Genomic DNA, 253,633 nt, shown 5'->3' with positions numbered 1-253,633 from the left:
CCATGCAAGAACACAGCCAATTTTCTCAGAGGGGTCCGATTCCCTGCCCCCCCCTTCCTGGAAATTTTGAAATTTAGCACTTCATTTTTTTGCATTCTGGGGCAGTTTTATGGACTAACCTGTTAAATTTGGGAAAAATGATAAAATCAAGCTTTCTTGAAGGTAAAATTCTAGTTTCTTTTAGATAAATAATATGAATTATGTCGGGTCGTATGTAGCAGCAGCCGCATATACTTTACATGCAGTCCTAATGTTGCCTTTTTCGAAAAACATTTTCTTTCCTTCTTGTCTTCTTTCCTTTTTTAAAGGTCCGGACCCCGGTCCCCCCCCCCCCCCTTCTGGATCCGCGCATGGTGACATATCAAGCTTTCTGTTTATGCAGGTAAACTTGTGTTTGGTTAAATTTCAACAGAGCACAATTGTCTGAACAGTGTACAAACTCATTACTGTTTTTTCAGGCAAGAGTGGAAAAAAAGTGGTAGAAAATGAAAGCAGTAACATTTTTATTAAAAGAAAATAAACAATGAGACAAACATTTCCAACATCTTTGGACGGTTCAAAAATCCCATGTTAAACATACGATAAAGCCCGAAACGCTTGAAAATGTTCCGAATGTAAATCGGGTGAAGTAAGCGCTCTATGTATGCGTCTAGATTGATTAAACTGGGCGAGTCTACTTACTTATTACTTGAGGATGAAAAAAAACGTGTTTTTTAAATGTTGCTCTTAAACAAGGGTGGCGGTTGAACTACTAAAAGTACAACAACAGTTAATTCACAACAAACCGTACGGTATGTTTTATAATCAGTAGAAGCTAGTTGTATTTACGCTTATGAGACCTGTTTCACCCAAAAGTAAAGAATTCACAGGTCCATCATGAAATATTTTCCCCAGCACGTATATACTTGTCCTATTCAAAATGATCGCGGCCTCATCGGCCGCGATCAACAATATCAGGGGGTGCAAAAGCACCCCACCTAATCTTCTGCAAAGTTTGCAAACTGTATTCCATTAACATACATTTAGGCCATTTCTTTGTGTTTTCTTAATTTATCATCAGCTCGCTGCACTCGCCAACTTGCATATATTTACTTTGTGAGTTGTCACATGTATGCTTCTTCTTCTTCTTCCGGATAATGTGCTGGACTCCTCTGGAGCATTGTCGCACAATTGTAAGTATGTACATGTGTGAAGGGAAAATCAGTGCATCTAAAAACAGGATAATAACATTCTGCTCCAGAGTTACATGTGTAGCCTATCCATCCTGGTCTTGAAGACATCTAGGGACGTGGCTGACAATACCTCTTCTGGTAGCCTGTTCCAAATTTGGATTCCGGAAGGAAAGAACGAGTACTTGAATGCGTTTACATGGATGAAAGGCTGTAGGAATCTGTTTGCATGGCCTCTGGTGTGTACGCCAGTTGGAACCAGTAAATGGGCTCGGATGTCCACCAAGTGATTGATGACCCGGTATATCATTACTGCCTTGGTTTGTTGACGACTGGATTCTAGTGTCTCCCAGTTCAACTCTTACATCATGGCGGTAACGCTGCTGGTATGTCTGTAGTCACCAGTATAGAATCGGGCTGCCCTCCTTTGGACTTTCTCGAGCTTGTTGATGTTGGATTGGATGTGGGGTCCCATACTGACGACGCACACTCGAGCTGAGGTCGGACCAATGATTTGTAGCAAGTTGCCTCAATGTCGCGTGAGCAATGTGACAGGTTCCTACGTAGGAAGGCAGTTGTTGTGTTGGCCTTCTTGGTTATGTTGTTTATGTGGTTGTTCCAGGATAGTGTATTGTCGAGTGCAACGCCCAAATACTTCGCCTTGTTTGTCTGTTTTAGTGTTTGGCTATGGGTGAAATATGAGCCATCTACGATGTTTCGCTTGTTAGTGATGCGAATCATCTCGCACTTGTCGGGTTTGAACGCAATCAACCATTCCCGTTCCCACTTCTGAAGTTGGTCAAGGTCCTCTTGAAATGCCCTGCTGTCTTTGATCGTTCTGTAGAGAAGACAGTCGTCGGCAAATAGGCGTGCTGTAGACCTGACCCGCCCTGGTAAGTCATTGATGTAGACCAAAAAGAGGAGAGGTCCTAGTACTGTCCCCTGTGGGACGCTTGATGGCACTGGTGCTGTTGATGATGTTTTCCCTTCAAGTACGACCTATTGTTGTCTGTCAGCGAGGAAGCTATTTATCCACCCCAGAGTCTTGCCCTTTATCCCATATTGGTGAAGTTTGGCCGACAGACGTCTATATGCAAAAACAAAGACCAGCGATATTTAAACTGTGGTGTAATTTTATAAATTGGATAGAATAATATAGTACAGAAGTAGGACCCAAATGGTAGCGGCAGTCTTCCCCTTCCCGTCCCCACCCTCCCGCAAACACACACACAAAAAAAAACAACACTCAACTCTTTGACCAGTTGAGGTATACCTGCCAAACATTTTCTCTAGAGACGCCGCCTCACTGAATCCCATTCTCGCATACCAGAAGTTTACCATGGTTCCCAGGTTGAATATATATAATATAATATTACCAATAAAATATCATATTTTCTTTGCATTACCAAAATTGTAGCATCATTGTAAGGTCCTGTAAATAGTTTTGATTTTGTCCTTTTTAGGGGATACCAAGTTGAAAATTGACAAAAATTAAAACAACTTCTTATCTTGAAGATGATTTTAATTTTTCTCCCACATAAGTCTATGTAAAATTTGGAACCCGCTGGATGGGGCCTCTTTTCAACTAAGGGGCATATTTTGAAGAATCTTGGTAGAGGACCACTAGGCAATGCAACATACCAAATATCAAAAGCCTAGGCCTTGCAGTTTTAGGCAAGTTTTGAAGTATATTTTTGAAGTTTTTTTCCTATATAAGTCTATGCAAAATTTGGGACCCCCTGGGTGGGACCTCTTTTCAACTCAGGGTCATATTTTAATAATCGTCGTAGAGGACCACTAGGCAATGCAACATACCAAATACCAAAAGCCTTGCAGTTTCTGACAAGAAGAGTTTACGATTTTTGTTCCTATATAAGAGTATGTAAAATTTGGGACCCACGGGACAGAGCCTCTTTTCACCCCAGGGTAATAATTTGAAGAATCTTGGTAGAAGACCACAAGGCAATGCTACATACCAAAATTCAAAGGTCTGGGTCTTGTATCTTCAGACAGGAAGATTTTCTAAAAACAAAAGAGGGTCATTAGATGATGTCACATGCCAAATATAAAGGCTCTACGCCTTGCGGATTTGGACAAGATTTTAAAAGTTTTTCCTTTCGGTTTCCATGGCAACCAAAGTTATTTGTGGAATTCAATTCTTTGAGCAATTTTGAAAGTGGGGGTGGGGGGGGGGGGGAGGTCAATCCTGTGAAGTGATGTGTAAATCTGCCCAGTGGTTTTCAAGAAGAACATTTTTAGATAAAATTTTGACGGACACACGACGGACGACGCCCCACGGACGACGGACATTGAGCGGTCATAAAAGCTCACCATGAGCCTTTGGCTCAAGTGAGTTAAAAAGGCACTTTATCTTACACTGAGTTATGTTTATAGCATATTCTTGTATTAAAACTATCTTTTTCACAGGATCCGCCCATGTATTAACGGGAGAAAAATCGTGTGCAAACAAGGCAATACGTGATATTTTATTTTTGAAATGCTTTGCCAGGGAAGTGTATGTATTTCTGCGCAGAATGGCATCTGGTATCTTGGTCTTGCCTCATCTATTATAACCTTTTCTTGTAGCATTCAATCCATACTATGTTTGCTGTATCAGTCACCAACCCAAATCTGATTAAAATCATCTGCTTTGGATCTGTGATAGACTCCTTCTGACGACCCTTCCGCTAGCCAATCAGAGCCTTGCTTTCAACATTTTGAAAGTGAACGTAGAAGTTTAAAAAATCTATATTTAGCCTGGGATTTTTCATGTTTATAATTCTTTTGATGACCACATCATGACTTCTTCCTCGTGTTTTGAGAAGTATCATGTTAATGAGTTTCTGTATCCAGTCACCGTTCAGTTCGCAGGCGCGGGGAGACTTTTCTAACGTTTTATCTACACTTCTGGTTAAAACCGTCATACATTAAAAACCCGGTGATAGGCAATAAGACCCGGTGACAGTAATAAGAACCCTGACGATAGGCATAAGATCCAAGAGGATTGATATTACAAACCCGCTGATAGGCATGGGAACCACGGTAATAGATGTCAGAACCCCTGTGACAGGCATTAAAACCCTGTTGATAGTAATAAAAAACCTGTGATAGGCATTAGAATCCCGGTCGGATGAAAGAAGTAATTAAGTACCCCTGTGACAGGCATTAGAACCCCGGTGATAGTAGTAGGAACCCCGGTGATAGTCATTAGAAACCCTTTAATAGTAGTAAGAACCCCGGTAATAAACATAGGAACCCCGTTGATAGTCTCTAGAACCTCGGCGGTAGTTAAAAAAAACTCTGGTAACAGCAGTAAGAACCCCGGTGATAGCAGTAAGAACCGCGGTGATACTGTAGTAAGAACCCCGGCGATAGCAGTAAGAACCCCGGTGATACTGCAGTAAAAACCGCGGTGATAGCAGTAAGAACCCCGGTGAAACCAGTAAGAACCGCAATGATACTGCAGTAAGAACCTCGGTGATAGCAGTAAGAACCCCGGTGATAGCAGTAAGAAAACCGGTGGTAGCAATAAGAACCGCGGTGATAGCAGTAAGAACCCCGGTGACAGCAGTAAGAACCTCGGTGATAGCAGTAAGAACCCCGGTGATAGCAGTAAGAACCTCGGTGATAGCAGTAAGAACCGCGGTGATACTGCAGTAAGAACCCCGGTGATAGCAATAAGAACCCCGGTGATAGCAGTAAGAACCCCGGTGATAGCAGTAAGAACCCCGGTGATAGCAATAAAAACCGCGGTGATAGCAGTAAGAACCGCGGTGATACTGCAGTAAGAACCCAGGTGATAGCAGTAAGAACCCCGGTGATAGCAATAAGAACCGCGTTGATACTGCAGTAAGAACACGGTGATTGCAGTAGAAACACAGGTGATTAGTAGACATAATAACCCCGGTAACAACCCTAGTGATCTTTCTGATGTCTATCGCCAGGGTTCCTACAGCTTTCGTTGGGGTTGTATTCTCCAGGGATTTTTACTACTATCACTAGGCCCAAATTTCATGAAAATACTTAAGTTTGTTAATTGACTTAAGTACGTTAATTTGCTTACGTTTTTATTTTTCTTAATACAATTAACGTGCTTAAGTCAATCGTGAAATCGGGGCCTGGGTCTAACATCTATCACCAATGTTGTTGTGCCTTTAATTGGGGTTGTAACGCATATCACTTCGATTCTTCTTGCTATCACCGTGGTTGTAATGCCTATCACCGGGTTTTATTATATCTATCACCGGGTTCTAATGTCTACCACCAATTCAAAAAAGTACAGGGAACTTACTGGGAATGAGATAAGTGTATACCTGGGAATAAGGTAAAGTCTGTACCTTTTGATTGGTCGGTCATGTAAACAAACCCAGGAAGTGATTATTTTTTCAAAATTGATATTTTTCCGCTGCATTTACAGTATTTTATTATACATTTTGACAAAATTTGCTAAATTTAATTTGTATTGAAAAAAGTTTTATCAAACGAATTTCTCCCACCATGTCAATGATGTAAACAGGGGGTCATCTCATTTACACGAAAATTACTTAAATAAAGTATCACTATTCATATGTTTTTCGTCCGATATTTTGGTAGAACTAAGATAGTTCTTGAAAAACTTGTAATTAGATATACATGTTTCGATGTATGGAAGGCCGTACACGCCATAATGTTACAATGTAAGTCTATGGGAGAACAACTGGTGGTCTCTAACCTAATGTCCCGGGCCATGGATCTAATGTCTATCACCAGGGTTGTAACGCATATCACCGGGGTCCTTTTTGGTGTCACTGGGGTTCCAATGCCTAATACCGTGGTTATTACTGCTATCATGAGCTGTTGCTTGTCACCGGGGTTGAAATACATGTATATATTATCGGGCTTCCTAAAAGTTCTTTCTACTATCACCACGGTTCGAATGTCTACAGGGGATTCTTTCCGCTATTACATGGGTTGTAATATCTATTACTGAGGGTCTAATGACTATCACCGGGTTTCTTATGCCTATCACCTGGGTTCATAAATAACTGCCATCACCGGAGTTCTAATGCCTATCACCTGGGTTCATAAATTACTGCCATCACCGGAGTTCTAATGCCTATCACTAGGGTTCTAATGTCTATATGGGTTCTTTCTGCTATTGCAGGGGTTGTAAAGTAATAGATACCGACCGAAGTGGAGGTATGCATCGCTATACTAACCTGAGCCCGTGCAATGCGAGGTATTTACGCTTTGCACGGGCTCAGGTTAGTATAGCGATGCATACCGACAATGAGGCTCGGTATCTGATTTACCGCATGGGCGCGCACACATTCATCAGTACATATATATACATCGCCATCACCATTGGGAGTGTACATGTAAAAAATGTAGAATGGACTCGGACAGCGAAGCAGACCATTTTTAAAGCTAATATCTTGATATCTACGAAGATTATGAGAGGGAGAGGGCTAACGACTCAATTTTCTTGTCGCAAAAAACGTTCGTGAACGTTCCTGATGAAGACAAGGGTTCCATTTTGGAGATTCTTACTGAAGCAATAGACGTGTCAGATATGTTGGAAACGGAGGGACCAACGGTGGTTGTGGCATATAGAGCTGAAAGAGGTTTGATTATAATTATTTAAATAGATAAATACGATGAATATACATGTTTCGTGAACCTATTTTATTTACTAAAATTCACCATTTCATGTTGTAGTTGGTAACTTTATCATGCTTTAGAAATAGACAGTATGTTAGTTTGGTGTAATGTCAATCACTTGCCACATTTATTAGCTTTTGGGACCGCTCGGTGTCCGTCGTCCGCCGTGCGTCTTCCGTCGTCCGTCGTGTCAACAATTTCTAAACAAATCTTCTTCTTCAAAACCGTCGGGCATATTTACACTAAACTTTACAGGAATGATCCTTGGGTGGCCCCCTTTCAAAATTGCCCAAAGAATTAAAATCCATGCAGAACTCTTGTTGCCATGGCAACCGAAAGGAAAGTTTTTAAAAATCTTCAGGTGCCAAACCACAGGTCCTAGGTACGTAGCATCACCTAGTGGTCCTCTACCAAGATTGTTCAAATTATTCCCCTAGGGTCAAATATGGCCCGCCCTCGGGGTCACATGTTTTACCTACTAGAGACTTTTATAAGGAAAACTTTGATGATATCTAGATGATATTCTTAATATGGATAATCCGTTTTTTGGTCAATTGGTGGGTACTATTTATCCTAGGGAGCTTCAGTTAATTAAAACTAACAATTCGGATACTGGTGCTTCATTTTTAGATTTACATCTCTCTATTTATGACAATTTTATACATACCAAAATTTATGACAAGAGGGATGATTTTAATTTTAGTATTGTAAATTTTCCCCATTTGGATGGGGATGTACCTCAGGCTACATCTTATGGGGTATATATTTCTCAATTAATTCGGTTTGCCAGAGCGTGTAGTCATGTATTACAAATTGCGTAAATATTTTGTTAAATTTTATTATCGTAATTCTGATTTAGTTTTAAAATTCAATAGTAATTTAAAGACACTTCTGCGAGAAGGTATTTCTAAACCCATTTTTTATGGGGATGTGGTTTACAAACTTCGTAAGATCTTGGGTCACGGTAATTTTCCAAATGTATTTGGAAAGATTATCAAACGTTTTATTAAAAGAGGTTACGACCCAACTGTTTTGAGACATACCGCATGTTTAGTGTTCAACCCGTTTACAGTTGGACACTACGCTTCCCTCTTTGATTGCGTCTGACGGAAGAGGGGGAGGACTCTATGATAAGCAGTTTTTAAATCCTACCAGGACTGAACTGTTTTGATATTTGTCTTCTGGCCTGTTTCGTCGGGCCCTTAAGGGTGTTTCTCTTGTTGCTCTGTCTTCTGAAAAGGCATTGAGTACATACGTTTTTGGTTCTTAAGGTTTGTTTTTTATATATTTATAAACGAGCATTTTTGTGTTTTACATGCCATGCCTTTTTGTTTCCATTACGTGTGTAAGAGATTCACCTGGAGGGGATTACTTTTATTTACACTGTCCCATGTCTTTGGAACATGGTGGGGGTAAGAGTGAGGTTAGGTGCACCATAAACCGGTTTAAGCTCCCCAGTGGTGTTTTTGCCACTGACCGTTCCAAGGCGGTGCCCCACTGTGTTCCTTTGTTTGTTCGTTTCGTCTTATGTGTTGGCTTTGTGTGCGTGTGTGTTGTTCGTTTTGTCCTTATGTGTTGGCTTTGTGTGTGTGTGTGTGTGTGTGTGTGTGTGTGTGTGTGTGGTGCACGCGTCTGCGTGCTGGGGGTTTCGTTTTGAGGAGGCTATGTTTTTGGTGCGTGGCATTCCCTGTTTGATATTTTTCTTTGTTTTTTTTTTGAAAATCTTCTTGTCCAAAACCACAGGGTCTAGGGCTTTGATATTTGGTATGGAGCATCACCTGGAGTTCCTCTAACAAGATTGTTCAAATTATCCCCCTAGGGTTAAATATTGCCCCATACTGGCAGTATCATGGTTTACATAGATTTATATAGGGAAAACTTTCAAAATCTAGGACCTAGGCTTTTGATATTTGGTATGTAGCATCATTTAGAGATCCTATACCATGATTGTTCAAATTATCCCCATAGGGTCAAATATGGCCCCGCCCTGGGGGTCACATGGTTTATATAGACTTACATAGGGAAAATCTTTGAAAATCTTCTTGTCTTAAACACAGGGTCTATGACTTTGAAATTGGGTATGTAGTATCATCTAGTGGTCCTCTACCAAGATTGTTCAAGTTATCCCCCTAGTGTTTGAATCATGTAGCTCATATAACCCAGGTGAGTGATCCAGGGTCATCATGACCCTCTTGTTTCATATGATATGGGGTATAGGCCTTTTATTCCAACCGAATTCCAGATACTGCTATGTACAGTTAACTTATGCTAAATTTTAAACCCACTTTATTGTGTTACCTTTATTGGTATTAATGTAAGTTAATTGTTATAATACTGCTTCTGTATAAGTTTTTAGTAAGAATAATTGTGCATTTGTTAAGAATCGGTGTATTTTGTGTATCGTGTTGTTACTATGTCGTTGTTTTATGTATTAAGTTTGCAACTCCTTAAAGGTACAAGGCTCTGTCATCTTAGCGCAGGCATGCCTTTGCCCAATCAACACCAAACTTATTACATAGTAAATACGTCTGGAACAAACGTCCATAAACGGTGTCTTATATTTTTAGGTTTATACTTTGATTATTTCTTTAAGTTTAAGTATTTATGTTTTTAATGTTTGATATGCACAATCATAGTCAAACTTTTTGCAAATGTCACTTAAAAATAACGCAAAAACTGGCCTTTGAAACAAGGTGACTTGCATTTTAAAGTATCCTTGCTCTATTATCTCAAAGTAGGTTTCTTAGCAATATTAGAACAATGGTCTTTCTTAAGAGGTGGCTGACTGCACAACATTGAATGTGTGTCTTTCCAAAATTCCAGTTGATCAGTATATATGACCGTATATAGTGGTAAAGGTGTTTATAGCAGTGAACTGTTTAGTCAATATTAATTGCTGCATATTCAGAAGCTGTTCTCCTAGGGAGAAGGTAAAGCAAACAACAACAACAACAATACCCTCTAAGTAAAAACACCAACGTAATCGTCAACATTTGAGCCGTGCCATGAGAAAACCAACATAGTGGCTTTGCGACCAGCATGGATCCAGACCAGCCTGCGCATCCGCGCAGTCTGGTCAGGATCCATGCTGTTCGCTAACTGTTTCTATAATTGCAATAGGCTTTGAAAGCGAACAGCATGGATCCTGACCAGACTGCGCGGATGCGCAGGCTGGTCTGGATCCATGCTGGTCGCAAACCCACTATGTTGGTTTTCCCATGGCACGGCTCATATAACACTTGGTTTATAATTTTTTTGTTCCTTTAAACTGAGTTCAAGCCCCTAGGCGGGATAAAATGATATTTGTTATGTTTCATTCATTGTACAGCTTAGTCCTTAAAACTGACAGAAAATGGGTCATAAGTAGCAAATACGACCTACGACCTTTATTATTGACAAAATGTCATTTTTAGATCAATGAACAGGATCACAAATAATGATTTTCTGTTCAGGTTGAAACCCTTTTCATGCAGTTTCCGAAAATATTTAGGTCATGTAAGGTCGTAAGCAACAGTTACGACCTTTTTTTTCTGGGACGTTCAATAAAGAGAGATAAAAAATCATAAAAACCTTTAGTACATGCTTTTGGTAGTGTTGCTGATTTCTTGGCCCTGGTTATGGATATTTAAACGTGCTTACCGCATCTATTGAAAAACATATAACGGTGTTTAAAATTTACCTTAGTGGTCAAGTCATCACATACGGAAATAAAACATTTAGTTGTCGTGTTTTTTTTTGGCAAGAATAGCGACAATACACGTTTGTTTAGTATTAACGTCTGCAGAAGACCTTTGGATGTGTTTGTGACCTCGACCTTCGGTTTCGGATGTTAATACACAAACAACGTGTTTTATCCCTGCAGTATAGTTAATTTAGGCGTTAGGGAAGTCGACCCAGAAGGACAATTAGGTTGATTTCCCCAGTGATTACGTATTCGTGCTGTGTTGACATTCTTCAGCCTTTCTGTCGCAACATGTATACGGAGCGAAACTTGCCCTTTATTGTGGGTCCACAATTTTGTACAAGTTAATTTCAAATGAAAATGTAAGAAAGATTCCGATTTCCATTCCGCTTTATTTTAAGGAATTGTGAATATCGTCAAACTTAGAGTGACTCCTATAGCAAGACACGATTTTTTTCTATTGCAACCATGGGAACATTTGTCCGCAACTGGTTATGTAGTAATGATACTATAGATGTTTCAGCCCGCCCGCTTAGCTCAAAAGGGAGAGCGCAGATCTACGGATCTCGGGGTCATGCGTTCGAGTCCTGGGTGAGGCGTATATTCTCCGTGACGATTTGATAAAAGACATTGGGTCTGAAATCATTCGTCCTCCGCCTCTGATTAATGTGGGGAAGTTGGCAGTTACTTGCAGAGAACAGGCTTGTACCTGTACAAAATCCAGGAACACTGGTTAGGTTAACTGCTCGTCGTTACATATATGAAATACTGTTGAAAAACGGCGTGAAACCCAAAACAAACAAACAAATTAAAGATGGTTCAGGCAGTCTTATGCACTGCAGGAAAAACTACATCACGTTTGAAACTAAGGTGAGATTGTAACTTGTTTACCATGCTGGACACGATTGATTCTGCCTTCGTGACCAGTGTAGACCAAGATCATCTTGCACATCAGTGCAGTGTGATCATGGTCTGCACTGTTCGCTATTCAGTCAGTAAATTTTCAGTAAACACCCCTTCAAATGATAAATGGTACTGCCCAAAATGGAAGATGGACCAGTCCATTATTGAAATTTAGCATGGAAAGGGTTAAACCTTACCCTGCTAAATTACTATATTGACCTTGTTCATTTTTCAATTGGACAGTACCATTTACTGTTAAAAGGAATGTTTACAGATGTGCAGGCTGATCATGATCTACTCTGGTCGCAAAGGCAGATTTATTCGTGTCCAGCATTACAAGGGTTAAATCAGAGACTAAAACAAATTTAGTGGACACACTGCTTTATTTGTACGTTTTCATCAATTATAAAACAATATGTATTCATAAACCATACGCTTGATAACTTACACAGACAAAGATATCACCATTAAAGAAAATACACACAGTTTTAAGACTAGGAGTAACACGAGATTCCAACATCCTTTCTATGGTTACAATTGTGTTCTCCAAGTTCATAGTATGAAGAAAAATAATAAGTCAAATATGTCGTTGTTGAGGTGGTATATTCACCAAAAGGCGTGAAAGTATACATAACATTAAAAGTCCAATACACATATCCACGGAAGCAGTCAATGAGGGAATTCACTGAATCGGTTCTGCAATAGACATTGTCCATCAAGATGGAGCCCCAGCCTTGCGTGAAAGAGGCTTCTTTGCCATCTCTGAAAAAAAAATGAAATCTACATATTTTTTAAAATTATACAATATACGTCTGTAAAGATCATACACATATTTAAACCGTTTGGTAAATAAACAATGCACTAGTTGAGAAATAAACATATTTTCTTTGCTTTGTTTGATACAAAATGATATCAATTAAATAATGCCATAGGCGTAGGAGCAGGGGGTGCCAGCGGGGGCCAGGCCACTAGCTAGGAGAGGTGGGGGGGGGGGGGGGCAAAGTATAGTTTGGCCCCCCGAATATTTTGAAAAAGAGATATAAATTGCAGTCTAATATAACATTTACTTAGCATCATATAATTCTTTTCAACCAGATTTCTGATTTGCATTTGGCCTTCCCTTGTATTCTGACTAAAAATATCTCTTTCCGTAGTGTGAGTACTGAAATCTGTACGCGCCACGCCAAGAATTGTTTACATTTTATAAAAATAATATATCATTGAGCGCAATCAACTACAGTTCCGGTTTGAGCGTCTGCAAAATCAATGTAGGCCTAACTATTAAGCCTGTTTACGCATGTAAACGTTATGTATTTTTTTTGTTTTTCATTGTCCATTCAAGGGAAATGACATTTCCAAAACTTTATACCACAATTAGACAAATGCAGTGCTAATTGATTGTATGTCCAGGGCTTCAACAGAAGAATGTAAAAAAATGGCACACTTAATTAGAACAATACATAATATGACTGATTAAGACCGTTCAGTGCCTAGTCGTATGTGTATCATCAGAATAACTCAATGATTGCTAAAACATAAAGGTTGGAGGGGTCTATGGCCCAATTAATCCCTGTACAAGGCTTTGAGTCTTTGTCACGAATAATGCACCGAGGATACCTTGCCGCTAACACCCCCCCCCCCCCTCCACAAACCGCCGGTCGAAAAGGTTTGCCCCACCCCCCAAAGTTAAACTCGCTCCTACGCCCATGAATGCGGATATGTAATTTTTACAAATGTTGCAATCAAATAAAAAATCAAACAAATCTTACTAAAAGACATGCTAAAAAATTTTAGAATTGCGAGAACGTATTCTTTTGTATACGGAAATTCACCACGGGAAAAGTCGCCATACGAAAACCGAGCGCTTACTTTTGGGATATTTGCAAACGATATCTGCACATTTATATGATGTACTGTGCTTAATGCGCTCATCAGATATGACTAATTTTCGAAAGTAAACCAGGTGTCATCTGTTATCATCAAGAATTTTTACGACAGTTAATTTATTTGAATATCTTTGAAATTATATAATGTAGTCACTTATTCATTATCGGTAAAGTGGCACAACTGATTGAGCGATCACGTTTTTGCACACGATATAATATACATAATTATAGGCGAAGGTTCAGATCATGGTTGTGATTTTTAGAATTTAAAATCAGATATTTTTAACAACCCTGTCAATGTTATCCTGAACAAGTTTTGCGTAAGGCCTAAAAATGATTGTTTGTTTCTGGTAAGATGCTCAAAAAAATTAGGGTAGGTAGGTCGGTATTTTTTTTTATTGATTTTTGTTTATTAAGTGAAATTTTCGGAAATTATTTTATGTCAAAAATGAATACAAACTAGAGATGCTTTTGAGAGAAGCGCATGTCTCCCACAACTGCCCCTATGAAAAATGACTAGTTTCTCTGGATGGTCTTGATGAATGGATTCAGTTAGATGGACCCCCTATGAAAAAATGACTAGTTTCTCTGGATGGTCTTGATGAATGGATTCAGTTAGACGGAGCCCCTATGAAAAATGACTAGTTTCTCTGGATGGTCTTGATGAATGGATGAGTGGATCCAATCAGTAATTCAAGGGCCATAATTCACAAGTGTCTGGGCCGATTTGGCTAGTTATCGAACTTGGCCGAGGTCTTATGGTCAAACACATTTTGTTCAAGTTTGGTGAAGATCTGATGAGAAATGTTCGACTTAAAGTGCGGACAAGCTTTGTGAGGGCATCAATAAGGCGCACACGCAGCGTGGTGGTAACTAGCTGAGTGTCTGTTATGTAATTTAACGTTCTGGATGTAGGTTCGAATCTGGCATTTTTCATTTCTCTTTTTATGTTGATATAAAACCTAAAAGCCAAAGAACACTTATGAGCAGCGATGTGCTACTATTGCTCTGGATGACATTGGCAAATAGCTAAAAACTGAGATTTTAAATTTAAAATTTTCCCGCCATCCAATTAGCAACCAGATACTAGTACAGTTATAGTTTAACTAGTTTAAACATTATATTAGCAGCCAGTTATTGTTACAGTTCAACTAGTTTAAACATTAAATTAGCAGCCAGATACAGTTATAGTTTAACTAGTTTAAACATCCCATTAGCAACCAGATACAGTTATAGTTTATCTAGTTTAAACAGTCAATTAGCAACCAGATATAGTTATAGTTTAACTAGTTTAAACATTCAATTAGCAACCAGATATTGTTATAGTTCAAATAGTTTAAACCAGATATAGTTTATCTACTTATGTTTATAGGCTTTATTTCACCTAAACGCACTGCAACAAGAAGAATCTTAAGTGAATTTATTTATTAGATCATTTAGTTGGAAAATACTTGTTGTTGCTTATAGTAATCTATTGTTTTACTTGTTTAACATTAAACAGGCTGTACATGTAGATCGATCATTTACTGAACTTCTTATCAATAATGTTATTGCTTTCCCTTTGTTGTGCTTTATTACTGCGAAACATAATTTCACCAGAATGTCAGTAAATCATCTATAACCTACACATACTATAGTACTAGGCGACACAATTAATATTAAATATAACATACAGTATTCATTTCTTTAAGAAAGTGTTTATGTAAACACTAAATGCTTAAATGATTTTGAAAGTCACGTACCATTCATAAAATGTACAAACATGAGTTATAATTTGAAAACTTTGCTGATATTGGAATCAATAGTAATTATAGAAGTGCACGAATTAATGAGCCTGTGTTGACAATGTCCGCATACCGTGACCTCAGGAAGGTTCTATCTTTAATTCTGAAAACAACAAAATTATGGAATATCAATTAACCTATATCCAAACATTCTACAAGTTACTTCAAAGTTGTAGTTTTCACGTTGCCAGTAGTCACTGCACACTGTTCCCCACTCGCCTTCAACGTAGACCTCTAAACGACCATTTGAACCAGAACCATCTCCGTCACAAAGTCGGTAACGGGTACCGTCCACGGTCACCTCATTTGGATTGTTGCAAACTAAAGAGTGAAGGAATATATATGTATGAGACAGATAAACAGACAGACAGACAGCCAGACAGACAGCCAGGCAGACAATGAGTACTAGTTCTACTGGTGATTACGCTTCCTTTTAAGATATGTATTTAACCAAAAATGTACTGCATGAACTCAAATAAGCTTCAACAATAAAATTCTGCATAGTAAGGATGACACAAAAACAAAACTATTGACTGCGAAATATGATTATTCCTTACCATACCTACATGCATTGATGAAATCTACTTATTCCTTACGGTACCAACATGTATTGACGAAATACACTTATTCCTTACGGTACCAACATGTATTCAGGAAATGCACTTACTCCTTACGATGCCAACATGTATTCAGGAAATACACTTATTCTTTACTGTACCAACATGTATTCAGGAAATACACTAATTCCTTACGGTACCAACATGTATTCAGGAAATACACTTATTCCTTACGATACCAACATGTATTGAGGAAATACACTAATTCCTTACGATACCAACATGTATTCAGGAAATACACTAATTCCTTACGGTACCAACATGCATTGAGGAAAGAGGCTTATTTCTTACGATACCAACATGTATTCAGGAAATACACTTATTCCTTACGATACCAACATGTATTCAGGAAATACACTAATTCTTTACGGTACCAACATGCATTGAGGAAAGAGGCTTATTTCTTACGATACCAACATGTATTCAGGAAATACACTTATTCCTTACGATACCAACATGTATTCAGGAAATACACTAATTCCTTATGGTACCAACATGTATTCAGGAAATACACTAATTCCTTACGATACCAACATGCATTAAGGAAATACACTAATTCCTTACGATACCAACATGTATTGAGGAAATACACTAATTCCTTACGGTACCAAAATGCATTGAGGAAAGAAGCTTATTTCTTACAGTGCCGACATGTATTTAGGAAATACACTAATTCCTTACTGTACCAACATGTATTCAGGAAATGCACTTACTCCTTACGATACCAACATGTATTCAGGAGTACACTTATTCCTTACTGTACCAACATGTATTCAGGAAATGCACTTACTCCTTACGATACCAACATGTATTCAGGAAATACACTTATTCGTTACAGTACCACCATGTATTCAGGAAATATACTTATTCCTTACGATACCAACAGGTATTCAGGAAATACACTTATTCCTTACTGTACCAACATGTATTCAGGAAATGCACTTACTCCTTACGATACCAACATGTATTCAGGAAATACACTTATTCTTTACTGTACCAACATGTATTCAGGAAATGCACTTACTCCTTACGATACCAACATGTATTAAGGAAATACACTAATTCCTTACTGTACCAACATGTATTAAGGAAATACACTAATTCCTTACGGTACCAACATGCATTAAGGAAATACACTAATTCCTTACGATACCAATATGTATTAAGGAAATACACTAATTCCTTACGGTACCAACATGTATTCAGGAAATACACTTATTCTTTACTGTACCAACATGTATTAAGTAAATACACTTATTCCTTACGATACCAACATGTATTAAGGAAATACACTAATTCCTTATGGTACCAACATATATTCAGGAAATGCACTTACTCCTTACGATACCAACATGTATTTAGGAAATACACTTATTCTTTACTGTACCAACATGTATTCAGGAAATACACTTATTCCTTACGATCCAAACATGTATTCAGGAAATACACTTATTCCTTACGATACCAACATGTATTAAGGAAATACACTAATTCCTTACGGTACCAACATGTTTTCAGGAAATACACTTATTCCTTACTGTACCAACATGTATTCAGGAAATACACTTATTCCTTACGATACCAACATGTATTCAGGAAATACACTTATTCCTTACGGTACCAACATGTATTAAGGAAATACACTAATTCCTTACGGTACCAACATGTTTTCAGGAAATACACTTATTCCTTACTGTACCAACATGTATTCAGGAAATACACTTATTCCTTACGATACCAACATGTATTCAGGAAATACACTTATTCCTTACGGTACCAACATGTATTAAGGAAATACACTAATTCCTAACGATACAACATGTATAGAGGAAATACACTTATTCCTTACAATACCAACATGTATTGTAAATATACATTTATTCCTTACGACATAACTTGGATAGAGGAAATATACTTATTCCTCACGGTACCAACATGCACTGAGGATATTCACTTATTCCTTATGATACCAAAATGTATTGTTTGGTTTAACGTCGCACCGACACAATTATAGGTCATATGGCGACTTTCCAGTTTTGGTGGTGGAGGAAGACCCAAGGTGCCCTTCCGTGCATAGTTTCATCACGAGCGGGCACCTGGGTAGAACCACCGACCTTCCGTAAGCCAGCTGGATGGCTTCCTCGCATGAAGAATTCAACGCCCCGAATGAGACTCGAACCCACATCGATGAGGGGCAGGTGATTTAAAGTCATCGACCTTAACCATTCTGCTTAACCACTCGGCCACGGAGGCCCCTTCCAAAATGTATTAAGGAAATACACTTATTCCTTAAAAACCATTTTTGCAACCATTTTATTATCGTGTTTTTCTTTTAAAGAAAAAAAATATTTGAAAGTAAAAATAGACGTTTATAAAGGCGTCGCTAATTACATATTCAAACTTACTGCGCGTTTCTTTATTAGGCTGGTGTGACGTCACTCTACTTGTTCATTCACTTTTCATTATGTATGGAAACGAATTTATTTTTAGATTGTGGGATAGTCTATTTTAAGCAGAGGTAGTGCGTTAAGTTCTTACACACACTAACGCACTTAAAAATTTGATAACAACTTTATATCTATTTATAAACCTTAACTATATTACATTTTTCATGGTGTTAGAAACATCGAAATAAAACTTGAAGATATATTAAAACTTTGACAGACATTAAAACGATGTCATTTTATGTCCCTAAATTATTATGGAATCCCGGTGCGACATGCTTTTTGCTATTTGCTATTAATTTGCGTTTTGCTATTTGCGTTTTGCTTTTTGCACCGGGATTCCATATTATGCAGTTATGTGCATGTTAGAAAATACTACACCCAAGAAGAGCTGTCCGTAAGACAGCGCGCTCGACTTTTCTCAGTGCTTGACTCTGAATAAAAGCTTTGCCAGTAAAAAAAGTCCAAGTTAAAAAGGGACATAACTCTGTCAAAATTCAAATCAGAGTTATGGGAATTGTGTCTCCTGGTGTAGACTTTGATAGTAAATAACTATTTTGAGTTTCGAGTCAAAAGCATTAATAGTAACAGAGATATTTGACTTTATCAAACATTTTAACATAAAAATCTAAGTTAAAAAGGGGCATAATTCTGTCAAAACCCAAATCAGAGTTATGGGGATTGTTTCTCCTAGTGTAGACTTTGATGGTAAATAAGTATTTTAAGTTTCAAATCAAAAGCTTTGATATTAACAAAGATATTTGACTTTATCAAAAACATTAACCAAAAATTCTAAGTTAGAAAGGAGCATAACTCTGTCAAAATTCAAACCAAAGTTATGGCAATTTTGTCTCCTGGTGTAGACTTTGATAGTAAATAACCATTTTGAGTTTCAAGTCAAAAGCTTTAATAGTAACAGAGATATTTGACTTTATCAAAAATTTTAACAAAAAATTCTAAGTTGAAAAGGGGCATAATTCTGTCAAAATTCAAAACAGAGTTACGGGGATTGGTTCTCCTGGTGTAGACTTTGATGGTAAAAAAGTATTTTAAGTTTCAAGTCAATAGCCTTGATAGTAACAGAGATAATTGACTTTATCAAAAACTTTAACCTAAATTCTATGTAAAAAAGGGGCATAATTCTGTCAAAATTCAATCAGAGTTATGGGGATTATTTCTCCTGGTGTAGACTTTGATAGTAAATAACTATTTTAAGTTTCAAGTCAATAGCTTTGATAGTAACACAAATATTTGACTTCATCAAATACATTAATCAACGGCGACGCCGACGCCGGGGCGAGTACAATAGCTCTACTTTTTCTTCGGAAAGTCGAACTAAAAACGCAAAAAGCAACACGCAAAAAACAAAAATCATGAAGCAAAACACAAAACACAAAGAGCAAAAAGCAAGAATCAAGACGCAAAAATACCAAAAAATCAAAACGCTAAAAGAATAAAACATACTGTATAGGGATTTCGTAAAATGCAGCCGATCTCACTGCTATAGAAATTCAAGATACTACCAATTATATATTTTTAAAGATGCTTTACGCTGATTTTTGTGTTGTTATACTTTCTCGTTTTGGGATCATGGAGTCCATTTAACATATGTGTAATAGAGTTCCGCTTAAGCCGGTGCTAGTGGGCGTGAGAGGTGTTGCATATTTCATTACATCTCATGAACAGACTCAATCAAACCGAGTCTGCTATTATTATTCTTGGTTGCATTCTTTCCTTCCAAAGGATCTTTTTACAGATTTTATTATTTATAGCTAAAGGCATATATTTTTAAAAAAGCAAACTAGCAAAAGACAATAGCAAAACACAAGAGGCAAAACATAAATGCAAAAAGCAAAACGCAGAAAGCAAATAGCAAATAGCAAACAGCAAAAAGCATGTCGCACCGGGATTCCATACTAAATTCAAGTAATGGAGTTTTCTCCAGGCATCTATTTTTAGATTTCCTTAGATTATTTAGGTTTTTTCTACGTTCTATTTTGGTTGTAACACACTAAATAGTTGTTGTTCTTTATTCTATATAAAACTGACCTAATTCCAATGACAGCAGCACACATCAGGACCCATTTTAAATTTCTGTAACCTACATTTTCTTGAAGAATGTCAGTACTAACTAAAAATCAAAAGAAAAGTGGGGGTCATGTTTGATGCAAGAAAAATAATTTCAGTCAAACACACAAACTGCAAAATCAGCTAAAAAATGAGACCTCAAGTTATACTGGTGGTGTATGATCTACGTTTCCATGAACAATTTTGTAATGTTGTTATTTCATTATGAAAATGCTACCTACATGTCAAGCATAGATCTGTCATGTGATTTTAGCAAAAAAAATTGCAAAGAAAATAAGGAAAATAGCTCTACAGAGCAAAAACACCGAGGAATATTTGTATCCGCCATTATGCGACTACCATTTTTTTTTTCCGCGCCATTTCTCTTTTTAGTGTCTGTATGCCTTTCAGGCCATTTGCGACTCATGATAAAAACCGTACCGCACGTACGTTTCTTCTATCTTACTGTGCTAAGTATATGTAATATTTATAAGAATTTTTTACTTTGGCATTCAGTTCACCATAATTTACTAAAACTTGATTACAAAATGCAAGTCTTTTCAACCTGATTAATGTTCATACATAATTTGGAGGTTTGCATATCGAAGATGTTGTATTTGTTACCTTTATATTTTATCTGATATTATGCCCCTCATTTTTTTTCAGAAAGTAAAATATCGTTATATTGTCGCTTCTTTATAAACCTAATGTTAAAGTTGACTGTCAAAATATGCAAACTCGTTATCAAAATTCAAGAGTAAAAACCGAGAGTTTATTCATAAAGAGTAGGGTATTTTTCACATTCTTTACTTCTTCTTTCTTTTAAGTTCCTCAGTTTCTTGTTACTTTTCATTATAATACCGCAATTTTGTTTGCAGTGTTCCTAACCAGTAGGAAGTCTTGTATTGCTCTGCAATATTTTCTATATTCTTTACAATAAGATTTTTCTCGAAAAGTACGATTAAAATTGAAAAAATAATACTTATTTCATTACACGTATTTTCAATTTGAAACACTATTTATTACTTACTTAGATCACATGTGACATGTGGTGTCCAAGAGCCTGATGATTCTTCGCAGGATATCGCTTCCGAGAATGTACTTGGACGATAACCGGCATCACACTTCACAGTTGCTGCTGTATTTGAATCACGTGTCACACCTCCGTTGCTTATTGTTGGAAGAGACGGCGCACAAAGGTCTGCTCAACAAAGAATGAATTTAAAATATATACTGATAACAAATCAGATTCAAATTACTATAAGTTTGACGTTGACGTTTGGAGGTAAGTATTTAACCTTTAGCCTGCTGGCGGCCAGTACTAGTGCAGTGGTTTTGCCTTTGCGACCAGTGCAGACCAAAATCTGCCTGTACATCTGTGCAGGCTTATCATGGTCTGCACTGTTCGCTGTTCAGTCAGTAAATTTTCAGTGAACACCCCTTTGAATAATAAATGGTACTTCCCAAATTGAATGATAGTCCAGTCCATTTTAAAAATTTAGCATGGTAAAGGGTAAGTATGTGACATGATAACAATAAAAGAGATATACTTATGACGAATACTAATTTAAAAGATATTTTACAGACATATTTTACACACGTTCGACGTCACTGTATAAAGAATAATCATTTTTAAACTACACCTGTTGGATGACTGAACTTGAGTAAAATGCCGGCAAAAAGATACAAAAGTCATGTAGTAGACGACCATGTAATAGAAAAAGTACATGTTGCTGCCGCTTAAAGGTTAATAGGCAAATGAACCAATTCACAGAATCTGATAGATATTGCCTTCTATGCTAATGTTTTTGCATATGGCCGCATGATAGTTATTCATCTCCATCTTTATTTCATACAAACAATTGCATCTTATTTCATAAAAACAATTGAATTTTGAGACCTCATTTTCAGTACTTCAGAAAATTTCAATAACATAAAAGCTATAAAAATATTGAGGTGTTTTATTAGATATGAGAAAAATAATCTGTTTTTTAAAAAGCAACACAACCATGAAAGCTGGTGTTGAATGATTACACATTACAGTATGTAGAAATTTTCGCAATGTATAAACCTAAAGTCTGGAAATTCATAACGGAATTGTTCTTAATATTGTACCGATACGTTAAGCAATAAAAATTGTGCCCGAAAAGTCACTATCACATTCTTACATGACTCATTTTTCCATACTTTTGGAACAAAAAAAAAACAAACTAAATTTTGAACCAATTCACATCATTTATTTGGAGAAAAAATGTCTAGAAGTAGTGGAAGGACCACAAGACATGCTGCTATTGTGAACATAATATTATTTCATACCTTGTTTCTCCTGCTTAAAGGTAAATGCCACAGTTTCCTATATGTATATAGGGGAAGAATTTTCCTACGGGCAGAATTTCTTTAAATTTCGTGTACTGACTGAGAAACAAGTTTAAAACGGAAATACGTAATAAAAATCAAAGGTACCCAAGCTTAATCTTGAATTATCTGCCCTTGAAAATCAGAAAATACAAAAAAAATCCAATATTCAAGGGCAGATGATTCAAAATCAAGGCAAGAGGACTGTGCATTTTAAGTTTCATTTCTGTTTCAGACTTCATTTGCAGTTAGTATACAAAGTTGAAAGAAATTCGGTCCATCGGAAAGACTAGGACTTGGCGGTATCATTTTGTTATGTTCATAGTTAAGGACATTTGCAACAGTCTCTATATTAACATGGGGCAAAATTTTTCTTACAGAAAGAATTTCTTCTTTGAAACCTTTTTACTGACAGAGAATCAAATCAAAAACAGAAAAAATGAAATAAAACAAACCATAGGAACCCAGCCTTGGTCAAGAATTATCTGCCCTTGAAAATCGGAAAATACTGAAAAATCTACATTTAATGGCAGGAAATTCAAGATCAAGCCTGGATACCTATGATTTTTGATACATATTGCCATTTTTAAACTTGATTCTCAGTCAGTACACAAACTTTAAAAAATTCTGACCGTAGGAAAATTTTTACCCTATATACATTTAGGCAACTGTGGCATTTACCCTTAAGCCTTTCATGATTTTGAATGGATATCGTTCAAATACATTTTCTTTGATTAAGACTTTATTCCAGAACGGCAAAAGAAAATCAAACTATTTTCGAACCTTTTAAACAGGTTGCTTTTTCCCATTCTCCGGATGCCTGGCATCTTATTCTTTCAGTACTGGGATTTATGAATCCATCATTACACGTTACAGTCGCTTCTGACTCGAAAGTAGTGGTTGTATAGTCAAACCTCACGGATCCGTCACCTTCTGGTGACCCACAGTCTGTAATTGTAAAACATAAACTTTGTACTAACTCTAAATCTACTTCTGCAATCTAAAATCAACTGCTACTACTGCTACTATATAATGAATGTGTTTCATTCTTGTTTGCTTTATTTATTTATAGTTCTACCGAAAGATTATCTGAATGTAGAAAACGAACATTATTTTAACCTTTTATTTTACATGTTGCTTCTTCCCATTTTCCGGATGCCTGACATGTAATTTTAGCAGGGATGGGATTTTCATATCCATCATTACACGATACAGTCGCTTCTGACTCGATTGTAGTGGCTGTATAGTCGAACCTCACGGATCCGTCACCTTTTGGCGACCCACAGTCTGTAATTGTAAAACATAAACTTTGTACTAACTCTAAATCTACTTCTGCAATCTAAAATCAACTGCTACTACTGCTACTATATAATGAATGTGTTTCGTTCTTGATTGCTTTATTATGTCTCCCCCCTCCCCCTCTGGGGGAGACATATTGTTTTTGCCCTGTCCGTCCGTCCGGCCGCCCGTCTGTCCGTACGTCACACTTCATTTCCGAGCAATAACTGGAGAACATTTGACCTAGAACCTTCAAACTAAATAGAGTTGTAGGGCTGCTGAAGTAGACGACCCCTATTGTTTTTGGGGTCACTCCGTAAAAGGTCAAGGTCACAGGGGCCTGAACATTGAAAACCATTTCCGATCAATAACTAGAGAACCACTTGACCCAGAATGTTGAAACTTCATAGGATGATTGGTCATGTAAAGTAGATGACCCCTATTGCTTTTGGGGTCACTCCGTTAAAGGTCAAGGTCACAGGGGCCTGAACATTGAAAACAATTTCCGGTCAGTAACTTGAGAACCACTCGACCCAGAATGTTGAAACTTCAAAAGATGATTGTTCATGCAGAGAAAATGACCCCTGTTGTTTTTGGGGTCACTCCGTTAAAGGTCAAGGTCACAGGGGCCTGAACATTGATAACAATTTCCGATTAATAACTTCAGAACCTCTTGATCCAGAATGTTGAAACTTCATAGGATGATTGAACATGCAGTGTAGATGGCCCCTGTTGATTTTGGGGTCAGTCTATTAAAGGTCAAGGTCACAGGGGCCTGGTAATGTAAAATCATTTCTGGAGAATAACTTGAGAACCACTTGACCTAGAATGTTGAAACTTAATAGATAATTGGACATGCAGAGAAGATGATCCCTATTTATTTTGAGGTCACTTGATCAAAGGTCAAGGTCACAGGAGCCTGAACATGGAAAACATTTTCCGATCAATAACTTGAGAACCACTTGACCCAGAATGTTGAAACTTCATAGGATGATTGAACATGCAGAGTAGATGATCCCTACTGATTTTGGGGTCAGTCTATTAAAGGTCAAGGTCATAGGGGCCTGGTCATGTAAAATCATTTCTGGAGAATAACCTGAGAACCACTTGACCTAGAATGTTAAAACTTAATAGGATGATTGGACATGCAGAGTAAATGACCCCTATTTATTTTGAGGTCACTTGATCAAAGGTCAAGGTCACAGGAGCCTGAACACGGAAAACAACTTCCGATCAATAACTTGAGAACCGCTTGACCCAGAATGTTGAAACTTCATAGGATGATTGAACATGCAGAGTAGATGATCCCTATTGATTTTGGGGTCAGTCTATTAAAGGTCAAGGTCACAGGGGCCTGGTTATGTAAAATCATTTCTGGAGAATAACTTGAGAACCACTTGACCTAGAATGTTGAAACTTAATAGGATGATTGGATATGCAGAGTAAATGATCCCTATTTATTTTGAGGTCACTTGATCAAAGGTCAAGGTCACAGGAGCCTGAACATGGAAAACAATTTCCGATCAATAAATTGAGAACCACTTGACCCAGAATGTTGAAACTTCATAGGATGATTGAACATGCAGAGTAGATGATCCCTATTGGTTTTGGGGTCAGTCTATTAAAGGTCAAGGTCACAGGGGCCTGGTCATGTAAAATCATTTCTGGAGAATAACTTGAGAACCACTTGACCTAGAATGTTGAAACTTAATAGGATGATTAGACATGCAGAGTAGATGACCCCTATTTGTTTTGAGGTCACTTGTTCAAAGGTCAAGGTCACAGGAGCTGGAACAAAAACTTGAGAACCACTAGGCCAATAGTGTTGAAATTTAGCGGGATGACTGGACATGCCAAGTAGATGATCCCTATTGCAGCCAACCATCAGTGTCTCTTTGACTTTCGCTCCTGACCCCTATTGACTTCTTGCCTATAGGTCTTTGCATTGGGGGAGACAAGTGCTTTTTTACAAAAGCAATTTCTAGTTTATTTATAGTTCTACCGAAAGATTATCAGAATATAGAAAACGAACATAATTTTTAACCTATTATTGTACAGGTTGCTTCTTCCCATTTTCCGGATGCCTGGCATGTAATTCTGGCAGGGATGGGATTTTCATATCCATCATTACACGATACAGTCGCTTCTGACTCGAAGATAGTGGCTGTATAGTCGAACCTCACGGATCCGTCACTTTTTGGCGACCCACAGTCTGTAATTGTAAAACATAAACTTTGTACTAACTCTAAATCTACTTCTGCAATCTAAAATCAACTGCTAATACTGCTACTATATAATGAATGTGTTTCGTTCTTGATTGCTTTATTATGTCTCCCCCCTCCCCCTCTGGGGGAGACATATTGTTTTTGCCCTGTCCGTCCGTCCGTCCTTCCGTCCGTCCGGCCGCCCGTCTGTCCGTACGTCACACTTCATTTCCGAGCAATAACTGGAGAACATTTGACCTAGAACCTTCAAACTAAACAGAGTTGTAGGGCTGCTGAAGTAGACGACCCCTATTGTTTTTGGGGTCACTCCGTAAAAGGTCAAGGTCACAGGGGCCTGAACATTGAAAACCATTTCCGATCAATAACTAAAGAACCACTTGACCCAGAATGTTGAAACTTCATAGGATGATTGGACATGTAAAGTAGATGACCCCTATTGCTTTTGGGGTCACTCCGTTAAAGGTCAAGGTCACAGGGGCCTGAACATTGAAAACAATTTCCGGTCAGTAACTTGAGAACCACTCGACCCAGAATGTTGAAACTTCAAAAGATGATTGTTCATGCAGAGAAAATAACCCCTGTTGTTTTTGGGGTCACTCCGTTAAAGGTCAAGGTCACAGGGGCCTGAACATTGATAACAATTTCCGATTAATAACTTCAGAACCTCTTGATCCAGAATGTTGAACCTTCATAGGATGATTGAACATGCAGTGTAGATGACCCCTGTTGATTTTGGGGTCAGTCTATTAAAGGTCAAGGTCACAGGGGCCTGGTAATGTAAAATCATTTCTGGAGAATAACTTGAGAACCACTTGACCTAGAATGTTGAAACTTAATAGATAATTGGACATGCAGAGAAGATGATCCCTATTTATTTTGAGGTCACTTGATCAAAGGTCAAGGTCACAGGAGCCTGAACATGGAAAACAATTTCTGATCAATAACTTGAGAACCACTTGACCCAGAATGTTGAAACTTCATAGGATGATTGAACATGCAGAGTAGATGATCCCTACTGATTTTGGGGTCAGTCTATTAAAGGTCAAGGTCATAGGGGCCTGGTCATGTAAAATCATTTCTGGAGAATAACCGGAGAACCACTTGACCTAGAATGTTGAAACTTAATAGGATGATTGGACATGCAGAGTAAATGACCCCTATTTATTTTGAGGTCACTTGATCAAAGGTCAAGGTCACAGGAGCCTGAACACGGAAAACAATTTCCGATCAATAACTTGACAACCGCTTGACCCAGAATGTTGAAACTTCATAGGATGATTGAACATGCAGAGTAGATGATCCCTATTGATTTTGGGGTCAGTCTATTAAAGGTCAAGGTCACAGGGGCCTGGTTATGTAAAATCATTTCTGGAGAATAACTTGAGAACCACTTGACCTAGAATGTTGAAACTTAATAGGATGATTGGATATGCAGAGTAAATGATTCCTATTTATTTTGAGGTCACTTGATCAAAGGTCAAGGTCACAGGAGCCTTAACATGGAAAACAATTTCCGATCAATAAATTGAGAACCACTTGCCCCAGAATGTTGAAACTTCATAGGATGATTGAACATGCAGAGTAGATGATCCCTATTGGTTTTGGGGTCAGTCTATTAAAGGTCAAGGTCACAGGGGCCTGGTCATGTAAAATCATTTCTGGAGAATAACTTGAGAACCTCTTGACCTAGAATGTTGAAACTTAATAGGATGATTAGACATGCAGAGTAGATGACCCCTATTTATTTTGAGGTCACTTGTTCAAAGGTCAAGGTCACAGGAGCTGGAACAAAAACTTGAGAACCACTAGGCCAATAGTGTTGAAATTTAGCGGGATGACTGGACATGCCAAGTAGATGATCCCTATTGCAGCCAACCATCAGTGTCTCTTTGACTTTCGCTCCTGACCCCTATTGACTTCTTGCCTATAGGTCTTTGCATTGGGGGAGACAAGTGCTTTTTTACAAAAGCAATTTCTAGTTTATTTATAGTTCTACCGAAAGATTATCAGAATATAGAAAACGAACATAATTTTTAACCTATTCTTGTACAGGTTGCTTCTTCCCATTTTCCGGATGCCTGGCATGTAATTCTGGCAGGGATGGGATTTTCATATCCATCATTACACGATACAGTCGCTTCTGACTCGAAGATAGTGGCTGTATAGTCGAACCTCACGGATCCGTCACTTTTTGGCGACCCACAGTCTGTAATTGTAAAACATAAACTTTGTACTAACTCTAAATCTACTTCTGCAATCTAAAATCAACTGCTACTACTGCTACCATATAATGAATGTGTTTCGTTCTTGATTGCTTTATTTATTTATAGTTCTACCGAAGGATTATCAGAATATAGAAAACGAACATAATTTTTAACCTATTATTGTACAGGTTGCTTCTTCCCATTTTCCGGATGCCTGACATGTAATTTTAGCAGGGATGGGATTTTCATATCCATCATTACACGATACAGTCGCTTCTGACTCGAACGTAGTGGTTGTATAGTCAAACCTCACGGATCCGTCACCTTCTGGTGACCCACAGTCTGTAATTGTAAAACATAAACTTTGTACTAACTCTAAATCTACTTCTGCAATCTAAAATCAACTGCTACTACTGCTACTATATAATGAATGTGTTTCATTCTTGTTTGCTTTATTTATTTATAGTTCTACCGAAAGATTATCTGAATGTAGAAAACGAACATTATTTTAACCTTTTATTTTACATGTTGCTTCTTCCCATTTTCCGGATGCCTGACATGTAATTTTAGCAGGGATGGGATTTTCATATCCATCATTACACGATACAGTCGCTTCTGACTCGAACGTAGTGGCTGTATAGTCGAACCTCACGGATCCGTCACCTTTTGGCGACCCACAGTCTGTAATTGTAAAACATAAACTTTGTACTAACTCTAAATCTACTTCTGCAATCTAAAATCAACTGCTACTACTGCTACTATATAATGAATGTGTTTCGTTCTTGATTGCTTTATTATGTCTCCCCCCTCCCCCTCTGGGGGAGACATATTTTTTTTGCCCTGTCCGTCCGTCCGTCCTTCCGTCCGTCCGGCCGCCCGTCTGTCCGTACGTCACACTTCATTTCCGAGCAATAACTGGAGAACATTTGACCTAGAACCTTCAAACTAAATAGAGTTGTAGGGCTGCTGAAGTAGACGACCCCTATTGTTTTTGGGGTCACTCCGTAAAAGGTCAAGGTCACAGGGGCCTGAACATTGAAAACCATTTCCGATCAATAACTAGAGAACCACTTGACCCAGAATGTTGAAACTTCATAGGATGATTGGTCATGTAAAGTAGATGACCCCTATTGCTTTTGGGGTCACTCCGTTAAAGGTCAAGGTCACAGGGGCCTGAACATTGAAAACAATTTCCGGTCAGTAACTTGAGAACCACTCGACCCAGAATGTTGAAACTTCAAAAGATGATTGTTCATGCAGAGTAAATGACCCCTGTTGTTTTTGGGGTCACTCCGTTAAAGGTCAAGGTCACAGGGGCCTGAACATTGATAACAATTTCCGATTAATAACTTCAGAACCTCTTGATCCAGAATGTTGAAACTTCATAGGATGATTGCACATGCAGTGTAGATGACCCTGTTGATTTTGGGGTCAGTCTATTAAAGGTCAAGGTCACAGGGGCCTGGTAATGTAAAATCATTTCTGGAGAATAACTTGAGAACCACTTGACCTAGAATGTTGAAACTTAATAGATAATTGGACATGCAGAGAAGATGATCCCTATTTATTTTGAGGTCACTTGATCAAAGGTCAAGGTCACAGGAGCCTGAACATGGAAAACAATTTCCGATCAATAACTTGAGAACCACTTGACCCAGAATGTTGAAACTTCATAGGATGATTGAACATGCAGAGTAGATGATCCCTACTGATTTTGGGGACAGTCTATTAAAGGTCAAGGTCACAGGGGCCTGGTCATGTAAAATCATTTCTGGAGAATAACCTGAGAACCACTTGACCTAGAATGTTAAAACTTAACAGGATGATTGGACATGCAGAGTAAATGACCCCTATTTATTTTGAGGTCACTTGATCAAAGGTCAAGGTCACAGGAGCCTGAACACGGAAAACAACTTCCGATCAATAACTTGAGAACCGCTTGACCCAGAATGTTGAAACTTCATAGGATGATTGAACATGCAGAGTAGATGATCCCTACTGATTTTGGGGTCAGTCTATTAAAGGTCAAGGTCATAGGGGCCTGGTCATGTAAAATCATTTCTGGAGAATAACCTGAGAACCACTTGACCTAGAATGTTAAAACTTAACAGGATGATTGGACATGCAGAGTAAATGATCCCTATTTATTTTGAGGTCACTTGATCAAAGGTCAAGGTCACAGGAGCCTGAACACGGAAAACAACTTCCGATCAATAACTTGAGAACCGCTTGACCCAGACTGTTGAAACTTCATAGGATGATTGAACATGCAGAGTAGATCATCCCTACTGATTTTGGGGTCAGTCTATTAAAGGTCAAGGTCACAGGGGCCTGGTTATGTAAAATCATTTCTGGAGAATAACTTGAGAACCACTTGACCTAGAATGTTGAAACTTAATAGGATGATTGGATATGCAGAGTAAATGATCCCTATTTATTTTGAGGTCACTTGATCAAAGGTCAAGGTCACAGGAGCCTGAACATGGAAAACAATTTCCGATCAATAAATTGAGAACCACTTGACCCAGAATGTTGAAACTTCATAGGATGATTGAACATGCAGAGTAGATGATCCCTATTGGTTTTGGGGTCAGTCTATTAAAGGTCAAGGTCACAGGGGCCTGGTCATGTAAAATCATTTCTGGAGAATAACTTGAGAACCACTTGACCTAGAATGTTGAAACTTAATAGGATGATTAGACATGCAGAGTAGAGTAGATGACCCCTATTTATTTTGAGGTCACTTGTTCAAAGGTCAAGGTCACAGGAGCTGGAACAAAAACTTGAGAACCACTAGGCCAATAGTGTTGAAATTTAGCGGGATGACTGGACATGCCAAGTAGATGATCCCTATTGCAGCCAACCATCAGTGTCTCTTTGACTTTCGCTCCTGACCCCTATTGACTTCTTGCCTATAGGACATTGCATTGGGGGAGACAAGTGCTTTTTTACAAAAGCAATTTCTAGTTTATTTATAGTTCTACCGAAAGATTATCAGAATATAGAAAACGAACATAATTTTTAACCTATTATTGTACAGGTTGCTTCTTCCCATTTTCCGGATGCCTGGCATGTAATTTTAGCAGGGATGGGATTTTCATATCCATCATTACACGTTACAGTCGCTTCTGACTCGAACGTAGTGGTTGTATAGTCGAACCTCACGGATCCGTCACCTTTTGGCGACCCACAGTCTGTAATTGTAAAACATAAACTTTCTGCTAACTCTAAATTTACTTCTGCAATCTAAAATCGACTGCTACTACTGCTACTACATAATGAATGTGTTTCGTTCTTGTTTGCTTTATTTATTTATAGTTTTACCGAAAGATTATCCGAATGTCGAAAACGAACATTATTTTAACCTTTTATTTTACAGATTGCTTCTTCCCATTTTCCGGATGCCTGGCATGTAATTTTAGCAGGGATGGGATTTTCATATCCATCATTACACGTTACAGTCGCTTCTGACTCGAACGTAGTGGCTGTATAGTCGAACCTCACGGATCCGTCACCTTTTGGCGACCCACAGTCTGTAATTGTAAAACATAAACTTTCTGCTAACTCTAAATTTACTTCTGCAATCTAAAATCAACTGCTACTACTGCTACTACATAATGAATGTGTTTCGTTCTTGTTTGCTTTATTTATTTATAGTTTTACCGAAAGATTATCCGAATGTCGAAAACGAACATTATTTTAACCTTTTATTTTACAGATTGCTTCTTCCCATTTTCCGGATGCCTGGCATGTAATTTTAGCAGGGATGGGATTTTCATATCCATCATTACACGATACAGACGCTTCTGACTCGAACGTAGTGGCTGTATAGTCGAACCTCACAGACCCGTCACCTTTTGGCGACCCACAGTCTGTAATTGTAAAACATAAACTTTGTACTAACTCTAAATCTACTTCTGCAATCTAAAGTCAACTGCTACTACTGCTACTATATAATGAATGTGTTTCGTTCTTGATTGCTTTATTATGTCTCAGCCCGCCCCCCCCCCCCCCCCCTGGGGGAGACATATTGTTTTTGTCCTGTCCGTCCGTCCGTACGTCACACTTAATTTCCGAGCAATAACTGGAGAACCATTTGACCTAGAACATTGAAACTTCATAGGGTTGTAGGGCTGCTGGAGTAGACGAACCCTATTGTTTTAAGAATCACTCCGTCTAAGGTCAAGGTCACAGGGGCCTGAACATTGAAAACCATTTCCGATCAATAACTAGAGAAGCACTTGATCCAGAATGTTGAAACTTCACAGGATGATTGATCGTGAAGAGTAGATGACCCCTATTGAATTTGGAGTCACTCCGTCAAAGGTCAAGGTCACAGGGGCCTGAATATTGAAAACAATTTCTGGTCAGTAACTAGAGAACCACTTGACCCAGAATGTTGAAACTTCAAAGGATGATTGGTCATGAAGAGTAGATGACCCCTATTGTTTTCGGGGTCACTCCGCCAAAGGTCAAGGTCACAGGGGCCTGAACATTGAAAACCATTTCCGATCAATAAGAACCACTTGACCCAGAATGTTGAAACTTCATAGGATGATTGGCCATGTAAGGTAGATAACCCCTGTTGTTTTTGGGGTCACTCCGTTAAAGGTCAAGGTCACAGGGGCCTGAAAATTGAAAACCATTTCCGGTTAGTAACTTGAGAACCACTCGACCCAGAATGTTGAAACTTCAATGGATGATTGATCATGCAGAGTAAATGACCCCTATTGTTTTTGGAGTCACTCATTTAAAGGTCAAGGTCACAGGGGCCTGAACATTGATAACAATTTCCGATCAATAACTTTAGAACCTCTTAATCCAGAATGTTGAAACTTCACAGGATGATTGATCATGCAGTCTAGATGACCCCTATCGATTTTGGGATCACTCTGTTAAAGATCAAGGTCACAGGGGCCTGGTAATGTAAAATCATTTCTGGAGAATAACTTGAGAACCTCTTGACCTAGAATGTTGAAACTTAATAGGATGATTGAACATGCAGAGTAGATGCTCCCTATTGATTTTGAGGTCACTTGATCAAAGGTCAAGGTCACAGGAGCCTGAACATGGAAAACAATTTCCGATCAATAACTTGAGAACCACTTGACCCAGAATGTTGAATCTTCATAGGATGATTGAACATGCAGAGTAGATGCTCCCTATTTATTTTGAGGTCACTTGATCAAAGGTCAAGGTCACAGGAGCCTGAACATGGAAAACAATTTCCGATCAATAACTTGAGAACCACTTGACCCAGAATGTTGAATCTTCATAGGATGATTGAACATGCAGAGTAGATGATCCCTATTGATTTTGGGGTCAGTCATTTAAAGGTCAAGGTCACAGGGGTCTGAACATTGATAACCATTTCCGATCTATAACTTCAGAACCTCTTTGCTCAGAATGTTGAAACTTAACAGGATGATTGAGCATGCAGTGTAGATGACCCCTGTTGATTTTGGGGTCACTCTGTTAAAGATCAGGGTCACAGGGGCCTGGTCATGTAAAATCATTTCTGGAGAATAACCTGAGAACCACTTGACCTAGAATGTTGAAACTTAATAGGATGATTGGACATGCAGAGTAAATGCTCCCTATTTATTTTGAGGTCACTTGACCAAAGGTCAAGGTCACAGGAGCCTGAATATGGAAAACAATTTCCGATTAATAACTTGAGAACCACTTGACCCAGAATGTTGAAACTTCATAAGATGATTGAACATGCAGAGTAGATGATCCCTATTGATCTTGGGGTCTGTCTATTAAAGGTCAAGGTCACAGGGGCCTGGTCATGTAAAATCATTTCTGGAGAATAACTTGAGAACCACTTGACCTAGAATGTTGAAACATGACAGGATGATTGGACATGCAGAGTAGATGACCCCTATTTATTTTGAGGTCACTTGATCAAAGGTCAAGATCACAGGAGCCTGAGCGGGATGACTGGACATGCCAAGTAGATGATCCCTATTGCAGCCAACCATCAGTGTCTCTTTGACTTTCGCTCCTGACCCCTATTGACTTCTTGCCTATAGGACATTGCATTGGGGGAGACATGTGCTTTTTTACAAAAGCAATTTCTAGTTTATTTATAGTTCTACCGATAGATTATTAGAATATAGAAAACGAACATAATTTTAACCTATTATTGTACAGGTTGCTTCTTCCCATTTTCCGGATGCCTGGCATGTAATTCTAGCAGGGATGGGATTTTTATATCCATCATTACACGTTACATTCGCTTCTGACTCGAACGTAGTGGTTGTATAGTCGAACCTCACGGATCCGTCACCTTCTGGTGACCCACAGTCTGTAATTGTAAAACATAAAGTTTGTACTACCTCTAAATCTACTTCTGCAATCTACAAGAAACTGCTGATCATAATGAATGTGTTTCGTTCTTGATTGCTTTATTTACCAATATTTGTAGTTCTACTGAAAGATTATCAAAATATAGAAAACAAACATTATTTTTACCTTTTATTGTACAGGTTGCTTCTTCCCATTTTCCGGATGCCTGGCATGTAACTCTAGCAGGGATTGGATTTTCATATCCATCATTACACGTTACATTCGCTTCTGACTCGAACGTAGTGGTTGTATAGTCGAACCTCACGAATCCGTTACCTTCTGGTGACCCACAGTCTGTAATTGTAAAACATAAACTTTGTGCTAACTCTAAATCTACTTCTGCAATCTAAAATCAACTGCTACTACTGCTACTTTATGATAAGTGTGTTTCGTTCTTCTTTGCTTTATTTATAGTTCTACCGAAATATTATCAGAATGTAGAAAACGAACATTATTTTTAACCTTTTATTGTACATTTTGCTTCTTCCCATTTTCCGGATGCCTGGCATGTAATTCTAGGAGGGGTGGGATTTTCATATCCATCATTACACGTTACAGTCGCTTCTGACTCGAACGTAGTGGTTGAAAAGTTAAACCTCACAGATCCGTCACCTTCTGGTGGCCCACAGTCTGTAATTGTAAACATAAATTTTGTACTAACTCTAAATCTACTTCTGCAGTCTAAATGGAACTGTTAAAATATAATGAATGTGTTTCGTTCTTAATTGCTTTATTTATTTTATAGTTCTACCGAAAGATTATCAGAATGTAGAAAACAAACATTATTTTAACCTTTTATTTTACAGGTTGCTTCTTCCCATTTTCCGGATGCCTGGCATGTAATTTTAGCCGGGATGGGATTTTCATACCCAGCTTTACACGATATAGAGGCTTCTGAATCGAACGTAGTGGTTGTATAGTCGAACCTCACGGATCCGTCACCTTCTGGTGGCCCACAGTCTGTAAGTTTAAAACATAAACTTTGTACTAACTCTAAATCTTCTTTTGCAATCTAAAATCAACTGCTACTACTGCTACTACATAATGAATGTGTTTCGTTCTTCTTTGCTTTATTTATTTAGAGTTCTACCGGAAGATTATCTGAATGTAGAAAACAAACATTATTTTAACCTTTTATTTTACAGGTTGCTTCTTCCCATTTTCCGGATGCCCGGCATGTAATTCTAGCAGGGATGGGATTTTTATATCCATCTTTACACGATACAGACGCTTCTGACTCGAACGTAGTGGTTGCATAGTCGAACCTCACGGATCCGTCACCTTTTGGTGACCCACAGTCTGTAATTGTAAAACATAAACTTTGTACTGACTCTAAATCTACTTCTGCAATCTAAAATGAACTGCTACTACTACTTCTATGTAATAAATGTATTATCTATTTAGAGTTCTACCGAAAGATTATCAGAATGTAGAAAACAAAGATAATTTTAACCTTTAATTTTACAGGTTGCTTCTTCCCATTTTCCGGATGCCTGGCATGTAATTTTAGCAGGGATTGGATTTTTATATCCAGCATTACACAATACAGTCGCTTCTGACTCGAACGTAGTGGCTGTATAGTCGAACCTCACGGATCCGTCACCTTTTGGTGACCCACAGTCTGTAATTGTAAAGCAAAAACTTTGTACTAACTCTAAATCTACTTCTGCAATCTAAAATGAACTGCTACTACTACTTCTATGTAATGAATGTATTATCTATTTAGAGTTCTACCGAAAGATTATCAGAATGTTGAAAACGAACATTATTTTAACCTTTTATTTTACAGGTTGCTTCTTCCCATTTTCCGGATGCCCGGCATGTAATTCTAGCAGGGATGGGATTTTCATATCCATCATTACACGATACAGTCGCTTCTGACTCGAACGTAGTTGTTGTATAGTCGAACCTCACGGATCCGTCAACTTCTGGTGACCCACAGTCTGTAATTGTAAAACATAAACTTTGTACTAACTCTAAATCTACTTCTGCAATCTACAAGAAACTGCTAATCATAATGAATGTGTTTCGTTCTTGATTGCTTTATTTACCAGTATTTGTAGTTCTACTGAAAGATTATCAAAATATAGAAAACAAACATTATTTTTACCTTTTATGGTACAGGTTGCTTCTTCCCATTTTCCGGATGCCTGGCATGTAACTCTAGCAGGGATTGGATTTTCATATCCATCATTACACGTTACATTCGCTTCTGACTCGAACGTAGTGGTTGTATAGTCGAACCTCACGAATCCGTTACCTTCTGGTGACCCACAGTCTGTAATTGTAAAACATAAACTTTGTGCTAACTCTAAATCTACTTCTGCAATCTAAAATCAACTGCTACTACTGCTACTATATGATAAGTGTGTTTCGTTCTTCTTTGCTTTATTTATAGTTCTACCGAAATATTATCAGAATGTAGAAAACGAACATTATTTTTAACCTTTTATTGTACATTTTGCTTCTTCCCATTTTCCGGATGCCTGGCATGTAATTCTAGTAGGGGTGGGATTTTCATATCCCACCTTACACGTTACAGTCGCTTCTGACTCGAACGTAGTGGTTGAAAAGTTAAACCTCACAGATCCGTCACCTTCTGGTGGCCCACAGTCTGTAATTGTAAACATAAATTTTGTACTAACTCTAAATCTACTTCTGCAGTCTAAATGGAACTGTTAAAATATAATGAATGTGTTTCGTTCTTAATTGCTTTATTTATTTTATAGTTCTACCGAAAGATTATCAGAATGTAGAAAACAAACATTATTTTAACCTTTTATTTTACAGGTTGCTTCTTCCCATTTTCCGGATGCCTGGCATGTAATTTTAGCCGGGATGGGATTTTCATAACCAGCTTTACACGATATAGAGGCTTCTGAATCGAACGTAGTGGTTGTATAGTCGAACCTCACGGATCCGTCACCTTCTGGTGGCCCACAGTCTGTAAGTTTAAAACATAAACTTTGTACTAACTCTAAATCTTCTTTTGTAATCTAAAATCAACTGCTACTACTGCTACTACATAATGAATGTGTTTCGTTCTTCTTTGCTTTATTTATTTAGAGTTCTACCGGAAGATTATCTGAATGTAGAAAACAAACATTATTTTAACCTTTTATTTTACAGGTTGCTTCTTCCCATTTTCCGGATGCCCGGCATGTAATTCTAGCAGGGATGGGATTTTTATATCCATCTTTACACGATACAGACGCTTCTGACTCGAACGTAGTGGTTGCATAGTCGAACCTCACGGATCCGTCACCTTTTGGTGACCCACAGTCTGTAATTGTAAAACATAAACTTTGTACTAACTCTAAATCTACTTCTGCAATCTAAAATGAACTGCTACTACTACTTCTATGTAATAAATGTATTATCTATTTAGAGTTCTACCGAAAGATTATCAGAATGTTGGAAACAAAGATAATTTTAACCTTTAATTTTACAGGTTGCTTCTTCCCATTTTCCGGATGCCTGGCATGTAATTTTAGCAGGGATTGGATTTTTATATCCAGCACTACACGATACAGTCGCTTCTGACTCGAACGTAGTGGCTGTATAGTCGAACCTCACGGATCCGTCACCTTTTGGTGACCCACAGTCTGTAATTGTAAAGCAAAAACTTTGTACTAACTCTAAATCTACTTCTGCAATCTAAAATGAACTGCTACTACTACTTCTATGTAATGAATGTATTATCTATTTAGAGTTCTACCGAAAGATTATCAGAATGTTGAAAACAAACATTATTTCAACCTTTTATTTTACAGTTTGCTTCTTCCCATTTTCCGGATGCCTGGCATGTAATTTTAGCAGGGATTGGATTTTTATATCCAGCATTACACGATACAGACGCTTCTGACTCGAACGTAGTGGCTGTATAGTCGAACCTCACGGATCCGTCACCTTTTGGTGACCCACAGTCTATAATTGTAAAACATAAACTTTGTACTAACTCTAAATCTACTTCTGCAATCTAAAATGAACTGCTATTACTGCTTCTATATAATGAATGTATTATCTATTTATAGTTCTACCGAAAGATTATCAGAATGTTGAAAACAAACATTATTTCAACCTTTTATTTTACAGTTTGCTTCTTCCCATTTTCCGGATGCCTGGCATGTAATTTTAGCAGGGATTGGATTTTTATATCCAGCATTACACGATACAGACGCTTCTGACTCGAACGTTGTGGCTGTATAGTCGAACCTCACGGATCCGTCACCTTTTGGTGACCCACAGTCTGTAATTGTAAAACATAAACTTTGTACTAACTCTAAATCTACTTCTGCAATCTAAAATGAACTGCTATTACTGCTTCTATATAATGAATGTATTATCTATTTACAGTTATACCGAAAGATTATCAGAATGTAGAGAACGAACATTATTTTAACCTTTTATTGTACATGTTGCTTCTTCCCATTTTCCGGATGCCTGGCATGTTATTCTAGCAGGGACTGGATTTTCATATCCATCATTACACGTTACAGTCGCTTCTGACTCGAACGTAGTAGTTGAATAGTCGAACCTCACGGATCTGTCACCTTCTGGTGACCCACAGTCTGTAATTGTAAAACATAAACTTTGTACTAACTCTTAATCTACTTCTGCAATCTAAAAGTAACTGCTAAAATATAATGAATGTGTTTCGTTCTTGATTGCTTTATTTATTTATAGTTTTACCGAAAGATTATCAGAATGTAGAAAACGAACATTATTTTTAACCTTTTATTTCACAGGTTGCTTCTTCCCATTTTCCGGATGCCTGGCATGTAATTCTGGCAGGGATGGGATTTTCATATCCATCATTACACGATACAGTCGCTTCTGACTCGAAGATAGTGGTTGAATAGTCAATACTTAAGGATTCGTCGCCTTTTGGATTCCCGCAGTCTGTAATTGTAAAACAAACTTTGTATTGACTCTAAATTAACCTCAGGAAGCTAAAAGAAACTGATAAAACAAATGAAAGTTCTTCGTTTTTGATGACCTTATTTATCTATAGTTCTACCGAGAGATCAACAGAATGTTGAAAACTAAAAAGTAGCCAGTATAAAACTATAGTAGATTAAAACTCTTTATTTGAATATTGACTTTTGTTAACGTAATGGAGTTCTCGAACTTGGCCGATGAAATACATATTTTTATAACGAATAATTTTTGTAATCATATATCACACACTTTGATAAGTTAATGCAACTTTTATAAAATGTATGTTACACCTTTTGGTTATCATTTATTTCCAATACATCAGGAAACAGCCTTTGGGTTCACATGGATCCATATGTCCACAAAACGTAAGTTTGTAAATGGGCCGTATGAGAGTTCAGTGTTTATATTAAAAAAAAAAAACAATTCGATGCTGTGACTCCATTTCATATTTGGTGTCAGAAGCCGGTTTCGTCTATATATTTTATTTCTATGCCATAAGCTGAAACTACATGACATCGGGCTATCAAATATATTATATAACCATCGTGATTTACAACGAATTGCATGATTTATGCTGAAACTACATGACATCGGACTATCAAATATATTATATAACCATCGTGGTTTACAACGAATTGCATGATTTATGCTGAAACTACATGACATCGGGCTATCAAATATATTATATAACCATCGTGGTTTGAAACGAATTGCATGATGTATGCTATGTAAAATGAAGATGAAATTTCTTTTTCTAAGGCGAGACTTCTCAACACGATTGAAGATATTGGAAAAACACAGGCGTTTTTATCATATGTTATCTTCAGAAACAAAAGAAATCGCCAGAGTCCAAGTTAATAAAGATATTCAAGATGTTCATACAAACAAAATGTGAACAAGCAGTTTAAGTATTTGGAAAAAAATTGGAACTGTTACGTTGTTAATCACGTCTTTTACAAAATTGGAAACTAACTAAACATATTGCTTGCCTAGTATACGTTTGTAGGATTTTTAAATCAAGAAAACCATTCATAACGATGTTTAGACGTAATTTAGAAATGAAGTCGCCGTTTCGATGATTATCATAGAACATAATGCCTGAACATACTTCAAATTAAATCTAAGTACATCTTCATATAATTGAATAATTTCATAGGTAAGAAAAATGTAAGGATGCGTAAGGTTAACTCGGGCATTCAATTTATTATCTTGTCAACAAATTGAATGTCCTTAGATCTACACAAAGTACAAAATGTGAACAATTGAACAATTGCTTCTTGTTTTGCACGAAAAAAGGCTTACAAAGTCAAAAACATCTACCGTTTACGACACACGTTGCTTCCTGCCAATTTCCGTTATTTTGACAAACTACAACAGGGTTGTCTGAGGTATGACCTTTATCACAGGTCACACTTGCCGTGGATCCAATTGACGATGAGAACGCATTATCAAGTTCTGAAAAACCTTTGACAATAGGTGGGAGTGGACCACATTCTACAAAGTGATAAAACGAATATTGTAGTAAAACGTATGTGCTACTAAATTGATAAGAGTCTCCGAAATTCAAAAATAAAATAAGAAGTAACAAAATACCTGTAGTAAGATTCTTTTATTGCTTTTTAAGACATTTTCGGAATTTCATCTGAGTACCAATCATTTTCTGTAACTCAAAGTGTCACTTACAATTGAAAACTATTTACCTTTTAACATTTTCTTTACCCACTGACGATGTGGAGCGACGCGTGTCGATTGCTTATAATTATCATCGCATACATCACCTTTTCTTGTTGAGAATCCAAATAAAACCCATTTATTTTTTACATTCCCAAAGATCGGATTTCCAGTTTTAATCTGAAAAATAATATGCGTTCTTAATTCTGCCTTTTATCTGCCTGGTATTTTGATATTTCTTTTAATTGTCCTTTACCTATGATTATTAGGTATTCAAGAGATATGAGTACACGAACGAGTAATGACTTGATAATCACTGATGGCACTTGAGATATACTGTTCAATTATCTGGTTTGAACCGTCATCAAAATAATGACAACACCTAGTAACCACAAACACAACAACCTTAAGTGTACCAAAAGTTTTCTTAAATAACGATCATAACTAATGCAGATTGATGCTACTTTGACAAGTGTTGTGATATCGAAGGGACTGTTATCTATATCGATGCAATTGATTGTTTTGATACTGGTACGGCAGTAGTCACACTTTTAAATACACTTTTCTGTACGTCTTTTGCAAAGGGTACAGTTTTTGTTAATCTTTTGTTAGGGGTACATTGTTCTTGTATGTCTTTTGTTAAGGGAACAGAATCCTTGTATGTCTTTTGTTAAAGGTAAATTATTCGTGTTCGTAAATTATCTTATTTTATTGTTTTAAACAGCATACTAACCAAACACTCAGTTGATGAAACTGGATTGGCAGTAAAACAATCATGCTTTTTCCGTCTGTATCGTCCAAAATCTTCTTGTTCTAAACATTTACTGTCAGGAACAATCGCAATACTGGTTGCCGCAAAGTTACCTGAAAATATAATGTACAATATACACAACGGCGGTCATGATGATTCTATATCACTTATTGCAGTTCTATTGTCCTTTGCGAAAAGGTCAAGGTCACAGGAATTCAGACTAAGTACACTGCTGTCAAATAGACAAATATGGAGTCACATACTAAAACTAAAATGCATTCCTGTTGTTACATACACATAGAGGAAAAGGACCACGTCTCTTGGTGGCCATAATATTATCTATATGCACATTAAAATGAAAATTTTGGTACAGAGTCACCCAAGACACTTTTGAGTGAAATGATTTCAAAAATAATTTCTTTGAACAAAAATATTTCTGAATAATATTATCTATATGCACATTAAAATGAAAATTTTGGTAGAGAGTCACCCAAGACACTTTTGAGTGAAATGATTTCAAAAATCATTTCTTTGAATAAAAATATTTCTGAAGCTTATACATATACAGACAAACGTGACGACGTCTCCTGCATAAACTAGAATCCGGCCAGCAGTCCCATAACAACGATACAACACTACATAAACAGAACTAGACTGGCATCAGTCGTTAGAGTCATTAAATGTAAAGCACTTGGTCATAAAATCCTCTCTGATACCACTTTCTGATAAAATTTACAATATCTCTAGCCTCTGTCTCTAACTGTTGTGATAAGCCACAGTAAAAGGGAGCCACAGAAAAGTTGATATATATTTTTTTTTAAATAAATAAAATGGGAAATGTTTTATCTCAACAGACTGTGTAAATCTAAAACGGAACTTGTTCTCCGTTTTATGGCCGACCTCAAGGAACTCCTGTAAAGACAGCTTTAAACAATCGGTTCAGAAGAAGATGTCGTTTGAAGAAAGATGCTGACAATAACACGCGACGACAACAGACAGAGGGCGGTATAAATACCCAAACTCTAATATTGGCATCTGACTAATTTTTCACAGACATGCGAAGGTCGGTATTTCATAAATGACTTCTTATATCGCAACTTAAAAAACGCCACTTTAGCACTCGGCCATAGATATAACATATTTGTATGACGTTACGGATAAGCGGATCTGGGTTCCAAGATCAGTCTCAGAAATAGAAAGTGACCCCTATAAATTTAGTTGGACCTAAATAAATCACTGTTTGCATCAACCAATCAATTTCAGCCTTTGATTTACTCACCTGATGCATCACGGCTATACATTTTAAGGTTATCTTCAAACTTTGTTTTAGGTACTGCCCTTGCTAATCCAGGATAGTCTTGCTCTACGTCATCCTTGATATTTATTTTGAGCAGAACAAGCATTTTTTCTACAGAGCTCTGAAACCATAAAATAATGATAAAATATACATTTCAATAATCAATTAATTGATTAAAACATATTGTTTAATTTCTTCAAAACGATCCTACAAAGCTTATGGAATCATAAACAAAACAGAATGGTTTTAATGAAGCATTTATCACAATGATAATTGGAAGAAATAAACTTACTCTCATTTCGTTTAGAACATCTCTTACTTCGCCATTGAACATAACAATTTTATATTTTTTCATTTTTCTGAAATAAAATGCTATGTAATATCAGCATAATGGACTTTCTTAAGAAAATCATGCATATACTAACAATACCTGTCATGACATGTTATAATATGATATCAAGCTAACTGAAACTTCGAGGGTTCAACGCAATAAGGGCGTATCTACATATAGTTATTATATGTAGATACGCCCTTATTGCGTTGAACCCTCGACTTCGTGTTTTACAATTTATTGTTCTTAAATATTTGAGGCTGAGCCCTCGGAACAACAACATTTTTGAATGTTGTACCGAACCAAAAGCAACAACATTTTGAATTTTTTATGTGAACTAAAACAGTCATCATTAACAATCTGGCATCGAAAAATATTTAGTAATATGCACATTTAATCATGATTATATATTTACTTTGGCTTTATACAGTCTCCAAGAGTAAGAATCCATTCTTTACTGACTTGCACACCTTCACAGACTTTTTTACTATTTCGTTCAATTGAAACTATCCATTTGACGGCAACATCCCTGCGTTTTTTATCTTGTACAGTGCGCGCAAATGATGCCTGTAGAAAACCTATATCGAAACAACAATATCATGGACTGTAGTACATGCAACGGTAATTGTCATGTAAAATGCATGTAGTAGTAAGCACACTGACTTAGTGTACACAACTTAAATCAACAGTAAAGAAAGCAACATGGAACACATGTGTCAAGCATAATATATGCACAGTAGGCACATAGTCGGAAAGGCATGTGCCAGCGATGGGTAGACATATAAACGGATATAATGTAGTTGTCTTTGTTATTCTTAAGTGTTATGTTCGGCACAAGCAAAGATTTTATTCTAAATTTATAAATAAATGAGCCGTGCCATGAGAAAACCAACATAGTGGGTTTGCGACCAGCATGGATCCAGACCAGCCTGCGCATCCGCGCAGTCTGGTCAGGATCCATGCTGTTCGCTTTTAAAGCCTACTGCAATTAGAGAAACCGTTAGCGAACAGCATGGATCCTGACCAGACTGCGCGGATGCGCAGGCTGGTCTGGATCCATGCTGGTCGCAAACCCACTATGTTGGTTTTCCCATGGCACGGCTCAAATAGGTTTAAGTCTCCTCGATCGGTGTAAAATAATAATTAAGTCATTTCATATTTGAAACATATCTAGTATAGAAAAAAAAACAACCTTTACATGCTTACTCAATGTCTTTGTCATTATCTAAATTGTTGGATTCCTACGACGGACTACTTACATCTTGCCCATGGAAAGCAAAAGAAATAGATCTGTCATGGGTATCCGACAACATAGCATAATGCTTCACTGTTCACCTTATTAAATGAATGTACGTTTGATATTTTTTCCAACGTTCAATGTAATGTATATGATATTTTTCTCCACATACAGTTTTGTATTTTTCTATTTTGACTGGGTAAAACTACTTCCTAATTTTCTTTATTTACTATATGTACAATGTTCAATTCAATTTGTAACAACTGGCACGATCATCTCGTGCAATCTCTGTAGTGTAATTGCTCTCTTATCTGCGCTTACAACGTAGGCTTTCGTTATTATTTAATTCTGATTTAATTTTGTTAAGTTCAAATAAGCTTTAAGCTATCATCGCTATCGACCTAAAGTAAATATGTACCAACTATAAGTAACTAAATTTAAAAATAAAATGTCTGATAATACCTAAATTCAGACTATGACAAATTTTTAAGAGTTTTAATTTTTAAACAAATAATAATATTATCGGTACTTACAGAGCCACCAGAGAACAGCTACAACACGTAGAAACGCCATGTTCCTGCACACCAGTTGATATGAAGTGGCAACCGTTTCTCTTGGCATTTTATACAGTTAAGCCTACGCAATTTGATATTTTGATTTGCCGGAAGCAAGTTCACGACTTCTGTCATTTCATTGTCAACATGATCACTTTTGTGAACTAACACTTTTGCGGCAATAGATTATAATAATATGTTTATAACTGAGCCGTGCCAAGAGAAAACCAACATAGTGGCTTTGCGACCAGCATGGAGCCAGACCAGCCTGCGCATCCGCGCAGTCTGGTCAGGATCCGTGCTGTTCGCTAACAGTTTCTCTGATTGCAATAGGCTTTGAAAGCGAACAGCATGGATCCTGACCAGACTGCGCGGATGCGGTCTGGATCCATGCTGGTCGCAAAGCCACTATGTTGGTTTTCACATGACACGGCTCATATAACCATGGTTAAAGGCAGACAAAGAAACAGGCAGAGTACGGCTAAATAAGTAGCAGTTTGAAATATCTTCAGATGGATACTCTGTAATATTATATTCCCATTCTATATTAGGCAACCAAAGATAAATATTGACTAAAATATCCAACGGTTAATGTGAAATGCCATGGTCTGTATAGCCTGTTTTTATAATCAAGGCCGATAATACCACTTTTTGGCTTTGGCCACAGGTATATTCATATTGCATTCAGAGTATAGTAATTTTCAGTAAAGTATTTCAGTCTGCAAGCTTATAGAAACGACTAAAATACAATCAAACCTGTACACAAGAACACTTACAAATATAGACCGCTACTTTAAAACATACGTACACTACAAAGGCCATTATTTCCTGTTCCCGTTTAACCATAAAACGTATAAATGTACCTATGTAGAGAGATAGTCTGTCAACAAGGACCATTGTCGATTTCTCAAGTGTGGTATTTACACACAGGTTTGACTGTATGTAGGGAATGGTTATCGTATGTTGTAATTTTTCACCAATCCTTTTTTAGGTTCACTCTGATAATTATCAATACCAATGCCTTAGGAAAATGATGCCACTGCGCAATTATAGATACACATGCGCGAACATGAGCATCACGTTTTGATCGTACGATGGTTTTATAAAGGTAAGTCACCGAATTTTGAAATCAAATAAAAAAAGGTTAAGTTAGGGATGGGAAAGATCGTATCTGTCGGTCGTGACTTGTAATCAACTGTGAATTACCTAGCAGGTAATTTTCCATCCATCCAGATATCAAAGGTTTCCACTATATGCCACTGAAGTTAATCATAAAGTTTTAATTGAAAGTATGGGTAAATAACTAATTTTAATAATATTTTATGGCCTATAGATAGTCAATTTTATGGTGAAAAATCGAAACATGTTTAAAACAGTCATCTCAACTAGGCTTTTAAAATAATTATTTTTGAGTAAAACATATATGTTAACAGTTATCAGATAATAACAAAGCTTTAGATATACATGTACTGTACTTAGGTAAATACAACTTAGTTTAAAGCAGTGTGCAGTTTGCACACTAAAATGTTCAAGTCATATCAACCAATAAGAGTATTCATTGCTTTAGCGTCATTGAATACGAAAGTTACAAATTTTGATATTATTACCAAATACTGTTAAATCCTTTTACAGGCATCTATTCATATTTTAATTGCCAGAATCGCTTGAATTTTCCAAAGAATAATACCCTGAATTATGGCGCCTTTTCCTTTCACGTAAACGTTTTACACCTGGACAGTCGAAGTTGACTGTTTCTTGTTTCAAATCTGAATGTTACAGTGGATTACAATGACCTTGCCTCGTGTTTCATCTGGAGATCAACTTCGTTTAGCCCAAAGGGCTCATTTCATGTTATACCAGAAGATACACATACGTGCTAGAAAAGTGCAGAAGTTTCAATGGATACCGTAATTTTATCCCTTCTTATTAGGCCAACCATACAGTATATATTGGACTAAAGTAATAACGGTACTGTGAATGGCATGGTCCTATGCCTGTTTTAACAAGGCGATAACTGGTATTTTGCCACAAGTATATATATTGTTCAATATAGAAATTTTCAAGAAAGAAATTTCAGTTGCAAGTCTATAGGAAGCTAAATAAATCAGTTACTTCTTACAAGACACTTCAAATAGACGCACGTAAACATCGACAGCTACAGAAGGCCATTATTTCGCTGACGACCATTTCATAAAACTCAAGTGCAGGAGCGAGTCGTTCCAGGACCATGGATTTTCAGTTGTTTTCAGACAGGTTCTTATGTAGGAATGGTTATGTTTTGTATTTTAATCCCGTTAGGCACTTATATTCATACCTCCTAGGAAAAGATGCATCAATTTGTCACTCGAAAGAACCGTTTTGATCTACGATGGTTTTTAAAGGTAGTACCTTTTGAATCAAAAAAAAGGAAGTTATTGGGAAGATGTACTGCGTGTGATTGTAAACTGTGAATCAGCGGGAATTTCCATCCTTCCAATATCAAAGTTCCCCTTAGCAGAATTAATCATAAAGTTTAATTAAGTAAATCTTTTATAATATTATGCCTATTTGTGCATTTTACGAAAATGTTAAACGCATCTCACAGGTTTTTATTATTTTTGGAAAACATTTTTACAGTATCAGATTACAACTTTGATTCATTACTGATTGGAATACAACTTGTTTAAGCGTGTGCATTTGCACACAAAAGTCATAACAATAAAAGTTCATCATAGCGTCATGAATAAAAGTTCAAATTTGATTAACCAAATACTGTTAAACCTTTTACAGCACTTTCATATTTTATTCAGAATGCTTAATTTTTCAAAATAATACCCTGAATTAGGGCTTTCCTTTACGTAATGTTTTATCTGGCAGTGAATTGACTGTTTCTTTTTCAAATTGAATTTATCTCTTACATGTACCTTACCCCGTGTTTCAAATCGCCCACGAATCGATTGAGCTTTTTTAACCCATAAGGTATGAAATTTATGTTGATACCAGGGGATAGTATTACCACATACATGAAAATTAAGGGTGGATGCCAAAGTCAGAAGTGGTTAATTTTTTTATAAAGCAATTTTTACTTTTAGTATGGCCAAAAATACGAGTATTATATGAGAAACTGAAACGGGTGAAACTGCTGGAAAAGCATCAGATAAGGGCATTTCTACTTTTCTGAGTGCTTTAAAAAGCTTCATAGATGCTGGTGATAATGACACAGATAAGTATATTGACTAGTAGTTAAATATGACGCTAATCAAGAACTGAAATTACGAGACATCAGTAGTGATATTCGCCGACATAAAAGTCGTTACTCTACATTCACAAGCAAACATCATATAGCAAGAGAACAAAGTCAGCAGCTGTTACATGAAGGATCATCAAGTTCTACAGGAGCAGGATCATCAAGTTCTGCAGGAGCAGGATCATCAAGTTCTGCAGGAGCAGGACCATCAAGTTCTGCAGGAGCAGGACCATCAAGTTCTGCAGGAGCAGGATCATCAAGTTTCAAATCCTAAGACGGCCATTTAACTGGAAAGAGTTTTAATCCTTTTGTGAACATTTGTGAACAGAAGTCGTAAAAGAAAGATGTAAAACTAATTAACGTATCTACATTTGAGTTCTGTACTTATATTGAAAAGGGAGCTAGTGAAAAAGGTGACATCAATTGTAAGGAATTACAACAAATTGATAGCAAATAAAGCAAAATATCATAAAGGGTGCTACTGTAAATACATTAAGCAAGATGTAAGAGAATTTGTTATGTTATGCCAAAGGGAGAAAACGCATACAATACCGCTTTTGCAAAACTTATCAATAAAATCCTGCCTCAAATAAAATGTGGACACACCTACTTAATGACAGACTTACTTCAGCAATACCAAGCAATACTCACAGAATCAATGACTGAGGACGAAGCAAAATCTTACACTTCTCAAAAGCTATAAAATAAAACTAAATACTCAATACACAGACAAATCCAACCGTGAAGGTAACCCTGACTTGTTGACCGGTAAATTACTGAAGCTGGAAGACGTAATAAATTAAGCAGCAAAATTTAAAGAAGCACTGAAGTCTGCAGAGACAGAGGCTGATTTAAGCGTTAATGAAGATACAGATCAGACAGTACTACTTAGAGTAAGTGTTATTTCACACAGCTCTTATACTCTGATACTTGAAAAGAGAATGCACCGAAATACTAATCCAGCCTAGAGATCCAATACATATTTGTAAAGGACAAGAAGAAAATATTGTCTCTAGTGAAATGTATTCCCTTGTGTCATAGGTAGCATCAGTTGAGCGTTCTTTATCACCTGATACAGTCGACAAGACTCAGATGAAAGAGAGAAACACACATTTGCATCAGAAAATACTATATATCTGTCAAGACATGATATATACATGCTCTACAGGCAAGTGCAGAACACTTATGCATGTAGGTTTAAGTCTAGCAATACACCAGCTGACACAGTCAAAAGATGCAGTCGTTTAATCAATAAAAATATACAAGGAATAAGTTGAATGAAGCGATAGAGCGTACTGACACAAGCTGTGCTAAATTTCAACAGAGTGAAGAAAAAACGACAGTACCTTGAAACATTAAAGCTGGATTTACTTTTCGGGCAGCAGGTGATAATCTTAACAGAGCTACAGAATCTCTTGATGGTAAACATCTAGATATTGCAAACATGCTGTCGTATCAGACTGATGGTAATAACAACAATATACAAATAAAATCTGAAAAGTAGATCCCTCGGAAGCACCGAGAACAAAGCAAATTGCTATATTTACTTTAGCTACTTCAAATAACATTAAAAAAAAAAACAATTATAAAAATATGCAGCCTAACTTTCCTGTGAAATATGACATAACTTTTTCAGTTTTAAAATATAGAAGAAGCAATTTCCGTAGTATCTCTTTGTGGATTTTGACACTTTACTAGAGCTATCACATATGTGATTCATGCCTTCACCTGGACTTCGTTGACATATAGAGCAAAACAACACAGGACCATAATCTAGGAAATTAAAGAGCATTTTAAAAATCCCTTATGCACAACTAAGTATCAATATTGATCATTGCTGAAAGTTTGAATAAATTATATGAAATAACGAATGAGGAATTCAGGTCCCAAACATTTCTCTATATATCATATACATTGCCAGCTATATTGCAAAAACGGCGTTCCATAAATCCGATAAGCCAATCACATATCGGTAAAAATCACGTTATCACCCATTCCTCATGTGCTACACTACTTGTTGCATTCCAATATACCTGCGGCTTCCAGGCCGCAGGTAATAAATTGAAATCAATGTTCCTCTGGGAATTATCAGGGGACTGAAATATTCGGCTGTCCAGAACTGTGAAACTATATTAGATTTATTGCTCCTAACCTATTTGCTACTACAGTATTCAGGAATGCTCTCATGAAAACACAATCGTGAAACATCGGGTATGTCCGTATTCTCCGTATAATACTCTGTTGTGTAGCATGAAAGCCGAGGTGATCAGATTGATGAAAACATTTACCAAAGGTTTAGCTTAGACCACAAAATTATCTGATCACTCGTTGGTAACTGGGAACCAGGCTACTGCAAAGCATCATAGCGGGAAAGACTTCAGCACTGACCATGCTCTTACATGTACCACCAAATTATCTTATCATGCCAAAAGTTGTTGTTTGCTGGTGAAAAAAAAGCAAAGCATCAGTTTTGCATCAATATATGACTGTGGTTAAAATCAGACAAGATAAGAATTCCTATTGTTTGGCATTTTTCAGTTTTACTATGATGTATATAAATATAATATATTGAATAGTGAGTATCCCTGTTAAAATAGACATGTGCCTGAATTTATTCTTCTTTGCGACATGTATATCTCTATATAAACGATAAATTTTTCACTGTTTAAAGGAGAAATAATCAATATACAGATCAATTTTTTTAGTTACATAAATAATGAAATTTTATTGCTCTCGGCGCAGACCTCACCTATACATATAGAATTAATATCCATGTGTACAATATTTATGAAGTTAAATGATAAACTCTTTCGAATACTTTGTCGGTTAATAATGATAGTCGAAATTGGTGCCCTAGGTCCGAAGGACACTAGAAATATGTTATATATTTTTTCTTCAATTTTTTTACTTCTACTAGGAACAGTTATTACTGAACTATAGTCCGGTAAATTGTACAAACTACGAACCAGTGATTTATATAAGGAGTCATATTATGATATGAGCCGCTCCATGAGAAAACCAACATAGTGCGTTTGCGACCAGCATGGATCCAGACCAGCCCGCGCATCCGCGCAGTCTGGTCAGGATCCACGCTGTTCGCTTTCGAAGCCTATTGCAATTAGAGAATCCGTTAGCGGACAGCATGGATCCTGACAGACCACGTGGATGCGCAGGCTGGTATGGATCCATGCTGGTCGCAAACGCACTATGTTGGTTTTCTCATGGCACGGCTCAATTATTAAATATCAAATACTTACTGTATTATTCACAACTTATAAAACATAATTTGATAAATTTAATATGGAATAGAAATGTAACAAAAAAAAAAAATGGCAATTTTGTCCTGAATATTTCAATCGACATGAACGGGTTGGGAACGGCTTCTTTTATTTTTCTGAATTTTAACTATTTTTTTTTTTTCATTTCTTCACCAAGGTGAGGGATATAGTCATTGCGTCCATCTTTCCAAGTGACATATATAAGACATTGTTTTGAGTATTTGAAAAAAAAAACATGGTAGAAATATACACTGCTACAGATAAACTTTGACTTATATTAAGCGGTTATTATATGGTGATTAGGTTAATATTAGAAAAATATCTCACTGATATTTTTCAGTATTTCACCAGTTAGCATAAAATAAAAAATATATATTAGTTATCGAAATCAAATAAAATTAGGATAAAAAGATCTTATCAGTCTATAAAGTTGAAACGCAGTTTAAAGAATTATATTAGTTAATGAAATCAAATAAAATTATGATAAAAAGAACTTATCAGTCATCAAAGTACACGTATTGATTTTACAGCTGCTAAAATATCCTATTCGTCCATATATCAATGTGTATCACTAAATACTAATTTCGTTGCTGACTTCACTTGTCCCTCACCGATATGGGTTCGAGTCTCACTCGTGGCGTTGAACTTATGCGAAGAAGCAACCCAGCTGGCTTACAGAAGGATAAGTCACAATTACGTACACAATGCACCAACTGTATTTTTAACCAAAGGTCATGCATGTATGTCACAGAAATGGCATTTTGAATTACGCTATAATCAGTATATTGTGTCAGTACATGTACCAAACTAAATCCAAAGACGTAATAATCAAATAATCAGTTTATTTATTACTCAATGTTAAGCAATTTTTATGAAAACCAGCAAATCAATTTTGGGCTTCAGAAAAAAAGGATGTCTGCGTGCTAGTATTTTTCTAGGGTTTAAGTTGATACAATTCAGACTATATTTCGAGTTTGAAGCAGTAATGTCAGGGCAGAGAATCATTAGGCACCTCCGATCATTATTTGTCGCATGAGTAGGTACCCGATTAGAACCACCGAATTTCAACAAGTCAGCTTTTACACTTCCTCACCTCACAAGTGGGATTTCGAACAAACTGCAGTGACGACTCGGAGGCTTTGCCCTTGATGTAACTGATGTAGAACTTTATTGCCGTTATCAATCAACTGCTACGGCTATTTATAGAAATGTTTATTTATTAATGCAGGTCACTAAGCCCACTCACACCGCATCCCACTCCGTCAAATGACGAACACGTCAAATGTACGTATATTTTTTGTAAAAAAAAAAATGAAATGTTAACATCCTAAAATTGTTTCCTAAAACAGTACATCTTTACAATTTTGCGAGAGAATACAGTAGTCGGAAAGGTTAACTGTTATCGAAAGAAAACGTTTAATAACGTTGCTTTCACGAGTTTCTGTATTGATCTCGATAATAATTTATTTTCGTTATAATATTCAGTTTGAAAAAGAAATGTTTATGACAAGTAATTTTAACAAGCCAAAATATCCTTGGGCCAAACTGCTCGGCCTATAGCAAAACTTTATACATACATAACGTTAATCAAAAAGTTCCTTAGAGCTAAGGGAACATACAATAACGTATGCTAAAAAGTTAACAACTTGCTTGTTAACAAATGTGAAAATGATATTTCAACCTACACACGTAAAACAATCCTAATATAAACTGTAATTATCTCAAATTTTAAAAATATACGTGAAACAGTCAATGATGGTCATATTTCGACATTCCGTAGCTTTCCGAAGTGCTCAGGATTCTAATGCCAGTAGTAGTGAGTGTTTAAGCAAAAAAAACAACAACAACAAAAAAAAAAACAACTGGCCTTTCACAACACAAACCTAAACACTTCTTAACTAGAACTGTCAAAGGAGTGACGAATAATACTCACACAATACGGCCATGTCACAGAAGTATGGCAAATTTTAAGTTGAAAAGGGGTCATAACTTCATCAAAAAATGAAGGTTTGTAGCCAAAGTCAATCTTGCCTTGTATTTTATGACAGTAATAGTGAGTGTTTAAGCAAAAAAAACTGCCCTATCACAACACAAACCTAAACACTTCTTAACTAGAACTGTCAAAGGAGTGACGAATAATACTCACACAATACGGCCATGTCACAGAAGTATTGCAAATTTTAAGTTGAAAAGGGGTCATAACTTCATCAAAAAATGAAGGTTTGTAGCCAAAGTCAATCTTGCCTTGTATTTTATGACAGTAATAGTGAGTGTTTAAGCAAAAAAAACTGCCCTATCACAACACAAACCTAAACACTTCTTAACTAGAACTGTCAAAGGAGTGACGAATAATACTCACACAATACGGCCATGTCACAGAAGTATGGCATTTTAAGTAGAAAAGGGGTCAATACTTCATCAAAAAATGAAGGTTTGTAGCCAAAGTCAAACTTGCCTTGTATTTTATGACATGTTACACATGTGTACCAAACATTATTTAAATATGTTAAGTTTTTCATGAGTTATAGTCCGGAAACCATGAGTTTGACAAGTTTTCAGCTGGAAAGGGACCATAACTACGTCAAAAAATGGAGGTTTGTAGCCAAAGTCGAACTTGCCTTGTATTTTATGACATGTTACACATGTGTACCAAAAATTAATTAAACCTGCCAAGCCTTTCATGAGTTATTGTCCGGAAACCATGAAAACCAACGGACGGACGGACCGACAAGTTCTCTCCAATATACACCCCCGAAAACATTCGTTTGTAGGGTTAAAATAAAATTATAGTTGTGCAACCAGAACTACCGACATTTATATAACATCAACCGAAAAGCTTCACAACATGGATTTGTGTGCAAGCAGAGTGACTGAGTTCTTTTCAAAATAGACCGTAAAACTTCATAACAGGGATTAATGGGACAAGTAAAACCGTTGATCTTTTCACAGGTAAAAAGTTACGGTAAAGGTAAATTTTATTTACCGTCGCTTTTAGAAACAATGAACATAAGCTCTGTAGAGCTTTTAAGCGACCCTGTTTAAGAACAGTTAAAACCAATTATACCTTACCCCCAGCAGTTTGCTGGTACCCATTAAAGCTGGGGCAACTGAGGCAATCGGGATAAAGTGCCTTGCCCAAGGACACACTACAATGGGAGTAGCCAGGAATCGAACCCGGGACCTTCACCTCCATAGGAAAGCGTCTTAGCCCTCTCGACTCGACCAATGCGTGCACCCACAAAATCAAGTGATAAGCTCCCCATCACGGGTTGACATGTCAGTAAGAACCTTTGGATTTTTTATAATACCAGCCAAAAACTCTTCACTATGGGTTCGTGTGTAAAGAGAACCAACACGGGCAAGGGTAAGTATTATTTACACTGTCCTGTCACTTTATATATTTATTATCGGCGGGTATACACCTTTAAAGGTGTTTTTCATAGTTCAGCGATTTTCTTTTTGATTGGTGTGTACTGTGTAAACAGTTTTGGCGGGTATTTTGCACGAAATTATGATTCGACAATCATTCGAGTGTCGCGCATTACAGCTGTCGAGTTGCTAAATTTCCGAAAATATTTTCGTTTTCCTAAACATCCGTAAATATTATTCCTTTTTATTTATATTGGTTTAAACGTGCTCATAGTTTCGAAGATTACATTTGATTCATGATTCAGTCACGTTCGTTACCATTTCATATTCTAGACATTATCCATTTTATGCATAAACGTCATGTACTTATGTATTATATTTTCAGAAAATTCCTTAGAAGAACCTACAAGCGAATTTCGGAATACTTATTATAAAATTACCAGGATTGTGAACTTTCTATATCGAAGGCATGCTGGATTAGTTATTCTTAATTTGTGCATTATTTTACAGATTATTTAATCTTATCGTTCTTTACATGCTAATTTTACAGTTTGCTTTCTAATTTTGAGAACGTACTGAACACTATTTTATAACTAAATTTGGATTCAAAATTAGGGAATCGTCGGACAGGCGCACTTACTTGCTGCAGTTCCAAAGCACGGGAGTAAGGAATCCTCTTAAAGGATATGGCATTTTTCTGATGTCGCACGCCCCCCTCCGAAGACGGAGTAGGGTTGCGTGCCCCGCTTTCTGCAGTCCGACTTTGGTTTCTAAAACATCTTTCGGTTCAGATAATAACGACAGTTTAAGGATGAAATCAAAAATTGATAAATAATTAAGATTCATTCAGAGTTTGGCTGCATTTAAGATTAAAAAGATTTGATTCAGGTGTTTTTTTTTGGTATATGAATATTCATATTAATGTAATGATATTATTGTATGTTCAGAATCTGAGATTGTTAGGGCTGTGTTAACAAATAAAGACGGCTCCCGGGCGACCTCAGGCCTAAATATATACAGTTGTTTATATATAAAAGGTGTATGCTTGGAGGTTATAAATAGTTTATGCTCGTTTGAGTGAAGCGAATTAGAGCATAAGTAACATAGTTAAGTATAGACAGACGTAAGGTGTGCGCCATAAACTGGTTTGAAAATCCAAAGGGTTGTTTTAGCAACTGACTGTTTCAAGGCGGTGCCCCACTGTGTTCCTTTATTTATCAGTATCGTCCTCGTTTGCTGCATGTTTTACTTTCTCTGTCTGCTGTTCATTTTCATCGTCTACACATCTTTATATACACTTCTATGGGATTGCAGTTTGAGGATTTTGTGTTCGTTGACCTGGCTTTTCAAGCTGAATATAAGCTATCAAATTTAATTTTTAAATCAGATTCACCTTTTACATTTCAATCGAAAGATTCCTAACATGTTGGAAGGCACAGTACTCAAAACAAATATGTTGTTGATCAATCAGTGTTGGTTTCATCAAAAAACATTATATTTTATTATGAATAGAAATCAACAACGGTTGAAAGTGATAGGATGTGTTTGTTTATATCAGATGGCTATAGCTGTTGCTATCTCGGTAAACTTAACAAATAATCAAGGGCTTCGAGTGGTTTATCGTCTGATTTACCACGGTTCAGTGTTCAGATGCGTAGTAACTGAACCACGAGGGCGTTAGCCCCGAGTGGTTAAATACTGAAGCATTTGAACGATGAACCGTGGTAAATTAGACGATAAATCACAAGAAGGCCTTGACTGTTTTCACTCTGACGTGCTCATTGATATATTTTAATAAATATTATGATGCACTTCATTTACGCGAGGAGTAATGTATCGGACGTAATGCGACAATTTGACGTCATAATGCTCTCTTACCGGTCTGCGCGTCAACCGTTGTTTATCGCAGAATATACAGAGCTTGATTTTCTTCTTTGTTTAACTGGAACTCAAACCGAGCCACGTTAGAATATAAAATATATACATGTAACGTCTATCATTAACATGGCCTGTGAAACTGTTCATGTGCATGAATTATTTCTGTGGACATATTTCATATTAGCGATACATATTTCACTGTTTCAGAAAGAAATACAAATACTGTTTATCAACGTGAACATCAAATTGTTTAGTTAAATCGATAATGAAATAATGGAAAATTCCTGTGCACAATTTATATGAAAAGTAAAAATATAATACTGAATATTTATGTATCGGTCTATGAATGAATGAATGAGTTGGGTTTTACGGCGAATCGACACAAAAAGGTCATATATCGCCGAATAAAAGTTAAATTGATACCATTAATTGTTAAAGCATATTTAAAACAAAGTTAAAACGTATATACATAGTGTTAAAAATACCAGTTGAAAACATTATAATATTGCAAAAGATGTGAGAAATTTTGTTAAATACGCCAGATATCTAATAAACAAGAGCTCGTCGAACACGAAATGCCCCCTTGATGCAGTAATTGCACAAGGAACAGAAATTATATGTTCACTGTAAACAAAAGTTCTACTATTCTGGTTTAATCTGACCTTGACCTTTAACCTATTAACCTAACAAGAGATTACAGAGTGATCTTGGTGCCATCCTCTGAGCCATTTTTGAATGTTCCAAATTTCAAGACTAGCTCAAGGTCCAGATCAAGGCCAAATTTCATTTCGGTACAAAACAATGTGTATGTGGTCCAAATTGTTGAAAGCTGTGGATTGAGAAATGTGAAAGTAGGTCACTAGATCAATTTCAAGGTCAAAGTTCATTTCGGTAGACACAACTATGCATGTGCTTCAAATTTGGTGGCTGTAGCTTGAGAAATGTGAAAGTAGGTAATAGGTAAAAATCAATGTCAAATTTCAATTCAGAAGACAAAAATAAATATGCATGCGGTCTAAATTTGAAGCCTGTAACTTCAGAAATGTGAAAGTAGGTCACTAGGTCAATCTCAAGATCAAAGTTCATTTCGGTAAACAAAACTATGCATGTTGTTCAAATTTGAAGGCTGTAGCTTGAGAAATGTGAAAGTAGGTCACTAGGTCAAAATCAAGGTCAGATTTTATTTCGGAACACAAAACTATGCATGTGGTCCAAATTTGAAGCCTGTACCTTCAAAAATGTGAAAGTAGGTCACTAGGTCAATAACAAGGTCAAAGTTTTTTTTCGGTACACAAACCTATGCATGTGGTCAAAATTTGAAGGCTGTAGCTTGAAAAATGTGAAAGTAGGTCACTAGGTCAAGATCAAGGTCAACTCATGTCAAGGTTCATCTTGTCACTCAAAACTATACGTGTGGTCCAAATTTGAATGATGTAAGTTCTGGACATGAAGATTCTAAATTTTTCCCTATATAAGTCTATATGAACCATGTGACCCCTGAGGCGGGGCCATATTTGACCCTAGAGGGATAATTTGAGCAAACTTGGTAGAGAACCACTAGATGACGCTACATTACAAAATATCAAAGCCATAGTCTTTGAGGTTTCGACAAGAAGATTTTCAAAGTTTTTCCCTATATAAGTCTATGTAATCCATGTGACTCCCCAGGGCAGAGCCATATTTGACCCTAGGGGAATAATTTGAACAATCTTAGTAGAGGACCACTAGATGATTTCATATACAAAATGTCAAAGCCCTAGGCCCTGTGGTTTTGGACAAGAGGTTTTTCAAAGTTTTTTCCTATATAAGTCTATATAAACCATGTGACCCCACGGTGTGGGGCCATATTTGACCCCAGGGAAATAATCTGAACAATCTTGGTAGAGGACCACTAGATTGTGCCACATACCAAATATCAAAGCCCTAGGCCCTATGGTTTTGGACAAGAAGATCAGAAACCGTTTAACTGTTCCTGGCCAATGTGACCTTGACCTTTGACCTAATGACCTCAAAACCAATAGGGGTCATCTGCTTGTCATGGCCAACCTAACTATCAATTTTCTTGACACTAAGGCCTAAGCGTTCTTGAGTTATTGCCGGAAACCATTTTACTGTTCCTGGTCACTGTGGCCTTGACCTTTGACATACTGACCTCAAAATCAATAGGGGTCATCTGCTGGTCATGACCAATCTCCCTATCAACTTTTGAGACCCTAGGCCTAAGCGTTATTGAGTTATCATCCGGAAACCGTTAAACTGTTCAGGGTCACTGTGACCTTGACCTTTAACATACTGACCTCAAAATCAATAGGGGTCATCTGCTGGTCATGACCAACCTCCCTATCAACTTTCATGATCCTAGGCCCAAGGGTTCTTGAGTTATCATCCGGAAACCGTTTTACTATTCAGGGTCACTGTGACCTTGACCTTTGACATACAGACCTCAAAATCAATAGGGGTCATCTGATGGTGATGACCAACCTCCCTATCAACTTTCATGATCCTAGGCCCAAGAGTTCTTGAGTTATCATCCGGAAACGGATTGGTCTACATTCATTCCGACCGACCGACCGACCGACATCTGCAAAACAATATACCCCTCCTTCTTTGAAGGGGGGCATGAAAATGTGTTAAAATTCAGGATCTGCTGTTAACAAGACAATCTCCTCGTGTTATTATATTCTGAAAAGATTTTGATTCAGTAGCTTTAATAAAACGTGTTTTTGCGATTGTATTAAATAGTCTGGCCAGATATGCAATATCTTAAAGGGACATCATCAAGGCCTTTTTAACGCCCTTTTTTGATATAAATTCCGATCGGGATGCTACAAGCTTAAGTCATGTGGTAAACAACAACATGCACCCATGTCTGCGATGTTTTTATAACCCATGAAAATATCAGTATTGAGTCAGATGTCTAGTTAAAGCAACATGCCATACGACTATTATGAACTCACTTTAAGGGGACAGAAGTGTTGCAAGTTTTAAAGCAATAGCTTTGATAGTTTAGGAGAAAAGCTGACCTAAACATAAAACTTAACCAAGAAATCTGATATTTTCTAAATCCAAAAGGGCCATAATTCTTGCAAAAAGCAAGATGGAGTTATGTTTCTTGCTGTATAGTCAGCTATTAATGGTGAACAAGTGTTGCAAGTTTTAAAGCAATAACTTTGATAGTTAAGGAGAAAAGCTGACCTAAAGGCTAATCACAAAACTTAACCAAGAAATCTGATTTTCTAAGTCCAAAAGGGGCCATAATTCTTGCAAAAAGCAATGAAGAGTTACAGTACATGCTGTGCAGAGTCAGCTTTTAATGGCAAATAACTGCTCCAAACTTTAAAGCAAAAGCTTCGACTGTTGAGAAACTTTGACCTATATGCAAAACAAAGTTGCTCTTCTGTGAATGTGTTTATAGGTGTCAATATTGACGTTTTAAGTATGTTCAAAGAAAATACGCAACCTTGTTTTAAATTAAGTCTGAATATAAATACAAAAGCCCCGTTAATACCTAAAGGGAAATAAATCTACAAGAAAATTAATGCTGCTCTGAACTCTACTGTATGACAAAGTTATGCTTCTTAAATATTTTACAACTTTTTTCACACAGTTTCTGTCGTGTCTGTATTCCTTAATTTTGCTTGAAAAACAAGGAGCTGCGTTCAATAAACGCTCGATGCCCCGGGTGGCATCCTTGTCGATACAAAGCAACCAAAGTCCAAAACGAAGTCAAGTTCAAGGTTAAGGTCAAACTGAGGTCAGGTGATGTCTGAAGATGAGAAATGGTCACAGCTAGGTTACATCTGCATTAGTATCAAGTCATTCTAGTTAGGGGTATTGATGCTAGACGAAACAGTCTCATTTGGTTAACCTCGTACGGATGGACGGACAGGACAGAAATCACTATATGCCAGACTCCAGGTCAGATTTAAAATATTTCCATTACTCTTGAAAGCCATATTTTGTATTAAATATCTTGTAAGTGCATAGTAAGGTAACTATATATAGATATCATAACACTTTTCTTTTCTTCATTGAGGGAGAGCACCATTTCCATAAACATCTGATGCTTAGCCTGCTGGCGGCAATTAAGTGATTCTGCCTTTGCGGCCAGTGCAGACCAAGATCAACCTAAACATCCATGCAGTCTGATCATGGTCTGCACTGTTCGCCATTCAGTCAGTAACTTTATGGTAAGCACCCCTTTTAACAATTAATGGTACTGTCCAAAACCACTTGGCCATGGTGGCCCCCATTTTAAGATATTGTAGATTTCTCATAAAGGTGTATAGATACATGTATAGTTTCAGTTACTGCAGATTTTGTATATTTCCTTGGTTTGCTAGTTTTAAAGATGCATGAACTTCTCTCATCTAACATTACCAAAGATTATTATTTAATTCATTTAACAGAGACACATTGTATATTATTGTTTTGGCGAAAAAAGGTGCTTTTTTTATATTTCCAATTACAATGAAGATGGTAAAGAAACAAAAAAGTTGGACTTGAATTTCATTTTTATTTTTTTAATATGTATACAGTACCATTTATATATAACACATAACGAAGACAAGTGTTTTTTTTATAAATATCACATTTAAACACATTATGTCAAAAAAAATAAATACTGTATAAAGTACATATAGGTACGTGTATATCAAAATCTACTTTAAATGGAAACTGGAAATAACCTAAAAAAAAACAAAAACAAAAAAAGTGTCAAAAACATCTGAATTACTTTAGCGTTTAGTGGCAAACTATCACATTCAAGTGAAATCATTCCTTAAAGTAGTGGGCAAAAAATTTCAATCCACAATTTCCAATCATCCTAACCCTATACATATAAATGACTCACAATGACTTTAAAAAATGTCAAAATTGAAAAAAAAACCCCCAATACTTAGATTTTCACTCATAAAGGTGTTTTTTTTCTAACACATTAAATAAATATGCTGTATTTTTTCTCTTTCATGAAAATCCTACAAAAATAATGTTATAACAAAGGTGTACATAAATCTTAGACTTCATGAATATTCAAACAATCCATGTGACACTGATTTGTTTTAGACTTCATGAATATTCACACAATCCATGTGACACTGATTTGTTTTAGACTTCATGAATATTCAAACAATCCATGTGACACTGATTTGTTTTAGACTTCATGAATATTCAAACAATCCATGTGACACTGATTTGTTTTATATGCAGTCATAGCAGTTATAAAACATCAAAAAATAATCTAAAATCATTTAACATTAAAATATCACAGTCAGACTTTGTTCATAAATAAAGCATGATACCACAGATAGGAGTTTCTGTATAGAGGGAAAACACTGTATAGTCTGTTTCAAAATTATGAAAAAAAGGACACAACTGCTGCTTACATTGATTAAAGGGACATAATGCTGTACAGTCTGTTTTGAAATTAACCCAAAAAGGGACACAACTGTTTCTTACATTAATCAAAGGAACATTATAATGCTATACAGTCTGTTTCAAAATTACCCCAAGAAGGGACATAGCTGTTTCTTACAATAAGCAGTTGCTTCACAAACAATGTAAAATGCAGAAATAATGATCACAGTAAAGAGAATTCTACAAACATTTTGAAGAAGACTGTGCATTCTTCTAAAATAAAGGTTTCTTAAGTATACTAGAATAAGAAATATAGATAGCAGTAAAACAGGACATATGTACTAAAAAACTGACACAATCCTATGGTCTCACATAAATTGAGTATACGCAGTGAATCAGATCTATCAAATGCTGGGAAAAATACATGCAATTTATATAAGCATCTCACATATACACAAATTGCTTACACTGAACGAAAAGTTAACCCTATTATCATGCTAAACACCATTGGTTTTGCCTTTGAGACCAGTGTAGATCATGATCAGCCAGCAAATCCATGCAGTCTGATCATGATCTGCACTGTTCACCATTAAGTCAGTAACTTTTTGGTATGCACCCCGTGTAACAGTTAATGGAACTGTCAAATTTGAAGGATGGGCAAGTTCATTATAGAAATTTAGCAGAGTAAGGGTTAACTGAAAATCAAAATACTGTATTTCCTCTACAGTGTCTTTGTTATATTTTCTAGATAAACTGTTTTCCTATCCATCAAAAAGCTAAAATACACAACCATAAAGTGCTACCTACATTTTCTATGTAGACTTATGTACTTTTCAATAGAACAATAACTTAATAACCAATCCATAGCCTACTCTTTAGTAGCATTTTCATGGTATGGTCTATTTAAATAAAACAGCAATACACAAGTTAAAGACAGTCATATTTAAGAAATACAGTTGTCGCAGACAAACATGAAACTTGGCACTTTGAATGCTTGAAAATGGACGGATGGTTGTCACAGCACTGGGGAAAACTTTCATCAAACTGTCAGAACTGAAATACATGATGAATTTAATGTATTAAAGGTTTACAGTCAAAACCTAACAACGTGATATCTTCATCTACAGGTAATATTAGGATTATAGTCAAACCTGTGCTAATAAGTACCTGAAAACAGGGACATAGAGATCATTAATTTCATTTCTGATTTCATCATCTGCAGTGTATTTTAATATGTGAATAAAGATAGATAACTTAGTTTTTTTTCTGATTTTATCATCTGCAGTGCCAGGGGCATAGGGACGATTTGAGCATTGGGGCAGCGAAGGGGGTGGGTTTGGGAGGGGGTGTCCCCCTGTTATGAACGGGGTACGGGGTGGCCCCGTGAAAATTTTGCATATAGCTAGAGTAAATGGTGCAATCTGGCGACTTCTTGGACTACTCAGTATCTGTTGAACATTCTCGGTTTTTTTTCGAGTTTTCACCCCTATTTACAGTTTACTATGTTTAAACACTGTAATGGCGGTACGATGTTAGATACGGACAATGTCTTGCCAGGGTAAAACCAGTAATGTCTAAGTAGGGGATCAAGCACAAGACCCTGACTTAAAGGGGTAATCTAATCCTTATAGCATTTTAGTCATTAAATGGCATTATAAAGGTAAAACGCAATTCACTGTTTTCTTTGAACCATTGAGGGTTGAATGAACGGAGTTCAGGGTTCTTTTTACCAAATGATCGGTTTGGAAATGCAAAATTGCGAGGCTGATTGGCCTTTTATATTTTGATTGGTGCCTTTGATTTTCAAACAGTATGTTTAAGTGTCAAAAATATTAAAGATCTAAAGATCCCGATTTGCTTTAGTGTTTTACTCAAGATACTTTCCTTTGTCGGCAGAATTTGAGACACAACATTAATTGCAAGTTTGGCAGTAAGCAATTAAATGCGATTAACTTTCATTAATTAATGTATTGCCTATTATCTGAGTCTGTGGGGCTTGAAAACACAGCGACCTTGGTCGTTGCGGATTAACGCTTTTGCACAATACCCTGTCACCAAGGTGATCTAGCAAGGTGTCAGCGTTATGACAAGATTCTGTACATATCAGTCGCCGATGCACTTCATGATAAACGGAAGACCGCTGTCTTTATTTTCAATTATATTATCTAGCCTTTTCAAAAATTTACGAGTTCAGCATTTCGCCGCTCCTCGAAATATTGGGGTGGCAGGCACCGCCCCTGCCACCCCAGCTCCTATGCCCTCGAGCGTATCGAATGTGTGAATAAAGAGAGATAACTTAGTTTCATTTCCGATTTCATCACCTGCAGTGCATTTTAATTTCTGAATAGAGAGAGAGAGAGCAGTAGTTACATTTCTGATTATCTGTAGTTTTAATCTTTGAATAAAGACTCAGTACACATGTAACCAAACACAATTTCAAGACTACTTGTAATAAACCATTTGCATCAATGTTATACTTACTATCTCTTTCTGGATAAATGCTTCTAGTAATTCTGTCAGCAGATCGTGACCTTGACCTTGGTCTCTGAGCGAGGTAACCATGACGATGATAACCTGGACTAGGTGACCTCTGTCTATCCTGCTCACAGAAATAAAAAAAAACAATATAGATCTGAAAGAAGTGGTTAACTTTTTCTGCATAACCTTAAAAATAAGCTAGGTTATTTATTAAACTTTTCCAAAAGTTCTATCTACAGCTGAACCATGTAAATAAAGCAGCCATTTTCCTTAAGCAGCCTATTAAGTTAAACGAACTTCCAAAATTGAGCTTTTGTTTGTTTCAACTTGTCATAAGCAGCTTTACCCTGCTAAATTTCTAAAATGGATCTGTCCATCTTCCAATTTGTACAGTACCATTTACTGATAAAAAGGATGCTATCCAAAAAGGCACTGACTGAATGGCAACCAGTGCAGATCATGATCAGACTGCACAGATGTGCAGGCTGATCATGATCTACACTGGTCCCAAAACGCAGAACCAATCCTGTCCAGCATGATAAGTTAAGCAGCCAGACTGTGTCTCTCTGTTGGCTATCTGCTTAACTTTTAATCTGCTGAATTTCTAAAATGAACTGGTCCATCATTCAGTCCAAGCAATACCATTTATGACTTGGTGGGTGTTCACTGAAAATTTACGGACTGAATAACCAACAGTGCAGACCATGTTCTATGCAGACTGATCTAGGTCTGCACTGATCACAAAAGCAGAATCACTTGCTGCTAGCAGGCTAAAGGTTTTTACATTCGACTGTATTTTTCACTTCTTTGTTATTCCTATCTAAGTAGGTATATATATATAGAGTATGTAAAGTCAGTAATGTAAAGGATGTTCTGTGTTTGTAGATGCACAAAGGATCTTTCAGCAGTATTTACTGTTATGTCTTAGTATTTAGGTGAACTGACAGGTACAAAATCTGTACAGAGTCAAACATTTAATTTCAAAAACAACAAGAGCTGTCACTAATGGTGACAAATGCCCCTGCAGCACCTTGACCTTTGACCTGGTGACCCCAAAGTCAATAGGGGTCCTGTACTCAATAAGTACTATCTGCACGCGAAGTCTGAAGGTCCTGGGTGCAGTGGTTCACCAGTAAAGTGCCTTCTTGCAAAACGTTAATGTTGTGTCCCTTCAAATATGATAGAAATTATTTAGGTAAATTGTTCATACCAAACTGGCATAACTTACTTATAGTCAAACAATGGAGTGATACATATATTCAAAATCCAGTGCTTTCCATAGCAAGGATAGCATTGTTATATATCTAGTTAACCCTAAAGCATTGTTATATATCAAGTTATAACCCTAAAGCATTGTTTTGTATCAAGTTATAACCCTAAAAAACATTTTTGTTCACTACTCGTAACACCTTCACCCTAATTTAAATTGAGTATTTTACAGTTAAATATTGTTTGTACTGCTAAACAATGCTTTACAACTTACAGGAGATGGCAGTAGTCCAGCGGACCGAGATCTAGCCCTGCGTAACGTGGGACTGGTGATATCTGATGTTGTTACTAATACCTGAAACACAATTAAAAATCTGTAACAAAAACACCCGAACAGTTTCAGGTCAGAGGAAGTAGTAAACACAGCTGCAGCTAATAAACATGGCAGCAATTATCAAGGAGAATATTGCTAATAGATCATCAGATTTTTCCCTTCAAACTTGCTACATAACCAAGAATTGACTTACATCTTGTAATGTGTTCAGTTTTTTCCTCAGATTTTCTATGGTACCCTCAGACTGTAACCTTGCTTGTTCCATTGCATCAGCATGTCTCTGCATCTGTTGCTGCAGTTGTAGCTGAAAGACGGTAAGAAAAAACCTGTTATACATGTGATATGTTTTTTGAGTGCAACAATTTTTTCCACACTTTTATGTGTTGTGTCATAGCGGTAAGTTTACTTAACCAGGGTAGCAGTACTGACCGTTCCTTCACAGTTGAATAACAGTTTCCACAGAAGAATAAGAGACGGAAATTAGTACCAGTTCTGAACTATTCTTCACTAGTAAATATGATAGTATCTACAAATGAATTGGAGCTAGAAATTGGAGCTGGTACCATACTGACTTATTCTTCACAAATAATTGGCAGTATTCATACACGAGTCAGATGTGGAAATACGTACCAGTACTGAGCAATTCTTCACATGTTAATAACAGTTTCTACACATGAAAACAGAGCTAGTATCAATCAATTCTTCACAAATTAATTACAGTTTCCACAAATGATATACAGATGGAAAATGGTACATGTGCTGAACTTTTGTTTTAAGTAACACTTTCACAAATAAAATAGAGACGGAAAATTGTATCAGTACTTACTGGGGAGATCCTGATACACAGTCACATTCTATTGACTGTGCTCACTCACGAGAATATTTCATCTTTAACCCTTACCCTGCTAAATTTATATAATGAACTTGTCCATCTTTCAATCTGGACAGTACCATTAACTGTTAAAGGCAGTGCACACCAAAAAAGATATTCATGGATGTGAAGGCTGATTTTGGCCTGCACTGATCAAAGCCAGAATCACTTGTCAACAGCAGGCTAAGCGTTAAATACAGAAGTTATTAAAGAGTGTGTTTTTAGTTATGGAGTTTCTGTCCGAGGAATGCTTGCAGTTCTAAGGCAAGCTTTTTTCACACAGAGAAAGAACAGAACAGTATACAGCCTTACCCTTAGCAACTCTTGTTCCTTTGATAATTTTTCTCTGAGAATCTCTGACTTTCTCTGTTCCTCCACACTCTCTATTCTAATGTTCTCTTTGTCCTCAGATAATCTGTCTGTTGTCTGTAAAGAAAAAAGATGGTATAACTATTAAATTTTCACACAATTTAAATTTAAAGAAAGACGATTAAATTTCATAACTGCACAGTATTTATATTTTGGCAAATATTCTCTTTTTAATTCACTGAATCAGTATTGTCTTTAAAGATAGGTTTGAAGTCTACAAAAAGATGAAGAAAATGTCTTCTTGAGGTAAACAATTTCAGAAGTACGAAATTTCTAATTTCTAATTAATTGTTTTTGTTTTCATTCAGATTATAGATGTCTTAAGAAAACATAATTATGGACTTCCTTGTAAGAAATAATTTTCCTACTACTGTACCTATAAATGAGCCACGCCATGAGAAAACCAACATAGTGTGTTTGCGACTGGCCAGCATGGATCCAGACCAGCCTGCGCATCCGTGCAGTCTGGTCAGGATCAACGCTGTTCGCTTTCAAACCCTATTGCAATCAGAGAAACCATTATTGAACAGCACGGATCCTGACCAGACTGCACAGATACATATATACTAAGGCTGGTCTGGATCCATGCTTGATGCAAATGCACTATGTTGGTTTTCTCATGGCATGGCTCAAATCTGTTTTTCTTTAAAAGTATCATTGTAACATCCTCTGGGATGAGTTGAATGTAGTTCAAAATTAATTATAAAATTACAGGTATATTAACAGCTGAAGCCAGTGTTTAATGTTCATTGCAAACAGCTTTGTTTCTAACCAACAAGAAAAGAAAGGCACTTCAAAATTTGGCTCTCTGATTGGTCAAAAAGAATTTCTGATTACAAATTTCAAATTGATGTTGTTTTTTTCCAAACCTCTGATTAATTAGATGAATGGAATTATTTGCTGAGCAGCAAAATTACTGACAAGAAATTAAGACAAAGAGAACTTCTAAAAACACATGCTGTAAGCATTACATGAAAATATCAACATAATTATGATATGATGATTAAACAAAGATTGCTTCACAGCAAGTATTATACATGTACCACCACCCAAATTTTGTTAACTGTTAAAAAAGATACAAATAAGATAAACGAAAGCTTTTGTCAAAGTCCACTTTGAAAAAAACAATTAATATATGTTTATGACACATTAAACCCTGAGGCAATCTTTGTTCTTCAAAATGAAGGTGAAAGTTCAAGGTCATTTAAAATTAAAACAGAAGTTTATTTAAACAATCAGCTAATTTCTTCAATACTGGCTATTGCTAAAATGTCTCATGCCTTCATACAAAGTACAAGAATAAAAGAATAAAAGAATAATAGATTTGGTAAAAGAATAATAGATTTGGTAAAAAAAAAAAAAAAAATACAATGACCTTGACCCTTCACCTTTAAAAATGAGCCATCACCACAACAAATTAAAGAGTTCACTCACTCTTCCTGTACTCAATTGATCAGCTACACTAGAGTTACTATCTATTGTCAGTATGTCTAGAAAACCAAGGTCAAATGAAAATCGTTGTCTGTCTGTGTCCCCACTGTCTCGAGCGCTACTCAAGGCAGCTTGGTCAGTGAGGGTGGTTACTGTTGTAAGTGATGATCCAGAATCTCTTACAGGTGGAGACAATCCTAGGGCAGGTATCCCAGGGACAGATTCTATGGCCACAGATTCTTTTTGGTCCCTTTGTGTGGTAGGGGGAGTAGTCAATGTAGAGGTTAGAGTTGAAGAAGAATCTGTTACCATGGAAACAGAGGCAGCTGTTGTGGATATGGCAGTGGTATGGGTAGCAGGAACAAGAGTGGCAGTTGGAAAGAATGAATCTTTATCAATGGTAGCTGACCTGTCTGGCAACTCTGGCAGTGAAAAGGAGTCAAAATCCTTATTCGGTGAGGGAAGGAGCCTTTTGTCTCTAAATCTTGAAGGACTGGGAGTTCTATCCCTAACACCAGGTGGACTCCAACTCCTGTCCCTTTGTCTGCTATACGAAGACCTGAAGTGGGTTTCTCTAGGTAGTGTAGAGCTATGGTTCTCCTGTCTGAAACTTGCACTCAAGGGTCGTAAAGGCCTTGCCCTTGAAGAACTGGGGCTTTTGCTGGGATCCTTAATTCTTGCCCCAGAATCTCTCCTAACTGGGGATACAGATAGTCTAATACTGCCTGGGCTCCCACTAGGCCAGCTTATGTCTAAATCTTGTTCAGTGAAAGACTGGTCAGTGGTTTTGTATTTGTCATGAGCTGTGAAGTTAGAATGATCTCTTCCTTGGGGCAAGTCAACGTAGTGTCTGAAGGAAGATTTTGAATTTTCAGGGACAATTGTGATTGGATACTGTCCTTTGTCATGTGGCCTAGTCACCTGACTGTCATGTGTTACAGTCTGCTGAAAATGGAGGTAAGACAGAAATAAATAGAAAAAAACGAGAACTACATTTATGGCAACTAACTGTCTTGCCTTTTCTTCCTGAAAGTTCCTTAAAATGTGACTTAAACTATTTTCTGAAAACATGATGGAAAAAGTAATTCTTTGAATGCTTGCTTAAGACATTCACTCAACTAAAGATAGCTGAATTATATGAGCCATGCCATGAGAAAACCAACATAGTGGGTGTGCGACCAGCATGGATCCAGACCAGCCTGCGCATCCGCGCAGTCTGGTCAGGCTCCATGCTGTTCGCTTTTAAAGCCTATTGGAATTGGAGAAACTGTTAGCGAACAGCATGGATCCTGACCAGACTGCGCGGATGCGCAGGCTGGTCTGGATCCATGCTGGTCGCAAAGCCACTATGTTGGTTTTCTCATGGCACGGCTCATATGCATTCATATGGTATGTAGAAAAGACAAGAGATAGACTAGTGCACTATGTTTTTTTTTCACATAATCAGGTTAATCTGTATCAACATTGTTCAAGGTTATAAAGCTGAGTTAGCTAAACATACCAGCAGCTGACTGATTAATTTTTAGTTTAATCTGGTTGATTTTGAACTCAATCTGGGCGATTTAAAACTCAATATAGAAAATCTCAATCTTATAATCTGGTTGAGTTTGATCTTAATCTGGTTGATTTTGAGCTCAATCTGTTTGATTTTGGACTCAGTATGGATGATTATGAACTCAATATAGAAAATCTCGAGCCTAATCTGGTTGAAATTGAGCTTAACCTGGTTGATTTTGAGCTCAATCTGTTTGATTTTGGGTTCAATATGGATAATTTTGAACTCAATATAGAAACTTCTGAGCTTAATTAGGCTGACTTTGAGCTTATTCTGGCTGACATCTTAGCTCAATCTGTTTGATTTTGAGCTCAATCTGGATGAAACAGAAAATTCTGAGCTTAATCTGGTTGGTTTTGAGCCTACTATTGAGACTGACCTATTGCAACCATGAATGGACTTGAAACTCAGTTTTATAATCTTGGTTCCAGGTGAAATATTAACTATCTACAAACTAAATGAAGGAAGCTATATCAGTGTCAAGGTAATACAGAAGTACACTGCCAAAAAAACCCAGCTGAAAATATCTTTTAAGTAGAAAATGCACATTACATTAATTATCAACATAGGTTGAGATAGAACATGGTATCTAATACAGACTCTGATTTTGTTGCTTGTTTGGTTGACCACGTTTTTCAACATATTCAGTCAGTAACGGCGGCAGTTAACAATCATGTCCTGATTCTGTACCAGTACAACCTGTTCTCCGCAAGACTGCCAACTTCCCACATGAATTATCAGAGTGAGGACTAATGATTCAGACTAGGTCGTACAAAAGTCACGAACATACGCTGCGAGATCGACTCCACCGCATCCGTAGCAACGCTCTTATCTATGATAGCTATACGGGCGGCTTTACAGAATTCTGAATTCAGTTACTAAAAGTCCATACAGAAAGAGCTATAAATGGATGCTGGATCACTAAAATGAGGTTAGATTCAAACACAGCTCTATTCAAAAGCCAATAAGTAGGCTATCTTATGTTTTAATTTCATAATATATCTTCTATAGTGGTTGAAATGATTTGTTAGAATATTAATATTTTAATGAAAAAATGGAATTTCATATTGATTTTTTATGGCAGTGTACAATAACATATAAAATTCAAAATCTAACTATCAAAATTAATATACTGTAAAAAACTTAGTATTCACAAATATTCATAAATTCTATTTTTTCCCAATATTTGACCATGGATCAAGAAATATGTGCTGCATTAAGTACCAGTTTTGTAGGATTATTGTATCAAAGGAAACTACATTTTATAAAATTATTGTTGTTGTTGTTGTTGTTGGGTTTACTATCACACTGATAAAATTTAGGTCATATCTCGTCTTTTAAGCTTCTTATAGCCAAAAAAGACCCTCTGTACCCCTCTAGATGTTATTTCATCACTGGCTGACATCATCGGTAGAACCACCATGCTTCCCTTAAAGCCAGTTGACAAATGCTATCCCTTTATGATATCCAAATAAAGGTGGACTTTTCAAGCATCATGAAACATTTCAAAATAAATAGAAATAAAGAAATTCCAAATAATGATTGTGCAATTATAAGGTGTTAAGTATATAACTAATGCTAACTAAATGACGAACAAATACAGAATTCTGAAAAATCATGCTTAATAAATACAAACTAAACTAGGTAAAACATTCTTAAGCGTAAAAAAATGTTGTTCCGTATCCACTACCCTAAATTTCGCCACCCTAAAGTTTGCCTGGAAATTTTCAACTTTAACAAAGATCAAAACCACTTATGCTTAAAATGCAGTAATGTTGAAATCAACTTACTGATGCCTAAGCATACCCCTTTTGTAAATAATTTTTGCAAAAAAATAATTTCCGAAAAGTTCCTAATAAAAAAATCCAAAAAAATTTCGACTAACCTACCTATTTTGAGCATTACGAACAAAGAATTTTTTTTTTAAGGCTAAGGAAAAGGAGGTCAACTTCTGGTATACTAAAATCATTCATCAGATTTTCCAGACTTAGCTAACTTGTACAAGCTACCATATATCAAATGCACCCTTCATAATGGCTCAAAATGCCTTTGTATAAAATGTAGCTGCCACATTTTTGTTATGAATATATAATTATTTTTTTTTTATCAAATCCTTTTTTTCCTACAATTATATCTGCACAAAGTATGAATATTGCTTAACACAGAATAACATTTCATTGAATCTTTGGTTTCTAATTACCTTCCTTTACAACTGTAGCTGGTAAACTTCAAATGGTGTTAGAAATAGTGTTATACTAACCATGTAATTACCAATACCATCTACTTGGACAGATGTTTCATCTGTCTCTTTGTTTTTTTTTGTTGTTGTTGTTTTGTTTTTTAATAAGAATTTAACCATTACTTTTCTAAATTTCCGTAGTGAACTTGTTCATCTTGCAATTTGGCCAGTACCATTTAGTGTTTTAGGGTTTCCTTTATAGAATGGCGAACAGTGCAGATCTTGATCAGACTACACTGGTCGGTCGCAAAAGCAGAATAATTCCTTTCCAGCATGGTAAGGCTTTAAATTATCTCCCTTTTGTACATCTGGTTTTTGCAACAAAGATGTAGTGACTTTGAACCAACATTTGTCTGAGCAACGTGTGCTGGGGCAATAATTTGTGTCCAGCATGGTAAGTATTAACGCCTTATGGAACTGTAAAGTGACCACATGGAAAGACTAAAATATACTTGTTGTTCTGGAGAAGTTTACGAAGAATCTTATCTAAGTGAAAATAAAATATCTGCTTTTGTTGAGAGTTAACAGAACGTGTATTGTGTTGTGCATGTTTTTTTTTTTCTTTTTTCAAGGCAAAAATAACGATTTGTAAATTAAGATGAGGTAAAATATGAAAATAAATCTGATGAAATGATATTCTAAGACAGTAAAATATCTATTTCTACAAAATATATGACAGATGAGCACCTCAGCTGGTGTACTATCATCATGGCTATTATTTCCTGCATTCTGATTGGTTACATCAGACAAGGTGGCTTGTGATTGGTCAGTTTCCTGGAAAAACGTTCTCATTTCAAGTTTACACTTTCTACATAACTGTATGTGTCCTTTACAAATACCCATATTAATGATGTAATGTTTGGTATTAATACCCCAATTATAAAACCTGTATGGTTTGTGAAATGTGGGGTTTCTCAGCTAACTCTATTGGTTTTCGAGATAATTCTATTAATGAACGTCAGCATTTTATTTATAGAGATAACCTAAACCTTCAATCCCCTTCTCTCTGAAAGTGTTAGGTATTTCAAGTCAAAATATAACAGTCTACTGTCATTCCCCTCTCCCCCAAAACACATCCTCCTGTCACACCTACTTGATCAACCCACCTAGGTGAGGGTAACATATTTATATTACACAATGATAATATGAGCCATGCCATGGGAAAACCAACATAGTGGCTTTGCGACCAGCATGGATCCAGACCAGCGGGCGCATCCGCGCAGTCTGGTCAGGATCCATGCTGTTCGCTATTAAAACCTACTACAATCAGAGAAACCGTTAGCGAACAGCATGGATACTGACCAGACTGCGCGGATGCGCAGGCTGGTCTGGATCCATGCTGGTTGCTCACCCACTATGTTGATTTTCTCATGGCACGGCTCATATGTATCAATTTTGCAGAATTATAAATCTATATACCAGTCTATAACATTATACTGCCAAGCTTAAATTATACACATGTATATGTAGCTACAACATGATATTTATTTGTAATCAATTATTTCAACTACAAATTTAGGAATGGTTGTAACAATAAGCATTTCTACCAGTAAAAAACTGTACTAGTGCAAAAGTTTTATACCAGGAAGGAACTTTATGACCATTATTACTGCTGGATGAAAAATACTACAACAGAATGTTAAAGTTACATAGACTGGGTGTCTACCAGTTTCTTATCTATCAGTGAATTTCAAACAAACTTTTTTTTTGTAAATGCGATCTTTAAACTGGTTTAAAGAATCATCAAGTTCCTTTTTCTGGCTTTCAGCTTGATTAACAAAAGCAAAAAAAATGTCTGATACCTTCTTAGCTCTCAGTTTTGTAAGTTCATCTGAGAGTTTATTGGCCCGATTAAATTGTTCCTCGGCCAGGGCCTGGAGTTCCGTAATCTGAGAACTAGATCGTTTCTGCATCTGCTGAATCTCCTGAAACAAAAAAATAAAATTTACCTTGTAACTTCATCAAGCTGAATGCTGTCAGAATATACACCCGTCTAAATATTCAGTTACATATCATAAAGGTAATAATGTTGATGTTGTATGCCTTGAGTAAGAAGGAATCAAGGTAATTGTGTGGTTCCATGTGGGATGAAATTGACAATCAGACCAAAAAACTGTTTGAATGGACAAGGCTAATTTCACAGGTTTCGAGTAATTCAAGGGCCATCTGTTGCCTATTGAGGTGTGTGGTGTGGGGTTGGGGTTTCAGGGGTGTGGTGTGTGAGTGAGAAACAGGGATTACTGCCAGATACTTTCTGAAAAGAAGTAAGCTCTGGTATGGCATCCTGGAATGTTTAACCACTTTTGCAAACATTTTATGAGACAGTAAACTATGATGACATGTTCTCACTGGTATATAGGAAACAGTTATTTTAATTTCATCCTTAAGCCTGCTGGTGGCAAGTATTTATGCCTTTGGGACCTGTGCAGACAAAGATCAGCCTGAGCATCCATGCTGGCTGTTCATGGTCTACACTCATCGCTATTCAGACACAAAAATCTTAGTGAACACACCTTACAGTGATAAACAGTATATTTTAGAAATTTAGGTTAATATCACATTAGAAACTGTTACAGTGATTACCTTTTTAGCATGTTCTAGTTGTTCTTGCATATCCCTGAGTGTGTTTTCTAATTGCATTCTCTCTATGGTCAACCTCTCTTGCTCCTGTACATAACACATCAAAATATCTTCATTAAACACCACAAAATCTTATCATCTATTGTTTAACCCACCTTTTCTGTAACAATGTTCTTCCTTGATTTCAATTTGAATACAAGACAATACCATTGTATTTATACAGGATTCCAAAGAACTCCGATAGTGGATAGTACAGAACTTTTGTTTCAAAATAATTAATTTTGATTAGTTGTGAATTTATCATCAAAAACAATTTTAGTGGAGTATTTTCCTTTGTAAATTTCAGCTGTTTTTGATACAATCTTTTTGAAAAGAAATTAAATATTGACTATATTTGTGAATGGATTGTTATAAAATTTTCAGGATAGCTTAGTTTAATAGCATAACAGCATCTTTTTTACATGAATATTTTGCAAAATTAAATTTTTTTCCCCAAGGTACTGACTTTGCCCGTACATTACAATTGGAAAAATACATTTTTGATATAAAACTGACATTACTGAGGACATTTCAAAAAAATTGAACTGGAAATAATTGCTTTTGTAAAAAAGCGCATGTCTCCCCCAATGCAAAGTCCTATAGGCAAAAAGTCAATAGGGGTCAGGAGAGAAAGTCGAAGAGACACTGATGGTTGGCTGCAACAGGGATCATCTACTTGGCATGTCCAGTCATCCCGCTAAGTTTCAACATTCTTGGCCTAGTGGTTCTAAAGTCACTGTACAGGCTCCTGTGACCTTGACCTTTGATCAAGTGACCCCAAAATAAATAGGGGTCATCTTCTCTGCATGTCCAATCATCCTATTAAGTTTCAACATTCTAGGTCAAGTGGTTCTCAAGTTATTTTCCGGAAATGATTTTACATGACTAGGTCCCTGTGACCTCGACCTTTAATAGACTGACCCAAAAATCAATAGGGGTCATCTACTCTGCATGTTCAATCATCCTATGAAGTTTCAACATTCTGGGTCAAGTGGTTCTCAAGTTATTGATCGGAAATTGTTATCCATGTTCAGGCCCCTATGACCTTGACCTTTAACAGAGTGACCCCAAAAACAATAGGGGTCATCTACTTTGCATGTACAATCATCCTATGAAGTTTCAACATTCTGGGTCAAGTGGTTCTCAAGTTACTGACCAGAAATGGTTTTCAATGTTCAGGCCCCTGTGACCTTGACTTTTGACAGAGTGACCTCAAAATCAAATAATAGTCGAGGATTTTCACTAACCTGTGCTGATTCTGTACGTAACTTTTGCAATTCTTCATATGACCTAGTTAATGCCTTAGCTAGTTCATTCTTCTCTTCATTTCGGTCCTGAACTTCTTGTTCTGAAAATATACAATAATATATCATTTAAAACCTTTGTTCAAACTAATCTATTCCAGTCTGAGTTATACCTATATACTAATCAGTAAAATCTTTGCTAATAACACCTCTAACCTGCAGATACTCCCTACAAAGGCAGAATTTTCAACTTAATCCATTTTATTATTAATCAGAGCTACTCAGTCATTTACTCAAAATATGTTCTCCCATGATTAAGTTGAAAAAAGTCCCAATTAAACAGATGCTAAATGCAGAATGGGTGCTTTAAAAACACTTTTTTTAAAATGTGTTTTGTAGACAATAACATGATTTTCATGTTTATGTTAAAAAGACAGCAAGCTGTTTTAAAATCAAGGTAGGGATTTATTGTGTGGACAAAAGCCAACAGATATCTATATTTTGATTGCAGACCACCGCTGACCCGTGTTTCACTAAGAGCTACTATCATTATGTTTTTAATATTATCTTTTGATAAATCTTTCAAGAATAAAAGATGTAAGAAAAAAAAACATATTGTCTAAAGTTAAGTAAATAAGCTCTGGAACAGTCACTCTATATGAAATAAAAAATAACTTTTTTAGTGTCTTTAAACCTTTCCAGATAAATGTCCTCTGTATTATTACAGATTTCCATCTATCCAGTAATGTGTTGCTCTAACTACTTTATACCGTGACTGTTTCATAGGACATAATCAACTAATTGTGTTTGCCAGCAAGATGAAATGACAATTTTCAACTTATTTTATGCAAATGTTAATGTAAGGGAGATCAGCGTTCAATGTCACACTGACACAATTACAGGTCATAAGATTGACAGCGGAGGAAGACCCTAGGTGTAGAGACCGTACCATAGCTCTTCGCATACTCTGATTTTTCAAACTAAAGTGATTTTTTCAAGTGCACCAGTTACGATAAAAATGTAAACAACGGACTCTGTCTATGAAACTTTGAAATGAATGAATGACAGTCGATCTTAGTCATAATACTGACTGACAGTGAATGCTAATGACTCCATGTGTTGCAGAAAGGTATTCAGTTTGTAACTGTAATTTCCCATCAATTGAAATCCTCTCAAAACTGGTAAAATAATTACTTATATTTGGACAAAACTCACCGTCTTTGCCGTTCGACAGCTGCAAAAAGGGCAAATATAAAAGATTCAGTGTAAGTAATATTTCACTGGTACTACCAGTTAGTAAGTTCATACTCTGAACAACACGTCAGAGAAATTTGGACAGATTTGACCGATTATGACGTATGCAGCATTAGATTATATTTTTTCTTTACACAAAAATTGCCGTTAGGTAACAAAGCGAATACGCCGATAATCCGGAGTTCACCGATTATTGTTCCAGTTCACGCAATGTAATGCAGCAATTAAACTGCCTAGCTATAGCTACTGCTGTTATAGGGAAGTGGTAGAGTGTCTGCCTTAGGTGTGAGAGATCCTGGGTTCGAGTCCCAGTTAGAGCTTAACTATTTAGATTCTGCTAAAGTATAGTTTTGCTGTTAATAGACTGCTCCAGATGTTCTAAATTTTTAGTACACAGTATCATGGATCATTATTTAGCAATCCAAATCAAAGTTGAATGTTAAATCAAATGCACCCAATTAGAAAATATTGACTATATTATGTCCCTTTGATGTTTATGCTCTCCATGTTCAAGAAGAGTTACATTTCCTTGATCACAAAATTTTCATTAACATGAAAATATTAAATGCTCATAACTCCACACTTCTGGTTAAAATATTGTCTATATTTCTGTTTTTGAGAAATATATGGACTTTTGTATTCATTTCAAAGCTTTTAACTTCAAACCTATGATTTGAAAAACTTAGGTACTATCTCTACTAGGTGCCTCTCTATACTTTATTTCATCATGAGTGAGTTGGTTTTTACAGCGAATCGACACAAAATGGTCATATATCGCTGATATTTCATCATGGGTGGGTACATGAACCATCAACCTTCTGTAAGCCAGCTGGATGGCTCCCTCAAATGAAGAATTCAATGCTCTGAGTAAGGCTTGAACCAGCATTGGTCAGACCAAGTGATTTGTAGTCAGCCACTTAAGCCGGGAAGCTCTTGAAGTCCCTAAACATAAGGGAGAGCTTCTAAATGAATTAAACAAAAACTTACTGAGTTCTCTGATCTGTTTTTCACATTCAGACAATTTCTGCTCATCTAATTCCATTTTCTCTGCCTCTTTCTATAAAACAAAATAATGTAAATAAAAACAATGTTTTCACAGTAGCTCTAATAGATCAAAGGTCAATCATGTTAGCCCCAGGCTGTATAAATTGATTCAAATTTAATATTGTCATAAAACAAATCTCAGTTGTCTGTGAAAAAAGTTATACTAAGTGTTTGAATTATGTCTGATGTGAGTTGTGGCACCATAGAAATTACAAACTGTGACAAATTTAAATACTATTTATAGTACTGGGCAATATGAGCAAAATTAGGGAGATTTTCATGTCTGCTTGTATAATATGCATGCTGGTATAATGATGCATGGACTGGAATAACAGTGTCTAAGTATTGTAATCATAAAGACTGGGTCAAAAATGTGGTCTCTAGAGTGTTCACAACTTTTCCTTTGATCTGACCTACTGACCTAGTTTTTGACCCCACATGACCCAGTTTCAAACATGAACTAGAAATTATCAAGACAAACATTCTGACCAATTTTTATAAAGATTAAATCAAAAATGTGGTCTCTAGAGTGTTCACAAGCTTTTCCTTTGATCTGACCTACTGACCTAGTTTTTGAACCCACATGACCCAGATTCAAACTTGACCTAGAGATCATCAAGACTAACATTCTGACCAAGTTTCATAAAGATTGGGTCAAAAATGTGGCCTCTAGAGTGTTCACAAGCTTTTCCTTTGATCTGACCTACTGACCTAGTTTTTGACCCCACATGATCCAGTTTCAAACTTGATCTAGAGATCATCAAGACAAACATTCTGACCAATTTTTATAAAGATTAAGTCAAAAATGTGGGCTCTAGAGTGTTCACAAGCTTTCCCTTTGATCTGACCTACTGACCTAGTTTTTGACCCCACATGACCCAGTTTCGAACTTGACCTAGAGATCATTAAGACTAACATTCTGACCAAGTTTCATAAAGATTAGGTCAAAAATGTGGTCTCTAGAGTGTTGACAAGCTTTTCCTTTGATCTGATCTACTGAACTAGTTTTTGACCCCACATGACCTAATTTCGAACCTGACCTAGAGATCATCAAGACAAACATTCTGAATAAGTTTCATAAAGATTGGGTCAAAAATGTGGTCTCTGGAGTGTTCACAAGGCAAATGTTGACGGACACCGGACGCCGCACACCGGTCACAATAGCTCACCTAGAGCACTTTGTGCTCTGGTGAGCTAAAAAGCCAGTCCTTGGGACTACAATTATAAATTTGAGTTTTGAAACCCTATTTCTATTTTCAGAATGATGCCTTGCTACTGTTTAATTTTAAAATTGTGCTCAGAATCAACCAATCAGAAACTGGAGTTTTAAGACCAAAACTCATGCAGTAATAAATCCACACAACCTAACAAGTAATGAATATAAAGGTAGTAAGCAGAAAAAGTTCTCTTGAAATTATACCTAAGGCCTATTTTTCTACAGTACTGAAAATAAAAACTTCTAAAAACTACCATAGGTAAAAAGTTCACTCCATAAAATATAAACAACAACCACTATGTAAACGACAAAATATAATGGAAAAAGTACAGTAAACCCCCTCCAAACTGGAACCCCTGAATACCAGATACCTCTCCAAACTGGAACCCCTGAATACCAGATACCTCTCAAAACTGAACAAATTTCAACCTTCTTATTTCGTGGTCCTGAAAGGCCTTCAGAATTCATTTGTAAAAAAAACAACAAAAAAACTTAAAAACTGGAACCCCTCTTTTCTTAAACCAAACAATTTTTCAAGGCCAAAAGCGCCACTTATCAACACAAAATTACCCTTGAAAACTGACCGATCTGAAGAAAGGTTATTGGAATTTTGTGACCAGCCTTTTATCAAGGTTACTACAATTTATACTATCCAGTAGCACAAGTCCATAAAACAAGAGCTGTCAGTGGACAGCGCGCTCGACTATTCTCAGTGCTTGATAGTATAATATAAGCAATGAGTAAAACTTTTAACATTACAATAAGCATATTCTAAGTCGAAAAGGGGCCATAATTAAGTCAAAATGCTTGATAGAGTTGCCTCCTCCTTTTTACAGACTGGGGTCATGATGGTAAACAAGTATGCAAAATATGAAAGCAATATCTCAACGGACTTTGAAAAGGTTTGGGGTGGTACGCAAACTTTAACATTTATTCTATGTCGAAAAGGGGCCTTAATTCAGTCAAAATGCTGGATAGAGTTGCCTGCTCCTTTTTACAGACTGGGGTCATGATGGTAAACAAGTATGCAAAATATGAAAGCAATATCTCAATGGGCTTTGAAAATATTTGGGGTGGTATGCAAACTTTAACATTTGTGTGACGCTCACGCTAATGCTCACACTTACGCTCACGCCGACGCCGGGGCGAGTAGGATAGCTCCCCTATTCCTTGAATAGTCGAGCTAAAAACTTTAATAAAGTTGTTTCATACAGTAACTAAACATGATTAAAATTAACCTTTAGCCTGTGGGCGGCAATTGATTTAGCCACTGCAGACCAAAATCAGCCTGCATAGATCATGGTCTGCACTGTTCACTATTCAGTCTGTAAATTTTTAGTAAACACCCCTTTGAATAATAAGTAGTACTGCCCAAATTGAATGACGGACCAGTTCATTTTAGAATTTAGCAGGGTAAAGGTTAATGAATCAGGTTGCCATTTAATTTTTTCACTTTTTATGTAATGTAGCATACATTCTACTGAAAAACCCCTTCTAAACAGAAGACCCTTAAAAACTGAACTTTAACTCTGGTCTGGAGGCTGTTTATTCAAGAAGGGTTCCACTGTACCATCTAACCTTATAATTAAATTCATTCATTGTTATTCCTTTGTAAACAGTAAGTCTGAAAACTTTTTTACTTTCAAATCACTATTGATCACATAAAAAACTTTTAAACCTTGCACAGTATAAAACAGAATGAAACATAGATGAGTGAAAATGAAATGCTGAGTAAATGTAGAAAGCTTACGAACTTACAGACAGCATGTATACACTTTAATCAAACTAACTGTGAACATATTTAAAGCAGTTGTGCATTTATACAAAGCAATAAAGTGAAAGTGTTAAAAGATTGTGTTATTTATTCATATTCCCATTAAATGTTAATTATATATCATCTAATCATAGTTAATTAATAAATAACTGAGGTGAAGACAGTGAGTGTAAAAGAACTGAGGACCCGTAACCATGGTTACCTTAATACCTTCACCATAATTATAAGCCACTGCCATATTCACTCATATATCTCAATACCACTTAAAAACCTTTTTCTATTGATATACTGCTAGGACACGCACTTAAAAACAGGGTTTGTACATAAGTCAATGGTAAAAAGGATTTCCATTTCTTTTGTCATGATTAGCTTCCTTGACAAAAAAAAGACAGCCATTTTTTGTACCTGATACAAACTTGGATGATTTCGTTTCTTAATTTAAATTTGTTCTGAATTTCCAGAAGTCTGTTGTAAATTTTGTGTCAGTGGTGGAAAAATTCTATAACAGTTCTAGTCTGGTTCCTAGACTTCACAAAAAAAGTCCATAGCAAAGCAAGGTACAGCATCATGTGATGTCATGATATTTTTCTCTGAGTCACAGTTTATTTTACACCACTGGTTTACCTTTTAAAAGACTTTTTTTATTTGACAAGTCCATGAACTTAGAAAAATTCTAACAACTAAGTACATATTTGGCTACACCTTTGAAGACAAACAATTGAAAATGTCTGATTTTCTCCCCTAAATTCTGTTGAATCATTAATATTCATTGTGAAATCATTAATATTCATGAGGGTCCTACTGTCATGAATATCATGGCTGGATCAAGCCAGGAAATTTTATCCCAATAAACACAGAAATGTTCCATACATTTTTAACTTTACAATCTGAAAACCACAAGTTCTTGCCCCATGAAGTCTTTCCGGAATAAACCATAAATTTCACATCCACGAAATTAAATGATTTTACAGTACAAAAAATACATTTAATATATTCTGAATTTTGCACAAACCCTGTTTACAGTTTGATTAAATAATGCACACGATGTTACCTTTAGGTTCATGATATCGGCAGTAGCTACTGTTAGCTCGCTCTGTTTGGTATTGAGGTCAGTACGAATATTATCTAGCTGGTAATTGGCGGTGGAGACAAGCTGAAAAATTGTTGGCGCAAATAACCAAAAAATACCATCACCAAACTGGTCAGGATATACATACAGCAAAACACATTTGTAGCATTACAGACAATAAGAAATTCTTAAGAAAAACAGATTTATGAACAGCCAAGGAAATCTTTTTGCAAATCCAAAATCTGGCAAACTTCCGTTTTTTTCCCCCCTTTGAAGCAAAAAGTTTTATACACCAATAATTATTCTGATATCCACTCAATAATTCACATCACTACTGTAACAAAGATAAAAATTAATAGACTTATTGCCAAATCTAACACAGAAGTTTATAAATTACCACTCTGAATTGAAAATGTATGTGAAAACAGGTTGTGAAAATTGACCTTTTAAAATCAAAGGCAATTTTTCCTTACAGAAATACCAAACTTGATCAAACTCCTATTTTTTTCTTGAATAAATGTCTTTTGCTGCATAAATGTTAAAAAAGGAAATTAAAAATTCCGAAAATGAAATATTAATAACAATTTTTAAAGGATGAAAATATGCTAAAGCTTTAGCACTAATAACTTGACATTTTAATGGCTGTTTCCAATTAAGGAATGCAATTAAGATAACAGAGAAGCAAATTTTAGAGGAACTGAAACTCTTTGTTATTAAGATAGCCATGCCAAGCAAGGCGCATGAAGATGAATAATGAGTAATGAAAACAGGTATGTATTTGTATGAGGTGAATTTTGTTGATTGCAGTTACTTCTGTACAACCTCCCGCAAGTTTACAAATGGAGCCCACATTCTATTTATAAACTTTTTTCTGAGTTACAAAAGTATCAGTAGCCTTTCAAAATTGAAATATTTAGAAAAATTTTCAGCAGAGTTAAGGTAAAATATAGCTTTCCAATGACATAATACACCCTTCAATTTATGTGTGAAGCAGACTTATGAGTGAAACTGACATGAGTGAAGTCAACTTGTGACTGAAACTACCTTAAGACTTAAGTCAACTTGTGACTGAAACTGACCTATTAGTGAAGTCAGCTTTTGAATGAAACTGACTTAATACTGAGGTCGGCCTATGACTGAAACTGACTTATGAGTTAAGTCCTGACTGAAACTGACTTAAGATTAAGTTGACTTATGACTAAACTGCCTTAGAAAGATGTCGACTTGAGTGAAACTGCCCTATGAGTTAAGTTGACTTATGAGTGAAGTTGACTTATGACTGAAACTGAGTTAAGACTGAAAATGACTTCTGACTGAAACTGACTTATAAACTGAAATGTCAACTGATTAGACTGAAAATCTACTACATGAGTGAAGATGACTTATGAACTGGTAAACTGAATGAACCTGACTTAAGATTGAGTTAAGACTGAAATGACTTCTGACTGAAACTGACTTATAATCAACTTTGACTGTAAATAACTCATGAAGAGTCGACTTGATGGAAATTTACCTGATACAGCATTGAAGTTGACTATACGAACTCTGACTGAATTATTATTGAAGTTCATTAGTGCAACTATCTTCAGTGACTGATCAACTCTAATATGTTCATATCAATATCTGTCTATTCTACTCTTTTTCCTTTAACTAAAGATTTTCCTCTTTTTCTGGGTTTAAGACTGAAAGAAAGACGAAGATGACAGAAAGAAGAATGAAAAAACAAAATTTACCTTTTGAAGTTTGCTCTCTTCTTTTTCTACTTCTTTTCTCACTTTGTTTAAAGACTGAAAAGAAAATCAGAAATACAAATTAAAACAATTTCACCTGGTAGAAGTTTTTACTGATGCTTTATACTACAGAAGTTACAGAAGTTAAAGGTGAAGGGGAGGCCCAGTTGTTAAGGTGCCTGCCACTCAACCCAGAGATTGTAGGTTCTAAGCCCTATTGTGACCTCAGCCTCATCTCCTATAACACCAATACTGGTTTGTCTTCAGCTGACTTCAGACTTTTTGAGACTTTAGTTTTTTTTGTTTAAGTTGGGTTTAAAATCTATCAAGAACATTTTTTGTCATATCTTCATTGTTTGTACAGAACAAACTCAACTACTCGGATGTAAAACCAAACAATTGACTTCTTAATATACTGCAACAAATTGGTGTTCTTAAGACTTAAAGTGGACCACGCCCATAAAACTGAGCAAAAAAAAGCCATTTTTTTTTTATAGGTTGTATGTAAAGACAATAAACATTCCCTAAATGTTGTATTTATGTCTTAACCTTATCTAGGAACAAGATCCAATAAAAAGATTACAGGTTGTGTTTCAGTGAACGGTATAGTCTTTCTTTAATGTCTGTTACATCTTGGTAAAATAATACTGTAATATTTACAGCTGTTTTTTAACTGGAGAAACTTTCTTTACAATAATGCAGTTTTTGGCTGTATCATACCTATGCCATACCTATGTCTGATGAAATAATTTATTAACAATTAACATATCATCTGCCTTTTTTAACTGTACCTTTCTAGTTTCCTGATATTCAATCTCTCGTTCATCCATCGTTCGTATCAAGTCCTGTAATTCTTCTTCCCGTTGACGTTGCTGTCGGATACAGTCGTCATGAGTGATCCTCGATTGACGTATTCCTTCATTCAAACGTTCCATTTCCAACTTAGCTTCATCTCGTTGTAGACTTGTATCTCTGAGTTGCTGAAAAAATAATAAAATTATGTTATCAAACCATCACCGAATAAAATAAAATCTAAGGTAAATGACTACATATACAGTTAATTCAGTGTTTCCAAAATGTTCAGTACATGTACTTAATCTAACAAATTAATCAACTGAAATGAAGGCCTAAAGCTAAACAAATCACTCTTTAGCCTGGTTCAAAGATAAATTATTAAATGGGTAAGTTTTGACCAAAACCAGGTTCTTATTAAAAACTTCCAGGTTCAGAATCAATAACATCAATGCTAAACCTAGCAGTCTCTGTAAGCAGTCAAATCTGTATGACCACTGCTTTGTTGCATTCTCAATACAGTAACAAGACAGTACCTGTTCCAGGTGGGTGATACTTTTCTCAGCATCTTTTATCTGTTCTTTGTACATTTTCAACTCATTCTTCCCATCTGTAATACAATAAAAATATGGCATATCATTTAAAATTTGTTTGGTTTTGAGTTATGTTGACATAGTTTAAGACATCAGCCAAGTTTTTAAGCTTCAAACTGTGGAGGAATACTGTTGGTTTAACAAACGGTTCCATTCCAGACATTATTTCAGTTTCACTGGACAACTGACCTCCTGCAAGCTGGCTTCTGCACATGGAGACTTTTGTACCTTGCACATGATTTCAAACACAACGGGCAAAGGTGTAACATCACAGCTAGCTCATTTAGATCCTTCTTATCTGTTTTGTTATAAAATATCATGCAGTTTATATTTTTAAACCTTTTCACACACAGAACCCAATGCACATGTACATCTGAAAGGCCTAATAACCTGGAAAGTAGACTTACTTTATAATGTTACACAATTTGTTCACATATCCATGTACTTTGTTTATGCACACATGTATGTTGTTCATGTAAGCACACAAAAATATGACACTTTTTAACAGGCAAAAAGACCCTTAAAACCACACTTCGAAAGTATTATCTGTAGGAAGCAAAATGTTCATGTTTTTTTTTCTTTGTTTTGTTTTGTTGGGTTTAATGTCATACAGATACACTATATGGTGACTTTCCATCTTTTCATGGTGAAGGAAGACCCCAGGTATCTCTCAGTGTATCACTTCATCATGGACGGGCACCTGGGTAGAACTGCCGACCTTCCAGGAGCCAGCTTGATGACTTCCTCACAAGAAGAAGTGTATGCCCAAAGTGAAGCTCAAACCCACATCGGTATGGGGCTAATAATCTGAAGTCAGCGACCTTAACCACTCAGCCACTGAGGCTGTGTTCCTTTAAGTACTTGTACATACTGAAATAAGATGACGAGATGTTTTACCTTTAAGGCTGTTTTTCAGATTATTCATGTCTTTCTGCATGTGAGCCTTCTCTCTGTTCATGTCATCCATCTCCCTCTCTCGTCGCTGTAACTCACCCTCTAACGTCTCCAGTCTACGAGATGTACTGTCAATCTTCTCCTCCATCGTATTCTGACTCCTTGAAAAATATTGATTGAAATATTTTGCATTAAAGTACCTTAAATCTTCTGTAAAGAAAATTTGGATAATAGATAGGCATAGTACTGTAAAAGCAGAAATTTTCACGAGGGTTTAATTTTTGCTACATTCGCAAGGCCCTACATCACACGAAAAATTAATCCTCTCGTAAATATTTACATTGTGTATAATTCAAAGTAGAGTAGGATACCATTTTAACAATTTTGCAAATATTAAACCTCGCAAACATATTCAAAATTTCAAATTGGCGAAATTTTGACCCAGTGAAAATTTTTTACAGTATTAAAAACGCGTTTTCCTCTGTCAGTTTTGTTTGATTGATTGTTTTTTGGTTCAGTGCCGTTTTAACAGTATTTCAGTTATGACAGGCAGTAAACCCAACAAGTGTTTCTGGATTCTGTACCAGTATTAACCTGTTCTCCTCAAGTAACTGCCAACTTCCCAACATGAATAAGAGGTAGATGACTAATGATTTCAGACACAATCTCTTTTATCAACTGTCACAGACAACATACACCGTGCCCAGAGACCAGACTTTCAACCTCACAATCTGTAGCTCTGCAGTCTCTCTTTTGACCTAAATGGCAGGACAGTAAAGTTTTGTCCTAACATTGCAAAATTATCATTATTTGTGAGGGACAAACTTTCATGTATTTAATAGTCGCATAATTAGACACAAAAAAAATAAAATTTTCAAGTGTTTCACACAAAGGGGTTATCAATTTGAAGATAAATAATCATATAGTATATAATAATCTCTAACCTTCTCATGTGTGCAACTTTGGTATCGAGAGTTTTGAAAGTTTCATCCAACATTTCTTTCTCTCGAGTCATGGTGGAAATCCTATCCTCGTACGACTGTTTCTCCATAGCGAGTCGTTCAACTTCCTCCCTATCACGTTCAATAATGCCCCTAAAACGTTCAAGCTCAGCCGACTTCTTGTTCACATCTGAGTTGTAGGATTCTAATGCATTCTTTTCCTGAATATATTTTAAACAATTATTCATATATGGCTTGTTAACACATTCTTCAAGTCTTGTGCTACATAAATTGAGTAAATCGTGCTGGCTTATTCTTTCAGGATTTAAGTACCATGCATATTTCATTTTATGCTAACTAATGAACTACTGCATTCATTCAATCAGTGAAATAAATTCCATATCAGTCACTTGTTATAGTCACTGGTTATCACTCACAGTACCATTTTTGCCACCAATAAAGCATAAAATAACTGAATACGTATAAAATAAAAAGATTTTTTTTTGTTTTGAATGGGGACGGTATATATCTCATCAAGCAGTGATAAAATTAGGACATTTTCACGAGCGAGAAATCCTCTGTGTATTCTTATATAAATAACAACAAGAGGACCATGATGGTCCTGAATCGCTCACCTGTTCCCACATGACCCAGTTTTGAGTATGACGTCGTTTTTTCTATTATTTGACATAGTGACCTAGTTTTTGAGCTAATGTGACCCAGTTTTGAATTTGATCTAGATATCATCAAGATAAAAATTCTGACCAATTTTCATGAAGATCCGTTGAAAAATATGGCCTCTAGAGAGGTCACAAGGTTTTTCTATTTTTATACCTACTGGTCTAGTTTCTGACTGCATGTGACCCAGTTTCGAAACTGACCTAGATACCATCAAGGTGAACATTCAGACCAATTTTCATGAAGATCTATTGAAAAATATGACCTCTAGAGAGGTCAAAAGATTTTTCTAATTTTAGACCTATTGACCTAGTTTTTGACCGCAGTTGACCCAGTTTCAAACTTGACTAGATATCATCAAGATGAACATTCAGACCAACTTTCATACAGATCCCATGAAAAGTATGGCCTCTAGAGAGGTCACAAGGTTTTTTTATTATTTGACCTACTGACCTAGTTTTTGACGGCACGTGACCCAGTTTCGAACTTGACCTAGATATCATTAAAGTGAACATTCTGACCAATTTTCATGAAGATCCATTGAAAAGTATGGCCTCTAGAGAGGTCACAAGGTTTTTCTATTTTAAGACCTACTGACCTAGTTTTTGATCTCAGCTGACCCAGTTTCAAACTTGACCTATATATCATCAAGATAAATAGTCAGACCAACTTTCATACACATCCCATGAAAAATATGGCCTCTAGAGAGGTTACAAGGTTTTTTCATTATTTGACCTACTGACCTACTTTTTGAAGGCACGTGACCCAGTTTCGAACTTGACCTAGATATCACCATGATGAACATTCTGACCAACTTTTATGAAGATCCATTCACAAGTATGGCCTCTAAAGAGGTCACAAGGTTTTTCTATTTTTAGACCTACTGACCTAGTTTTTGACCACACGTGACCCAGTTTCGAACTTGACCTAGATATCATCAAGATGAACATTCAGACCAACTTTCATACAGATCCCATGAAAAATATGGCCTTTAGAGAGGTCACAAGGTTTTTCTATTATTTGACCTACTGACCAAGTTTTTGAAGGCACGTGACCCAGTTTCGAACCTGACCTAGATATCATCAAGATGAACATTCTGACAAATTTTCATGAAGATCTTTTGAAATATATGGCCTCTAGAGAGGTCACAAGGTTTTTCTATTTTTAGACCTACTGACCTAGTTTTTGACCGCACGTGACCCAGTTTCGAACTTGACCTAGATATCATCAAGGTGAACATTCTGACAAATTTTCATAAAGACCCCATGAAAAATATGACCTCTAGAGTGGTCACAAGATTTTTCTATTATTTGACCTACTGACCTAGTTTTTGATGGCACGTAACCCAGTTTCGAACTTGACCTAGATATCATCAAGATAAATGTTCTGACCAATTTTCATGAAGATCTTTTGAAATATATGGCCTCTAGAGAGGTCACAAGGTTTTTCTATTTTTAGACCTACTGACCTAGTTTTTGACCGCACGTGACCCAGTTTCGAACCTGACCTAGATATCATCAAGGTGAACATTCAGACCAATTTTCATAAAGACCCCATGAAAAATGTGACCTCTAGAGTGGTCACAAGGTTTTTCTATTATTTGACCTACTGACCTAGTTTTTGAAGGTACGTAACCCAGTTTCGAACTTGACCTAGATATCATCAAGATGAACATTCTGACCAATTTTCATGAAGATCTTTTGAAATATATGGCCTCTAGAGAGGTCACAAGGTTTTTCTATTTTTAGACCTACTGACCTAGTTTTTGACCGTACGTGACCCAGTTTCGAACCTGACCTAGATATCATCAAGGTGAACATTCTGACCAATTTTCATAAAGACCCCATGAAAAATGTGACCTCTAGAGTGGTCACAAGGTTTTTCTATTATTTGACCTACTGACCTAGTTTTTGAAGGTACGTAACCCAGTTTCGAACTTGACCTAGATATCATCAAGATGAACATTCTGACCAATTTTCATGAAGATCTTGTGTAATATATGGCCTCTAGAGAGGTCACAAGGTTTTTCTATTTTTAGACCTACTGACCTAGTTTTTGACCGCACGTGACCCAGTTTCGAACTTGACTTAGATATCATCAAGGTGAACATTCTGACCAATTTTCATAAAGACCCCATGAAAAATGTGACCTCTAGAGTGGTCACAAGCAAAAGTTTACGCACGGACGCACGCACGGACTGACGGACGGACGACGGACGCCGGGCGATCACAAAAGCTCACCTTGTCACTTTGTGACAGGTGAGCTAAAAACAATAAAATGAGAAGTTAAACCACATCAAATAGTCTCCCCTGCTTATTTTTTATACATTTTCTTTAGTGCAGAGTTCATTCCCTTGTTACAATTGAAGCAAGGTGAAGCAAGTTGACAGTTAAAGCAAGTCTTAAATATGATGTCCTGAAGGTTTTAAAAAGAATTTCTAACACAGAAATCTTGTCTATACTTTCAGATTCTCTATTTATTTACATGAAAACTTTTATCCCATGAATCCATTTTCTCACTGAAATATGTGACACTCAAAATTCTGTTTTTATTGTATGCTAACAAACCCACTTACATCAAGTAATTCTCTCTGTGTTTTCTCCAGTTCGGAAAGCTTCTGGGCATGTTGAGATTTTAAGTTGTCCAGTTCCGTCTGCTCCAATCTCTGCATCTCAAATGTATGTTTCAAGTCTGACTTGTGTTTGTTCACAGTGTTCACAAGTTTCTGAAAATAATATAAAAGAAAATGGTCAATTACACTCTCTGTTTTTGTATAATTTTAAACTTTAGTCTGCTGGTGGCAAATGATTCTGTCTTTGTGACCAGTGCAGACCAACATTAGCCTGCACATCCTTGATACTTGATTCTAATTATTGTTTTTGAGTATATTTCAAGGATTTATGGCTTATGTTTGTAATAAAAAGAAAAATTAAAAGTTGAAAAAAAAAAAAAAGATCTTTTTTTTTCAATGTTTAAGTGATTTTCATGGTCACATATTTGTAACAGCAGAAAGTAATGAACGTAACACAAGGGGAGGTAATTACTGCTGGGAGTTTGACTCAGATGAAGACATCATTGGAACAAACAAACACTCACATAATTTAATTCGAGAAAAATTACCTGCAAAATTTCATCATCTGTATCAATCTCATCTTTGATTTTCTGCAGTTCCGTTCTTTTTGACTTGATCTGTGAACTTAGGTCTGACTTCTGTACCTCCAGATTTCTTATCAGATCTCTTTGTTCCTATAACAGAAACATTTTAATGTTATAATTCAAATGTTTCAAATCTGAACGTAAAATTTTGCAGCCCACTTAACCACTTTCAAGTCTGTGACCTGAAAAAATACCAATTTTTCAAGGAGTTATTATAATAAAATCTGTTAAAAGTTCCAGTGGAAGTATAGAACAAAACTAAGCAACATAACAGCACTCTTGGTTTGACCAAGTCTGTTCATGAGAGGTAATGAAATGTGCAACACTCCTCAGGCCCACTAGTACAGGCTTAACCCTTGTCATGCTCGACACAACTGATTCTGTCTTTGAGACCAATGCAGAGCATGATCAGCCTGCACATCCTTGCAGTCTGATCAAGATCTGCACTGTTCGCCATTCCATCAGTATCTTTTTGGTAAGCACCCCTTTAAACAGTTAATGGTACTGTCCAAATTGAAAGATGGATAAGTTCATTATAGAAGATTTAGCAAGAATTCTATTATAGTAAAAACAAATGTACTCCATGATCTCCAAAGACCAGAAAATATAACATAACAACACTGATTCCAAGTACAGAGAGACTTTTTACCACGGCCACACAGTACTTAAAGACTGGGTCACTGCTGTTACGAGAGTAAAATTTGAGACAGATAACCAATCTCAAAATTCCAGCATCTGATTGGTTGATACAGAGCACCAATAATTATTTGAAATTGGCCAATGGCAAGGCAGCATTCTGAAACTGGTCTTCAAACCCTACCTACACTGTGATAAAGGGAGATGTCGAATGAGGGATGTGGTCTATCACCTTTCTTCAATATTTTTCTTTTTTGAGTTAGGCACCATAACATTTTGCTAATTATCCATTAATTTAAGAAAAGACAACTAATCCAAATGAAGGAGATTGGAAAAGCAAACATTTTATACAGCTAGACAGTTTCTGCATTTTAAGGTCTTTTTTTAGAGAAGACGTCGTCTAGCGGAACCATCTATCAAGCTGAAGGTTGTGTGTTTGATAATGACTCAATCAAGTTTATAGTGTTCATCACAGTCAAGCTGATATAAATAAGTATAAGATTAATATAAGGTGAGGACGTTCACAAAGAGCACAAAAATGCTGAACAACAATCGTTCGAAGTCTGCTGACTCTAGGTCAAACACTTTTTGAGATATGCATAGGTTAAATTCAGATAGACAGACTGACAGACGGACAAGGGCAACTGTAAGTTCCCTCCCATTCCCCCACATTTTTGGGGGAACAACAATAGAGAATAAGGTCACACCTGGCAGTAAAAACATACCTTAAGTTCTCGTTTATTACTTGAGAGTTCGGACTCAGTGTCCCGTATCAGCTGATTAATCTCTGCTTGTTTACGTTCTAAACTGTCAGTCAGGAACTGTAACTCTGTCCGCTTTTTGCCCATCATGTGATCAACCTTCTCAAGCTCATGTTTCTGTTGATCTATCTGTAAACACAGAAATCAAACACTTGAACACCATGAAATTTAAGACAAAATTTGCCGTAAATTATAAATTTTCATCACAAATATTGATTTTTTTCCAGTTCATTTTTGGTCTCTTACAATGTGCATGACTGTATGAATTTGTATGTATGTAATGACCTGGACCATTTAAGTTCAAAACAGACAATAACAATTTCTGTTCTGTTTTGTTCTAAGTTTTAAATGAAGATATTCAAAATTTCTACAATGTCACTGAACAAGCTCTGAAGTGATTCTGGGAACAATGACACACAGGGCTTGAACCCTGTTTAACTTATGTATGCCATACCACATATTTTTTTCTGATCACAGAGTATTTTGTGTTTCATCAAAGTAACCTTGGAAACTTCAAAATATATACACAGGATCTGCTCTTTAATCTTGGAAAAATCTTCTTCCTTGATGAAAATAATTGCTTTAATAAAAATGATAATAGGATATGCTGCTAGGTTGAAAAGCTCTGGTAAAAATAAAACAGGAGATCACAGAGTGATCTTGGCGCCCACCAATGTGCCATTTTTGTGTGTTCCAAATTTCAAGACTTATTGACTAGCTCAAGGTCAAATTTCATTTCCGTACACAACACTGTGCATGTGGTCTAAATTTGAAAGCTGTAGCTTGAGAAATGTGAAAGCAGGTCACTAGATCAATTTCAAGGACAAAGTTCTTTGTACACAAAACTATGCATGTGCATCAAGTTTGAAGACTGTAGTTTGAGAAATTTGAAAGTAGGTCACTAGGTCAATCTTAAGGTCAAAGTTTATTTCGGTACACAAAACTATGCAAGTGGTCCAAATTTTAAGGCTGTAGCTTGAGAAATGTGAAAGTAGGTCACTAGGTCAAAATCAAGGTCAAATTTCACTTCAGAACACAAATCTATGCATGTGGTCCAAATTTGAAGCCTGTACCTTCAAAAATGTGAAAGTAGGTCACTAGGTCAATGTCAAGGTCAAAGTTTTGTTTCGTACACAATCCTATTCATGTGGTCTAAATTTGAAGCCTGTAGCTACAGATATGTGAAAGTAGGTCACTAGGTCAATCTTAAGGTCAAAGTTCATTTCGGTACACAAAACTATGCAAGTGGTCCAAATTTGAAGGCTATAGCTTGAGAAATGTGAAAGTAGGTCACTAGGTCAAAATCAAGGTCAAATTTTATTTGGAATACAAAGCTATGCATGGGGTCCAAATTTGAAGCCTGTACCTTCAACAATGTGAAAGTAGGTCACTAGGTCAATGTCAAGGTCAAAGTTTATTTCAGTGCACAAAACTATGCATGTGGTCCAAATTTGAAGGTTGTAGCTACAGAAATGTGAAAGTAGGTCACTAGGTCAAAATCAAGGTCAACTCATGTCAAGGTTCATCTTGCCACTCAAAACCATATAATTATGTGGTCCAAATCTGAATGTTGTAGGTTATTGACAAAGGATTTTAAAACCTTTTCCCTATATAAGTCTATATGAACCATGTGACCCCCAGGGCGGGGCCATATTTGACCCTAGCGGGATGACTTTAACAAACTTGGTAGAGAACCACTAGACGATGCTACATTACAAATATCAAAGCCCTAGGCTTTGTGGTTTGGACAAGAAGATTTTCAAAGTTTTTCCCTATATAAGTCTATGTAAACCATGTGACCCCCGGGACGGGGCCATATTTGACCCTAGGGAGATAATTTGAACAATCTTAGTAGAAGACCACTAGATGATGTCACATACAAAATATCAAAGCCCTAGGCCCTGTGGTTTTGGACAAGAGGTTTTTCAAAGTTTTTCCCTATGTAAGTCTATATAAACCATGTGACCCCCGGGGCGGGGCCATATTAGACCCCAGGGAAATAATTTGAATCACCTTGGTAGAGTACCACTAGATGATGCTTCATACCAAATATCAAAGCTTTAGGCTCTGTGGTTTTGGGCAAGAAGATTTTCAAAGTTTTTCCCTATATAAATCTATGTAAATTATAGAAATAAACAAAGGGCCATAACTTACTAAAAAATTGTTGAACCAGTCTGATTTTCAGGGGGACACAACTAGGGTACCAATACATCATTCTGACAAAGTTTGGTCAAAATCCCCCTGGTAGTTTCTGGGGAGATGCGATTACGAGAAATTGTTAACGGAAGGACGGACGGACGGAATGACGGACGGACGGTCGACGGACCACGGACGCAGAGTGATTTGAATAGCCCACCATCTGATGATGGTGGGCTAACAACAGAAGATACAAGTATGCTACAAAAAATAATTTTTTTTGCAAACATTGGCCAACTAATAATATAATTATATTTTGCCAATTTAAACTTCTTAAAAGCGTTAGTTGCATAACTATCGGGGTATGTGTGCATATTTTGTCACTACACTCATTTTGTGTTGTATGCCTGCATCAAAAACACACACAGTTTGCTGGCAGCTGTTTTAGATTGTGTTAAAGCACAGTTTAGCAGCAAAACTTTTTAGTAATGTTTTTGTAATATATGTGTATTTTTTTTTCATTATAACAGTGAAATATCAAATCAAACCAATGAATAGGTAGGCCATCCATATTTCCTCCCATTAAATTTAATGCAAAGCAAAATTCTCTATTCAAGAAATACACTGGTGGAACAGTGGACAAATAAAACCCTTTTATATATTATTATATATAACATTTCTCATTATTTTATAAGAAAGATTTTCTTACTTTCACACTGGTAATATTCCAGGTTAGGATAACACCTAAAAATTGCTATAAAATATTGTGATCCACTTCTCATTTAAAGAAGGCTCAGAATGCTATCTGTTTATAATGTGGCAGCCACAAACTTTGTTATGGACATAAAATATGCCTATTTCTTATTTTCAATAACTGTTTACTCATATATGTGTCCAATATTTGAATATTAATCAGCTATGCAGACAACACTATTGGATACATTGCTTATGATTACCTCCCTTTATGGCTCTTATTTTACATGTTCATTGTGTTATATTGAAAACAGTGATTTTCTAACCAAAGAATTATGCATTGCATTTATTTGAATACCTGCTTTATCTGTTTTTAAGATAAATCTTAAAGTCTTCAGGAACTTTAATGTTGAAATACATGTATCTGTACTACACTACAGGCATGGTAAGATGGTCAAAATCTGGACTGGACAACATGTCACATAATTTCAAAACTTCAGAATGTTATTTTGTCATATTGCACCCATTACAGAAAAAAACTGATTTATTTTGGTAAAGGTCAACCTCATTCTGTTCATTTTAATTGTGAAAGTAGAATGAAATAAAAAAATCACAGACCTATTTCTTGAAAAATTATCTGGGTACCTCGGTATCCATTGGCTAGCAAAATTTTAAGGCAATTAATGCAAGTAACAATATAATACTTTTAGAATTTTTAGAACACATGGACACATATTAAATCAGCCTACCAAAATAAATAGGCCATCCATAAAACCAAATTCTCTATTAAAAGCCAATTAATAATAAATCAATTAGTAGTCTTAGGAAAATCACTCGAGTTTCACAAAAAAACAACACAATTACCTTTTCCACATACTACCAATATTTTAAAAACAAAATTGAAAAAATAAATGAGCCACGCCATGAGAAAACCATAGTGGCTTTGCGACCAGCATGGATCCAGACCAGCCTGCGCATCCGCGCAGTCTGGTCAGGATCCATGCTGTTCGCTTTCAAAGCCTATTGTAATTAGAGAAACCGTTAGCGAACAGCATGGATCCTGACCAGACTGCGCGGATGCGCAGGCTGGTCTGGATCCATGCTGGTCGCAAAGCCACTATGTTGGTTTTCTCATGGCGCGGCTCAAATCTAAATTATTTATCTACATTAAACATGCACATAAACCATGTCTTAACATCAGAAGGATGAACATTTCTTTTGTACTGCCATGATAGTGTAATCAATTTAATATTTAAATTTTTGGTTTGACAGTCATTGTTTTGTTGAGATTAAGGTCATTCTGATGCAATTATAGGTCATATGGCGGCTTTCAGCTCTTTGTGTTGGTGTAAGACCCCAGATGCCTGCTCTAGGCATTATTTTAAGCACAACACTGAACCACTGGCTTCACATAAGCCAGCTGTATAGATTCCTCACATGGAGAAGTCTACACCTGTAGCAAGGTTTCAGATCAACGATAGCGAGAAGCAAGATTTGACAGTCAAATAGAAAAACAAATGTCTTAATATGGTGACGTTCTATGCTTCAATGCTAGGGGAAGATGCCCTATCTGGTAGTTTTTAGGAACTCAGGCAGCCAGACCTGCATAGCAAGTACAACTGACTACATGCCAGTCGGAATGTTTTTCCATATAAAGGAATTCTGACCTCAGCACGTTTTTAACTGACACGGAGCTAAATCTATAATTTATTGCAATGGCCTGAACCACCTTGTCAAATAAGTTCTACCTGATTCTGCTTATCCTGCTCTGTAAGGTAACCATTCTTAACATAATTTACCAAACTGACAAGTACCTTACAGTAAGCCAGTTGTCAGTCAACTCAACAATAATCCAGTAAGATAACAGCCTTGCATCTATTTACAAAGCTGATCATCATAAATGCATATTTGGGGCAGAGGTGATATCATATAAGAAGTAATCTATAAGAAAATTTAATGTTCTAGTTTTGGTTTAAATGTCAGTATAAAAGAAATGCAATGGTTTTAGATGAAAATAAAATCAAATATATGTATACATATATAACACAGTTTAAAGCTTTCACATCTATTACCATGTTCAGAAAAACTGGAAATTTTCAGAATAGGTACTGCAGAAATATAAAATATGTTGAAAAAAGTTGTATCATGGCTCCAAGCCATAATGGATGCTAATCAAACTTAAATTGTTCATACCTTTTTGATGAAAGATATAAATACATTGTCAAATGATACCTTCTTGATGCTGATGTAAAAGCTTTAAAACACACACAAAAAATAAACATCTAGATTTTTGATTCATGTAATATTCAATTTCAATTAACCTTTACCCTGCTAATGTCTAAAATCTATTATTATTCGAAGGGGAGCTCACTGAAAATTTATTGACTGAATAAACAGTGCAGACAATGATCAGCCTGTAGGGATCAGTGCAGGCTGATCTTGGTCTGCACTGGTCGCAAAGGCAAAATCACTTGCCGCCAACAGGCTAAAAGGTTTAAGAGATTAAAACAAATTTAGTTTTCCTTGAAATTTTGCGGGCTGATGCAACCACAAGATCCACCAAACACTAAATCCACCAAAAAAAAAAGTCCCGAAAATATAACATTAAATTTACTCCATAGAAACAGTCTAGATGTTTATTTCCATTGGTCAAACAATACACAGGTTTTGGGTAAATTTATACATTTCTTGGCTGATATGATATGAGAATGATCTTACCTTTTTCTTATACTATAATATGAGGGAAGAATGACATATGTATGAAATATGGCATATGAATGAAATAAAATGAGCATATAAAACCCAAACATTCCAGTCTAACTGTAGCTAACTAGCAAATCATCAAGCATCAATGCAACTAATGGTCTTTAAAAATATTTAAAAATTTGAATGAACTGTTTATCTGACTGCAACATAAGTCGAATTGACAGAATCTAAATTTAAAACTGTTAAGCTCACTGTTCTGCAAAAAGTCATATTGACAGAATCTTCATTTAAAACTGTTAATCTCACTGTGCAATAAAAAGTCAAAATTGACAAAATGTAAATTTACACACATTTTTAGATAGGAAACAAAAATTAATTATCTAATAAGTTTTGAAAGAAATTGATTTGCCAATAATTCACATATTACATTAAAAACAAGAGGGCCAAGATGGCCCTAGGTCGATCACCTGAGAAACACACCATAACAGTGTAAACATGTTTGACCTAGTGATTTCATGGAAACATATATTCTGGCAAATTTTCATTGGACCAAAAATGTGGTATCTTGAGTTTAAACAAGTATTCATGAAGATCACTTGAAAAATACAACCTCTATTGCATACACAAGTTTTTTCTTTGATTTGACCTAGTGACCTAGATTTTGACCCTAGATGATCCATATTCGAACTTGATCTAGATTTTATCAAGGCAATCATTCTGACCAAATTTCATGAAGAACTATTGAAAAATACAGCCTCTATGGCACACACAAGCTAAATGTTGACAGATGACAGACAGACGACAGACATCCAGTGACCACAATAACTCACCTGAGCATTGCTCAGGTGAGCTAAAAACACCAAGGGGTTTTCTTATCTCAAAACTCACAGCAAAGGTGCATAACTATCATTTATATGTAGGAAAACCATTTTCCACCCAAAGCCATTACACACTTCATGATACAGAATTAAAATGTGCACAGAATGTCTACATATGTGTGTTGTACACTCCCTCACTTAAATAAATGGAATTTGCTCTCTATAACCCAACCATTACAAGATGTGCAAATTGTGGTGCATATGTTTACCTTTTCTACATTTTGACACCATTCTGGTTAAGGAAATATTGTTTCTGCTGCTGTGTATAGTTGTGTTAGTGGGGTAAATTAATGGGTACCATTTCATTCTACAGATAATGTCTCACAATATAATATTTGTTATATAAGTATTACACTGAGGCGACAAATTGGCAAAGATGGAGGAAAATATAACATTGCTTGCCAACATTGGTTTTGCATGTAGCAAAACACATTTAGTATGAAGTGAACAAAAGTTCTATGCCTCTGCAGTAGATCAAAACATAAAACCATTTAAAGTTGTTATATATTTATCTAGGGCAGAAATTCAAAAGAGATTAAATAACTTCCAGATGTCCGTAATAACATAAAATTTTAAAAACTTTCTTAATTTCAAGAATTAGGTCATTCTTCTGGAGACTTTCACCATTAACGTGGATCTATGTCACTTTTACAAAAATATATCATGTGAGAAATGGTACCCATCTACAGACGAAAAACTGGTTACTTGGGGATAAAAGCAAGAATTTTTCTTAATTAATGAAACAAGCAAAACAGAATCATAATACAGCATGCTTATAAAACTTTATTAAAATTTTATACCCTTTAAAAAATATCACAGCTCAAAATCAGCACAAAAAAAGTTATGCATTTTACTCAACAGCCGTGCAAAAGTTACACACAGTTTAAATGCTGTATCAAAAAATTAATACTCTTTTAATAAACAATAAATAGCTGCTTAAAGTCTGGCAGTAAAAAGGACAACTATAACATAAAATTTGCCAAATTTATACTTAAATATCCTTTTTTTTTTTTCAAGATTTTATTTAAGAATAAAATTTTTCCAAGAAAGCTTATTGTTCATTTCACTCTTTATCTGTATTCCACAGGTACTTTTTAAGTCTTTCCACTTCTCCCTAAGTTAGGATGAAGGAGAAGTGACTTCTCCCAAGAAATTAGACCTAGTTTGAGCCCTGAATGAAGCCTGAAGTCAATCCCTTTTTTTCCCTGTTATCCAGGAAAAATATGATTTGCCCTCATTTTTCTAAGAACTAGGTGTCAGCTAAAATTCCTATCCTAAGCCAAGTAGAAATGCAGGATTTTGGGATGGTAGAAACAATCAAACACTATTAGATATTACTCCATCACTCAAAAATACAAACACACCATCTTCATTTAATGATCAAATGTCATCAGCATGGGTTGTTTTCCTTGAAATTTATGTATTAATGTAAAATAGTAAAGAATAATTATACACTCCAAACAGAAACATGCAATTAATAAATTTGAAAAAAAAACAACAACAACAACAACCGAATAATAAAAATATGACTTAGAAAATAAATCCTAAATCAAACCGAAAGTTTTCCTCATTTTGAAAGTTTGTATCTTTGTATTTTACACGGAAATACATTTCCAGGTTAAACTGCTGAAGCTAATGTCAACCCAGTTGTCACTTTTCACACAAATAATTTCCTAATTTTCACACTGGAAGTCACTGTATTTTACACTGATCCTTTTTTATTAATAAATTAGTTGTTTTTTTTTTTTCTCACAATCATGTACTTTAAACATTTTGCTAAGTTCAGGATGAATTTGCACACTGATACACTCTTTTCATCTTATTACCGGTAGTCCTTTTTTCTGTTTACATTTTACTCATGCCATAAATTAATAGACTAATATACTCTTCCGATTTTCCACTTTTTTCACTTTTAGATATTTCAAAACTTGCATGGTGACTTCATAAAGCACTTCACAGCCTTTACAGTCATTCAAATCAACCGATAATCAAAACCAGTTTTTTCGATAACTGATTCGAATATTACGATAAACCAAAATTCTCATAAACTGAAATTTGATTATTAAATCAAGATGGTTTTATCTCTGTCCTATATGTATAAATACGAGCGTCGACTTTTCCGTCTAGGACCAGTAGGGGCAGTAACTCTCTCGAGCTGGAAACAAAATACCCACAATCCTCAGTACAACAACATGCATGTATTTTTGTTATCCGTACAAAACAGAAAGTCTAGAAATCTATATCAGTTAAAATAAGCCTAAACATTTCTCAAATTGTCAACCACATTTTTCCAAAAAAAAATACAAAGAAATAGCACAACTGAGATCTCGAAATGTGCCTGAACTTGATATGTCTTGTAGAAATTTAAATGATCTGGTAAAGAAACGGAAATTTTAAAACAGAAAGGGAATATTTAAAGGTTTGGCAAATGCCGACTCTCTTTGATGTACTCTGGCATTAACTGACAAATCTTTTGTAATTGTCTAGCATGTCAAGTGAAATTCACAGTTTGTGCTGATTTTCGTCTACCTTTTTTTCTCTCCTCGGAAACCACCAAATTTTAAGCATATGTAATTTAAAATATACCACAACAAGAGCTGTCACTAATGGTGACAAATGCCCCCCGCAGCACCTGGTGACCCCAAAGTCAATAAAGGTTGTGTACTCAATAAGTACTATCAGCATGTGAAGTTTGAAGGTCCTGGGTGCAGTTACAGGTTCGCGAGTAAAGTGCCTTCATGCAAAAAGTTAACATTGTGACGAACGAACGAACGGACAGTTGAAAACTAATATGCCTCCCTTTGGGGGCATAAAAAAAGGGAGATCATCATAAAAAAAATGAAATGGGTTGACAACTAAAAGTTAAACTACTGTCTACATATTATTCTACTTTATTTTTCTAGGAAAAAAAAAAACATGATTAATTTAAGTCTGTAGATCATTTTCTTCAATGCACACCAGAAAACAGTGCAAAGTCTTTATTATATATGATTTTCAGTAAAATTTCAGTCATTTACATAAATTTATTTCTTAAGCCATTCTTTACCTAGGGTGAAAATGAAAACCAAAATAGTGAATTTCTAAAACTGTCCTCTGCAGTTTTTTTTATCTATAAAGCAACAGTAAAAAATGATCTACAGTTTGAACAAAATTCTAATTTTCAACCTTACCACCCCTTATAAAAAATTTAGTATGTTCTATATGACAGAGAAACCCATTATAGATATATAGGGGTGGCAGGGTTTAAAGGTCTGATAATTAACCATATACACAGCAGCAGAATGTCTATACAAGAAATAAAGTTTACATCATGTTTTATTCATTGACAAGCCAAAACACTTTCTTTATACACTGTACATATACAGATCTACTGGCAGTGATGTATTCCTATGAGAGTATTTTGTATGACTAGGACATGCATTTAATATGAAATGTGGCATCTAAATATGTCAAAACTAATGGGGCACACAAAAATTAATTTAGTTTTTCTTAGTTGAATATAACATACAGAGAGAGGCACCATAACATTTCAATCATAAATAGAATGGCATTGAATAATAACCACAAAGATTAGGAATCATGCTGGCATCCCCATATTGCACAGCCATGGCGGTAAATTTCAAAAGCTTATTATGCTAAATTTTGGTGTTGAAAGTTATGAAAATTAAACTTACTGAATCCCCTCATTGCAGAGGCATAACACTAAGTACATCACAATACATTTTGTTTTCTGAAATATCAGAGAGGGAAAAGAATTACATTTAGACTCTTACCTGATCTCTCATTCTTGCAATCTCATTGCGTCTTTTAGCGAGGATATCTTCAGAATCTCGTAATGCTTGAACAGTTTCTCTTTCCTTTTGAGTGGCTGCATTTAATTCACTTTGTAATTTACTTAAACTGAAATTTTCAAATAGTCATTATATTAATCTATGTAATTTATACTCTTTACCATGTCCCCTCTAGTTTCTCATTTTTCTAAAGCAAAGGGAAAAAAAAGTTCACAACAGTTTCAACTTTTACAAAACTGAAAACTCACAAAGTCTCAAATTAATCTACTAATAATTACAGTCTTGACAAATTCTTGACAGATAATGAATCACTCAGAGTGATCTTTAAAAGCAGATTGTTTAAAGAATACATAACCTTAACCTCTCAGTTTATGAATACTTTGATTCCTTTGCTGTAAAAAGCTGCCAATTTAGACATAATATCCGGAAAAAAAGTCTGACTTCAGGTAAAAATTATTCTTGAGGAATCACCCACATGTAGATAACTTTAGTAACTGACACAGAATATATATGAATTCTGACAAGAGAACAAGTTGTAGAGTAAAATTAACTTACTTCTGTTGAGTCATTCTTGACCTAGAATCTAAGTCTTTAAAGTCTGCATCTCTTTTTGTGATTAACTGCAATTAAAAAAGTATCAAATAAAAGTTATTACGCTCTAAAAAGACATAAATACATATATATATAATTAAGGTATTAGGATACCAATGGACACTCTTCAGTGACTTTGAAACTCTGACATAAATTCAAATTTTTAAGAAGTCTTTTCTTTCATATTTATTTCATGCAGATAATTTACTTTACAGCAAACAAAACTTCTACAATATTACAAGTAAGAAATTTTTAAACATAACACATTTACCCATACCTAAAATGTGCAAATAAATAATTTTTGTCCTTATGCCCCTACCTGAGTAACATCTTTCAGCAGTCTTTCTTGTTTTGATCGTCGAGATTCACTGTCTTTAATCTCTCGCCGGATAGCACTTAGTTTCTCTGAAGCTTTGATCAGTTCTACACCAGCAACATTTGCACGTTTCTCAAGTTCCGATGTTTCTTTCACCGTACTTTCAAGTCCTAGTGAAGCTTTATCATACTCTCTAACAGTCTCCCTAGCCTATAAAAGTATCAACAAATTATAGACCATTAATATATATGTACAATGAAAATATTTGTTTAGTGGATAAATTACAATAGCTGTAAATACATTACAAGAAATATTATTTGAAATATTTTTTCAGCATTATGATTTATCTATAAGATTTATCTACATTGTACTAAAAACTGAGTTATGTGCAAGAAAAAAATTATTTGATGATAAACACAATTTGATTTATGTTACCTACATGTAGCTCACTTACTTAGGTAATGTCAAATGATGATCAATCTTACTTGAATTCTACTGAACCCTCCCACTGCGCAAATGCAAATCTAAACTTTATCAATATGGCTTCCAAGTTGGTATCAAGATACTATTTGGCAGAAGAGGTCATTTATTTGTGTTTCTGTATGTTGCTAATAATATGTTTTGGAAAATAAATTCTTTACTAGTAGAGGTCAAATGTTGGACCAAACCTATAAATGTGTAAGTCTCTGAAGTAATTCATACAGAAAAAAAATTGTATTACATTTATGTACTCCTGTATCAAGATAATCCATATTGACACCCACAAAACTCACAAAAATTGCAGACTTGAAAAAACATACAACACAGTGTTCTTTGGTGACAATTTTTTTTTTATAATTTCAGCCATAAATCAATTTATTAATCACCTCTTCCCTAGCACACTTCAAGTCTGTATTACACTCTTTAAGTAACCTATCTGCCTCACGGAGCTGTGCTTTCCGCTTGGCAAGAGTTTGTTCTAAGCACCGAATTTCGTCTTTTATCATCTTTTTACGAGAGTTTTCCATTCTCTCATCAAAGCTGTCTTCATCGTCAGGATATACACGCACTTTTCTGAAACAAAGATTTAATAAGTAATTATTATGAAATGTATTTTATAACATACTCAGTATCACTCTCTGTTGACCTTAAGCCTGCTAGCGGCAGGCAATTTTGCATTTGCAAAGTTCCAGTTTTCAGCCTGCACGTCCAGTCTACACTGTTCGCTATTTAGTCAGTAAATTTTCAGTGAACAATCCTTCAAACAATAAATAGTACTGCCCACATTGAATGATGGACCAGTCTCATTTAGAAATTTAGATTAAGTTACAATGGAGCCCGAAACATGAACTATTTTTTCCATACTGCATGTCATATCAGGTGTGTGACACCATTGTTGACGAGATTTTTATTGGGTGCTGTTGTGTTATGAAGTTCATCAACAGCAATATTTTCCATCCTACTGGGGCTAAAGAACAACAATCATTTATATAATATTACAAATATTACAAAGAGTAGTTGTGTTTGTACAAAAACAAAATTTATATGTCTTTTCATAAACATATTTGCACTGTTTATTTTGTGGAATAAGTTGAGCACCAACACTGCTGCAGAACCAATGCATATTTCTCAATACATTTAGCAAAATATTTTCTCATTTGCAGTGTCATGTATACAGATCAACTTCAAATAAAGACTAGTTTTTGACAAAATATGGTCTTCATTTACAGGTTTGTTTGTGCACTAAGCCACTTATTTTAACATACAGACAAATGCTTTTAAACTGGAAACACACATCACCAGGTAATTAGGTCAACTTGGCGTGACCTTTCAGTTGCCATGGCACACCTGAAAGGTCATTATACCCTTACATGACATTTTAAAAACATACCTTTTTCTTTTAGCATTCTGATCTCTCATAAATTCTAGTTCTTCTTTTGCAGACTGTCTCTCAAAATGCAGCTGTTTTTCCTCTGCTTTCAGATTCTTCAAGTTCTTCTGTTGCCTCTCAATGGCCAGATCTAACCCTTCCAGTTCATCTCGTCTCTCCTACATTTGAAAAACAAGGTTTGATCGGCATCTTTCAATATTCAGGTTTTTACCGTTTATAATTATATTTCTGTCAGTAGGCAAAGTGTGCAGTGTCTTATATAAATGGTGGAACAGGCTTCACACAAAATCTTTTTCATTAAAATCTATGGTGAATGTCTGCTTTGACTGGAAATTGAGCTTAGCACATTTTGGTCTGGCAACTTGATGGTTTTCCACTCAAACTACTTCCAGACGGGTAAGAAATCAGAAGCTAAATTATAGAAAATAAAATCTTTAAAACCGTTACAGCAAAATACTCAGAACTCGGTGTATTCCTTTAGACAACTGAAACTTTGCTACCTCGATCATCAATATGGCTCCAGCACCAAACCATACTTAACCTTTAGCCTGCTGGCAGGAAGTGATTCTGCCTTTGCAACCAGTGTAGACCAATCAGCCTTCACAAATGGTCTGCACTGTTCGCTATTCAGTCAGTAAATTTTCTGTGAACCCCCTTGGAATAATAAATGGTACTGACCAAATTGAATGAAAGATGGACCAGTCCATTTTAGAAATTGAGCTGGGTAAAGGTTAAGCAACTGATATTGTATGTGGCCAATATCCTTACACATCTGGATCGGCTCAAAACCATGGATAACTCAAGAATTGTGCTAATCCCCTTGTAATTCTAATGATCTGTGTTTTACTGTACAAGTAACTGAATGGATACAATTGAAACTTTACAAATTAATGCAACACTTTTTACATTAGTTATGCAACTCCTCCTGTGACTTACAGCTGAAATAAGACTTATGAGTGAGTACGGTTGTGATTTATTACTTTGCAGGACTTATGAATGAGTACGGTTGTGATTTATTACTTTGCAGGACTTATGAGTGAGTACGGTTGTGATTTATTACTTTGCAGGACTTATGAGTGAGTACGGTTGTGATTTATTACTTTGCAGGACTTATGAATGAGTACGGTTGTGATTTATTACTTCGCAGGACTTATGAGTGAATGAATAAATTAATACTGACCAGTAATTCTCCTCTCAGACGTCTAATAAGGTTATAATCATTCTCATCTTGTACTGCAGCTTGTAGCTCCTAAAACCAAGAGAGAACAAAAATCATTTCAAGCAAACTACTGTACCTCAACTGCACTTAAGACATATATGAGCCGTGCCATGAGAAAACCAACATAGTGGGTTTGCGACCAGCATGGATCCAGACCAGCCTGCGCATCCACGCAGTCTGGTCAGGATCCATGCTGTTCGCTTTTAAAGCTTATTGGAATTGGACAGACTGTTAGCGAACAGCATGGATCCTGACCAGACTGCGCGTATGCGCAGGCTGCTCTGGATCCATGCTGCTCACAAACCCATTATGTTGGTTTTCCCCATGGCGTGGCTCAATTGTGCTACTGATAAGGTTTGAGCTCTTGCTTGTGGCCTTGACCTTGGAGATATAGACCTAACACTAACAGTCTGGCATAGGTAACATTTACCATTTGTGTGAAGTTTCCAACAGTCAAGCAAACTGATAGACACTGTCATTTGACTGCCTGCATTTCTGTCAGGCCATACAAATAAGATGTAAAAGCACATGAGAGCATCAAATTAGTTCCCTTCCTTTCATCTAGTTGACACTGCTGGCTGAAACATCAATTTGGTTTGGCTTGACTTTGTGCAACAATTTATATTTAATACTAACTCCCAATACTACAGTTGGATCAGTGTTCTGGAACAATGGGGTGAACATCAGATAGACATTTATATAGGGACCCAGACATTGTAATCCCTTCCATAACCAACCCCAGCATCAAGCAAAAACATTCAACATTTAGCTAATAATGCAAGAGTAGCAACTTACTTTAAATACTTTATAAATGATAGCAAAGAGATTGTAACAAATTACCTTTTCATTGGCAATTCTGGCTTTAAGTTTCTTCAACTTCTCTTGCAGTTCAGCAATGTAGTCCTCCTGAAAACAGCAATATACAGGCAATTACATTAATATCAAGGACTATAAAACCATTAAGTTTCATAGGCATGAAATTTTGTGGTTTGGTCTAAAGGGCAATTTTGTGGGGATACGAGTTCATGGATATCAAGTTTTGAACATAAAATAAATGGGAATTTTACTGGTTAAATCAACCAGGAAATGCAGGAAAATTAGTCCCCCACGAATATTAATGATTTCACAACAGTATACTAATCAATAGAACACTGCTGATTTTATAATCTTCATTTTTTTCTCTTTTTTTTCTTTTTTTTGATGATCTGTAAATACAATACTTTTTGTGATAAATGCTGAGTTTAAGATAAATGCTGAGCTTTTTCAGTTTTTTTCTAATGTTGGAGATAGACCCAAGTTGGTCCTCTTGTCACTATTTCTTGCATTAACTGGAACATAGGCAGAATTGCTAACCTTTCCCAAGCCAGCCAGATTGAGAAGGGTGTCTCACATGAGAGGATTCTAGCTCCCAAGCAGGATTTGAAACCCAGAGCATTTAGAAACTGAAGATCTGAAGTCAGCAAACGCAACCATAATGTCATGGAGGTTAACACCATAAACATAAAACTTTTTTTTTGTTTTTTTTTTGTTTTTGTTTTAGATTTGCCATACTTTGGTTTTTTTTACTGTGTTAATATTACACTGGCACAATTATAGGTCATAAATGAGCCGCGCAATGTGAAAACCAACATAGTGGGTTTGCGACCAGCATGGCTGGTCTGGATCCATGCCACGGCTCATGTCTATTCCCAGCTTCTGACAGTGGTGGAAAACACAAGGTGCCTCTTCCGGCACTATTTCATCCGAGACAGGCACCTAAGGTAGAACCAATGGCATATACCTATAATCTGTAAGACAGCTGAATTGCCGACTTCTAAACTGAATTCCTTTAAATTTTACTTTAGAAAGTAGAGAAAGAATTCTAAACCTCAAAAGTGAGCTTTTGAACTAATAGCAGTGAGGGGCAAGTGATTAAATGAGCCATGCCATGAGAAAACCAACATAGTGGGTTTGCGACCAGCATGGATCCAGACCAGCCTACTGCAATTAGAGAAACCGTTAGCGAACAGCATGGATCCTGACCAGACTGCGCGGATGCGCAGGCTGGTCTGGATCCATGCTGGTCGCAAAGCCACTATGTTGGTTTTCCCATGGCACGGCTCAAATGTTGATGACCTTAACCACTCAGCTTTTCCTTTACATTCATTGTGTATATTTACCATTAGAATAAAAAGCTAAGCAAAATACATATCTTCAGAAATTATTATAAGCACGTATTAGGTATCTGGTATCTCTGATAGTTTTCAGGACATAATATCAAAATCAGTTAAATCAATACCGACAAAAAAATTTTGGTACCATGATAGATGGTGTGAAAACACATACAATACACCTAATATAATCAGACTTTACCTCTATTCATACTAAACTATACAAATTCAGTAGCTTTTATCTATATTCAAACATGTCAGCAAGATTTGTACTTGGGTTTTGAGGAATCATATTACCGAGCCAAACAATTACCAAATATCAAGAGTAATTATCTGCCTGTGTATAGACAAAAAGACCAGAAATATATACACCTTTTCATAGATTTATGACATCTTTGAATCCAATCTTAATGCCTTACAAAATGACTGAATAAGACACTGCATCCATCAGCAACAAGATATTATTATTATCACTATTATTATAAATTAATAATATAACTGTAAAGAAAACATTTTCATATTTTTTTTTAACCTTTAGCCTGCTTCCAGCAAGTGATTTTGCCTTTGCGACCAGTGAAGATCAAGATCAGCCTGCACGGATATCAGCCTGCACATCCGTGCAGGTCGATCATGGTCTGCACTGTTCGCTGTTTAGTCTGTACTGTTCACAACTGTCATTAAATATTCAGTGAACACTTGTTTCAATAAGTGGTATTGTCCAAATTGATGAAAGGACCTGTCCATTCTCGATTTTTAGCAACCCACTGTGGTCCCCAATAGCCATTTTCTTATGCTTCGGATTGCTCAAAGCCCTTGATAACCCCAGGCTTTCAAGCACTATTTGACCAAAAAATTAGGGCTAAAATAAGGGCTATTTTGGCCAAAAATAAAGGCTAAATTAGGGCTAGATGCCCACGGGCAACATGTCAAGCCTGCCTTTTGACCATATATATTATATTGTTGCTTTTATAATATCAGCAGGCCCGGATCCAGAAATATTTTCATGTGGAGGAGCACCAGTTTAGAAATAAGGGCTTTTCTAGGAATTTGGCCCTTTCTGAGTGTTTTCTTGGGAATTTTAGAGAGAATTAGGTATTTTTAGGAATTTTAGGGCCACTTGAAAGCCTGTAACCTCATCAATCTATTCATCCAGTTGTAACTTCAAGCAACATGTGTTTGACTATATTTTAACTATTTTTTTCAGAAAGGTTTTTGTTTCTTATCTAACTCTGCCTGCCTTGAGAAATGAGATACAAGTACATAGAGAACTTGCTTTTTTTAAATCATTCTGAATATATGAAGTTAGAAGATGTCAAAATTCCCAAGTAAAATACCAGACAAAACTTGCATTGATATATGAATTAAATTAGTTTTCGAGGATAAACTGCAGAAGTTTTTATTTATATTTGTAACTGAAATATTCAACAAACCTTTCATTTCAAGAGCTTAAGTAAACAGTTTAAAGCAATTTTATCTAGAAAACCTGATCAGATAGCTTATTTTAGCGCTATAACCACAGCCTAGGTGCCTCTTAAATTATCTAATAGTTAAAAGATAAATGAAATTAAACACATAATTCATTTTCCATCAAGCACAGGACTGCACTGTCACTATTTCAACAAAGTTTACAAATCAAACATTTATTTATTACTAATCATTCTGATGAAATTCTTAAAGCGCCTATTATTTAACACTGCATTATCAACAAAATAAACAATCTGAAATGTGCATTACCCTAAATTCCTGTAATTTCAATATTTTGGGTATGGGCTTGAATTCTGTTTGGCACTTATATATAATTATGCAGTCTTATTACTTCCTCATAGATGCAAGTGTTCTTTTGAACTAGATGATGTACAAGAGCGGAGTTCTAATAAAACATTTAATCAAATCTGTCAGCAGTTTTTCAGTAAAAACAACTAGTAATGTTCTTAGATTCTGGAAAGGTACTATAAATGACACTCTCAAGTAACTGAAAACTCCTCCACATGAATCCGAGGATGTATATTTCTTTAGGAAAATTGTCACAGAAAACATTTAAATTGCCGCGGGATGGAAAATCATAATGCTTACCACGCTGGCTTTTAGTAGATATTTCAAAACAAATACTTACAAGATCATGGTGTTCGGGGACGTTACAGAAGAGGTATGTATCATCATTAGCACCTGCTGTCTGCGCCATTCTTCTTGGGGACTGATCCCTTAGTACTGGTCCTGAAATTATATCGTTCAAATTATATTTATCTATTAAACCACATTATCTCGCTTAAAGGGTAAAAATGTGGCCGCAATATTTTTTGGTTTGAACATAGAATATATTGGTTTCTTATAAAATCCTATTTTTTGATTTTGATAAGTGTTTTCTCACATATTTGTCACAGGTTTTAATATTTAATGAACATATTAGAAAGTAGTAAATTATTAAATTCCTTGTCCTGATTACCTCCCTTTATGGATCTGACTGTTAAAGTTCATGGGTAATATTAAAGGTAGTGTTTTTCTAACTATTTATCTATGCATATTCTTTATTTGGACAGCCCTTTTTCTGTTTTTAGCATAAAATTAAAAGCCACATGGACCTTTAAGGTGTTGCCTTGTCTAATATGTGGATCAACGTCATTGACCTTAAGTATTAATACAAGACTCTATGAAATACTGCTGAGTTTGAACTATTACAGGAACCTGTCTCACAGAAGGATCATATTATGTAATAAATTCTGGTAAATACAGCAGTTTGATTGTGGTTAAAGCTTTAAACTTTCTTAAAGCATGCTCGAGTCTGCTTCATGGAATACTAGTATTGGTGAAATAACATTGTCACACAAGTATGTGCCATTCTGACCAAAGCTGAGCTCTTACTCATGACCTTCAGACTGAGTGACCTGCACTCAAACAACCATACTGCTCGCATTTCATTCTGCATTTTTTATTCACATATCACAATACAATTTTATACATGAACAAATTTCCAAATATAGAAATAATTATATGCCAGACTGTTAGCACAAATATTATCCTTGAAAGGAAAGCAAGTTCAATAATCATTAAACCAGTCCACAATTCAAGTAATGGCTGTCAACTCAACTTACCTTAATGCATTAGAAGTCACTCTTAATATTCTTTCACACAAATTTTCCTTCTCAAAATAATATATCCAAAACTGGTTAATCCAATTTTTTTGTTTATCACTCCATCAATTTATCACAAATACAAACTCAGTTTTACCAGCTTATCAATATTTCATTAACTTATTCATTCATGTGAAAAATTACCTCATTATTTTAACTACATTGAATAATAAATTTCCTTTTATTTGCACACTGAATGAGAAACAGTATATTTTCCAAATTCACTACATATTCATAATTGAATTTCCATCCTTTTTTTTACAATTTGAAAAATTTATCAATTCTAACCCCTAAACAAATCTTATATAATGTTATCAACTCTGTATACAGTATTACAATATTTCAAAATTCTGTAAATTCCTGTCTGAATTAATACTCTCAATGCCTGGCAAAGAAAATCAGTCAAAATCAGCACTTATTCAAACATAATAGATTAATCCATTTATCAGCCAGTACACACATATCTTTCACAATTTTTCATTCTGCCGCCTTGCCAAATTTTGAACTCTGATAGTAAAATGTATAGTAAACTCTATATAAAGTATGAAGTACGTAGAGATAACCTTTCACGTCACGCATTTATGGCAATTCAAACATTTTTATAAACATCAAATCTATTAACTCAGGTACCCGTATAAAGATCAATTCATTGATGTTTAATGTTATGGGATAATAATTCAATAGTTAAACCAATAACTAAAGACCTGCCGTAAAGTGGTCATATGACAGAAATCATGATCGGGCACGTTTTAGCAGGTTTTACAGGCATGTTAATTAGAGTAAAATTTTGACAGTATTTAAGTCTGGCCATATGTTTAACCCAGATGATCCAGATTATTTTTAACACCTTTAAGGCCCTACTAAATAAATGATTGAATTCAATGCCACTTAAGTACAACAAAAGCTTTTAATGTTCCCTAAGTAGCCATGTGTCTACCTTTCAAATACAGTCCCATGTGAAGTAATTAGCAGATTGTCTCTTCTTTTGAAAGTTAATGTGCAATAAAACTGATTTAAAAGCTGTTTTATTGATATAAATAAGTGATTGAATAAGTAAGTAAATAAGTAAATAATTTAAGTGACATGTGTTATACAGTATAGTAAATTTAGATCATAATATAATATAACACCTAGCCCACTGGGCCTATAAGTCACCTAGAGTGTACAATAAACTTCATACACTTCCAAAGGAGTTACTGGTTTTACACTAAACAAATCATGCCAAGAAAAGCACCAGTTTGTTTGTCTTTACATCCTATTCAGGATTAACTTTGTGAATTATCAACAAATGATTTTTAAGAAAAGAATTATATAAAACAAGCAAACACCTTTCTCCAAATTAGTATTTACATCCAAACAACAAAAGCAAATGAAAAACAAAACATTGCAGCTAGTTTTCTTCCTATCCTGTATTATCCAAAATTTCTTCTTGGTCGAAGAGTTTGCAAAGTCTCAGTATTAAATACAGTCATGATATTTGAGCCATACCATGAGAAAACCAACATAGTGCATTTGCGACCAGCATGGATCCAGACCAGCCTGCGCATCTGCGCAGTCTGGTCAGGATCCATGCTGTTCACTAACAGTTTCTCTAATTGCAATAGGCTTTGAAAGCGAACAGCATGGATCCTGACAGATGCACAGGCTGGTCTGGATCCATGCTGGTTGCAAATGCACTATGTTGGTTTTCTCATGATGTGGCTCATTTAAAGTTCATGGAATCATAACATCACCTAGATGCCCATTTTCCTTATCAGCTGTTTATGTATGAATTTATGTTGATAACAAAATGAAAGAAACAAAGACAGGAAAAATTATATCCCTTACTGATATTTCTGTCTTTATGGTAAAGAAAGAAAAATATATGTATGTATGACATAATAATGCTTGAATCCTCTGTAGAAAAGAAAACATTCCTATTTCAAAATTTAATCTGTTCATAAACATGTTGTAGGTAAATTAGAAATATTCATAACAATCATATCTGAAATTATATCTAACAAGAGCTGTCACTATTGGTGACAAATGCCTCAGAAGTACGCCCAAGAATGCCACAGTTGTATGCGCAAAAAAATCACATATCATTTTGTGACCTTGACCTTGACCTAAGAGGCCTGGGTCATAAGCATGGCACACCTTCTCAATATGGTTAACATTTGTGTCAAATTATTTTCAAATCCCTTGATAAATGTACCAGACAAGAAACACCTTTGACTTCTGTGACCTTGACCTTGGAGCTAGGGGTCTGGGTCTTGCGCATGACACCTTATCTCATTATAGGGAACATTTATGCCAAGTAATTTCAAAATCCTTTCATGGATGGCAAAGTTATGGACCTGACACGAAACAGATGAAGAGTTACAGCCTGGACAAGAATTTACTGGATGCACGCACAGATGGAGGGACAGTGCAAATTTAATATGCCCACCATAAGGGGCATAAAAAGTCAATTAGTTTAAACATATTTTATTGCTTATATATACATGTATATATACAGAGACAAGACATTTACGATATATTGAAAAGCAAAAGGGTTGGGCCCAAGTTCTTACAACATTAGCGATCGGCCCTTCCCTAAAAAGTCAATTGAATGTATCAATAATTTATCAAAATAGTGTTTCTACTGACAAATGTGCTGCAAAATACTATGTATATATGGTTAGTTTCAGACACTGAAAGACCAAATGTTAACTTACGTATGGGACTTGGCATGTTAACACCAGCTCCCCCAGTGCGAGGCATACTGTGGCCAGCTATAGGTGTACCCTGTGCAAGTGGCTCCATGGGGAGGAACCGAACATTTTGATCTGGCGACCTATCCCTGCTGTACCCTGTGCCCTGCGGTGGGAGAGGTGGACCGCCACCTCCTCCCCCTCCACCACCACCACCTCTGTTGTAATAGACTCTTCCAGCCGGTCGACTTGGAGATGTAGGGTAGGCAGGTAAGAACACTCTATCAGAGTTATAAGCAAGTGTTTGTGCTGGTGCAGTAAAAGCTGAACCCCCAACCTGTACCCCTGGAGTCTGACCTAGTGCCACTGCAGGTCCATGAGGGTGTGTTGGTAAAGGTGCAAATGCAGTCTGATTACCAGCATGACCTGGAGTTTGAGTGGAACCGACGCTTTGTGTTTGTGAAGCACCATAGGCTGGTGCCTGGCTCCCTGAATATCTTGGTGCAGCAGCAGGTACGCTTGCACCACTGCCTTGGTATTGACCTGGAGGTGGTGGTATTGTGTACCCTGGTGGAATCATGTACCCCTGTGGAGCCGTGCCAGCGGGACCGCTCCCAGGCTGAATCCCTGGATGTTTCAGAATGCTTGGCTGTGGTCCAGCAGGCTGTGGCATTCCTGACTGAGCCAATGGCTGGCCAAGCAGCTGACCTCTTGTTGGTGAAAGGTTTGAAGACTGGTAAGCAGAAGGTGCAATACCGGATGGAGCACCAAACGGCACTTGTGAATGCCCCATACTGGCAGGTCCAATAACTCCAGGTCCTGTCATCTGGCCTGCTGGGTAGCCATCCATTTGTGCAGAGGCTGGTACCATGCCTCCTGGCTGAATAGCACCCTCTGGTGTTGAGAAAGTGTTGACAGGTCCACTGGACATCTGGGGATGGTAGGGTTGCGGTCTGTGTACAGGTTCGAACCCAATCTTCCTCTCGGTCTCTCTCGACCTGTCCCTGCCCATCTCCCTATCCCTGCTACCATCTCTTTCATGACCCCTATTACTGCCCCTTTCTCTATCCCTGCCCCTCTCTTTTCGGCGACTACGGCTGCTGCGTCCACTCCGACTCCTCTCAGAGTGACCGTCCCCTTCTGCATCAGCACCTAAAAGTGTTGCAAAAAACAAACAAAACAAAGTGTTACCATCAAAACACACAAAACAAATCAATCACCTTGTGCATGCAATGCAATATCACAAGAATTGCTAAAGATCAACCAGCCTAGCCAACAAAATACAGAATTTACTCTGGCAAAGAATTCAAAATTTGACCCATTCAAGGTAAAGGAACTATTTTCTGTCTTATTAGGCCAAAATCAGCATGATATGGTTCCCATATACATAAAAAAACTTGCTTTAGAAGGGAGATAAAAAGTTACACATAATGCTATAGTTAAAATGAGTTCTTTCCCCTTTTACATTTAACACTGCTTGACAGCTATCCCTAAAAGTTATTGTCACTTCTAAAAGTTATTGTCACTTCTGTGTGAAAACATGTGAGAACCAAAATTACTTTATTATCATTTCCATACAGAACATGTCATTTTCAACATTCGCTGCAGCCTTTGAAAAAACAAATAGTGCAAACTTCAGCAAAAATCAAATAATTTTTGTGACTGTGTAAATCACCCCTGCCTGTTGCATTTTCATGTAAGAAAAATACTTGTAGAAACAAACAATTTGATGATCATGGACTCAGAAACATGCCATTATAGATACTCAGACTTTGAAAGAAAAAACCACAGTGCAATCCTCAACAAAAATCTCAAACTGTTTAGACACGCTTGGTACTTACCTCTGTCGGCATGTCGCTTCAGTGTTGACTGACTGGGTCGTGACCTCCCTGCTGGTCTTCCTCCTGGTGGAGTGCGAGCCTCTCTCTGGTCTGTACCACCTGGTGAAGTACCTTGTACTGGAGATCCAGCACCTTGTGGACTTCCTCCACTACCCACACCAACACCAACTCCGACACCCATGCTTCTCCCGAAACCAGGTGGGGCATAATTTGTACCCTAGAATTAGAAATGGTATAAAAACTGAGTTAGTAACAATTTGTTCAAGTAGATGGCAAAATATTCAAATTTACAATATATATTACCAAGACATATTTTAAACTCTAGAATTTGTGAGAACTAGAAACGTGTCCATGGGACACAGATGCCCCTACTACATGACATTAGTCAGGGGCCAGAACTCCTACAATACTGAATGAATCTGGATGCGAAACCCCAGGTGCACAACTACACATGCTGACCAACATTCCTGTAAACTTTGGTGATTCTAGGTCAAATACTTTTGGGGCTATGCGCGACACAACATTAAAATGACCAATTTTTTACTAAGTCAGGGGCCATAACTCCTACATGACTGGATGAATCCGGACGCGAAACCCCAGGTGCACAACTACACATGCTGACCAACATGCCTGTAAAGTTTTGTGACTCTAGGTCATATACTTTTGGAGCTAGGCACGACACAACATTAACATGACCAATTTTTACAAAGTCAGGGGCCATAACTTCTACATGACTGCATGAATCTGGACGTGAAACCCCAGGTGCACAACTACACATGCTGACCAACATTCCTGTAAACTTTGGTGATTCTAGGTCAAATACTTTTGGAGCTATGCGCGACACAACATTAAAATGACCAATTTTTTACTAAGTCAGGGGCCATAACTCCTACATGTCTGAATAAATCCGGACGCGAAACCCCAGGTGCACAACTACACATGCTGACCAACATGCCTGTAAAGTTTTGTGACTCTAGGTCATATACTTTTGGAGCTAGGCACGACACAACATTAAAATGACCAATTTTTACAAAGTCAGGGGCCATAACTTCTACATGACTGAATGAATCCGAACGCGAAACCCCAGGTGCACAACTACACATGCTGACCAACATTCCTGTAAAGTTTTGTGACTCTACGTCAAATACTTTCAGAGCTACGCGCGACACAACATTTTCGGAAGGACGGACGGACGGACGGACAAGAGCAAATCTATATGCCCCCCCCCCCAAAGTGGGGGCATAAAAATCTATGCTGTGTAATTTTCAATCAATTCCAGAATAATAAATAAGCAAATAAACTTGAATGAATGTAAAGCAAACTCCTAATTTCATTTTTGAAAATTGGATTATAAGACTGGTCTGAGGAATCTTTTCACAAACATCATGATCTTACAAAACTCAGCAACAATTATATTATTACTGTTATAACTGAATTTTTCAATGTGAACTTGAGCCTGTCCCAACACCAACTACCCACTTGCAATTATCCAATGATGTATGGGTCAGTAGTTCTAAATATTCTATAGTTATGAACCCGAAACAACAATAAAATTCACAAGGGGACCTTCACCTCTACTTCTGACCTCCTGAATAATAAGCTTCAAGCAAAATTAATAACCTATTAATTTCTATCACAATTATTAACAGAAAACCATTGAACTGGAGGATGGGGAGATAGGGAGTAAGGTACACATACCATACTGGTCATGCCAGGTACTGGCGGAACCATGGAAAGTGGTTGTTCTCTGTACTGTGACAACAACGGTCTGTAGGTGGGGCCGGCTGCCTGACCATGGTCCTGAAAATGAAGAGAAACAATATCATTATAATGCTATATAGTAATAGTTAAAATTGCACGATCATACCCTGACAATACAGAACAAATAATGCTTTATCACTTTTGGGCTTTGGCAGCGTCTATTTAATCTTTAGCCTGCTGGCAGCAATAGATTCTGCTTTTGGGATCTGTGCAGACCAAGATCAGCCTGCATATCTGTGCAGGCTGATCATGGTCTGCACTGTTCGCTATTCAGTCAGTAAATTTTCAATGAACACCCCTTCGAAAAATAAATGGTAATGCCCAAATTGAATGATAAACCAGTCCATTTTAGAAATTTTGGCAGGCTAAAGGTTATGTAAAGAAAATTCACATTTTGTTCTATTCCTTGATCTATAATATGTGCTGTTGCAGTAATACTACTTCCTGTCAGCGTGGATGCTCATATTATTGCAATATTCTGATTCAACAATATAAATTTTATTATAAACATTATGCGGCAATCATTCTTCAGATTTTGAATCAACACACCAATTATTCCTCAGATAATGAGTCAATGCACCAATTATTCCTCAGATAATGAGTCACTGCACCAATTATTCCTCAGATAATGAGTCAAGGCGGCAATTATTCCTCAGATAATGAGTCAAGGCCGCAATTATTCCTCAGATTTTGCGTCAATGCACCAATTTTTCCAAAGATAATGAGTCAATGTGGCAATTATTCCTCAGTATGAGTCAATGGACCAATTTTTCCTAAGATAATGAGTCAATGTGGCAATTATTCCTCAGATAATGAGTCAATGCGGCAATTTTTCCTCAGATAATGAGTCAATGTGGCAATTATTCCTCAGATAATGAGTCAAGGCGGCAATTATTCCTCAGATAATGAGTCAATGCAGCAATTATTCCTCTGATAATGAGTCAAGGCGGCAATTATTCCTCAGATAATGAGTCAATGCACCAGTTTTTCCTAAGATAATGAGTCAATGTGGCAATTATTCCTCAGATAATGAGTCAATGTGGCAATTATTCCTCAGATAATGAGTCAATGCACCAATTATTCCTCTGATAATGAGTCAAGGCAGCAATTATTCCTCAGATAATGAGTCAATGCACCAATTTTTCGTAAGATAATGAGTCAATGTGGCAATTATTCCTCAGATAATGAGTCAATGCGGCAATTATTCCTCAGATAATGAGTCAATGCACCAATTTTTCCTCAGATAATGAGTCAATGCACCAATTATTCCTAAGATAATGAGTCAATGCGGCAATTATTCCTCAGATAATGAGTCAATGCGGCAATTATTCCTCAGATAATGAGTCAATGTGGCAATTATTCCTCAGATAATGAGTCAATGCACCAATTATTCCTAAGATAATGAGTCAATGCACAATGATAAAGTATTATTATCAAACTCAGCTCAGAGACTGAAAATGTTTTGTGGACTCTGTTTCAGCCAGGAGAAATACGGAAGTTTGTGCTCTTCAACAAGAATATAGTTTATGTTGCTGCTATTAACCTGCTGTATGGTTTTAAAGACTATGAATAATTTGCCTATGAATAGATTAATATTTTGTGTTGTTTTAACATTAAACTGGAGAAATTAAGATGCAGAATGTAATAATGTTTTGTTTTGGGCTTTATAAGGTTCTCCTATTTGCAATGATCTATTTTATAAAGGAGATAATCATGCATTTGGCAAGTACAAGTTCTTCAGTCATTCTTGAACAGATCATTTTCCAATTGTATGGCGTTTTACAATTTTGTAATATATTAGAAATGTAATGTGTTTGTTCATTTTATAAGCTTCTAAAACACTTTCATCAATCATAAATATATGATATTTAAAAAACAATTAGTCTACTGTTTTATATTTATACCCTATTTAGTGCAGTAACACCCATTTATTAAATTCAGTTCACTACCAGTATTTCAAGGCATTTTCTCTTAATAACTGATTAATAGGAGAGATCACCATGACATCACGCATTAACATCTGTTTATCTGATGGTGGGCAAAACAAATGTTTAAATATATCGTTTTTGTATGGGATCAGAATTTTTATTTCTTAATTACTTTGTCTCTCATTTATCAATTTTCAAAATTCAAAAGCTTTTTAAATACTTACAATTTTCATATTTTTAATTTGTAATTAAATATCTTTTTTAAACGAAAAACCTTTTTAATGACATATAATTTTAATAGCGGCGTAGTGATGTTTAAAACCTTTAGAAAAACATTGTAAGTTAAGTGTTCAAAATTAATCCATTTTGCTAGTAAATAACAATGTTACAATGTTACAAGTTTATTGGCAAAATTCAGCAATATAAAATTGCCTTTGGCCATTTACAAAACATAATACATTATGGCAAAGACAGGTACAAATACAAAAACATTTCATTTGCAATATATACATGTAATAATCACAGAAACAGTTCATTGTTCAAGGGTATTAATACGTATATTCATAGCTTCTTTTATATATTTGGCTATGTTAACTAGTTTAGTTTTATTATTAGTTGACATCAAAGAATAGTATTTCTGTCTACTAGGCCATGATACATTACCTAGATATTTCTTTCTAATATCATGATATTTTGTACAACATAACATAAAGTGGTATTCAGATTCAATCATATTCTTATTACACAAAGCACATATTCTATTTTCCCTTGGTATGTTGTTATATCTACCAGTTTCTATGGCTAAGTTGTGTGAGCTAAGTCTTATACGAGTAAACCATTTTCTAAGTTCATCATTTGATAATTTAACAATATAACTTTCAAAACAAAAAGTAGTTTTAAAGTTACAATAAGTATCTAGCTTAGCACTTTCATTTACGGATGCATTCCAATCTTGCATGTATTGATCGAATAATCGTGTCTTAAACATATCAAATTTATGTATATCGACATTAAAATTAACACGTACATTATGATATCCTAAGTGGTCAATTATAGAGTGTATTCGCGATGTCCAACAATTTGAATTAACGTTATTACACAAGTCAATATAAACTGTATGGATAGGTGAGTTTACATTTTTCATGATTTTAAACCAGAATTTCAGTGCTCTGGACTTACATATTATTGACAAAGGAAACCTTCCAAGTTCCCCATATACAGCACTATTTGGGGTTTGTTTCTTAACACCCAATATATATTTACAAAAGCGCACGTGGAGTTTATCAACATCCTTCAAATTATACACACCCCAAACCTGGGATCCATATGTCAATATTGGAACTACCATAGTGTCGAATAATTGAAGTTTGGTCTTAACATCTAAATTCACTTTATCAAACAATGACAGTAAATTACTATAGGCTCTTAAAGCTTGATCATAACAATTGAAAGTAATTAATAAATTGCTTTCCATTAATCAAAACAATATTAATATAATTTGTGTTTTAAGAAAGTTTAGACCATTAGAAAAACACCCAATCACTGTATTATTTTAAGTTTTAACAAGAGGGCCCTGAAAGCCCTGCATCACTCACCTGAAGAAAGTAGGTCTGTATGTCACATTCATGGTCATTGAAGTCAGTTTTAAGGTCAATGTGCAAAACTGTAAATGTCATCCAAATTTCAAAGCTTTATCTTAAACAAGAGGGCCATGATGGCCCTATACATCGCTCACCAGAGTTGATCTGGCCTAATGACCTAGTTTTTGACCCCGCATGACCAAGAGCTGAACTTGACCTAAAGATCATCAAGACAAACATTCTGACTAAATTTTGTAAAGATTTGGTTACAACTCTGGCCTCTAGAGTGTTCACAAACTTTTCCTTTGATTTGACCGGTGACCTAGTTTTTGACCCCATATGACCCAGATTCGAACTTGACCTATAGATTATCAAAACAAACATTCTGACTAATTCCCATGAGTTTCAAACTTAAATTGTGGTCTCTAGAGTGTTGAAAAGAATTTCCTTTGATTTGGCCTAGTGACTTAGTTTTTGACCCCACATGCCCCAGATTCATACTTGATCTAGAAATGATGAAGACAAACATTCACACCCAGTTTCATAAAGACTTAGTCACAAATGTGGCCTCTAAAGTGTTCACAAGCTTTTCCTATGATTTGACCAGGTGACCTAGTTTTTGACCCCACATGACCCAGTTTCGAACGTGACCTAGAGATCACCAAGACAAACATTCTGACAAAGTTTCATAAAGATTGGGTCAAAAATGTGGTCTCTAGAGTGTTCACAAGCTTTTCCATTGATCTGACCTACTGACCTAGTTTTTGACCCCACATGATCCAGTTTCGAACTTGACCTAGAGATCATCAAGACAAACACTCTGACCAAGTTTCATAAAGATTAGGTCAAAAATGTGGTCTCTGGAGTGTTCACAAGCTTTTCCATTGATCTGACCTACTGACCTAATTTTTGACCCCACATGACCCAGTTTCAAACTTGACCTAGAGATCATCAAGACAAACATTCTGACCAAGCTTCATAAAGATTAGGTCAAAAATGTGGTCTCTGGAGTGTTCACAAGCTTTTCCATTGATCTGACCTACTGACCTAGTTTTTGACCCCACATGACCCAGTTTCAAACTTGACCTAGAGATCATTAAGACAAACATTCTGACCAAGTTTCATAAAGATTGGGTTAAAAATGTGGTCTCTAGAGTGTTCACAAGCTTTTCCTTTGATCTGACCTAGTGACCTAGTTTATGACTCCACATGACCCAGTTTCAAACTTGACCTAGAGATTATCAAGACAAACATTCTGACCAAGTTTCATAAAGATTGGGTCAGAAATGTGGTCTCTAGAGTGTTCACAAGCTTTTCCTATGATTTGACCTACTGACCTAGTTTTTGACCCCACATGACCCAGTTTCGAATTTGACCTAGAGATCATCAAGACAAACATTCTGACCATGTTTCATTAAGATTGGGTCACAAATGTGGTCTCTAGAGTGTTCACAAGGCAAATGTTGACAGACGCACGACGCCGGACAATGACAGGTCACAATAGCTCACCTTGAGCACTTTGTGCTCTGGTGAGCTAAAAACAAAACAGTAGGCCAGTAGGTTACATTCCACATGACCCAGATTCAAACTGACCTAAAGATCATCAAGATTAACATTCTGACCAAGTTTCATGAAGATACAGTCATAAATATGGCATCATGAGTGTTAACAAGTTTTTTCTTTGACTTGACTTGGTGACCTAGCATCTGACCCCAGATTACCCAATACCAAACTCGCCCAAGATTTTATTGAGAGTAACATTCTGACCAAGTTTCATTAAGATTAGGCCAAAATTGTAACCTCTAGAGTGTTAACAGTCAAATTGTTGATGAGGGATGACTGACGATGACTGACGATGGATGACGACGGACACAGGGCAATCACAAAGGTTCACCTTTGAGCACTTTGTGCTCGGGTGAGCTAAAAATAGAAAAGACAAGGAATTTGTAAGCAAACACGATCTCTCCTATAGAGGTAGCTTTAAACACTTCTAGTTAATTCTTCTACATACAGGTTTTTGATTCAATTGTATGTATTGATATTCATATTCAATTTGTATTTTATAACTCTGCTTATAGTGGCAATGTACTTATATAGATATGATGTTTTATTTGAAATATATGATGTTTTAATTTTTATATATGTATGTAGATGAATAAACAATATAAACATAAACAATATAAACTAAAAACTACTTGCAAAGGCTAACAAAAACATCTTTTAATTTAGCATTGTGGTACTTACTAAGTTTTGGGGCAATTACAAAACAGGAAGTGCTAAAGTTAAAGTAGGTATTTCCAATGGAATATTTACTTGACCTACATTTTGTGCTGCATTAGCATATATTACTGTAGCAGTATGTAATCTCAAAGTCGGCCAAGGGCACAACTCGGATCTGGTAGCTTTTTTTTTATTCAGCCATGTTTTTTTTTAATTTTCAGATGGAATGCATTTATAATTGACAAATCCACGGATATGGTAAAAAAAAAATAGTTTTGAAGATCAAGAATAACCCTGTTTTTGGTATTTTTAGCAAATTTTTGCTACAATGGCATTCAAAAGTCATTTTTGCTTAAAAACAGCACCATGACTTAGCATTTCTTTTAAACATTTTAAAATTATAATGTTCTGTTTAAACAAATTTCTTATTTTGAATAAAGTTTTCCTACATCTCTATATATATATAGATCTATATATATTTTTTTTTTTTTTTTTTTTTTGGATTTTTATAAGGCCTAAAAAATTCTTTGTTTCCAGTAACATGCTAAAAAAAATTAGGGTAAGTAGGTTAGAATTTTTTTTGGGGGGGATTTTTTTTTTTTTATTTTATTAAGGGAGACTTTTCGCAAATTATGTTTTTGTCAAAAAATGAATGCAAATAAGGGGCTAATGACTTTGGAGCATCAGTAAGTTGATTTCACTGTTTAAAGCATAAAAAGTGCAGTTTTGCAACTTTTTGTTAAAAAGTTGAAAAAAATATTGTCCAAGGCCATAAAAACATTTAGGGTCGTGCCAAAATTTAGGGTAGGACGGGATACCGGAAACAAACCTTTTTTTTACACCTAATAAATTATGTAAAATTGGGCATGTTTCATTAAAAAATAGAATTCAATCATTTTGTTTTTTGACAGATTTTTGTATGAGGCCTAAAAATATTCTTTGTGTTTTTGTATACCATAAAGTTAATGCACCCTTTTAAACAATTAATGGATCCAAATTAAAGATGGATAAGTTCATTACTGGTTGGGAACCAGTTTCCGGACACATGTAATATCCTCTTTATTTCGTTGTTATTCATGCAATTGTTTCGACTAGATAATTATTAAGATGTTTGTTCTTCATGTCTACAACAAACCACTATTTTACAAGGCTGTATAAAGTAAGGTGTTATGATGATAACTCATCTGTGTTTACAAAACAACTTTCTGTCTTAACAGGGCATGAAGATAGCATCGCACATGGCAGTAGTTCTCACTTGCCAAGGTATCAAGTGGGGAAGAAATAATTAAACTACATAATGATTGTCTGCTGATAACATGCTACTTTTAGTTTCAAGGTAGATCTAATAGTTACATAAAATGCAGGGCTGTCAATTTTTGCACAGATTTAATTCTATATCTATTAGAATTATCAGGAATTTGTGTTAGTCAACCTCGGTTTGCTTTCATAGCTGCTACTGAACATCGGGTTATGTTTCATGTACATTTTTGAAGAGATGAATGATAAAGAAATGTATAAAAATAGTTTAATTACTTATTTTGATATCAAATTAAAAGCAAAACACCATCAAAATATTAGTCCGGCTACTGGTTTACCTCACGGGGAAAATAACTTCTTTTAGTGATCCCATTTAAGGCCCCATGGAACCCATATTTTACATCACAACGTGATGCTGATTACAACAGCAGCTGTGGAAGGATCTGAAGTTTGTGCAGTGTGTTTTTCATTTATGTCAAATATTTTTTTTAGGGAATAATGGAGCCGAAATATGAAAATGTGTCCGGAAAATGTTTCCCAACCATTATAGAAATTCAGCAGAGTAAGAGTTAGGTAATGTTTGCATAACTTATGAACTGTTTATCATTTTTAAGACTTCTTAGTACTGCAGGCTTTTTTTTTACCATGCTGGCTGACTGTGGTACAAACTACAACATGTATCATAATATATAGCTCTATATCAGCATTACTTCACATATGATCTTAAGTGTGTGACAAAGGTACTATATAAGTATTTCCAAACATGTCTGGTGCCAGTGGGTGGAATGATTGAATTAACAATGAGTTAGTCCTATTAGACCTGATATAACATTTTTTTTTTTAACATTTTGACCTCTATTATAGTTATGTCAGGTCATTACAATGCAAATAAAATCTGAAACAAGAGCTGCCGGAGGATAGCTCAACAGCCTTGTCAGTTGAATGAAAATAAAAGTTGAAAAATGGGAATCATTTCGTAAAATTGCAAAAGAGGGTTATGGAACCTGTAAAATGCATATTAGTTCATGACAATGGACAATTGTGTGAAGTTTCAATCCATTCCATTAGTGGGTACTGAGATACCAGCTTACATACAAATACTTAACCAAAAACTGCTAAATCAAACAAGAGGCCCTATGTCGCTCATCTGAGTAACAAGCAATAACAGTGTAAACATGTTTTACCTAGTGATTTCATGGAGACAAATATTCTGACCAGGTTTTATTAAGATTGGACCAAAAAGTGTGGCCTCTTGAGTGTTAACAAGCTTATTCTTTGATTTGACCTGGTGACCTAGTTTTTGACCCTATATGACACAGATAAAAATTCTTTTGGTATTTTATGCACACAAACATTCTGACCAAATTTCATCCACATCAAATGAACAAAAGTGTTAACAAGCTTTTCCTTTGATTTGACCGGATGACCTATTTTTTGACCCCATATGACCCAGTTTTGAACTTACGAATCATCAAGATAAACATTTTGACCAAGTTTCATGAAGACAGGGTCAAAAATGTGGCCTCTAGGTTATTAACAAGCTTTTCCTTTGATTTGACCTGATGACCAAGTTTTTGACCGGAAATGACCCAGTTTTGATCCAGGCCTAGAAATCATCATGTTAATCATTCTGTGCAAGTTTGTATCAAATCAAAGCATAAATGACCCCTCTATATGGCTGAAAGGGCCAAACTAGAAAATTTTACCAATCTGGCCTTTTTTCGAAAGGAACCAAGATATAATGCCAATACAAGTTGTGTGCAAGTTTGATTAAAGTTGATTGCAAACTGTGGTCTCTATTGTGTTCACAAGCCAAAAATAGCAAATTTTGGCCCTTTCAGGGGTCATAACTCTGAAACCCATAATGGGATCTGGCCAGTTTTCGAAAGAAACCGAGATATTATGCCAATACAAGTTTTGTGCAACACTGATTAAAGTTGACTGCAAAATGTGGTCTCTATCGTGTTAACAAGAAATTGTGAACGGACGGACGACTGACAAAATGCGATCAAAAAAGCTCACCCTGTCACTATGAGCTAAAAACGGACATGATTTTGTAACAGTGCAAAGAAGAGTTATGTAACCTGTGCAATGCATGTGAGATCATGACAGTGAACAAGTGTGTGATGCTTCCAATTCATTCCCGTTAGTGGGTACTGAGATACCAGCTTAAACATAAAACCTTAACCAAAAGTCAAACAAGGGGCATAATTTTGTATATATAAAAACTTAACCAAAAACTGTAAGTCAAAACAGGAGCATAATTATGTAAAACTGCAAAATAGAGTTATAAAACCTGTGCAATGCATGTCAGATTATGACAGTGAACAAGTGTGTGATGCTTCCAATTCATTCCCGTTAGTGGGTACTGAGATACCAGCTTAAACATAAAACCTTAACCAAACAAGGGACATAATTTTGTAAAAAACAAAATAGAGTTATGGAACCTGTGCAATGTAACTCAGTTTATGACAGTGAAGAAGTGTGTGAAGTTTCATTCCATTCCCATGAGTGGTTACTGAGAGAGCAGCTAACATACAAAAACTTAACCAACTTGGGATGCCAACGCAGAGGCAGATGCTGACGCATGAGTGAGTCAATTAGCTATACCTATTCTTTGAATAGTCCAGCTAATAATGAATGTTGTAGGTAAAATGAGCATGTACATGTCAACTATTATGGACTTACATTGAGTTAACTTGACTGAAAGGGTAAATTGTGTGGACTTATTTAATCTTCCTCAGTATCACAAATTAATGATATAAAATTTTGTAGTGACAGTGATTTATGTTCCACTAGAGGAGATAATCATTGCATGAAAAGAACTAGGGGAGGTAATCACCATACATGTGATCTCCCGCGCGGGAGGGTCAAATTCCCGATTTTTTCACATTGCCTCCCGTCTCCCGACCAAAACCATATTTCTCCCGCTTTTCAAAAAAAAAAAAAAAAAAAAAAAAAATCAGTATTATGACTGGGTTGATAATTACCGAGGAGTGCCAAACATGTTTACACAGTAAATCAAAGTGTCACCGACTGTTGTGTATTATACATGTTTGACACACATGTAAAGAGTTGTTTTTCACAGGTGAATTATTGTTTGTTTTGATAAGGGATTAGACAAGCAGGGCCTTTTCCACCTGTCTCACGGGGCCGAATATCTGCCCATTCTCAATGCCAATTAAGCTCCATTTTTTACCAATTTGAAGCGAAAAACTCCCAGTCATAAGAAATAATTCCCAACTGATTCAAAAAAAATTTTGCTCGGTAATAAAATCACATAAATGATTATTGGAAAAACCAACCCATTACTATTTTTAGAACATGAGTGTTATTTCCCCTTATGGAGTTACGCCATTTTCTTCCAATGTTTACCAAATTAATTTGCTACTAAATCGGACATATTTCATTGAAAATTGGATGAAAACACACACTCATTTATTTGATAACATCAATCTACATTATTTTGGTAAGGGTTGATACATGTTGATGCATTTCTGTTTTCTATTTTTCATGTCAAAATCATCAGTATTTTAATACGAAAGTGGGTGGGGTAAGGAATTTACATAATAATTATTTATGAGTTGTGTTCAGACCAGTTTAGAGCCTCGTTTGTTTTTTAGTCCTCGAGTAGAATAATGTAAATGCATGTTTACCTTCATTTCAGACCTAAATTGAGACTTTGTTTCTACAAATCTGTTAAGAAAATTTAAAGTTAGAACAAGAGGGAGCTTCTGTAAGATAGCATCAGTGACTGACTCTGAATTAAAGCTTTGCCAGTAAAAGGGGCATAATAGTCAATAGCTTTGAATTTAACAGAGATATTAGACATTATATAATATAAAACTTTAACAAAAAAATGAAGTTAAAAAGTGGCATAACTCTGTCAAAATTCAAATCAAGAGTTATGAGGATTGTTTCTTCTGGTGTAGACTTATATACATTATTGTGTGGCCAAAAATGTTGAATTTTGCCTCTAATTTATGTGTCCGCGCGCTTAATTTATGTCGATAAAAAACCTCCAGTTTTGAGACCCCAACTCCAGCTGAAAAATGGCAAACCTCCAGTTTTGGGATTCTGAACTTATCACATGTATGGTAATCACTGCAAACAGTTTCTGCAGAAAACATAGCCTCGGCAAAGTTTATTAGCTCTCACAATCACTATACTTACATAACCCTGAAAGATTTTCATTTAAATTTCAGTGCTAATCATCAGGAAGCAAGACGGGTGATGCATGACAACAAGATGGGTAATGCATGATGAAAAGTTGGGTAAAACATCTACAGGACTTGAGACAATGGTTCAGTTCCTCAGTTTATGATGGCAAGGGCCTTTTGGCAAAATCTTGACACAGAAAAGCACAATGACCAGAGAACAGATAATCTAGAATTATATTTACATGATGTATATGAAAAGGAATGTGTTCTCAAAGCAACGCAAAACAAAATTGAGTTTATTCAGAAAGGTATAGAAACTCTTGTTAAGAAGATAGTTCATCTAGTACTAGAAAATTATTCTTTAGAATGTGAACGAAGGTTTCCAAACGGGTGCTGCAAGAAAATTGAACAGATTCAGAGATCTTCGTGTGAAGTTTATTTCAGGACTCGGATAGAATATAAACCAAAGGACTATGTAAACATAAAATCTACGAGAAGTCCCATCATTAAAGTGGGAAGCTTTTATGAAGGAACAAAGAACAATTTTCCAGATGAGTTTGATTTTTATCTTTCTTCTTTTTTGTTCAAGACAGAGACAATTATTCACTCTTGAAGAAGCTGCTCATACCACTATCGGACTGTTATATCTCGTAACAAAGAGTCCTTAAAATATGTGTCTCAATTTAGAACAAGTAAATCTAGAGGGAGAGAAATTTATCTGGACGAGTATGTACGAAAACATGGTCCAGCATCTAAATTACAGTTCATTTACAACAATGGTTCAGGAGAAGATATATATATTTATGTTGATCTTGTTCCTGCCTTCCAAATACAAGTAGATGAAAATGATCAAGCTGGCTATGCTGAGTATGTAAGAAAATGTGTCAAGCCAAAAACATTCTGTAACAAGGTCTTGAGAGCTGAAAACTATTTAACAGTCGATGGCAATACATCATTTACTGAGACTGAGGTAAACTTTATCAGGAATGTTTTGTCAAAGAAACATGTGAAAGTGTACAGGATCTTAAAGTTTCTTATAAACGGACATGGTGATGGAGAACTGTTGGGTGAGTACTTATTCAAAAGGCATAGTGAAAAGGCATATACATCTTACCAGATAAAAACCATGATGATTTATCATCATGACAAATGCAAAAACCCAGACACAACAGATGCAGGACCTTGTATATTACAAGTACTGGAGCAAATGAATGAAGCTGAAAATGAATTTCCCACATTTTCTGACAGACCTTTGTATAAGAAGTTTTTCTTGCTACCTCATCTCAAATCTCTAGCACAGACGTTAAAATTGATGCAAACTTTGGAAGGCAGTTATAATTATGAAAGTGTAAGAATGAATTCTTTATCAGAACAACATCTACCTGAAGATGCAATAGACTTGTTATTTAACACATAAACCCATATTCATCAATGGTTTAAGTCTGTAGAAAGTCCAATTACCATTATGTATTTATGTTGAATATTACTAGACATTTTCTAGTTACAGGAACACTGAACTCATTATATTTGAAAAAAATCAAAAAGAAATAAAAAGTCAAAGTTTAAATTTCTGAGTTAAACTGTTGGTGAAATATTGTGCCTTGGATACTTAGGTTGAAACAGTTCCAAGTCAAAACTGGACTGAATAATATAGCTGCTGAAAGGGTTAAAAATCTAGATACTGAAAGGGAAGAGTGCATGAGAGAAAAGAACCTCAGGAATGAGAAGAGAGGCTCAGATAAAACATGCTGGTGATAAAAATGCCATTAAGTCCCTGACCTGGTCAGGAACACTTGATTTGTAACAAGTAAAATTAACCTTTAGCCTGCTGGCGGCAAGTGCTTCTGCCTTTGCGACCAGTGCAGACCAAGTGCAGGCTGATCATGGTCTGCACTGTTCGCTATTCAGTCAGTAAATTTTCAGTAAACACCTCTTTGAATAATAAGTGGTACTGCCCAAATTGAATGATGGACCAGTCCATTTTAGAAATTTAGCAGGCTAAGGGTTAAGTGCTTTGCTATTTAAGTACCAGTTGTCTGTTGTTAACATTAATTAGTAATTACAGAGCATACAGGTGAAATTCATGACTGTTTTTTTTTGTTTTGTTTTTCTGAGGGGGGTGTGTGTGGGGGGGGGGGGGGTTGAAGGTCATGCCTGCACAATCACAGGCAGATGAAGATCCCACAGGGTTTGTTTTAATCTTTTCCATGAGGCTGAATATGGGCCTGTTCAAATGTGTAAATAAGGCTCCATTTTCCCAGTTTCAAGCAAAACATTCCCAATCCAAAGAAAACATCCAAACAGAACAAATTTTCAAAAACAACAAAAACAATAACCCATTACTAATTGACTGCTGCTAGGCATAGATGAAATATATGATTTGGCAGGTGCAAAATGTATAGATATATATTTTTTTTCTTTTGAAAGAACTAATCTTTCTTACTTCAGATATCATTAATATCAAAATAATGTCTCCTGCTTTTGTGACAAAACTTTTTTTCTCCACTTTTTACACAGTTCAGTTATAGTTGTGGAGTAAAAAAAAACCTGAACAAACTTATACAAATTTGTAAACAAAAGTGTAAACTTGACCATTGTGAAGAGTTTAACTACTTATGCAATGTCTGTAATACACTCTAACCTGTCTTAAGCAGCCAGCCAGGGGATACAGGCAACTTGGTGTCTTAAGCCAGGTGTCCACTGATCAGAGGGGCAGCCAGTGTGTATATATATTTCAGACTTCTGACCAGTGGTCAATCATGACTTAAGCCTTTAGGCCCATTTCTTTTTCGTTATATTCTTTATTATTTTACTAGGATATACACTAAAGTGCATTTACCTTTGCAATACTAGTAAGTCTTGTAGCAATCAACAACTCCGGCGTGTTTCAGTGGGTCAGGGGGCCCCCTACAAATTTTTGAAAATACAGACCTGTATGAAATGGTGGCCTCTGGTGCTTTTTTATATCTTCTAAGATTTGAGGTATGGGAGGGGGTGCCAAGGCTATCAATATGACTGCTAGGATTTCTGCCTCACCTTGCCTCAATGATGTCATGAGGCAAATGATATTCTGACATATTCATATGTACTGGTGAAATACCTAAATAAGGACAGTGCCTAACAATTCGCTCATCATTGAAAAGCGCTTATAATGATCATGATTTTTTACAAGAATGATAAGGATCAAGTCAAACGAATGCCTAGGTGGCCAGAACAGTGTATAAATGTAAGTATTTCCAGAGAAAATTACCTTCAAATATCCAGACTGCTGAAAGTAAACATTGTGTGTCGCTGGAGATGACGTCATCCAGCACTGGCCAGTTACTTTAGGTGCTGATTTTAATAAGAAATATATTCTGCCTATTACAGATGACTTTTTTCTAAGTTGATAAAAATGGGAGTAAACTAGAAATGTGTCCATGGGACACAGATGCCCCCACTACATGACATTAGTCAGGGGCCAGAACTCCTACAATACTGAATGAATCCGGATGCGAAACCCCAGGTGCACAACTACACATGCTGAACAACATTCCTGTAAACTTTGGTGATTCTAGGTCAAATACTTTTGGGGCTATGCACGACACAACATTAAAATGACCAATTTTTTACGAAGTCAGGGGCCATAACTCCTACATGACTGGATGAATCCGGACGCGAAACCCCAGGTGCACAACTACACATGCTGACCAACATGCCTGTAAAGTTTTGTGACTCTAGGTCATATACTTTTGGAGCTAGGCACGACACAACATTAAAATGACCAATTTTTACAAAGTCAGGGGCCATAACTTCTACATGACTGAATGAATCCGGACGCAAAACCCCAGGTGCACAACTACACATGCTGACCAACATTCCTGTAAACTTTGGTGATTCTAGGTCAAATACTTTTGGAGCTATGCCTGACACAACATTAAAATGACCAATTTTTTACTAAGTCAGGGGCCATAACTCCTATATGTCTGGATGAATCCAGACGCGAAACCCCAGGTGCACAACTGCACATGCTGACCAACATGCCTGTAAAGTTTTGTGACTCTAGGTCATATACTTTTGGAGCTAGGCACGACACAACATTAAAATGACCAATTTTTACAAAGTCAGGGGCCATAACTTCTACATGACTGAATGGATCCGGACGCGAAACCCCAGGTGCACAACTACACATGCTGACCAACATTCTTGTAAAGTTTTGTGACTCTACGTCAAATACTTTCAGAGCTACGCGCGACACAACATTTTCGGAAGGACGGACGGACGGACAGACGGACGGAAGGATGGACAGACAAGAGCAAATCTATATGCCCCCCCACAAAGTGGGGGCATAAAAACATGTTTTAGAATTCTGTCCTACCAGCGGTATTTATTTAAGATTGATTTCTGTTCTATATCGAGTAAATTTTGCAGACAAGGGAAGTATCTCATTTGATAAAATTGGCCCATTTTTCTTCTAGTTGTTTCCCTTTTGATCCCAGAATCTAATTAGGTAAGGGTAGCTGAAAACATTTATTTTCGCTTAGATAGATTTTATTGCGTATTATATCATTGTTATATTTGGCAGTTATATATTAAATTAGAAACTAGTCCACATGATCACAAGATTAACAAGTAAGAAAACTTAAATCAAATGGAGATAGATGTTTGTATTGAGTTACAGGACTGAATTTGACTGTTTTGCATCACACAAAGTGGTAGTATCTAATTGTTATTTTTGGGCACAATGACTCTTTACATTTCATAACAAATAGTGTCACTCTAAAGGTCAATTTTGATAGCTTTTACTGGCTCACTTCTGAAGTTTTTTTATACCATGAAATCAGCAATATGCAGTTTGTTGTTTTGCATAAATATTTATAAAAGAACCTATAAAAAAAAATATACATTCAAAATTTTATGAATGTGTGGTTTCAGAAACAAAGTTATCCTCAAAAATCCATCAAAAGTCTCAAGGTTTTGGCACTAAGCCCAGTATTGACTCATTTGGCTCTCATTGATTTTGGCGAAAACCTACTCCAGCTAAACAAAACACTGCAGATCAATGTATTGTTACATAAGCCCTTTCATCTACGATTTTTATGTGTATTATGTCACAAATAAAAGCTGAATTTAACATACTTTTTTTATATACTTCTATAAATACAGGAACAGTGGTAACCTAATTGTAACTGATACTGAACTGTATATATAGTTTTATTATCTCTTATAAGCATTCTGGTACATATTTCCGATTGGGGTAATTAATGAAACAGGAAATGCTAAATGTGAAAACTGATCTATTATTTCAATGAGTTGTACATGGCATATGGGGTTGTTTTAAAAGTGATCTTTGCAAGAGTGAAAAAAATTGGACAAGGTGACCCAAGAGAAGCACCATACAAATGGCCAGGATTTAATACTAAATGAAAACATCAATTGAATATTGATTAACTGCCTTGAAACAGGTGGAGTCTTTTCAGTTTCACCAGGAGGATATTCTGATTTAGGCAGTGGTAATTTATTCTATTTTATAACATAAATATCCCAGTTATGTAAATAAACAGCTTAATGTGCTGGAATTTTCATTTGTGCAAAGAGAATTTTTTTTGTACTTCAGTGGCATTAAAAAGGATATTTAAACATAAATGTGTCAATCATCATACAGAAACGATGTTATACAAGGAAAAAAGTTTAGCTGTTGTATTTAACTTTTGCGTCATTTACTGAACAGCCCCCAGTTTTCTGCAAGTTTTCAAGTTATTGTACAATTTGTCTGATTGATGTGGAGGCCAAATTTGATAAATAATGATTTCATATACAATATGTACATGTCTTAACAGACTGTCATAATTTTACAAAGGGTGAATAATTATGGTATACCGCATCACAATACGCAGGTTATTTCTGCAGTCAAAAACTTCTGCCTTTTGATCCAAGAAATTGTGTAATAAATTTCTGTGTGTTTTATTCCTGCGTTTTTACATGAAAGAAATAGAGATTTCTGTGTTTTCAATGCAAATGAGCAGGTAATGCCTTACAAGTATAATGCCTCGCTGTGAGAATTACAGGTTTGTAAAAAAAACTAAGAGACTAAATTACTGGTAACAGTCGTAAAGAAACTCTGCTTTGAAGAAGATATAATTACATGTGAATTGAAAATTTTTTTGTTAGCAAACTGCTATAACATGAAAAATAATTCTGTGGGATTAAAAGTTAGGACTTTGTTTGACCATCTTACTCAGTTATACCATTATCGGTAATTGATGGATGACGGCAGTAATGTCCAATAATTAGATCTCATTGTGAACTTTGGTTTACCTCGTGTGAAACAAGTTGGTGAAAAAATGCAGATTTTTTGCATTTTAAATTTTTCCTTGGTAAACATTCTGCTGGAAATATTGTTGCGATAATACCGAGAGACCGCAGAAACGCAGAATTATCCCACCGGTAGAAATAACCAGCTATTATGGTTCTCTGGATTTTTTAAGGAAATAGTTAAGAAGATTGGTGCCTTAAAATGACAAAATTACAGCTATGTTCAATTTAATAGTATAATCGATGATTTTGATTTATTTAAAAAAATCTTTCATTCCAGATTAAAAATAGTCTTGAGAAATGTCCAACAATGAGATAGAGGATAAAACCAAGAAAAAGACAAACTAGAATGGGGTTATATACTGTTCATAAAATTCATACCAAGAGATTAAGATTGGAAAAAGTATGTTGTAAAAGAGAGATAACTGTCTTTAAAAGACAAAGCATAGAATTACAGTTTGACGGAATAATAAATAGATCTGGAGCAAATTTAACTGATGTGCAATGGCTGAAAGGCAGAAAGCTGATATTGAAATAAATAAACTAAAGTTATCTGCTAGAAAAAGGAAGGCAGTGGAAACAACAAACAATGCTGAATTATCTCTTGCTAAAAGTCCAAAAGAAAACAAAATAAATAATCTTGAAATATACCTGGACGATGTATATAGAAAGGAATGTGTGTTCAATGGAGAAAAAGAGGAAGTTGAGTTTATAAAGACAGGAATAGAAACACTTGTACAGAAGATAGTTAATCTGGTACTACAAAATTTCTCTATAACTGAATCTGGAGAAGAATACCTCAAGAGACTGAAAGAAAATTTAATAGAAGTTTATTTCCCCCTAAAGAATAAACAAGTAAAAGCTGCAGAAAGTAGCATTATCAAGGTGGGAAGCTTCTATGAAGAAACAAAAAACAATTTTCCAGATGAATTTGATTTCATTTTTCTTCTTTTATGTGTAAAAAATTGGTATTTTCAGTTTCCACTTACAGGTGATGCACTATTCACTGTACCTGAACGTATAAATACTGTAACAACAGATCATAAAGAGTCCTTAAAGTATGTTCGTTCTAATGGAATACTGAATGTAACAAGATCAATTCACTTCGATAAGTATGTGCGGAAACATGGTCCAGCATCTATGTTACGATTTATTTACAAGAATAGATCAGGTGAAGAAAAATATATTCATGTTGATCTTTCTCCTGGACAGAAAGTTTTTAAAGGTGCTCAAAGAGGTTGGCTTTTATGGTATTCCGGTGAGGATTTCAACCCAAAGTTCAAGTCACTCTGTACAGAGGTTGTGTCATCTAAGAACATTTTACTTGTAGATACCATACCTTCAGTTACTGAGATTGAGGTACATTTTATGAGAAACATTTTATCTAAGAAACATGTGAAAGTATACAGAATACTGAAGTTTCTCATACATGGACATGGTGATGGTGAGATATTGGAGCTGTACTTTCAGACAGAAGGACATTCATATAAGAAAGGTTACTCATCATACCTGATAACAAGAGCTGTCGGAGGACAGCAACGCTCGATTATTCAACAGCCTTGTCAATTGAATGAATACAAAAGTTGAAAAAGGGGCATAATTTTGTAAAATGCAAAGTAGAGGTATTGAACCTCTGTACTGCATGTCATATCATGACAGTGAACAAGTGTGTGAAGTTTCAATCCTTTCCAATTTGTGGATACTGAGATACCAGCTTACATACAAAAACTGCTAAGTCAAAGGGGCATAATTTTGTAAAAATGCCAAGTAGAGTTATGGGACCTTCACAGTGCATGTTAGATCATGACAGTGAACAAGTGTGTGAAGTTTCAATCCATTCTAATTAGTGGATACTGAGATATCAGATTACATACAAAAATTTAACCAAAAACTGCTAAGTCGAAAAAGGGACATAATTTTGAAAAAAAAGAGAGCAGAGTTATGGGACTTGCTTAGTGCATGTCAGATCATGATAGTGAACAAGTATGTGAAGTTTCAATCCATTCCCATTAGTAAGTACTGAGATACCAGCTTACATACAAAACCTTAACCAAAAATTTCTAAGTCGAAAAAGGGGCATAATTTTGTAAAAAAGCAAAATAGAGTTATTGAACCTGTGCAATGTAGATCAGTTCATCACAGTGAATAAGTGTGTGAAGTTTCAATCCATTCCCACAAGTGGTTACTGAGATACTAGCTTACATACAAAACCTTAACCAAAAATTTCTTAGTCGAAAAAGGGGCATAATTTTGTAAAAAAGCAAAATAGAGTTATGGAACCTGTGCCATGTAAGTCAGTTTGTCACAGTGAATAAGTGTGTGAAGTTTCAATCCATTCCCACAAGTGGTTACTGAGATACCAGCTTACATACAAAACCTTAACCAAAATCGGGACGCGGACGCGGACGCAGACGCCGACGCCGACGCATGGGCGAGTGCAATAGCTCACTATTCTATGAATAGTCGAGCTAAAAACCATGATGTTCCATCATCATGATGAATGTAGAAACCCTCATGAAGAAACAATAGGAGATTGTGTCATACAGATACTAGAGGAAATGTGTAAATACAGTAATACTTCTGAATTTCCTAGATTTATTTCAATATTTATACTGTTATCAACTAATCCATTTGCATTATTACAAAATACCAAATACCTTTTAGAAAGACTTAAATCCATCCAGACTTCAGAAGACAGTTATGATTACAAGAGGATCAAAATGAAGTCTGTATCGAAACATTATCTAGATGCTTTAGAAAAAGATGATCCAAGTAATGTGGAGTGGTTCAGATATCTCAACACTTTAAGTGGAGCTGATCCAAGTTATGAAAGTTTCTTTAGGAAAAGACAATGAGAAATATGACTCCATCTTGTTTTCTATCAAGTATATATTTACATCATAACCTAATCTCAAATGCCTTTTAGAAAGACTTAAATCCATCCAGACTTCAGAAAAAAGTTAATTGAGCCGTGCCATGAGAAAACCAACATAGTGGGTTTGCGACCAGCATGGATCCAGACCAGCCTGTGCATCCGCGCAGTCTGGTCAGGATCCATGCTGTTCGCTTTTAAAGCCTACTGGAATTGGAGAAACTGTTAGCGAACAGCATGGATCCTGACCAGACTGCACGGATGCGCAGGCTGGTCTGGATCCATGCTGGTCGCAAACCCACTATGTTGGTTTTCTCATGGCACGGCTCTTATGATTATAAGAGGATCAGAAAGAAGTCTACATATCAAAACATTATCTAGATGCTTTAGAAAAAAAAATATCAAAGAAATGTTCAGATATCTTGATACTTCAGGTGAAGCTGATCAAAGTTACGACAGCTTAATGAAATTATTTTTGATGATTCAGATCATAGTGTCAGATAAGAGACAGGCTGATGCTCCAGGTCTTGAAAGTATGAAATATTCAGACTGTGGTTTTAGATTGAGAAGACCCAGACTTTTCATCTGACTGGTCAGTTGTTTTATTTGATATACCAGGCATCAAAGGCTAATTTTAAATGATTTTTTTTTGGTTAAATAGGAATGCAAAAGACTTGATCACTTACAACAATTATTTAAGTAAACCACAGGAGTCTGAAATTCTATCAATAAGACCCCAAAATTCTATATTTAAACAAGAGCTGTCAGAATACAGCTATGCTCGACTATTCATCAGCCTTGCAGGGGTGTAAAATTGCACTCGCCCGCTCACATTGGCGAGTTAAAGTCTGGATAGGACGAGTGGACCTCGATGTATACTCGACCGATCAGGCGAGTGGTTCTTACGTTGTAGCTTTATTGAAATTCAGAAATTACATCTTGAGCATGAAGCTGCATTCAATAAACACTTGATGCCCCTGGTGGCATCCTTGTTGATACAAAGCAACCCAAGTCCAAAACGAGGTCAAGTTCAGGGTCAAACTGAGGTAAGGTGATGTCTGAAGATGAGGAATGGTCAGAGGTTACATCTGCATTAGTATCAAGTCATTCTAGTTAGGGGTATTGATGCTAGACGAAGAAAACGGTCCTTTGATTTGACCCAGTGACCAAGTTTTTGACCCCACATGACCCATATTCGAATATAAGCTAAAGATCATCAAGATTAACATTCTGAATAAGTTTTATGAAAATACAGTCATAAATGTGGCCTCTAGAGTTTTAACAAACTTTTCCTTTGATTTGACCTGGTGACCTAGTTTTTGATCCCACCTGACCCAGATAAGTACAAACATTCTGACCAAGTTTCATTAAGATATGGTCATAAATGTGGCCTCTACAGTGGTAACTAGCTTTTCCTTTGATCTGACCTGGTGACTTAGTTTTTTATCCTACCTGACCCAGACCCTTGAGACCATTAGGAATAACATTCTGACCAAGTTTCATTAAAATTAGGTCAAAATTGTGACATCTAGAGTGTTAACAAGCTTTTCCTTTGATTTGACCTGCTGACCTAGTTTTTGACCCCGGTTGACCCAATATCGAACTTGTTCAAGATTTTATTAAGCGTAACCTTCTGACCAAGTTTCATTAAAGTTGGGCCCAAATTGTGACCTCTAGAATGTTAACAAGCTCTTCCTTTGATTTGACCTGGTGATCTAGTTTTTAAACCCAGATGACCCAATATCGAACTCGTCCAAGGTTTCTATTGAGGGTAACATTCTGACCAAGTTTCATTAAGATTGGGCCAAAATTGTGACCTCTAGTGTCAACAAGCTTTTCCTTTGATATGACCTGGTGACCTAGTTTTTGACCCCAGATGACCCAATATCGTACTCGTCCAAGATTTTATTGAGGGTAACATCCTGACCAATTTTCATTAAGTTTGAGCCAAAATTGTGACCTCTAGAGTGTTAACAGTCAAATTGTTGATGACTGACGATGGACGACTGACGATGGACACAGGGCGATCACAAAAGCTCACCTTTGAGCACTTCGTGCTCAGGTGAGCTAAAAATGCAAAACAGGGTTATGTAAACTGTAAAAAGCATATCAATTCATGACAATGGACAACTGTGAGAAGTTTCAATCCATTCCCATTAGTAGGTACTAAGATACCAGCTTACACACAGAAACTTAACCAAAAACTGCTAAGTCAAAAAAGGGGCAAAATTTTGTAAAAATGCAAAGTAGGGTTATGTTACTTGTGCACTGCACGTCAGATCATGACAGTGAACAAGTGTGTGATGTTTCAATCCATTCCCATTGGTGGGTACTGAGATACCAGCTTACATACAAAAACTTAACAAACAAGAGGGCCAAGATGGCCCTAGGTCGCTCACCTGAGAAACACACCATAATACACCATAACAGTGAAAACATGTTTGACCTAGTGATTTCATGGAAAAAAATGTTCTGACTAATTATCATTAAAATTGGAGCAAAAACCTTGAGTATAAACAAGTATTTTCTTTGATTTGACCTAGTGACCTAGTTTTTGACCATAGATGACCCATATTCAAACTTGACCTAGATTTCTTTAAGGCTATCATTCTGACCAAATTTCATGAAGATCAATTGAAAAATACAGCCTCTATCGCATACACTAGGTCTTCTTTGATTTGACCTAGTGACCTAGTTTTTGAACCCAGATGACCCATATTCGAACTTGACCTAGATTTTATCAAGGCTATCATTCTGACAAAATTTCATGAAGATCAGTTGAAAAATACAGCCTCTATCGCATACACAAGGTTTTTCTTTAATTTAAGCTATTGACCTACCTTTTGACTACAGGTAACCCATATTCAAATTGTATCTAGATTTCATCAAGGCAATCATTCTGACTTATTTTCAGGAAGATCAATTGAAAAAAAACCTATCGCATACACAAGGTTTTCCTTTGATTTGACCTAATGACCTACTTTTTGACCCAAGATGAACAACAACCAAACTCAACCTAGATTTTATCAAGGCAATCATTCTGACCAAATTTCATGAAGATCAATTGAAAAATACAGCCTCTATCGCATACATAAGGTTTCTCTTTGATTTGACCTAGTGACCTACTTTTTAACCCAAGATGACCAAAAATCAAACTCAACCTAGATTTTATCAAGGCAATATGAAGATATTTTGCAGTTTGTGTCAAATCAAACTGTAAACGATCTCTATATGGCTGCAAATGCCAAAATAGCAAATTTTGGACCTTTAAAGAGCCATAACTCTGCAACCCATGATAGGATATAGCCAGTTTTCGGAAGGAACAAAGATATAATGCCAATACAAGTTGTGTGCAAGTTTGATTAAAGTTGATTTCAAAATGTAGTCTCTATTAGGGCTGGGACGATTACTCAATTAATCGGATCCAATTCAATTACTAGGTGAAACCGATTTCAATTTTGCAAAACCGCTAATCGCTCACGAACATTAAACATCCTACTATCCCAATAAAATTTATATTAATGCATGTATACAATTCTTTGATCAGCATGCAGACTCGCAGTATATTTCTGCTAAAAAAATATCAACATCATCAATAGTCTCTGATTTGCCTGTCGTGATAATATTATTATTTTATATAAAATACATCAACTTATTAATCAACACATTGCATGCAAATGTTAAAGTTCCTAAGTTCCTGATGAAGTACCTTGATACTGTCTTCAGGAAAGAAAACAGCATTTTCAATATGGTGGCCAATTAACCAGTTCGATTCGATTTCATACAAATGATTAACCGGTTTCATAATTTTGAAATCGTCCCATCCCTAGTCTCTATCCTGTCCATTATGCCAATATAAGTTGTGTGCAAGAATAATCAGACATTTTCTGAGGTTTTCAGAGATTTTCATCTGCCGCCAAAGCCATTTGCTGACGACTTCTCCTGGGTGAGAAAATTCCAGAGGTTTGGACTTCTATGGAAAACCACAGAAATTCCATGGAAGTCCGGACTCTGGAGTATTGACAAACTTTCCAGAGCTGGATATGGAATACTGCGAAAACTGCAGAAAAATATCCAGGTATTTCCAGAGTACTTTCCATGGACAATTTTCTGGTATTTCCAGTCTGATGCTAACTGTTTTCTGATGTGTTTAAAATCTCTTAGAAAACGACAAAGTTATTTTCCAGAGTTAAATGGCCAGAATTTTTTCTTCTGGAATGTCCGTGAACATTCCATGAACATTTTCAAAGATGTCCAGAGTAATTTCCAGAGATGTCCATGGAAAATATTTGCAATCACTCCAGACATGTTATATAACAGGTGACTTTTCCATACAATTCCATGGAAAGTACGTACTTGCATTTGTCCGCAGTTTTTCCACAGTCACTCTGGAATATGTCAGCCAGGATTAGTCATCACAACAGTAACAACAATTACAGCTTCCTTGTCACTGTCTTACCTTCAAATTACAGACGTTACTTCATTGTTCTACTTATCTCAAAAGTCATGGGAAAAAAAGTATTTAATTTAAATTTTACTTTTAAAATTTAGATTTTCTGCTGTATCAAAAAATTGATTCTCCCAAGAGTAATGTCCCCTTACAGGTTTTCCCAGTCAAATTTTGTCAATCATTTTTTAATTGCAAAAGGAATATAGCTAGTGGATATTATTGACTGATATAAACAGATAAATATTCTAACACTAATGTACTCCATGTACAAATTTTGAAGAGATTTTATATTTTTTACTACACTGTAATTGTTGTTATTGTTGTGACATCAGTGAATGGCTTCAGCGGCAGATGAAAACACTGAAAACCTCAGAAAATGTCTGATTATTCTCGTAATGTGTATCAGAGTTTAAGACTGCCAAGTATGGTAAGTTTTTGATGTTTCATTCCTGGTGTTTATTTTATATATGGGGGCCTCCGTGGCTGAGTGGTTAAGGTCGCTGACTTCAAATCACTTGCCCCTCATCGATGTGGGTTTGAGCCTCACTCGAGGCGTTGAATTCTTCATGTGAGGAAGCCATCCAGCTGGCTTACGGAAGGTCGGTGGTTCTACCCAGGTGCCCGCTTGTGATGAAATAATGCACGGAGGGGCACTTGGGGTCTTCCTCCACCATTAAAGCTGGAAAGTCGCCATATGACCTATCATGTGTCGGTGCGACGTTAAATCCAACAAAATAAATTAAATAAATAAAATTTTATATATGTATATATAGGGGGTATTTTTTTTTTTTAAAGATAGACTTTTGGGGTTGTATTAATAGAATTTCAGACTACTGTGAGTAAACAATGACTCTGTTGTTAGAAAGTGATTTTTTTTTCCGTTTGGACTTTTGTCACTGTTTCTTTATTTACTTAAAATATATATTTTTCTCTATAACCCTTTCATGACTCATAGATGAAAGTCTCTTCATTTATTATCAGTAAATTGTCAAGTTTTTAAATTAATGTAATATTTTGTAATATTTGTTCCCAACAATTCAGCATAAAATAAAGGCTATTAATTCACCTTGATACTATTAAATACTGCTTGATACCACTTTGGTAAACAAAAAGTGAACAAGAGGGCCAAGATGGCCCTTCGTCGCTTACCTGTGTAACACACCATAACAGTGTAGAAAAACATGTTTTACCTAGTGATTTCATGGAGACAAATAATCTGACCAATTTTCATTAAGATTGGACCAAAAAACATGGCATCCTGAGTGTAAAGGTTATATTGCAGTAATTTGGTCAAAAATGTGCTTCCGTGGTGTAGTCGAAAGAAGTCTCTAATAAATAGATCCTAATTTTTAAGTATTAGCAAAAGTATTTGTGTTAATTATTATTCTTAGATCAGTTTAAATTTAGTTATTTTAAAAACTTTAAAGTATCTCTGACCTGAGTCTCGAACTGGAAGTGAAATTTTCAGCCCTTTGGACATGTAGTTGTCTGAGTCAAATGTTTCATAATATGGAAATAAAGCATGTTCTGGTTTATTCATGAGGAAGATTTTTGATTTTTTACGCAGGTAAGAGTTTATTTGGTTTTTTTTGTTTCCTTTTACAAGAATATCAGAAAGTCAAAAACATTGTCAGAGTTGAATTCAATATGGCTGCCGTATTGTTTTGTTCAGATGTTTCTGGGGAGGATGAATTTTCAAAATCGTAAAATATAAATTAAATTTTTTGCTTCACTAAGTTCAGAAGAAATTTTTTTACGAAATAAGAGATGAAGGCGTATACTTTTCTAGGCAGTTTGTATGAGTTTCATGATAAATAGAATAACAGGCTACTGTCTTTTGATTACAATGTTATCAGGTCTTGGCTGATATGGGCGGAAGGGTTTCGGTTCCCTCACCCCTTCCATATCAGCCTCGACCTGATAACATTGATATCAAAAGATAGTAGCCTGTTATTCTTTATATAGCCCTAAGCTTTTAGAACATAATGAAAGGTTTTAATGTATAGATATTTACTGTATGCCAATAGTCAAATTCTCTTACTGTACTCAAAATACCCTCAAGTAATTTCATTGTTTACATTTTAGCATGTGTGCATCACAACACCAGAAAAAGAAGTAATTTTAATATTACTGCATTATGTTTTCGTTTTTTTCCCCATGTTTTACAAGCAAAATATATAATATTTAATTACTAAGATAAAAACTTTGTACAACAAAATTCAAATAATGAAAAAAAATAACTCTACTGAAATTCAGTCCAATTATATGGGGTGGTAATGTATACTGTATGGATAAGGGGAAGTAACACCGTGTTGGAGTTTCAGCTGTAAATAAATGAACTTGTCTATAAGACAAGGGAAGTACCACAGTCTATTAGTATTTGTAGACCATGTATTATTTATAAAATAAAAGAAACTATTTAACATGTTTAATACAGTTTTATATTTTCTACCCAATGCAATAACAACCTTCACAATTTACTGATTATAGATCATTATATATTTACATGGTAGAACAGGTAGGGTAAAATTATACCCTATATGTACACATATATCCACATTAACCAGATGTGTGTCCATAGGGCACAGGTACCCCCACTCCTGCCACTGTAACATGGTTTTATGACTCAGGTTAAATAATTTTTAAGATGTTTGCAACACGAACTTTTAAGAACCTTATGTTTATTTTTCACTTAGTTAGCCATAACTCTGACCTAGCTGAGTAAAATCCTAAAGAGAACACTTCACAGGTCTAATTTTTTATGATTCTATGTCAAGTACATTTTAACATACATGTTTCACAAACTTTTTTTTTAGCTCACCTGAGCCAAAGGCTCATGGTGAGCTGTTGTGACTGCTCAGTGTCCGTCATCTGTCGTCAGTCCGTCAGCATTTTCTAAAAAAATCTTCTTCTTGAAAACCACTGGGAAGAATTACACCAAACTTCACAGGAATGATACTTGGGTAGCCCCCTTTCAAAATTGTTCAAAGAATTGAATTCCTTGCAGAACTCTGGTTGCCAGGGCAACCAAAAGGAAAAACTTTAAAAATCTTCTTGTCCTTGATCACAAAAGCTCACCTTGTCACTATGTGACAGGTGAGCTAAAAACAAAATATGTCAGGGGCAATAACTCCTACATAACTGAATGAATCAAGATACAAAACCCCAGGTGCACAACTGCACATGCTGACCAACTTTGTTGACTCTAGGTCAAATACTTTTGAAGCTAGGCGCGACACAACATTAAAATGACCAATTTTTCAATAAGTCAGGGGCCACAACTCCTACACAACTGAATGAATCTGGACGTGAAACCCCAGGTGCACAACTACACATGCTGACCAACATTCCTGTAAAGTTTTGTGACTCTATGTAAAATGCTTTTGGAGCTAGGCACAACACAACACTAAAATGACCAGTTTTTTAGTAAGTCAGGGGTCATAACTCCTGTCATAACATGCTGACCAACATTCCTGTAAAGTTTTGTGACTACGTCAAATACTTTTGGAGCTAGTTGCAACACAACATTCTAATGGACGCATGGACAGGACAATCGCTTAATGCCTCCAGCATCAATAGATGCTGGGGGCATAAAAATAAATCTTGCTAGTTCATATGTTTTCATGTTAAGGGATGCCTTAAGTATTCATCAAGAGCAATACTTTTTAACTAACCTAAGGAAGACTACTGACAACTTAATTGATGATAGTGAAATGTTTTATCTATTAATTCTTACTCTTACTCTGCTAAATTTCCATCATGAACTTGTCCATCTTTCAATTTGGACAATACCATTACTTGTTAAAAAGGTAGCTTACCAAAATGATACTGACTGAATGGTGAACAGTGCAGATCTTGATCAGACTGCACTAATGTGTGGGCTGATCATGATCTACAATAGTTGTAAAGGTAGAATTAATCATGTCTCGCATGATAAGGGTTAAGATGCAGTGAAATTCCAAAATTTTGATTTCTGACAATTAGCAACCTCAGAATATGAGCAAATTAGGGCCTGACATCAAAGGAACAAGACCTTGCCATTGGTCAATTCTCAAGCCATACCAATGAGATTATGAGGTTTTGGACTGGTCTCAAGATGAATGTCAGCTACTCAGCCAGTATCTTTTTGATAAACACACGTTTTAACAGTTTATGGTATTGTCCAAATTGGAAGATGGACAAGTTCATTACAGAAATTTAGCATGGTATGGGTTAAGAGTTGCAGATCAATAATGACAATCAGTAAATTCTGTATTTTTCAGCTTTCTTCCATTTTTATAAAAAAAATATGACATTGTGTGCTTTGGGCTACATTTATGACTGAAAAATTTGAACATGGAGACATAATAACATGGAAATCGCAGAGTAAAATTACAGATCCACAACCTTAATGTCTTTAGACCTTGATCTTCTTTAACTATTGTACTTACTGTGAGGTAATACTGTGTCCCAGTTCCAGTGCTGGCCTGAACCCCAGCTGACGTTTGTGGTGGAGGCATGGTCTGTACGTATGCTGACTGCATCGCTAAAGTTTCCTTCAAGTTGTTAACTTCCTGTCTCAAACGCCAAAGCTCCTCATCCGCCCCAGAAGTTCCTAGTAATACAAAGAGGACAAAATTGAAAATAATAATGCAAAACTGAGGTTCTAATTTTACAAGAGCTTGTAGAATATGAAATGCCCCCTTTGATGCATTCAGTAACTGCATAGGAAAAAAAGAAATTATTTGGTCAATGTGCACCGGAAGTTTGACGAACTGACCTCAAATCAATAATTATGGGTTATTTACCAGTCATAAGTGACCTCCGTATCAAATGTGATCTTAGACCAAAGCATTCTCTAGTTATCTGGCAAAAGAAGTTTTACTGTTCTGGGTCAATGTGACCTTGACCTTTGGCCTACTGACCTCAAAAATCATTAAGGGTCATCTGCTAGCCATGATCAACTTCCCTATTTAGTTTCGTGATCCCAGGCACAAGTGTTCTCAAGTTTTTCTCTGGAAACGGTTTACCTGTTAAGGGTCACTGTGGCCTTGTTCTTTGACCTGCTGATCTCAAATTGATAGGGGTCATCTGCTGGCCATGATTAACTTCCCTATAAAGTTTTGTGATCCTATCCCTAAGCCTTCTCAAGTAATCATCCAGAAATAGTTCAAATGTTCCGAGTTATTGCGACCTTGACCTTTGACCTACTGACCTCAAAATCAATATGGGTCATCTGCTGGCCATGATCAACTTCCCTACTAAATTTTGTGATACCAGGCCCAAGTGTTCTATTTTATCCTTCGGGAACAGTTTAACTAATCAATCAAAATCAACAGGAGTTATCTTATGGTCATGATCAACCTCCCTATTAAGTTTCATTATCCTAGGCCCAAGTGTTCAAATTATCTTCCAGAAACTTTTTAACTCTTTCAAGTCACTGTTACCTTGATCTTTGAACTTGATCAATAGGGATCACATGCTGGTCCCTCAGCATTTCTTACATAACCTATGCATTAGGAATTTGGAACAATTCACTTAATTTTTGTGTAAGTTTGCACAAGATTAATATGACCATCCAGACATTATTTCACTTTAAGAAAACATCCACATTCTATAAGATAGCCCTTTGGCTTCCTATCAAGAAAGAACCAAGTCCCTGGGTTTTAAATTTTAACTTAAAATGCCAACTGTTTCATTTCCTCACTTTTTTAAATATTTGCATTGATTGCAACAAAACTTGGGATGTATGTGAAATTGGTAACTACAAATATCTCAGCAAATTTTAATCAGTATAAGTGCTCTAAGAGCACAATTATGTCAAATCAAATATCTAATGTTCTTAAGCCTTTGTCTAAGTTTCAAACTTTAACCATTAATGAATATGGACCATGGTGATGCTGGAGCCAAGAGGCTTTGAGACAAGTGGTTCAAAACCACCAACCTTATCACTTACCTAAAGATCCACCCTGTCCAGAAATAGTATCAAGCATACCATTCAATCTATCTACCTCCTGTCTTTGCGCTTCAAGTATATCATACAATTTAGCTAACTCATCTTCTTGGGTGGCTAAAATGAAGAATTTTCAAATGAAAAAAAAAATTTCCGTTGTTTTTTTCTAAACATACATTCTTTTATTTTTAAATATGTGTTGCTTTTTCTTTCCTCACAAAATCCATTTTCTGAAAAATATGCAACAATTTTTGCCTGATCAGTTTCTTTATTGCCAAAGTTTGTTTGTTGGATTTTAAACTCCACCAACACAATTTAGGTCAAATGGCAATTTCCAGCTGTACTGGTGGAGGAAGACTCAAAGTGCCCTTTTGAACATCGTTTCAGGCAGCCACCAGGGTAGAAACCTCTGACCTTTCACAAACATCTAGAGTGGTGGAACCCATGTTCGCGGTATTCCTATGCCCGCGGTATCTTGATAAATATGCTCTCTGCAGAAGCACAGATTAAAATTTCTTATCATGCTATGTTTATCACCGACCAGTGATGATATGCCTTTACAACAAATGTATTGATAGCCGCGCGTGCGGCTTACATGACGTATACCGCAGCCGATACATTTTACGCAATCTGTTTTCGTCGTACAAATCTCAGACAAATACGTCAAAATCACCCAGTCAAAGTTAGTATATTAGAAATCATGCATTACATACAGATATAAAATATATTTAAGAGAAACTTTGATAAAAAAAAAAAATAAATGTGTAAAATCCAAGGTTTTAATGAATTTTCCCCCAACTGTCAAATTTGACACAGCGCAAAATGGTGGTATTTTACAAACACTTTGAAAGGAACTTTCTAATTTTGAATTAGTTTGATAAAAACAGAATTAATATTCTTTAAAATGAAGTTTAAAGAGTAATATAAAACAAACAAGCAAATTCGATGAATTGGAATCCCCCGCCGAAAGGGTCAGAGTTGAGGAACGGCAAAAAAATATATCCAGCAAAAAGTTAAGAATGTTACCAAGAAGCAAATAATTTCATTAGTCAAAATCAAATTAAAAGAAAATGAATGGTTTGTTTGGGTGGGGCTGAGGGGGGGGGGGGTGAGGACACAACAGTTTACATGTTGATTATAAATATTGATAGAAAATGAAAATGAAAAAAAAAAAAAAAAAAAAAAAAAAAAAAAAAAAAAAAAAAAAAAATGGTGGGTGGGGGGGGGGGGGGACCAAGGTAAGGTGGTGACCAGGTGTAGGTACACAACATCACATGTTTATAATAAATGTTCATGGAAAAGAATGAAAGAAGTTTAATGAAATTCTTCCAATTGGTTGGTTTGTTATGTACAGATCTGTGGATTTTTAAACAATTAAAGGGCAATAACTATATGGAAAATTGACCAATCGAAAAAAACCTTGAAGGGCATCATCGCAGTATCTTGGTTCATGTCTGTTTCAAGTTTGATGAAATTCTACCTGCTAGTTACTGAGAAATGGCTGCAGACGGACATTTTTCATTAAATCAAGGGCAATAACTCTGACGGAAACTGACCTATCAAAAAAAAAACTTGACGGGCATCAGCACAGTATCTTGGTTCATGTCTACTTCAAATTTGATGAAATTCTACCTGTTAGTTACTGAGAAATAGCTGCAGACGGACATTTTTTCTTAAATCAAGGGCAATAACTCTGAGGGAAATTGACCAATCAAAAAAAAAACTTGACGGGCATCATCGCAGTATGTTGGTTCATGTTTATTTCAAGTTTCATGAAATTCTACCAAGTAGTTACTGAGAAATGGCTGCGGACGGACGGACGGACGGACTGACGGACTGACGGACGGACGGACGGACAACGCCATTTCAATACCCCCCTCCCGATTTCATCGGCGGGGGATAAAAAGTATTACTGCCGAAAGAATATTTACGTACGATGCAAATATTTACGTTTTTTAATCTTTGTTCTTAGGGATTCCATTTCTGTAAGAGAAATATACACATAGAGGCACATACTATTGAAATTTCATGCTCATGTCTTTTGTTTTTTGCATAACAAATGTGTAATGTTCTAAATATTATACTCGCTTGTTTGTTCATTTTTAGCCTTTTGAATTGTTTTCTCGGCTTTAGTTTAATAAATATAACATACCGCCAGCATAGGTTCCCTTCAGGGTGAAATTTCACCTTTTCACGTATGTCGTGTCGATAGCTCACAAGACGACTAAGTCACGTGATGACGCACATCAACAACATGTTTCGATAAAAGAAGGATAACTTTATGTTTTTGCATAGGCAAATCGAAATGGTAAGTTTTTCTTGCTTCTTAAATAGATTATATATGTACAAAATACTGCAAGCATAGGTTCCACCACTCTAGATATTTTCCTCACAAGACAATGTGACAATTACTAAATTTTGAGAAGAATTAAATTTTACAAAATAAGAGAGAAAAAAATGAATGTCTTCCTGCTTTAATATCCTTTGGACTTACTTATCATTTGGTTATTCATGTCAGACTGCTGAACTTCACCGTGAAGTTGGGCCTCGCGTTCGTCCAGTGTTCTTTGCAAGAAGTCTGCCACTTGTGTTGCCTGATCCAAATCAGCCGCAATCACTTGTACCCTTGCCTCTTGTCTTTCCTAGAAAACAAAGTCCACTTCTATATATATGTAAGCTGTCATACTTAAAGTCTGTATCAGAATATAGCAGAAAAACATTGAATGATATATTAAACATAAACCCAAATGTTCCTCCATCTGTTCTTGGGGTTTGTGTAGTTCTTTATACCAACAGCCAAATGAAATTTAAATTTGTAAAATGCTTATTTGCCATTGGTGTCCCCTTCAATAAATGGAGCAATAACAAAAATCAATTGCAGCCAGAACTATGGCTTTTGATTTTACAGTAGGTACAAACCCTCTGCATTTCCATGTGTTCTCGCAGCCTCTCTATCTCATTCTGGTAGCTTTCCTCCTTGTCCTGTAAATTCTGCTCCAACATGGCCGCCTCGGCTTCTGCATCCAACAACTGAAAAATTAAAAACACAAATGTCTCTTTAAAAGATACTCTAGCCTTTAAAGTAGTATATCCACAATAACAATCTCAAATGCTACTTTTGCATCCTTTTGCCATAACAAAAAATTGTTCTTCCATAACAACCAGAGAATTCCAAAATTGCACATGGAATAATATGGAAAATGATGACATTTTATGATGGGTACACAAACTTTAAGCAGGATTTAAACTTATATTAAAACAAGAACATCCAGTTGTAGATGTATATAATACATTTAATCAGTGGATCACAGTAATACCCCCTTCACATCTACGATTTTTCTTACGATTTGTGACGGATTGCACAAAATCGTAAAAGTTCACCGATTCCTCACATTTACGAGCTAATTAAGAGCTGTATACGATCAAATTGCGATTTATTCCGAGTTATTACGATGCATTTACGACTAAAATTACCGATTTGTTCCAAGTAATTACAGATCAATACGATCGTTTTACAAGCTATTTACGAGTTATTTACGAGCTGTTCCGAGTGAATTACGGAATATCACGATTCACCAAAGGCTTTACGAATACATTACGATTTGTTTAAGAGTTGTTACGAGTAGTTGCGTGTTAGATACGAGCATTTACGAATATCAAGTTTTTGCAATTTAAATTTGCACGAAGGCGAGCGTGCTCTCCTCTTCTTGTTGACTACCTTCTTTTTAGGTGGCATTGTTGCAGATATGACTGAGGTCTCACTGGACCTTTGACGTATTGACAGCAACTGAAAGGAACTGTTCGATTTGGCAGCTTTTATACCTCTCACAAATTGTAAAGCATACGTACGTACTCGTAAAGTGTCCGTAACAAATCGTAAACCCCTCGTACCGCATCGTGAAAGGAATCGTAAGAACTCGTAAACACATTGTATTTAATCGTAAAACAAAGTATTTACGACACATTTACGAGCGCTTACGAGTGGTTTACGATACTTACGACTTGTTACGAGCTCTTTACGAGCTATTCACAGATGATTCAAATCGCGGACGATCGTAAGAAATTTTTGCCATGTCAAAAATATTACCTCAACGTTCACGATTGCTTGCGATCGTCTGCGAGTAGTGCTGAGCTATTTACGACTACCGATGAGCTATTTATGATTGCATGCCACTGCCTACGAGTTGGCAAATCGTAAGGAATCGTAAGAAAAATCGTAGATGTGAAGGGGGTATTATGTTATTTTAACCCAACCAATCTATTTCAAACCCAACTTATTGCTGTACCTTAGTTTTATATGATACAAATGATGATGCAGAACAATTATTTCAAGCTTTCAGTAAATCCACAGATTAAGTTTAAAGATAGACTGAAGAATTTTTAAGTGCATCACAACTTTGACTAAATAGTTTGGACATCAACACAAACCTCTACTTGTCACCAATGTAAGTAACTTGTAACATACATTACAGCTGTTTGTTTTGATTCATTTAGTTTCAAGTCAAATTCAGAGCTGATGTTATAACATTCAGATCTAGCAGTATTTCCAGCAATAGTGGTGGTTGGGTACAAACTGTCAATTTCATAATCTGTCTCACATAGAACAGTCTTTAAAATTTCAGTTTAGGGACCAGTCTCACAGCTGTACCTTGTCATTGATCAATTTCAAAACAGAGCTCAGAATCAACCAATCAGATGCAAGAGTCTTGAGGCTGGTTTCCAAACTCATCTTAATAGTCTCTAAACCTGGACCCAATAAGACACAAATTTTGTAGAGATGTGCAAATTATTATAAGTTAGCTATCTTTACTCTTTGACAAAAAGACTCTCTGTCTGTTGCACAGCAACAAATTAAAAGGTGCAAAAAAATGGCAAACTTTTGTCAATGTTAATTTTTACCATAATATTTTGTAGAAAAGTGAAAAAATCATACAAAGACAATGTGCATTTAAAAATCAACATTTAATTGATTAGAATCTTGTGTTTCAAGTGAACTTTGTTATATTCTAACAATAAATTTTTAGTAGTAAATGCTTGCTTCATTGTTTTTTTGAGTTTAATACAGTTTTTCAATGGTTTTTCAGCAGTAGTACAATAGTATAATTTCACTTATACACAGGCACTTAAGCAAGCCAGTGCTCCTTTATTAACCTGTTTTCTTTAAGTAACTGACAACTTCCCTACATGAATCAGAGGTGGAGGATGACTCGCTTTAAATATACTGTCTTAACCCTTATCATGCTGGACACGATTGATTCCGCATTTGTGACCAGTGTAGATCATGTTCAGCCTGCACATCCATGCAGTCTGATCAAGATCTGCACTGTTCGCTATTCAGTCAGTACCTTTTTGGTAAACACCCCTTAAATTTTAACAGTGAAAGGTACTGTCCAGATTGAAAGATGGACAAGTTCAATTTAGAAATTTAGCATGGTAAGGGTTATTTAGTTATGTACTGTAGAATACACTTCTTGCCAAAAATCTGAATGTCAGACTTCATGGCAGTAAGTGAAGAATTCAACTTACTGAGCAAATGATGGTCAGGCTAAAAAACGACAATAAATTAGAGATGTTTGTCTCATGTGTACATCCTTGGAACTAAAACAAATTCTTAATCCTTAAAAGTTAAACTGGAAAAGTAAAATAACAGCTGCTGTGGACAGCAATGCTTGTTCAAAACCATGCAAAAATATTAATTTGATAATGAAGCATAACTTCATAAAAATGCAAGACAGAGTTTTGGATCCTTAGCAGTGTATGTCAGTTGATAATACTAAACAAGTGTGTGAAGTTTCAATCCATTGCCGATAGTGTATAATGAGATACCAGCTCACACAAAACTTTAACAAAAACTGCTAAGTCGAAAAAAGGTGCATAATTTTGTAAAAATGCAAAATAGTGTTATAAAGATTGTGCATTACATGACAGATCATCGCAATGAATGAAGTCTGTGAAGTTTCTCTCCATTCCATTTAGAGGATACTGAGATACCAGATTACCTAAACAACTGAAAATTGCCAAGTAAAATAAAAGGGCATAACTTCGGTAAAAATGCAAATTAGGTTATGGAACCTGTGAACTGCATGTAAGACCCTCATTGTGAACAAGTATGTGAAGTTTCCATTAAGAGAATACAAGACACTAGCTTACATACAAAACTTAACCAAGTCTGAACGTGGACACATGAGAGCAATAGCTCATATAGTCAAGCTAATAATTCGTTGTATTAAATGTGCTCAATACTAGTGTGAAATATACAAATATCATTAACCACTAAAACACATAATTAAGCCACACCATGAGAAAACCAACATAGTGCACTTGCGACCAGCATGGATCCAGACCAGCCTGTGCATCCGCGCAGTCTGGTCAGGATCCATGCTGTGCGCTTTCAAACCCTATTGCAATTAGAGAAACCGTTAGCGAACAGTATGGATCCTGACCAGACTGCATAGATGTGCAGGCTGGTCTGAATCCATTTTGGCCGCAAATGCACTATGTTGGATTTCTCATGGTGTGGCTCAATTATCAAAAACACAGATCAAACTGAAAATTTCTTTATACCCAAGGTTCAACCTATGAAATGCAAAAGTAAGATTTGTCATAAGCTCCCATTTCAGTTTGTTTAAATTGTGCCCTGAAAAAAACACCGAAAGCCTGCAACCAATCTTTGTGTCTCATTAACTTACCCCTATTTTTCTCAAATCTCGAATCTAAGAAATTATACAGTAAAACCTCACAAAATTTCTAAAGCAGCAGTCTCCTTGTGATAACTTTTTGCAAAGTTTTGCGACCTTCATGTCTTTTTTCAATAATTATTCAATTACAGTCGAACTTACTCCGGAGACCACTTGCATTAAGAGACCACTTTTTCAGTTCCGCTTTGTGTTGTTTAAAAGCAAATTATGTTGTATTTAAGAGACCATTAAAATTTTGTGTTACGAGACCACTTTTTGCTCTTCCCTTAGTGGTCTCTTAATACAATATCTGTATATACTAAGACTAAGACAGTTAATTGATTGTGTATTTTATACATGTTTTCAGCAAAATATCCTGCAACTTCTCAACGTGAACCAGAAGCATAAAAGAAATGGTCAAGTAACACAGAAATATTTTAGTCATACTGCCACTGTGTACGGTATTTCTGGCTGTCAGAAGTAAAATACTAGGCAATTAATTCAATTTGAAATCTGATTTATAATCACTTAAAAATTTTCTGACATTTTCTCATTAAATAACAAGAGTGCCAGACTGTCACAAAATACACCTGTCAGATGAACAAGGCTAAATTCGCATTTTTTCGAGTAATTCAATGGCCATAATCCAAGAGTGCTTTTTTTCAATGGCCATAATCCAAGAGTGCCTGGGGCGATTTGGATGGATATCCAACTTGGCTGACATATTACGCCAACAAACATTGTCAGCAAATTTGGTGAAGATCGGATGAAAACTGTTCAACATAAGAGAGCGGACAAGGCTAAATTTGCAGTTTTCGAGTAATTCAAGGGCCATAATCCAAGAGTACCTAAGGCGATTTGGATGGTTATCGATCTTGGCAGAGATATTATGCCCACAAACATTTTCAGCAAGTTTGGTGAAGATAGGATGAAAACTATTTGACTTAGAGAGCGGACATGCTTTGGACGCGGCCCGCCCGCCCGCCACATGTGTTCACATATAATGCCCCGCTCTTTCAGAGACGGGCGTATAAAAAGAAAACTAGTTTGCCTACCAATTTATACTTTATTTTGTTCAAGTAACCCTAAATACAGGTATAATACTTTCTGCTCATGATGTGCCAAAAAATATTGTACACAGATTGTAATGTTTTTTTTTTACAATTTAGGCACTAAGTAAATCTATTTCATTGTATACCTATTATAGACATTTAATTCTATTGTGTCATACCTATTTTACAGACATTCAACTTACTTTTTTGTTGGCATCATCTTCTTTACTCCTCATGATTCTCTTGAGGGACATCAATTCATTCTGTAACTCATCAAACAGATGTTTCTCTTCAGAGTTCAATGAACTGCGACGGCTAAATACTGAATCTGTTTCCTGGTCATGCACTATCTTTGTTGAACCTTTACCCTGTTAGGCATTAATAAAATCTTGTATATATAGGTAAAACTTTTATTCTTTTTCTTTCAACTAAATCCATTTAAAGAGAGAATATGGTATACACTTACTTAATGGCACATCAGTTGACAGTCAAAACCTATTGCACAAGGTCCATAGGACTAAGGGCAATTTATTGGTTGACATCATAAATACGTTTTCACAGATTTCAATGTTTCAAGTGTTGGCTATCTTATATAATCAATACACCATAGTTTGTGCTACATGATCAATCTAATAGTATATTCAACATCTTTACAGGGCTAATACCTAAACAAATTAAAAATGAAAAAATGAAAATTAATTTCTGATGTCATGTTATAAAACTCTAGGACCTCAGGCAATAGATTTGACTACTGACCAGCAAACCATTCAATATATAATATCGGGGCTTAAATTTTGCACTCGCTAAATGCGAGTACAGTAGATAAAAACGTCACACATATTTATTTGCCAGTACAAATTATAGTCAATATTGCCGTGGTTTTTGTTAATGTTTAAAGACTTCGTTTCAGTTTTGTTTGAGGACAAGGTTCCTCGTGTGCAGAAGACAAAAAACACGTAATCTTTTGTTGGTGAGCCATTTTTGTTGTAGTTAAGTTGCGCCATCAATGACGCGTTCAGAATTATTTTGAGGGTCATCTTGAAAACCAGAGTGCTAAAACGCACAAAATTGTGCGTCAAGGAAAACCCTGCAAACAATACTAATGTTCTAACACAATTTTTAAGGATATTGTAACATTTTTAATTGAAAGTCTAAATTTGCAAGTAGGTTTTCAGATTTAGCAAGTAAGAAAAACTAGAGCTATCACTAAAGGTGATGAATGTACCCCCCGCATGCACTGACACAGTACATTGCAATTTGATGCACACAAGATTGCATAATTATGTGGACTGTATGTATACAATATAGTAACAAAAAACAAAGTCCCATAACTATGCAGAATATTTATCTAAAAGAACGTAACATGCACCATGCACAACTAGGGTTGGTACTGATCACTTGTGTAAAGTTTCATTAAATTGTGTGCAAGGGTTAGGAAGATTAGGCGCGCAAAAGATTGCATATGCAGACTGTATGTACATAGTATGTTAACAAGAAACAAAGTCCCATAACTCTGCAATTTTTGTTGTTGAAAGAACCTAACATGCCCCATGCACAACTACTGTTGTTACTGATCACTTGTGTGAAGTTTCATTAAATTGTGTCAAGGGGATGAGGAGAGATGGTGCACACAAGATTGTGTCTATGTATAGAGTATAGTAACAAAAGACAAAGTTCCGTAACTCTGCAAAATAAATTTCTGAAAGAACCTAACATGCCCCATGCACAACTTCTGTTGTTACTAATTACTTGTGTGAAGTTTCATTAAATTGTGTCAAGGGGATGAGGAGAGATGGTGTGCACAAGATTGTGTTATGTATATAGTATAGCAACAAAAAACAAAGTCCCATAACTCTGCAAATTTTTTTTCTGAAAGAACCTAACATGTCCCATGCACAACTACTGTTGTTACTAAACACTTGTGTGAAGTTTCATTAAATTGTGTTAAGGGGATGAGGAGAGATGGTGCGAACAAGATTGTGTCTATGTATATAGTATAGTAACAAAAAACAAAGTCCCGTGACTCTGCAATTTTTTTTTCTGAAAGAACCTAACATGTCCCATTCACAACTACTGTTGTTAGTGATCACTTGTGTGAAGTTTCATTAAACTGTGTCAAGGGGATGAGGAGAGATGGTGCGCACAAGATTGTGTCTATGTATATAGTATAATAACAAAAAACAAAGTCCTGTAACTCTGCAATTTTTTTTCTGAAAGAACCTAACATGCCCCATGCACAACTTTTGTTGTTAGTAATCACTTGTGTGAAGTTTCATTAAATTGTGTCAAGGGGATGAGGAGAGATGGTGTGCACAAGATTGTGTCTACGGACGGACAGACAGACAGACAGACAAACGGACAACCTGAAAGCAGTATACCCCCCCTTACAACTTTGTTGGGGGGGGTGGGGGTACAAAAAGCTACATGCTAAAATTTGCAAGTGGTCAAAAAGTTAAATTTGAGTCCTGAATTTGTCTGAATTTCTATTCAACCACACAATCCTTTTATGTTAGAATTAAGAGTCATTGAATGTCAAATTAAAACGCATAGGTAGGTACTAAAACCATCACACCAAGAATAATTTAAGTGCCATTAAATTTCATAACTTGTACGTTATATTATTACCTGTTTAGAGCGATTTTTCGCCTCTTTGAGTGCATTTCTAAGTCTGTTGTTTTCATCATTCAATCTCTTAATCTCCTCAGCATCAGCTTTCTTCTCTTCTTTAGACTAAAATATGAGAGAAAATATTTAAAATATATCTTTTTTTTGTGCTGTAAGGGTAAGTTTTTTCAATATTTCTATATTTTATACTGTATATTCATATAGGTTTATTTTCTAAAATATATATGGCATCCAACTTTTTATTGTTTTGTTATACAGTTATATTCCCTTCATTTTAGCATTCAAAACCAATATATTCTGTGTATCTGGGCTTTAATAATTTTGTTATATACAGTGTAATCATTTTATTTCATGAACATGAAATTTCATGGTTTTTACCACATTTGCAATTCAGTGGAGATATGAATTCATGCATTTCAAGTTTAAAAGATATTAAAATGAATAAACATTTGAATGTGTTTGTTAGGACTTAATTTCATGGATTGAAATAACCATGGCATTTGGTCCCTGGGAATACTGGTGATTTTACAGTACTCTGTATTTCATTCAAAATACCTTATTCTTTTCATTTTTAACTTTTTCATCACGTTTATTTAGTTTATCCTGGAGTCGTTTCATCTGTTCTCGGAGTGACTGGTTCTCATGGTCTGATTTATCAAGTCTTACTCTAGTTGTGTCTAGATCCTGTGTGCTCTTGTTCATACGATCCTGGACAAAGCCCTGCAGGTCCTTGAAAGTTTTACCGACAAAATCTCGGTCTCCTTCTGGTTCAATGGATACCTGGAGATAGAACATTGTTTCTTTGCAATGTTTATTTCTGTTTCTCTTTTGTTTTTCCCCCCAAAACAACATTTATAAATAATTGTTACATTTTCATCTTTGTTACATATAAATGTTGAAACATCAGTATTTCTGTCTGCATCAAATAATTGCATATCTATTGAGTAAGCATTTTATGTTTATTGCTACAAAAGAACTATTTTTTTACGTTGTCGCCTGCTACATTTCTAATGGAAGCCAATCATGGACTATTTTTTTGCCTAAGGTAGTGGACCTGTAGTGACAATTTGCAAATTCCATTCGACTACGTGTCCTTAGTATGCAATGTCGACGATCCCAGTTGCAAGGAAAACAAACTAAGTGTATGAACTACAGTAACAGATGAATCATGTTGAAATCACATACTGTAAAAGTACATATTTTCGCTAGGTCAAATTTTCACAAATTTAGAATTTTGAGTATGTTCGCTAGGTTTAATATCCGCGAAACTGTAAAAATGGTATCCTACTTGAATTTGAATTATACTAATAGTGAATACTTACGCGAGGATTAATTTTCGCGAGATGTAGGGCCTTGCGAATATAGCGAATATTAAACCCTCGCGAAAATTTGTGCTTTTACAATAACAGGAAAAACGTAATTGCACAGAAACTGTCAATTGTCACAACAGCTCTGCTACCTTAACTGTAACAGTTTATTACTGGGTTTTCACATATTTTTTGCAGCTGTATTTGTTAAAGAAGACTGCAAATATCCAGCGCGCCATTATCTGAAGCATATGGTACAGTGAAAACCCTCTAAACCAAAAAACCCTCCAGACTGAGCAAATTTTGTAGTTGTAAAATCTGGCCTTCTTAGTTCATTAGAAAAACACTCCTTAAAGCCAGAAATCCTCTATTCCCGAAACCAAACATTTTTTCAAGACAAAACCTCTATTTGATCCCCAGAAAACTCAACAGTTCTAAACCATAAATCCCTTCAAAATGAACATTTACACCGGCCCAGAGGCCCTTTGGTTTAGACAGGTTCCACTGTCTCAAGTTAAAACCACCAGCTGTCTGAGCCAGCTAAATGGCTTCCTCACATGAAAGATTTTGGGTTGAACCAGGCAGCCAATGAAGCTCTGTATCATTGTAATAAACAATGTATGAGATACTCCTACCCTATTCTGTTTTAAGCTTTGTGACAGATCTTTCAGCCTTCGTTTTAAGTCAGCATTTGACGTGCTCTCCTGAACTCTAGCCTGCAGTGTCTGTGTGTCCTGTTCTACCCTGTCCCTTAATGCAACATTCTGAGCCTGGCATATAACAAAAAGAAATACTCAGCATATTTTAAATGCATATACACTTCAAACTGTGTTTACATTAAGCACATGTCAACAATGGCTATGCCAGAATTTAGAAAGGAAAATGCTAAATTCATGAGATTATAATTATAATCATTGGCAATATTTGATCCCTGCAGTCTGTATTGTTTGTCTTTGACAATCCTAAAATCTAAAGCACTTTTCATTCCAAAGCTTGGTCCTTTTAACTGTTCTTTCACACAGTATGCTGTGAAATATTCCATTTCATTGCCAATATATTTCGTGGTTTGAGCCAAATAGCTATTTCATGGGGTCATGAATGTGAAACTATTATTTCATTTTTGAAATTTGAAACAAATTGCTAATTCACAGGTGCAACAGGATTCAAACTTGCACACTGAAGCAACAAAACAGTTTCCAAAAGCTAAAGTATCACACAAATATAAATGATTTTACAGTACTTTAGTATTACAGCCCCTTAAAGCCGTTTCTAGCTTAAGCATACAACTTTGTTGCTCTTTCTGGGCAAAATCATAAACAAAATATTCTCCACCAATTTATATTACCTTAGCTGTTTCTAATTGTGACATAAGTTTCCTGACTTCATCGTCTTTTCTCTGTGCCTCCTTGGACTTTCGTTCACCTTCTATTGCTTTAGCTTTCTCTGTCTGTAACTGTTTCTCTAATGTCTGTTTCTCTTGCTGAAAATACCATCAACATCATTCTGTCTGTTAAAATGAAGACTTATACACTCTTTAGTTCTATATCCATTTATTTATTAAAGGCACAAGAAGAGTTTACATAACATGTGCTGCACAAAATGAAATAAGCAAATAAGGCTATTCATCAAGCTGTAGCAAGATCATTTGTTCTAAAATTTGCTTTAAACATTTACTGCATCTTAAACCACAGAAGAGAGTTTTAATGAATCAACTTTTTCTGATTACCTCCCTTTATAATGTTTCTGATGACATATCTATTATAAGATAAATCAATTCAAACTGTGTAAAACTCCTTTAAAGTCTCCTTAAGTTTGCTAACCATTTCATTACAATATTTATTTAGAAATTAAGCCTGCAGATTATACAGTCGTAGTTAATCTTATATTTCTGATTCTCCCTTTAATAATCCGCTTTTCATTAAACTACAAATGCTTTCTGTCAACTGTAATTCTTGATTATAAACAAGCTTACCCTTGTTCAAGAAACAAAATAACCCTTTGGGCTTTAATATGATCAGATTTAATACACCTTTTGTCATTATATATTCGTTTCTGGTTAGTTTATATGTATTATGGTTCATACTCACAGTAAAACATGAAACTGTTGACTTTAACTCTTGAATACTTGTTCACCATCATAAGCTGACCCTGTACATCAAGAAACATAACTCCATCTTGCTTTTGCAGATTTATTGCCCCTTTTGGACTTAGAAAATCAGTTTTCTTGGTTAAGTTTTATGTTTAGGTCAGCTTTAATCATAAACTATCAAAGCTATTGCTTTAAAACTTGCAACACTTGTTCACCATCATAAGTTGACCCGTACAGCAAGAAACATAACTCCGTCTGCTTTTTGCAAGATTTATGGCCCCTTTTGGACTTAGAAAATATCAGATTTCTTGGTTAAGTTTATGTTTAGGTCAACTTTTTCTCTTAAACTATCAAAGCTATTGCTTTGAAACTTGCAACACTTGTTCCCCATCATAAGCTGACCCTGTTCAGCAAGCAACATAACTCCATCCTGCTTTTTGCAATAATTATTGCCCCTTTTGGACTTAGAAAATCATTTTCTTGGTTGAGTATTATGTTTAAGTCAACTTTTCTCATAAACTATCAAAGCTATTGCTTTAAAACTTGCAACAGTTTTTCACCATCATAAGTGGACACTGTACATCAAGAAACATAACTCTATCCTGCTTTTTGCAAGAATGATGGCCCTTTTTAGACTTAGAAAATCATGGGTAGGACAATATTTCTATTACACTAAAAAAAATCAGATGAGCGTCAGCACCCGCAAGGCGGTGCTCTTGTTTATATTTATTATGGATTCTGATACATACACAAGTGAGAAACGATGAAAAACTGTTACCTTTTACTCCTGAAATAAAACATGTTATCTTTCTTATATAATTATACAGATCAAATTTTACTTCTAAACATGGCTAATCATCATGTCAATTCAGTTCTCTAAACTGCTTCAAATTTATATCTAAAGGGTCAAGCTGCAATGTATATTTCATGGCAGTACATTTTTTGAAGTGTAGCAACATAACCCATAAAAAACTGCAACAGCAATACAAACAATTGCTTTCATCTTTTTTATAAGTTTGGATTTAAAGTACATTTGCCTTTGTGAAAATCCTTCACAATATTTAGCAACGTGATAGACAGAAACACAGACAGACAGACAGAGACATATATACAAACAGCAGTAAAAGAACCAAGTTACCCTAGAATATCTTTTAACTATAGATTTCTTAGCACATCTAAGAAACAGCATGGCTTGTCACAGAATAGAAAGAAATGTTAAACAATTATGTTCTACAAAAATTTATGCATGTTAATATACCACAAGGTATGATACAAGATCATATGTGGTTTTATACACAATATGCATAACTATGCTATGTTAAACAGCTTCTTCATGTATGTTATTTAGTTACATTCTATGTAACATAAACTAAGAGCATATATGTATATAACTTACTAATTGATTGCCCAAGACAAAAAGTGTTGGATTAAACAGAATTTCCCTTTGTTTTTTAGTCCGAGGCTGTTATTTGTAAGCTTATAACGATTAAGAGCAGAGCTTTTGTTAAACAGCTAAAAGTACTAGTATAGACAGGGCCTCCCCCAACATTTTTGTGTGAGTTTTTTTTTCAGCCCTGATCCAACCTGTTCTCTACCAATGTCTTATAGTTTAATACTTCAATGGTAACATATATATATCCATTTGTCTGAATGCAATTAAATAAAATTTCAATAGCAGAACTTCAGCAGAACAGAATAGCAGGGGCACACCTAGATTTCAACTGCAGATATCAATAGCACACCTGGATTGAACAGATATTCAGCAGTGCACCCAGATTAAAACAAAATTTCAGGGCACACCTGGATTTAAACAGAAATTTAGTTGCATATCTAGATTTTAACAGAATTTAAGCTGAATTTATTTTGGCTAAAGGAATACCATTTGTGTGAAGTCACAGACAACATTGATACAAACATCACTTCAGCTAACACTCTGATGTAACTTTTAAGCTTTTGGAGGGTGGGGAGGGTTCCCTGTGTATACATTTTAACCCGAAAGTCTGGACTTGTATGATCTCCTTCATGTTTAATGTAATGTATTTATTGATAATTTTCTTTTCTACATAAATCATCAAATTCAAAACCAAAAATGTCTTAAACGCAACTATAACTGGAATATATTTAGAAGAAAACAGAACAACAGCAGTTACAGATCTACTGCGAGCTTCCAGACTTTCGGAGAGAGCTATTCATAGAACATATACCTCAAGCCTTTTCCGCATTGCTTCCTCATTTTTTAATTGCGGGAACATTTCCGCCACTTTGTCGTGAGGAATTATTCCGGGAATTGTCTCAGAAATGCTAGTTGTCTTCTTCTGTATGAAATCTCCATTCGGGGAAGTTACGGGAGTCGAATGGAGATTATGTGAAATATTCTTCGCTACAAATTCTCCTTCCTTGAAAATTTCGTAGAATTTTTTCTTTCATTTGTTAAAGATTTAAAAGTTTTGAAGACACAATAAAAAGAAAATGTCAAAAAAATGATCCTGAAAATGAACTGAAAATCTTCTGTCATCTGTATTTCTTCTTAAAACATACTGAGGATTATTGTGCATGTATTTCGTAATTTGACAGCCAATATTCAGAATTTGCCATGAATAATCCTAATATTATTACAAAATTGTTACTACACAAGTTTTCAAAAATGTAAAATCTATTCCAAATGCAACAAAAAAAATTCTGTAAATTCTAATAACTTCTTGTTTTGTTTTTTTTTCATTTAATTTCATTTTTCATCATTCTACTATAAAACTTCTGTATCTTTCGTTTTCAGAGGGTGTTTTTAAAAGGAAAGTAAACATGAGTTAACAGGGAGATTCTAACACTCACCCTCTGTTAAATCACCTTTATACATAAACACCTTCTGTGATAGCGTAATAATATCATGACGCCATCACAAATAATTCAAAAGAAAATGTCATTATTATGATAAAGTAACGTTGGCATTCCTGAATATTTCATGGACATTCGATGATGCTGATGGACAATTTATTCATGTCTTAGATTTTTTTCCAGGTTTCTTACTAGAATAGCTTTAGCACATATTCACTTCATATTATAACAAAATCCCTAAGATATTAATCAATGAATCCATCAGGATTCTGAAGACATTATGATATGAAAAAAACTTGCCTTATCCCTACATTAAGATGTTTAGGTGATTACAACTAATGTCTTTAAAAAATGTTAAAAACATACTTTAATAGTAATTTTGTCATGGAAATAAAATTATATTGTGTATTAATGCAGCGTGTTTATGTACATCTTGAAGCATATTTTTGGCTATATGTTAAATACCTTGGACAGCGTGAAAACATTTGAAGGATCGGAGCTCTGACTTGAGCTATGGCTCCAATGTTTTTGTATGAAATCTGGATCCTACATACAGACATACACATAAACATACAACATAGACAAACATTTACATAACACATTTATAACACATGTAGAAAAATGAAAAATAACACACTGCAATGTTTACAAAAGCAAAACTAAAAATTTTTCAGCTGTCAAAATTTTCCAAATAAACAAATTTGTTTTTTCATTTTTTTACCTTTATATATCAAAATGGCAATGACCTGTTTTCCTATAGGTAACAGGTTACCAATTTGTTTGTCAAAAAAGTGCACATTTCTGATTCATTTTCACTGATTTAGCAAATTTAAGGTAGAAGTTCAGTTAAGACAAATTAAAAAATTATTTTTTTTTAAATAAAGTTTTAATAATCTACAGTCCCTAAAATGAAGTGAAATTAAACACAAAACGAAACAAAACATATCTAATGCACATCAGAATCACTGCAAACCAAACTCTACAAAACTTTAAAAAACTCATTACTTTCCGAAAAAAAAAAATGGAATTACCTTAGCTTTTTGTTCGAGATCTTTAAGCGCCTTTTTCAGAGATGCATTCTCCAGTTCACGATTTTCCAGCTTGTCCTGGGTGTTCAGGTCTTGCCTCTGACTCCGGTGAATCTGTTCCTCCATTTCTCGGTTCCGGTCTTCCTGTTGTCGGAAAGACTGTTCCATCTCCATATATCTCTGAAAGAGAAAATGTGATATATCATGAAAATAATTATTTATACCTGTAAACTAGTCACATCAACTTATCGATCAAAAATATTTAAAATACTATTTTCGAATTATTTTTGACATCATAAATATTTTTAGTGTATTAATGCCTGTGTATTTTGTGATTGATTCAATCCGAAAATCCCAACAAACAAATTTCTATTCCTTTTACCTTCAAAAACTGAAAAATCCACTTTCATTTTCCCTGAGAAATAGCCATTATGGTTTAAACCCTGAAATTCTGTGCCACAGAAATTAAATAATTACACAGTATTTAGAGGTTCTGGTTATGAATAAAACAGCATTTGTCCTCACTAAGTCCCTCAAACTACTCTGAGCTACCAAGTCTTCAATTTCTAAATGGCCAAAAACAGGGCTCCGGAAACTTTGAGAACTCAATTGGACTGAAACGAAAATCACAACATCGGCGCTACCCCACCCACCGTATTACCAGATATACCATATTTGTAAAACGTGACAGAGTAAAAAAATATGTACATGTCATGCATTAAAAATGATTTACCGGTCACCGCGAGTTATCATACAATGAAAACAGTTATTCAGTGTTATATGTGATCGTTACATTGTTTAAATTTCGATGTTTTCTCTGAGAAAATACTTGCAAGGATAAACTTGCTGAGGCATTGTTTTCTTGACACCATGTACCTAACTAGTCTAAAAGCCAACGCACGTGACTTTGGTACCATATACACGGCAGATACTTTGTGATGTTTCCTCATTATTTGACGGAATTTTATAAAATACAATGCGTCGAAGTGATTTACTCGACACATAGTCTCTGCCAAACATCCTCAGTATTTTTAGAATACTCTGCCGCGTTCCGAATGTGTTCGTTATGTGAACGCTGAGGTCGAATTTCCCGTGTGTATAGTATCAAAAGGTCACGTGGGTTAGCCACAGATATTTCATTTCACTGGCGTTGTACTTCAATAAGCAACTACATTTTATAAAGTTTATATGTTCTCTTCTGATGTACACAAAATTTCATGTTGAAACGTTTTTTTTTTTAAAGACCGATTTGATAAAAAGCGCCATTCCGGTTTTTTTTATCATTCGGGTTTGCCAGTCCATTTTTTGTTGTTGTACAGTCGGGTTGCAAAGACGATTTTCTGTACTTGTTTCAACTGGAGTCCCAAATGAATCATGTAAATTTTACAAATCAAGTAGATCTAATTATAAACATTATTTATATCGGTTTTCCGTGTGATGTCTCATTAAATGCAATGACCATTTGTTTCTTTTACCCGTCTTCATACAGCCTCTTGAAATAAAACAATCCGTCGGATTCTAAATAAAAGAAGTGGGTCCCCGTCAAAAGCATTTGGATCCAGTCAGAAGCATTTGGAAACCAGTCAAAATGTTTAATACATTGCAGTCGGCTGCCTGCAAACAATAAAGGATGTGCCGCGCGAGCACTGTTGTGTCACGTGCTAATTACGGACCGATTACCAAGGTGACAATCAGACCGTTTGACACGTTTATTAATTATCTGAGGGTGCGACCAACAATTTCCTGCTTGGCAGGTGATCGTGTATTGAGATTTCAGACCGAAATTTATACTTTTCTCCATTTTTACGGGACAGATATTTTTTGTTTTTTTCACTTCACGAATCGGTCTGAAAAGTCAAAAATCGGTCCAAAACCGACAAACCGGCAAATTTCCGGAGCCCTGGCAAAAAACTACATTATCTCTCCATTCCTATCCTGTTAAATTTCTTCTTTAAACAATCAGAACTCACCCTTTCCAGGTCTCTTAAGCTATTCGCCTCTTGATCGACCACACTAAGTTCATTCTCCAACTTTCGGCATCTGTCAGATATCGCTTCGTTTTCTTTTAAAAGTTGATCAAATTCTTTCTCCTTCTTTGCAGCCTTTGTTTGTACCTGAGCCAGGTATGTCTGTAGACCTCCAACAATCTCATCAAGTTCTTCTCGCAGAGATTCATTTGTTTCTAAAGTATCTGCAGACAAAATAGAATTTTTTTTGTTGAATTCAGTACATGATTACAAAATTTCCTGTTGTACATTAATTTAGTAAATTAGCATGTTCACTCTCTAGGGCAAAATTGGCTTTTCTATACTGACCATCACCTATATGGTATTTTAATTCTCTTAAGGTACTATAAAATATTAACAGGAATACCAACGATGGGTAAATATTGTTTTTTAAATGTATACTTCTCCATTTTTATGAGTATGCTGAACTGGTATAGCTATAAACATGCTTGTTACTTTTTTATTTGCAAGGTTACTAAGACCAATTGGTACACTAGTGTGTAGAATAAGCATATTTTATTTTCCCTCACAGGGCCCTATCTTTTTATTTAAGTTAAATAGTTCAGTATGTAAAACTGATCATCTCTAACCTTCATTAAGTTGCTGTTCTAGTTTTTTGATGTCATTTGTTTCCTTGGCAACGGTATCCAACATCAGTTCAAGCTGTTCTTGTAACTGTCCGTACATTTGGTTACTCTCATTGATCTGTTGTTCTTTGTCAACCATATCTGCATACACCCGTCTCTGTAACAGATACATATAACAGTGGGTGTGTAATACACATGAATGAATGAAAAAATCATTAATCAAAGATTTTTCAGTCATTTTACCTAAGTTCACTGAAATTTGACAAAGATTTCTCTACAGTATACTTAAACCCTTAAAGACAGCAGTAGTGGATAAAGTGTCAACCTTACATTCAAGAAATTCAACCCTCCCTCCCCAACCCCACTGCATGCTGAACAATGTCCCACATACCATTAAGCACTAATCTTGTGTTTTCTTGGAAGCAAATATTTGACAGTTCCAATAAAATTTACTACTAGACCAAATTCTAAGATAATTCCCCTTTGTATGGCAACATCATCCGCATTAAACATATTTCATTCTTCCACATCTAAATGCACAATAGTGGTTACAATCTCTTTATAGTGGTTTCAATCTCTTTATAGTGGTTACAATCTCTTTATAGTGGTTACAATCTCTCTATATAGTGGTTACAATCTCTTTAAAGCGGTTACAATCTTTTTATAGTGGTTACAATCTCTTTATAGTGGTTGTTATCTCTCTATACAGGTTGCTACCTTTCTATAATGCTCACTATCTATCTATAGGATTTTCTTCAAGTCGAAGGTGTTGCAAAGTAGAGAGGGCACGGTGGGGAAACCAAGAATGCAACGTCATCAAAAAGCAGCTCAAATGAGCTGGCCACACACAAATTTACGTCGATTCAGGTAAGAAAAGTCTTGTAACTTTTTTATTACTGCAGCTTTCGACTCGAGATAAAGAGCACCGTACCCGGCCTGGAGTATATTATTCTGCGGTAGTGTTCCATGTTGTACGTATAGCTTGGTTTTTGCTCGAAAACGCGAACAGTTGGCAAAGAGGGTATGAGCTGTACCACACTTTTGTTTAAGAAAGTGAGTTTTGATCGTATTTTCGTGAAATGAGGACAGATTTGACGCTCATTTAATATCAGTGATGAGCATAATAGTCAACCACTGTTTTATTTTGCTATTTACAAGGATATCTGACGATATTTTATTCAAAACAAACAACATTATTAAAATGAGAACATCCACACTGACGACTTTGTTGGAGAACATTCACACTCTTAATTACCATTATTGCAGTTATGCTTCCTAAAAGCTATGTCTTAGGCAGTCAAGCTATGTTGTTCAACAACCAGTGTCGTCTATACATACAATCAGCAGTTCTAACCATTTACCTCGAGTCTAGACCAGTTAAAATAGATCTGCCTAATCATATGGCAATGGCTGAGCACATGTTAGGCTAACATTAATCTCTGTGTATAGTGTGGCATAAGGACACGGTGTTCAGATTGGTTGCATCTTAGGAAAAAAAAATATTTTAAGATAACAAGACAAATTTGCATAAAAGTCCTGTAAACAAAGTTTCAAAGCAAATTGTATTGTTATTTTGTTTATAACTATATCCACCCCAAAGTGCATAAAACACGGATAGTTAGTACTTTTACTAAATATTATAACTAAGATATTTTAAATCTTATTTCAGCAAATGGAAGTCTCTTTCAAATATCAAATACAATCCAACCTTATACATAAAAGGGCATTATCACTTAAGGTGATTATGCACATTCGATAAACCAGCAGAAAGGCATACAATGTATTATCACTGCGTAGACTAAAGCCTGGGTTCTGCATACGGAACCGAAATTCATTTATTGAATGGCAATCCCATGACAACAATATTATATTTCTAAAGATAAAACGTGATATTAAAATTGTTCGAACATTAAATAGTTCTAAATAGTGTCTTTAAATCAGCATGAAATACGCTGATCTCTTAAAATAAAGGCAACGTCTATAGCCTAGTGGTAGAGCGTCCGCTTCGAGCGCGCGAGGTTGTGGGTTCGATCCCCGGCCGCGTCATACCAAAGACGTGAAAAATGGTATCAGTAGCTTCCTTACTTGGCGCTCAGCATTAAAAGGGAAACTGACCTCTTCTCTCATACCCTCCTGGAGATTGATCCTATCAGGAATGAGGGATCGAGAGTGAATAATATAAGTTGTAGAACTTCCTTCACAATCGACCTAAACTGAATTCAGTATAAACTAAAATAAAGGCACACGTAAGACCGTAGCTTATATTTTCGACTGAGAAGATTCATTAAAAGCTTCATTGGGGACAATTTACTTTTGAAAAGATGATTTCCTATAGGCACATATTACAAAAAGTTACTTAAGGTAAAAACATTTTGTTAAGCAGAAAAAATCACATGACACTATCAATTTCCATTTGCCAAAAGTTGCAAGTTTATTCTATAATTTGGAAAAAATCGGAGTTTAATCGAATTTTAAATCAGTGAAGAAAAACAAATGGATCAGAACTTGTAGAGCTACCTTAGGCAACATACGGGAAAGATTTTCATGTGACGCGTTCAACTTTCGTCAGTATTTATACACCTTTCCACACTCCTCACATCCTTGGTTTTCTCTCTCCGCTGTGACTGTCTTAAGTGATCCCGCAGAGCAGGTTTTCTGGCTGAAGCTTAGCCCCTAATATCGCACTTCAATCAAATGCTGATTTATTAAAATAAATTTCCCATAATTTGAAATGTACTGCAATGCTATTGGACAAAAAATAATTTCAAACATTAAATATTGTTACAACTGTATTAATAAATTTACGAGTTGCGGACACCTTTTTATAGTAGCAGATCTTAATAATTTCAAACTATTTTATCGAGCTTGAGCCATATTGTTCATTAATAGTAGTTCAGCCAGGAAAATAGTAAGGGTGTTTTTAAAAGTATAGGTTTGTGGTTTGGCAAAAGAAATTTACATATACTTTGTTATCTCGCATATGTAATTGGTGCCAAAATTATTTAAATGAAATGAGAAGATTTATTTTTCTAATTATTGGCTACCTGTTTAGTATTTACAATCATTTTGTGAACAAATTTAAGCTCCGCATACAGTATGTGACTTACCGGGTTAATAAACGACTGGAAGTAAATGTTGATTTACCAAAATTAATTTCCCAACGACATTTGTTGTTGAACAACGTAGCTTGACTGCCTAAGACATAGCTTTTAGGAAGCACAACTGCAATAATTGTAATCAAGAGTGTGGATGTTCTCCAACAAAGTCGTCAGTGTGGATGTTCTCATTTTAATAATGTCGTTTGTTTTGAATAAAATATCGTCAGATTTCCTTGAAAATAGCAGAATAAAACAATGATTGACTATTATGCTCGTCACTGACATTAAATGAGCGTCAAATCTGTCCTCAATTTACGAAAATACGATCAAAACTCACTTTTTTAGACAAAAGTGTGGTACAGCTCATACCCTCTTTGCCAACTGTTCGCGTTTTCGAGCAATAACCAAGCTAAACGCACAACATGGAACACTACCGCAGAATAGTATACTCCAGGCCGGGTACGGTGCTCTTTATCTCGAGTCGAAAACTGCGGTAATAAAAAAGTTACAAGACTTTTCTGACCTGAATCGACGTAAATTTGTGTGTGGTCAGCTCATTTGCGCTGGGTTTTGATGACGTTGCATTCTTGGTTTCCCCACCGTGGAGGGGTCATGAGGGTCCTCTAAAATAGAACTTAATTTGCTTCCTACAGGAAGAAAAATTGTAGTTTTTGACCACTATACCTGGGGGAAATCCCAATCTCCTGGCCCTTAATGAAACCCCTGTGTATCTAAAGAGATACTATCTCTCTATAGTGACTGCTTTCTCTCTATGGAGGTTACAATCTCACTATAGAGTTTATACTATCACTTTTTAGTGGTTGCTATCTCTATATTGGTTGCTACCTCTGGTAGCAATTTCTATATAGAGGTAGGTATCTTTCTAAAGTGGTTGGCATCTCTCTACAGTGGTTGCTAACTCTCTCTATATAGAGGTTTCTAACTCTTTACTGGTTGCTATCTCTCTCTATAGTAGTTTTTATTTTGTGGCTGATATCTCTCCACATCTCTTAACACTATAGAGATAGAGATTGATACCTCTCTATAGTGGTTGTTACTGCTCTCTCTAGTGGTTGCTTTCTATACTTTCTATACAAATTCTACGTTGGCAAATGACATCAAGATTCTACACTTACGTAATTAGGATCTGTGTTGTCCATCCGGCTAATCTGATCTTTCATTCTAGCAAGGTCCATCTTGTGTTTATGCATGGACGTTTTCGTCTTTTCTAATTCCTCTTCGATCTGTGTGGCACTGTCCTTCATTTCATTCACCTTTATAAACAAACATACAATGCACAATAATAAAACAATGGGTCTGTAATCAGTACAACATATAATGTTGTCTACTTTCTTAACATTGCACGAGCAAAATAAAAATATCTGAGAACTGCAAAGCTACACTCAATGCAGGAAAAGTAAAAAATGTTTTGAACAAATTTGTTTTCCATAAGAGAGCTTTTATGGGAGAACGTCTAAACTTATCTTATCAAATCTGAATTTTACATACATGTCTCATTTTCCTCGTCATTTTTTGACGAATATTTTGTTTCTGTTCTTCCTTCTCGGTGAGCGCCGAGTCACCGATGTTCTTCAAGTCTTTTGTCGCATTCTTGAGTTTGTTTTCAGTCACTGCCAAATCGTTTGTCAGTCTTTTCAATCTGTCCTCAGCTGAAAAATGTATCCAAAATAATTTAAAATGGATTCTTCTAAATCTACTCAACATCAACTGCCTTCAATAATTTTTAACACTACTATGAAATCATCTTATTTTGGCAGCATAAAATTTCATGCTTTTGACCCCTACGGCTACTCCATCTGAACATTAATTCATGAACTTCAAATCTGAGCAATATGATATCATCGGCCTCAGTCGAAAAGGACATAACTGCATTTTCGCCAAAAAATGTTTAAGTCATTTTCGAAAAGGTAACGTGTTCCCGCATCTTTTGCGAAGATATCGGATACACTAGCCAATTGCAAAGGTCAAAAATTGTCATGTGAGGAAAGGATGTAAAATAAATTTCATCGACGGGCGAAAAAGACGTATTTGCAATGAATCGCCATTTTGCACAAAAGTTACATAGTTGGTTTAAAATACTTTATTTATGTACATTTTGTATAATAAGTTACATACATAAATTTTGGATTGGACTGGAAGCCAGTAGGCTTATTGAAGTCCTCTCTATTACATAGTACATAGTTGAGTGTTTGTTAAAATAAAATGCAATAAATGAAGCTATTTGGAATTCTTTTATATCATATTTATGCAGCTGAATGGTGTGGTTTTAAGATAGTTTTTGCAAATATTTCTTTTTGACACTGCTTTTTTTCAAACTGTGTCTTTTTTTTTTTTTGTATTTTGCAGGTACGTCCTTTCTGACTGAGGCCAACGATATATAGGGCATTTTATCTGTTAAAATACATAAAGTGATTTCCGCCTAGAAAAGTCTAGTTGTATCTGTATCTTTTCTGTAACAATTATGTGCATGAAATTTTGCACATCTGGAGCTTTATTTCGTAGATCTGCTTAACCTTAAAATCCATGTAAAATAGTCCTTATGAATAATAATGAGTAAAAAGTATTGATACATTCTTAAATAGAACATATTTTTCAAAATAACAGTAAAATACAACATTGCTTTCAATACTGGCAGTCATACTAAAATTACTTTAAACCAGTTAATTAATTTTGTTTAGAATTTTTTGACTTTCAAAGGTAATTTTACAGAACAAAATAAGAAAAAATATATCTAACATACCCTGATGCTGTCTAATGCTATGTGACTTCACTAATATTAGCAACATTCAATTTAAACCTGAGGCATTAGACCACTAAATGTTATGACTAACCCTATATCTATATTTCTAAAACTTTCCTTTAATGTTTTTCAAAACTTACAAGAGCTATTATAATTACATTTCACAAAATAACCATTGAAGGAAACGAAGAGAAGAAAATCTGTACTAGTTTAAGACTTGAAGAAAGTGAAAATTATGTTAATAGTAGAAAAGTTTTCTTTGAACATAAACAGGAAGTTTAGGAAGAAATGTAGAGCACTGGAGAAATAAATTAAAACTTGTTGGTTTGTTATGGGTTTCCATTAAATATCTTACTAAATGTAATAATAACTTTGCACTGAATTTAAATATATATATATATGAGCAGCATGAGGCTAATATCAGAGGTCATGTGACCTGGTATGCCAAATATTGATATTTCACACACTTCCTGCTATATATTTGGTACAATTCTGGGTGCACAAAACATCAAAACAGTTTCATTCCAGTAACATGATGACAAGTATCTAGAAACAAATATATATTTTACAGAACAAAACCTGATACACAAACATAATTTCACCAGGCTTTGCATGATTAAATAAGGCAGATTTTCAAAATTATTATGCACAAAGCTTTTAAATGAACTGAAAAAAAGTAAAACTAAAACAACATTATCTAAGATAAAATGTAGCAAATCAATGAAATTATGTCCCTGCCACTTTGCAATCATTATCTCAATGTCTAAGAATAGAAGAAGGCTTCTCTATAATTTTTCTCTGATTTTACAGTTACAGTTCAAGATAATAATTTGACTCAGACATCGAAAAATCTTGAATTGCTAATACTTCTGTTTCCTGTGACAAAACACAACCAGTGTTGCTGTCTGATGCCTATGTGTGGTCACGATTGAAGACAGGCAGAACCCCCCCCCCCCCCAAACACCAAAACCGTCAACCAACTTCTCCCATCGTTTGTTTGAGATAGTGTAACTATTAAAATGACAGGAACATTTAATGAAATAGAGCAAATTTCATTTCATAATTTGAGCCACGCCATGAGAAAACCAATATAGTGCATTTGCGACCAGCATGGATCGAGACCAGCTTGCGCATCCGCGCAGTCTGGTCAAGATCCATGCTGTTCGCTTTCAAAGCCTATTGCAATTAGAGAAACTGTTAGCTAACAGCATGGATCCTGACCAGACTGCGCGGATGCGCAGGCTGGTCTGGATCCATTGCTGGTTGCAAATGCACTATGTTGGTTTTCTCATGGCGCGGCTCATTTATATTCAACACCATCACCTTAAACCTATAGAACTGTCTAATTTCAACAGCTGAAACAAATATTAAGTTAGCAGATGACAAAAACAAGTTAATGAACTAGAACAAATTTGGCTTCATGCAAAACTAGGACAAGAAACACTTTGCCTGGTTTCCAGGTTTTCTAGTAGTACCAATATTATTATAGCATTTTAAGGTGCAGGTAGTCCAGACTAAAAGTTCCTGTCCCAACCCAAACAGATTAGACCCTACCCTTGTAATCATACTTAAGTGAATTGCCCACAATGTCCTACTGCTAAATTTCTTCATCTTCATCTTTTTGTTACAATCCTGATCTCTACCCACCCAGTCCCTCCAGGCAGAAACTGTATCTACCGATAAACTCTCCACCCTTTGGTATTCTAAACAAAATCCCTTTCTCATCCCTGTCACCCTAATTAACAGCCCAACTGATGATGACAGACTGCATAAAGAAAACTGTAAACCCTCTTTTCTTATAAGCATAATTAAATCAAATTTCATTATTTTGCATGAAACCAAATTGGTGACAAATCCTATTAGCCTTCTTTCAGAATAACAAGTTTATATTAACAAGCTTATCAACTTTTTTGTTTTGCAAATATAAAATGTGTGCATATCATTCAATTGCAAATTAATACCAACTTGATTTTAGCAAGGAAATAAGAGTGATGTGACCCTTTTTTTTTGCGACAAAAAGCAAGCCCATGCCTGCTGTGTGCTTTGTTCATGTAAAAAACTGGGTTTAAACTCATGACCTCATCAACTTCATGACAATGTATATTTCTACTTTTAGTGTGACTTCACAGGAGAATAATTTTAACTTTACAGTTTAGAAGTAGGATTATTTTCTGATGAAAGTAGTTCCGGTTTAGACATTAGTGAAAAGTAACAATCAGGGGAGATAAGGAGTATAAATGTCTCTCTCAGTAAACTATACATGTGACTGAATATCTATAATTATGTCTATCTAACATATTAAGCTTTGGTGAAAGAAAGCACTGAATCTGTCAGTTAAAACAAGAAATAGCAACACAACAACAAAAACAACAACAACAACAGCAATAACATTATGCAACCAGTTAAATATCATAATATTTATTTTTGAAAAATATCCCATTTTTCATTCCCACAGGAATTCTGTTAACTCTATCTGCAGAATGTTAAATTTCCGAGGTTCAATGGTTGTAAAACTAGGTTTAGAGGTGTCTTACCCTTTAGCCTGCTGGCCGCAAGTAATTCCGCCTTTGCGACCAGTGCAGACCAAGATCTGCCTGCATATCCATGCATGCTGATCTTGGTCTGCACTGTTCACTATTCAGTTAGTAAATTTTCAGTGAACACCCCTTTGAATAATAAATGGTATTACCCATATCGAATGATGGAACAGTCCATTTTAGAAATTTAGCAGGCTAAAGATCAAATCTTTATTGCCATTGGTCAATTTAAATTCCATGATCAGAATTAACCAACCAGATGCTGGAGATTTTTGACTAGTTTCTAACCTTAGTTTTATAAACTCACACCATGATAGGGAGTTGTCAATAAGACTTAGATACTCAATGCTTTTTTACATTTGAAGATCAGTTTACTGATAGGAAAAACCATTATAAATAAAATTAGAAAAAAATCTGTAAAATACTTTAAAATGTTAAAGTGATCATTCTGTGGGTAAAATGAAAACATGCAGTATTACTTCCCTTTGATAGCTCTTCAATGATGAAGGTAAGGAAAGCATAATACTAAAAGTATATTTGACTGGTTGCATGAAACAATTGTATTCTACTGATTTGTTAGCCTGGTGAACCATTACCTTCCTTAACCCCTGAATTTGCTGAAATAGTTATTGTCATTTTATCATCTGTTTCCATGGCAACACAAAAGTTAACTTGCATTCAGAATAAAATTTAATTTGGCACATATACTTTCTATAATCTTCTGTCTAAAATTAGCATCATCATGGTAACTTAACAGCCAGTGGCCATTTCAAGATACTCAAATTCAGCTAACATTGTATGCAATGGCAAGGAAACCAAACCAATGTCCTTAAATCATTCCTGGATTCTATATGAGTACCACAGTATTCCATATGAGTACAACCAAATTCCAGTACAACCAGAATCAAAACCAACTGGATTCCATATCAATGCAACCAGATTCCACAATAGTACAACCAGATATTTATCTAAGCTAGTAACAGAATAATTCCTGTATGAATCACAGAGTGGGGACACGGACATCACACATCAGTAAATCATTTCTGTGACCAGTTATTAGTCATATGCTTTCCCTTGAGCGACTATACTGCACACAGTGACAAGACCTGCTGTGTCAAAGGCAAGGTCACCGTAACAATTAAGGATAAATTCAGTCAGATCTGGAGCCACAGATTACTGCTTATTTACATATATCAAAGTGAGTACACAATATTTCCTATATTTTTCTTCATTTTTCTTATATTATATACATGTATACCAACCTTGTGAATTATAATTACAATAATTAGATATGAATTTATGTGATGACACAAAATTACAAACATACAAATAAAAGTCTACGAATCTGAAGGATTACAATAATTAGGAAGTCAAGCAGACACAATTTAAGACAATTTAATGTATCAGAACAGTACCAATTCCACAAAATTATTTGCAAACCGTTTCACAATGTTATTACATAAAATAACCCTTTAATATGTTAATCAACCATTGTGCAGTAAATGTGCAGCAGACACAACTTAGTTACCTCCAATACTGAAGAGTTACCTCCAATATTGAAGAGTTGCCTCCAATATTGAAGAGTTAGGCTCCAATACTGAGGAGTTACCAACCTTTGCTCACTTTATCCTGTTTTACGGCAATCTCATGGTCAAGTTTATTATTCAGCTCCATTTTTACGTCTGCTCGCACTGGACCAGGGACAGAGTGGATCTGAACCCTATTTGGCGAAGCACCTGGAATCTCGGTCTCTCCTGCGAGTCTGTTTGCTTTGTACCTGGCTTTTCCAATATATGGACTTTCCCCTAATAAACCACTGTCATCACCAGTCTGTAAAAAAAATTTGAAAGTACATGTGTCTTCTAATTTTACAAATATAAAAGAACATATATGGCTCCAAGATTTACTTCTCCAACAGTTTTAAAGTTTATGTTTTTCCTTTTTTTAAATTCTACATTACATGCTCCTTTCCTCCTAGTAATTTTCTCAATTTCATAAATTCCCTTTTTTTCTCAAGTAATAAACTGCTGAGTCATGCAGTCTTCTTTGGATTCACTGTTAGCAAGTATATTGCTTAGATCTTGCTTGAATTTTCAATTGGGCAGGCCAAATACAGAACACTGATTGGCTGAAACCACTCCCAGTAGTAATTACAAGTGCACATGCTAACCAAACAAAAGAAAGAAAGAAATCACAGGTTCATCTTGGGATTCTGACAAACATCTGATGGATGAGAATGGCTCAAGAGAAGATGCACTGATTCTATAAAAAGAACTTACATCATCATATGACTGTTCTGGTCCTCTGCCTAGACTGTCAAACTTGCTGTCTATCTTATGGAAGGCAAGATCTTGCTCCAATTGATAATGTTTCTCACATGCTTTGTTTAATTCAGAGGTCTTCTTTTTCAACTGAAAGGAAAAATTGTGTTTAGGTTCCACTGTTCAGGAGAGAGTAATGCCTACCAGTAGAACACAGATGAGAATAATGACAGAAGGCACTATAACCTTAGGACGGCCAGCACATATTTATGCAATCTCGCCAGGCATACATATGTTTTAGACAACACAGAAAATGACTTCACTGGACCTTCAGCTATTTCCGGAAGTAAATAAAATGAAAGTAGAAATGCTAAACTTGAAAACCAAAGCCGCATTTTGATTCGTAGATAGTCAGGGGTCACGCGCAGGGGTCACCCCGTCTAAATGTATGCGGTATGCGCGTGGACTTCTTTTTTTTTTTTTTTTTTTTTTTTTTTGCTATTGGGGAGCCAATTTCCAGCACTTTATTACGAATTGAAATTACCTGGGCTTTAGTACAGCATGTCAGCTTTTAATCTATGAAAAAATATATGAGCTCTGGATAAACAGAAATCCCAAAGGGGTCCGTAACGGACCAAGGGTACATTGATAATTTTGGAACTTCATCAAATCGCTCAAAATGTCATTTTTGATGTTGTCTGAGAGTGTCAGTATATGCCTCAGATGTAAGATATAACCGTATTTGAGAGCTGCAGACCTAGACATTTCAGAAATATTTTCAAAATAAGTTTCTTGTCATAAATGTTGTTTCTACGGAAGCGTGAAAGGGCCATCAGACGCTAATACGTTTTAGTACGTTAAGGCTGCGGAAAGGATATACAGATTTCCTAAAATGCATTTTAGTTTAGCCATTTTTGTCTCAAACGTCGGTTTTCGTACAGACGTGTTAAAAAATGTCGAAAAAGCACTGATTTTTAGATAAAAAATGATTTCTCTAATAACCTTAGGACGGCCAGCACATATCTATGCAATCTCGGCAGGCATACGTATGTTTTTGACAACACAGAAAATGACTTCACTCGACCTTCAGCTATTTCCGGAAGTAAATAAAATGAAAGTAGAAATGCTAAACTTGAAAACGAAAGCCGCATTTTGATTCGTAGATAGTCAGGGGTCATGCGCAGGGGTCACCCCATCTAAATGTATGCGCGTGGACTTTTTTTTTTTTTTTTTGCTATTGGGAAGCCAATTTCCAGCACTTTATTACGAATTGAAATTACCTGGGCTTTAGAACAGCATGTCAGCTTTTAACCTATGAAAAAATATATGAGCTCTGGATAAAACAGAAATCCCACAGGGGTCCGTAAAGGACCAAGGGTACATTGATAATTTTGGAACTTCATCAAATCGCTCAAAATGTCATTTTTGATGTTGTCTGAGAGTGTCAGTATATGCCTCAGATGTAAGATATAACCGCATTTGAGAGCTGCAGACCTAGACATTTCAGAAATATTTTCAAAATAAGTTTTGTGTCATAAATGTTGTTTCTACGGAAGCGTGAAAGGGCCATCAGACGCTAATACGTTTTAGTACGTTAAGGCTGCGGAAAGAATATAAGCAACTGTACAAGCCTTTATTTTGGTTACTTGCAGTACAAGCCTTTATCTTGGTCACATTTTCTGCCATTATCTGCAGCAGTTGGAACTGCATGAATAATGATTTTTATTAAACCTGCATAAATCATGTTTATTACTGAAACTGCAAGCATAATGCTTATTATTAGAACTGCTTATTTCAACAAATGCATGAATAATGCTTAACACCAGAACAGTGCAAGAATAATGAATATTACTGAAACTGCAAGCATAATGCTTATTATTAAAACTGCTAATATTTCAACAACTGTAAATAACAATGCTTAATACTAGAACTGCATGAATAATGTTTCTTACTGAAACTGCAAGCATAATGCTTATTATTAAAACTGAATGCATATTGCTTATTTCAACAACTGCATTAACAATGATTATTACTAGAAGAGCATGAATAATGCAAATTATCAAAAAACATTTAACTTACTGATTCGCATAAAAATGTAGTTTCAATAATTCATTCTGCTTCATATGAAATTATTTAACTTAACGGAAAAAGTTATTTTCTGGGAACTTTTATTTGTTTAATTGCGATTTAACTTTGCTGATTGCTTCAATGAAAACATCCACAAAAATAATTCCCGCATGAATTATAAGAATTATTTAACAGTTTTTTGTTAACATACAATTTCCATAGGTCGGATGAACCAAGAATTTATCACAAAATAATATCTTGCTCACACTAGCATATTTTCACTTCCTCAGCATTTCTACGTGACTGTATTAGAAAAACATAAATCCAAAGTTACCACAAATATTTTTGATTTACTTCATTTGTAAGCACTAAAACTTTGTGTGCCACTGACTAAACACTGTCACTAATTACCTTAGATTAAAAGCCATTCAAACAAATTGTTAATCAGTCAAATCCAACTGATAAAATTCTTCAGTACCTTATTCGAAACAAATCCATACAAGTCGCAAGTTTTAGTAACTTCTAATGTTGCGGTAATGAAAAATCAGTTTTTCAAAGAAATTACTCTGTCAGTCGCAAATGATTTAGTCCTCAAATAAACTATTAATGATCCAATATTATATCATTAAAAGCTTAAAGGGGCAGAATTTATACAGTTTTAAAGTGTTTGTTTTCCAAAACTATCATAAATTCGAAAGTCAAGTGATTTGCAGAGACTATTTTACAAATCGAGATAAAAGTTTACATGGATTAGGTAAACACTGACTTCTGTGTGCTATCAATATACGTTTCAAAAACCTATTATGTACGAAAACTGAGCAGATAAAAGGGCTATTTTAAGGGTTAGAGTTTATCTATAAAATGGTAAGGAAATTAAGAAATACCCCCAATAAAGATTTTAAGCCTTCAACTCTTTTTATTTCAGAAAGAAAAAGTATAAATAGCTAAGATAAATATGCTGAAGGATTTTGCTAATTAAGTTTTATGTAATTCATTCCACCATAATACTGTTTAAAAAAACAGGTTAGAATTACATTAAACATTCTGTTATTTATGTTAAATATGTGTTTATTTTATTGAAAATTACAATAAGAAATAAGAAATTTAATTCACATTTAAGAAATTAAATTCAATAAAAAGTTAAATACGCCATTTCTTTCCAACAGATAAAATTTTCTTTTATTTATCATTCGTCTGTATGTATGGAGTCCACTCACTACTTTAATTAATGAGCAAAACATTAAACAGAAGTCAAAACTGTTAAACTGAGCAGATATGACAACTGAAAAAGTTTAGAATCCATTAAGAAAATGATACATATATAACAATTAATTTTGCATGTTTATATCATTATAAGTTGTTGCTGGTGATCGTGGTTTGATCTGTGAATCATCAGCTCGGACTCGTGGATCGGATTGGATCGCCACTTATACGATGATCCACAGCCCTAATAAACTGGTAAGAAAGCAAAGACCCACCTTTAGCAATTTAAAAATTAAAAAAATATTCACAACAAAAATACAAATCATATTTCCTTGGGGCAAGATTTCTTTGGAATACAGGGCTATTTTTCATTTACCTGTGCTACATCTCTTTAATCAGTAATGAACAACAGAATTTTTATTAAGCAGTAATAATATAAAGAATGAACAAAAAGTGGCCTTTCAAGCCAGGTAACTGCTCATTTCAGGCCTTTGTTGATTAGTAAGCATGGCTGCTTAAAACACAATTCTGTTATTAAATAGAAAGAACAGCTAAGACAGGTTCAGTTATATACATACCAGATCATTTTTTGTCTCCAGCTCTCGCTCCAACTCTTCAATCCGAGCATTGTAATTTTTCTCCCTTTTCCGCAGATCATCTTCAGTAGCACTCATATGACTTCTTTCCTGTTTAGATCGGTTGTGGTCCTCCTCAAGACGGCGATACTTCGCTTCCTCCCCTTCCAACTGCTTCTCGAGTCTTTCCAGCTCATCTATAAAACAAGAGCACCGCCTTGCAGATGCTGAAGCTCATCTGATTTTTTTGTATTATAGAAATATTGTCCTATCCATGATTTTCTAAGTCCAAAAAGGGCCATCATTCTTGCAAAAACCAGGACAGAGTTATGTGTCTTGATGAAAAGAGCCAGCTTATGATGGTGAACAAGTGTTGCAAGTTTCAAAGCAATAGCTTTGATAGTTTAGCTAAACATAAAACTTAACCAAAAAATATAATATTTTCTAAGTCCAAAAGGGGCCATAATTCGTGCAAAAAGCATGATGGAGTTATGTTTCTTGCTGTACAGGGTCAGCTTATGATGGTGAACAAGTGTTGCAAGTTTTAAAGCAATACCTTTGATAGTTTAGGAGAAAAGCTGACCAAAACATAAAACTTAACCAAGAAATCTAAGTTTCTTAATCCAAAAGCGGCAATAATTCTTGCAAAAATCAGGATGGAGTTTATGTTTCTTGATGACTGGGTCAGCTTATGATGGTGAACAACTGTTGCAAGTTTCAAAGCAATAGCTTTGATAGTTTAAGAGAAAAGTTTACCTAAACATAAAACTTAACCAAGAAATCTGATATTTTCTAAGTCCAAAAGGGGCCATAATTCTTGCAAAAAGCAGGACAGAGTCATGTTTCTTGCTGTACAGAGTCAGCTTATGATGGTGAACAAGTGTTGCAAGTTTCAAAGCAATATCTTTGATAGTTAAGGAGAAAAACTGACCTAAACATAAAACTTAACCAGGCAACACCGACAATGACGCCGATCAAGTGATGACAATAACTCATCATTTTTAAAAAAAAAATCAGATAAGCTAAAAATTAAATTCAATTTTCCCTAGTGTATATAAATGCAATTATATACTGTAACAATACTTTCTACATGTAAATGTAACTACATACTGAGTATATTGAATTTCTAATATTTCTTTCTCCAGTTTCCAAGATATTTCATGTACTTGATAGTTATCGATACCAGATTTCATCTGACAGTCTCAATTTAAGTGCATTACCGACAGTCTCAATTTTAAAAGTTCTAATGCTCTAATAGCATAAATGATTTTGGGTTTACTTTACAAAAATATAGTTGAGATGCATTTCAAGAAAGTCTAACGCTTTTTTTTTAAAATTCAATAAAAAGTTCTCTTCCTTGTAAAACTTATTTCTGTTGAGACAGTGACATAAAAGGGTGCAGTAATGACCCAACCTTTACTTCATGTCTAAGCTGCTTACATCCTTTCAGCAACATTACAACACTTCCTACTTAAGTAGTTTATAACTAGAAAACTAAAGCAAAATCTCTTCACACAATGAATCTTTTCCTTCACTTAATCATCATCGCCTACCTTGTTCGAATCTATCTTTAGCTGCACTTCTTTCCCTATCAGTTACCGCTTGACCATCAATTACCTCCAAGGTTCGTAAATGGAACACTAAATATGGTCGACAATGATTGAACTCGGCAAGCGGGTTTTCTGCCACTGTTAGCTGTGTTAGATCTGGTAGTGGTTTCAGTTTAGCTAACTCACTCAGCTACAATACACAAGTTATACTGCATTATCTCCCTTTAAATATGAAATTCTTAATTCAAGTACTAAATTGGCAAAAAAAGTTGGTAAACAAGCATTCCTTAGAGGAGAGAATATTGCAGTAGAAAACCTACTGCATATTACACACATATTGAATGGCGTGCCAGTCAATAGTAAAAATATTTTCCAAATCTAAAGTTTGGGTAAACCTGACTTGCCATTTTCTTTTTCATTTCCACAAAGTTGGTTTAAAAATGGCTTTAACTTTTTACATAGGCTAAAATACAGACTTCAGTGGTATTATTGCTTTGGCTGTTTCAAAAACAAGTATAAGTGCATATTGTTTATATTTCAGTCAAATTATGGTATATCAACAATATCTCTGTGTAAAAGTACAGCAAAATATACATCTTGATGCATATTAAAGGACTGTAGTATTCTCATAGCGTTCATTACTTAGTTAAATTTAGAAATTTTAACAGTTGTATCGGCTTTAATAATCACCTGTATTAAACAGCCACCTGCCTTAAAACAGCCAGTCATATAAATTCACATTTTGTTCAAATATCAACTCGTCTTACGCAGCCACCTACCTTAACCTTTAGCCTGCTGGCAGCAAGTGATTTTGTCTTTGCAACCAGTGCAGACCAAGATCAGCCTGCAGAGCCTGCACATCCATGAGGGCTGATCATTGTCTGTACTATTCGCTATTTAGTCAGCAAAATTTTCAGTGAACACCCCTTTGAATTATAATGGTACTGCCCAAATTGAATGCTGGACCAGTCCATTTTAGAAATATATCAGGGTAAAGGTTAAACAGCTAACTGTGTTGTTACCCTGACTGGCTTTTTAATACAGGTTCCACTGTACATCGTAACATACTGTCAAGAAGCTTATTATCATAATTGTAAAGTCTACAAGAAAAGAGTCAGTCTTACCGATTCTAGTCTATTTCTTCCAACATGAAATGCCCGTAATGATTTCAGCCTCTTTCCCATCCATATTGGTATATGTTCAATCAAATTTCCTGACAGGTTCAATATTTGCAGATTAGTAAGGTTTTCCAGACCCTCAATTTTCACTATACAGTTACTGGAGAGGTCAAGCTCTTTTAGTTTCAGAAGTTTATCAAGTTTTTCAATTCTTTCTATAATGTTGTTACTCAATATAAGAACTTGCAGTCTTTTCAGGCGATCCAGGTTCTCTATGTACTGAAATATAAAAGGGAAACATAACATATAAGATTTTACAGGTAATTCAATACCATGGCATTAAACAACAATGTCTATTTCGCTTTATAATTAACATTATATTTTAACAGTATTTCATTCACTCTGAAATTTCGTGGATTTCGTGGTTGAGTTAATCCACAATTGTTTTTAATCCCAACGAACAAGTTAAATGCCCATTCATTTTATGTTCAAAAGTTAAAATCCACAAATTTATATCCCCACAGAGATTTGACCAAAACCAAGAAATTTCATACCCACGAAATTAAACAATTTTACAGTACATAACATGGGCACTTAACCAGTGTTACTGGATTCTGTAACAGTACTAAACTTCTCAATATGAATTTGAAGTGGAAGATGAATCAACTTCAGTGCAATGTCATTAATTAAACTGTCACAGAGATTATGCACCTTATTTCAGGATCTAATTCCAAACTCTGTGATCTGTAGCTAAGCGGGCTGGCTACAACAGTGTCTGAGCATGTGAAACAGATCCAACATAGGAAAGAAAGGTGATAAAATGCAAAACAGAACCACAAGAGTTAAACTTTATTATAAAATAGCATAAAGATCCACTGTACAGGCAGGAAAGGTAAACCAACAACAATACATATGGGACAAGATGCTAATACCTAGTTTTACAACCCTGAAGACACATGTAAGTTTCAATTCAATATCTGCATTAGTTTTTGAGATAGTAATTTGCATGCAAAACTTTAGCCAGGACTTTTTAAGTCCAAAAGGGGGCATAATTTGGCCAAAATACAGGTCAGAGTCATGGGACTTGACCTGGTGAGGTTGGTACATAACCTAGAAAAATAAATTTCAAAGCTAAAACCTTTAAATGATACCTAGATGTACTTGCATGAAAAACTTTAACCAAGGTGTGACACCAACAACGACATCAGGGTGACTTGAATGAATAACTCAGACTATTCTTCAAATAGTTGAGCTAAAAACATTTTCCCAAAGAAAAAGTCAGTCTGCCCTTTTTCCTTGCTCACATTTCAAACGAAAAACCTCATTTCAATGTATATTTTATTATGTTTAATATAAAGTTCTTATCTATGACCAAATAACAAGTGTCAAGTAGAAATTCAACAACATGCATTATTCATACAAGTTTTATTTTCTTTACAACTTTACACTTCTGAAAGCCCAATCTAAAACACTATTTATGAGCTATACATAAATATAATGCTTTGCGCGACCACTTGTTTACTTGGTCTTATTCACCTCAACAAATCAATTAAGTAAATTTAATATCTTAACCGACAAAATATTATCACTTACATTTATTTCACATTTCTATACCAATGCTATATATTTCAATTCCTCTATTTATTAAATAGTATTGCTTCTGATTTGTATGGCCAATAGGGCTTTTTTCCCCCTTTTATCTACCTACGGTGTAAGGAGGCACTCCAAAAGCAAAACAAAAAGTATTTTCCCCCTCAATTCTGAAAACAATTGTTCATTTTAAGGGTTTTCACTGTTTTCCAATAGTTTTGATACTTCATTCAAATTGTGATAACATTACAGCATTTAATCTTAAATTTCGATTTTTTTCCAAATTAAGACAATTTCAGTGTGCATTTTCCCAATTAGTCAATTTCCATTTGCATTTTCCCAATTTCACCAGTCAGGTGTGCAGCTGGTACATGTATTTCAAAAATGATGGAAAAAGTCCTGAACAATATTAGTTTCTTTTCAATTTCTTTATACTTTTTGTACATTCTTGTGTTAGACAGAATGGGTATATTAAAGCAATTATTTCCAGCAACATTTGAGCCGTACCATGAGAAAACCAACATAACGTGTTTGCAACCAGCATGGATCCAGACCAGCCCGTACATCTGCACAGTCTGGTCAGGATCCATGCAATTAGAGATTTTCCGTTAGCGAACAGCATGGATCCGTGCAGTCTAGACTGCACGGATTAGCAGGCTGGTCTGGATCCAGGCTGGTCGCAAAAGAACTATGTTGATTTTCTCATCGCATGTCTCATTTTTCAGTTGTATAAGTCTTAGAGCAGGCAGTAAATCTACTGACTTGTTCTCCAGAAGTTAGTGAAAACTTCTTCTCTAGCATGACGGAAGAATACCTTAAGACAATCTATCTTTCAAATCATAACAGAGAACATCCATTCCTCTCATAGATGGAGATTGTGACCTCTCGATTCACTGTCTTGTGCTTTACATACTTAGCTTTAAACCAAACGGCAATTTTGTGCTTTTTGGTACATTACTAAAAGTATATTCAAAACATATATAAACAAATTTTAGAGTATAAAAATCAGGAATTATTTCTTTTGTGACACAAACTGGTATTTATTCTGTGCACTGCTTGGTACTGCTAAAGTCCTACTACTTTTTCAACTTAATTGTACCATGTAACTGACACTGTTAAAACTTTTTTTTATAATTTTAAGATTGCACAAGTGTGATTTCTAAATATTGACCTTATGACATTAACCCAGCTTAAATGTTTTTAAATACACTGTTACAGTCATAAAGTATTTTTGACTAAGTGAAGTAAATCTGAAAACAATAAGATAAATCTTGATGCTAGTCTCTTTAAATCATTAACATCTCAGTTGTGACCTTTTTTTTTAAATGTCCATTAAACAAATGTGTACAATAATTGTAATGGTCAAGCAAAAGGTCACTACCTACCATTTATCTATTTAACTTAAATGCTACCAGAATAAACATTTGCCACTTTCTACAGAAGTTTTAAATAAATTTCAGATACCATTAAGTGTGTTTACAATTTGACAACTATATATATATAGCTTCAATTTCTAATTGATTTCCTGTCAAAAATTTTATGATTTTGTTATGAAAAGAAACTCTCTTTAAATATCTCTCTTTTCAGATACATACAAACTCTAAACTGTTTATAGCAAAATCAGTATAGATCAAACAATCTCCTTTATACCATAGCTCAAACAGAAGCCTCAAGACAATTTTCTCTGTCCAGAATACATTCTTTTCTATTTATGTCTGTCTGATGCAAAAATCCCTAAAAACTGTCTGATCTGCCCAATATGTACAAGTAAATTATGACTTTATTTAGCAAGATTCTGAATTATATAAATTATACATCATTTTGAAGGTCTAATTATGTCAATTTCTGGCCGAAAATGTATTTCCTCATTGTCGGGCACAATCACAATTTTGAAAACAAAAAAACTTTTTTTAGAAATTTACAAAATATTAGCATGGAAATGCTGCACTTTCTGCGAAATAAGCTATCCTAAAAGTTTAATAACAATCCAGTCACAAAAAGGTCAAAAACTGAACTCTACAAATTTTGGAGCAAAAAATGTCTGAAAATAATACTGTTTGGCTGTTTAGTTTAACAGGGTTTTAGCATAATTAAAATATTCTAAAGAAAATGTGAATACACATTATGATGTTGACATTCCTTCAAAACATTTTCTTCTAATGTGACATGGGTTGTTAGTTGATGCAGGCCGTTGGCAAACACCAGCAAATGTGAAGTACAGGACCTATGGTTACAGTCAAAACTGTATGCTGAGAGAAATGGACGGCTTGGAAAAATACCTGGCCATATAAGCCATTTTTTTTCATGTGACCTACTAGTTGCCATTTATGTACCTTTTCTTGCATACTAAATACAATTCAAAACTCACTAAGCACACACTATGTAACTTACAACAAGCTATCTATAACCAAGTGAACATGAAGCAATGTTGTTCATAACTCAGTGAACACAAACATTCTTGGAACTTGATGAATACAATGAATCAAGCCCAGTCCTTAATGCTTTTAAGTTTCGTGTACACATTTTAGGTTCTAGATTTTAAGACTGAGGAAGACACAAGCTGCATGTCATCAGGACATTATTTCATGCATGGGTGGACTCCTAGGTTGAACCTTCAACTTTCCCTTAGCCACCTGACGACTTTCTCCTAAAAGAGCTTTACACCCACAGCAGTAGGAGCAAGTGATTTGACCTAAACCACTTCACTAAAATAAGCCCCTCAACACTTCAAGAAAACTTCAAGACAGCAAATTCAATCTTTGCAAAAATTACCTTAATTTTCTTCCCCGCCTCGGCTTTGGTAAGGGTAAGGTTGAGGGTGGTGACCATTTCCAGACTGTCCTCTTTACAGATCTTACGTATAAGATCTTCCGTGATGTACCGTACACCTGACTGTTGTCCATTCTGACCTGGAACTGAAAATAGTCAAACATGGTGTATATTACTAATACATATTATTCATGATGAAAGAAAGAATAATTATAGTATTGACAATATATTTTTGTTGATATTTATAAGTCAAACTGACACAGTGATAGGTAATAAAGCAACTTCCAAGCTTCTGATGGTGGAGGTAGACCAAAGGTGTCCCTCCAGTCCATTATTTCAGGCGTAAGTAGGCACCTGGGTAGAACCACCAACCTTCCATTAGCCAGATGGATGGCTTCCTGACATGAAAGAAGTCTATACCCAATTGTGAGGTTTCAATCCCACAACAACGTGCAGCATGTGATTCAATGTAAGAAACGTTAACCGCTTAGCCTTTTATTATGTGTTTATTTATATTCATTAAGTTTTAAAGGCGTACGCTAGAATCTCTGTATATGAGATGGGCAGAAAATTTCCCAAAAATAATTTCTTCAAACTTTGGATATTAAAGGTCAATCGTCTAACAAAAAGAAGATATGCAATAAAAGTCGTAGGCTACCGGTATTGAAAGAGTTATCTGCCTTTGAATACAACATTTCCCCATCTCATATACATTTGTACTGAGACTCTAGCATATGCCTTTAAAACTAAGACAGGACTAATTCATGAATTCATGGTGACAAAGCACTTCGTTTCAAAGATTAATAACTTTCTCAAGCATTAAATTTCAATACCGAAGCCAAACGGTTAACAAAATTTCAACAAGTATCCATAGGCAGAGACAATGTACAAGTTCATATGAAAAGTTATGTAAAATCAGTAATTTTCATTTGGTGAGTAATTTTCAAGAATTGCTTGGCTACATGCCAATCCATGAAATTAACTCTTAATGAACAAATAAATTTCGTATTATTTTCATCTTCAAATGTTAAACCCCACATTAATCAATATCGCCTCGAAAATCAAACTCTAGAGCCATTTTTGTCAAAACCACGAAATTTTATGCCGATGAAACTATGATTTTACAACATTATAATTCAAGCATTGCTCTGGTGAGCTAAACATAAGTCTTAAAATATTAAGTTACCTGGTGAGGGTAGCAGACTTCTCCTCTGTGGTGTTCCTGGAGATATTGCTCTTCTTTGTGGAGATGGTGGCCCTCCTGCCACACTCAGTTGTACTCTGCGCGGTATGTCCTCTGCCGAGCGTGTGTGGGGCCCGCCCTTGCTCAACGTAGACTTTGCATTGCCTGGTGAACCCTTTGATGTTTTAGGGACAGGGAGGTTAGAGTGACCTGCCCTTGGTGTCCTCTTCATCACTGGAGGTAGTTTTAGTTTATATCACAGTCATCTGAAATCATAAATGAATGTCAAATTGTTAGTTTTTTACGAATAAATGCTTATTTCCTTTTGATATCAACATACGGTAGGCATGCAGATTTATATTCCGGGCCCGTCCCTTTCAATTCATTTTTAATATCTTAACTACACCATGTAGCTCATATTACAGCTATCAAGCTGAACTAAATAAGGGAGGGGCACCCCAGATGGCCCTATGGATATTCTCCAAACATTTGGGTGAGCATCAGATCCAAGAACCATCAACCATCCTCATCCATGCAGCTGAATAACTTCCTCACATATGATAAGGACTGCTTTCCAGCCAAAGCCGGTAAGAGGTAAACTATAACCACTCAGCCAAGAAGCCTGCATTTCATTTTGAAACAGCAGAAATCAAAACTTTGCACACATTTTCAGCCTGACTTACCCTTGATGTAAGAACATTCTGAAATTTTAATTCATTCTTATCATAAATTGAATGTTCTCAAACAAACTATATTGCCTAACTAACTTTATAATCATTTAAATCAATACAGTAAACAATAGGAAACCAGGAGCCATGTTGAATATTTCATGATAAAATTACAAGTGTGAATTCTTTTCCAGATTTGTGTTGAAGTTTGATCAATAATTCCATTACAGATTATAGATAAAACCTTTTGACTTTTCTCCAATTTTTATAAGTCGAGAGGAACGTCAACACTGTGCGACCTGTAATGGGATTTCCGCGAGCCTAAGTACAATGTATTGTGGAAGATTGTCAAATATGTATGTAACGTAAGACCTATCATTTTAACTACATCTATACGATGGCACTTGTCCAATATGTAAATACTGTCACACATTAAACTACAATTTACTATATATTTGGAATTTATTTCAAAACTCATTGACTGTAAATAATACAAAATCTAAATTTCATTTTATCTAACATTTCAAGCAATCAGTGAGACCTGAAATAAGTACCTTTATTGAAATTTAATTTTAAAAAGGACAAAATTTTGATGGAATTTCTAACATGTCTAACCTAACTTCTTCCAAAAACCATCTTGTGCGGTCTCTTTCAAAATCAAATAATGACTCTTTTGCTGCAGCTTTCACATGTTTTCTGTTGTTTTATCCTTAATCATACTGAACATGATTGATTCTGCCTTTGTGACCAATACAGATCTTGATCAGACTGCAAAGTCTTACCAAAATCTGCACTGTTCACCATACAGTATATTTTCGGTACATACCCCTTTTAACAGTTAATGTTATTGTTGAAGTTGAAGGATGGACCAGCTAGTTCATTAGCAAAATATATACAAATTTAATATTTCATAAGTAAATATTTTTCTTTCAGAATGCATGTATGGGTTGTTACTTGTAAAAATCACAACTTTCAACCTTTCTATGTACCATGGAAGACAAGAAGACTTCTAAAAACTTGCATTTACCAACCCAACTGGTATATCTTTCTGTAATAATTATAGTCCTTTTTCATGTGATGGCACATAAATCTTTTTTAAATCGTTCTGAATGTTTTAAATCCTAAATTTTACCAGTCATAAAATGTTTTCAATCTATTTACTTTTTCATTGACCAAACAAAGTTTGTTTATTGATCAACAGAATTATTTTGGATGGTTGAAATTATATAAAGAATGTTAAAGCCTACTAGAAGTTTTATTGCTGTGTAAGCCAAATTAAAATGTTTTGACATAAAAGTGGATTTTTATCAATAAAGCATTAAAGCAATATAAGGAGTTTACCTATCAGTATTTTATAATTGAACTTCTATCCACGTTTATCATTAATCGATAGTAGTTTTGATGAAGATTTTTTTGGAAATTGTTAATAGGCGCACGACACAAACTGCACAACGGACATATGATCAAGCAATCACAAAAGCTCATCTTGAGCTTTTAGCCTTTGGCTCAAGCTAAAAAACAGATTTAAGGTTTAGCAGTATATCACAAAACAACAGATTTTTTTGAGCGAATGAACAGCATCTTGACACACAACTTATCTGTCCAATACATGTTTTACTGTTCTGTCCCATAGAGTTGGATACTTAAAACATTCTAAAATGAGTTGTCCCCCTTTAAATAAGAATGCCATTTGTAAAGAAATAAATGTAAACAATAGTCAAAACGATGTTTTACATAGTTATGTAAAGTTTAAACACTCGCATGATGTTGCAAAGGCATCAAAACGAAGACGTATAACAGCTTTTTAAAAATGGTGAGTTTTTAAAGGCGCTGGACTGTCCAGAAGTGTGGCCCCTTCAAGTAGTCCCTTTCCAGAATTCAATAAATATAAGAATATATTGACAATGGTTTTGTACAATAATATAAATGTTTTATATGCTGTTATATTTTCATGTAAAACAATGCTTTCTTTCTATGATTTGATGACGTTTGAACTTGTTTTCTCTGAAGCTGATGGACCTATACCTTAACAAGATGGCTTTAAAATAACAATTTTAGTTATCCTGAAGTCAGCCAATGAACATTTCTGAGAAATTACTTCAAAATCCGAAAAGTCTTATTTGAAGACATGTACACAAAATCACATTAAATGGAACAGTCTTGTTGAACAGCCAATCAAGGATAAATGGTTAGATCACAGTCTGTTAGTACTTGTGTTCCACAAATAATCAAGGCCTCCGAGTGATTTTTGTCTAATGTATCACAGTTACGAGTTAAGATGTGTAGAAACTGTTACAATAGCTGTCAGTAAGACAGCCAGTGCTCGACTTTTTCGAATCATTGTCCAAGAAGCAGGAAAATATTACCCTAAATGTTAAAATGTCTATAGAGTTTCAATCCAGTATCTGCATTAGTTTTGGATGCATGCAAAACTTTAACCAGAAGTTTTAAGTTCAAAAGGGGACATAATTTGACCAAAATGCATGTAAGAGCTATGGGACTTGATGCAATCAGCAAGTTTTATAAATCTGAAGGCACATGATTGTGAAGTTTCAATTTAATATCTGCATTTGTTCTGCAGATAGTAACATGCATGCAACACTTTAAACAGAATTTACTAAGTCAAAAAGGTGACATAATTTGCCCAAAATACATGTAAGAGTTTTGGGACCTGACAGCTGCATGTACTTGCAAGATAAACTTTAACCAGGATTTTCTAAGTCGATAAGGGGGCATAATTTGGCCAAAATGCAGGTAAGAGTTATATGACTCAATGCTATCAACTAGTTTTATAAACCCGAAGGCACATGTGATGTGAAGTTTCAATTCAATATCTGCATTAGTTTTGGAGATAGAAACTTGCATGCAAAACTTAAAACACAATCTTCTAAAGCCAAAAGGGGACATAATTTGCTCAAAATACATGTCAGAGTTATGGGACTTACAAAGGGTGCGTATCGGTCAAAATCATCAATACATTATCTGTATCGATACAAATTACAAAATGATCGATATTCTATATATCATATGATATTTTCTAACGGAATAATAACAGAGTACAAGACCATTGTAGCAATGCAATATGAACTTTATTACTAGTCTTTTAAGGTATTAGATCACTAATAGTAATGTTTTCAAAATGGCCTTTGCTTGGTATATTCTGAAAGGTTACCGTGTTTTGCACTATTTTGCAATTTTAAACAACTTTTACCGTGCCGTTTTTTATAAATTTTGTATAACTTATGGTATCTCCTCAAGCTCAAGTAGAGACAAATTTCAAAGTGGTGGCCACTATCCAAAACGTTTGCAGAGAACTCATTTTACCATTAATTTTGATAAAAGAAACATCAAACTATTGGTAAACAATTATAAAATACAAAATAAAAATGTCAGTATCATTTTTTCTATGGTGCCTCAAGTAAACAGATTTAATGAGACAGAATTTACACTTCAACATTGAAAAAATAAGGTCAAATGCGGATTTTCTGTTTTGAATTTTGCTTACTGCATTTAAAAATAACCTTAGGGTAGACATAAAACCTACCTAAATTTCTTCCACAATATATAATCTAAGAGTGAAAGCAAAACAGAGAACTTTCCTCGCATGTAACTCAATATTTTTAAAGATGTGTAACTCTACCCCTTCTTTTTTAAGTAGTAAATTCACTTTTAACACCAAGAAATCGCTTATAAGATTCATCTTTTCCACTTTTGTACAAGAAATCAATAATAAGTCTTGAAAGAAGTAAAAACTTATTAGAAAAAAAGGAAAATAAGAAAAAAAAATTTGGTCCCAGTAGGGCTTGAACCTACGCACCCCCCAAGAATTGCATTAAAAGTAGGTTTATTGTAGGAATTGAATACTCTTCAAAAAGGAGGTTCTCTGTTAGTGATCTAATACCTTAAGGTCGGTCTATTCTGAGACAAAATCACAGGACTTGGATACATTTTTCTTTAGGAAAGCCATGCAGTCATATGCATTTGCACCCAACATGGACATTGTTTGTAAAAACAAGAGCACCGCCTTGCGGGTGCTGACGCTCATCTGATTTTTTTTAGTGTAATAGAAATATTGTCCTACCCATGATTTTCTAAGTCTAAAAAGGGCCATCATTCTTGCAAAAAGCAGGATAGAGTTATGTTTCTTGATGTACAGTGTCCACTTATGATGGTGAAAAACTGTTGCAAGTTTTAAAGCAATAGCTTTGATAGTTTATGAGAAAAGTTGACTTAAACATAATACTCAACCAAGAAAATGATTTTCTAAGTCCAAAAGGGGCAATAATTATTGCAAAAAGCAGGATGGAGTTATGTTGCTTGCTGTACAGGGTCAGCTTATGATGGTGAACAAGTGTTGCAAGTTTCAAAGCAAAAGCTTTGATAGTTTAAGAGAAAAACTTGACCTAAACATAAAACTTAACCAAGAAATCTGATATTTTCTAAGTCCAAAAGGGGCCATAAATCTTGCAAAAAGCAGGACGGAGTTATGTTTCTTGCTGTGCAGGGTCAACTTATGATGGTGAACAAGTGTAGCAAGTTTTAAAGCAATAGCTTTGATAGTTTAGGATTAAAGCTGACCTAAACATAAAACTTAACCAAGAAAACTGTTTTTCTAAGTCCAAAAGGGGCAATAAATCTTGCAAAAAGCAAGATGGAGTTATGTTTCTTGATGTACAGGGTCAGCTTATGATGGTGAACAAGTATTCCAAGTTTCAAAGCAATAGCTTTGATAGTTTAGGAGAAAAAATGACCTAAACATAAAACTTAACCAAGAAATCTGATATTTTCTAAGTACAAAAGGGGCCATAAATCTTGCAAAAAGCAAGATGGAGTTATGTTTCTTGCTATACAGGGTCAGCTTATGATGGTGAACAAGTATTCCAAGTTTCAAAGCAATAGCTTTGATAGTTTAGGAGAAAAGCTGACCTAAACATAAAACTTAACCAGGCAACGCCGACGCAGACGCCGACGCCGACGCCGACGCCGACAACCGCTCAAGTGATGACAATAACTCATCATTTTTTTTCAAAAAATCAGATGAGCTAAAAATGTGTGATGAATCACCTGCAACAGATGATGCGGTGTACATTTAATTTTGTGCACTCCTCACAAGTGTACTGCAAGACTTGTACCCTTACAATGTACAAACAATGTTTTTGATGCATAACTTGCAGTCTGCACCTCCAATAGTTTTATTAAAGTACGACAAGTATGTACTTTTCAGTGGCAGCATGCTTATGATGGAGATTTATTCTTAATTTGTTCAGTACGCTTAGAATTTACAGACGAAAAAAATCACCGCCACAAAAATTACCTTAAATTACGGGAAGAGTTCTGTTTTGGGTACCGTGTACTAACATTTTTCTGATGCTGTTGAACGCTGATTGGCTATCGGGTGTGACGTTGTATAAAAGCATTAAATTTTCCGGAGTAAACAAATTACGCTTACAGGAGAACTGTTAATGAGGCCATTTACCATGTACATGTAGTTAGTTTTTTTTACCGATATTTCGATTGATACAGGAATGTTCGATCCGATATATCGATCGAACCCTGAATACCAGTATTCGATACATACTGTACAACTGATACGCACCCCTAGGACTTATCCAAGTGAGGTTGGTAACTGACCTAGAAAAAGAAACAAGAGATCACAGAGTGATCTTGGCGCCTACCATTGAGCCATTTTTGATTGTTCCAAATTTCAAGACTTGCTCAAGGTCAAAGTCAAGGTCAAATTTATTTCAGTACACATCACTGTGCATGTGGTCCATGCTGTAGCTTGAGAAATGTGAAAGTAGGTCACAAGATCAATTTCAAGGTCAAAGTTCATTTCGGTATACAAAACTATGCATGTGCTTCAAATTTGGAGGCTGCAGCTTGAGAAATGTGAAAGTAGGTACTAGATAAAAATCAATGTCAAATTTCAATTCAGAACACAAAAATATGCAAGTGGTTCAAATTTGAAGCCTGCATATGTAGCTTAAGAAATGTGAAAGTAGGTCACTAGGTCAAAATCAAGGTCAAATTTCATTTCAGAACACAAAAACTATGCATGTGGTCAAAATTTGAAGCCTGTAGCTTCAAAAATGTGAAAGTAGGTCACTAGGTCAATGTCAAGGTCAAAGTTTTTTCCAGTACACAAAACTATGCATGTAGTCCAAATTTGAAGGCTGTAGCTTGAGAAATGTGAAGGTAGGTCACTAGGTCAATGTCAAGGTCAAAGTTTTTTTTTGATACACAAAACTATGCACGTGGTCCAAATTTGAAGGCTGTAGCTTGAGAAATGTGAAAGTAGGTCACTAGGTCAAAATAAAGGCCAAATTTCATTTCGGAACATATAACTATGCATGTGGTCAAAATTTGAAGGCTGTAGCTTGAGAAATGTGAAAGCAGGCCACTAGGTCAAAATCAAGGTCAAATTTCATTTCGAAACACAAAACTATGCATGTGGTCCAAATTTGAAGCCTGTACCTTCAAAAATGTGAAAATAGGTCACTAGGTCAAAATCAATGTCAAAGTTTTTTTTGATACACAAAACTATGCATGTAGTCCAAATCTGAAGGCTGTAGCTTGAGAAATGTGAAAGTAAGTTACTAGGTCAATGTCAAGGTCAATGTTTTTTCGGGTGCACAAAACTATGCATGTGGTCCAAATTTGAAGGCTGTAGCTTGAGAAATGTGAAAGTAGGTCACTAGGTCAAAATCAAGGTCAAATTATATTTTGGAACACAAAACTATACATGTGGTCCAAATTTGAAGCCTGTACCTTCAAAAATGTGAAAGTAGGTCACTAGGTCAATGTCAAGGTCAAAGTTATTTCCTGTGCACAAAAGTATGCATGTGGTCCAAATTTGAAGGCTGTAGCTACAGAAATGTGAAAGTTGGTCACTAGGTCAAAATCAAGGTCAACTCAGTCAATGTTGCCACTCAAAACTATACATGTGGTCCAAATTTGAATGTTGTAGGTTACTGACAAGAAGATTTTAAAAGCTTTTCCCTATATAAAGTCTATATGAACTATATGACCTCTGGGGTCGGGGCCATATTTAACCCTAGGGGGATAATGTGAACAAACTTGGTAGAGAACTACAAGATGATGCTACATAACAAATATCAAAGCCCTAGGCTTTGTGGTTTGGACAAGAAGATTTTCAAAGTTTTTCCCTATATAAGTCTACGTGAAACCATGTGACCCCCAGGGTGGGGCCAAATTTGACCCTAGGGGGATAATTTGAACAACCTTAGTAGAAGACTACTAGATAATGTCACATACAAAATATCAAAGCCCTAGGTCCTGTGGTTTTGACCCAAGGGATATAATTTGAATCATCTTGGTAAAGGACCACTAGATGCTGCTTCATACTAGGCCCTGTGGTTTTGGACAAGAATATTTTCAAAATTTTTCCCTTTATAAATCTATGTAGATTATAAAAATAAACAAAGGGCCATAACTCATTCAAAAATTGTTGAACCAGTCTGATTTTCAGGGGAACACAATACATCATTCTGACAAAGTTTGGTCAAAATCCCCCAAGTAGTTTCTGAGAAGATGCAATAACGAGAAATTGTTAATGGACGGGCGGACGGACGGAATGACGGATGGATGGACCACGGACGCAGAGTGATTTAAATAGCCTACCATCTGATGATGGTGGGCTAAAAATATGTTTCAAAGCTACATGTATAGGCCTTTAAGTAATAGCTATATGTACTTGTACACAACACTTTTACCAGGATTTTCTAAGTCCAAAAGGGGGCATAATTTGCCTAAAATGTAGGCCAGAGTTATGGGACTTGATGCTATCATCTAGTTTCATAACCCCGAAGACACATGTGAAGTTTCAATTCAATATTTGGAGATATTAACTTGCATGTAAAACTTTAAACTACAAAAGGGGGCATGATTTGGCCAAAATACATGTCAAAGTTCTGGGACTTGACTCAGTGAGGTTGGCAATTGACCTAGAAAAAGAACAAGAAGCTGTGTTCAATAAATGCTTGATGCCCCTGGTGGCATCCTTGTCGATAAAAAGCAACATAAGTCCAAAGCGAGGTCAAGGTCAAACTGAGGTCAGGTGATGTGTGAAGATGAGGAATGGTCACAGGTTACATCTGCATTAGTATCAAGTCATTCTAGTAAGGGGTATTCATGCTAGACAAAACGTTCCCATTTGCTTAACCAAGAGATGGCCCATATAAAGCAACCTAAGTCTAAAATGAGGTCAAGGTCAAACTGAGGTCAGGTGATGTGTGAAGATGAGGAATGGTCACAGGTTACATCTGTATTAGTATCAAGTCATTCTAGTAAGAGGTATTGATGCTAGACGGAACGGTCCCATTTGGTTAACCTCGTACTGACGGACGAACGAACGGACATCAGTAGATACCGGGGGTATAAAAAATAAATTTCAAAGCTATATGCCTTTAAATGATAGCCATAATTATGTACTTGCATGCAAAACTTTGACCAAGGTGTGACACCGACGTCGACACTACGGTGAGTAGAATAGCTAGACTATTCTTCAAATACAACTAAGAATAAATAAAGTAGAGGTACAACACGCCTGAACACCATGCAGATAGGTTATAACTGTATTTATTTATATTCTTCAAATAGTGAAGCTAATAAAAATTTTGCTGGGCTTCATTTATCCAAGTACCAATTTGACATCATAACTGATGTCATAATGTTCTCTTAGCGGTCCGCGCATCAACCGTTGTTTATCACAGAATATACAGAGTTTGACTACCTGGCATCAAATCCAGCCATGTTAGAATTCTTTATATATATCAGCATAAACTGCATTCCAGTAATTCCTTTAAATTTAAGTGAGCCTTGAATGATTTGTATTTTTAAAATTAGTATTATTCGTTTCCAGTAAAACTGATAATGATTCTATCATTACTAACTTTATATTTGAAATTTAAGTTTTTCAGTTTTATTTTTCAACTTCACGTTTTAGATAGAAGTTATTCTCAAGGTTATCAAAAGGTCATCAACTGTAGTAGTAGGAACATTATTTGACTTTTTCCATGTGATTTTAATATGCCATTTCTATGGCTTTACAATCATAATAAATGTTTTTTTTGTTTTTTTATTTTTGTTGGTTGGGAGTAGGGGCTGGGGGTGATAAATTCAGTACTAAGCAAGATATTCAGAAACAATATAAAATATAAAGTTCCTTTACTGCCACTAGAATTATGATTCTATTTAGTATGACTATATATTATTCTATAACTATTTTTATATAATAAAACCCAATACCTCTCCCTAAAAAGTATGTATTTTTATCCTATTTGACAGTGCACTCCACTATTTGGTGATTGGACAGTAAAATTAATTTATGCCTCAAGAAGAGACCTCTACTTTAAAAGGAAGATACACCAAGATATGAAAAGACCCTACATGTACTTCTCAGAGGGGTTAAAGGTCAAGTATGGTGGTACTGACAAGATCTCGAAAAAAAATTAACATGAAAATAATTCCAAGTATAACAACTTGGTGACCTTGACCTTGGGTATAATCATAATGGGCCCAGTCCCTGCACATTCTTTGTTTGTATGCCGGACAGTGTTTATGTGAAGTTACAGTAAGACATAAGCAACAATAACAAAGATATGACAGAAAAACAAAGGTTGCCGAAAAACTTTAACCTTAACATGTTAAAAATAACCCACGCATAACACCTTGGTGACCTTGACCTTGGGTATAATTGGCCTAGCCCCTGCACATACTTTGTTTGTATGCTGGACAATGCAAATGTGAACTCACAGTAAGATATAAGCAATAGTAACAAAGACATGACAGAAAAACAAAGGTTTCCGAAAAACTTTAAAACCTTAACAAGAGCTGTCACTAATGGTGACAAATGCCCCCGCAGCACCCTGACCTTTGACCTGGTGACCCCAAAGTCAGTAGGGGTGGTGTACTCAATAAGTACTATCAGCATGTGAAGTTTGAAGGTCCTGGGTGCAGTGGTTCGCAAGTAAAGTGCCATCATGCAAAAAGTTAACACTGGCCCCTGTGACCTTGACCTTTGACCTGGTGACCCCAAAGTCAGAAGGGTTGGTCTACTCAATAAGTACTATCAGCATGTGAAGTTTGAAGGTCCTGGGTGCAGTGGTTCGCGAGTAAAGTGCCTTCATGCAAAAAGTTAACGTTGGCCCCTGTGACCTTGACCTTTGACCTGGTGATCCCAAAGTCAGTAGGGATGCTGTACTCAATAATTACTATCAGCATGTGAAGATTGAAGGTCCTGGGTGCAGTGGTTCGCGAGTAAAGTGCCTTCATGCAAAAAGTTAACGTTGGCCCCTGTGACCTTGACCTTTGACCTGGTGATCCCAAAGTCAGTAGGGATGCTGTACTCAATAATTACTATCAGCATGTGACGTCTGAAGGTCCTGGGTGCAGTGGTTCACAAGTAAAGTGCTTTCATGCAAAAAGTTAACGTTGGTCCCTGTGACCTTGACCTGGTGACCCCAAAGTCAGTACGGGTGGTGTACTCAATAAGTACTATCAGCAAGTAAAGTTTGAAGGTGCTGGGTGCAGTGGTTCGCGAGTAAAGTGCCTTCATGCAAAAAGTTAACGTTGACCCCTGTGACCTTGACCTTTGACCCCAAAGTCAGTAGGGGTGGTGTACTCAATAAGTACTATCAGCATGTGAAGTTTGAAGGTCCTGGGTGCAGTGGTTCGCAAGTAAAAGGCCTTCATGCAAAAAGTTAACGTTGGCCCCTGTGACCTTGACCTTTGACCTGGTGACCCCAAAGTCAGTAGGGGTGGTATACTCAATAAGTACCATCAGCAAGTGAAGTTTGAAGGTCCTGGGTGCAGTGGTTTGCGAGTAAAGTGCCTTCATGCAAAAAGTTAACGTTGTGACGAACAAACGAACGAACGAACTAATGAACGAACGGACGGACAGTTGAAAACTAATATGCCTCCCTTCGGGGGCATAAAAATAATCTAATAAGTATAACACCTTGGTGACCTTATCATTTCAGGGAACATGTATCTGGGTAGAACCATATCCCTTCAGCAAGCCTGCTGAAATGCTTCTTCTCATGAATGAATTTTACACCACAAGCAAGGTTTAAGTCCACAGCCGTGAGCAGTAAATATTAGAGGTGCGTACGGTACCGGTTCTCGATATGTAACGAATACCTGTATTCAGGGTTCGATCGATACACCGGACCAAACGTTCCTGTATCTATCAAAGTATTGATCAAAAACAAGCTAACTACATGGTAAATGGCCTCAGTAAAAGTTCTCCTCCAGGTAGCGTAATTTGTTTACTCCGGAAATGCAACGTCACACCTGACAGCCAATCAGTGTTCAACAGCATCGCAAAAATGTAAGTATATGGTACCCTGAACAGAACTATACCCAAAAGAAAGTTATTTTTGCAGTGATGATTTTTTTTGTCTGTAAATTCTAAGCATACTGAACAAATTAAAAATAGATCTCCATCATAAGAATACCACCACCAAAAAGTAATGTCTGGTCGTATATACTGTCTGCAGAAAGGTCGATGTTGGATCAGACTGCATGATTTTCCTAAAGAAAAATGCATCCAAGTCATGTGATTTTTCCGCAGAATAGATCCACCTTAAAAGTGATTAATCAATATAAGTCATAAAGTTCATATTGCCCTTCTATATGATCTTGTACTCTGTTATTATTCCGTTAGAAAATATCATTTTGTATCGACACAAAAATCATATTGATCATTTTGACTGATACGCACCCCTGGTAATTATGGTGGCTGATTTGTGCCATTTTTTTGTCACTGTGACACAACAACAAGTCTTTATAGCTCCCCTCCCCAGCAAATACCACCCTGCCAAAGGTCGTTATGTTGCCCTGCAGCATGTCAACCCATCGAATGCCATCGAGACAAATGCTGTCTCGCCAAATGGCGCCTCTTCTCCCACTTTTAATCACATAAACTACCCTCACACCCTCCCACCCCAACCCCATCTCTCAACTTTCAACTCATTTGTTAATTATCAGTAACTTGATGTGTACCTTAAAAATGCAATATTCTGATTTTAATAAATTTAGATAGATATATATATATATACTAATAAACTTTGATAATGTGGCAGTTGAGTCCAATAAGTCCAGGGATGTTCAAAGATAATCCGTCATAGATCTATTGTAAAGCAAATATGGATTTACCTTTATTGGAAAATAAACAGTGTCCACTGGATTTAGGTCAACTGCCACATTATCAAAGTTTATTAGTAGTGGACAATGTGTAAGCATGTGTGCATCTGTCTGCCCATATGCTTGCCCGCCCATTTAATTTTTGTCAAAATAATAACTTTTGTTCATGCACTTGGAAATTATTTTACGCCTGCCTCAATGCTGAAAGATGTAAAGCATTGGCAATAAAAAAAATTGGAAAAAAAAAGGCGGGGATGAGGCACAGTTTTTATTAGTCATAACATGTCACTAATGGAAAGCGATCAAAGTGACAACATCTGGCAGCTAGGGCTACATTTGTTGTGGCCTCATTAAGACAATCTGCGGGGTAAGGTTTAATGGGCCTATGATGGGCAGGGCGCCATCACTCAGTTTGTCATTGTATCACTGTGACAGAATAAAATAACAAAATGCCACAAATCAGCTACCATACGTAAGCAATTTTGAACCTGAACAAGAACTTGCAGAAGCATTAACTTAATAATTAAGCTAGCTCAGCCAATCAAAATAATCAGGAAGAAAATATGTATATCTAGAATGGAAGAAAAATATAAGTTCCTAAAATAACCTAACTATTGTATATTATAAAATTTCTTTCACAAATATCCTGAAACCAGCTAGATTCTCTATATCCGTATCAAAATGTGTCTGTTGTCAAGAACGCTTTCGAGTTTGATCCTGCGTTTATTTGTGTTTTATAAAGAATTCCTGGCTTTTTCATCAAAAATATTGTTAAAATGTTTAAATATAAAGACCTTTTGTTAATTTAATCTCGATTACTCACCTCTGGTCTTAAAAATCTAGAATATTTTCACTGCTTAAAATTCCAATTTCCAGTGTCAGCCATTTTGTATTCTGCACGGTTGACTTGATCGTAGTTCGGACTGACCGATTTATCTGGTAAAAACTATAAAAGAGGTATCGAACGTGGCATCTTATATCTGCTTATATATGTTATGATATTTTTAACCGAATTCTTTTCTCCAGAAGCCCAAATTTGTTGTAAAAAATGAGTTTTATAACTTTTATTCCAACCGGTGAGAATGTCAACATTACTTCGTTAAATTGTTCCTAAACGACAGGTCCCAACTTGTCTGCTATCTTTGATATTTTTACATTGTTCCTTATTTTGCCGAGAAACAGGTATTGTAGAATAAAGTTAAATAATGTTTTATCTTATCTCATAAAAGCACCTATCAATTACCTATCTGATAGTATTAAATAGAAGGAAAATGTTCAGGATAATACACCCGAAGTAAAATTTACATTTACACCTGTATTAAAACTACAGTAAAGCAATTTTAATACTCGAAAGAAAGTCGACGGACCATGACAGCATTTTAAATAAAAATTGAAATATATATATATAGGACTGGTTTTTTATCAATGCATATTCCTTTAATCTTTCTTTCAGCTCTATCATTTTAGATGTCAATACCTTTAGATGTCTGAAAACAGTAGGGTAATTCCCGGTACGCCTATAGTGCGCAATGGAAGTAAAGTGCGCAATGGTGCGAAATGGAGTCAATTTTTTATAGCGTCGATTATTGGGTAAACTTGCTGGCTATAGTTAATGGAAACGTTCTTAAATGCCAAGAAATGAAAATGGCACACAAGCAGCATATATTTGTGCTAATTCAAATTGTGCGCAATGGAGGTGAAGTGCGCAAAGAACCTTTTTAGGAGCGATAATTGGATGAATATTTAGAAAATATTCACAGTTGTCTGTTTAAAATTGTTTGAAAGATTTTATTTACTCTCGGTAAATGCTATTGCAGTAAAATGATAGCTGTATCATAATTATAATTATATCTATCATTAATAATAACCCTTATATTTAGAAAAAAAAGACTTAAAAAATTCAATCAGCTCTATTGTATAATCGTTGTATAGGAACGATTATTATTGTGTAAACTTGTTTTAAATAATGGAATTGTCGTGAAAATTCTTAAATAAAAAAAAAAAAAAGCACATAACAGATATTTGGCACGCAATGGAGGCAAAGTGCGCAATGGAAACATTCTATTAGGAGCGATAACTTGAATTTTTAAAAAAAAATACTCCCAGCTACAGATTTTCTGTTTAAAATAGTTTTACTTAATTTATTATCGGTAAATAATATTGCAATAAAATGATAGATTTATCATAATTATAACTTTAACGAATTTTAATAACCCTTTTATTGCTTTATCTAAAATAAGCTGCCTACTGATTAAGGTGTATAATTGAATTATCAGGATTATCACACCTATGCTAACTGATTAAATCACGCATCTGGTAAGTACTTAACGCTATTTTAATTGGTTACATCAAGAAAGAGCGCACGTGTTTATTGATCTAATTATCGCTGTATAATGTCTTTTAATGTATAAAAAAGTAATTAAGTAAGTTTTGAGATTAAATATCCTAATGCTACGATTGTTCCAAGTTGTATTATCGCCTTTCTTAGATATACAAGTATAAATTATTCTGAAAAATGTTAACACATTATAAATAAAGGGTCATAGGTTTACTGAGCAGTGTGTAAATATTATAAACTTTTTGTTTATATGTACCATACTATTGTTGTTAAACATATCATTTTATATTTCTTATCTTATCTGTATAATTGGATGAATATTTAGAAAATACTCACAGTTGTCTGTTTAAAATTGTTTGAAAGATTTTATTTACTCTCGGTAAATGCTGTTGCAATAAAATAGTAGATGTATCGTAATTATAATTACATCTATCATTAATAATAACCCTTATATAACTGCCGACTTAAAAAATTCAATGAACTCTATTGTATAATCGTTGTATAGGAACGATTATTATTGTGTAAACTTGTTTGAAATAAAGGAATTGTCGTGAAAATTCTTTAAAAAAATTTAGGCACATAACAGATATTTGTGCTAAATCACTGGCACGCAATGGAGGCAAAGTGCGCAATGGAAACATTCTATTAGGAGCGATAACTTGATTTTTTTTAAAAAAATACTCCCAGCTACAGATTTTCTGTTTAAAATAGTTTTATCGGTAAATAATATTGCAATAAAATGATAGATATATCATAATTATAACTTTAACGAATTTTAATAACCCTTTTATTGCTTTATCTAAAATAAGCTGCCGACTGATTAAGGTGTATAATTGAATTATCAGGATTATCACACCTATGCTAACTGATTAAATCACGCATCTGGTAAGTACTTCACGCTATTTTAATTGAGCAGTGTGTAAATATTATATTTTTTTTGTTTATATGTACCATACTATACTACTGCCTCGACGGAAAGATTACAAGGACGCCACAAACGCCGCTGGAAAAGGACTTGTTATCCAACTTCTTGTTAACCATCTAAAACCGAATGTGAAGGTGCAGTGTTTGATTCTCTGTGTGCTATTATTAACTACGATCAGATATTTGAAAGAAAGTATTTACTTTAGACAACCCCGTTTATAGTTTCTTGTCTGACACCTGGGTATGAAAGCCTTCGATCTCAACTAGTTATCAACATCACAGTTTGGACTGGTAGTAAAGATTATTTAACTTCGATTGATAAAACCATGTTCAAATTTATATCAAGACAACCATTGTTTTTGCGATATCTCACAGTAGACTTACTGGCTCTTAATGCACATGCATCTCTTAAAGAGAAAACACTAATGTATAGATTCAAGATGTTACATGTTCCAGGGGCGACAAGACTAGCCAGAAGACTGAAAATAAAGCATTTGACTCTGAATCTGAGATTTTTAGTACTTTTCTTTTATTCTCTGTTACAGTGACAAATGACAGACTCGTTCTTCAGCGGAAAAATATTGCGCTCCTAAAGTCGCACAATATTTTCGCTGTTCAAAGAACTCGTGCATATTTCCCGATACAAAGCTAATAACCTATAAATATTTATACAGCTTGTTTCTGTTTGACAATATAATTTATTAATTGTTTCTTTTTTAATCTTTCATTACAGACTAAAAACAACGCGACAGAGAGATACAACAAACAACCCTGACATCCCTTACTGATGACTATGAGAAGTCCAAACAAAAATGAAATAAATAACCTTGAGTTATATTTAAATGATGTATATGGAAACAAATGTGTGTTCAAAGCAGAACCAGGGGAAATAGAGTTTATACAGGCAGGTATCAAAATCATTGTGCAGAAAATAGTTCATCTGGTACTAGAAAATATCTCTTTAACTGCAGGCGAAGAAGAGGTCCTCTTAAATTTAGAAGAAGCATATTTTCCAATAAAGAAGAAACAAGTAAAAACTGCAAAAAGTAGCATAATCCAAGTGGGAAGCATCAGTGAAGGAACAAAGAACAGTTTTCCAGATGAATTTGATATCATTTTTCCAATTTACCTAGTAAAAACTTATGCGGGATGGTGTCCACGTACAAAATTATTGTCAAAAGCATATGAACAAATAAAGACTGTTACTACTCGTCCTCATACAGAGTGCTTGAATCATATTTGTCCGAATGAAACACTGAATGTAACAAAATCACTTCACTTTGATCGGTATGTGAGGGAACATGGTCCAGCATCTGTGTTACGATTTATTTATAAGAATGGATTAGGAGATGAAAAATATATCCATGTTGATCTTGTTCCGGCTATTAAAATTACTGTTTTGGGTGATCAAAGAGATTGGTATGAAAAATTTAATGGAAAGTATTTCAACCCAAAGTTAGTGTCACTCTGTTCAAAGATCATGTCAGATAAGAACTATTTAGAAGTAGATGGTAGAATTTCATTTACTGAGAGTGAGTCACATTTTATGAGAAACATCTTATCAAAGAAACATTCGAAAGTATACAGGATACTGAAGATTCTCATAAACGGACATGGCGATGGTGAGATACTGAATCTGTACTTTCGTACAGACCCTCATTCATCTGAGAAAGGCTATTCATCACACAAGATAAAGACCATGATGTTTCATCATCATCATGAATGTAAAAACCCTGGTGAGGAGACAATAGGAGATTGTGTAAAACAAGTACTAGAGGAAATGTGTAAAGATAGTAATAATGAAAATCATACAGTTTGGGGAACGGACAGCATCTTACAAACACAATGTCTTTTATTGCCTTACCTAGAAAAACTTCTAGAAGGTCTTAAATCCATCCAGACTTCAGAAGACAGTTATGACTATGAGAAGCTCAGAATGAAGTCTGTATCAAAACGTTATCTAGACGCTTTAAAAGAAAAAGAATATTTAGACAGAGATAAACAAGGAAATGCTGTGTGTTCCAGATCCAAGCTTTGATGGCTTGTTGAAATTTGCAGATGAAATAGATTTAATCCCCACCTCAGCAAAAAGTTGAGGAAATCCCGTTCTAGATCAAAAAGACACGGACTTTGAACCTGACTCGTCTGTTGTTCTATTTGAAATAACTGGCATCTTAGGTTAATTTAAAATGTTCTTAATCTTTCTTCTTTAAAATGAAATATTTTTATGCGCAAATGCGAAAGACTGGGCAATTTAAAACAAGTGTAGAAAACAATGACACTGTTCTTAGAATGTGTTCTTTTTGTTCCTGTTAGGACTTATGTCAATGTTTCCTTTCCATTTACTCAAAATATGCAATTTTCTGAGCAACTCCTTGATGACTCATCTATAGACGCCATTCTCTTCAATTGTAATAAGTAAATTGTCCAGTTTTCAAATTAATGTATTATTGTGCTATATTTGTTCTTAACAGATCAGCATAAAAAATGCTTTGATACAAAGAAAGTAAAATGTTTTGATCATGACCTTTGACCTTCAAGTATGCCTAGTGACCTGGTCCATTCACAACACTGTGTGTCGTCTTGATAAGGACAACTGAAGCTAATTTGATGAAAATCGTTAAATAAAGACCAGACCATAAATTTCAGCTATCTAATGCTTGATCAATAATTTGACCCTGACCTTGAACTTAGTGACTCAGGTCATGTGACCTGCAATGCAATTTTGATGATGTTATCAAATAATACACGTTTTACAAAGAAGTTCTTTACAGTTTTGATGATAAGGAGAGGAAAAGAAATTATGCTTTTTTTGATATTTCATTACTTCTCATGAACAGACCCAATCATTCTGAGTCTTGATAAAGGATTCCTGCACAATGATATATGCAAAATATCTAAGCTGTATGCTTTCAGGTATTAGATTATAAGATTTTCAAAGTTTTTTCTTGATTAATACATAGCAAAACATTTACCAAGATTTAATCTTAAAACAACATTAGCAACATATATGTTCCGCTCAGAGATGTCCATTCTAAAGACAATTCTTTGTTACAGACTGTCACTTTCATAATACATGCATCGAAAGGATCTTTCATGAATTTTATTCATTATTCTAACACGATACGATTAATTTTCCTACTAAACAAAGAGGGCAGAAAACTGTGAATTATTATACAACAAATCACTGTCCTGACGTCACTATTATTACGTCATGGCGTCAAACGGCATAGCGGCGCGCTGGAAAAGAAACCGATTGAAAACGGGCAAATATTTAATGAATGTACTTAAACATCATTGGTAACGTGTTAGAATCGAAATAATATATCTCATTTAGTGATTTGCTCTTGAATAAATCATTGTTTGTCGTTCAGATGCGTATACGACAAATCACTAAATGAGATATATTATTTCTTTATTAATTTATGCAGCATCAGCTGGTCAGTTCAGCAACATACCCGATACCATTATTATAATGTTTATTTGGTTTATCAACCGTCAGCTAATATTATTTTTTATGTATGTAACCACCAGCATTTAACTGCAGTTTAATATTTATCTGCTGCTAATTGAAAGTAATCTAAACGATGGATAAATTTCTGTTGTTAAGCAATGTATCTATTATCCATGATGTTCATGGTTTTTAACTCGTAAATTGGATCTTTTTTTTAATTCAGTTCCATTGACATTCTTTTTCACAAACAAATTGTACGTTTTTAGGTAAACTCAAAGTACATTGTACTTAAAATATTTTTTTCCCTTTAGATTACATTGTACATGTTGACTATATTGTAAATTATTTTCCAAATCGTTTATAGGTAAACTCAAAGTATATTTACTTACAAAAGTTTCTTCTAAAATCCACTTCAACTTTTACATTTTATATGTTGACTATATATGTTGACTACATATAGTTTGACCTTTACTATAATTAGAACAGAACTACTTTCAGTTCTTTATTTAGAACTACTTTCGGAAAACCAATTTGATCACGATCGTAGCTGATTCAATATTGTATGTCTCTCCCCCCTTCTAAGAATAGCATACTTTCTTGTTATAGTTATCATATAATTTCTTTCTAAAATTATGAAATTTATATCTATCTTGTTCCGGCACCACTGTCAGTATATTATAAAGACAATGTGTTTTGTTTTATGCCCTTGCTGTATATGTATATGTACCAGGGTTAAAATAAAAGAATAGTTGAGTTGAGTTGAGTACCAAATGTGTAAAACTTGGATCGATTCTTTGCAGAGGTTTATAATACAGCTGATACCTTATTGGTTACTTATTTTGTAATTTAATGCATCTATTTTTGGTAATTAGAAGCGAAACTGCTTGTGTTAACATTACAATCCTGTTTACTCAGATATTAAAGGTTCTCTGATTGAGTCACGGGGTATGTATTTAGATCTAAATGTTCGAGTCAACTGTGTAAAATATGGAAATAAAGTATGTTTTGTTTTATTCAAGCGGGTGATTTTCTTACGCAATTATAAATTTATTTCAATTGTTAGATTTTTATAACAATATCAGAAAGTCAATAAATATTTTCTAAATTGAATTCAACATGGTTGCCGCATTGTTTCTTGAATCTCCCGCATTGGGTGTAGGCACGCATTGAATTTGCTCTATTAAAATTTAAAACACATGTTAAACCTAGCCTTAACCTTTAGTCAGTATATTGTAGACTCGATAGGTGTGACATCCATTAGGGCAATTGTTCTCGTTCAAAGTTTCAGGAGAGGTTGAGTTTTGAAATCCGTAAAACACAAATTCATTTACTTTTTCTTAGATTTTTTTACGAAATTGGATAGTTGCATACTAGCATGTTGTTCTAAGCATATTATTTGAGTTTCGTTATAAGATGAATAACAGACTTCTATCTTTTGATGTTAATGTTATCAGGCTCAGCAGATATTGGCGGAAGGGGCCTGCAAGCCAATATCAACCTTGATATCAAAGGTTGTAGTCTGTTATTGCCTTTCTGACAGTCTCCACCTTCGCTTCAGATAGCAATGACTTGTAATAAGTTGTTGGATGCTCTGCCACCAGCTTATCCAAACGCCTCCATTATGTACAATCTTAAACATCTGTGAAAATTAAGAAATGCCTGTTTCTTCGTATAAATATCATGTCTATTGTATATATCAAGAATGAGATTTTCTGATGTCAAAAAATCGATGTTGATATCAGAAATTGAATTTGTATTTATTGTTTAAAATACATTTTTAGCTCGACTGTACAAAGTATGGAGAGCTATCTTACTCGACCCGGCGTCGGCGTGGCGTCCTTCCGCGTCTGCACTTTGGTTAAAGTTTTGATGCACTTTCTCTTTATCTTTGTTATTTCTTGATGAATTTACTTCAGACTTAAAATAGTTGTTCCTCATCATCACCCTCATCATATGACACAAGGGTCATTACTCTAGTAGCAATGAATTATCCCCCCCCCCCCCCCCACTTTTACTTAGAATTTCAGGGTAAAGTTTTGGTGCACTTTCACTTTATCTCAGTTTAATATTAGTAAATGGAATCGATTCAAACTTAAAAAATAGCTGTTCAACATCATCACCAACATCATATGGCACAAGGTTCATAACTCTGGTACCAATATTTTACGAATTATCCCCCCTTTTTACTTAGAATTTCAGGGTAAAGTTTTGGTGCACTTTCACTTTATCTCAGTTATTACTAAATGGATATAGATTCAGACTTAAAATAGTTGTTCAACATTTTGGTGCACTTTCACTTTATCTCAGTTATTACTAAATGGATTTGATTCAGACTTAAAATAGTTGTTCAACATCATCACTTACACCTTATGACACAAGGGCCGTTACTGTTGCACCAGTATTTCATTAATTATCCCCCCTTTTTACTTAGAATTTCAGGTTAAAGTTTTGGTGCACTTTCACTCTGTTAAATGGAATTAATTCAAACTTAAAATAATTGTTCAACATCATCACCCACATCATATGGCACAAGGGTTATAACTCTTGCACCATTATTTCATGAATTATCCCCCTTTTTACTGATAATTTCAGGTTAAAGTTTTGATGCACTTTCACTCTAACTCAGTTACTTCTAAATGGATTTGATTCAAACTTAAAATAGTTGTTCCACCTTATCACCCACATCATATGACACAAGGTCCATAACTCTGGCACCAATTTTACATGAATTATGCCCCTTTTACTTAGAATTATTGTAAAGGTTACTTTTGATGCATTTTCATCTCAGGTTATTACTAAATGGATTTGATTCATCATGACACAAGATGCATCACTCTTGCACCAATATTGCATGAATTATGCCCCCTTTTTGCTAAAAAGTATACTTAATATTTAATGTTTTGATACACTTGATCCTTATCTCTCTTATTACTTAATACTTTTGACACAGACTCAAGCTATTATCCAATATTTCATCCACGTTGGAGTCATTGAACACTCCAGTGACAGCTCCAGCTTCGTCAAATGTGCCCAGTTTCACTATCCAGCATCGAAATAGTCGAGCGCGCTGTCTCCTGTGACAGCTCTTGTTGGTACGACTGGTTATAAATCTGCTGTCACGTGTCATTTTGTAATTGTTTTGCAATTTACAGAACGACACAATGACAAATTAAGAAGTGTTGTTGAGAAACTGTGGGTCAAATTTCAGCATTTTCAGATTTGTTGATGTGTCGTTTTGACGCTTCTGCTAGAACGATAGTTTTAAGCCATTGTTATATACGTTTGCCTCGATCTTTTCTTCTGACAGAGGGTGAAGAAACGAAACAAAGATTAAAGATGAAAATGTGCTTCTGTCGTTATGGACAGGGAGACAGTGTGTAACGACTAAAACACAAAAAAACGTTTTGTCGTTTTGGCGAGGGCGGCAGAATCTTACGATGAAAACACTGCAAAATATTTTGTTGTTTGGGCGAGTGAGACAGAATTTAACGGCTAAAACACAGCAAAATGTTTTGGCGAGGGCGACAGAATCTAACGACGAAAACTCAGCAAAATGTTTTGTTGTTTGGGCGAGTGAGACAGAATCTAACTAAAATACAGCAAACTGTTTTGTTCTTTGGGCAAGGTTAGCAGAATCTAATGACTAAAACACAGCATATATTTTGTTGTTTGGCTAGGGTGGCAGAATCCAACGACGTATTAAGCTTTCAATCGGAACTTATGTAATTTGTGTTGATTCGTATTGTTCTCATTAACATCAAAGTTCTGCTCCTTTCTGTTCAGTTCATTTGTTGTTTTTTTTTTGTTCTATTTTTGTCTTATAAGACAATTATGAATGTCATTATTTCTAAAAATCTATACTGAATCGTACGTCAGTTCCGTAAATCAGAGCCGTTTAAGTTACATCAGAACTTTACGAAATCCAACAGTTTTTATTATGATTTGTTGATACATTTTGAAGTTAAATGGAAGCAATTGAAGCCTTTACGCTATTACAACTATAATTATACTATAATTGTATTGTTTATAAATTTAAGAACGCCTACATATGTGACAATAAGTTGTCATGTTTTGGAAAATATAATTTATTTGCCTCTTAAGAAAAAAGAATTTGAAAAGTTTAGCGATTTTTACTATATGTTCAATATATGCGATGGTGATACTTTTAAAAACAGAATTGGAAGCAAGCAGATGTTCAGTTAGAATAAATATTTTAACATTAATCGAAGACAAGAAATTGATGTATACTGTCATATCTGCTAAAAACGGTATATTTGAAATTAACCATTGAAATAAATTTCTTATATAATCTATTGCTCAAAGAAATATCAGCAGGGAAACCAATATTAATTATCGGATGATTTTCAAGGGGGCGGGGGTGGGGGGTAGCTTACTATGATATGCCAGACAATATTAATAAAAACTGGGGACGAAAAAATAAAACAACAAAAAACTGTTAGCTAGATAGTGTGTTCATTCATGTTTCAAGATTTTAAATTGATACTGGGTTTGATGAAACGCAATCGTTCAAGTGTAAATATTCACATTAATATAATGGAAAGGAACTAGAGCACAAAACTTAGCTAAACATCAGTGTACCTTAAGAAGTTAAAAATAGCTTCGCAATTACAACCGTGAAGAGCATCGATGCTTGTTTATATATACATGTGTATTTTATACATTTATGGGGATGTGTTAAGGGTGCTATAGCATGATGTATGACCGAAGCTGTTCACTGCTCGAAATGGAACCTAGATGGATTCCTGTGGGTAAATATCTATTCTTAATTACCCGATTTAGTGTCCTATTATTACGCGAGAAAGTATTATAACTCTTTGTACGTCAAAACCACACAAAACAGGCAAATATTCGGTAGATTTCGACGAGTATGCAGATAATAATCCTTAAAATAGCGTTAGAATCGAAATAATAATACATATGTATGTATGTTTCTTTCTTTTTTCTTGGTATAGTTGTCTATTTTTAGTAATTTTATATCCTAGGTGACCGACAGGATTGATTATGTCCATGTTTTATTTTTCTTGTCTCTAAGAAGTCTAGATCAAGTTTAACAGGGTCGTCTTGGGACTCTACAACTAGGTCACTGTGCGGATGATCAATACAATGCCAGAAACCGTAAGGAGCGGACCACAAAAAGCTAGCGAGAAACACAAACCAGATGAGATGTATTGCAAACACCTGGGGATATCGATCAATAAAGTTCTATTTTTAGAACGCAAACAAGTGCTTAGTATTGATTTGAAGCTTTGCTCCATATGACAGCGATCTTTTATATTTGTGATATTTCAGTGCTATAAAACTACGTTAGCAACTAAAAAAGAATTACGGGGATATCATAAACTAAGTATCTGTTCACTTAACAGAACGGTATTGTATCATTTTGTTGCATCTGTGACAAGAGTTTAACAACAATAAATAAATCATGGACAGATTATGCTCTATGACAGTTAGAGGAACTAACAACCTTGAATTATTCTTGAATGATGTATATGAAAAGGAATGTGTGTTCAAAGCAGAGCAAGAGGAAGTGGACTTTATTAAGAAAGGAATAGAAACACTTGTACAGAGAATAATTGATCTTGTACTCGAAAACTTTTATCCAGAACTTGAAGAAGTATTTCTAAGTAGATCTGAGTATTATGGGAACAAAGAAAAAGAAAAGTTTCAAAACTCTTTGGAAGGCGTTTATTTCCGTATGAAGACTGGGATTGAAAAGACACACTGTATAAAAGCAAAAGCTGAAAACAATTGCATCTTTAAAGTGGGTAGCTTTTATGGAGAGACAAAGAATGATTTTCCAGATGAGTTTGATTTCATCTTTCTTTTGTTTAGTACGAGTGCTAGAGAAAAACAAAACTATTTGATGAATGTTGCAATTCAAGCTTCATACTCTTGTGTTGAGATTTTAACATGTTGTCATAAAGCGTCCTTGATATATCCTTCTCCGGATGAAACAAATCAATCCGAATCACGACAAGGCCACCGGCATGCGAGAACTAATGAAAAGCTTCATAGAACAAATATAATATATTTTGATCAGTATGTAAAGAAGCATGGCCCAGCAGCAATGTTGCGATTCATTTACATCAATGGTTCAGAGGAAGAAAGATACATACATGTTGATCTTGTTCCTGCATATAAAGTTATTATGGGTAATACACTACCGGAGTGGACTTTAAACCCGTATACTGAACCACAGTCATTCCGTGAACAATTTCTGTCAGCTATAAACAGTTACTGTTTAATTGTTAACAAATGTGTATCATTGTCTGACACTGAAGTATATTTCATTAGGAATATTTTATCAAAGAAACATGCAAAAGTATACAGGATCCTAAAATTTCTGATAAATGGGCATGGCGATGGCGAAATGCTGCTACAGCTTTCCTTTAAGGGTTATAAGACTTATATCATTAAAAAGACGATGATTTATCACCATGATACGTGCAAACATACTGATACAGATGATATAGGACCTTGTGTCGTACAGGCACTGAAGGAAATGTTTATATATATTTCGTATAATAGGAAAGGTTTAAATTTTCATCAACATCATTTTTTCACTTTTTATCTAACTGATGAATCTTCTTATGAATTGAATCCTCCTTTCGATTTATTACAAGATCTTAAATTCCTAACTAGGACTTTACGATCGAAGCAGTCTTCAAAAGACAGTTATGATTATGAAAAAGAGAAGACGAAGTCTATATCGAGGCAATTCCTAGATGCTTTAGATAGTGACAATCCAGATAATGCACTGTGGTTTAGATATATTGATAGTTTAAGTGGAAGTGATCCAAGTTATGACAGTTTCTTAAAATATTTGGAAAGATATTGAAGAAAGTAAGAGTACGTAATATGATGTATTACGGTATGTTTATATTACGTCGAATTTACCCCTTTTGCACAACGTAGTCTGCCTTGCCAAATTAATATGCATAGTAACTGATAATACGGGATTCATAATTAACAGGTAATAAAATGCTTCCAGACCAATTACCCCTACTAAAGAAAGTTAGACTGTATAAAATTCTGATACTGTTTACTCTATTGTTCTTAATTAATTACCACATCTGTATTTAATTGTATAATCTTCACTTCTTTTATTGAATATATCAGGTATTTTCACAATGAAAAACTATCAATTATAGTTTTACCAATAAGAAACTATACATATACAACACATGAATAATTTAGTTTGATATGAAAATTAAAGGCATTTGTTTTACATTTTTGTACATAATAAAACATTTATGGAACGACTTGCTGGTATATCATTAACATTTTCTGATAGTTGGACACTATTTTTTCAGAAAAAGTTTGCAACAGAAATTGCTTGAAGTACAAGTTTGCAACAGAAATAGCTTGAACAAGATTTATTTGGGTATAGCACTATCCCGAAAACATGCAGAGCCAAACGTTATAGAATTCTTCACAATTAGTTGTTTTGTCTCGTTTAAGGGCCCCCAAACGGGCTAGTTTGATCATTAGAATGTTAAAAACGGCAAGAAACGACGCAATTCAAATATCAAAACATGGACATGACCATTTTATAACTTCAATAACTTCGAGAATTCGAAATCTACAACGCTGAAACGCAACACCGAGTGTGACGTAGACATAGAACTGGTGCATGCACATATCCATAGAGTTCAAAATACCATAGAAACCCACTTACCTGATAATAAAAACAAGAGGACCATGATGGTCCTGAATCGCTCACCTGTCTCCACATGACCCAATTTTCATGAAGATCCATTGAAAAATATGGCTTCTAGAGAGGTCACTAGGTTTTTCTATTATTTGACCTAATGACCTAGTTTTTGAAGGCACATGACCAATTTTGGACTTGACTTAGATATTATCAAGGTGAACATTCTCACCACTTTTCATGAAGATCTCTTGAAGAGTATGGCCTCTAGAGAGGTCACAAGGTTTTTCTGTTTTTATACCTACTGACCTAGTTTTAACCACACGTGACCCAGTTTTAAACTTTATCTAGATATCATCAAGGTGAACATTCAAACAAATTTTCATGAAGATTCATTGAAAAATATGGCCTCTAGAGTTGTCAAAAGGTTTTTCTATTTTTAGACCTACTGACCCAGTTTTTGACCGTAGTTGACCAAGTTTCAGACTTGACCTAGATATCATCAAGATGAATATTCAGACCAACTTTCATACAGATCCCTTAAAAATATGGCTTCTAGAGAGGTCACAAGGTTTGTTTTTATTAGCTCACCTGAGCAATGCTCAGGTGAGTTTTTCTGATCGCTCGATGTCCGGCGTCCGTCGTCTGTCGTCTGCCTGTCTGTCAACATTTAGTTTGTGTATGCGATAGAGGCTGTATTTTTCAACTGATCTTCATGAAATTTGGTCAGAATGATTACCTTGATGAAATCTAGGTCGAGTTCGAAAATGGGTCATCTGGGGTCAAAAACTAGGTCACTAGTTCAAATCAAAGAAAAACCTTGTGTATGCGATAGAGGCTGTATTTTTCTATTACTCTTTATGAACTTTGGTCAGAATGATTATCTTGATGAAATCTAGGCCGAGTTTGAAAATGGGCCATCTGGGGTCAAAAACCAGGTCACTAGGTCAAATCAAAGAAAAACCTTGTGTATGCGATAGAGGCTGTATTTTTCAATTAATCTTCAGGAAAATTGGTCAGAATGATTGCCTTGATGAAATCTAGGTCAAGTTCGAATATGGGTCCTCTGGGGTCAAAAAGAAGGTCACTAGGTCAAATCAAATGAAAAGCTTGTATATGCAACAGAGGCTGTATTTTTCAATTGATCTTGCTGAAATTAAGTCCAAAATGATAACTTTAATGAAATCTAGGCCGAGTCTGAAAATGGGTCATCTTGGGTCAAAAAGTAGGTCACTAGGTCAAATCAAAGAAAAACCTTGTGTATGCGATAGAGGCTGTATATTTCAATTGATCTTCATGAAATTTGGTCAGAATGATAGTCTTGATGAAATCTAGGTTAAGTTCGAATATGGGTCTCGTACTCTGGGGTCAAAAATCAGGTCACTAGGTCGAATCAAAAGAATACTTATTTATTATCAAGATTTTTGCTCCAATTTTAATGATAATTGGTCAGAATATTTTTTTCCATGAAATCACTAGGTCAAACACTGTTATGGTGTGTTATGGTGTGTTTCTCAGGTGAGCGACCTAGGGCCATCTTGGCCCTCTTGTTATTTGACCTACTGACCTAGTTTTTGACGGCGCCTGATCCAGTTTCAAACTTGACCTAGATATCATTAAGGTGAACATTCTGACAAATTTTCATGAAGATCCATTGAAAAGTATGACCTCTAGAGAGGTCACAAGGTTTTTCTATTTTTAGACCTACTGAGCTAGTTTTTGACTGCAGTTGACCCAGTTTCAAACTTGACCTAGATATCATCAAGATGAACAGATCCCATGAAAAATATGACCTCTAGAGAGGTCACAAGGTATTTCTATTAATTGACCTACTGACCTAGTTTTTAAAGGCACATAACCCAGTTTCAAAATTTACCTAGATATCAGCAAGATGAACATTCTGACCAACTTTCATGAAGATCCACTGAAAAGTACGGCCTCTAGAGAGGTCACAAGGTTTTTCTATTTTTAGACCTACTGACCTAGTTTTTAACCGCAGCTAACCCAGTTTTGAACTAGACCTATATATCATCAAGGTGAACATTCAAACTAACTTTCATACAGATCCCTTGAAAAGTATGGCCTCTAGAGAGGTCACAAGGTTTTTCTATTATTTGACCTACTGACCTAGTTTTTGATGGCACATGACCCAGTTTCGAACTTGACCTAGATATCATCAAGATAAACATTCTGACCAATTTACATCGAGACCCATTATAAAGTATGGCCTCTAGAGAGGTCACAAGGTTTTTCTATTTTTAGACCTACTGACCTAGTTTTTGACCGCACTTAACCCAGTTTCGAAGTTGACCTAGATATCATCAAGATAAACATTCTGACCAACTTTCATATAGATCCCATGAAAAAATGTGACCTCTAGAGCGGCCACAAGCAAAAGTTTACGGACGGACGCACGGATGACGGGCGCCACGCGATCACAAAAGCTCACCTGCTAAGGTGGCAGGGGAGCGGTTTCGTAGTTTGGCCCCGGTCGATTTTCTGTATAAACAGGACAGGGTAGATGTAAAGGCATATCTATCTTACTGGTTATTTATCATTATTAATTCTTTAATATATCTGGGGAATGAGGAACGGTTAATGATTCTACATGGCGGGTGTTTTAAAATTCCTAGCTCCGTACTTCCGGTTGAGGCTAAAACATAAACATCAGAACAAAAAGTCGGCCGGACGCTCGGCTGTCATCCATCCACATTTTTTTCAAGTGAAAATTAGGGAAATAAAGTGCTGGTTGGGAGACACATTCCACACCACCTGGGTATGCATCTATGTTCGCACTATACATATATGCTACGAAATTGGATTTAAAAATATAAAATGGATGAATGGCAGAGTTCAAAGTGAGGCCCGGTTAGGCTTATTTTGGTCTATAAAATTTGGGTGATTTGGCCAATTTTCACTACATCTGGCATGGAAAGCGACAGGTGCATAGGACCCGTGAGTCGTCTTTATGTAATCTATAGTATCTGCAATAGTCCATAGTAGTTTCAAAAAAAAAGAAGCAAAAACGAGATCTCTATGGATATTCCAACACTGGTACCCACACGTCAATGTGGAATTCGCAAATCTGCACTCCCCTGCCACAACAAGCGAACACGCGATGATTTCAGAAAATATCCGCCATTTTTTAAGTTCGCAGCCATTTCGCTCGCTTGAACCAAGTGTGCAACCACTTCACGTCATGCTCCTTGTATATAGTTAAAACTATTGGCGATCTGTGAAATAGTTTTGGCTATTTACTGGCAAGTTCAAAAGGACGTCGATTTTGACAAGTTCAAAATTGATGGCTAATTTGAGAAACTTTTCGAATTTTCGGGACATTGTGATATGAAGAGTGTTTGGATTATATTTTCCTGCTCTATAAGAATGTCAGTGATTTTGATGATACATTTGTACTTGGAGTGGAAATGAATTTTTGTTGCTTCGAAAATATATGGACATCCGCCGATGTCATTGTTTACCGTTAGTATACATATATAGTTTTCAAAAGCCTGCTCAAACCCCACTTCTTTGTACAATATTTTGTTAACTGACCGATACACTTATTTTTTTATCTTGTTTTTTTTTAATTATACTTGTTTTCATTCATGATTTTTGTTAATGTGGAATGCATTATCTTTGTATACGTATATGTTTGTATTTTTGCAATTTATTCTGTAAAGCACTTTTGAACGTGTACAAGTGCATGAAAAGAGTGCTATATAAATGTGGTATTATAATAATAATAATATAGTTTTTATATAGTACGCTCGTAGAAACGCAACGTTTTTACCCTCGATTTTTTTTCATACTTTCCTTTATGATTTCCTTGTAAATGTATATTTAAATTGAATCAAGGGTCCAAATTCACGTTTGAACAAGCACATATGTACTCTGTATATATAGGCATAATAGCCCATAAAAACATTGTTTCGAACTCATGCGGCCTATTTTGTCCGGGCACAATATCCGAAAACAATGAAAAGAGCGACATTCAATTTGGGTAGCATCACTTATTATTTAAAGGGGTCTTCGCTGAAAATTTACTGACAGGCTGATCTTCGTCTGCACTGGTCGCAAAGGCAAACGAAATCGCTTGCCGCCGTTAATCAAATAATAATAAAATTTCATCCGAATACGAGTTTCACAAACGGTAGACTTGCTTCAGTCAGCTAGCAGTGGAAAAGAAGTATTTCTAAGCAATTAAGATAACTATACAGATAAATAAATTCTCAACTGTATCGAGGCTGTCACACACTTCCTGTTGGTAATAAAGAGTCCTTAAAGTATGTGTCTACTAATGGAACAATGCAAACAAGAAGGAACCTTCACTTTGAAAAGCATGTGAAGAAACACGGTCCAGCATCTATGTTACAGTTTATTTACAAGGATTGATCAGAAGAAAGAAAAATTTACGCTGATCTTGTTCCAGCTTATAAAATTATTTTAGATGATAATAACATTGACTGTGAAATATGACTAGTTAAGCCAGGATCCTTCCGTGAAAAGGTCTTGTCAGCTGAACATTTTTTAAGGGTTCGTAGAATTATATCATTTACTGAAACTGAGGTATATTTTATGAAAAATGTTTTATCACAGAAACATGTTAAAGTGTATCGGATATTAAAGTTTCTTATTAATAGACATGGTGACGGTGAAACACTGCAAATATATCTAAATACCTTAAAGTACTCTCATAAAACAGTTGAAACAGGCTTCTCATCTTACCAGATAAAAACCATGATGATTTATCACCATGATGCGTGCACAACCCCTTACACAAAAGACATAGGACCTTGTGTATTACAGGTACTTGATGCAATGTGTACATACGACAACACTGAAAAGTTCCCTAAATCATACGAATTTGACTTAATTGGTGTTCGGCTTAATAAAAGGTTCAGTCTGTTGCAGTATATTCTATCTCTAACTGAGATATTAAGATCAATACAATCTTCAGAAGACGGTTATGGATACGAGAAAGTCAGAGCGAAGTCTGTATCAAGTCTCAAAGCTTCATCTCAAAATACTTTGTCAAAATATGAACTGGTACGAAAAACTAAACCAAGATTTCTAAGTCGAAAGGGGCCAAAATTCAACCAAAATCCTTGATGGAGTTATGTACTCTTGCCTATAACTGACCATGGTGATGATAAACAAGTGTTGTAAGCTTTAAAGCTTTATCTCAACAGACTTTGTCAAAAAGTGGACTGGTACGAAAAACTTAACCAAGGTCACGGTGACGCCGACACCGTGGTGAGAAGGATAGCTCTACTTATTCTCGAATAGTCGAGCTAAAAAGGGCATGTCTCCGACAACTGCCTAATCATCTAAGTAATTAGTCTATCTTTATATATCATTTAATTCAAGGGCCGTAATTTCGTTCAAGTATAGTGAAGATCTTGAGTCATCATATACCTGTCAAAATCGGATGAGAAATCTTTAATTTTGTTCAAGTGTCTGGGCCGATATGGCTAGTTATTGAACTTGGTCGAGGTCTTATGGTCAGATACAATTTGTTTAAGTTTGGTGAAGATCAGGTGAGAAATGTTCGACTTAGAGTGCGGACAAGCTTTGTGACACACACACACATACACGCGCGCGCGCACACAAACACCCACACCCACCCACACATACTGGAGTAAATCAATACATTTGTATCTCTCCCACACCACTGTATGGTGGGAGACATAATTAAACGCATATGTGCCCGATTACTGTGAAATCACAAATTTTCGTGGGGGACTAATTTTCGTGGATTTCGTGGTTGAGTCAATCCACGAAATTTAATCCCAACGAACAAGTAAAATTCCAACTCAATTTGTGTTCAAAAGTTGAAACCCACGAATTCATATCCCCACGAAATTGCCGTTTTGACCAAAACCACGAAATTTCATGCCCACGAAATTAAATGATTTCACAGTATTAAACATAACATTAAAATTGAATACAAGCACAAATCTACTTCCATAAAGAAACTCAAATTTTCTATAAGCAAAAATGGGACATTATTCTGACGAAATGCATATTAGAGTTATGGTTCTTGGTCGTAATAGTCATCTTATGATGATAGTTAAAGTTTCCAAACTGTGGCTCTTACAGTTTTAGAGAAAGTTACCTACACAAAAATTTAACAAACGCCGAAAATCAAAAAAAAAAAAAAACCTGACACTGATTGATTTGATTAAAAAACAGCTATTCTGACCAAATTTTATGAAAATCCAGTGTAAAATGCAGCCCCAATTGCATACACAAGGTTTTACTTGATTTGATCTAATGACCTAGTTTCTAAATCCAGATGACCCATATTGAAACTTGACCTAGATTTTATTAAGGCTATCATTCTGACAAAATTTCATGAAGATCAGTTGAAAATTTCAGCCTCTATCGCATACACAAGTTTCTTCTTTGATTTCACATAATGACATACTTCTCGACACTAGATAACCCATATTCAAACTTGACCTAGACTTTATCAAGGCAATCATTCTGACAAAATTGAAAGACTAGAGATGCTTTTGAGAAAAGCACATGTCTCCCACAACTGCCCCTATGAAAAATGTTTGTTTCTCTAGATTTTTTAGACGAGTGGATCCAATTAGATGGTCTGGATGAGTGGATCCAATCAGTAATTCAAGGGCCATAAATCAAAAGTGCCTGGGCGGATTTGGCTAGTTATCAAACTTGGGTAAGGTCTTATGGCCAAACACATTTTGTTCAAGTTTGGTGAAGATCGGATGAGAAATGTTCGACTTAGAGAGCGGACAAGAGTAAACAGACGGAATCTTTCGGTAATTCAAGGGCCGTAACTCTAAAATGCCTGGACCGATTTGACTAGTTATCGAACTTGGCCGAGGTCTCATGGTCAAACACATTTTGTTCAAGTTTGGTGAAGATCGGATGAGAAATGTTCGATTTAGAGTGCGGACAAGAGTAAAAAGGCCGATTTTTCGATAATTCAAGAGCCGTAACTCCAAAATGCCTTGACCGATTTGGCTATTTATCGAACTTGGCCGAGGTCTCGTGGTCAAACACATTTTGATCAAGTTTGGTGAAGATCGGATGAGAAATGTTCGATTTAGAGTGCGGACAAGAGTAAAAAGGCCGATTTTTCGATAATTCAAGGGCCGTAACTCCAAAATGCCTGGACCGATTTGGCTAGTTATCGAACTTGGCCGAGGTCTCATGGTCAAACATATTTTGTTCAAGTTTGGTGAAGATCAGATGAGAAATGTTTGATAAAGAGTGCGGACATGAGTAAAAAGGCCAATTTTTCGATAATTCAAGGGCCGTAATTCCAAAATGCCTGGACCGATTTGGCTAGTTATCGAACTTGGCCGAGGTCTCATGGTCAAACACATCTTGTTTAAGTTTGGTGAAGATTGGATGAGAAATATTCGAATTATAGTGCGGACAAGAGTAAAAAGACCGATTTTTGGTAATTCAAGCGCCATAACTCCAAGACGTCTGGACCGATTTGGCTAGTTATCGAACTGGACCGAGGTCTTATCGTCAAACACATTTTGTTTAAGTTTGGTGAAAATCGGATGAGAAATGTTCGACTTAGAGTGCGGACAAGCTTTGTGACACACACACACACACAGACTGGAGTAAATCAATATGTCTCCCACACCACTGTGTGGTGGGAGACATAATAAAGCCTCTATCCATACGGGTTTTCTTTGATTTGAGCTAGAGACCTACTTTTTGATCCCAGATGACCCATAATCAAACTGAACATAGATTTCATTAAAGCAATCATTCTGTCCAAATTTCACAAAATTTCATGAAGATCAGTTGAAAATTTCAGTCTCAATCGCATACACAAGTTGTTTCTTTGATTTGACCTAGTGACCTACTTTTTGAAACAAGATGATCCATATTCAAAATTGACTTTGATTTTATCAATGCAATCATTCTGACTTAATTTCAGGAAGATCAACTGAAAAATACAGCCCCTATCGCAAACACAAGGTTTTTCTTTGATTTGACCTAGAGACCTAGTTTTTGACCCCAGATGGCCCTTATTCGAATCTGACCTAGATTTCATCAAGGCAATCATTCTGACCAAAACTGATGAAGATCAACTGAAAAACACAGCCTCTATCGCATACACAAAGTGTTTCTTTGATTTGACCTACAGACCTAGTTTTTGATCTTAGATGACCCATTTTCAAACTTGGCCTAGATTTCATCAAGGTAATCATTCTGACCAAATTCCATGAAGATCGGTTGAAAAATACAGCCTCTATCGCATACACAAGGTTTTTCTTTGATTTGACCTACTGACCTAGTTTTTGATCTTAGATGACCCATTTTCAAACTTGGCCTAGATTTCATCAAGGTAATCATTCTGACCAAATTCCATGAAGATCGGTTGAAAAATACAGCCCCTATCGCAAACACAAGGTTTTTCTTTGATTTGACCTAGAGACCTAGTTTTTGACCCCAGATGGCCCTTATTCGAATCTGACCTAGATTTCATCAAGGCAATCATTCTGACCAAAACTGATGAAGATCAACTGAAAAACACAGCCTCTATCGCATACACAAAGTTTTTTCTTTGATTTGACCTAGTGACTTAGTTTTTGACCCGAGATAACCCATTTTCAAACATGGCCTAGATTTCAACAAAGTAATCATTCTGACAAATATTCATGAAGATGAATTGAAAAATACAGCCTCTATCGCATACACAAGGTTTTTCTTTGATTTGACCTACTGACCTAGTTTTTGATCTTAGATGACCCATTTTCAAACTTGGCCTAGATTTCATCAAGGTAATCATTCTGACCAAATTCCATGAAGATCGGTTGAAAAATACAGCCTCTGTCGCATACACAAACTAAATGTTGACAGACGACATTGCTCAGGTGAGCTAAAAAACTAACACAACTAAATTTTCAATACTATCGCTTGCTATTATCGCATTTAAAACAAATAAAAACAAAAGGGCCATGATGGCCCTATATCGCTCACCAGAGTTTTCCTGGCCTACTGACTTAGTTTTTGACCCCAAATGACCCAGTTTTGAATTTAACCTAAAGATCATCAAGACAAACATTCTGACCAAGTTTCATAAAGATTGAGTCACAACTGTTGCCTTTAGAGTGTTCACAAGCTTTTCCTTTGATTTGACCATGTGACCTAGTGTTTAAGCCCAAACGACCCAGATCAAAACTGTATCTAGAGATCATCAAGACAAACATTCTGACCAAGTTTCATAAAGGTTGAGTTCCAACTGTGACCTCCAGAGAGTTCACAAGCTTTTCCTTTGATCTGGCCTACTGACCTAATTTTTGACCCCACATGGCCCAGTTTTGACTTTTAACAAGGAATCATCAAAACAAACATTCTGACCAAGTTTCATAAGGATTGGGTCACAACTGTGGCCGCTGGAGTGTTCACAAGCTTTTTCTTTGATCTTGCCTACTGACCTAGTTTTTGACCCAACATGACTGAGTTTTGAACTTGACCTAGAGATCATCAAGACTAACATTCTGAATAAGTTTCATAAAGTCTGGGTCAACAAAATGTGGCCTCTAAAGTGTTCACAAGGTTTTCCTTTGATCAGGCCTACTGACCTAGTTTTTGACCCCACATGATTCAGTTTCGATCTTGACCTAGAGACCATCAAGACAAACATTCTGACCAAGTTTCATTAAGATTGTGTCACAAATGTGGCCTCTAGAGTGCTCACAGGCTTTTCCTTTGATCTGGCCTACTGACCTAGTTTTTGGCCCAACATGACCCAATTTTGGACTTGACGGACGACGGACACCGCACGACGGACGCCGGTCAATGACCGGTCACAACAGCTCACCTTGAGCACTTTGTGCTCTGGAAAGCTAAAAACTAAAACAATGCCATGAAGTCTCTAAAATACAGCGACGACAATAACACCTAGATCTTTTTCAATAATCAGGCTAGCTAACATACTGTGAAATCATTAATATTCGTGGGGGACTAATTTTCGTGGATTTCGTGGTTGAGTCAATCCACGAAATTTAATCCCAACGAACAAGTAAAATTCATATTCATTTTATGTTCAAAAGTTGAAATCCGCGAATTCATATCCCCACGAAATTGCCGTTTTGACCAAAACCACGAAATTTCATGCCCACGAAATTAAATGATTTTACAGTAAACATTATTTAGTATTCTGACAGAAGCTGAACATATTACTTCGAAAATGTATATATGTTCAACAATTTTACAACTGCGTAATACAAAGTAGTTGTTAGAATGTAAATCACATGCTCATTATTTATTGTAGTATTATATAAATAACACTTGTCTTTGTGGGTTAATATTTTTAATTCAAAACCATATTCACAGATGACAAATATACAACTAACATCAGCTTTAAGCATGCATACCAATTACTAGAAAAAAGATTCCCGCCAGTAAATAACCAAGTGATATACCGTATATACTCTACATATATTATGCTATTAAACAAAGAATGAGCCGCACCACTGGTCAGGATCTATACTGTTCGGTTTCAAAGCCTATTGCAATTAGAGAAACCGTTCGCATCAGCATGGATCCTGACGGATACGAAGGTTGGTCTGGATCCATGCTAGTCGCAAACGCACTGTGTTGGTTTTCTAATGGCGAGGCTCAAACAAACAAGAGCTGTCACAGGGGACAGTGCTGGGCTATTTCGATGCTGGATAGTGAAACTGGGTACATCTGAGGAAGCTTGAGCTGTCACTGGAGTGTTAAATGACTCAAATGTGGTTGCCGATATTGGGCAATAGCTTAAGTCTCAATGAAAATAGATCAGTATAAAAGGAACATAATTTGTGGAAAACTTCTGCAACAGTAATGAATCATGTGCATATCATGTGGCTAATAATTCGGAACAGCTATTTTAAGTTTTAATCAAATTCATTTAAGAAAACTGGAGATACAGCAAAAGTGCATCGCAACTTGAACCGGAAATACTACTAGTAAAAAGAGGGCATAACTCCTAAAGTACTGGTGCCAGCATTATCAAACTTGTGTTGTATGATGTGAGTGATGATGTGGAATAACCATTTTAAGTTTGATTAAATCCATTTAGTAACAGCAGATATAAAAGGCATCAAAATTAAACTAATTTTAAGTAGCAAGGGGATATAACTCGTAAAACATGTGTACCAGAGTGATTGTTTTTATGCCATATGACGAGGATGATGATATTGAAAAACTAATTTAAGTTTTAATCAAACTCATTAAGTAATAACAAAGATATAGTGAAGGCGTACCCCAATTAACCTGAAATTCCAAGTAAAAAGGGGGCATAGTTCATGAAATATTGGTGAAAGAGTTATGGACCTTGTATCATATGACGTGGATGTTGATGTAGTAAAACTATTCTTAGTTTGAATCAAATCCATCCGGTATTATCAGAGATGAAGTGAAAGTGCATAAAAACTTTAAACTGAAATTTCAAGTTCAAAAGGGGGATAACTCATAAAATACAGGTGTCACAGTTATGGCGCTTGTCTCAAATGATGAAGCCGGTGGTGATGAGCAATTATTTTAAGTTTGAATCAAATCCCTTGTGAGATATAGTGAAAATGCATCAACATTAATAGAAAAATATAAGTTAAAAGGCGGCTTAATTCATTAAAACTTGGCACCAGAGTTATAAACCTTATGTCTTATAATGTGGGGGATGATGTGGAAAAACTATTTTAAGTTTGAATCAAATCTATTAATAATTTAGTAGTAACTGAGAAATGAGATAAAGTGAAAGTGCACCAAAACATTAACATGAAGTTGCAAAATAAAAGGGAAATAATTCGTGAAATATTGGTGAAAGAGTTATGACCCTTGTGCCATATGATGTGGGTGATAATGAGGAACAACATTTTTTTTTATTTGAAGCAAATCCATCAATTAATAACAAATAAAGAGATAATGCATCAAAACTTTAATCAAAGTGCGGCCGCGGATGGACGCCGACGCCAGGTAGAGTAGGACAGCTCTCCAAATATATAGTCAAACTAAAAATAAGTAAAACGTATCTATTTTAAACAAAACATGAATTCAAAGCGTTTTGCTTTCAACCTATATACCGACATTATCTACAAAGTCTAAGGAAATCTAGGATTTATCCAGTGTAATACAAGCATTAAACCTCAAAATAATGTTCTCCAGAGTTAATTTGTGCAAAGTTAATTTTCAAGCTTTCAAATATTTTAAAATTTCTTTATGTTTAGTGCAGAATCAATGCTAAATAATCTGTGGCAAACTCCCTGGGGCGATCACTCCCCCTAACGGTACATCAGATGATCGCAATGATAGGTTACCGCTGTGAAAAACTTGCTGAGAACGTTTTCCCTCCAGATTTAAACTTAGAACTTGAATCCAGGACCGGTATCATACTCACAAGAGCAATCAGCACCTTGGATGAGATGTACTACCACATGCTCAAACTAGGTAATCAATACACCAGGAGACCAATCACATGTTTAGGAGACTCTCCCACAGTCTAGAAAAACCTTTCACGGCGATATATGTTTGAAAACTGGACATGCGCAGTGTAACATTCTACATGTACTATGTATTAGTATTTCTGGTTAGTTGTTTCTGTGCAGTTTTCAAACTGACTGATACGTATTTAAATGGTACGGAGTATCAAAAGAATAACTACAGTGGCAGACAAATGCCACTGAAATGAATTGCTACATGTTTATGAACATATTCTTCGCAATTAAAGGAACTGTTGCAAATATCACATCTGTACTCCCCTTTCTCCATGTGTGCAGCATAATGATTACGTAACAACCTCTTGATTTCAAATCTTCTTTCGCATAGAGGACAGACATACTTTCGTCCACGGGAATGCAGTTTTTTATGTTCCTTTAAAAGTATTTTAGTCGAAAAATTCATGTTACATGTCTTGCATATATTACTCTCCGCAGACAAATGCCTTTTTCTGTGGTATTGCAAACTCGGCCAATTGACGAAAGTAATTCCGCAAATTTTGCATACAAACTGCATGTTTTTGTCCTGTCTATTATGCTCCAGAATATGTTGATCTAGATGAAGGCGTGATTTTAATCCTTTGTTACATATTCCACATCGGAACTCATCCGTGTGTGTTTTCATGTGCTGTTCCATGTGCTTCCGGAAACGAAATGTCACGTGGCATATGGAGCAGACATTCTCTTTGGCACGATGAAACGTAATGTGACGTTTCATATTTTTAAATACCCCAAATACTTTTCCACATAAAGGACATGGGTAATTACCATTCTCGTGTATAGATTTATGAATATTCAAATTTCCTTTAGTTCCAAATTTTTTATTGCATACGTCGCAAGTAAACTTCTTTTCTCCAGTATGAACTAACAAATGCTGATTCAAATTCGATTTATTGTGAAAGGCTTTCTGACAAATTTCACACACATAATCCCGCTGTCCTGTGTGTATCTTCATGTGAGGTCTGAAGCTTCGGCTGGAGATGCCCTTACCGCAAATAGGACAAGGTTTTAAAGCATCACCTGTATGGACGCGCATGTGATGTTTTAAATACAATTCATGCATGAACGATTTGTCGCATACATCACATTTATATTTCTTTTCACCATTTACCATATGCTTTTCTATGTGTATTTTTAAGTAGTCTTGTTTGAATGTCTTCTTGCATATATTGCATGTGCCTTTCTTTTCCCCTGTATGCGTTTTTCTATGTTCCGTTAAATCCGAACGCCTGGCCCACGCTTTACCACAAACATCACATGTGTGTTCCTTTTCTTTATGAATTAACATATGTTTTTTAAGACGCATTACAATTTTGTTACAAACAGGACATACTTCTCCAACATTTTCATGCGTCTCCATGTGTCTGTTCAGCTCAAACTTATGCTTAAAGGCAAAGTCACATTCGCCACATTTATATGGTCTTATACCTATATGTATTGCCATATGTTGACTAAGGTGTTCTTTTCTTTTAAATGCTAAATTGCAAACCGGACATTTAAATTTCCGCTCTCCAGCATGATACTGTTGATGCATTTCAAAGAGTTCACTGGATGGAAAACTAGCTTTACATACACGGCAGTTGTATTTCATTATTTTGGAATCCTCTCTTCGAACTGCTTCAACATCTGATTCGGTTTTACATGACATCATTGCCCGAAAGTATCTTAAACTGAAAAATAAAAGATCATATTCCATTACTTACTTATTTGTAGAGTTTTCGTTATTTAACAACAGTAGATTTGCCTTTCAAAAGCTAATAGATAAATATATAAATATCTAACAAGGTAAGCCACGTTCCAAAAATGCGACCTCCTAGAAGAGTTAATTTTGCATGCAGCCCCGCATACGACTAACACACGCAGTCTCGCACAAAGCCGACTCCCAGGGACAAAACGAACAAACAGAGGAACACAGTGGGGCACCGCACGGGAACAGTCAGCTCGGGAGCTCAAACCGGGTTATTAACCCCATCATACGTTCCAAAGTAACAGGATAGTGTAACTAAAAGTTATCTCCGCCAGATGAAACCCTAACATACACAAAGGCAACAGATGCCATGTTTAACACAAAAAAGCTATTGTACATTTATACAGAACAAAACACAACTGTTCTGTTCTATAAAAAGCACACTGTAAAACCAGCTAAATACGCCATCCGCAATATCTCCCTTTAATGACAATTAATATGTCCCCCGTGTCTTTGAATCAAGTTTAATATTATAGCTCTATAACAATTCATGACGAAGCAGAAATTTAAACGTGTAACCTTACCTGAAAAAGAAAAATGCAATCCATCCAAATTTTTAGATACTGCACAATACAATGAGTATGATTGGGGCTAATTCGTTGCTAAATAATTGTTCACTTTCGCACTGTTTGCCTTTCAATAACTAGTCAAAAGTAACTTTAACAAGAGCTGATCGTAAGACAGCGCGCTCCACTATTCGGCGATTTGACAGTAAAATGAATTTATGTCTACCAAAGTTTAAAATTATGTCCATAAAACGAAGTTTATCCTAAAAAAGTATGAAAAAGGCATAATTCTGTCAAAAAATACAATTAGAGTTACGAGGATTGTAACCACACATGCCGATGATGGTAATAAAGAAACAGTTTTAATATCAAGTCATTATGTAACAAAGTACCAAAGATATATCTATAAACGAAGCTTTCGAAAAAATAATTAACATGAAAATGTTTATGTAAAGTTACGGTGAGATATAAGCAATAGTAATAAAGATATGGCAGAAAAAAAACCCACAAAGTTTAACAAAAGTTTGTCAAAAAAATTTTAACCTTAAAAACAATCTAACAACTTGATGACCTTGACATCGGGTAAAATAGGCCTAGCCCCTTCGCATATTTTAATGGGCCCAGCCCCTTTGTTTGTTGTTGAACAATGTCAATGTGAAGTTACAGTAAGACATAAGCAATAGTAACGAAGGGAAAACAAAGGTTGCCGAAAAACTTTAACCAAGAAAGCTCACACACACGCCGACACCGACGCGAGTAGAACAGCACCCCTATTCTCCGAATAGTGGAGCCAAACAAGAGCTGCCACAGCAGACAGCGCGCTCGACTATTTCGATGCTGGATAATGAAACTGGGTACATCTGAGGAAGCTGGAGCTGTCACTGGAGTGCTTAATGACTCCAATGGCATTTGAAGATATTGCATTATTGCTTGAGCCTCTGTCAAAAATATTAAATGATTAGACAGATAAAGATAATGTATATCAAAACACTAAATAAGTATAATTCTAAGTAAAAAGGGGGTATAATTCATAAAACTAAAAATATTGGATTAACTATTTTAAGTTTGAATCAAATCCATCAAGTAATTACAGAGATAAGAAGAAAAAAGAAAAAGTGTAAAATAACTTTAACAAAGGTCTGGGACGCAGAAAGACACCGACGCCAGGTCAAGTAGGACAGCTCTCCTTATGTTATACTTTGTATAGTCGAGCTAAAAATAATTCTTGATCCATTGTTTGTGCTACTTACCAATCTATCGTTCGATGGAATTAAGTCAAAATTTAATGAAAATATTAACATGTCATTAACAATGTCAAAATTACAGGCCTTTTTTGATATTGGATAATAGTTTTGACTACTGACCGGCAATAAGTTCGAACTTGCCCTCGAGAAATAGTTTTTTTTACTCCAAATCATTCGATAAGTGTAGTCCGAATGACATCAAATATTAATTTTCACGGTTTATTTCTTTACATTTTTGACTTATTCGCCCTATAAACTAGAGCTGAATATTGATTTAACAAACTACGGACCAGCGATTCGAATAAAGAGTACTGAAATAAATTACAACCATTTAGTAACCAGAAACTGATCAGATTCATCACCCAAGAGATTTCACCTGGATAACTACTAGTATGTAATTACAAGTTTAGTGAAGTGTAGTGTGGTGTAGTGATGTGATGAAATGATTTTGCTGACAATCAAAAGTCTATTTGAAGTACTGGCTGTCAAATGTGAGCAGAATCAGAATCATGTCTATATACATTGTTCTCAAATGTTACATTTTGAAATACTATACTACAGAGGAAACACAATTACTCGATTTTATCAATTTATGTTATATTGTAACAACAGTAACTTTACTCTTATGATAAATTCATTTTACCCTTTTTGTAAGTAAATACGTCACTTTAACTCTTTCGACCTCTTTGATTATTACGATATTGGCAGATATTGTTTCGATCATTTATTAAAGTTTGTCACTTAAACAAAATTACTGAGATATTACTCAAACGATTTGTTTTGAAAAAGGATAAATTTCTCGATTTTAAGTTGAGTTTGGCATGTTTCAGTTTAAAGCTGTATTATCTTCTATTGACAATTATTGTATTTTGTGTCCTACCAGTTGAATTAAGGCCAATTTCTTCCTGCAAAAAAACAAAACAAAACAAAACAACCTTTAATCTGGATGGTTTAGGCATAAAGTTTTGCTAGTGTGTACATGTTTACATGCATATTGATTCAGTCATTTTAAATTCACTTATGTTGTGATTTTAATGGATGGATATATAAGGCCAGGCTATATATAATGTACCACTCAGTTTTTGATGGTCTTATAAAAGAGATAAGGTGATTTTAACCTGTACAGTTTTAAGCTTTTCTGGTTTAGACCAGTAGTGTACAGTTTTAAACTTTTCTGGTTTAGACCCATGGCATGGCTCGATTTATACTACTGGTCTAAACCAGAAAAGTTTAAAACTGTACAGATTAAAATCACTTTATATTTTGAGTAAAGTTTATGTTTCCTATCACAAATCACTGTCTCATTTTTTATCTGCACTGTAAATATTAAATCATTTGCATGATTTACCTGGATCACTGAGCAATTGTGCTGTGGTGCTATCTGAAGTGTTCAAGCATTTTAATCCCAAACCTTTTAAGGATCATGATTACACCTTTGTTGTGTATAAAAAGTAACTGCATACATCAATGAATATGTAGGCTATTTATTTATCTATTTTGTTGGGTTTAAGATCACACCGACACAATTATAGGTCATATGGCGACTTTCCAGCTTTGAATGTGGAGAAAAACCCCAGGTGCGCCTCCGTCATCCTTTCATCACGAGTGGGCACCTGGGAAGAACCAACAACCTTCTGTAAGCCAGCTGGATGGCTTCCTCACATGAAGAATTCAACACCCTGAGTGAGTGTTTTTAATTATAGAAAAGTAATATGTGTTTTAACTAACATTATTCGAATAAGAAACTGATGCATTTAATTGTTATGTTTGTTTGTTTTGGGTTTAACGCCGTTTTTCAACAGTATTTCAGTCATGTATAACGGTGGGCAGTTAACCTAACCAGTGTTCCTGGATTCTGGACCAGTACAAACCTGTTCTCTGCAAGTAACTGCCAACTTCCGCACACGAATCAGAGGTGGAGGATGAATGATTTCAGACACAATGTCTTTTATCAAATTGTCATGAAGAACATACGCCCTGCCCGGGATTCAAAGTCACAACCCCGCGATACGTTGAACAATGCTCTTTCTATTGAGCTAAGCAAGCGGGACCAGCGGGTGCATTTGTTATGATATGTATGGTACTGTAGTCTTATTGATCTATTACGTGTATTACATGATAAGTATTGTTGTATACAATACTTACAGGATGCTTATTTTAAATGACAAATACTACCCATTCAACGGGGTAAACCCAACTTGTAATTTTACTTTCCAAGCTTTAAAAACACATCTGAAGTACAGTTCAGTTTTAATTCGAAGAAAGAGTACTTACCTTTGTTTTACCTGTGTTTACGTGTTTATTGACCTGCATATGGCGTGATAATATCAAAGGGGGCTAACTCAGTTGTTCCTTATTTCCGAACCGTACCCGTACCGTACCGTATATAAATATGGTTGTACGAAGAATGGCGGGAAAGTAAAGAAGCTATGTTTTACAATTACTTTACAGTTAATGTTAAGATAATACGCATATATAACTACTATCAAACGGCAGATTTCCTAACGTTATATGTTACCCCATCCAGTCAAAGTATACTGACACCGGGCTGGCCTGTCCTAGTACTGTCCTCTTATTGCTCAGTGCCATGTGTTGAAGCTACTAGCATAACTTTTCCCGTAGCTGGTATGACGAGGCCAGGGAGTCAACTCACAACCTCCCGTACTCGAAGCGGGCTCTCTACTGTTGAGGCTACCGATGTTTTTATATTAATTTATAGCAGCAGTTCAATTACAATTGTAATTTTATCGTTGAATGAAAGATGGGGGCCATACTTGATAGTTCCCGAAAAATTACATCCGTTCAACCACGCATTCAGACACTTGAAATGAAACATGAACTATATTTCTTCATAGTGTAGAAAATAAAATTACAAATTGCGACTTTGATTTTTATACTTGTTACAAAACTTATATACAACAAGGTGTTCTGAAGTCTGCTTCTTTCAGCACCGACTACACGAAATCCGAACAAGTACGGGACGTTACCTGTGCACATAGTATCCGGAAAAGATTAAACTTTAATTTGTGGGGTACCGATTTTTTTTTCTTTCCAAATATGCCCTTTTCTATTTAAGCTTAAGTAATTTTATCTTTCTTTGTTTATATAGGAAAGTTTATCGAATTTCTGATAAATCGATGTTACTAAAAGTTCGTAATGTTTGTTTTCTTCCTCTTTACTTATCACCCCGTCCTGAAATATGGTCAAGTATCACAAAAAATCAAAACTACTCTAAAAGATACGACAAGACAAAACAGTGATATTGTTTGTGTTTCCTGCCTTAAAACGGATTTGCTCGTTGGTAAATTCTAAAAAAAGACTGTGTGCATTTTAGTGAGTTTTCAAATTGAGATGGGGTCGTAAAATGAATAAAAGGAAAATAAAAGAATGATGAAAAAGCTTCTGCATTGTGATATTGTAAAAATAAATGGAGAACTGGATAAGCCAAGTAAAATGTAAGTTGTTATTTGTAACCAACAAAGAAGCGCATGTTGGTTTTAGCGCATAATTCCATCCCTTTAACTAAAAATATAAGTTTAAACGCTGGCCCAAGTATCTGGTTTTAACATAGAGCTGTATGATAATGAGGCTTCAGGTATACAGTTACTGTCATGTACACTCAACTACGTAAGATCTGGAGACATTTTATATGAATTATGCAAAACAACAAAACTTTGTAGAAACCTCATACAACTCAAAATCAATAAAGACCGGGCCATAGATATCTTGAACAAATACATGAGCATGACTAACTGAATGTTTTGTCTCAAGTCAAACAATTAAACATTCTTTCAAAACTTACAGTAAGGTAGAAAATGTTTCCAGTATAGACAGTTTGGCGTTTTCACCCTTATCATGCTGGACACAACTGATTCTGCCTTTGCGTTCAGTGTAGATCAGATCTGCACAGTTTCCCATTCATTCAGTATCGTTTTGGCCAGCACTCCTTTTAGCAGTTATAGTAGGTTCTGTCCAAATAGAAAGATGGACAAGTACGTTATAGAAATTTAGCTAGGTAAGGATTAAAAAGGACATGATAAGTCTAGAATACCTTTAAGTTAGGTACAATCGACACTCTAACAAATTTGTCAAGAAAGTAGCAATACAAATATCATTAAATGTCGTAAGTCAAAATTTTCCGATCAAATCCTGTTTTGCCTTTTTTTTTTATAGAAACGCACCGATATTCAATGTTCAAAAGCAGAGGAGGAATTAATTATAGCATAGAGTTGAAAGACAGCAAGCCCAGACACTATACTAAGCGGCATGGAAAGTGAATTCCGGTGGTTGAGACCTATCTTAGACAATAATGTGTATGAAGAAAGCCCCGACACTAAACCATCGGGCATAGGGAGTGAATTACAGAGGCTGAGAACTATCTTTGAAAATATTATGTATGCAGAAATGAAAAACAGTAAGCCCCGACACTGTACCAAGGAGCATGGGAAGTGAATTCCGGAGGTTGAGACCTATCTCAAACAATAATGTTTTTAAAGAAACGAAAGACAGTAAGCCCCAACACTATACCAAGGAGCATGGGAAGTGAATTCCAGAGTTTGAGAACTATCTCAGACAATAATGCTTTTAAAGAAATGAAAGACAGTAAAAATAAAGAAAAGAAATATCAAAACTAAAATTTCGCGATAATTAATGGCTGGATACAGCTATAAGTACTTAGGCTGCGTAAACAAATACAATATAACAAAACAAAAAGCATATCTCTGACCTACTAAGCAGCTAGACAAAACAAACTGTCATCAAACACAAGAGCGTGATAGACATATTGAATAATACAGTATTAGTCCTTTTGTTCTAAGATAAAACATCAGAGGCATAATGTTTAAGATGGTTCCCATACGTCAATAAATGGAACTTTATATTCTTAAAGTAGCTTGTTTTCGGAAAGTCGCAGTATTCATTTTAACCTCGTCATCGCGGTCGCTACATTTGTATCCTATCTTCTTTAAGTGAAATAATGACCATGGTTATAAAAGTGAGTGGGATACTTGGAATAATATTTGCTTTAAGCACATTACTTTCTGAAGTATCTGGCCATGACACCGTTGTCGCGCATTTTCATATGGAGAAGAAAAATCCGGAGCTTAAGGAGTGTGCAGCAGACATATTGCAGGAGGTAAAATATGATAAAAGTAATAATTTCAAACACATCTTTCCTTATTTCAACACAAATTAATCTCAGAATTAAAGGTTGTTCAGCTGAGAAATCCATACTTATATGAACCAATTTTTGAAGTTTTGCGAATACTTTAGCGTTGCATAGCAACCGAGTCAGACAACAGTCGAATCCAAAAGTCAGAGAACTTTCGCTTTCTTATTTGTGTTTAAGCACGTATATTTTGAATTAGATAATAATTTCTTGTCCGATGGCAGTGGATTACGTCAATAGTTATATATGTTAGTATTGTACATTTGCTTCAGATGAACCCAGCGCAACATCTTATGAGATCCTAATTTTCTTAATTAGTTTAACTCGTGGTCTCTTGAAAATGTTTATTGGATTTTTAATAATATTATTTTTTAAATTAATAGTTTCACTGAAAGTGTTTATGACCCAGGAACTTAAAATATCTTATGTATGGAAATGCTTTTATAAATATAGTTGAAACTTTGTTTCTTGGATCGAGCGTTTTGCTTGAAGATAACTAAAATTCGACTTTAGATGATATTGTGTGCTCGTATTTTTGGGATTAGAAAATGTCTTCGAAATAGCCGGAAATTTGAAATATGCGAGTTCGAGATATCGACTTTCAACTGTACATAATATACTTTAAACCACAATGATGACAGATATGTTTGTAAAACATAAAACGGCTTTGAAAAAATTTACAGCTTTTTTTTTAACTTCAGACTTTTTTATGGATTAATTATGTCGAAACATCCGGTGAAAGGACGCCTTTTTATTTACAACCTGACTCCGTATAAATTATAGTTATTTTCAAATGCCAGTTATATTGCTCAAATATATTATAGAAGAAAATCTAATGTATACAGCAGTATGATCAAAATAAGAATGTGTGCCAAAAGCTTACTCAAATCGATACTTCTCAAATGTAGATATTTTAGCTCACAACGGTAAGGACCATGAGACTGAAAAGTTTAAAAGGCCACGATAACTTTAAGCATCGTCAGATATTGGTGAAATTTGCATCTTATTTCTTTTTCCAGAGTCCTTAAAATGATGTCTTATACTATTATGTATTAAACACTTTCAACAAATAGCCTGACCTCCCTACCACTCACTTCCGTATATTTTTGACATGAAAAACATAAACAGAAAACGGAGACGCATTTAAATGTATAAACCCTTATCAAAATATCGTAAATTGATGATATAAAATTACTAAGTGTGTTTATTTATTTGTATTTCAATAATTTTAATTATTCTAAAAACTTATTTTCTTAACAACTGGAGGAAATGGGGTAGCTGCATAAATGGATAAAAAATATGCAACTAAATATAAGTATTGTGATGTATTAAAGCTTATGTGTGCACGTACTATGTTTTCCAGAACGGGAGTCCATTTTTAAAATCTGGGGCTGGAATTATAATCTTTTGTACACTGTTAAGGCATCGCCCACAGTGGCGGCCATTTGACTCAAAATTTTACATGCAAATTTTCATAAAAATAAAAGATGACTAAAGTGGTAACAATAAAGTCAATAATGCATGTACAAACAACATTTTAAATTAAATTTACATGGGGTTGTCTTTTTGTGTCTAATGCAATAACCAGGAACACTTTTGACAAAAATCCGTAAGTGTTTGCAGTATACATATTGTACTTTGAAATGAACTAAATTTTGTCTTTGTAATATTTTTTATATTGGAGTTTGATTGCAGGCAAGATTTCAATATTTTGGGGTAAACTTTCGGTCTAAACGAGACTCAAACATTTTACAAGCGGCATATGTGCTATAAATCATCATATGCTTCTTATGTTGATGATAATTTGACCAGCTGTTAAGGCTTTAGTGCAGTTTTCAAGAGAAAAATACTTGGCCTGAAAATATGAACTAATACGGAGTTGTGACTGTGGCGATGCCTTAAGTCTGTAAAATGTAGCGCTCCAATAAGTTGTGTTTATGGAGCGAGCACTGGAATGTGTGTGAAATATAATGATCAGCAAATCCTATGAACATCATTTTTATCTGCGAAGTCCTTTAATGTACCAATGTTTCGTAAAATTTTCAAATACATGTACATATTTTATTTTACGCAGAATGAATGTATTGCTGTGCGAAGATCTCAGCTGACAGGTCAATGCGAGAGCTTACCGCATTCCTGGGGAAAAGACGAAATAATGGAAAGTGGATATGACTATGCGAAGAAGATCTTCGTGCAGGAAACTTTTCAGCCCCCGGTACTGTTTCCTATGACCTGTTATACTGAGTATAAAATGTACTTCAAAATATCGCGAGTTTGGCATTAAATCTAAATTTAATACAACATGTATATGTTAACAAATGATTGGGTAGGAATCCTTATATATACAGATAAAAGGAGGATTTTATTATTCTTTTCAATGAGCGTCTGATGGTACAGGTGGGGCATGTTTTAAAATCCATGTTTCAGTTAGGGCAGCTAAAATGCTATTCGAAAGTATGCTATTGCAAGGAGAAATTAACTTACAATTGACCTACCATGGCTTGAGCTGGCGTTGCTAACATCGCTGTTACATCTTCATAATTTAGCAGCACGTAACCTATCTAAGGATACTTGAAGGATGCCAATATTACTGTAACTTGTTCATAATTTAGCAACCAATGACTTATCTTGTGTTGAGACGACGTATGAACTCGTAGGATGCTAACGTCACCGTCACGGTTTCATAATGTAGCAATCCATATTATTGGATGTATTGATACAGAATTGACTGCATGGTCATTCAATAGCTGTCGTTGCAGGCAGTAATTGTTAATAATTGGAATGAACTCTCTCATTGATACGACATAGCGATTTCACACTTTAGATCATGTTGACTTTTTTCACAGTGGACAATTATCTTATGGTCATTGTATCCTAGGGCGAAAGCGTCAATATGTATGAAATAAATTTAATATCATATATCGATTTCACAGAAGAAGAAGAAGAAGATTAGTTTATTTCACTAATTAAGGACTTGAGCCATTATGGTTCCTCGTCCACAAATCTATTACAATCTAATACAAGGTCAAACAAGAAATATCTTTAAAAATGATGGTCGGCGAATTGTAATAAGGAAAGAAGTTTATGAATTTTTCATCTAACATTCATCTTTCATCTAACATTTTTCAAATTGCAAAACTAAACACCGCACTTTAACAATTTAAATTGTTCTCTTTTAATTTTTCGCAAAGGTTTCGTAGGGTTGCAATTTTGTTTCGTTTATCCTTAGACGAATAATTACAGCAAAGGGGTCAAATGTCCCAGCTGAACAAAGTTGGCTGCGGGCCTAATAAAGATGCTACAAATCAAGTTTGATTAGAATACATGAGAAAAAATCAATTAAAGGATTTTTTTATTTATTATTTTTATTTATTTCTAAAATAGGCCAACTGATCCCGCTTTAACAAATAGTATATTTGCTATTCATGAATCTTTGGACAATGACGTCACACCTATAAAAAAGTGAAGGTCAAGCAAAACATACAAGTGTAATTATTTCAATATTTCTGTTTCATAAGCAAAGTTTGACCGTAGTCATATCACATAGATAAACTGTATGCAGCGTACCTTCATTTCAGTGTAATGAGATTCAGTCATTATATAGCATATATATAATAAAACCGATTTCATCTGAGTTCAATATTTGCATACCATACAAAAGAAAAATATTCATATATAATAAATCAGTTAAATAATTTATAACAAATATATCAAAGCAAACAAGTACTCAATTTTATATGCAATCTGAATAAGTCACAAAAGCAAGAAACCTTTTCATATACAGACGACAATTGTAACAAGGAAAATCTTTTGAAAAGCACTTCTCTACATAAAAGACTCTTATCACACCCTTATTCATGTGATACGCAGACTGTATTCAGCTCTTTCTTTAATTTGATATATGTTGGTGTTTGAACAGGTTTTTATCATATTTATTAAACTTACTTATCATTTTGAGATATATCAAAATTCTTGCTAAATATACTGAGCCAAAGTTAGCTTTAAAACTGTGAACAGCGTCGTTTAGGATAAACGCTTTGTCTACATTTAACTCAGCGTAGCACAATCAACAGAGTGAAAGAAATTGACACTCTCGTCCAATCAGGCAGAGTGTTGCATAAATCTTCCATTTTGATAAATTATCTATAATGCGTTATCAAGTAGTTTGATTTGCAAACTGAAGTCACGTGGAATAGGTAACGAAAACGAATTTAGACGGCGTCGCCGAAAAAAAAACATATATACACAATATCATATAACGTTCTGAAGGAATAGTGACATAAAGTATTGTATTGAGGATGAACAAAACTAGTATCAAAATAATATGGCTACATATATACAGATAATGTTGGCTACATCAATGCACATAGCATAATACATTTTCATAAAAACATTTTTTGTAGAAGTACCAAAATATATAATACGTACTAAAATAAAACAGTAAACATATTTCTATCTCATAATCACAAAATATTGTTAATAGTGGCAGATCGTATATTTATGGCATTTTTGATAAAGGCTGCTAAGTTATTTAAAGTTTTTCTATCTGTTGAGTTCAATAGTTCAATAAATTTCCACATACTAGGATTTCCTCTATATCTCTTTGCAATATAACGTTTTCTTAATGCGCTGTATTTTGTACATATTAAAACAAAGTGGTATTCATCTTCTATGTCAGAGCTTCTATTATCACATATTAAACATAGTCTTTCATTTGTCTCTATCCTGTTTCTACCATATCTGCCTGTTTCTATTCTAAGCGTATGTGTCGATGTTCTAAGTCTTGTTAATAAATTTCTGTAATATTTACTGTTCATTGAATTTAAATAACTTTCATACATAAAATCTTTCTTCAAGTGTTTGTATAGCGATAATGTTCTATTATTTTGTAGGTTCACATGCCACTCTTGTCTGAACATATCAATTAGTCTTTGTTTAAATATAGCAGGGAATAGCTTTTGATTTATTGCTGAAGGATTATCCCACACATTTCCGTAACCATGTCTGTATAACAATGATTTAACATTATATGCCCAATTTCTTTTCTCATTATTACAGTCTTTTAAAGCCTCTAAATATAATGACTTCGTAATACAATTATCCGAGTTGATTACTTTTATCCAATATTTGATTACTCTGATATACATGTTTATATACAATGGATATCTGCCTAATTCACCATATAAACTTGCATTACTAGCAGACATTTTTACATTTAACAGTCTTTTACAAAATTTCAAATGCTGGCGTTCTAACTCTTTCGACTTGGCATTGCCCCATATTTCACATGCATAATTCAAAACAGCCCTTACAAATGCATCAAACAATTGACAACATATTTTCGGATTCAGATCAAAGTATTTCAAATTATATAATAATATGTTCATTGCTTTTAAACCCTTACCGGCGAGCATATTCTGGTTGACGCTGAAAGTTCCTGAAGAGCTAAACACGACTCCTAAATAGTTAAACTCTTCTACCATTTCTAAAGGTGTATTATTATAAAACCATTTCTCGTTTACTTTTATACGGCCTCGGTTTCTAAACACCATAACTTTAGTTTTTTTCTTCATTAACCGTTAATCCCCATTTATCGCAATATTCTTTCAAAAAGTTCTAACTACACTGTAGGTCTTCCGGAGTCCTAACTTAACATCACTTCAGTAATATTAAAACCTGGGTTAGGACTAGTTTGTAAATATAATTCTAAGTCTTCTATAAATAGAGAATAGAACAAAGGCGAACATATATCTCCCTGCTTCAATCCGACCGCTACATTGATAAAGTCTGACAATTCTGAACAATGTTTAACTTTATATCTTACCAATTCATACATAGATCTGATTATTTTCAGATTTTTTCCTGAAATTCCTGTTTTATAAAGTTTGTACCATAATGCCTTTCTGTCAATCGAATCGAAGACTTTTTTCATATCCACCATAGCTACATATAAACGTTTACCAGCATTAAGCATATTTTGTATTAAGTTATTTAACCAGAAAATAGCATCGACTGTAGAATACCCTTTCCTGAAGCCGAACTGTGCATCTGATATGGTATTGTGTCTATTACACCAGTCACTTAACCTGTTATTAATTACCAATGAAAATAATTTCGCTAAACAGCTTATCAGTGTTATTCCTCGATAATTGTTTGTATCATTTTCGTCGCCTTTCTTATACAGGGGGATAATTAAGCCTTCCATCAATTTTTCTGGAATGTAACCACTGTCAAAAATCAAATTAAACAAGTCTGTTAAATGACCAATCAAAATGTCGCTAGATTCTATGAAAAATTCGTTTATAAGGTCATCAGTTGAGCAAGCTTTATTACGTGTCAGTGATTTCAAAGCCGTTTCTATTTCTTTGCTACTTATCTGACGGTCTAGTTCAACAAAATAGGATCTGTTGACTCTAAATTCCTTTCGCAAAAATTCTTTGCTTCATCGCAAGTGCGTACATTCAGTTCGTCTACTAACTTTTTTGAAATATTGATAAAAATTGTTTACATTTATATTTTGTCCTTTTTCATCTTTGTCTTCGAAAAATATTTCCAAAATTCTTTGGTTTTTTAAATTTTCAATCTCCTTCATTTTGGCACGTGTGTACACACGTTTCTTACGTATTAATAATTGTTTGTATTCTCTTTTGTATCTACATAAAGTTAACCTGTTTTCAGCACTTTTTACTAAGTTAAAGTTCGTCAGTGCATCTGTATATAGTAGCTTTTTTCTCATAACAGTCCTTATCAAACCATTCAGCGTTTTTCACGGGATGATTTTTATGTATAAATCCTGTCTGGTTCAGAATTTGTAAAATATTTTGTAAATAAGGGCTGAATTACTGAGTTAATAATCCCGATAAAACTGTTAACACGTTTATCAAACGTATCTTTATTGTTGCTACTGACTGACAATACCTCGTTAAATCGGGCAATTTTGAAATGATAGATCGCCGAAATTGATCTCTCTTTTCACTGTCCCAGCGTATATAGGTCACGTGCTCATTAATATCCCGTGATTGTACAATTGATCTTTCACCCGTAATAGAAAAACAAATTTGTGCGTGATCTGAGAACGTGTTGAAATCAAGCACTTGAAACGATGTTATTGATGTAAAATCGTCACGTTTTGCGAGTAAATAATCTATAACACTGCATCCTGCTTCGCTATAGAAAGTATATTGGTCCGTGTTATCAAGTCTTCCATTGCATATTCGTAATTCCGTTGCCTTACAAAGGTCTATTAATTGTAATCCTTGCGAGTTACTGACTTTATCAGCTGAAAATCTTTTTAGTGGTACATCAGGACTGTAGTTTACAGCATCTATTCCGTCGTGCGTTTCATCATTTGGAATAAAATCTGGCTTTAAACCTGTCCTTCCGTTAAAATCGCCTGCAACATAGACCCTGCCAATATTCTGAAATTCATTTATATCATCTTGTTTTATTTCAATTAGGTTTACATTTACCACATTGTATGCCGGTGAGCTTTCGCCCCATATATAAGCCCCGCATAAGTATTTGTCATGTGTGTATCCGAAGAAAATCTTTATCTAATTTTATCCACACAATTGTATCATACTGATTTTTTTACAATTTTGATACCCTCCTGTAAGCGTTCTTTGTAGTAAACAACAATGCCGCCGCTGTTTCGTTTAGCATTTCTATTTTGAAACTTTCTATACAAATTCTTACAAATATACCCGTGCATGTCTGTCTTACTTGATGTATGTGTCAATGTTTCATACTGTGCTAATAACTGCGCAAAATTTTCATCTTCGAGCTTTTTAGTCATTAAGCCGTTACAATTCCATATACATATTTGTATGTCACCCTCCTGTCTATCCTATTCAACTTTACCATACTCCCCGTCCGTGTACACTTTTCCATCTACTATCAGTCTATTATATTTAATGTACGCGTCTTTTTTGTCTTTTCTTGCCGCGACTTATATAGGAATTAGCCGTTTTCGTTGTGCGGCTACTTCCGGCGGAAACTGATCATGTATGTAATAACCAGAGTCTTTTCTTAGTTTTTTCTCTTAAGGATTTGACATAATTTTTGTCTTCAAGCTCTTTGAAAATTGCCACAATATTCCTGTGTTTATTTTTTTTTCTGCCCCACTCTTCTCACGTTTTCGAACTTTATAGTTGCCTCTTTCTCATTTGGAATATCCATATTATCTGTGAGAAAAGTTTTTACTAATTCTTCTGTTTTTACTTGCGTTTCATCCGATTCCTCTGTGATACCGCCAATTATCAAATTTCTCATCATGGACTTTGATTCCATGTTGTTAATTGTTTCTTTCAACTGGCTGTTTTGGTTTTTTAAGGGTTTCAGCTCTTCTCTGGTTTTCTCAGTATCAAAATCTATGAGGTCAACTCTCCCATCTACCAGATCGATACGGTCAGTGTTTTTTGATACCCTGTAGTCTATATCTGACCATAGCTTGTTAAGTTTATTATCTACTTCTAGAACTTTTTTCTCCAATGATTCTAATTTGTCAAGTCGTTTATTAACTTGGTCAAATTTTGATGTCAGAAATTGCATCAGGTCTGAATTGGTTATATTAGATTGGCCTCCTTGTGTATTCCCTACGTGATTATTACCATTTTGTGACTGTAGCACTTTATTATTTCCAGTCATATTGCTATTTTGTGTCATTCCGCAGGACTGTCCCTGTGCACCGTTGGGTATTATATTATAACTAGGAGCGCTTGAAAAGTTCTGATTTTGTATAGGATTATGGAACATCATTGAAGGCTATGGTACTTGAGATAAAGGTAGTTGCTCTGATTGACTTGAATTGTACATAATTCCGTTACACTGATCAGCGAAAACGTTATTGTCAGACGTCAAAAGTTGGTAATACGATATATCACTTACTGTACCGTTATGCTGCGACTGCGTTGAATGGTAAACATCGCTCACCTGACCTAGACTTTTTGCTGTTTTCGGTTCTTTGTTACCTTTTGTAGCTTTCGAACAATCACTTTCACTACTGTTTTTTCTCTTATTTCCCTTTTTATGGTCATGGTAGTTAGTGTACCTCATGACTATACTAAAATCCATACACTCGTGAAAAAAATATCCAAAATAGTTCCAATAATCACTAGTAATCCAGGATTTTATTAGGAGCAAACTTTCACACGTCTTGATTTGAATTTTGACCTTGACCTATTCACACTTTTATGTATATTATTTTTTTTTAACCGCAGAGGACAATTAACTAAAGGTGCAAAACGCCAATCTGTATGAATTAAACAATTTTAAAGTATACACGTACTTCTACATAATCACAATCTGTTCCAAAGAACATTTACATCTATCAGAATGTTACGTACAATCGCCAAAATGGTTTAATCATTAAAACGATAGCTGCAAAATCAAATCCAGCCTTAATCTGGAACATCAAACTACATTTGTATATTTGCGGCATCCATTGTTCTTTTTCTGTTTCCAGACACTGAAAGAAGTTTTCCCACATTCAAGTTTTCTTTAAGTGAAAACACACGGTACTGCTTGATAATTCTAGTTATGAAATTAAGTCCATGAAGGCTTCTTGCGGATTTTCTGCCAACCTCCGCAATGCTCATTTGTTTATTCTTATGCATTTATATTTTTCATGATCAGCCGGAAGTTGTCCCAGGCAAACCCATGTACTGGAAGATTCCTGGAGTATTTAAAACCGGTGCAAAATTAGACGCGTTCATGACATTTCCAACTGGATTCCCAGGGTAAGGGTTTGTATATTAAAAATCGTCATAACATATGTTTATAGGAAAAGATCGCACTTGCACAAAGTTTCGAACCTTTTATGTCTGGTAGAGTTGTTGACATTTGCCATTTCTGCGTAACTATGACTCTGAGGTAGATATAAATGTAAAGTCAAACCAGTATATTATCCAAGTAACACGATTTCTCATCAAATTGCAAAATAAAGATGTGCAGATCCCCATTTTTATTATCAAATGTTGAGAGTATTTTAAGCTATCATTTTTCAACTTGTTTCGAATTATAGCATGTTTCAACATTTTGCACTACTGCGCAATGTTTGAAAAAATATACGGGTTGCCATTTTTGTCCGTGCATGTTTAACTTTTTGCATGCCGTTTAAGTTTTAATCTATGTTATTAAAATTAATGATGATGTTAAGCTGTTACTTCCATTATGCAAAAAGTGCTGTACCGTGATAGAAGTCTTGAAAGAGCATTCTTCTCAATTGACCCTCATTAGTCCCAATAAAAATGAATATTGTTTACATTGACTGTTTATAATGTTGTTTTTTTTAAACATTTTGCAGTCCGATTATTGTTCTGACTAGCTTGCTGGGGGAAGTGTCATCAGTTTGGAGTAAAGACCACTCCTTCGGATTAACGTAAGTTAAACAAGTTAAGGTTGTCAACGTGTGTGTGTGTGAACTTAGCCAGAGCTGCAAGAGATCTAGGATTAAAAGTCTGTTGAGATCAAGTTATCTGTGATAACGTTTATTCTTTCTTCATACTGACACCGATACTTTCTAAGAAAACCATTTTCTCTCTAGGCTCATCTCAACAGTCAGAGGTAAGAGATATTGTAATTTTTTCAGAAAGTGCTGTCAAAGAGGATTGATGACTCTAACGACTGATGCCAGTCTACCAGAGAACCAGAAAAGTCAGAATTGACCCTAGCCCTAACCCTAAACCTAACCCCTAACCCCCTTCTGGCTACTCATCGAACTGAAATGGTGTTCTATATTCAAGCCCTTGTGACCTTGGCATTTGGTTGAGTGACCCCAGAAAAAGTAGGGTCATCATTCTACAAGCCCTATTACCCTATGGACTTTGAAGTTCTAGGAAAAATGATTCTCCAGTTATTTATCGTTAATAAAGTGTGCAGGACGCCGGACAGACGGACAAGGCAAAAACAAAAATTGTCTCCCTCAGTTGGGTGGGGAGGGAAGGGGGCCGGGGTTTATCAAATATAATTCAACCGGACCTATTACACCAGTTGAGCTAAATTTCATTAATACTGTAGTCATGGTGCTAGAGATCAATATAATGACACACATAATAATCCCACCATGCATTTACCTGTACTCCTGTATGACAAAAGTTAATAGGAATAATGAAGTAACTGAATCGTTAAGTGATAGTGATAAGTCATTTCATTGCAACGTGTCATTATTTTCAGACAATACATCTAAATTTCAGCTTAATTAGTGGATTTTCACTTTACACATTTTTCTGACGTCATACCACACTTATGTATTGTAATTATGACAACGTTTTTGCATTGAGATAATTCTTCCCGCAATGATATAGGTATAATTTGAAATTGAATACTGATCAATGACTTGATAGGTAGAACTATCTGTATTAGCGGCTACATAGAAATAAGATAAGGAGTTTTATTACATTTTAAACTGAATGAAGCAAGACTTGAAAGTATTATATTCGGTTTTAAAAGTTATGTCAAGCAGTAACTTTTACCTGTTTATCATAATTAAAAATTATAGATACTGCTTACAATGTTTTGATGCAATATTTATTTATTTATTTATGTCTCATTCATTTACAAGCATATAAAATTACATACAGATTAAAACAATTGTAAATGACCGTTCTAAATAGAACTATAAGAGACAATATACATACTCACATTTAAAAAACATACCATATAACTTATAAATTCATATTAACTTAATTAAGAATTAAAATATAAAATCATGTGTACTATATTCAATATAATTTATGAATAAAATTCCTCTGGTATGACATTAAATAAAAGTTGACAATGACCAAGTGACTACATGAATACATCTATGGACGTTGTATGAGTACACGAGTGTGTGAATGTTGAGTAACTGACCGAGTGAGTACATGAATGTACGGATGTTGAGGTAAGTAGCCGAGTGGGTACATAAATACACGTGAAGATGATGAGTAGATGATTAAATGAGTTCATGAGTGTAAGGATGTTGAGTGAGTACATGAATGCACAAATGCTGAGTAACTGATCAAGTGAGTACATGAAAGTACAGATGTTGAGTGAGTACATGAATGCACATATGCTGAGTAACTGACCAAGTGAGTACATAAATGTACGGATGTTTAGGCAGGTGACCGAGTGGGTAAATGAGTACATGTACAGATGTTGAGTAGGTGACCGAATGACTACACGAGTGTGTGGATGCTGAGTGAGTACGTGAATGCACTAATGTTGAGTACCTGACCAAGTAAGTACATGAATGTACAGATGCTGAATGAGTGCCGGAGTGGGTACATGAATATATGTACGGATGTTGAGTAAGTGTGTGTATGTGTGTGTGTGTGTTCGGGTTAAACGTCTTTTTCAACAATTTTAAGTGACTAAAAGAGTACACGAGTGTACGGATGTTAAGTGACCAAGCGACTACACGAGTGTACCGATGTAGAGTAAATGACCTAGTAAGTACATAATACCTGTATAAATGTTGAGTAAGTGACCGCGTGATTATATTTTATATTTATTCATTTCTATAGTATCATCTGTGCAAATAACTTCTAAT

The 253,633-nt window shown here is 35.4% G+C and overlaps 5 protein-coding genes across 16 annotated transcripts; 2 read left to right on the top strand and 3 right to left on the bottom strand.

The window, feature by feature from the left end:
- Window positions 1–11,792: 11,792 nt before the first annotated feature.
- LOC123529309 (sushi, von Willebrand factor type A, EGF and pentraxin domain-containing protein 1-like) lies at window positions 11,793–37,238 on the bottom strand. Its single transcript, XM_053524309.1, has 20 exons — window positions 37,142–37,238; window positions 36,719–36,886; window positions 36,384–36,551; window positions 36,062–36,229; window positions 35,740–35,907; window positions 35,401–35,568; window positions 35,071–35,238; window positions 34,735–34,902; window positions 34,412–34,567; window positions 31,971–32,126; window positions 31,293–31,448; window positions 28,780–28,935; window positions 28,441–28,596; window positions 28,101–28,256; window positions 25,870–26,037; window positions 23,667–23,834; window positions 23,331–23,495; window positions 21,223–21,393; window positions 15,202–15,385; window positions 11,793–12,156 (listed from the first exon to the last, which is right to left on the bottom strand). The coding sequence occupies exons 1-20, from the start codon at window positions 37,236–37,238 to the stop codon at window positions 11,889–11,891; spliced, it is 3,333 nt and encodes a 1,110-aa protein (XP_053380284.1). The 3' UTR covers window positions 11,793–11,888.
- A 24,405-nt stretch (window positions 37,239–61,643) lies between these two features.
- Window positions 61,644–206,744, bottom strand: LOC123528858 (centriolin-like). Of its 11 annotated transcripts, none has more exons than XM_053525539.1 (55): window positions 206,400–206,744; window positions 192,747–193,009; window positions 191,564–191,706; window positions 187,208–187,480; window positions 186,087–186,273; window positions 184,537–184,730; window positions 180,707–180,838; window positions 180,041–180,257; window positions 179,024–179,044; window positions 174,639–174,799; window positions 174,266–174,403; window positions 170,035–170,188; window positions 169,409–169,629; window positions 167,442–167,618; window positions 165,783–165,974; window positions 162,835–162,969; window positions 162,125–162,259; window positions 160,738–160,962; window positions 160,183–160,287; window positions 157,761–157,925; window positions 156,518–156,541; window positions 152,748–152,858; window positions 152,323–152,470; window positions 149,832–149,945; window positions 148,327–148,490; window positions 119,073–119,174; window positions 117,375–117,591; window positions 115,558–116,685; window positions 111,847–111,947; window positions 108,424–108,489; window positions 107,545–107,613; window positions 106,365–106,522; window positions 105,361–105,547; window positions 104,498–104,704; window positions 104,143–104,207; window positions 103,570–103,696; window positions 93,348–93,512; window positions 91,951–92,076; window positions 91,406–91,555; window positions 88,156–88,373; window positions 87,215–87,372; window positions 86,261–86,334; window positions 85,724–85,912; window positions 84,936–84,989; window positions 83,185–83,286; window positions 79,087–79,156; window positions 76,849–76,949; window positions 75,566–75,649; window positions 74,785–74,907; window positions 69,192–70,130; window positions 67,701–67,814; window positions 66,711–66,821; window positions 66,458–66,538; window positions 64,978–65,095; window positions 61,644–63,549 (listed from the first exon to the last, which is right to left on the bottom strand). In XM_053525539.1, exons 2-55 carry the CDS (start codon window positions 192,973–192,975, stop codon window positions 63,536–63,538), a joined length of 9,183 nt encoding a protein of 3,060 aa, XP_053381514.1. In that variant the 5' UTR covers window positions 192,976–193,009; window positions 206,400–206,744; the 3' UTR covers window positions 61,644–63,535. The 11 variants fall into 11 exon arrangements, with proteins under 11 accessions (XP_053381514.1, XP_053381513.1, XP_053381521.1 ...); XM_053525538.1 differs by having other exon boundaries at window positions 69,192–70,133; window positions 206,400–206,743; XM_053525546.1 differs by lacking the exon at window positions 69,192–70,130 and adding an exon at window positions 73,670–73,756 and having other exon boundaries at window positions 206,400–206,735.
- LOC128549153 (uncharacterized) lies at window positions 135,412–139,438 on the top strand. 2 transcript variants are annotated; one of them, XM_053525551.1, is made up of 2 exons: window positions 135,412–135,724; window positions 136,855–139,438. In XM_053525551.1, the coding sequence occupies exon 2, from the start codon at window positions 137,079–137,081 to the stop codon at window positions 138,159–138,161; it is 1,083 nt and encodes a 360-aa protein (XP_053381526.1). In that variant the 5' UTR covers window positions 135,412–135,724; window positions 136,855–137,078; the 3' UTR covers window positions 138,162–139,438. The 2 variants fall into 2 exon arrangements, with proteins under 2 accessions (XP_053381526.1, XP_053381525.1); XM_053525550.1 differs by having other exon boundaries at window positions 135,412–135,772.
- A 712-nt stretch (window positions 206,745–207,456) lies between the features above and the next one.
- LOC123562777 (uncharacterized) lies at window positions 207,457–212,287 on the top strand. Its single transcript, XM_045355378.2, has 2 exons — window positions 207,457–208,973; window positions 209,572–212,287. Exon 2 carries the CDS (start codon window positions 209,626–209,628, stop codon window positions 210,874–210,876), a length of 1,251 nt encoding a protein of 416 aa, XP_045211313.2. The 5' UTR covers window positions 207,457–208,973; window positions 209,572–209,625; the 3' UTR covers window positions 210,877–212,287.
- A 17,609-nt stretch (window positions 212,288–229,896) lies between these two features.
- LOC128549152 (zinc finger protein 728-like) lies at window positions 229,897–238,261 on the bottom strand. The gene is made up of 2 exons (XM_053525537.1): window positions 238,212–238,261; window positions 229,897–234,110 (listed from the first exon to the last, which is right to left on the bottom strand). Exon 2 carries the CDS (start codon window positions 234,089–234,091, stop codon window positions 232,604–232,606), a length of 1,488 nt encoding a protein of 495 aa, XP_053381512.1. The 5' UTR covers window positions 234,092–234,110; window positions 238,212–238,261; the 3' UTR covers window positions 229,897–232,603.
- Window positions 238,262–253,633: the final 15,372 nt, after the last annotated feature.

Source organism: Mercenaria mercenaria, chromosome 15, assembly GCF_021730395.1.
Source record: "Mercenaria mercenaria strain notata chromosome 15, MADL_Memer_1, whole genome shotgun sequence".
NCBI lineage: Eukaryota > Metazoa > Mollusca > Bivalvia > Venerida > Veneridae > Mercenaria > Mercenaria mercenaria.
This window is presented reverse-complemented; position numbering and strand designations above follow the sequence as displayed.

Excerpts from the sequence above, each read along its gene's own strand:
- LOC123529309 (XM_053524309.1), bottom strand. The coding sequence starts at position 37,238 with ATGTTTACAATTACAGACTGTGGGCCACCAGAAGGTGACGGATCTGTG. Across the intron at positions 36,887-37,141 it reads GTCAGAAGCGACTGTAACGT|ACTGTGGGTCACCAGAAGGT; the intron begins GTAAGGTGGGAT and ends TTACAATTACAG. Across the intron at positions 34,568-34,734 it reads AGCAACCTGTACAATAAAAG|ACTGTGGGTCACCAGAAGGT; the intron begins GTAAAAATAATG and ends TTACAATTACAG.
- LOC128549153 (XM_053525551.1), top strand. The coding sequence starts at position 137,079 with ATGGCTGAAAGGCAGAAAGCTGATATTGAAATAAATAAACTAAAGTTA.
- LOC123528858 (XM_053525538.1), bottom strand. The coding sequence starts at position 192,975 with ATGAAGAGGACACCAAGGGCAGGTCACTCTAACCTCCCTGTCCCTAAA. Across the intron at positions 148,491-149,831 it reads TGGACAGGGTGGATCTTTAG|GAACTTCTGGGGCGGATGAG; the intron begins GTAAGTGATAAG and ends TTGTATTACTAG. Across the intron at positions 103,697-104,142 it reads TCAAGAATGACTCAACAGAA|TTTAAGTAAATTACAAAGTG; the intron begins GTAAGTTAATTT and ends TGAAAATTTCAG.
- LOC123562777 (XM_045355378.2), top strand. The coding sequence starts at position 209,626 with ATGACTATGAGAAGTCCAAACAAAAATGAAATAAATAACCTTGAGTTA.
- LOC128549152 (XM_053525537.1), bottom strand. The coding sequence starts at position 234,091 with ATGATGTCATGTAAAACCGAATCAGATGTTGAAGCAGTTCGAAGAGAG.